Source organism: Aquila chrysaetos, chromosome Z, assembly GCF_900496995.4.
Source record: "Aquila chrysaetos chrysaetos chromosome Z, bAquChr1.4, whole genome shotgun sequence".
NCBI lineage: Eukaryota > Metazoa > Chordata > Aves > Accipitriformes > Accipitridae > Aquila > Aquila chrysaetos.
Window position 1 is genome coordinate 6740920 of NC_044030.1, and position 288358 is coordinate 7029277.

Consider the following 288358-nt stretch of genomic DNA (forward strand, 5'->3'; position numbering starts at 1 on the left):
GTTAGGCAGAAATTATTTCACTTCCTCCATGCCTTTGCAGCATAAAATTTCTCGCCATAAATCAGCTCTGATTAGTTTATTATGGATGTTTAGGTTAAATGTCTCAATTGCTCTTTTGTTCTTGGAAATCCAATCTTACTTTTATAGATATTTATTAGTACAGCTTCTAGACAGCTGATTTCATTTCCCATCTCTTTGTTTTTGGCTCTGTTGTGGGAAATATGGAGTCATAAAATTAAAATACCCACAGACATAAGAAGCAGGACAGAGGCTTTTCTCTCTATCAGCCACACTGACACTACACTGCATGGTTAACGAGGGGAGGACGAGAAACTGCTCAGAAACGGACTCTCAGCTATTCTTTTCCCACAGACCTGCCACAGTCTGTGGAAGAAATGTGGTTAGCAAGGCAAGCCTTGAACTTGACCACTGAATGAAAGTTGACCTAAGACAGGCTGTCTTGCTGAAAAAACAGTGTGCGGGAACACATGCCTCTAACTCACAAGTAGGAAAGATTCATAGCATCATGTATTTTAACTTTTACTTTTCCCTGATTTAAAATCACTATACTGCAATCCCCTGGGTGAATGAGATGGGGATGGTCTGATCTGAGCAGAAAACTGGTGCTCCACATTGCTGAGCTTTCTCCACTCTCATATGAACAACTTCATGGAAAACTGGGGGTAAATGGCTCACTCATCCTCAGTCACCCGTCATAGTTACGTGCCTCTTGGATCAGCTGTAGAGAATAATTAACCAGTGTTTGTAGAGGGATCATCCCAGGAGAAGTATAGATGTGGCAGACATTATTTGCTTCAGTTTTGAACCTTGGTTATTTAATACCAGTGTTCTTCTATGCATGTCAGGCATCTGAGCGCTCAGCTTTACACATCCATTCCTGAGGACTGGTCGTACTGCTGCACTCGCTACGTCCACACCTAATATAACATTTGCACTTGGCTTCCACCACAGCTGCTGAAAAGAGGGTGGAGTGAACTTTACTTCAACATGTCTGGTAAAAGTTCCCTGCAGACAATGTCTAACGAGGTTTTGATTTTCCAAAGTAAACTTACAGCAGCTCGTACGAATGCAGGATCCTTTCTGCTCCGACCACTCCCCTCGCAGAAGGAGTTTGCACTACCTGCGTGCCAGCAGCCTCGTGCGTGCCAGCAGCTCCACGGGATGCTCTGCACGATGCCTCTGAGTGCAGTGGAGAAAGCTGGACCGCGCCACGTTTAATGGGACTCTGCCTCGCTGAATGCCAAGTGCCAGAGCAGTTGTGCTTGGCGCTGAGAAGGCTACATCCTGGCAGCATTTCAGTTTGAACGTACTCATAAATGCCCTTTGGGCTCAGGACAGGTTGTAGGGTTTTCTGGATGGGGCTGCGAGACAGAGGCTAGGAGTGATGGAGCAAATGGTATTTAGATCAGGGTGCACTCCAGGGCTGCCAGCAGCCTCTCTAGCAGGTTACCGGAAAGGATAAAGCTTAACTTCTTCCCTCCATATGAAGGAAAATTAACCATGTGCTCGCCATGTGGAAATAGTATGGGAGAGTATTGCTAGTACTTCCTTTCCTAATGTAGCAAGAAGTCAAAAGGAGAAAAAAAAATCACCTGGATGATGTGGGAAACTCATAAGACAGGTCTTTGAATTACCCAGAATAGTAAGAACCCCGAACAAATTAATCTGTGTCATTGCAGATGGATTTCTGCTTGATCACAGAATTTCATATTTTGATATATTTTTTAACAACTATTTAATGTAAGTATTTCTTTGATTCTCTGTCTCCCTAATTCTTTGTGGCATAAAAGCTCTTCTATTATCCTTGAAAATCAAAATCTAAAAGTCAGCTTCCTCTTTCAGGTGACTTTGCTTGATATCTGCACGATACACGAGGAACAAGCAGCAGCGAAGGCAGCTGGAGAACATGCCTTTCCCCAAGTGCTGCAGAAGCAGGCCTTGGGGGTCCAGACGTCAGCTGTGCCCAGGTGATATGAAAAGGACCACACCGAAACTGCCGACAGACACGTCATTGTGTGCTGTGACTTCTTTTGCCCACCACCTTGAAAGGGTCTGACAACCCTGTAGGTCAGCTATTCTGAACCACTTCACCACTCTCGGGAGTGCAGAAGCCACAACAACAGTGGCTGCCTGGCCACCCATGGTCACCTACCCAGCTTCAAGCAGCTTCAAGCAGCCACAAGCTTCAATGTTTGCCATCTACATTCCCTCAATACTCATGAAGAAACAGAGGGTATCACCTGGGAGCAAGTCATCTCATTCCAAGATAGGTAAGCTGAAGATACCCAACTCTTCCTTGCTGCCAAAGGAGTTGGGGTGACTGAACGTCTCAACTCATATATGATCCAGCCCAGAGAGTTTTCCACTCACATCCTTCACGTGCAGCAGCTTCCCACCATTTGGGATACTACGTTAGGCTGATCGGTTGCGCTCAATGTTCCTGGGCTCACCGCTGGAGGCAAAGCCAACTTGGCCAGGAGGACTCCAGCATGGGGTGGCTCAGCAGCTCCAGCATCCCAGGAGGAACTGTGCTCACTTCCTTCCCAAGCTCCACCCGTGCCTCACCTCTCTGACCAGCGCCTCTGGGCACAATCTTGTAGTTTTTCCCTGCAAGTTTGGCAAAAGGGGGAATGAGATGACTTAACAGGGTAGGGCTTTTCCATCGCTAGTTTTTGTCATTTATGACACAGGTTTTCCCTTTGCACTTCAAAGCATTAGTAACAGCCAAGCACTGAGGAAGCATTAGCAAAGCTGTGCCTTATTGGTTTTCTTTCTTTCTCGCTTGACAATGAGAGTAGCGCTAAATTTAAGTGGTCCTGGGCAGTGATTTTAATCTCCCTCTGGAATCAGCTGTCCATACTGGGTTTGTGAATAGTCCTGTAAATGTATTTTACTACCTTTTTATGTTTTACATGGCCCAAGCAGTCTGGAGGTGAGTCTGGAGGATGGTGTGCAACTATTTCCTGCCTTTTCTGCTTAGAACCCTGGCTTTTGGTTAAAATTTAAAACTGATTTTTAAAATCACCTTTCAACTACCTTGGAAGTCAAAGAGGATCTTGTACATCCCAGAAAGAAAAGCAGAAGCTAACAGGCTACATGAGAAAATTGGGGTAGATGCTTTGATTAAATCCAGATCTCAGGCTCAATCAATGTGAATCAGAACTGTGCACTAGAAAAGAGAGGCAGGACTTCCAAGTGATATTTAATTAAGCAGGAAAAGATGGACAATGTGATATTATTTAATTTACTCAGAGCAACATAGGTACTTCATGCTATAGTGATGACTACTACACGACAAATACTATAACAATAGTAGTTGCATAAAACCAGATAATTAAATATGTATCTTCATGCCCTTCAGAAAGTACTAGAGTGGATGTCTACCTCTGGATCTACATTTTCTCATTAGATATTCCTCTCAGTCTCTCTCAAATAAATGACAACTCTGTGGGAGAGGACCTTCACAAACAGAGGATAATAAGGACAGCAGTTTTCAGCTTAAGTATTAAAATAGTTTAATGTATTTGTTTCCTAATTGTGAAGACTATTCCAGCTAGGACCCACTGGCTTAAGTCTAAGCAGAGGCATAAAGCTAACACGCAGAAGAGAACCTTTACAGTACCTGGGGCACATATAAGCACCGAAGACAGAGACACACTTGCAGTAGGATGGGACTGCAGCATTCATTAGTGGTGCTGCCAGGTGAGTGCAGAAGCTTCATAAAATCCCAGCAGAGTGATTTACATTCAGAACTGCTATTTATAAATATTAAAGGTTTTTGGAAGATGCAGATGAAATTTATTCTCTGCTTACTAAATCACAACGGACTGGGCACGGCATGAGCAACTTGCTATGGTTGACCCTTCTCTGAGCATTGGACTAGGTGGTCTTCAGAGTCCCCTTCCAACCTCAACTGTCCTGTGACTCTGTGATGTTGTAGATGTGACAGTAAAATCTTCTTCAGTTAAATATTTCTGCACAAGACAAAAAGAGCCATAAAAAACCCCAAACAGGGCTATCCTTCCTTCCCAAGAATTAACCTGAAAATAGTATGGTCATTCTTTTTCTCCAGGTCATTTTGTGGTTATTGTTATCCCCTCTGACCAGTGGGATTAGCAGGCAATTCAAGATCAGACAATGCCAGGCATCTGCTACAATCCTGTTTCCCAAACAGAATGAATTAAACAGGGTCAGGTGCCTCTGCTCAGTCCTCATCCCCTTTTCCAGTCAATATTTAGGCCAAAAGTGCTCTCACTTTCTCTGTTTCTTGCCATCTCTCACATGCTCTCTCTCTCTTTCTTAGGCTGGACTCCTAGAGCTTTTTTCAGGCGTGCCCTTGGTTTTTCACTGCTTTACTGTTTTTTTCCCCCTGTGCTTTTCCCCCTCCCTGTACAGGCATACAAATCTCCACAATGCAACACACATCAGAAACTTCTAACCCTGTGTGCCTTACTCATGCATTGTTTAAAGGTAGCTGCTGCTTCTACTTCAAAAAGAAACAGCTATTTCTCATAAGACTTCAGAGATACACATCATCAACAGGTTTCATTTGAGTTCCTACTTTTTGTGCCAAAGCCACTGATGAAAATGCTGCATGAGATTGGCCCCTAGGCTCATCCCTAAGGACCTCCAGAAGTAATCTTCCTTCGGCTTGGTATTTTCCTTTTCAGTAGTGTCAGTTTTAAAAATATACAGTGTTTCATTTTCCTAACACTAGCAGATTAATACTGATAGATTTTATGAATGAAATTGGTTTTGGAGTGTAACAGCAGGGTAATCATTTAATGGTCACAGAAAGATGAAAATTCAGATGTTGACCAACATTATATGGAAAAGAAATGAGACAGAGGATGACAGATTGCCAAAGGGAAATTTAGGAAAAAGATTCGATGAGACCTCAGACTTTGTGAAGGGAATTAGAATAAAATTAGAGCAGAAAAATATTTAGCAGAAAAGAGGTACTAACCCCTGCTGATGAGAGGATTGATGCATTACTGAACACAAGAGGAAATAGAACAGGGTTTCCAGAAGATGGAAACCGTCTTTTAGCTGTTCCTCTTTCAATAGGATAACCAGCTCCTGGCACATTTTTCTATATTAGTGCTGCTCAGAAGATGTTCAAATATATTACCTTCAGTCTCTACGCAGTCTGGACATGCTTTTATTGCCTTGTTTTCCTACCATTCTTACTTCACTGTTTCCACATTTTATTTTTCTCACAAAGCAGATGGCAAGCCAGAAAAAAGCAGCTTTACCTTAAACATTTAGCAGCATCTGAATTCCCATGTGTAAAGGCTTTTTCTTTCCTCAAGTACCTCCAGGCTGCTAGATCAAACTGCAGAAGCTGTCAAAGCCAGCTAGACTGTACTAAACATTTCCAGGCAATCATGTTTATGCACACAAACATTTATATGTTACATGTACAAAGCAAGGAAGAACAATGTATCTAATACACACGTAAATACACACGAGTGTCTACTTTTGGGAATAATAGTAAGAAGGTAGTTAAAACAGTGATATAGATTGCCAAAACATTATCTCAGAATGAAAATATTTTCACCCCAAACGCAATACTTTATACAGCACTTCCTCAAGAAAAGAGGGTGGGTTTTTTTGGTTCAGAACATTTTTTTTTCTCTTGGAAAAAATATTGTAAATCTTTTTGAACTAAAAGATTTGCTGGATAAACCCTGACCTCAAATGACAAATTGTTATGCATAAAAACATACATTCTGTTTAAGTAGTTACATTAAAAGTATAAAACTCTAGACAAGTTTAAACCTTTAATGAAAGATAGCATGGTTTTCCTCCTGTAAAACAACTACATGTTTTATCTTCCCCAAAAGTACAGTTTAAACTGAAGAAAAAACTTACCTGGGAAATCATTTGCAGAGTAATATCAAAGAGAAGTATTAATTAAGGATGGCCTTTGAAATTTGATCTGCATTTCCTAACTTTGATTAATTTCCTGACTTGAAAAACGATTTGTGGGCATGTTTCTCTATTTTGTATTCTGTCACCGCTAAAATATTTTGGACAGGGGAGAAGCAATTGACTGACATCTCACATCAGGCTATTTCATGTGACAGTTTTATAGGCACGCCTGGAAAACATGGTCTTCCAAAAGGTGAGTTAGAAAACCATGCTCACAAAGTAAGTTTAAGTTTAGTAGCTCTACTAAGTAGAAGGATGAATAGAGTGAGGCTTAAGTCCAGAGCTGTTCAATGTTTTCATTAATGGTCTGGATGTTAGCAACGGAGAATGAACTTACTACGTCCACCCATAATACCAAACTGAGGAAGAATGAGCATTCAAAATCATCTTGACAAACTACACAAATCAGCTACAAAAATGGGATGCAAGTCAATACGGTTAAATGCCAGTTACTAAACCCATATGGGAATAGTCAGCTGCACAAACACAGGATGGAAAAACAAGTGACTACCCAGTAACTCTGCACGGAAGAATCCAAGGATTATGGTGGATCATAGCATGAACATAAACTAGGAGATGTTATGCCATTGTGAAATAGGTGAACATTATATTCAATATATGAATAGGAGCACTGTCTATTGACTCACAAGGGAACCTTTCTGCTCTGTAAGCTTTGGAAAGCCTCTGCAGCAGGAACTCCATCAGCATGGAGGGATAGCAAAATCCCAGCTTTTCTCAGAGACTTAACTAAGCAGCAGTGAGTATCATATTAATTTAGTAGTTTTTTAAAAAATATGTTATGAGCCGTTATTACTGAGTTCCCTTCCCAAAAATCATAGGTTAGTTTGAAACAGATTTTACTTGGCTTGGTCAATGAAGGCCACTGGGTCTATTTCAATGCATTGGGATGAATGAGTTTGAAGGATAAAGTGCACGTCCCCACTTCTTGTGGACAAATATGCATCATAAAGAAGTTCCACTGACTTTCTGCAGCTTTTGCAATACTACCTCTGCTCTCACAAGTAACTTGTACTCATTTTGGTGGGTCTTTCCTCTTCAAAGTCAACTGGAAAAGGGAACCTTATCAGCAGAAAAGTAATAGTTTCTTACATAAATCTTCAGAGAGGAGCATTACACTAACTCTTCTCACATGATTGTGGAGACTGACATATTGTAAGTAGGTTTCGAGGAGAGAGGAGGTGTTCCTGTGTATACAAACAGTCTCAGCTGACTGGAAACTGGCTCTGTACCATGACTACCCTAACTAGACGACACACCTGTGCTCACACAGTCCAAGTTATGTATCCGCCATCACGTAATTTTCTGCTCAACTCCTGGCTTGATTCTATAAACCTCAAAAAAAGAGAAAAGAATAAACATTCTGACAGACTTCATAGCACCTGCCAACTGCGTATAACATTTCCTATTTATATAACAACATTTTACTATTAGAAACCAACAGTTTCTTGAAAGCAGAGTTTCATGGGATGTTCAGCTCCATTCACCTTAATTTTCTGCTGCAGGCACAATTAAACCAAGCTCTTGTATTTTGGGTTAAGTCGTGGAACATTTTAACATTCAAACTGAAACTATATACAAGCTTTTGCTGAAAGCATTGTCAGATCAGCACTGGAAGATTTTAAATCAGGCAATGTCTATGAATGGGTGTATGAATAGGTCTTTTGTGGTCCTGTCATCTCTCAGGCAGAAAGCCTTTGTAGCAAGCAAAATATTTTGACCATTCATATTTTTACTGTGTGATTTATAACATTGTCCCAAAGCCCTTTGTGAATTTAAAATGCTGTGACCCATGTTTTTCAGAAAGCAATGCTTAAATATAATATTCCCAGATCCTCGTGTAGGGTCTTAATCCTGATCCTGCAAATACTGACATGGATGCTTTTAGTTAAATATAGGATTGAATTTTGGCAGAATCAGGGCCTAAATAAGCTGCCATTTCAACAATACCAAGTAGCTTCCAAGCACCATTGCAAGCCATACAGCACAGAAGCAGGACTATGTTGCGTAGTCCTGCTTACTTCAATAGGACTACTCACATTTAAAACCCTTGTTGGATCACATCCTTTCTGAGACAGAAGCACTGGCTCCCTCTGCCTTAAACGAGAATTGATTCAGGCTCTTAACATTGCAAAGCAGAAACCTGATGTGCGTGCTTAGTTCTGTACACTTGATTTTGACTGCTGAAGGTAAATACATGTTGCTAACTTTTTCTTTGATGAAGCCTTAAATCTAAATGAATGCACCAGCTTTGGGCAGGAAAAGGTCATGCATTAACACACTTTGCTAACCAGTCCCTTTACTCATAGAGTGTCTAAGCAAATAAAAACAAAATTGATGTATTTCTAGAATGCATTTTATTTTTTTAGAAATCACCTTAAGAAAAATGATGAAGTATGAAAAATGACAAATTTAAAGGCTATGGGTTTCTACAGAAGGTTAAAATAGAGTCAATACTGACTTTATAAGCACTTTACTCCCAAAAGCAAGAATATCATCTAACGCATAATGCCACAGAGAACCTTCAAGTAAATACTGAAAGGACATTTCTTTGGATGCTTCACACCAGAAGATATTCTAAACTCACAGTTTAGGAAGCTATATCTCAATCAAAGTTGAAGATGATTTAGCTAGGCCACGTCTAAGCTGAGCTTCTCAAGAAAGGGGCAGTATGTAAGTGAAGTACAGTGGTAGGCTTCATCTTCTTTAAGTCTGACTTATTCTCTGGGGACATCTGGAAATCAGTTGATGCTGGATACAATCAGCAGCCAGAGACTGTTAGGATGTAAAAATGGTATGGTGGTGCTCTCCTTCCCCAGATACACATGATAAAAGATCTACACAGAGGCTGAACTGATTTCAAGGCTGTCACCAATCAAGCCTAGCAGGCCAAGGGTCTACAGCTGTGTAGTGAAGAATGGGGACAAGTGCAGTGCAATAGGATTAGAGCAATATGTCATCGAACACCACTGCAGACTAAAGATTTCAGCTCAGTGTCTATAACAAAGCCTTTTAGTTTTATAGCTTATCTCTGTTAGAAGCACCAGTCTCTCAGTTTCTCAGCCAACACATAGCTAGATGTCATCAAAGAGGTCCTCTGGCTCACAAGTGTTTTCCAGTGTTTCGAGAGACATCACATCCAGCAAATGCTTGTCCGATGTCTTCTGAGAGGCCAGATCAGGTCTGGAAATAGAAAGCAAAGAGATTTGAAACAAATTTAGATACAGATATAAACAATTCCAACATCTACACCACCAAGGTAAGCATTTAATAGTGTATTTTGAGCTTTTTGTTAAGGTTACATGTAAGAGAAAAGTGCTTTTTGTAAGACCTAATTACTTGCTGAGATGGCAATGGCAAAACAACAGATGAAATTCAGCTTATAAATGTCAAGGCTTCAGCTATTTTGTTACAATTTTTAGGACCCTGAGAATGACCATTTCACTCACAATTTTCACGTGGAGAGCTAGGGAGAGCAGAACAAATGCAGAAAACATACAAAGGATCTGCTCTTCTACTACTGCACAGGATGATGCTCTGTTAACTGCTCTGTATTTTTTCCCTGGCACTAAATGTGTCTGTTGTCCATCAGTTTGACATGAAGACGTATGAAGAATCAGACTCAGTTGTCCCAAAGGTCCATGCCCCAAATGTTCAAGCCTCTCTCCAAACAGCTGAGCAGAAGAAAACAGGCAAGTGATGAAAATCCTTCCATCATAATACATGAATTCAGGTATTTGGGGACTTTCAAATCCTTGGCCTTCCCCTGTACGTATGTTGTATTTACATTTGCTATAAATGTATGCAAATAGAAGCACTCGCCATTCACTGATATGTGTATGCCAAGGTTTGCCCTCAGATAGCTGCACACGACAGAGTCCTACCTGAAAACTTCACGCCTGAATCAGACATCCATCACATTGAATAAGATGCTACTCCGCATCAGTCAGTCCTATTCAGCACTCCTTTGACTGCCCTCATCAATGTAGGTCATTTAAATGTCTCTTGGCTATACAAGCTCCTGGTGTTTGCCAGGAGCCCATGTTCAATGTTTCTCCTCTCTCTCCGAGACACCAGTCTGATAAAGACAGCTCTGCTTATGCCTGGGAAGGCAAGGTATCTTGTGTTTCCAAAAACGGTGGCATTTGCAACAGCTTCTGATCCCTATAGGAATTGATCTTACATGTACAGGCTGAATCCACAAAAAATCTTTGAAGCCTGCACAGACAACTTTGCTTTTGTGAGCTTTAAGAAGAAAATTACTGATCACAGATATGGGTATTGTTGGTGACTAGATATTCCAGGTCGATATCACTAGCTGCTTTGAAACTAAGACATAATCTCTTAATCTTGGCTCAGTATGCTGTAGGGAATTGGTGTAGGAAGCAGGGAACAGGCCTGATGTGCTTGTATTGTAGGATTTTGGACTGGTTGGAGTTTCATAAAAGTTGATGGCTTCATGCCCAGGTATATTCCACTGGTGTAATCCTGACAGAAGGTGAAAAATTCATATATTACCAAGGCCAACACATCAGCCACCAGAATGGGAAGAACTAGACAGAAGTGATGGAAAGTGTTACTCTCAAATGCTGCCATATGCGGGCTTAGTGCAATGAGGCATGCAAAAGCAATCCTAATTTTCAGACTAATTCAAGCATTTGCCTTCAACCTCTCCACATTGTAGAGCCAATATAGCCAGTGAAATTCAGCAATTTTTTTTTCTTTTTAAATTTGGTTTCAAACAGATTCAGAACCAAGTTTCCCAGAACTACTACCCAGAAATCTCTAGGGAGCAGAAGTTTTTATAAAACACTGCAATCTTCAAAACGCAATGAGCTTCCTAAGACCCCAGCCACTGCGTGATTCATAGCCTCTCACACTTCAAGTCTGTCAAGCCCTTGGAGGTTCAGAGCTCTCACTATGATGTTTCCTGCTGTGAACCTGGGGAATGATTTTTATTTCAAGGTGGAGCCCCCCATACTCCTGGGGAATCAGCAAAAGCCCAGTAAATGCTGAGTCTTGGATGCTGTCACTTCCTAAGAGCTCTCCGGTATTCAGAAGGGTTTCCTCACCACTCTATCCATCACCCCACTTCTGCGGATCACTTTAAATTCAACGTACTGGTATATTCAGATTATGATAATTACTTTCTTTGGAAGTCTAACTAACTTTCTCTGTGAACTCTTCCAAAACACTTTCCTTCAGGTCTGAATAAATTGTGTCCAAGCATTTTTTTTTCCTTTTGGTATGCAGTGACATGTAGACAGATGTGTGTCTCATCAAAAGTCACTTGGTCTAACTATGAAACAAACCTGCCAGAATCGGACCCTTAGCCAATGACCTCTGGTCAGCAGGATCAGATCACTCCATGGTGTTCTGATTGCCAGCTATCAACTTATTTGTACCCTTATTTTTTTTAAATATAGGTAGCATATCCCAACACAGTGTGACTCTCAAGCTTACTTATTGAAGGTGTGTTGTTCTTTTACCTTTCTGGGTCTATCCAAAGCATTAAGTCTCCAGTGAGAACATACGTAAATCACACAGTATGGAGCCACACACTGATCATTTTAATTAATTCTGAAAGGTCTCATCAGCAAATAAATTAGGCTGTGAAGACCTCTGTACCACCACAGGCTATTTCAGGTACTGGAAGTTTTTGTTAAAGCATATGCTCATATGCCATATAGGCATATAAGACTAGGCATATAAGACTAAAAGACTTCTGAGACCTCACACTTGTTGACTTTGACGTTTCACCTATTCCAGCATTTTCTGATTTTGAAAAGCAAGCCTGACAGTGCTTAAGCAATGTCAACAACAATTTTATCCTCATTGGCTAAAATAACTGTTTTCAACACTATACATGATCACATCTATAAGCCAAATTGCTGTTGAGTTTTAACATTACACAGCTAGAACTATTAAGCTTCTGTGTTCTTGTAACAACATGGTCCTCATTTAATCACCAAAAGCTGTAGTCACCATGCCTGAGAATAAACCCAACTACACTTGCAAAGTGGAAGCATTAGGCTCTTTACACGAGGTTCATCAGCAACTTAATTTTGATTTTAAGACTTGATGATTCCTATTTGCATGGCAATTATTCACTGAATGCCAACAGCTTGTATTGTGCTGTGAAATTATTTTGAATCTTGGATTCTCGCTGAAGCTGTATTACCATATCCTGATGCATAATTGAGTTAATTTCTTTAAATTGCAGTGAGTTGTATAGTCCTATCTTGCCAAAAAGGCTGAAAGTAAGGCATTCTTCTTGAAAGTTTATTCTTCTGTTGGATCACTTTTTGAAGGCTTGCATTTTGGTAAACTTAAACGCTATTAACACATCTGGCGAACGGCTGACTATAAGAGATCATTTCATATTTCCTGACATTTAGTTCAAGCCCTTCATAAATTGAGACAGAAGACCAGATCCACAGCTGGTGTGAATCACTGGAGCACTAATAATGTCAGTGGAGCTCTGCTGACTTACACCAGCTGAGATTCTGGCCCAAGATCTGGAAGAAAGTGGTTACATTACTTGATATTTCTTTCCACAGCTGAGTAAGAGCCATAAGAAACAGAAGACATGCAACACTTTAGTACTTAACTAAACAGCACAGAAACTCAAAGCCACGCAGGGTGATGGCTTTGCATAGCTTGGGAGAAAACACAACACCTTCTTTTGCAGCAGGACAGATGGACCACTCCCATTTGTTTCTTGTGATGAATTATTCCTGAGTTCACACAGACCCCACAGAAGATCTGCACAACACCGTTCCTGCTGCAACAGACAGCCAGTTCCACTAGATAATGTTCGTGAAGCAGTATGAAGTAGAAAATAATTTCCTATGTGACTGCTACAAATGACATGATTAAAAAGAGCTTCCTAGTGGCAAAAAGATGAAACAAATTGTAGCTGTGCTGAAGGAAAATCAGGTCGGAGGTGGCAACATCAGCACAACTGCTCATCTTGAGGTACTTCTTGCTGGAAAGATGAAAGGTTCTCGCACTTAGCTATGCTTGTATAGCCAGCCCAGCACGTTGTGGTTGCAATTTTACTGAAGTTTTTGTTCTTGAGCAACTCTCATGAGATTTGAAAAGAGAAATACCCTTGTAAATTAACGTAGCTATAAAAGTTTCCCAAGAAACTTAAATAATCTAGGAGGCATACTTGTGTCCTTGGACCATTACATTATTTCCTCATTTTTTAGTAATTAAAATAATCAGTTCCAATCAAAAGCTGGCATTTTACTAAAAGAGGAGATTTCAGCTCTCCCAGAAGATGTGTAGAGTGTTTTAGGAAAAGGCTGAATTTCTCAGTCTGTATATCTTTCTTTAGCTTGGTTTAACAGTTCATTTTCATCATTAATCTGAAAAAAATGAAGGTTTAATAACATGAGTAAATATTAACAGAGGATATAATCTGATATATACTTTCTTCGGTATCATAAAAATAGGTGGCAGCAGCAGCTCATAAACACAGAATTGGTGGTTGTTACAGCATTAACATAGGAACAAAGGTGAGACACCTCAAACACCAACGAACGCTCGCATTGCAACTGACAGGGCAAAAGCTCAGAGCAACATTTGTGCTCCAGAGATGGTACTTTTAGTTCGCTCCAAGAGAAAAACTTGGATTCTTTGTTTTATCAGCAATCTGCTGTCTTGGCTGTGTAAATATCATCTTCACAGAAAGTCCTCAGAAGAAAGGTACTCATCAGCCATTGTTATTAAGGAAGTATTATGAAAGGAGCTTAGAGTAAAGCTCAGGGCTATACATAAAACCTTGGCCTTGAATAACTGATGCCCCATGGTGTGAGCTCTCTTGGGAGACATTGTACTGACTGCCTGTACCTACTGGCCAAAAAGAGGAAAGTTCAACTATAAAAGAAAAAGAAATGGTGTAATGGAGGAGGGGGAAAAGCCTCTTATATGAATAGATGCATCAAGAACACTATGTGCAGACAGACCTCTTTGAAGTTGAATACTAAAAATATAAGTAGACTAAATTGAAACTACATGTGGTTAAAAATACGATGATATTCCCCTTTACAGAAATGCTACAATGACTATAATATAAGGTAAATTATAAAGGTATTTTTCTTTTAAATTCAATTTTAAATGGAAAATGAAACTCAATAACTTGGTTTAGGTTTTGGCAGTATTATAAGTATTCAACTTCCAGATATAGTCTACTCTGGCATTTATTCCTAGAAATAATGTGAAAAAAACATATATTTCTAATTGATCTTGCAAAATGTAAACCCCAGCAAGTCATGAAGAACTTGCTGGATACAATCACCTTCATGATCTGAAATTACAGTTGATGGACTTTCCCCTCAGTTATGTTAGTGAAGAAACTGAAAATTTTTCTGCCAATTTCAATCACCTGAAGAGAGCAGTGGTGTCAGAGATCATCAGAGCTCAAGCTGTACCTGGGCCCAATACAAATTCACAGAGGCTAGAGAAAAATACTCAAGAAATAGCCCAAACCAATGATTTCTAGCTTTAAGGATACTGACTCCATTCTTCTTAGAGAACCTTCTATGTGTGGCATTTTTCTACAGTCAGTGTATTAAGCAAACAGTCTAGTCTCAGTTAAGGTCAGCAGACAGATAATAATGATAATGATGATGATGAAGATGATAACAACAACAACAACAACAACAATAATAATAATAATAAACTTGTTCAATTACACAGTTAATGAAGAAAATTTTCAATGCAGCAATCACAAATTTAATGTGCAGCCAGGGGATCAATGTTCCTTAATAAGCTTCCACCTCTGGCTGAAAGTCAAGCTGCAGCTGCACCTGCATTCATCACAACCACTGCACAGTAAGATAAGTCTTGGAATTCCCTCAATTAACGAAACTTAAAGCAAAACTTCAAAAAACAGGACGATTGCTAAACACTGTCTTAAGCTCTTGCAAGCACCACTCTTTGTTCTCTAAAACTAGAAACTATCAAATGAGGGATAATTTTGATTTATGCTTACACAAGTTTTTTTTAATTTACATATCCCTGGAAACTCAGAGGGAGAAAAGTGAACTGGGAACCCCTTAAACATCACAGAAATTGATATAGTGATTGCAGCAAGAACAAACTCGCAAACAAGTCTGCTACACTTAGAAGGTACTCATATATCTCTTACTGACAGAACTTTTAATATTGATATAACTTCCAATGACTGGTCGAGATCAGTTCTCAACATTATTAATCATCCATTCTATTCAGTCCTATGAAACAGATGGTCTAAAGATCCTCAGAAAACCATATGTAACGTCTAAAATGGCTGCAGAGACAACACATTGTGTAAATGAACAATGCTGACAGTACTTTTTTAGGGAGTTGTATCTGTTCAGTTTCAAATTCCCAGTTAACTTCAGTTGGCATAGTTGCAGGTCCTTATTTAAAAAGAACATTCCGGTTTAGTAATATAAATATAGCCTTGGATCTTTTCATCCGATCAAATGCACTTGCAGATGCTTACTAACAAAGATCTACTTAAAAATGTAGTAATAGATGTCACTTATAAGGAAAAGCCTAAACCATGTTTGTTTTAGACAAGTGGCACACATTTCTGTGGCTCATTTCCACTTAAAGTCCTTCTTGCTTAAATAAACTAGACCACATTCAGTTCAAGGAACATACTAGCACCACTGCCTTCACTGGGAAAAAAACACAAATCTCTTAATCATAAGTACAAGAGTATATAGTAAAGGAAAACTTTGTTTAGGAATTTTGTCAAGGTCTTTCATAAAACCAGTACGTTGCAAATTTACTGGCAAATGCTAGAAGCCATTTCTCATAGTCGTTAAGCGCTGTTTATCACATATACATTTATACAACAGCACGGCTGGCTAAATTTTGTCATAACCCTTTTTGAGGCTGTCAAACCCTGGAGCTGCTTTCTCTCCCTAACCCTTTCTTATCCCCTCAGGGTGATCACAAGCAGCAGCCAGAGACCTAAGGGGGCAAATCAAAGTCCTCAAAGCAATTTCTTGCATAAGAAAATGTGTGTCCTCGTGCTCCTCCGTCTGTTGTCCCCAGGACAGGAGGGATTGAGATGCTGTTGCAGCCATTGCGCAGTGGTGGAGCGTGGCAGGATGGGTTTTTCACCTGAAAACCTGAAGCCTGCAGATGGCAGCTACAAAACTGCAAAACTACGTTGGATCAAATCACAAAAACAAGAGCATTTAACTGGAGGAAAATCCAGCAACCCTAAAACCTAGATTGTGCTGCAGATGTTCCACGTATTTTCCACTCCTTTCCAGTATCGAGGCTCTCAGTGGCTGTTTAAATCCTAATGACTTCAACAGGAGCTAAGCACTTGCTTAAGTAAGGCACATGCTTACAAAGCCTTCTGAACCACAGCCTCAGCTTGCAACTCTCTGGGGTCCACCCTTTGCATTGACTGCTACAGAATGAAAGCCATTACCTCACAAATTAATAAAATTAAAATTATTCTTAAGGAAAAATGGATTAGTCCAGAGTTCATATGAGGAAAAGTTCCATCTTAATACTAGACTAGGGTACTGTGATCTTTACTAAATTAACAAGTATAGCTAAAAATGTCCTCTTCTCAGAAGGATGTTGGGGAATCTATGGACATAATCCTAAAAATGATCTTTTAAAAACTCCTACGACTTAATTAAGCAAATTCCTTCTCCCTGCTGAACAATTTGTACACGTACAGCTGGGCACCAGCAGAAACCCATTATTGCCCAGATTACCTATTATCCACAGGTTTTGGATCATTCACTTTAATCGACTTATTGCAGAAAACCACTTTGGATCAGTACAGTATATGGATATGACTTACGTATGTATTTTCTAACAACAAAATGCACTTAGAAAGATAGAGCAGCAGGAAGTTCTTAATAAATCTGGGAGCAGTGAATTGAATAAACTGGGAGCAGGTTTCAATGTACAAGTTAAGGTAGAGCAGGTAAAGTATAACAAGCTTTTTCCCCCTCTCTAATAGGTTTCTATTGCATATAAAATTGTTTTAGTACCGAGAATTGTGTTTTCTTTTCTTTCGTCTCCTAACTCCCATTCAACCTCTCCTATGTTCCTCCTGCTCCTTCTGCAGCCGCAGATCTGAATTCATTCATACTTTTCTGAAATAAGTTCAAACCTTTGATATTTAAGATGAAATCCCTGCCTACAGTGACACCTGTGAGAGCTGAAACATGTTCAAACAGCAGTACCAAAAAAAAAAAAAAAAAAAAAAAAAAAAAAAAAAGAAGGGAGGGACAGCACATCCAGCCCTTTGAAAACACAAGGGAAAAAGTAAAAATAGGTACAGTTGGCTGAGACAGAACAGACCTGAACACTGCAACAGCCAGTGTTTTCTGGCTAAAATCTTTGCATTTTCATCATACCTTACCCATCCTTGAGATGTCTCCTCACCCAGGGTAGAGAACAGACATAGGCTTTGTCCACCTAATGTCAACCCTATTCCTTACTTTGGGGTGCATAAAGCAAATGAATGTGGGCTGAAGAGCCTGGCTCTGACTCCCAAACTTCTTAACTCACTGGTAATACTTCTTTTTTCTTTGGACATGTGGTTAAGATGATTTAACAATCTTCCCTTTAGACAGCCCATCTATCAAAATGTCTATTCGGTGGAGTAAAGAAGCCACTTTCAAAATATATCTTCTATTATTATATGAAGCAGGAATCATGTGCAGCTCATGATGCAATTGCTGCAAGACAGCCTGTATAGCAGGCTTCAAAAGTCATTTTTTCTCCTCCAAAACACCAACTGGTCTCCATCCATTCGAGCTCTCAGGGTCTGCCTAAGCAACAACATCTGCACTAAGTGCTTTAGCAGGAACGTTTAACAATAGACCAAATAGCCAAGTCATTACTTGTTGGGTAAATGCTGCGAAAGAGTCTAGACCATAAGATTTTTAAGAAAGGTTGTCCTACACCCAAAACCAACAAAACCCCAACTGACCAAAAGGACAGGACTGTCCCTATGTGTTTCTTTCACAAAAATTCATATATGAAGTGGGTTTTTCTTCCTAATGAGCCTTTCTACTTTTTAGTTCCGTAAATGGTCAAATTCACAGAAAAATTCTTTAGCCCTCAAATTTCAGAGATTTCCTTTCCTGGCAGAACAGTCTGCATACATGTTGTACCAGGATCAAGGGACAGTCTCAGCTTATTCATGTATACATGGACCTCCCCCAGCATTATGGTAATGAAGGTCAGAGACTTAACTGGTGCTAAACCAGCACCAGTCACACCCCAACTGGCTGTGACTGTGCTGGGATTGCTGCAGATCTGTCCCCAAAGGTGGAAGGGAGGGGAGCCCAGGATGGCCACTAGTCAAGACCTCTCTCTGCATTAGCAGGCCATCCATCTTGGTTTTAAGAAAGGAACCAAGATGACCAATGGAGTTACAAGACATGAATTAATGAGCACAGCAAGCTGAAAGACAGCAACCAACCCATATTTTAAATGGAAACTTCTGATTAGTAGCTTTCCACAAATATAGGTGCAGTTTCAGGGAGTCCATGCACCCCAAGTCCCTCTACCAGATGTTTCTTCTCAGGCTCCAGGCTTTCAGGGACACTTAGTCAATCAGGAAATTAAGAGCAGGGTCTTGGATAGACTGTAGGCATCTGAGGCTGGACTATCAGGCTCATCAAGACCACGAACCAGATGCATAAATGCAACCACGAGAACGAGCAATACTGGTGTCATACAGCCAAGCTTCTTCGGGCTGCCATGCCCCTGTGCTCACCACCCTTACTTGGAGAGATCACCTTATGCTTTACACTCCAAGCCTCCTCATCACCTGTCTGACTTGGCGCTAGGCATGGACACCTGCAAGTTTTATTTCACATGCAGGGTATCTAGAAAACATTCAGCAATTTTGGTCACTGAGACCTGCATCGGGCTGAAATCATGCCTTCCTGCAATGATGAAACAGGCCATGTCAGCCAATCTAAACCAGGTAATTAGAAAGATAATTTACCAGATGTCTCCAACATAGGAACAGCTGTCCCTGGGTCAACCCAGTGTTGCCCAGAACCGCTTCTCCAACAACAGCCAAGAGCTCTTTGAAGAGTACAGAGTGCTTTTCCAGCCTCTGACCATTTGCAGCTCAGAGGCGTCCTGAGACAGGGTTAATTTCTGTGTATTCAGTAACTTTCAGTACCTTTCTCTTTCATTAAATGGCCCTGTGCCCCGTGAGCCCATGTAAACTTCTAACACTACCAAAATCTTGAAGGGTCTCTACAGGTAATACATAGGAATAGGAAAAACACAGCAGAAAACAGAATACAATGAAAAGGGGGAGAAACATGACAAAATTGATAAGATCCCAATGTAGAATAATTTTCTTTACAAAGCCATTTCAGTTCCACAGCCTAAGCCAGATTTTATCTTCAGTTGTGATATACTAGTATGAACCTGAAGTACCTCCACCAAAGTTTTCTTGTACCAGCACTCAAACCACAAACTTTATAAAATTTTAATCCACAGGGAGCCTTGATAATTGTGCTGGTACTGACAAATTTAGATAGTTTGCCTTCTTGTGAGTTTCAGCACAGTGCTTTAAATGATTCTTTTCTCTTACAAATGCATTAAGAGAAAAGGGAGCACCATACAGGTGGGCAACTGGGACTTTATTAGGAGAAGGCAGATGTCAATCAGAGTAGAACAATCATGGTGTACATGTGAAACAGATGCTGCCTGTGTAAAACAACCCAGTGTGCTATACAGATGAATCACTGAAAATGCAGTTACACCTGCATCTTGCGTTATTGGTAACAGGTCCACTTACTGGAAACCTGTCTGATTTTATCCACACTAAAGTACTGGGAAACATAGGTTTATAGTCCAACATAGCAGGGAAGTCACTGTCTTCTATTAATTAAGACTGTGACAATTTTAACATTTTGAATCTTGATTCTGTCTGAAATAGGTATCTTTGCAAAAGAGAGAGATGGAGAGAAAGCAAAAGAGGAAGACAGAGAGGAGTTCCCACTGAAACTGCTTCAGCCCTGGCATAAATTCTCATGATCAGAATGAGCAGTTCAGATAGTACAAATGGATGCAAACAATGTAAAAGACCTAGCTGTTTAAAAAGCCTTTTTTTTTTTTTTTTAAGCACTTTTAGAAATAAAAATAGTTGTTTGAAAAGCTTCCCAATAAATCTGGCAGGCAGAAAGCATTTCTGGTATCATTAGGAAAAAAAAGAAGAATTTTTCAGAATTCAGTCTAAAGCCCGGATTTTCAGTTCAAGGTTAGCTTAGCTCTCCTTTTAATAAAATCAGCTTCTTTCAGAGCAGAGTTAGACTAAGTCATTGGCACTTTTAAAACGATTGCACATGGAATTACCAGAGCTCTCCAGCTCTGAGGACTCATCTCAGGAGCAATGAGTTCCCACTTTCACTTGTTCCAGTACAGCGCGGGGTGAGCTGCAGTTCCCTCCATGACATTGCTGGCACGCAGCCCTCCTAATCCCCCAGTGAATCTTCTGAAGAGTTTTATTGCTAACAATATGTACCATAACAATTGACTGTATTGTACATACACACATATACTCTTGCCTGTTAAAGATTATAGGTCTGGTCATAAAAGATGGGAGTTTCCCAACAGGCTTTATTTCGCTTTGTATAGGTTCTTTGTACACAGCACACCGACATCAGCCTCCCAAGACTTAGCAGGAGGTCAGTGGACTGTATTTTTAACCTATTTGCTTTTTTTTCCCCAGACATGTCTGGACTCACTAGCGAGACACTAGTCCAAAGTATATGGTGATCTTATTGCTTTTTATCTTTTAAAACTAATGACAGAACAAAAAATAAACAAACAAGACTGTCCTGGCTGTGTGTGCTATTAGGTTTTGACACAAACCAGAAGCAAGGAAACAAACCCAAATGACATCCTACTCACTGGTTAGGTTTCGATGGTGATATTTCTGTGCTCACTTTGTATGTAATTGGTTCTGCATTGTTCTGTCAGGTACATAGCATTCATTGCAAATGTCTGTCTCAGGGTAAAGCATTCAACAGAATCAGTACAGAAATTAATAGGTGCTGACATATTGATTCTATTCACATTTTTTTAACTATGAGAACATTTTAAAGAAACATTAATGAAATAATAAAATAATTGATATTGATCCCTGCAAAAAATCATGATATAAGACAAATATTTGGAACAAAGCAGCAAACTGAGAAGGCTGTTTAGCTGTGTGGCTGTTTAATAACCAACATGGCTTTTAAAATAATTTATTAACCAGCTTTCCACCAGCTGCTATGAGAAGAGGAATCCATTCCACCTTTTCATACTCAGTATTGCTAATTGTAATAAGATATTCAGGCAACAGTAATAAAAGCTCATTCTAAATCTGGTGGGAACCGATGAAAGCAATTATGGTGAGGGCTTGGTACTGTCAAACTGTCAAGTTTCAAGCTTAATGTAATTCTTTAGGGTTTACGCTTTCTCTATTCTAGAAGAAAAAGACTGCAAGCCATTTTCTGTTGAGAATGCAATGAGACCAAGGAAACAGACCATTTAACTGCAGAACGCTGAAACACTACATAAAGCACCAATAAAACTATATGTCATGTCATAGTAATTCTTCAGGAAGGGACCTGTTTTGCCCTCTTGGACATTACTGGTGAAAAAATATGACAAGGGCCTTGAGGCCCTTGGTGGGGTGTGAGAAATTTCAGTGGTCTAGGAAGTGTGTTCATTTAAATTTTATCAATTGTTTCTGTTTTTCTAGGCTAGAGACATGTTCCATTGTGGAGGAAACAATGTAATAATATAAAATAATAATGAGTCATTAGGTTTAGCCTGAATACTGCCATTTATCAGCAGAACATATTCTGCCTAAAGTTTTTGCTACAGCTGTTTGCGAAACTAGCATTGATGCTAATGCCCTACACACACACTTCCAAGTCACACAAACTTTGTAACTATAAAAACCATTGAACTGCCAAAACAAGGTGCATTCTACATCCTATCTGTATGTCAAGCATGGCATGGACAGTGGCACTGACAATATGGCACCTAATGTGTGTTTCCCCTAATGCCCAGGGGACCTGGCTCCACAGCACTGACAGGGAAGTGCCACTGGGTCTATAGAATCATAGATTCCTAGAATATCTCAAGTTGGAAGGGACCTGTAAAGATCATCAAGTCCAACTCCCTGCTCCTCGCAGGACTACCTAAAACTAAACCAAGTGACTTAGAGCATCATCCAGATGGTCCTTGAACTCTATACATCAACTCAGTCTTCAGCTCCTCAGCTGAAGCTCCCTGTGATGGTGAAAATCATCCTGAACGATGACTGGATGCACCAGGAGGCAGATCCCTCACAGAAGACAGATTACCCGTTTGTTTCAAATATTCCATGAAACAACCGTCAGTCAATAGAGAACCTCGAGTTGAACTGCTTGCAGAGCAGCCAGTGAGGAGACAGTAACAAATAATGATGCATGAAGTCAACTTCATTGGAAAAAAATACTCCACTTCGATTTGTGTTTTAATTCTACGCTGAAGGAAATAAGATTTTCTCTTTCATTGTGAGGCCAGGTGCATTAACACTTTGTGAAAGAGAGTACAGCACAGGGCCACATAAAGGACCCAGCTAATGTGATGGAGATCTGGCAGAGATGCATAACCTAGGCAGGAATGACTGCAGAAGGAAACCCCAGTTCCGGATCTAGGAGCGTTAAAGTGCCATCTATACTATGTTACATCTCCTTGCCTTCAGCAAAGAGGAGGTTTGGCCAAACTATAAGTAAATCAGCATGGTATATGAGGAACAACTGACACTTTGATAAAACTAGTATTAATGACTTTGGCTAGTCACAATTGCTGCATTTTCTTTAAAAAAAACAAAACACAACTTTCCTCTGTTAGTCAAAAAAACCCCAACAACAAAAAAGTAATGTATTAATCTACAGCCTAGGACACTGTTCAGGGAATGAATTAGAACAAAGCTGTCTCCAGGCACAAGGGGTAGCATGCAGTAAATTTAAAAGCAACTGATGGGCATAGTATCATTTGTTGCTCACAGATAAGATGCCTATACCTACAGAAAAGGAGGCTGTTCGAACTTAAACTACTTCTGTTCTTCCCTGCACAATGGTTTAATGAACAGATAGGCACATTTAACTGACACTCTCTTCGTAACAGGAAGTGCTTAACAGACAGAAGAGAGAGAGTTGGTAGACAAGATACAAAGAATAAAACTCTTATTTGATTACTAAAGCTGCTGCAAAACCAAGGCAGAAAGAAATACTCGTGCTCCCAGGCAGAATTTGTATAGTAAGATGTTATTTTGCTTCCTGTAAGCATCCTAGAGCTGTTCCCAGCATTAAAAAAATGAGCAGGTTCAGAAGGCTTGGAATTGGACTCGAGGCTTATCAAAACCCCACAGTTCTTCTCAAGCCTTTAAGCAGCAGAAAATCATGAAAGGATATACCTCTTGTAAGATTTCTGTATTACCACTTTCAGAAATGAGAGGGGAAAAAAACAGACATCCCTCTTTTACAGAGTGGGATGAAAAATGGGATAACATGAACACTCAGGACAATTCTTTTGAAGTTTGGATCAAAAAAGAAATGAAGCCTTGGGGGCAGGGGCAGAGGAAGGAAAGTTCCTGCTTTATCATATTGAGTCATTCATCCTCAGCACTTCTGTGTGTTTATAACATGTCAGCAATCACAAACTAGACAACAGAAGTGTGATAAAACTAGCCATTCCTAGAAAGCACTTCTTACAGATGATGCTTAATTCAAAGGTATGAGTTTTTTCTTTTAATTGTTGGCTGAAGACAAAAACTCTAGTGAAACGGTCTCTGGTGAGCAGTTCAGATCAATATGAAGCGAACAGCTAGAATTAAATCAATAAAGGGCATAATGAATGCAAAGACACTTCTCTTAAAGCAAAAAACCCAGGTGATTCAAATTCCCTCACAGATACTGCCCTCTCACTGGAGTTGACAGGCCTCCACAACGCTTGAAGCTGATGAACCACTGTGCTGCTAAAATGACTTACCCCCCGCACCTCCCCAAATTATCCTGTGCAGTGTTGCATCATTGTGTGAACAGCCTTCAGGGCTCCCCCCTCCCTCCATCCCATAATCTGGAGAAGGTAAAAGCAGCCACAGAGGCACACAAGCCCCTTAGGAGAACCATGGGATGCCTTCCACCCTGGTGCTCCAAGGCTCACTAGCAGATACCACCAGGATGCTGCTCTGCATCACCACAAAACAGCACTTGGCTGCTCCATGGACTCTGTTCATTTTTGCCTGCACCAGCAATATCACACCCATCTCTACTTCAGTGCTAATTTGTATGAATATTCAAAATTGAAGTGTTACAAACCTAGGTTAGGGAGAGAAATGTATGGGTCTCCTGAGGACCTCTCAAAGCAATACAAGTTTGGACAAAAATCACATTTATAGAGAAGCTTTCACCGGCAGACTGAAGGTGGCTGCTGGACAGAGGTGAGCAGATGTCACGCTATGCAGTAAAAGCAAGTTGTTATTGGCACAGGTTTAGAATAGTCACATTGCACATGTGTGTCTGAGCTGTGGTGGCTTATGCAGCTTGTCCCAAATGAGTGCCAAAACCACCTATTTTCCCACCGTGCCTCTCTATGCATTTCATTTATTGCTTCCACTCTCATCGTCCAGCAGTCCAGATGGCAAAATCCAAGTGCTGCCTCTGACGGCAACAGGAACACAGTAGCTGGCTGGCATAAACCCAGTATGGGTCCAAATCAGGAGAAGCTAGATCTCAGCCAGCTACAGAATAGGCAGCTTTTGGTGGAAGGAAGAGTTTTCAAAGATTATGTACACCCCACTCTAGCAGAACCTCCAATGGATGATGTATTGCTACCCTTTCCAAACGTGAACTCCCTTAATGGAGAAGCAAATCCCAGAATCACCGAAGAGTTTGCTGAGTTAAATTTGTCAATATTGTCTATTCTTTGTGCTATAGGAAATTAAGAGAATCTTTGGGCCGGGGGGGGGGGGGGCAGATATGATATCAAAAACCCAATCCTTGGAATAAACACACCCAGCAAGGAGTATGGCAACCCTTGCACAACAATTTGTCAAGATGTCTGTTGAAAAGTCTACTGGGAAAAATCATACCGAGAAGAGTCCTGGTAAGACTGTTATTATTGCAAAACCCCACAATGATAAGTAATGCATGCTGCACTAACAACTATTTTGCAAGGCCAGATTCCAACCCTACTATTCAAGGGAAAAATAAAACAACCTTAAACAGGAGATTTGGAAACAGACTCTTCCAACACATCTAGAAGTCAGTTTGCTAAGTAACTGCCCAGCCACCCTTGCTGCCTTTGGGCTTCAGCAGTCATCACATCTTGCAATATCCTACCTCCACGAAAAGTCCAAGGAAATAACTGTGGTCCACAGACGCCCTGAACTTGTCCTTTACATGACAGCTATTCAGGGAGCTCTGTAGCACCAAGGGTGTATTTTAAAGCCTGACACTCTCACGGTATCTGAAATTGGAGGCTATTGAGCAAACTTCATGAAGACATGTTCTTGCCAACCCTCCTTGGAATAATCTATGTCTATGAAGGTATTGTATAGCCAGTTGGGAATTTTCTGGATATGTTTTTCAGCCAAATCAAAGATACATATTAAATATACATCCATGTTAATTTTAAGATATGTTGGGAAACTAGGGCTTTGGGTTCATAAATCAATGACCTAATTATACTTGCCCACATACAACATTTTTGCTATTCATGACAGATAAAATGGCTAGCAACCTTTACTGCCCTTCCTGAAATTTGTTGTGCAATGCTCCTGTCACCAGTGGTACTCTGGTCTTTCTTAGACATGACTATTTTAGAGACCAAACCACATACATTGTCAGACAGTCATCTGGTCTCCCTCAAGTTTAAATCCCTAACTTTTGGGAAGAGATGTTAAAAAAGGCTTACAAACTAGAATGGTACGTGGCACTGTTCAGCATAAGTCTTACATCCAACATTAATGAATATTGCAATATACTGCACCTGGGGCAGACATGGTGCAGACAAAAAAACCCACGCAGGACTTCATTTGATGAAGCATGTGCATCTTGCTTAGTGCAGGACTTAAGTTGTTACCAATACCCAACATCAACCCCCCCTTGTCTCTTGTGCCACTCAGATGTGTATCTTGGTGGGTCTGAAGTCCATCTGGAAGAGTGTCATAGCACATAACCATTTCTAGTAAAAAGAATATTTACAGCTTTTAATTTGGCATTTTCAAAAGTAAAATACAGATTATACTCTCCTTTGCACCTGAGCTTTTAAAGTGTCCTCCCCATCGTAGAACAAAACCATTAATATTTCCCTTTAAAATATACAGACATATCTCTGTATAGTGGGAACTGTCTAACACGTGAAGGAAAGGCAGACATTTACTTTATGTTTGCCAGACAAAAAATACAGGTAGTAAGCACCAACTTAAATTTGTTTCTGAAGGCTCTTGTCAGTGAAGGGAAATGATGAGTCGTTCTGTTTGCTGCTATGACAGGACAGTCTTTATTCTTGGCTTTTTCAGTTTCTGTCATACAGCTGAACTCATGTTTCTGGATGAATACACCAAAGAGAGTCTAGAGGTAAATATTAAACCAATAACTGCAAGGTGAATAAAAAGCTTTTTCTGAGACAATCTTTTACTTAAAGCTAATTGTTTCAGAACATTAATCACTTGGGCTTGAATTTCTGTGCTGCTTTCTTACTAAAAGAATCTAATAACACCAAATGATCAAACATACCTTTCTCTATATGTTTGTATGTTAAAGGAGCATTTAACCAATATTAATTGGAGCAAGTCCTATGATCTGGACAATCATGGCCTTAAGTTTAACGGCAATTCCAGCAGAACTACAGTTACCTCAACAAAAGACATGTAAAAATAACTTTGCATATGTTTATCGTAACAATTCATCCTTACATGCTATTTTTCAACTCAAATGGTTAATTTTAGAACAGAGAGGAGTGTATCTTGGTTTCTGGCAAGATAAACACTGGTGACATATAGTGCACAGAAAATAATCCAAAATGACAAAACTGATTTTGGAAAATGACATTCACTAACACAGCTAATGGTGAGTAATTCCAGGTTGGGATTTACCAGATTTGATGTGAACCATAAACTATTTCTTGGTTTACAGCTCTATGGAATAGTACTTTAATGTGACTGTGGCAGATTTCCGATACAAAAGACTCGTTTTAAAGACATAACTATTTCCTTAGACTAGTAAACAACGTCTCATTGTACTGATGACATTGTAAGAAATGCTGGCTTTTGATTAAGGGGATTATAATTGAAATAGAGACAGATCACATTTTAAACTCAGTTGGATTAGTTGGTGTTAATTTTTCATAAAGGTATTGTGTTGGTTGTATTTCCTGCGGTTTGATTTTTTATAGATGCATTTCACAGAATAATTAGGATCTCCTAGTTACAGATAATCTTCCGCTTCTGTTTTCCCCTCCCTACTCACATTCTCCGTGTGGCGCACGGATGATAACAAACATCGCAGGCGCCAACAGGCAGGGAACGCCTTCAGAAACGCGCCTGCCCTTACCACAGGTCTGAGGACTAAGCAGTTTCGCCTCCTTTCCATCCACACTCTCCATGCACAGTTGAAATCCAATGCTGTCAGTGTGCACCAGCATTAATTTTTCAGCACCTCACATGAAACAATCGATCGACTGATTTTATAAGGATTCCTGTGAATGAACAAACCCCCTTCCCTATTCCTTCTGGTTTTGGTCCACATACCTAATTTTCTACTGTCCTCCCCTTTGATATTATTTTCTGTGTTACAGTCCCTTACTGTTGGTGCACAAACAGCTGAGCCAGGATTACAAACTCCTCTGACTTTGGACTCTGCCAAGCGTGTGAGAGCCCAGCATGAAGAAGCAGTTCAGTGATCCAAGTTCCTGTTGCCTAATCAGTCCTTTCACCCTAGCCAGGAGGCAGTCATGCCTCTGCTGTGGTTTTGCAAAAAACATGAATTATACGGCAGTACAATGAACTATCAATTACTGACCCAATTTGCAATGCTGGGAATCAAATCCCAAAGAATCTAAATGATCAAAGAAGAATCGTAGGTTGCAAATTTTATTGCTGTATTTTTACTGGAACACAGTTTACTCCTCCTAAAATCATCCACATTAACACAATACTCGCATGGTCTGGAGCTGTTTAAACAAAACCTCATTCCACAATTCAACATTGCAAGGAAATTAGCTAAGTAATAAGACAAAGCATTTTCTTAAGAGCATTAGAAAAAGTAGGAAAAGTTTTGAAAATTTAACTTTTGTCCCTGAAGCCTTAAACTTTGGAAATCAACCATATAGCATATCTTTTCTACATAATGAAAAATATTTGTAATGGATTTTACAATTAAGTGAACGAAAACTGCTATAGAGTCTGTTAGGAATTATCAAAATAGTGTAAAGAATTCACTGTTATGCCAAACTTACCATTAAATTTCTTGTGCATTTAGCCACATACATTAGGGATGAAATAACATTTTAAGCTGAAAGAAAACCACTCATTCAAAAGATAAGGACTTAATTTAACCTACAGAACAAAATGTGAAGGTAATAAATCAGCTAAGGGGATGCATATAGCAAAATGCATATGCAGCAATGAAAACAGCACTTGGTTTTCATTGTTATTTTCCACTCTACATCCTACTGATGCATTGTTAAAATCACTGGAAGCAGACAAAGCACAAACTTGCATGAGTGAGGTTTAAATGGATGAATTTACGGAATTTTTTGCTGCCACCAGCCACAGCTTTCATAGAAGGATCTTCAGAAAGGAAAGAATTTTTGGTCACTTTCCAGTGAAGTTAAATCTCCAGGAGAAGTTTAGGCAACACCAGACCATAATTGCAAAACAACAGTCCCCCTGAATTCTGGCAAGGCTTTGCCTTCGAGCATGTCACCAAGCAATATCCCTAGCTCATAACTGGGGGGAAGGTGTGAAAAAAGACCTGTTCTGAAGAAGACCAGAACAGAGTATGTCTCAGCAGCAATGTGGTTGGGGGTTTGGTGGTTTTTTTTTTTCTGTAGTGGACAGACAAAAAATTTTGCTCTTTTTCTTCTTTTCTAATAGTTTATTTTTCTTGAGTGTTGTCAGTGGGGTCTCTCACACTAATAGGTCTCAAACTTATTAGCCTTCTCTGAGAGCACTTGCTTCATGCTGCCTGAGGCCTCAGAGACTTCAAGCTTTTTCTCTGTAATTCTGCACATGAGGATTTTGCGAATCGAAGAAAAAAGAAGGGACTTTGGATGGAATCTCATTCTGCTAGACTTAACTTGGCTATCATAATCCTACAGAAAGCAATGCTCCTTGTTCCAGGAACCTGCAGTAAGACTCAAAGAGGTGAAACTCCCCCAAACATGCAAAGAACAAACTTCTACTCGGTCCAGACAAATAAGGAACACAATGGATTTAACTGATGATTTGAGAAAGTGAAAGGAATCAGAAAAAAATATGAAATTGAATGGACACATGCATATACCAAAGTACAGTAGTTCTGTAGGATCTGGCAGGGGCAATGAGTAGGCTGTTCTACTGTACGCCAGCCATGCTGATCTAACCAGTGGCTTTAAACACTTACACAGGGACCTGAACATAAAGACTAAGACATGGTTCCCACCTTTGGCCAGCTACCAGTGCTGGCCAGACTTACACATACCTTTATAGCCCGGAACATCAGATTCTCTGCCCCTTGAGCCCTTGTGCTTTTGCAGCTGCTGCATCCCTAAAAGACCCTGGGCTTCACCTGCCTGACTACTGACAAAAGAGTGACAGACAGAAACCCCAGAAAGGCACTGAGTATTATCAAGATTTGCAAATACAATCCACAAACGCTGGAAGTCTGACTCCACAGAGGATGTGGCTAAAAACCTGAAGAATAAATTCAACAAAATGCTCAAATTAAAAGACATAAGCAGACTTTTTACAAGATACAATCAGCTGTACTGATCTTAGAAAAGATGCATACATGCTATGAAATGCTATGGTTGAAACTGAAAAAATCCCATAGCATTACTCTTCTGTGTGCTGTTGCTAACAGAGAGACAGGATTATTCTCTATATTATAGTTCAACTAGTTGAAGAGCCCTATTCCTACCTGCCCCTGACGGAAGGAGAAGCAGCACAGAAAGTCAGATATGTTCTTTCCTACTGCCTATCTTAAACAGGTTTACAAACCTGTTCATATGTTATGCTTACAGGATCACTCTAACTACATGATCTATCTATGCTTTCAGACGCACTAAAAGCTAACAGAGTTTTGTTCCTAAGTGTCTAAACCATGAGATTCAGGTTCTCCAGTGTTTTTAGTGCTTCAGAAAACTGTATCCTTTCCTTATGACAGACCCAATACATTAGCATCACTTGAGAATTGCAGGATCAGACAGTAGAGGAGGCACATATCCATACTCTCTGCATACGAACTATGTACTTAAAATACTGCAGGGTTGTTTCTACACAGACCAAAGATGAGTTTTTCAATCACAGTAACTCATTTCAGCAGATGCAGATGGGGACACCACTCAGCAAAATAAGTATCATTTGAACTGGTTGCCTTGATACCCTTAATGAAATGTCAACTTATACCATGTTCAGTTCATATGATCTCAAAACATTAAAGTGTGATTGCAAGAAGCACAAACAGGGAATATGAGGTAACACCAATGGAAAACACACCTTTTATCTATATAAATAATTTCTAAAAACACAAGGTGCATGACAAGGAGGCAGGATGCTCTGACAACTAAAAAGAAATTTGCTAGAGACTTCAGTGCTTGCATCTATCTCTGCATACAAATCTAGAGCTGCCCTGTCTTTCTTACATGGACAAGCTAATTCATTTCTCCATTTACATCAGTTTTCCAGAATGTAGTATTGGATGAGGGGTCTTTATTTACCTGTAATTCCTTACAAAGGACTGAGAAGAGAAACAAGCTCTGTGGAGTTTGTGAAACTAATCTATTACCTGCTACAGAAGAACTCTTCCTCATTACTAGTATTTTTGCAGTGCAGTTTTAAATGAAGCAAGAAATGCTCCTTCACTTTTCTCTGGAAATACTATTTTGCAAGCCAATAAATATAACTGACAATTCCTTAATATATTGTCCAAAAGCTCTTTCTCATTTCAAGTCATCTTTCTTAATCCCATTTCTCGTATTACATTCTCTGCTTCATGATGATACCCTTCAAGTTATCACATGTTTTCTTTATCGTCCTTTAGCCAGCCTGTATCTATTTAACCTAAAACTGTTCCTTGTAAATCCAGGCTCCAAATATCTTTCCTGTGTCTGCTGTTCTTCTCTCCATCTCTCCAGCTGTCGATATCTTTCTGCTAACAAGACTTCAGCATCCCAAGTGACAGGAGACCTCTGCTTATTAGGCTAAAATTGAATTGGTCTTTATTGCTGTCAAATCAGTATTCTGAATTCATGTGTAATTTGCTGTCAGCTACTACTTTTAAGTCTCTTTTGGCATTACTGCTTTCCAAGGTTTCTCTCACTCATAGGAATCGGTGTCTCAGATTATTTTTCCCTTGATAGGCTTGCACTAATTAATGTTTCTAAAATGCTTTTAAAATGGAAAGCACTATATAAATATTAAGTATCCTTATCTGTAATGGGAAACATGCTCCATTATTATTGTCACATAAACTTCACATGAACACACTTTATGCATAGTCCTTGGTCATGGGCACTTGCTTTCCAAAAAAGCATTACTAACTGAATACATTAATGGGAAGTATTTATGTGTAGGCTATGTACACATAAGAGCTGGGGTATGCATTGTATGTGTTACACACACAAAATATAGCTCAAACCACTCTGTTGTTTATGTATTTAAAGTAAACAGAAACTTAGCCCAGTTTGCAATTTTGCATATGTATTTTACACTGATTTTCACTATATAAACACTGTCTTACTGAATTATTGACTGCCTAGCAATGTCTGGTGCAGGGAATTGTTCAATACTGAACGAAATGATGTTTGGTAAGTTTAGGCAGCTTAGGTATTAATTATTCCAAAAAAACAAAAATAAAAAATCCCTGTGCTTTTGCTACCTAGCATTTCATGTATTTGAATTTAAAGTGTATCATTTTAAATGCTCTGCTCCACACAAAGAAATGCAAAATATTTCTGTACACTTTAGCACCTTTAAACCACAGGTAATTAAGACGACTGCAAACTGTTGTTATTGCAGATGATATTGTGCAGCATCCATTCCCACCACAGGAGCTGATGTCTCACGGTGCCCTCAGGGACACACAGTTCATAGCTTATGGGTTTATAATACAAGGCACATGCCCAAGGGGCCAATGAGTGCTGCGGGGGACAAAGGAAGGAAACTGACCCAGGTAATTTGTTAAAGCAGGCATTAAATATGTCGGCAAGGTTTGTTCTTCCAAAATGCTGCATTCTTGGTCCCGGTCCAATAATTCACTTACCATAGAAGTCAATGGAATTATTCAGAGATTTGAAGGTTAAATTTGTGTTTACATGTTTTGTTTGGTTGGGATCTGCACAGTCAGCACCCTCCAGGATTGGCCTACCATTTAGCTTAGGGGTTTTTTGAGTCTAACAAGTTTTGAAGCAGAAAGGTCTGTAACAAATTTTCTGCAAACCTCACTTCAAAGGGAAGTGGATGGCGTATCTTCACTTCCAACTGTATTTTTTCCCAACCAACCTGTTTACTATGGGTCATGTTATAAGGCATTTTATCATATTCTCTCTTTTTCTGGACTAATGTCCCTCTCCAAAGTTCAGACCAAAGAAGAAAAACCAGCACTTAATCTTGAAGACTGTAAGAAGCCTTTCCATCCAATCATCTAATGTTTTTGTATGACAGCTTATACTTGTTGAACTACACGTGGTGATGCAGAGTTACTGAACAATAGGTATGTTCCCACTATTCCCTTCCACAGGTGGAGGCTGATACACCTGTGTCATATTTGCTAAACCATAGTTTCAGATAAACCACCAGCAGATTGCTTATTTTGGAGATTGGTTAGGCAGAACAGCACACAGCCAATGTACCCGTCATGCTACCAGAAGACCAAAAAAGGTGTGTTTGCCTCCCTTATAAAACACAGAAGGGAGCCCTAAACTCGTATAAAATGTCTAGACTCTGGATAAACAGTCACCAAAGCTGGTGCTGTTGCTAGTTACTGAATTACCATGAAGATGAAGCTGTACATTAATAGTATGTCAGTCACGTTCAAGGATGAGAAGCAGGTTTAAGATAATCTTTGCCCTCCAGAGATCTGCACGGTCACCCACAGTCCCGAAGACGCAGCCACAGGACCAGTTCCCCAGGCTCCACTCAGAAGAGCAGACCTTTGCAGTTAACCTCCAGGTGATCCTCAACCCAGTTCACTTCCCAAGGCAAGCACATCTCACTTCCTAAGGCCCAGCTGGAGAATATGAGGATTTGCAATATCTCTATCAGTATTATTATTGCTGCTGCTGCTGCTGCTGATGATGATAATTTAACACAAGTCTCCTCAGCAGCATGACAAAATGCACCGAGTTGCCAAGCCATCTCCTTGCAGTTACAGTGTGCTCATATAATTCATGTATCATTATGAATTCAGGACAGCCTGCACAGACACAAGGGAAACTTAAGGTGAATAAACAAAATGTAAAGGAGAAGGGCATACTTAACTAGATACAGATAGTTTATTTCAGGGGTACAGTATACTTTGTTGTAGTTTCATTCCAATAACTTGATCACACAAGCTCAATCTGCCTTATTTTCTACACACTGATATAACACTTTTAGTTGAATATTACCCTCCATGCATTTTAGTGTGTTAAAATTGCTTCAGATTTTGTTTCCTGGCACAAAGTATATAAAATATGACAACACTGGTTTGGAAGAAAAATTTTTGTATTCTCATGATTATGCAAACAGAAAGCACAAACAATTTTTATTTATACTATTATTCATAGTAAAAGATAACTACAAAGATGATAAGGACTACCACAATTGTAAAAGAGATGTTTGAGGTGACTATAGCATCCTCAGCAATCGTGCTGGAAAACTCACAGCTATTTTAAAAAAGTGATAATGCTACATAAAACAAATGTACCTATCGGTAGTGATCAGCTTCCCAGGTAACGTTTACCTCCTACTTTCTGTGCTGCATGAAATATTTATTAAAAAAGCCAACCCTAACATGAAAGAAAAGCACCTGTTGCTGTTTCCACAAGTAGCTCTTTTAAAAGACCTAGAAACTGGGACAGACTTAAGGGAATTTTCCAAGATTTTGTCCAGGAATGCCTGTTCTCTGGCTGAAAACCAGCTGGGCTCCTTGCTTGAAAATGGCTCAGCAATCTTTAATCAAATTGTCTGGTGGGTGTCTGTGACAGAGAGAAATATTCAGAAGAATTAGGAAAAGAAAATCAGATCCATTTACACCAGCGACCTAAGTCGAAGCTTGAACTGAGATTTAAAGACATAAAAAGTGAACAAATGCACTATTTCATTTTGCTCATATTTCAAGTTACAGAGGCATAAACAGATAAATATGGCAGTAAAATCAGTTTGCTTTTACTGCACAGTAAGTTCTTATGAATGACCAACTTCTCCCCACCACATTTTTTAAAGAATAATTTGTTCCAAGTCAAAAAGCCTGTATGCCAAGTTTCAGCACAGAATAAAATTTTTACAGTGGAGTTATAAATTTTTGAAAAGTGGGTTCTATGTACTCACATACACTTAACCATTACAAGGGCAGCAGGTGTCACTATAACAAATGATGTAAAGTTCAATTTAAACATCAGAGAACATACTGAAATACTTTGGAAACTGCCACAGGTCACTAACATTTTATATGAAAGAAAAAAAAGAAAAGAAAAACCAAACTCCACTCCCTAACATTTAATTTTTCCCCCCACAAGGCAAAGTAAAGAAAACACAGACACAGATTCTTTGTAATTAACAGGACTGCGGTTTTACAGCTAAGCATGGGCCAAGAAGTGAAAAGTTAACAAATCATTAGACAACATATATTGCTCTGTATGAGAACTGTAGCAATCTGCAAAATAGCTTAGGATACATGAGCATGAGGTCAACTGTTTTCAGTAGATAATTGTACGTATAAGCATCTTTACCTCATGGACAAGGCATGCAACATAACACAGGAATATTCTGGCAGTTTCAAAACAATTATATTTGCCTTTCATGTTATTTAAACAAATACAGGAAGTAAGGTCACTAATCACAGTTATGATTTAAATATTAAGAAAAAACTGCGTGTATTTTCTCTCCTCCCCTCCTTCCATTTTTCTGCAAGTCACCATAGTTTCCATAGCAGCTGTACTGTTTACAACACAATGGCCTCTTCCCCCTCCTTGCTAAGACTCCTTGAAGTTACAAAGCACTTTAACACCCACTTAACTTTAAAGCTAGAGGATTCCTATGGGAGTGCTCGTACCCTGTGTAGATGCTTTGCTCAATTCAGGGACAAGAAGAGAAGGCACCATGTAACCTGAAGGAAAAGGAGAAATGTAACTATCTATTTGCTTAAGGATAGCTCTCCTTTCCCAGACTGTCCTTCGATTTAAGTGCTCAATTTTCAACATTACCTCCAGGTTTCACACAGGAATCCCCACTCCTCCTAAGCCAGCATTTGTTGAGGGTTGTACCTGGTAGCACCTGAAGTCCTATCAATATTGCACACTGATCAATGTTTTACTCTACATACTGTCGCTATCAAAAGCTTAGCTGAATAATTTGCAGCAAGACCAAGTTTCACCTCCCGCCCAAGGCACCCTCTTGGGTTCGTAGAAGCTGTAGTGATCCTGGACATGAGCCTGACGGCTCAATGGGATGGCCCAGACCACGCAGCTCTCCCTAGCCTGACACTCGATCTCTGCTCTGTAGCAACACGTCCTACACTACAAATCTATCCGACGGAGGTGCCTATGCAGCACGACAGTGCTCTCGCTGCTACTGGTGTCACTACCTGTATATAACAGCAAACAAGTCATAAGAGCAGCAGTTTTAACCCGCATGACTCATAACAGCGAAAGCAATAATGAAACAGCACCAAGTCCAGATGTCAGAGGTTACTAGCAGCATCAGCAAAACTTAATTTGGAAGAAAAAGTATTCTGGGAGAAGGTTTAAATGGAATTTTTAGTTTTTAGTTTTCTCTTAAGAAAGAGAAAAATACAGTCTGTGGGGAGATTGGGTGTGAGACTGGAAGTGGGCAGCAGCTGTGAGCAAGGTCTGTTGCTTTTTTTGCTCCTTCCTCAGTTTATCCAGGGCTGCTAAGTACCCTCAGGACAGGGCCGTCAGGAACCAAAGACCTCTTTGTCTCAGGCAGCTTCATCATCCACAGCGGTAGCTGCTGCTCCTGGTAGCTTGACCTCTCAGTTCAGCAGGATCTGCAGGGAATCTGCAAATACTGCTGGAATAATCAATCTCATCTCCTCTGTCCTAGGAAAAGCAAGCAATCCATAGCTTTCAACAGCGATGTCCTAAGCAGCTGCCTGTTTCACCTGTGCCTGAAGCTAACTGATATTTAAGCTCTTCCTCTTCTTGAAATGAACATTTTAATCTGAGAAATATGAATATTATCTGTCGGACATTTTTTGTGGGTTTTTTGCTTCATCATAACAACTCTGGCCCTGATTCAACAATGCACTTAAGCATGTGCTTGAATTTATGTAGATGAATAGGCCTGTTGAAAAAATGCTCCAGTTAAGCATAAAATTGATAATGTGCTTCAGTGTTTTGGATTAGGCTTTAATTGCAGGAAAAGTTTAAAGCCATATTGTATAACACTTAAACATCCACCCATAAGCAAGTTTATGCTTTTCCTTAAAAAAAAAAGTTATAGTACTGCTCCCTGCAAGAACCAAAGTACAGTGTTAAAGATCCCTAGGATGAAACTAGTATTATGTGATGTGACAGATGTACTGTAAAAAAAAATCTGTGATTTTTCTCCTAATCTTTGCTGTCACAGACAAAAGAGATTTTTTTCATTAGTCTCTGTAAGTCATATTATATAGTATAGAAATACCAGTACAGTTAGGGTCTTTTTTGCTAACTTGTTCTGTTTTAAAATCCCAAATGCAGTAATTCATGTAATCACAGTTCCAGACCACCCTGATGTCAGCACCTCTTACATGCTTTACAATAGACCTTATTTTTTTTAAAGTGGGCAATTATAATTCCTTGTATCACTATCCTCCCCAGCCTCCTTAAAACAAGAAAACTGTATTTTAGTTTCATTGTGAAATATCCCAAATAAATATCTTAAATGGCAAATAAACAGCACAAAGATGAACATGGAAAATCCATGCCCTTCTTCCCTCCTTATGAAGGAAGTGTCTATCAGGATAAATTTAGGAAGAAAGGAGATTTTGTCCTGGTCTGAGAAGTACCATCCCATTCAGTGTTAATGCCTACCACAGTGAATTTCATCTTTCCTTGTGAAATGACAGACAAAAGTCTTGCAGAAATCTTAAGCCAAATCTGGAAATCTGAAGCGCTTTAGCATATTAGTGATATGCCACATAATGAGACAAGCTCAGAGCTGTGCAGAATGGAGACGTCTTTGCAAGGAACACTTTCTAGATACGAAGGCAATCTATAATGTGGATCAGGGATAAATACAAACTCTTGACGACAAAGGAGGAACTTTGGCACTGGCATGAATAAATAGGAATTGGTCATGAAACATCAAGCATATGACTGAAATCAGAGAACAGGAGGGACTGTGAAGTTCTCAAATTAAGGAAGATTGGTATTCAGACCTAGCCCCCAGCTGCCTGAAAGTCGCCGCCTCTCTCTTAGTGCAGATTAAAATTATGTCTCTCGTTTCTGATGAGGTCCTGAGCAAGGCGCATCAGGCGCATCATCTGTGCCAGTTACAGGAAAATATTTATGGGGTAGTTGATAGGAAAAGCACACAGCAAGAGGTAGGGATAAAAAGTCCAGAAGACATTTCCCGCTGCAGCTGTCAGTAGGAGGCTGCACACCAAAAAAAAAAACGCTCCAAGAAGTTTCTGCAGTGCTTTTTTCTCAAGAGACATGGATACAATGATACCTATTCAGTAGCCTGAGCCTCTGAAAAATGGAGAATTATACTCCTCTACTTCCATGTGCAGTTCTCTGTTCACATACATTGTCAAAGAGCAAATGAGATGGAGAGAGAATAGAGTTTATTGTATCTAATGGGACTCTCAACATGTTAGAAATGCCAAACTTTTATTCATAGCATCTACGTGGTAGTAAGACTTCTCAAAAGATGAAGAAAAATATTTTATCAGCCTAAATCAATACTGGACTTTCTCATCAAACACTGCAGCATTTTATTCCTACAGGGTTGCCTGAGAGCTATTGCTTGAAACAACTGCCATCACATAAATCAATTTCTTTATTATTAATAACAAGAATTTTCCTTGCAGTTGTAGTGGGAACAGCGTTCACATACTGATCTCTCCTAAAGCAGTTCCAGTATAGTAATGTGACTATCCTATGTTGCCATCTTTTCAAACAAAGTCCCCACAAGTTACAAAAAAAACATTTCTACTCATAGGCTGTGCCTCTAAAGTATCTGATTTCTTTCTCCTGTATTACAAAAAGACTTTTCAGTGACACTTCAGTATGGGATACATGCAAATATGCTAGTTTTCTTTTATTTGAACCAGTCCATTAGATGCTTCCAAACCAAGCAGGGCAATATAAACACTGCCCAGGGTAAGAGAGAAGCAACCTATCAAGATTTGATAGCTAGTGCTAAAGAATTTTTTAAGTGTATGTCAAATAAACGATATCGATGGTAAGACTGCAAACTACCTCATCCATTGATTATTTTAAAATTCAAGTAGGTATAATATTTTCCCCTAAAAAAACATGGTAACAAACCCAATCAGATAACAGGGAGCAAAGATGTTGTCATGTAGGTATCATCTGGAAAAAAAAAATCCCAATAGGACATTTCAATACATTTTTACTTGATGATTTTTGTCTCTTTTGAATGGCACATGCTTTATACCAGATGTGATTGTATCTGCATCTTCCTTAGATGATGTCAAAATGACAAGCTACTGCAGTCAGAAGGCAGTGAAGAAGAGATTCTATTATTTTCTGTGCTCATGAAGCAACAGAAAATAGCATAGGTTTTGATATACGCACATGGTTGGTTGACTTAGATTTGAACCATGATCATATAGAAGAGTATCATCTCTGACACTGCATTAGGTGCCACAGCAAAGCACAGTCATTGCAGAACAAGACCACTATGGCTGGCTCTTTTGCTTGACAGAGTGTAAAATCAGAAAGCGGGGACAAAGGGAAGCACAATAAATTAGAGTGACACTATTAGTCACAGTCTCGTATTTCATTAATGTTATAGCTTGCATGGCTGAGTTTTCATGCAAATAGGAAGGACTAACATCTTAATTTTATCCTGAATCAAGTCACTGATTTATCTTACATTGGTGTCCTTCCACCATTCTCTTCAATAAACTCTACCTATGGGAGTGGGTGGTGGGCAAAAGCAAGTTTAATAAGGGTTGGCTTACATGATGTAGAAGGTTATTTTCTCTGATTTAGGCCAATCAAAGTAATGTACAATGCACTGATTCGACATAGCAACATTTACACATGCTAACCCTGAAAGTAACAAAAGAGTAGCAGGAATATTCAACAGAACTGCAAAAAGCCAAGACGTTTATACGTAGTAACCTGCATTGCAACCAAAAGACTTACTCTACTGTATGACTTAACCATTATTATTCAAAAGTTGCTTCAAATTTCTCCTCATCACTCTACAGCCAAATGGAAATAATAGATACTACAGTGCAATGATGTGGAGCAATTGAAGAGAATTTTGAAAATGCTATTTTTTATGCTCTCATTTGATGAACAAATAGATTTTCATCTTTGCATATAAACCAGCTTGTATTAATGAAGTAAATTCTGTGCAAAATTGTTTGCTTGCCTTTGGACTTGACAGTGATTTCAAAATTTCAAAGCAATATGGCTTTTGGTGTATGAAGCAACTTGTAAACTTCTCTCCAACAACTTTTTTTTCAGCTAAGCGACATAAATACAAAAAACCTCAACAAATAATTTTTGCTACATAACCATTCTAAGTAAACATTCAGGCAGGTCTAATTCACTTTTTCCTTTGGCAATACCTGAAAGAAAGTGAAGTGGTATAGATTTGAAAGATAAATGTCTTGAACTGACAGCCTTTTTATGAAGCTACATTTTATTGGGATGCAATAATGAGTTGAGTTTTCCATACTTGACTGCAGTGATATTAAGACGCCTGATTGTGAAAATGGGAAATTGCATGGAATACAGAAAGACTGATGAGTATCTACTTTGAGGTGGACTCCTCTTTTGTTATAAATAGCTTGTCATGGACAGGTAACTGCGCCAGCTCAACTGTGCATTGCATGCTGACAAAAACTCTTTGCAGCATTGCCATAACTTTCTTGTTGATTTACAAACTGACAGTGGATTTACATGAAGTCAGATTAAAAAATTCTAAGTCTTTTTTCCAAAGGGGCTATTTTTTATAGTTCTGCAGTTTTACAATACTCTTCTCTTACTTGGCAATGACACTGTGCTTTTCTTCTCACCTTTTTTGTCCTTGGGCATTAAGTTCACTGTGGTTAGAAGTTTTGCTTTGTTTACACCTAGAAGTTCTCCATCTCACAATGAAGTCCAGTGTCTAATTTCTCTGAACTGTAACACATAAGTGCTTCTGAGATTAGTTCATCTGTTCTCTGAAGACTTAACTGAAACTTTATTCTTCTCCTGTCTTTGTCTCTGCATAGTTGTTTTCGCTTGTTTAGTTTTTGTAGTAAACAGAGCAGCTTTAGTTGCAACACTTTTGTGGTCAGCATGGAAAGACTTCACTGAGGAGGAAGATGAATATGTTGTAGTTACAGAATTTCCTGTTCTATCCACTATACTCTCTTTTCCCTCACAAATTTATTGCAGCACTATCTGTTATTGCATAACAACTAAAAAAATGTGAGAGTTTCTAGCATACAGGAATTATACATTTTCTTATATGTTGTTTTCTGGTAAGTAGAAAACCCGTAGGAAGGTATTTCCAAATTAGTTTATAATTATTGGGAAAGTAGTATTAATATTAAGGTAGCAGATGACAGATTTTTTTATTTCAAGAATATGAACAACTGAGAAATCTACACTGAGTTAAGATGGCATCTTTCTGTAAAGTGACTCAGTAGGCTAGGTCATAAACCACAGGATTCAGATTCCAAAAGGCATCATTTTCTGCATTACATGAAGTAAAAGAGCAGCAAACTCCAAAAGAGCCTTTCCTGTACAGAAAGCAATTAAACCCTTATACTACTATTTAACATTTATAAATGTAAACTGAGTTAAAATGATTAAAATACAATTTCAAAAGGACATTATAATTTCTCTCATCCTTCTCTTTCCTGTGTTGTAGCCTATACCTCTCTGTATACATCTTAATTCAAGACCAAATCTTGCAAATATTTACTCCCAGGTGTAACGCTTACTACACTGTGGAGTCCCACTGAAGTCTGAGGAGACTGTTAAAGAAAAGAGTATCCCAGGAGACTACTATAGACTGAAGAATGTAGACAGGGTGTTTAGAGGGTGCTGCACCATGAATACGAAAACAGTCTGATATTTACGTTGGTTTTGTAGAGTCTTCCCTAGCAGTAGAGATGGATTTTATGAACTGAGAAGGAAATTCAATGTTAGTTCAAAAGGCATCAGCCTGCTTCAGAAATCTCAGCTCTACATGTTTATGAGTAAACTATAAATGCCTATTGTTACTGTTTTCCCACTGTCTAGCATTCACACACTCTTTAATATAGGTCTGTTACTTATTCAACTCCTATTATGTTTTTCTTCTAAATCAACACTACACTTTTGAAGCCACCACATTTACCCATACAGAATAAAGGGTGATATCCTCACAGAATTATACGACAGAGACTTCATGAACAACAAGCTTTGAGGTCTCTCACAGCATAGATTTCAGATTACTAGGTGAGAAAATATGTGGGTTTTATTTTCAAATGCTTAGCACCTACCATGAACCCAGTTTAACCAACAACAACACAAGAACAATAAAAATCCTCTCAACCCCCACTGAGATCCTCAGTGGGACCAGGTTTTCAGAAGGTTTCAGAAGATCTCTGTCATGATACTGTCTCATGACAGTTGCTTCTGTTGACATTTCAGTGGATGACAAACTTTACAAAATATGGCTTTGTTTACATATACTGAAGTTTTAAAGTAGCTGGCCATGATCCTTCACTGCAGAGATTTATATTAGCAGCACATCCACCATTACACTCAGCATTCCCTGTGCTGTTTGAGAAACTAACGGCAGAGTGGAAACACATTTCAAATGGAGATGAGACTAGAACAAAGAACCACCTCACCAGTTTGCTAGAAGTGATGGAGAAGGAATATGTGGTCATCATAGCCATGGGTATGGTGGGTGCTAAGAAGCAGCTGAGAGCTTCCCATACAATCATCGTCTTTCTTCCATCTGGTAAACCAAGATTGTGCCACTCAGAGTGCAAGAGCTACCTACGCAACATCCAAGCACGTGTTACACCCACACCAAACAAGTGAGTGAACTACTCACATTGTATAAAATACATGTTTAACCAAATGACTCACTGTATTCCACAGAGGATAGTAGGTGAACAAAGTTTCTCTATGCTTAATAGCTTGTAGGAAAAACAAGCAAGTAAATCACAAAAGGAAAAAGAAGTTGTAGCATTCAGATAATGAAACAATTATCCACTTGAAAATAATGAGAAAAGCACCTTCCACAAGGGAGTTTCTTTTCTTTTTTTTTTTTTTCTTCTCGTTTTTTTCCCCCCCTGGAAATATGCTACAGTCTATATCCCCTTTATCCTTTCCATTAGGTATTTTAAGGGCTACAGATGATTCTTCTGTGAAACAAAACCAAAATACATAGGTATTTTACACAGTGTATCAGAAAAGACAGTTTAAAAAATGCACAGCCTTATGCCTTGAGCCTCTGCAAACACTCTTAAAATCAAGCAATTCAATGCTTTTCATGTCAATCATATTCAGAGGTCTCCAATGCCTCCGAATTTTATGAGCTGCCACTCATTCCAATCCCAAAGGTACACCTACTAAATACAAGCTTAATGACCCTAGAAAGTATGGTTGAAAATTTCTACTCTACAAAAATGTAAATTTAAAGCACAACAGTAAGAGAAACTAAAGAAGAAAAAAACCTGGCAATTTCTTATTAAATAATATTTTTATGCCCTTGGATATAGGCAGTCTTTGTACATACTGAAATATACATTTTGGTGTTGGATGGATGAAAATGAAACTCAAAGACATCTGCAGACAGTAAGTGACATCACCTTAAGCCAATGAAGACTACAGAGTATCTGATTCTTTTATTCCCACTTTAATCCCTTATAATACATAATGTCTCTCGTTTCATTGTACTTGGAACTCTTATGATGAACCAGAAAAATTTCTGTTATTGGTCAAACTTTATATAGTAGCTTATATATACAAAGCTTCCAAAAACTCACCCTACTGCAGACTTAGAATTTAAGTTGCATTTTCCCTTTACATTAAAGATGGTGATAATCCGCAAAATCTGTTCACTGCCCTGAAATTCAGTATGCATATGTGAGCTGTTTCTCCGAGAGAAAGATACCACTAAGAAGCCAAGTTAAATCACAGATATTGACTCTATCTCTTTTTCAACAGACTCACAGAGTGAAGAAATGAAATATTAATAATGCTTTGTAGGGCAATGATCAAAGAAATAAAATAGTCCAGCAGAAAAAGAGAGGGAACAAATGACTATATCTACTGTGTTAATGAGCATGGCAGCAGAAAATTAATTGGGTACCAGGTGTATAATACTGTGAAGAACTTATGTTGCCATTTGCCATGAGCAGCACTGGAACTGTTAGAAATAAAGTTAAAATGGCTTGGAAAATGTGTTATCTGCTTGCCTTGTTGTTCTAGCTGTTTTTTTTAATTCAGGTCAGAAGATTCAGCTGATACAAATTAACATACTTCTTAACTTCACTGATTTACATAAGCTAAAGTATCAGATCAAACAAGGAAGTAGAAATAAAACAAAGAGATTTAGCCTTTTTTTTTTTTTTTTTTTTACATCACAATGTCCTGTGTTACCAACATGGCAACTCTAAAAATCAAATGAACTATGCAGACTGACCTGAATACTGTTAACACTAGCATTTCACCTTTTAAGGCACTCCATACTACTTTTCATCTGATGTACAAATATAAAATAATAGCATGAATCATCATTGTTATAGTACGCCTTAATACTTTACATGTAAAGGCATTGTTAGGATGGTATGAAGCTATTTTAAAATCTTATAGACTCATAAAATATGTTTTTATTATAAAACTGAGAACTAATCCACTTTTGCAGAAGTTTCAACTAATAGAACCAGTAATAAAAATAGGTATTATTGATGACAAAACCAGAACTACAGCAGCTGATATGGTTCCGAATATTGATGAAAATACATTCCCTAATGTTGATGCACATAGTATTATACCTGATGAGTGGAAGAGCTAGAGCTATGAAGAGTCACTTCCTAGTATGAACAGAATAGGAAACATTTGATCTGAAGATTTCTTGCCTACTGAAACATGTAATAAAAAGTACTAACCAAGAACTGCACTTTCACAAAAACAATCAGATTTGCAATTGCAATGCCAAATTCTTCTCAGCTGAATAGAAGTAAAAGGTTCCTTGTGGTGTTTCTCAAAAGACCTGGTCGCCCCAACTCCAAACCGATGTGGTGAGTATCCATATAACATGGTCACTATTGCAACTGCTGTTTCACACACTTCTTGGCAACTGCAGCAGAGGACAATGCAGAGCTGAATGTCTCAGACCAGTCTGCAGAGGAAGCTTACTCCTGAGTATAATTTAATTTTAATCTACACTTTCCATCCTTTCTTCTTTAAGTTAATTTTATATCATCAAAGCAGTTCAAGTAAACTAAATATTTAGAGGTCAACTATGTTGCTGATATACACAAGTGCATTTTGCAGTTTGGGTGCATGCTCTAATTTAAATAGTATAGACAGACTTATTAATTATTAATTATATACTGAATGTGCAGAAAGCCTATCCTCTAACAAATCCATCAGATTAGTAGAAGTGTTATTGCTTTTTTTGGTATTCTTAGATTGGTCTCACTAAGTCCTACTATTTCCTGATACATAAATTTTATACTTTTTCATTTGACTTTTCTTATCCTATTCCCCCTTCCTAACTTAAAATAGAGCTCTGCATATCTTGGGAAGTATGTGAAATATGGCATAAAAAAATATAGGTCAGAAAAAAATTACTCTTTTTCAGATTTTGTGTGTTGTTCTCTCAACCTCACTGTAGACTTCTAGACAACATGAATTGAATGGGAACAGGCTTTAGCCACAAAGATATCACTTGCTGTCACTTCTCAGTCTTATTTTTATACAAAAAGAAAAAAAAAAAATCTTGGATGTATTTTGCCCTTTTTATGGACTAGGAAAGCAAGTTTTGAATATGGAACGTGGCTCTGAGGAATGACTCAGCTAGGAATTAAGGGAAAAGTACTAATAAGGAGATTTTTGCGGAGACTTTACTGATACCACCATAAAGAATAAGAATACCTCAGGGTAAGCATATGGCTTGTCAGTGCCTGTCTGCTACGATATGTTGTTTCTCAGGGTACTATATTTGTATCACAAAATTCTGAAACAGATGAACACAAAAATAGTCCTTATCTTTACAATACGTGTCTTTCCTGAACTATATCAAACTAGTATCATAATGGCACAATCAAAGCTTGTCTAAATTCAGAAATCTGAATTAAATAGCATGTCCAGGTCCTTATTAACATACACAATCAATTCCTTATCAAAACTCTTCAGTTTTCTCGCTGATGTTTTGAGTTTTAAAAATTTGCAATTAATTAATTTTTCAACAATGATCTCTGCAAGCTACAGCTGCAAGGTGAAAAAGAAACAGGCATAAGTGGGGAGAGGGATGGACAACCCAAATCATTCTATGATTCTATGACAGGGTCGAGTGTGTCAGCTGCTCAGATTCTGAAAACCAGGTTAACACAGTGTTGAGAGCAGAAAGTAAAGCATGCTAGCTTTCAGCTCCATCAGGATCTTAAGGACTGAGATGTGACTCATGATATACAATTCTGCCTTCCCTTCCACACAGCTCCTTTGCAGGCAAGCTACTGCATAAATACTGACTTTAAAAAAAAAAAAACAACAAACAGTCATTTTCCTCACCAAAACTGAAATCCAATCACTGCTGGCATAACACCTTGGGACAGTGAAACAAATGCTATTTATAACATCTAGCAGTAACCTAATATCATCAGGTATTCAAATGTATGCCTTCAGCTACAGCCATTTCCCTAAAGCATTCAATCCTTTTAAAGACCCAGTTTTTGTGGCAGTGGTTAGAAAATGTTCCTTCTACTTGATTAAGAGAACTATTTCATTCCCTAAAGGTATCAGATTTTACCTGTCAGGAATAGAGACAAGAATTGAGCCTTGTTTCACAGAAGAAATATTAAAAACACTAGACAAAATCAGTGTCACTGCAATAAGTTGATGAAATACAGCATTTGGGAAACTGAGCTTTGGTTAAAAGCTGCTGGCTAAGACTTAATCCAGGAAACAGCAAAACCAGCGTGTGCACACACAGAAAAAGAAAAAAAAAAAACCAGCAAGCTGCTTGGAAAGGCTTTTTAGAAGTTGATAAAGGCTATCAGCAAAGGCTTGTGCTCTCTCATAGTTAAAGAATTAGACAGACTGGGAGTCACTGTGTCTAACCTCTCCAAACAGAAAGATTCAGTGTTGTTCTTAAGTGCTGACATAAGGTGAGGGCAGTAGCAGAAGGGACCTTCTGTACAGACCAAGGGAAGAAACAAATCTGTTTATAATTATTATTTTTATGGGACCAGTAATTTTATGCCTGATATGTAATTAAGAAAAAAAATAGAAGAAACAAACGAGGAATTCTGTATCTCCTGTGCTGTAGGTCTGGGCTTCTGAGGGGGTGAAAGATGAGTCAGACCATGACTCAAAGAGCTGTCATGCCGGCACAGAGGGAACTGAGAGCCACCTTCTGCCTTACCCTCAAAGTGGGTGATCTGGTCTCAGCAGCGCAGTAACATTAGTCATCTGATGGCAGTAAATTCGTGGAACATTAAAAACTCTTTGCCATAAACATACAAAGCCATAGAAATAGAAAAAGGATAAAAGCGCAAAGAAGGAGTAACCATGTGCATGCCTTCACATGATACGGACCCTGCTTGGCCATCCACACACAAGAAGAGTGGGCAGGAAGCTCCTCCAAACCCGACCATAGCCTTTGAACCAGACATGGATTATGTTTCAGCCTGGGTCTGGATACACCAGACCTATAGCCTCACACGTAATGAGCATTCTACAATCCAGCAAGAATCATCAGCTGGATCCTTATACTGATTTCAACAGATCATGTCAAGTGCTGGGTGTAAAGCCTTGCAATGCCAGCGTGAACCTCCATTAATTTTAGAAATAAGATTGCTTCTGTGACTTAATGTTTCCAAGTAAGGTAAGAACTGCAGAAGGATGGGGAAACTATATTCCACCCATGGAGCACAGCTCAAAGACATGAAAAAAAAGATCAGAAATTCACACGTTCACAAGAACAAGACTAGAAACTATTACAAAATGCACTGTTGCAGCCCAAGGGCTTGTCTGCTGTGAATAATTTCAGGATTTTGGCGGAAGCACATGCTAGTTTAATTTCCTTCTGCAAAACTTTGTTTACTTGCAGCTCATTCTTACCAATCAACAAGCTGTTTTGAGCCACCACTTCCAACACCGTTAAAACATACCTGAAGAGGATTTAGTGTATGGCTGCTCCATGGTTTTCCTCTTGAGGGCATATACAAAACAAAGACTTTACAGATTATAAATATATCCAATATGAAATTACAGCTTGAGAGCTATCTGTCAGGAAAATAATGAAATAAATTAAAAGCTTTAAACTCCACACTGTTACCATGAGAGGAAAATAGCCCCTATGCTAGGACTAAATCAAACAAGTCAATCTAAACTGTACATAAATAAATTTTAGCTAGGGACAAAGATTTCAACTTGTAAGTTCTAGAGTTCTTTGAAACACTGAAAAAAATTCCCACAAACAGTTTCAAGGAAGAAAAGGTCCTAGTCCTGGAATGGGTATCTAAATGTGGCAGTAAGATAAGACTGTAACCAAATGCACGGCTGCAGAGTGAAACTTACAAATTTAATCATGCATGATTGCTAAGTATTGGTTTTGTTTCTAAATTAGTAATAAATGGAACAACAGTGTATTTAATTTTATGGCACCTTTAGTAATAAAATTCTTTGATGTATGGCATAGAGCATGGTTTTACGGAAAAAAAAAAATCATTCATTAGGAAAGAAAAAAATATACTTTCCAGAATATTTTCTGGTTTCAGAAACATACCTAGTTATAACTTTCTGTTCCCTTTCCCCCACCTGCTTTTTTCTGAATCCAGTAAGACACACAGGAACTTTCTAACGCTCAAATTTGAAGTAAATAAGAATAAATGTGTAATAGAACAAAATGAAATGACTGACTAAATTTTCCATCCAAGATATACAAGAAGTTTTAGCCTAACGGTGTTAGTTACAGAGGAAAGTAAAAAGTCATGTGAGAAAACTTTTTATATTTTTCTTTTTAGAAAGGTAGCCTTTGTCTCCCAAACAGACAAAAACCCCCAGAAACTAATCACCTGGAAAAGATAAAAAACATAAGGATTTCTACTGCCCACAACTTTAGATGAAGCTCTATTGAGAGTGCTTAACTAGCAAAAGGAAAGGAAGGGCAATGCAAAAGCCGGAAAAAAGGAAACAGTGTGTTATCAAAGGACTATTAATTGCTCCCAAAGTAAGAGCAAGTGATGATCTTCTTCCTTTATTTACTTGGACTTTCAGCTGCCTAATCAAAGAAATGTTGTGGTGGTTGTGCTGAAAGAAAACTCTACCTTTTGTTTCAGTTATTGCCCACTAGACCTTAAGGACTTTCATTGGATTGGTTTTATAGCTCACTACTGCACTTCAGAGAAGAAAACGAGCAGCAGACAGCTCCCAGTGTCCCCTTATATCGTTAGTAAACAGGAACAGGATTACAGAGCACCACTCAGCTCACTGAAGTTTTGTGGCTGTTACTACGTGGTTGGTCATTGCTTCAAAGATGAAATTTCTAGTTATAGTAAATTTACTTCATTTGGAAATCTGACTTTCTAATTATAATTAGCTTTAATATTCAAGCCAATGGATCAAAAAAGCTAAAACAAAACATCTTTCCACATGGAAGACAGATTACAGGTTTTGGGTACTTGCATTCCCTGCTCTCAAAGCAAAGCAGTTCGGCACGGTCTATATTTCCAGTGGCCCTCTTGCCGGTAGTACCTGACTAAGTAAATAAAAAAAGGTCTTACTGCCCCGCAGGCCTCAATATGTTAGGTTTTTGTCTTCAACTCTAAAAACTGGAAGAAAAAAAAGATTGAAATGCACCTCGTCCTTTTGTCCTTTGCTCCCTGCATCCCTCTCATACAAGCCGCTTACCAAAGTGTGCCCTACCAAAGCCATGAAAGTATAAAAGCATCAAGTCCTTTTTCTATTCAGAGCAGTAAGTTTTATAATTTGCCTGCAGGCAGAATAGGAACAAGCAGCTTTTCAAGTTTTTTATGGCATAAAAGAATTCTTAAAACAGCAAAATTATTTTGGAAGAAAATTTCTAACTCCTGCTGGAGAGAGCAAAGATGTTCCAGATGATCTGTAAATAATATATAATGTATGCTTCTTTTTTCCTCTAAATTTGCTCTATTCTGCCTTTCTAAGGCTTTCTCAACATTGAAAACAGAGCCTATTTCTAATAACGGATACCATTAAAGAATGCATGTGTACTGGCTGAAAACAACCGCAAGCACATTTCTCAGAGCATGTAAGACTTTATAGTTATTTCTGTCCAAGATGAGGCCTACAGGAGTGAAGAAAACCTACAATGATACTTTGTACAAAAATATTTTATTCAAGATGTTTACTGTACTGCAGATGTTATATGTTTATTTCTTTTCTTAGATGCTGACTGAACACAGCAGATAGTTCTCCTGGGAGTTTGTGAGCCAAGGCACATACAAGTATCCCAGTAAATGTCTGCCTGCATCCATAGGAATCCAGATACCATTAAAAAAGCCAGTCTTAAGGGGCTGACGAAGCTCATGCTTTACTGGACTTGACCAGAATTCTGGCATCTCAGTGAAACTAACACATAGAAAATGCGCAATTTATGAAAAAGCTTGCAGCACAACAGAGTCAGCTCCAGGTCAAACTCTCTTATTTTACGTCCCCCTCACCCCGCCACCTTTTACCCCAACTGAAGAGAGGAGTAGTGAGATGAAAGAGGAGTAATCAAGCGCACTAAAAGCGCTTAACTAGATGGGGCAGGACCACTTGCCGCAGCTGTAGCAGGAAGCAACAACAACACAAGGTCATTGTATCCCAAACCTGTCCTGACAAAGGGAGCTCTGTCGGTCTATTTACTTTTCCCAGTTTGTCTTGCTTTATGCCTTTGATAAACTGTCAGGACTAGTTCCTCCAAGGACTATATTCCCCCAAAAACCACTCTCTGCCAGCCTCACATATGGTACAGTTTCTTGCGCTTCAGAAGCCTGCAGTTCTCATAAGAACTCTTCATGTTTTCCATAATAATTTAAAATACTTTTTGCATTATTTCTCCAGCTGTGCTATGTACAGACTGAGCAGCACTACAAATCCTGCCCTATAACATTACTTACTCTGAGCTGGTGCTGCAATCTGGTGGGTTAAGCTGCAGAAGTATTTAAAAATACAGATCAAATAGCTGAATGCCAAATACAGTACCAGTGTACACACAAAACAGACAACTTTACCAGCATTACCCAGGCACTGAAATAAAGCAAATTTTAAATCAGATTACTTTAGTTCATTTGGCTCCAATCAAGCAAAATGCTCAGTCCTCTCCACTCCAGAGACATTTTTTTAAAAGCTGATCAGGCTGAACTACCTCCCAGAAATTAAGACTCTCAGCAAGCTTACAGAGCAGGACATCTATTAGATAAAATAACATTTTTCAAAGGTCTTGAAACAGTCAGGACTTTTCTATTTTTGAAACACCCAGGAAGAGCAAAGGGATAACAATTCCTCAGGTGGAGACTCTCGTGCTATAAGACTGCCTTCCCCAGGGTCCAGCTTTGTCTCCTCCAGAGCTGGGGAAAGATGGAGCATAAAAAGGGTCAGTTGTGGAGTAAGAGTGTCATTCAGGGACTTTTGCAATACCACTGCTCTTTAAATTCACTTATTAAATGAACAGCTTATTTTGCAATAATTTGTCTGCGTAACCAAGCTTATAGCAAGGCCTAGAATACAAGAACTATTAATACCAGGGTGACTAAGCCGTCCACTTGCAAAAGCCAGTGAGAGAAAGGGGATAAAATGCATGTCTGAGGATGGGAAATGTTCCACACTGAGAGCACAGAGTGGCCTTTTTCTGAAGAATGACGGGTGCTCTGCAGCTGCCCTGACCTCATTACATTCATTCTGCTGAAATTCAAACTTCCTATTCTGACACTTTTGTAGGAAGGTGAAGGAAGAGGTTTTTAAACTCGCCAGTCATGGATGATTAGACATCTTCCTTCCACTGATAATTAAGGGGAGTTAGATGCCTAAACAGTACTCGTGCTCTCCAAAACCTCACTCCTAGGAATGCAGCTGCTGGCACGCAGTTTTTATGTTGAATAATTTCACCTGCCCATTTTCACTCACCACCCTTTTCAGCTTCAACAGCTACAGTTCAAAATGAGAGATCACCTCTGGCAAGCCTGAAACAGATTAGTGATAAATTGCTTCTCCTCCTATTAAGCAATTTGCAGCACATTATTCTGGTCAATTCAGTAGGTTACCATTCTCCCTAGGAAGGCACAGGGACCTGGGGGAATGAAGATGAAAGCTTTTTTCTCCATAGATAAACATGGTACATTTTAATTCATTAAGATCCTCATCTAACTCCTCTAAAAACAATAAATTGCTCACAATGCTTTTTAATGGGATTTAAAGTGGATTACCAGCAAGTAAAAATTCAAAGATAATCCATATATGAGAATTTAGTACTTCCCCACAGCTGCATTGCAAGCGTTGTCTGCCTGTCATTAGCATTTTTGAGCATTTCTTGGGTATTATTATGCTTTCACTAACCTAAAGCAGCAATGCAAATATTTGTGCCCAGTGGAGTTCAAACTGGTGGTTTCAGTGGGACGTCACATGGGTGCTGAATTCTTCACCACGCACCAGCTTGAAGTATCACATTCCAGCATCCTGTTCTCAATGTCAGTGAAACTGTTCCCATTTACACCAAGAATGCAGCCTACGCTTTAATATTCTGCCATAAAAACTTTTCCCTTAGAAAGGAGATGCATTCCCTTCCAAGTCAACAGTGGCTTTCTGAGAAGGTGGGGTTTCTCAGAAGAGCAATCTCCAGAGACATGGTGGACCCCTGCTACACGACCATGCACAAGAGCTACTGTTCTTGTTTCACACCGTCCCTGGATTCTTGCAGTCTGTCAGGGAGCCACAGGACACAGTGGCTTCCTATCTTCTCTTGTTTCCACCTACTTGAATGGATTCCATAGGGTAAATTCCAAATCAGCATGAAATTAGGTTGTTGCCACTGACTTTTGGGTTTACTTTAAGCTTTTGCAGACTCCCTCTTTATAAAGTTGTATTTTGGTGAAAGTCCTAATGGTTTGTGTGACCACAGGAAGAGAGATCAGTAATTATATTTTCCATCATTATTCTTTCACATTGGAGAATAAAATGTTTTTTTGTTTCCCAACAAAAAACTTCATGCTATGTAAAAGAAATAGCAATGAAATTTGGCTTAGATCCAAAAATGATCTTTCTTTACCAAAGCCCTGCAGGTTATCTAAGCACTGTGATCTTACGATTTTGGTCACATCTTTTCTCACACAGCAAAATCACCTATGAAAATAATTCCTGTGAAATGTATAATAAGAAATTTAAATTTCAATCCACAGAAGTAAAAATCTAGTATTTACTCCAGCTCCATATAGTTATGGCATTGCCTAACATAAAATATGCATTCTGAAATAACAGAGGATTCAGTCCTCTAGCATTAATACTTTTACACTCATCTTCTGACTAAAAATCTCAGAAAGGCATACACGCAGTGATACCATGTGATTAAAAAAAGAGGAAACCTATGAAAGTATTCAAGAGGTAAGCCCACTGCAGCAGCTCAGTATGCACCTGACTGATGTATGTATAAACAAACCATTCGAAGGCTAAAAGTGGGTCCACCTCCAAATGATTTTTAGAATTGATGAGACTAAGTGAGGAGGCTGGGTCCATACATCAAAAGAAAAAAATTTATTTCAGACTTGATAAGTATCTATACTCATCTATTTAATCACACCATATTCATCACGTGTTTGCTAGAAAGAATTTTCTCCCTGTTAAGTATATATTTTTTTCAGACAATGAGCTGCATGTAATTTTTTCATTACTAGAACAGCAAATGGATGCATAAGAAATCTTTAATTGCTTTCTAGTTAGGTCTACAAAGGCACCATATCATCTGTATAATAGCTTTGCACAATTTAATATCATGAATAGTTGTATACTGTACTAGAATACAAGGTACATTAAAATTAATCTAACTCTGGCGCATTCAAAGAGAAATATTTGTGTTTTCTGAATGTAAAGTGAGAATTGTAAACTGCAAACAGTTAACCTTCTGTGTTGATTAATAAGTCTAGGGACCACATGTCATACATGCAATATTTATTACTCTGTTCTTTGTATTTCAGAAGTAAATATATAAAATACCTGAAACACAATAGCAATTGTCAGACTGGGCTTTGGAGATTATTATGTAGAAGACAACTCCATTGATAGGAAAGAGACTATAAATAAAAACACATGATAGATTTCATTGATCTAACGCCCTCTGAATGCATAACTCATCAAGGTGTTTGAGAACATTTAGATGCCTTGTTTGAACAGCAATCCACGTCTGTCAGTAATTTGAATTTTAAATTCTTGCATTAGCTTCAGGGAAAAGCAGTGGGTGCACTCAGCCGGCTAGAGGTATGAGGAAGAAGAGATAAGAAATGTTAAAATAGAAAAGCAAGAAAAAGTGTCTATTTCAAAGCATGTACTGCTAATTAATAGGTTATGAGCCAAAAAGAAAATGCATAAATATTCCAGTGATGGGGTTCACAGTTCAAAAATAAACTTAACTCAGAAATCAAAACAACTCTAGCAGAGTTTTTTTCCAGCAAATACCTGCTTTTTTAGTTCATGAAGTATTTTTCCCTGATTGCTGAATGCAGGTAAGATACATTTTATTTAAGACTGAACCTTTTGTTAGTAAAATCCTTACTAATTTGGCTAATGATCAGTTGCTGGCCAATGACAACAACCAACAGATTATGCCTGAAATGCATGGAATACACTTACTTGTTCTGAACTAGGCTTGAGCCTACAGTAATTGCAGGAAGCTACTCAAATAGTTGTATGCACCAATGTACCGTGGTGAGATAAATGCCTGACTGAGACTAGATGCCTACCAGGCACTGACTTGTGATGCAATTCATGCAGTGCTGCACAGTCCTCGGGAGGACCAGGAGGTATTTTGTTCTGTGAATTCGTAAAGGCTCCAGGAGGTCTTATGCCTACAAAGGATCACCTATTCACATTGAAGAAGAGGTACCCTATTCTTAATCAGATCAGTACAGTGATAAGCAAGGAAAACGTCTGCCCTACTATAACCAGTTTTGGGAAGTGTCTCATGCATGGGAAGTATACAAGGAGTGAAATATATCTAGCTTTGGAGTCCAGGTATGAGAGTAAATAGATGCAATGAAAATTGTACACTTTAAGCCAGCTTCTCTAGCACAGGACAACCATGTATTGTATATCTTAGTTATTTGTCATGCAGAGAAATGCTTCCCCAGTTGGACAGATGGAGGATTTGACTGGCCTAAGAAAGACACAGATGGACTGGATTATTTCCCTACAGTTGCCACTACTTCCTTAAATCATCCAATCATGGGTTGATCTGGTAAGCAGGAAGATAGATAAGCCACAGCTCAGCTGAGACCTCATCTGTTTGTCTCCTTCAGCCACAGAAAGCTCAGCAACCTGCCTGCAGTAAAGGGATACCAAAGTACTCTGTAGGACAGTCTGTAGTTTATATAGGGTAGCCACCTGCCTGAAATAGGCAGGAGCGAGAAGGACTTTTCCTGGGAGGAGGAGGCTGGACTAGGTTTTCTACTGCCTTCACAGCACCAGAAAAAATGAAGTTGCACAAGATGGATACTATTCAAATTTTGTCATAATTTGTGACTTTGGAAACCTCCCAACAGGCAAAGTCTAGTGTGGTGGAACACTGACAGCCATCTCTCTAACACGGAAGGTATGACAGAAGCCAGCGGGCGTAGAGAAATGGCCAGGTCCAGACAGCAACAAGACACAACTTGAGCTTTGGGAAAGGAGGAGGAAACCATCAGGCTCTACACCTCTAGCCTCCTAGCAGTTTGCTTAATGCAGTCTCTAAACACACTGAGATTTTTTCTGTCCCTTGTCTATTCTATATCCATGCACTGCTTATGCTTAATTATGTTTTCTTCAGATGTGCTTTTTAATGAAATTGAAGCCTGCTGCTTAAGCCCTGTCACACATCTGTGCCATTCTTGTGATGTCAGTTCATTTATAATTAAACACTAGAGAGCTTTATGATCTGTCAGTCATCATTTATCTAGGAGGTTGTCCTATTTATCCAATTAAACAGGTATACATTGTCAATGCATTGTATTTTTTCTTCAGTACTTGCCTGGTGCTGAAGCCCTGTACCATTTCATTTAATTTGTGCACACTAAAATCTAGAGCAAAATTCTTCTGAAATCAAGAAGCATTATAATAAAAACAGTAGCTTCAGAGTTGGTATTATCTATGAGTTCTCAGGTAAGCTTCATATACAGATTGAATACGGAATTGCTATTGTGTACCTTAATGTGGATTACTCCTTTAGTTCCCCTTCAAGTTAACATAAATTTTATTGTAATTTATCTGACAGCTTGTTTACTGGCAGAATTCGTTTTGCTGAAAAATGAAGAAGACTGAGAAAATAGAAGTAGTACCGTATTGAAAAGAATATAAAATAAGGAAGGAGGATGAAACAGTGTATGTTTAAATTTTCCTGTTTCTGAGAAGAAAAAGACAGAAGTCTAAGGAGATGTCTTGCTCACACATTTATACTAAAACTTTAATTTGTCAATTATATCCCAGTAATATCCTGTCCTGCAGCACAGATTCCTTCCCTGGCTGACTAAAAATTAATTTTATATAGTGTAAAATGGTCTTCTGAAAAAAAACCCCACAAAAACCAACAATCCATCGTCCTTTCTAAGACCTGCAAATTCTTCTCTGTCAATAGATCCATGATAACACTACTGAAGGACTGACATGTTAATAACATCTGTAAGAACTTATTTAAGTCAAGGACCCTGATTATGTCCTGTCATCCTGCTGGCCTTATTTAATGTCTTCTACATTACAGAGTCTAAGTATGAGGAGCATCAGGCTTCAAAGACTATAGATCTTGTCATCAAAGCTTATAAATCATCTTGAATATTCATTCAGAAGTTTTAAGTTCAAAAGTGATTGCGCACTACCAACATAATTCAATACATTTGAATCAAAAACCCTATAAATTAATTCATAAAATTTTTGAAATCTCTGGATGAGCTTGGTCTACCAAGAGCTGACTTAACAACTAAAATAGCTATTTGGTCTACATAGTTTCTAGGAATGCCCAACTTCACAAGCATCTGAAATGATTAAGCAACTCCCTAGATGGCCTAAAAGTTCCTTGGGAACTTACCATTAGCTACATGTGTTTCCTGGAGTACCCTTGCACTGAGCTCTGGTATAATCCAGAATTAGCAGGCAAGCTCCAGGACTATCAACAGAATCTTGTAGAGAAGCTCAGAAACTTAGAAGTGAAATTAAGTTAATTTTAAGCTTGACATCACACCACACAGTGCCCCCTTTTTCTCCAAACTCTAGATGAGAATACTTGCATAATGAGACTCGGGATGCTAGACTCTACACAGCCTGAGAGACTGAACTACACCTGTTTTCCAAGAGACGGTCCAAATCCAGCAGCTTTCGAATATTCAGATGGAAGAACCTAACCTTTCCTATCGGTTCCCTAGAGTACCCTGAAGGACTAAGTGGAGACTGTGCTGAATCTAAGCTAGACAAATCAGATTATTCTTCACAGTTCTTCCAAAGTACCTAGTTTTGTTAATTAACCCTATAAGAAACTTAGGCTGATACATCTGTCAGACAGGACCTACCTTATCTTGGGCCAGACCTAAAACTGAGGTGAGGTAATTGCCTGAATTAGACACCATAAATGGAGTAGACTGAATTCCAAAAGCTATTCCAAGATGCTACTGACAAGGTTATGAGCTGCCTTAAGAAAAAACTTGCAGCTGTGGATCTTATATTTGTGTTTCCGCCTTGTACATCTAAATGTTTAGGTGAAACTGCTCAGAAAAACAATCTGACTTCTCCTTTCTTCCTTGTTTCTTCACATATATTAAGGCAGTCACATTTTTCTCTAGCAGACAATAGAGACTGTGTTACAGGAGACAACATACTTTTGTAAGAACATACAATGGAAGAATAATATTTGGAGATGTCAGGTGATGCCAAGTTAACCTGCACACAGGTGCACCATTATGCAGACAGTGTTAGGCTCCACTTTGGTTCATTTTCTGAATTCCATGTCAAATTGACTAAGTCTAACAACTGGAAAGTTTTCAAGATGAAAAGCACTTGTCAACATGACTCAGCCAAGGAATATATTTAAAAGCAGAGAACTCAATTACATTTGGAATGTCTGTGCCTTGCTAAGGACAGCAATTTTAGGTGTGACAGAAATTTTAATGCTAATGATTTGGAAGTCCTAACTGAGACTCAACTTTTTAATGCTAAGGTAACAGCATTTAAATAAATACCAGGTGAATGCTTTAAACTAAATACTATGCTTAAATACTACTCAAGACAGGAATGTCTAGTAAAAAAGTGACGATGTGAAACAAAAATATGAAGACCCAGCTTAGATTCAGGAAGATTCAAGTCATTTGAAAAGCTTGCATAGAATATGCAAACTTACCTGGCCAACAACATTCAAGCCTGTTTACCATCTATAGAAGTTGATACTGAACTTTACTAATACAAACGTCCCTAAATTAGCATTTTCTTTCACTTGCATATTTCTCCATTGAATAGAAATATATCTTTTGGTTGGTTTATCATGAAGTTCAAATCATGTTTGGAAAATTCTTCCCAAGCACTCAGTGTGGCTCAGCTATGTTCTTAAAGGAGATTTGCCGCTGATTTGAAAGTTGGGCTAACTTTCAGGGCATTTGAAAAGCACTTTCAGTGCTCTAAAAAGGCAGCTCATTTTGTAGTCTTCTTGTTAGCTGTAAAAATTCTGATCAGTCAAATACTAACATCAGAAGATATACAGGCCAATAACACATATCACCATATTCAATATGACTTACCTACATATGAGCTGGTTTTGCAAAGAGACCTCAGCAACATAAAGGTTAGAACTAATGAAGAAATAAGTTGTATCTTTTTAGCTTGGCAAAAAAGGAGAACACGTCAGCACACAGGAATTAATGCAGAACTGGGAGTGGTATGCAAGAAACCGTGAAAAAGAGGAGTGTCTGGCTAACACTGTCTTAGGCTAACATGAAACATTGAGTTTTTTGTAAATCTAGCCTAAGAAAAGGTTATAACAGCATCAGAAACATCTCAACCTTGCAATCCATTTCATTAGAGACACCGTGAACTTAGGATTGTGGTCTCTGGCAACATCCTGCACCAAGTCATACTGAATAAACAGTCTAACAAGCATTCATAGTTCTGTCCTAAGACATGATGGTTGATTTGGTATTATTTAGAGCAGAAAAGGTGTAGATGCATATCAGGCATGCTGAAGGCCATCGTTATACACCTCTCAAGAGTTACACTGCATAGGAGAAAGTAGGAAGATAAATAAAAGACTGAAAGGTCTTGCACAAAAGAGTGAATAAAGACTCAGCTGGTCAACACTATATCACTCCACACTAAATCCCATGTCTCTACAACCCCTCCAGCTCTTACAATCCCATGCCCATTTGTTCAGTGCCTTGACATAATTTTTCTAAGCCTCCTGCTATATATATACATAAATGTTTCTAATTTCCTTACCCTCCTATTGCAAAACAACCATGTCCATCACCTCCCCGCTAGTGTGCTCTCAGCTACCACCCCACCAAAGGTGCTAACTGGACAAAACTGATCTGGCGAGACTGTAGGCATATCACGAGAGCTGTGGTCATGCTGTTTGTTTGTCTAGTGGCAGTACACCTGAACCCATGGGCGGCCGGAGCAGTAAGTATTACCTGTATTTGGAGTCATCGGCCATCACCTGCTTGCAAAGGGGCAAACAGGACATTGCTCCTCAGCAGCTCATTGGCCCACCCAACCACTGTTGCTCCCAGCTTTGAGAAGTACAGCATGTACCCTGATGGTAAGTTGCAAGAATTTGATATATACTGTAAAAAACCTGTTTTGCTCCCCTCTGCTCCTGTTCTTTCCCTTGCTTCTCTCCCACACCATTATCACTGGTTGGGGGATACTGGTTTGGAAATTTTGTTTATACTAGTTCTGGGATCGCTCTGAGTTAACATTGATAAAAATTTGATGCTTTTGGCTCTTTTTAAAACTTTGAACCTGGAGCTCACAAAGTATTTTGAATCTAGAGAGTCAACAGGGAACTCATCATATGCTGATGATAATTATTTTTATTTGGAGATCTTCTGTTTGTGTTTTCAAATCTGGTTTTCCTTTAACTGAAATAGCTGTTCAAATTCTATCACTTTGGATTTTGTCAACACAACTGGGTATAATCTGATTTTTTTTCTCATTGAACATTTTCAGGCAATGCTGTAGCTACACAGATATATAACTAAAGGGGAGTATTTACATACTAAGGGATTCTTTCTTAACCTGATGTTTCAGTACAGCTTGACAGTGATAAAGCACCTGAGCAGAAAAATAATTCTGTATTTGTGACCAACAGCAAATCCAGCAGGTATACTATTTGTAGAAATGTTTTATTATTTAGTGGTATATTTTAGCCTAAAGACTTGAGGAGTTTCTTTAGAAAAATATCTGATTTTTCAGGATACTTTAATAAAAGTAGAATTTTGTTCAGGTAGTTTAATAGTTATCCATGGAGCAACTCCAGAGAGACAAAAGCAATCATAATCTGCATGGTTCACATCACCACTAGAAACTAAATGTCATGATTTATCATCTTTACTTCAGTGTTACACTTGTGCAACTTCAAGGTTTAGTGAGTTGCACTAGAACATTGAAGTGATGAATAATGTACCATATTCCCCTGTGAGCAAAAAATAACCCCTGTGAAAATATTCTGAAGTGTTGCTTAGGAATCTGGGGTAGATTGCAATGCAAATTAAGTGTTGATAACAGTTCTCTTCGTGTGGCCAAATAATAATTCAAAACCTAATAATTTTAAATAGTATGTGGTTAACTTCTCAATAAGTAAAAAAAGAGCCATCTTTTTTTCCAAATTTTTGCTAAATTCAGTGAAGCACTCTCTATGAATAGATGTTCTAAATCTTACACCAAATTTCTTTCAAACTCTTTCTACAATACCACCTTTTTCAACAACCTCACAAAATATTTTCTCAAGTTAAATACCTTCTTTACTCTATCTTGTCTAGAGAAACACAAGGCTAGAGGTACCATTTTTTAATTTAAGAGACATGTCTCTTACTTTGATGTGAAATACTCTTTCTGATATCTACATAAGTGGTAGAAGAGGTATCCAAAATATTTTCTATACTTTTGAATACTTATCAGCTTTTAAAGAAGCACATTAGAAATATCGTCTATTTCTAGAATGAAACTTACCCTCATCAAACAGTAGTGTTTACATGCACATTTGGCCCTTTTCCTCAGTTTTAGTCATTATTACTGTGTGAATTCTAAACATACAGGATGAAATATTGATGTCAATGGCTAGAATATTGTCAGATTTGAATTCACCTTAGTACCTGATGCCTTTTGAATCATTAAGGTAATTTTGAAAAGAGCCTTTTACTTTATCTCACTTCTGCTATTTAACATGCCTTACAATATCAACTCTTTTGCTGATCGTTTTTGAATACCGACCATTTTCCTTCAGTTTTATATGAAGTCCACTTATAACAATCTGAAGAAAATACAAGCATGTAATTAATTTTCAAATTGCTGTTCATATGTGCAAGCTCGAATGATGCAATAGCTACATGAAAATTGTTATGAATGGTTTGACAGCTGAATAAAGTAAGGGATTTTTTTAAGTGTTATTAAGTAATCAAGGAAGTCTTCCAGCAGTATTCTGTGTAAACACGGATCGTATTAATCTAATTCTGTACCTCCTGCAGCTTCTAATAAGCTCTTGGTTTTATTTATGTTCAAGGAGATTGAAAGGAAAGTTAAATTATTTTAAGAGAGACAAAATGTGAAATTTGTCCAACTCTTTCTCTTATTCTACAAGTTTTTAAACTGATGCATAAGAATGTTCTATATACCCTCCCACAGATGGCAGAACTCATCAAAAAGGATACTGATTAATGTCATGCTGAATCCTGATAAAAGTTGACAGAAACAGATGAGTCCTCCCAACCGACCATGAAAATGCATTTGCTTATACCGTATGTATTAGTCACAGTGTATAAATTTATGAATATTTATCCATACAGATCAGATCTGGGAATGCTCTAAGTATTATTGAAAATCCATTGTCATGGCCTTCAAGTGCTTAATGTACTGCTTTGGGGAAACATATATATGTGATAAATAGGAAAACAAATGCACAAATCAGTGCCTCTCACCACGTTCCCTCTCATCTCTCTGCTCACTAATGTGCCCAGTGTCTTCTCTCACCCTTCTCTGTACTCCTCTCTAGACCTTTTCTTGCTCCTTCTCCAAGTCATTTTGAAAGATCAACCTGCTTTGTGAGGCAGAAGGTACAGGATTAAAACAAAACTCAGCACAAGCCTGTTTACTTGGCATCCTTTTCCCCTTGGTTTTCCTATGTTTTTGCACTAGATTTCAAGCATTCTGGAACAGAAAATGTGCTGATACCTGTATCTTACTCAGTTTCAAGAGCACCCTTGGCAACTATGAAACAGTAAATCTAACGAACCTGCCATAAAAGACATAAAAGGAGATGGAGAGAAAACCACAGAAAATGTTACTGAATGTACTCTGTATTATACATTATATACAGGAGGTGTAGCAAGTCACATTAAGTCTGATATAGTATTTCTTACTGGCTGGATGTAGGTCTTCACAGTCAAGAGTATCAGTGAAATTAGCCCTGCTTTGCTGAGGTGGGACATTTTGCAGGGACAGAGGGAGGAAGAAAGATGATTCATTGGTAAAAAGTACAGAAAAAGGACAAATACAAATAAAAATAAAAAGATTAATAGCTTCATGCAGTGAATCTGACTTTTGAGAAGTACACTGAACTGAGCAGAAGCTGAGCAATCACCTCAATGGAGCAGGAGCATTTGCAATTATTTGTGAAATCATTTCCCAAATCCTGAGTTTTAGTGTATTCTTGTGCATGGGATTTTCTCTAGAATGTTTCCTGGGGTCCATAATGAGCTAAGGGATTACTGGTCTTCACAGACAGTTGTGCTATATGGAATACTCTAATTTAATCCAGTAAAGAAGACATATTTCATGATCAGTCTAATGAACAATAAAAACAGATATTTGAGGCAGCTTTATCTCATTAATATAGCCAAGCTTTCATTTCATTCTCTTCCATCCCGTCTATCTTTGACATCAGGACTGAGCTGGCAAGCATGGTTACTTAGGCTTTCCATCAGTCTAGTATTAATCTCTTGCCAACATGTATAATCAAAATCTTAGGCATCTACATTACCTGCTTCTTCCTATTAAATGTAATGTGAAAATAATTCTGCCTGAAGAGGTGTTTTAGGAAATGGAGGTTTAATTGACACCATCATCAAGAGCCCTTTACAAAAGTGTTCATAAAGAGAGTGCACATTTTCTGCAGTACAATAATCGCAAGGATGTACAAGGAATTTTAAATATCGCTGCCTTTGTCGTTTTTAACGCAATCTCCTTTTCTTACTTCCCACCCTTCCCCCTAAAAGACTGAAAATACTGTAGCTTGGCCTACATCAAAAGCCAACAAATATTCCAGCACTGCCAGTTAGGTCAACCACACACAACCTTTTTTCCTTCTTACTGTAATTTACTCCTGAGGAGCAATTCTCTTGCCTCCCACGTTAAAATACCTCAGCTGGATTCACAGTATTTAACAAAACTAATCCATAGTGCGATAAATTAAACTATACCAACCCACAACCTACCTAAGAGAGGCTTAAAATATAAAATTTAGTTCAAAGATCATTCCAATATAAAAACTTTGTTAGAAAGGCAAGGGAAAAACCCACCAAAAATTTACCAGAAAGGTAACAGAAGAAGATATAGTTTCCATTTTTTAAGCTATCCTCTTGTAATCTCACCGCTACCAGTTTCACTGAAATACATTATAGATTAATCATTTGAGACATATCTCACCAGATTTGTCACAGCAATAAAATCTTGCTCTAAAGAACATGCCCTGAGAAAACACAGGGTTGAGTCCTGTCAGTCTTACTGAGTAATAACTTCTCCATCAGCAGTCAATTATTAGGCTATTACTAGTGACAAAAATTGGTGAGATGTGCTACAAACTAGAGAGCTGAGCGACTTTACTCAGGAGAAATTGCAACCTTGGAGGTCAGCAGACAATGTTCATTTTTCCCTGCCCCAGGCTTTCAGGCTTCATATTTTCCCATCTTTCCCTGGGGAGTCAGCAGAAATGGTGACTGCAGATATGAATTCCTTGCAATTCCCATGGAAATAAATCATCCCTTCCCACGTGGATGGTGGAAGCCTAATTATCTACCGCTCATTTAAAACAAGGACACTTGCTGCACAGAAGGCCAAGGTGCCATGAAGAGAAAGGCAACTGTACGGTGTTGTATTTATTTCTGCCTTATTCATTCCAGTTGAATATGGAATTATTCTAGATTTTTTGCGACTTTTTTTTTTTGCAAATACTGCTATACATTGTAATCAAAGTCTTCTACCCTTTTTGCCTCTGACAACACCCCATTTTGTACAGCCACAAGTCACATAACACAGGTATTAAACACAGCTCTTCTTTCTACTTCAACCTTATGCAACCTTAAATATTCACAGATGACTGTTGAGAAGATAAGTATCACTTATCAAAGCTCCCATCAGGCCACACAAAGTTACAGTACAATTTTTAATATTTGCACAGCTGAGTCAAAACAGTCTGTCTGGTATGAATGGTGACCAACTGTTGCGGCCAATGTCATGGCTAAAAGGGAAAAAAAGAAACTATCCAAAGTGTAAGAAAATGCTGAGCATGAATCAAACACAAAAAGGACTTAATTCAACTATGTAAAAAATTTTTGGTTTGATTCTCACATTAGTCTCAAATGAACCTGACTATCCACTTCTAAGAGGTTTCTTAACCTGTTTACATTTTAGCCCACATGAGTTAATTATAAAAAACTTTCTAAACATTGCATTCCATAAATTTATTATGGCAGGAATGAGCTTATCACTCCTGTACACAGACACTACATTGACTCACTGATATACCACTGATCATAGCACTTTGTCACACCATGCAAGGTTCTGCAAGTTCTCTCCAATTGTATTAAATAAATACTCTTAATGAATAAAAAAGTGACATGTCAACATGAACTCTCAAATACACATTTTTTTAAAAGAGGATAACTGTGGTGTAAACTTTATATCCCCTCTGGACCACGGAAGCTTATGGTATCATCTTCAGTGGAATTCAAATATCACTTGGTTAAATCTTTACGAGAAAGAATTACTTGTTGTGTGAGACACTAATACCGATGTCTATGTGTAACCCTCTGAGAATGCCAAATTCCAGGACAAATCTATGTTTTTGCTACCTGAATCACTGGTGGTGGCAAACCACATTTTAAATAAACCTTGCATCAGGACTTTAAAAATGTGAACCGCAAGCTATAAATTAAACAAATGCAGAGAGATGATCCCAGGGGATTCCTGGCACACCACAGGCTCTGAGTGCTTTTAAAGGTGTGGAAGGTTATCAAAAGAAAGACAAGTCCAGCTTATTACAGTATTGGAATATAACGCTAAGAGCTTTCTCTTCAAATAAATGACATATACCTATGAAGACTGTAAAAACCTTTTGAAGGTACAGAAAAAGATAAGAGTATGAAAATAAAAAAACCCCCACATTTATCATTAACAAGCAAAAACTATGCAGCTGATTCCACCCACAATTATACATGTGACTAACTTTAATCAGACCCTTAAGTCAAGAACAAACACCAAGCATGAGGACCGTAACAATCGTATTTAAAAGAAAAATTACATTCTCTTTTTGGCCTTTTCTGATGGAGCAGGTGATAACAACGCAGGTGGCACAAAAGACACCTTGGCAACTACTGGCACTTCCAAATAGCCAGTCAGCAATCTGAATATGGCTTTTTACTTCATACAGATGTTTCTGAGGACTCCTAGATATATGTTGAACACTTTGAGCTCTCTGGAAAAGCAGCATTCGTATGTAAAAAAAGAAAGATTTAAATTACTGGTGGCAAAGATCCTATCAAATTTAGTGGGGCTATGACTGCATCTCAATATTTCAGCGAAACCAAACATACTGAAGTTAAGGGAAAGCATCTTTTTCCTTCAATTTAAACGTAGGCCTGATTCTCACAGTCACTCAGTTTTATCAATCAATCAAGAAGTAGCAAGCCAGCAAAAGTCAAATTTCAATTTAAAAAAACACCCAGTAACAGCTACATCAAATGTACAAAACTAGACTTATACATATAAAACTGAAATTTTTGACTGTCAGGAGTCACAGTGCTTGGTGTAAACATGTATTTCTTTACAGAAAAGGCAAGCAAATAATACCTGTTATTTCTCAGTCAACTGAATTACAATTATTCCTTAACACTTTCTTCTCAAAATTATGAAGCATTTTCTCCGTAATAACTTTTTTTGGTTGTCTCTACTCTTATTCTCAGAGGAATCCAGCATATTTGGATCCATAATAAGGCTCTTCCTGTATTTAAGATGCTTTCCCCCAAACCACTTCTGAAATTGTATGCATCCTCAACAGTATGTACACATTCAATAGCAAAGAAATTATAAACACTATACAGCAGCCGGGATGGATTACATTTTGATACATACAGAATAACTTAAAGAATTTTGAGTCTTATCCAGTAAAGCCTTCGTCCTAAGAAACCCACGCGTGAATGAGGACCATAAAAGTAGATCTTTTATTAATAAGAAATAAGTCAGACAGAAAAAAAAGGTTTTGCTTTTCTTACCTCCTTAAATAAAAACAATTTTGATAAATCAAAGGAGAAAGATAGATTTTTACTTGTGGAAACAAAGTAGTAGTTGTAAGCTGTACTAGAAAAGGAAGCTTTTTCCTGATCTACTTTTGTTTTAGTTATAGAGACTGCAGCACTGGTTGGGTTCAGCTGTACTCTGTCAGTATAGATTGTACAAGCCACACAAAGTATTCTGTATTCAATGACTATGCTTAATTTATTAAACTATATATAAAAAATATCTTCAGTAGGTACTATCTTCTCTCAAATAGGTTCCAATACTTTTAAAGTGAAATTATTATAGAAACATCCAATTATTTATAGGATTCAGGCTGACAGGCCATACACTTAAGCCTCTATATTGAATGCATATTCTACATAGCTAATAGTGTTATTCATATGCAGTCCCCTGAGAGATTTGGGTAATGCATCAATAAGCATAATTTCTAACTGTGGACTGGGATTGCTCTTATTAATTTTTCTCCTCCAAGTATGAAATGCAAACTGTAAAAAGTAGAATTTGCATCTTAACTTGACTTACATATTATCTCTGCTCTGCACCTTAGGAAATTGCCAGATATTAAGTTACAGTTAAAGCTTCAAGAATACCATCACAGTTTACTGGAATAAGAATAATTCTATTTTACTTGCTGACTCAATCATATTTTGAACTGTAAGAACCATCCTTTGTCACATTTTAAAAATGTGTAAATTGCAAGCCATAGTTTGACTGTTATCAACATGTAACATCTGTCTGCCTCAGGAAACATTTCCTTTTATTGGATAGCTCAAATTTGAAAAATAACCTAGAGAGCTGGATAAACCTGAATCTTGACAGTTCACTGACCAACTAATTTTTCTGGATTTCTACTTTATCATAAAGAACATCTTTATCTCAGCAAATAATTAAACAGTTCATTTAGCAAACCTTGTTCCATAAATCCTAGTTCAGTTCTTTGCTGATCTCCTGTCTATACTACTTTCACTAAGCTTAATATTATCCAAAGCACATTTCCAAGTTTCATTAAAACTGTTGATTTAGACCTTGAATAAATTGTCACAGTTAATACTAGATGTCTATACAGATAAATTCAATTCAACTCCTTTTCCTGCCACTGCACCCACACACAAAGCATGAGAAAGGCAGTACTCCTTTTGCTCTAATTTCTATGTTAAACAGATTTTTATTTGCATTCTTCTCAGTATTCTTGGTCATATCTAAAAATATATTTCCATTCCAAAGGACTAGAGAATTGCTACATAACTAGCCTCAACATCCATAAATCTAAAATATTTGTGGAAATAGAATCCCTTCATTTTTCATGACTCAGTATTTACTTTAGATGCTCTTAACTTTAAGCATAAACAGTACTTTCTTACCATACTTTAAAATCTTAGGAAAAATATATAAAAGTTAAGATATAATTCCTATTATGTGATAACAATGACTGTGTTGAAAAACACTGTATTTTCAAAAAACAATCTGAAAGCCAAAAAGAAATTAAAAACTTGGATGCTCTCCGTCAGTAAAGAGGTATTTTCTGCTTCTGATTTAGGATCTTGTATCAATTGACTTACGATGCAACAATATAAAGACAGCATTACGCTCTTGATGCTTGGTTTGCAACTGCCCTTTCATTGCCTGGCAAACATGAAACAAGCACTGATGATGTCAGCAAAACTTGCAAATGGAAAATAACTCTAAATAAGCTTTAGTTTGTAAAAGCAAGAACTGTGGGATACAATTTTATGTGATAGCACCTTAAAATATTTACATTACGAGTAAAGAATCAAATCTTTCTGCAGGTCTGTGCAGGAGAGCTCAGAAATAAGAACTCATTTGTGCATTTGCAAATGTGATCACAATCTGTCATTTGATCCTCCTGCCAAACAGAAAAGCATGACATGCTTTCAAGGGCTGTACATCTTCCATATTTGCGATGGAGCATTTCCAAAGGTGAAGGAATTTAGAGGTTAATTTCCTCCCTGCCGCCCCAGCAGGCTGGGGTGGTTTGCTTGGATCAGTAATTTTTTGCCAAGTGACACAATACTGGAAAACATTTTGGGCAGGACTCCAATGTACCATGAGCTTAAGATAAAGCCTTTCACATCGTGTAGGATCTAGCCTTCCGTCAGTACAAATTACTGAAGAGGCTTCATAAAAAGAAACACCTATATTTGTGAACTGGATTATGATACTAATTCTACATCTCCCTACTTTTGACAGGCTGAAGAGAAGTGAAAATTATTAGCCAAGCAAATTGACTGAAAGCTTGATTAGCAGCTGGCAAAAGACTTAAAATGAAGTTCAAAACCCAAGAACTAAGAAGGGACACTGACAAAAATAATCAGCAAAATGGAAATGATTACAGTTCAGCTTTTGTAATGTTCCAGGTAAATGGGGAGATCTAATATCTTCTTATTTAATCAAAGAATTAGCACGGCCACTGTATTTTTAACTAAAGAAAGGGTTAAAAAACATACTCCAGTATCGGGCAACATCACATTTGATTTCTGAAGTCACCATGGGATCATAGGGAAACATGGATCTTTTATTGTCAGATACACCTTCACCGTACTGGAAGGCATGTCACATGCCAAGCAATGTTGTGACCTGTAGTACAAAGCTGTTGTTTACAATACATTTCATACATACTTAATGCAAAAAGAAAAATGGGGATAGAGGCTGATAGAATGGATGTTCCATATGGTAAGCCTTAAAATATGACTAATTATGTTATAGCCAAGAAGAAGAGCCACTTTTCAGATTCAGCTCTGATTTGATTCTGTAAGCATATTAGAAATGCTTTGCACAGTATGAAAAACATAATGTTGCTCTGTTTTTTCTAAAATTTGCCTTACTTAAAGGAATTAAAACAAAAAATATCGTCTCAGTCCTTCCCCTACACAAAGGGCTCAGATACTCATACAGTGAGGATTACTCAGCCCAAGGCCTCTATATTCTCCTTTGCAATCATTTGCCTCCATAGGTTTTCCTTCCACAATCAATACCAAAAAGAGTGAAATTGTTTTTCAGGCAAACAGAGTCAGACTTTCAAAATCAAACTGACTATGTACAATGGGGAAAGGGCATTGTCCATTGTAATATACTAGACTCTAAAAGAACAGAAGAGAGAAATTTGACATTCTTCTAGACAATTCTAAAAAAATATAATTTTTTTACTAATAAAACAGGATTGGAAGTTTAAATATTCCTAGCTGGCATCAAGCCACAACCTTCTATGTCAAAATAAGGTAATTCTCTTGCTGATTTAAATAGAAATCTTTGCTAATCATGGGAAATGTCTTCGTAGTCTACTTGTGTCCATGTCTGTTTAAACAGTTTATTATCCATTGGATATTACAGATGAAAAGGGAAAACAAATATTTTGAAATCTAACTTAACATACATCTTAAAAAAAAAAAAAATCAGCTTTTGAAGAAAATACCACCAATCATACTGCAGCTCTGAGGTAATTCTATGCATAACTAAGCACCTCTCAGAACATGTGAAAATACTTCCAAAAGTTGAGAGTGATACAAGAAGAAAAAGACTTTCCTTAAGTGTTATAAATTCTGCCCCCCTTGTGTTTAAAAGTGAATTCTTTTTTCTCCCCACTGATCTTATTTCCAAAACAAATCTATTCTCGTCTATTAAAAATATTATTGTGAATTAATTTCCACTGAAATTACAAAAACAGAATCACAGGATGGTGAGGTTGAAAGGGTTGCCTAGCCCAAGCTCCCTTCTCAACCAGAGCAGGTTGTCCAGGACCATGCCCAGTTGGGTTTTGAATATTTCCACACATGGAGACTCCACAACTTCTCTGGGCAGCCTGTTCCTGTGTTTGACCACCCTCACCGTGAAGACACTTATAATGTTACTACTTTCTGTGACACAACTTAGCTGAAGCTGTCCATCTTAGCTTGACACTTGCTATAAATGCATCCTTCTTTGCTTGCAGGTTTATACAGTAACCTACAGAACATTGTTTTAGTGGGCTTCGATCTATTTGCTTAAAGTTATCTAGGTCAATTAAAGAAAACAAAATTACAATTGTCACTTTAGAGGTGTGTTAAAATCAATAAGTCATTGGGCCTGACAATGTAATCATTCACATCTATTCAAAGTTGGGCACAATTACTGTAAATGACTATACAGAATGCAACACAACAGTACTCAATCTGAAATATGAAACTGCACAAGAAAACACAAAAAGCCCCAAACCACAAACCCTCCTACATCTGTAGATATAAAAACATTTCAATAAATTTGAAAACTGCTTACTTTTCCTTGGCTGGCACTTCTGTCTCATGAATAGCCTTCTTGGCTCCTGTGTCAGCAGGCTTTGCTGTCCTTTGTCTTCGCTTTCTTCTTGGAGCAGTATCAATGACATCTGGGCTACCCAGAAGGGAATGCCTTCGTTCTGGTGCTGCCAAAAGGAAGAAGACCAAAGTTGAAAAGAATTTGAATATGAAGTATTACAAGACAATTCTTAAAATATTTTTTGTTTATTTTTATTAAAACCTCTGTACTGCTAAGACGGTCTCAGATTTGACAGCAGTTGGTGTCAAAACGGACAGATGACATAGAGGGAAATTCAAAAAGTCCAAATTTAAACTGTAAAGATAAGCTTCCCTCAACATCTCTTTGTAGTCAGTGGAGAGAAAGATGGGCAGTTATAAACCAGAAATATACTGATGGTCTCCTTATTCCTCCTTGTAGACTCTACAGTAACTAGAGAGGTAGCCTACAGAGCCCAGTTTCATCTACCTGAAGTCAGTCTTTGTCACCTACAGAACAATTGAGGAAGATGTGCACGTGGCACAGGGAAAGGAGGTTGAGTGTTCTGCTTACTGCACGGCTTTGTTCAGACTCTTGGTCTACAGTATGGACAGCAATACACACCCAGAACAAAAAAGAATTAAACAATTTTCAACATTCATTATAACAAACCCTTGAGAGAAGCTTATTGCTGTGATCAAGCACTGTATTTTGTAATGTACTAGTCAACCTGCTACCATGGACCTCCAGAAAATAAATCATTACAGGTTCTGCTGCAGACTCCCTGAAAACAACAGGCAGAAAGACTGATGGACAGCCTGATGTCTGTTCAGTGAGGCAAGAAATCATCCATCTGGAGCAAACCCATGCATACAAAGCGGTAACACCGTTGGTTCAGACTAAACCTCTCAAAGTGACAAAGAGTAGCTGCAGTCTGAAAGGAAAACACGGAGACTTCCCAACACCTCGCAAACCGAAACTGGATAATCCGTCTAGGTTTCCACCAAGTCCTCTGCTGAATGTAAGTAAAGTAGGCTCTGTCCAGGTTCTTTTACCTATGATTTCAATCTCCATCACTACTGCATAAACCACAATCTCACACCTGGTTCACATTTATATTGTCATGTAAATTCATAAAAGATGCATTATCTACATTTAAAAAGCAATCCCCTCTCTGCTTTGACAGTTATCTACTTGAAGCTTAAATGTCAAGACAACTGGATCCTTCCTTAAGCTACCCCCCCTCCCTTGCTATTAAAGCACTCAGAAGATATGTAGACATTTTTATTCCAGCTATCAACATCTTGTGGAATGCTTTTATTGGTATGCCTGCTTTAAAAATAAAATCTTTAATTACTTTGAATTTTCAAGATAATGATATCCAGAACAGCACACATTTCAACTAAAATATATTAAATAATAATGTGGTGAGTGAGGCTGATGCTGTTATGGTAACTTCCCTGATTATTACTTTCTGTGTGTTTTAGGAAGGTTTAATCTTCACGTGGATGAAAGACACCATAATTTGAGATTCAATACCGAAGGTTTTCACAGAAAGTAAATAATGGGTCCTATTTCTTCATTCCTTTCACAGTTGTTATCCATGTCTACTAAAAATGAAACAGAAAGAAAATATGCAACCCACAAGTAACATTTTCACTGTTTCTCAAAAGAACATGTTTCTGACCAAGAACACTGCTAAATTAAACGTTTAAATAGAGGGTCCCTAGAGCAAGCGCAACCACTGTTTACAATGAAGCATATGCTTAAATATCAGAACCTCTTAGCTTTTACCAGCATGCACTATACTGCCTCACAGACTTAGAGATCTTTGTAGGGTGACAACAGGTATTAACTGACATATTTCCAAGGCACAAGTCAATTAACAAGTTTCAAAGTCCAGTACCGACAAAACACATTGCTTATAATAAATGCTGAAAAGGGTTAAATTACAGCCAAATTCTTCACACTAAACTTTAGCTATGCTTACTTTCCCAGTGCTAAATGTTGAAAATATGTTCATGATTGTTAGGTACTATTTAGTGGCAGCATATTCAGGGTAGTATATCTAACATTTACACTAATACTATTTTATATATTCCAACACCACTTCCTAAAGTTGGCCCCTTCTTAATTAATACACATAAAACAGTTTACTATCAAGAACCAAACAAACTTGAGTAATTTTACTACCATAGCTCTTATCCTTCCTTGTTGCTGTTCTCCTCTTACACTCTCTGCTTTTGCCAAAAAGTAGATCCATAGGTTAGCTATATATGCCAAACCAACATAATGCTGATGTTAAATAAATAATGTCTCTGTGCTTTTACTCGTGTAATATGCAATGGTGCTCATGGCCCTCATGCTCAGAATTGTTTGCTGTTTAGACACAAATCCTGTTTGTCTTCTACAACAGTCCCACTGGTGCTCGAGTGAAAAAAATGGAAGAGAAATGTTCATCTTCGCAGCATACTGCATTTGTGCTAACTTCAGGCTGGGAAAGCTTCTCAGTTTTCTATTAAACATCTCAATCTAATCTTTCTCATGAAAACAAATTTTGCTCTTATGACGTATTAAAACCAAGCAGAATAAAAAATATTGACCTAAATGATTCAAGTAAACCTTTGCAATAAAGTTGACAATTTCTATTGTGAGAATGTTTCTTTCAATAATACCAAGAAGAAGGCTTCTCATTCAGACAGCCTAGAATGAAGTCTTAAGAGTAGTACTAGACTGGCTTATAGATAATGGTTTTTGTTTTGTTTGATTGCTTCTTTTAAGCCAAACTACCTCTTAGGTTAGAACTGCTAATGAAAAGATGGCTACACTTGAAGCTCAAAGTATCATGTGTGACCGTAAGACTTTAAACACACACCCACTACTGCTGCCCCAAAATAATTCCCATTAATGAATTCATTTATAGTACTTGACTAAAGGCCAAAGAAAGCTTCAGCAAAATATTATTCATTGCTCAACACAAAATCATTTGGAAAAATGAGAGACAGTCTTGAACATAAACCTAGTTTTTCATTTTGAAAATCTTTTCTAAAAGAAAAATTTTATCTAAATTTCATCACCATTTTAAGGCAGTAAAGTTCCTTGACTTCTCACAAAATTTAATGTCTTACTTTGATATTATGTAATACAATATGAATGATTGTTTTACCTTTGAGAAGAATAGTACCAATTTAAATACAGACAAGAGTATTGTTTAATGAAAACCAGTTAATTAAGCCACCTAAACCAACAAATGTTGATCAAGAAAAGGAAATGTTCCTAATATATAACATACCTTCTGCAGGTGAGTAACTGCAAGAAACAGTATTGATAAGAGAGCAAGAAAGGGAATCATAGTTCAAATACCAAGATAATATTTCTGCTAAGAAGATTAAAGACTTAAACCTCTTGATGTATTTTTTTGTTGTTTGTTTTGAAAAGTGGTATTACTTGGTGGGTAGAAGGAGTTTTCAAATAAGAAAGGATATTCTACAGAATAATTTAAACTGAAAACTAAAAATAGCTTTCACTGGTTTGGAAGAGTCAGGATGAAATTAAATCAATACAATCCCATAACACTGGGGGCCTGGAAACAGAAGATGCCTTTACTCTAATACAGAAAAACGCCAGGACCCATTCTCAAGACATTTGGTACACAACACCTTGCATCCATCCAGAACAGCACGGCCTCTTCCAAGCTTTCTGCTGGGTGCAGTCTCTGGCCAGCCAGACTCTGCCTGGGGAACCGCCTGGCTGAGCTGGTACAGAGCAAAATCATTGCAGGGGAACATGCTAGCAATGAAAGGGGGCAGACAACTTCGCTCAACAGCCAGTATTGAGGTCGGATCCTGGCATTGTTTAGTGTACTAACACAGCATCATAATCTCTGAAACTACAGGCATTTTAAAATTAATTTCTGTAGCTTGGTTAAAGATAGGCAGTAAGTTAGATTTTAAAATAATTTACTTTATTTTGATATACAGAAGTCAATTATTTAAAAAGAAATACCTTCCATTCTATCATATTCACTTCTCTGTCTGAAAAAAAAACCCTGCCCACCCTCACTCTCTGTATATCATCACATGTAATGAAAATTCTACAGCTTTGACTTGCCTAATTATTAACAACAGTGGTGTACTCACTGAGAAAACAGAATCCGGCTCCTCTCAGTACAAGCTCTATTCTCAATAAAGGACTAAAGCCAGCACTAAAAACTTGGCTTTGCCATAGAAAAATATACAGGGAGCAAAGCAAGCAAAAAATGAGTAGAAGCATTCCAAATTTGAGCAATCTGCTTGCCTACAATGACCTAACTTCACCAAATAGAAAGCAGTCTCAACGTCTGAATTCGTGAAAGGTGTACTGCAAGTAAGAAAAAAAGTAGTAGTTCTTGAGATTTTACATATAAAAACACAGTTACAGACGTAACTTCACTTCTTTTCACCTTGTTAGCATGTATTTACGATGTAACAAAGGATCCCCAAACTTGAACACTTCTATTTAATTCATTCCTATCATCCAAAACATCTGGCAGAGCTGCTACACTTCCTTAGCTAAAGTATCCCAGGTAGGTCCAGAATAAAATCAGGTACTCCAATAGTATTTTGCAAATGATCTACTGCTGACTTTTAATGCAATATGGGTGAAAGCAGAACCTGGACCTTGCTACTTATAGTTGAAAGACTTCATCAGTGTTCTCTTTTGCTTATATTTCTATCCTATTGGTAACTAACCTCAAGTGTATCACATTTTTGTTATTTTAAATACTGATCATTTGTTTCCCTTCATAAAATATTTTTTCTTCTCTCAATATTTGTATTCCTCAGCATGCTAAGTTACATTAGAACGGGATGTGTCCTTTGCAAATACAGCCCTACAGTCACAGAGCCCATGGGATTAGTCCAACTGCTTATAATGCACAGGGTTGATTCTAGGTTAACCAGTCACTCCAGAAAAGGCAACACTGCAAAGGAAAACACTGCACTGCTATCAGATGTGTATCATTGAATTATCAGGACATAACATGACAATTTTAAAACCAATCATCAATGTCAAATGGATTCAAGGAACATTGACACTTCTGGCACGTACCACCATTAGCATTGTAAACTGGCTTTGCTCACAATAAAGAATTTACAGTTATAGTAAAAAAAAAATGCTTTATTTATTTTTGGATTGGAATGGAACAGGGAAGATTTATAAAGGATACAGGCATTTATCCTCAAGAAAAGGACTGGCATTTATTTCAAATTATCTCCTATCTTGGAGATTTTATCAACAGCACAAAAGTCTGTCAATTTTAATCTCTGTTCTGAATGATAATTTACCTGATTCCTTTTTCATCAGAGTAGTAAGGACTTACAAAAATTTGTTTGGATTTTCAGGTATTAATGCTACCATAGGTTCCCTAAATTCCTCTCAGAGCCCTGCTGTTAACAGAACAGAATTTTCTGGTTGAATTCTGCTTAACTCCAGGCAGCAGGTGTTGCTCCATAGAGTTACTCAACTGAACTTCCAAGTTCTACTGTCTCTCTTTAATGAAGCAGATGATTTAACTTAAAATCAGTCCCTTGCTCAAGGACCTTGCCATTTTCTCTACGATGGTTTCTTTGGGAAACCAGGCTGCACATACAATTACTGCCGCTCCTGCTTCTGCCCTTGCACGGCATTGCTAGCAGATAAAATAGACTGAAAGAGGACAAATTGGTCACAAAACGATCACCTAAAGAGCACCAGGACTGCCTGTGACAGCTGCTCCCCAAGCCACTAAAGGAAAAAAAAAGAGAAAGGGAGCAGAACTCATCACTTTAATCCTTGACTATAGTGTAACTTCAGTAATTACGTGGCTTCTCAATCTCAGCCTAATTCCTAAGGGATCACCATAGCTGATAATAATTAGCATCTCTTTGACATTCTCAGCAGAGAGTCTCCTAAATGAATGGGTATGGAAATGAATGTGTCTCACTGATGCAGGCAATTCCTGCAAAGTAGGATTAAGTCATTCTTGACAGGCAGTTTAGGAAACACCACTTCTACCTACACTAAAGTTATCCTGTGTATACGCATTCTGGCCGTAATCAGGCCCTTTTCCTAAGAAATAGATCCATTTGGATCATTCAGAGATCCAAAATTAAACATTGCTATTTACGGTTCATGCATATGCTTCAGTGAAAGTAACAGGAATATGTCATTATTTTAATTTTAGGAAAACAGCAAGAGCCATTCTCCATTCCCTTTGTTCTGTTCTACTTTATATTTCATTCTTTGTATAAATTTGGGTTTACTGTACTGTAATCTCCTGGGGCCTAAAGGCTGTCAAGACTGCAGTTCTATAAATTTTCTGTCAGTTAGTTATTAATGTTTATTTTTATAGAGAATATCTCCATGGGAAGTGTTTATGAAGACACATTTTAAAACAACTCCAGCAAGAAGTTTAGATCCAGCTATACAAAATTTATAAATTGTATCCAGTTCAGTACGGAAGTTTACATTTCACCCTGCTAGACTGTATTACCACTGACAAAGCATCCGAAGTCTTAACATGTAGACTTTTCTATTTGCAAAGCCTATTCTTTTCCTGACATCACCTTTTTTCCAAAAGCTTTTTAAATACAATTCTTTTCTTTAATTAAAAAAGCTTATTTCAAACCTGCAGGGAAACTTATCAAGTTGTAATAAAAAAATTTGGTTGACATACCAGATTTCCTTCTCAATGCTTATTTATTGAAGAGAACTCAGGTGCTCATCTGTTAACAGTTCATATTGTCTTGAAACTAGATGGCAAAAAAAACCTAGGGTAAATCTGACAAGCAAATAATAAGATTGGTCAGGAAGCGTGAAAAAGTCTCTTTTCATACATCAAAATATCAGAGGGGAAAAAAAAGAATGCGTTTTTACAAATATCTGCAGAGACTTTGAAAGAGCTCATTAATTTTAATAATCAAACCCATGATGTCTAATAAAAATCCCTCTTTTAAAAACACTTTGATATGGGATATTTCAATGAGCCACATGTACTTCATCAGATGAGATATTAATTTTCAATAATACATAATAATGTGTGCTGCTAAATATACTTTAGCAATGCCATAATTCTAAGAAAGTCACTGGTTATAAACATTGTCAAAAGTTATGATTTGTCAGTAACCCAGTGATCCTGAAAATCCTCACAGCATACAGCTGTATACTATATATCTGTAGTGTCTCCAGCCCCTAAAAATTAGTACCTGCCTCACAATACCAAAGGAAAGCTTTATAATGTGCTCAAATCTTTGCTGACATGGGTCTGGCAGAGGCTCCATTATGAAGTGGTGAAAGCTAAGAGATTGCAGTTTTGATATCTGGAACCTACTAACAACTAAAGTTGCTTTCCCTGCTTTATTTTTTATGGGTGCTTGACAGAAGCAACAGCAATGTTGGCAACTCGGATGCTGAGGTGGTTTTTGACTAGCCAAAGGCTGTTTGGTGACAAGTTCAGCTGCTCAGCAACAGCATGCTCTAGTTTTCCAATGATCCAGTGAAAGCCCAGATTTATTACATGCAGTTTTAGAAATCCTTTTCCATCTCTGACCCTCGAATCTTTTTGAAACTCTGTATTAACGCTGCCCGATGAGGCTAATTTTTGTGTACCATGGTTAGATGCACCATCATCTAGCACACCAGCATATCCAAGTTCAGGCAAGAGAATGTAAAAAGTCGTCGTCTGAAAAGGTTTAGATGAGCTCACTGTCCCGGGTGTGACCGTTTGCTGGAGTCATTCTTTGGACTCCCTTGATGTCCTATTTGGATCATCTGTACCACCCAGGGTGGAGGTAGGATGCTTCTGAACAGCATCCCCAGGAGACTTTACACAGCATGCAGGTCAAGTAAACAAAACAACAAAACAGACAGATGGAGGAATTAAAACCATGAAGCTAAGAAAAGCTTTGGAAAAAATTTCTGGGCTGTGATCTTCCGATTCAATGTGAGGTAGTGGAGCCGAAAGCCATTTTTCACCAGGCACGCAAAACATATACCTCATGCATAGAATTCCGACTGGCATCATTTAAATTGTAGTGAATTTTTTCTGGTGTCTACTCCTTACATTGCTAAGCCTGCCCAGCTGATTCAGGCCCTGGCACTGACAGTGGTGGGCTTCCAAGTATCACCTCTAAGGTCACCCTGTATGTCAGACAATAATTATTATTATGCCTAATCCCCTGGCTGCACGGATGTGGAGCCTGACATTTGAAAGCCAGTCCTAAAGAAGAGTTTGAATAATGGTAATTATATTACTTACCAATTTCAAATCAGTAAGACATTATTTTGTTAACCTTTATGTAAAATGGTCACCCATAATGCTATTTAGAATGAGAAGATAAAGTAGCATAGCTATTTATGAGCACTTTGAAACAGGGCTTCTCAATTAATACTAACAGTAAGTCTCAAACTCCTCGGGCATGCATTTGCAAGAACTGTAGCTACTCTGTGCTAACTTCTTCACTCAAAATCAGTATCTCTTGCATTGTGAAATATGTAACAGTGTCTGAAAAGATCTGTAAACAATAAAGCCTTTTGACTTTATTTATTTTTTCTTTGGATAAAGCACTGGGTTGCCCTTGTGCTTGAATAGTCTTTAGTATTATCTAGTCTGTGCCCTGGAAATGTACATAAAAGCTAGCTGGTTTAGAAGATCATCATCATGGCACATATTTTATTCACTAAGAACCCTGCAGGGATCATGAGGCCAGCGAGATCTGCCTCTGTGTACTGAAGGCAGCCTTAAAAAGCAAGGGTGAGCTGCACTGGGGCCACAATCTACCCAGTGCCCTGAAGTTGCACCACAGTGCTTTGAAATAGCTGGAGCTGGACTGTTATGCCACAAGAATGATTTCTTTCCCCATTAAACAATTTTTGAGGAAATCAATACAACTCAAGGGAAGCCACAGGCTGCAATAACTCTGGAAAATGTATGTTTTCATAACAATGGCATTTTATGGTGGATAAGTTACTAACCTCTACCAATAACTTTATTGTGTGGTATCTTTTAAGCTGCCTTAAGATTTTTTCAATTATATTATAAATTCCATTTGGGGGGATACAGGTATTTCTACGTTAGGTTGAGCAAACGTTTCAGGTGGAAAAATCTAAAATAAAAATCTATTTAAACAGGAACTTTGCCTGCCTGTATTTCAATATATATTAGTAAGAAAGTACAATAATGTTTATTTGCTACTTACATTATTTATATAGCAATATAAATAGGTGGTCCTATGTGTTTTCTTTGAGAGACAAAAAGACAGATTTCAAGCTTTAAAATAATTTACTCTAAAAGTTAGTGACACAAGCACTATGTCCCATCATAAAGATATGCAATTTTAACCTCGGAACACAAAACAGCCACATTAAAACTGTCCTTACATGTGAACATACATAATTAATAACTGGATAGAGCCTAATCATTCAAAATTTCATTGTCAAAGGAAAAATGTTGAGAAAGCATTAAATGAGTAAAAAGGAAATGGAGCATCTCCTGCAGTTTATACAGTGGTTCTACATCACTAATAATAGTATTGGAAGCAGTCAAGGGTGGCTGCTTACTCAGAAAGTTACTAACAAGCTTTTTACCTCTAGTTTCCCAACTTCAATTCTGTATATGGTTGCAGTAACTAGAAGTCACTAGAAGTCATTACATTTTGTAGTTGGTGTGAAATGATTTAATTTCATCACACTCCTAGGGAATACTTGTTACTTGATGATATTTGAGTAAGACTGGGGTACATAAGCGTGGCTAAAATCTTCCGGAATCTATAAGCAGAAGTTAAGTTTAATAATTTTTTCCCAAACCCACAATCTTCTGGCATCCCTTACTACAAATAATTTTCTAAGGACCAAAGTTATTCAACATGCAGGGTCCTGCACAGCATTCAGGGGGACACAGAATCTGTTCCTGATCTTACCACAGACCTTGATGAATACAGATGCTTTGGTTCCTTGTGTGTAAACAATGAGTAACGTTTACTTGACTTTATAAAATATCTTAACACTGAGGAATGAAAAGGATCGCACAAACCAGGTCCAAAGGATAGAGGCACCACTGTAAATGTAAGAGCAGCTAAGAGATATTATTATTCCTGTAGAGACCAATCACGTGCGTGTGCACAGATACTCTGGAGGATAGAGAGGGCAGGAAGGCAAATCCTCTGTGGAAGAAACAGCGACTCTTTGGGTGGGTAGGCAAGAGAAAAGGGCCAGTTTTGTCAAGCAGGGCTCAGACACAAATAAGCTTGGGATCTAACAGCCCAGTGAGCCAATATGGCCAATATGATTCTTTAGCATGTGAATGATTATAAAGTGTTATCATAATCTGCCAATGAATGTTGACAGAAAACAGTTGAAAGGATAAAGCCTAATTAATACAATCAAACAGTACTACTGAAAGGATCACAGGTCACGTCAATATTATAAACTGTGTAATTAAGAAAATAAATTTAGACACTCATGGATCAAAACTGTGGGGTTTTTGTCTTGTTTAAGAATTTTTTATTTTTATTTAAAGTAAACCTTTAAAAGAGTAAACCACTGCCCAAAGTATTCAATGTCTTGAATACTTAAGTGAAAAACTGGGAAGTTAGATGTGACTCTGGGAGACATCCTCAGAAAAGCCCATGTTTTGCTCCAGCATCCTCTGGGCTTCAGTCATGATTACCAAAAATTCTGGGTGAAGCTTGTAAGATTTAGTATTGCCTTCTTTTCCATTTATTCCACTTTCTTCTTTCTACCTTTAGCAAAATTTGAGACAAACTGAGTGTATTGTGGTGACTGGTAAAAGGAGGTCATTGCCCAAAAAGGGACTATACAAGGTCCTTGACAGAATTATAAGAGTACAAACCCCTTCCTTCTGAAAGATTGTTTCATGAGAAGCTTGTGCCCTTTCCAAATAACCTTGCTACAGAATTTTTAGAATATTCAGCTTGTGCTTTTTGTATGTATACACCCTTTTTCCAAACGTAATATGCTTTAGATCTTATATTTCTATTGTATATTTTTTGATTTTGTATAACCACCTGATACTCTTCCAAACTCTGGCATGCATTTTGTTATGTTTGCTGTGAAACAAGCAAGCTGACCTGAGCTCTCAAATGTCATTCACTAGGAACAAAATTCTATGTACACCATTAGCTTTCTGGATCCATTTATTTCTACTGGAATTAATATGAAACCTCCACTAAATAAAAGACATAGCATGAATATTATCCACAAATTGCTGTTAGCTACCTGCTTTTTTTTGTACAGTATTTCTGAAAGGCTTTTCATGCTGTGAATTTAAAGACAGCATTTAAGATGTCATTATGGCATGTCTTTATATACAGCTACCATTAAGGTCTTTATAATGGATTCAGAAACGATGAACATAGAAGGTGCATGTGTCTCAGTCAGACATGACATTAACGTTTCTATGGCAGATGCACTGGCACAATTTCAATCAACATCACAGGATAATTTTGCTGTGGAAAATGCTACAGGTAATTTTGGTTACTCTAAGGGGTTCTGGGAATATATTTAAAAAAATTTAAAGATCTCAATAAGTACTTTGAGAGCAGCAATACATTAATATTTATTATAACATTTACTGAACAATGAACATGAAATCTGATCATGTACAAGACATTAACAGATGATGAACAAAAAATTATCCATCAGCATGTCTCAATCAGAATCAAGAGGCTGGTTTAATCTACAACAACTTCTATTTAGATGCTTTTAAACACTTACAATGCAGTTCGTAAGACACATACATAGCACAATTTTAACTTTCATTCCTCATTTATTATTAATTGTGAATGGATCATAAAACTTATGATAGGACTCAAGACCTGTGTTTACATTCTGACCTGGGTTGGTTTTCTTCATCAGGTCCCTGGACATCTGCAGAGCTCTCCTGTTCTGGCTGGGCTGTACACATGTGCCAAGTTCACCACTAACAGACCACAGCTGAAGAGGCAGCTAGAGAGCAGCTCAACTTTAGAAGCTTTAACCCACTATCATGGAACCATGTATGAAACACATTGTTATTGACAAGCTGGAAGATAGTCAGGGAAATTTTAAAGGGTAATGGTGAATATGAATGGCGAAAGACTATGGCAAATAGCCTGGCCCCAAGTTAATCAGACAATAGAGATGCACAGCCAGGATGCAAGATGAAGTAATTGTGTGGTGTGATGGTAAGAGTCACAGCCAGACTCTTTATACAGAACTGGCTTTGTTCCCTTGGGATCCACTAACTCTGGGATAGTCTTTCCATATGGCAAAAACTCCACTCCTCAGTAAGAAAAAACAGGATCACGCCCTGAGCTGTGCTAATGTTCCATGTATCCTTCCCCAGCCAATGTCCCTACGAGCCACCAGGGCCAAGAGGCACCACGCAAATTCTTTATTAAAATGGGAATGCCAGGTTTTTGATTACCTAAATCACCAAACCCACTTGACAACACAACACAACACGTGCGCAAGCCTAGGAAACACTGTTTTCTTCTGACAAAGAGTCTTACTGCTAAGACTTTCTGATATTCAGACTAGCCTTTTGCAGTGTGCAGCAGTCTGAGAAATTACTTAAGCGCAGAACACAGCTTGGACTGGCAAAGCTTCATGCAATTCCTCTACCCCTCCATCAATATGCAGTGATTCTAAAAAAAAAAAAATAAAAAAAAATAGGGATATCTATATATAGGGATAATTTATGGTTGTTTAATATTTTATGCAAGCTCAAAATATCTATATGGAAGAAGAAAATACTTTTCTATATTTAATGTATGTTATAATTTCATTACACTGGGAAATTCTCATGCACCTTTAACACCAAAAATTCATTTAAATTATTAAGGCTCTGTGGAGATTTAAACACTTCCTGACATTCCTCCAAAACGACAGTCACTGTAATGGTAAGGTGGTTTCATTATAAAAAGTAATACAGTCTCCCTGTAAATAAAGAAAGCTTAGAGAAAATGGGATTTAAATACACAGGGTGTAAATACACACTCCTTTCCCCACCACAAGACAGCTCAAGTCTAAGCTACAGACACTGTTTATCAGAATAAGTATCCAGTGAAGGATAGGGGTGAAAAAACCCTGCTTTACACTGGGAAAACACACAAATATGTGCAGATCATTCAATGTAAGTGCAAAGAAATGCACGGGGAGTAATTATTTCATCTGTTTTATCTGCAAGAAAGAGTAACTTTGATCATCTGTGAAATAAAAGGGGTGGGGAAACGGCAGCATGGCAACATTGATCTTAGGAGAGAACTGCAAAGGCATCCAAAAATGAATTCGGTAAATGGCAATGGCAGATTAAAAACTTTTGCTCAAGTCACAGTTCCAAAAACTGCTCCCACACTTTTAAAGAAACAGGAATAAATTATATATACACTACTTGAAATTAAGAAAAAAAAAATCACTATGGTAGAACCATCAGACAATTTAGCTGACTGATTTAGACTGAAAAGAGTTTTTCCTTTGGCACCTTGCTGCAGGCAGAATATGAAGGGATGACCACTGTGATATAAACCACATACTAAATTCTAGTGATGAAATACTATAAAAACATGATGTCTTCAAAGAAAGAATGTTAGTGGGTTATTTCCAGCAAAATTTGCTGAAGATGTTAGAAAGCATGCATGATTTTATGACATTTTCTGAAGAACCAAGAGAAAAAAAAGCATTTCAGTCTACAAAGACTTACAGAATTAAGTTCAGTAACAGTAAAATCAGAATAAGGTCACCAGGTTGAGTGGCTGATGTGTGGGATGACAGAAAGCCATAACAAGGTTCTATTAGCAGAAAATATTGTATCATTTGATTTTTGAGTCTTTCCCAGAAAAAAAGAAATGTACAACAGAGAGTGTTGGTATCATATTTTCTCACATTACAGGCAACATCTTACAAGTACTCCAGCTATCCTAAATAGTGCTATATTAGACAGCTTGATCCTTAGAAATAATAATGTTGATATTATTTAATGCTAGAATTTTTGCCTTTAACTAATATTGTTTCTAACCATCATAATACTTGTCTAAAAAGACGTTTGAGAACCTGTAATTTTCTTTTATTGGAATGGATTAATCATTATTACACTGGTATAGCTGACTTACTTAAAAAAAAAAAAAATTAAAATCACACAGAGTTCCAAATCAGACATTTAAAAAATTGGGTTTTTTCCTTGTCTGCTCAAGTTTAAGCAGTGAAATCTTCACAGTACTGCCCTCAGTCCTATGGTCGCTGGTACTGACTGTTATTTTGGCAGCATGCCTCCCAGGAAGACCAGCTCTGATTAGACTACTCGTAGAGGAGAATACTATGCAGAAGAGTGAAAATGTCAGAATAAAGTTCAAAAGCAAAGAAAGAAACATCTAATCTTTGCCATGTATACCCTGTTGTGCACAACACCCTCTTTGTTGATCAACAAGAAACACATTAAAACATCCAGGACTGGGCACAAAATACTAATGTGAATAACGGCTGTTAAGATGACTAACACTTTTATTACATATTCAGAATTGAACACTTTGGCCAGAAACAGAGCCAGAATAAACCAGAGTAGCCTCTCTGGAAGTTAATGGAACTATAATGAATTACACCAATTGAGAATTCAGAGTATTATTCTGGGATAGCTTGCTGGCGAAGTACACAAAACAAAGCAAAAGACTAACTGCATGCTGTGCATGAACACAGTCATTTTAAATTGTATTTCCTGAAAAGGCAGCTGAATAATGTCATTACCTGAAAAACACCTGGAATCCTTCTTGACCATTTTTTCTCTAGTAAAAGCTGTACATAGTAATTTTGTACTTTTTTTTTTCATTATACAAAAAGGCTTACAGTCAATTCCTCTTCTCTCTCCCCACAAGCTCTGAATTAGCAAGGAAAAAAGCATCACCATGACTATACTGTAAAACATTCAGTTTTAACTTGTTAACGTACCACACCTATCCTGGAATATGAAATTCCATTTGATACAATAAATCTTTCCCAACCTTGGAAAAGTCAGAGCGGCGTGGCCACGCCAGTTTGAGGACATTCCTGGATGCTACAATGGGCTTCCAGCCCATGCAGCTAGCTGGTCCCTGGATGCTGTTAGCCTGCATGGTCACGTATCAAGGCAGCCATTTCAGAGCCTCTTGTTTTGGTAGCATAAAAATTGAAATGCTATGTACCTTCATGATTTACTCTCAATAGTCTTTACTACAAAAATACCTGTTATTTTCTCTGAAACTATTTTTACTAATAATAATAACTGCATTGATCTTGTTATCCAAGGATATCTAAGGAAAACAAAGCCACTCATTCTTTACCAGAAACTGCGTTCAGAATCTTTCCTACCATAAATCACCATGAAAGCTCAGCAGTTCAAAGTGCTGCATTGCCCCAGACAGGGATTTTAAAGTTCCTGAGATCTATGGGCAACAAGGGGATGATTTATTCTGAGATGCAGCTACAAATTAAGTGTCAGTGTATTTCTGAATGGCACCTGCAGCAGCATGGATACAGCCTGAGTAACTGGGAGACACAGACAGCTCAACTCTGAGACACCAGACTGCTGGAAGGGTTTGGGTTTTGTTTTGCCTTCTAGTTTCCTACCCCAGATATGGGATACAGATATATAGCACAGGTCAGGGTTAATACACTGCCACTGAGATAAGGGTGAAGACTGACTGAACTAGTGGCTACTGTTAACAAATATGATTTCACTTCTCTCCCGTACTACAGTATTTTAGCAAGCCACAGTAAGAGAAGAGGATGAAGTGGGAAATAGCTTACACTCACCATTTTGTAAAAAAACAAAAACAAAAACAACAAAAAAAAACCCAACTTGATCTATCCTTTACTCCTACTACTCCTTGCTGCAGAAAGATGGAGCGGCACAGAGTGAAACAGGCACGGTTCCTTCCTTCAAGCTCATAAAAGAGCTGCAAAATCACTAATCCATGCCACAAATTTATTACTTTGTCTCCCACCAGAAGACAGGAACTGTGGGTTCTCCCCTTGCCCTGCTAAGGCACATCTCCCCAAGACCGTGCAGTCTCCCTGTGCCCACTCCTTTCCTTCCAGCTGAACACAGACTTGTTGACAGATGGTCTCCTGCCCAGGGGGAATTTACCAGCGAGTTATTTTAAGGCAACTTTGCATTGTTCATGCAGAGAAAATTCTCCTCAGTGGGCCAGAGACACAACCCTACTAGGGCTGTAGCTTTAGAAAACTACAGAAAAACTTTAGAAAGCCATAAAATATAAATATCTCCTGAAAGTGCCTGCTTATCTGGATGATCAGCACAGCTCTTCGATGTCTATGTCACTTCAAAGAACAGAGGAACTTTTGCAGAGTTGGCTTATTGTCTGTACGTAAAAGTAACTTCAATCACCCAAACAGCCAAACCTCACAAGCAAGGCATATGCTGAGGGATGATATACTACCCACAATGGGATGACTGTATTTCTTCTATCTTTAGTTATCCTGTCTTAGGGGACAAGCAGGGAAGCAATAAATCAGCTCCGCTCCTTAGCACTCCAAAGCTTAATGACTGCCTCCTCAAAGGTCCAGCATGAGGGGCACAAGACTCTCCTCTCAGAATGCAGCGGGAATGATGCTTGTTCCCAAAGTAATGTATGATTTTCCACCTATTATTTTCCTAGATGATCAAAATTTAATTATGCTAAAAAGCTAATCAGTAAGTTCTCACACATTAAAACAACTTTTTGATATTCACATGCCTAGAAAGGTTGTTTTTTTCACTAGGCAGTTCCTGAACTAAGTGTTGTAACTGAGTAAAGAATAAGCCATCAGTAAGCAGTTCAATAGCCTAGAAAGTAATATAATTCACTCACACAAGCACACAAATGAAAGGCCAATCACAGTTTTGACCTTGCTGATGCTTTGTCAAACTGACTGACATCAATCTCATGGTCCAAATATCTTAAGGATAGCTTGAAAGCACTCATAGCCCTTAAAAATTTTCCAGTGAGAATCTTCTAATCCCTGCCCTGTTTCACAGGCAAGAGACTCCTGACATGATAGGACTCATAATAGAGATCTGATTTTACCCTTGGTCTGATGTAGTCAATGTCATCAGCCTGCAATAATTGAGGTCAGCTGCTCAGTGTAATGGTTAGCTGTGCAACACCTTTCATTTCTTTCTCAAAAAAATCAGTTTAGGTGCTGGCAGGTGGGAAATCAAAGATCACATTTCCATCATTTATGACCCACCTCCATCTCTGATCATAGGGAAAAGACAGATGTATTCACGTCACAAGTGCCAAAAATCTTTATCAAGTCTTTGGTGGCCAAAAGCATTTTTTACATCTCCCTAAAAGCTGTAAGTCTCAACTGTTTCTTGGAAATATAAACTAGAAATTCCAGAAAGAACACAGCTCTCTGTTCCCCACTTTGATGAAAAGATAAAACATGCTCATATGAGAAGCTTTATCTGCAAAAGCTAAGTGCACAATAGTAGCTTATCCCTCCTGGGCACCCAAAAAGGTTGTGTATTTAATTTTCTTCTGTACCTTGATGGTAGTTTGTGCTTGTTTAGCAATTTGTTAATATTCTCAGAGCTTACAAACGCTTGGGAGAACACTTTCCTAAATTTCACTGGTTAGTGATACAGTTTTAAACATGGGGGGACATAAAAAACAACAAAATAAAATACAAATAGGGCACATCATATGCAAATGAATGACAGCATAGTGTAGTGATTGAAAATTCATTCAATCTCAAGGTCCGCCTGCATTTTACATCTATCAGAAAATTCCTAAGTTTCTCATCTTCTCTATAATTCCATGTCAGAAGCAGATCTGCTCTGTCACTAAGTGTCAGTTCAGCTTTCTACACAGGCTCAAAGTCTTAGCTATCAAACTGTCCAATATAAAAGCAACTGTAGCTTTTTTGTCCAAAGTGATTGTATTTCAATAGCCATAATTACCAAAAAGCTAAGCAGACGTTTGCCTAACTTACCATCACCCTTCCCCTGCCATTTAATCAACAGCCAAAGCCATTCAATTAGATCAGCAGTAAAGTCACTTCTGTTCCCATGCCATTTTCTCAAAAAATGACCATTCATACTTTTTTCTCCTTTCTCCTCTATTTACCCCCAAATCTTTTGACTTTCTTGCATGGAGGGTACTCTTCAGTGCTGTTCCTCCTCCGCTTGTGAGGCATGTGTTATATCTCCTTTGACCCCCACGGCTGCATGCTTCCATTGCTTTGCAGTAAGCCAACTGGCCGCTTCAGTAATACTCCTGAAAATCCACCACTCATCTCTTATGTGCTACTCTAACACACGCAAGACAAGAGTCTTAACTGATATATGTCAGTAATAAATCACCACCTGGTTACCTGAGCATCTGGCTCTAATAATTCAACCAGAGTCCTAAAGTTGACGGTTAAGTTGGGTACTGTAGCCCCACAATAACTCACCTATAACAGTATAAATTTATTTTAAGGAATAGGGCTAAGCTATGCCAGTGAGAATTTTCTTTTTGAAATCAAGGTAGGTGACAGTACTTGAGTTGACCTTTTTGCTGAACAGAACTGAAATCAAATCAGATATAATTTACAAGCAGCTTCAACTGGAGGACAAGTATCAACATGTTTTTAATCTCCTGCATAAAGGCTCATTTCTCATGGAGCAGCCACACAAAAAAGCAGCAGTGTTTTGTAGGGAGGTTTATTAAGCACACCTTGCTACATGGTTTAAAACAAGTGAGCACTGGGAATTGTGACTCAGATTTGCTGTTGTCAAGTGAGGAAATCAGGGAACGGAGTCTTCGGGCAGCCTACAATCAGTCTCAGTTAAAGCAAACTGCGAGTAAGTGACAGACCTTCTTGCCAAGGAACAAGTAATGAGCTGAATGCTCTTAATGCTAATTTGAACCAAGGACCAGTGTTAGAATAAGCAGTGGATGAGGATTCATCTTTAGATGCAGATGACAGCTGATGCCAAGCAATTAATGTAAGTGATGTTTCTCAGCAAACAGAGAGGCAGGTGATTTTTGTCAAACAAAAGCCCTTGTTACTAAGCTTTGTTTAGCACTAGGACTAAATATAAAATGAACTCTTATATGCTGTGTTGCAATTACACACCAAAAAAAGCAGCCAGGTAAAAACCATAGGCATTGGAGATCCACATACAATTCTGTTTTGTGGATTTTGAGGGATTTTTTTAAAAAACAAATTGGCCAAGAAAATTATTTACTACCAAGTATCCTGTTCATATTGTACATCCATTTTTTTTTTTCTTTCTCATATCAACACAGTGTTTCTGTAAATCCCCCCAAAAATGCTGCAAACCTTTCACATTTAGAAAACAGGAGTCACTGGAAACCAAAAACAAGGTATCTTAATTAACAAAGGACATCCAGTGGTTCACAAAATGTAACTGCTTTAGAAAAAAAAGCATTTCCATGAGATTTTTCCAAGGTTGCCTGTAGAGTTCTCCACTTTGAATGCTCTGTCTTACTGCACACAATCTAGCAGTTAGGTTCTCTGTCATATAATGCTACATATGCTGTTCCAAATACAGAGGCATACATTTTTGTTACCTGCTTAATTTACATTCCCCTTAGCATACACTGATCAACGATACGAGAAGCCAGTGTCTCACTTCTCAGAGATGTGTCCCAAATCTTCTCCCCTTTCCTGTGGGACATACTCCTTCATAGTATCATAGGATCATAGAATCATTTAGGTTGGAAAACACCTTCATGATCATCGAGTCCAACCATTAACCAAGCCCACTAAACCATGTCCTGAAGTACCCCATCTACTCGCTTTTTGAATACCTCCAGGGATGGTGACTCAACCACTTCCCTGGGCAGCCTCTTCCAGTGTGTGACAACCCTCTCAGTAAAGAAATTTTTCCCAATATCTAACCTAAATCTCCCATGCCGCAACTTGAGGCCATTTCCTCTCGTCCTATCACTAGTTACTTGATAGAAGAGACCAGTACCCACCTCACTACAACCCCCCTTCAGGTAGTTGTAGAGAGCGATAAGGTCTCCCCTCAGCCTCCTCTTCTCCAGATTAAATAACCCCAGCTCCCTCAGCCGCTCCTCACAAGACTTGTGCTCTAGATCCTTCACCAGCTTGGTTGCCCTTCTCTGGACACGCTCCAGCACCTCCATGTCTGTCCTGCGGTGAGGGGCCCAAAACTGAACACAGCACTCGAGGTGCGGCCTCACCAGTGCCCAGTACAGGGGAACAACCACCTCCCTGCTCCTGCTGGCCACACCATTTCTGATAAATGTCTTCCATGTCTCCTGGGCCACAGGGCAACTTCAGGGAAGTGACTAAGTGTTTTTATAATGTGCTTCCTCTCTTCACCTCTTAAAGAAAAAAAGACAGAGCAGTGAAGCTTTCACCTTCATCAAAATTCTGAAAGTCTTGTTTGAATTTAAAGATTGCATATAAAATGTTTTGATGCTTTCGGCAGGAGTGATGAGCTACTAGTGAACCATATAGTTAATGATACCTTTCCTAAAACAGACCAAGTTTTATGTGTAACTAAAGGAGTTAATATTTGGTGCGGTGTAATGAAGTAAACTGTTGAGTAGGGAATAGACAACAGCTTTATTTTGCATTTAAGTTTTTGCATATTTTCTTTTAAATTATTTCGATGTCTTCAGCAAATAAACTGCATTCACAACACATGGAAATGGTAGAACAAAATTAAAATAACCTTAAGCAACTGAGAGCACCCAGAATGCCAACATCACCCTTATGCAAGAACTCCTGGAGGTTACAAACAGGTTAACTCCTTTGTTTCACATAGTGTTTCTCAACTCCTACTCCAAAGCCTTCTGATTGCCTGCCTCATATGTTTCCCAGGAAAGGTCTTAAGGAAATTGCTGGCAATCAGATACTCATGACCTGACCCTTCTCTCCCAGGAACCTAAGTAATGAGTATCCTTGTGAGAATTCAATTCATGGCTATAGATTAAAGAGCTATTTTTTCCTGACTGAGACAACAGCTCACAGTATGACTGATTCCAAACAAGCACTGCTTTTGCCCTACTGCACTGGAGACAGTTGCAGTTTGCAGGATCAGCAGATGGAAAGCTAGGGACAGCACTGTATAAGCAAAAACAATAGTTTAGCCAGGTAAACAGACCTGGAAACTCCGAAGTCTCAGCTGCTGGAACACAGCTGAGCTTAGCAGCCAAAGCACTGCTAGGAGGTATTCTCCTACAAGTTGAGTTTATTTCTCCATTTGAAACAAATAGGTTCCTTACAGAGACAAAAATTAATGTATTGCCATAAATGGGTTAACTAATGACAAGGCTGTAGGCAAAAGGTACATGGTGAGAGGAGAATGAGGAAAACGAATGTGGTGGCAGGTATAAAAATTACACAAAATGCTCCTCTGATTTGCAAAAAGGTGGTGGTGGTGAATACAAACCAGTATTTTACTGTGAAAAGCATATTCAACAGGGATTTGTGCAGTATCAGCAGTTTTCTCTAGTGATCTACAGACCTCAGATCTGAGGAAGAGAAGTTACACCAACATAGAATACTGGTGTTAATGAAGCTTTATTTTAAGTTTAGTCTCTCCTTATTCTCCTGCAGTCTACATTTTTCCACTCCATTCCTCCTCCCCAACTCGCATTTACTGTTCTACCCACTCAGGCCATAGTGTTTTCTGAAGCTGGCCAAAACTGAACCAAACAGCCCGCTCTGCAGAAGTTTGAGCACAAGAGATTTGAGATTTTTGGTCTTGCTTGAATCAGTTGCATGCAATAACTTTCCAAGCTATTGACTGATTAATTAATGAAATCATGGAAGTCACTTTAGTCATTCTTGAAACTTGAGATTATTAGCTATCAGCACAGTTGCCAATGAGGTACTTACTTTTGTGCTAAGAAAGTTTAATATTTTTAATAAATAAAAAATAAACTCTTCTCTCAAACTAAACAAAGGTATGCCCTGGCAGTAAAGTGGGAGGCAATTGAAATCTGCATAGTAAACCGATTTCTGCCATGGACATCAATACTGCAGACTAATTTGTTTTGGTTGTGTTTTTCAAACAGTTGAGCCAGTTATTTGGTTAAGAGAGGCTAAGAAATACTATTAAGGAATAACTGGCAATTTTAAATTTTTATTATATTCTTAATATATTCCAAAATGCTGGTACATATAAACATATGCTAATGTACCTTTTTTCATTTTAATTACGCTAATTTTGGACATAATTGATATCTCCACAAAGAGCTAGATCCTATATTTTAACCCACATTCCCTAAAAAAAGACTGGCACCAGTTAAAATGAGCACCCATTTTTAATTTATATTTAGATATCCAAATGTGTGCATAAATTTCTAGAACAATGGGTACCAAACAGCTCACTGAGCATCCAAATTTTGTTTGTATGAAGACAGTGATAGTGTGTCTTTTTACATGCTGACAGAATTGGTAATGAGTTATAAATGAACTATTAATGACATTTTTATAAGCTACAAGGGAAGAAAAGGTTAGCAGCTTGACTACAAGGACACCATCTTGGGAAAGGTGAATTTCTAGGTTTAAATTTGTGAACAATACAAAAGAAGGCCCAGTGATTTCAGTATGATGATTAGTCCCAGGTGATCAAGACCACACCTACTAACTGCTGTCTCACAGGAATATCAGAAAAGCTGTCACTAGGTAAAGACTTCTGAACTAGGCATGAAAAGTACAGAAAGACTAATCCATCTCTGATCATGTTTTTATTTAAATCTGTCCTTTTTACAGAAAAGCTAAATCTTTAGCTTCTAAGGGGAGTTGTATTCAGGATGCACAGACCCATATCATCATTTTATCTGAACATACACCTTTCAGATAGAGATTTAATCTAACTACAGTAAAAATGATCCTTAGAACATATACTGCAAAATACTAGAGAGTGGGTTTTGCACCTGTCTTCCTACATATATGTGTAAAGCTCTGAACATCACGAACTACCATTTTGCTCTTTACAGGGGGTTAGCATTTGTCAGGTTATGTGCGTCATACCAGAGTAAAATAAATCAAACATATGCATTTTTATGTAAACAAAATGAGACATTTGTAAGCATAAAGAATACATTCTCTGTTTCAGATATGTTGGGTTCTAATCTCTAGCCAATTGAAAACAGCAGAAGACAGAGTTTACAATACTTTTGATTTTGCATTATATCTTTTGTTCCCTTTAATTTATACAGTAAGTCAAAAAACTAATAAGATGCTGCTGACAGCTCCAGTTTTGAAAATGTCTCCCCTCCATCAGGTCACATGTGAGTAAGCTGTCTTTCAGAGTGTGTAACCTAACGTTTGATCTCCTTGAACATAGGCTTTGTAACTGATAGCTTCTTTATGAGATCATTTGGCCTGTTGTACGTAAAGGAGCATAAATCAACAAGCTCGGGTTAATCTTTAAAAACAAGCTGATTATAGCAAAATGCACTATAAAAACTGGAGTAATAATTACAGATGTCATTTGCCTACTGTCTCTGAAGTATTTTAAAGCCATTTTTTCCCTTCTAAGTTTTACGAATGCTAGTTTTTACAAATATTCTACATGAAAATTGCATATGTGATGTGTGTAGTGTTACGCAGATTGAGGAAAAGGGTCCTGCAGGAGACCCTTTCATCCTAAAGATGAAAAGGAGCTTCTCAGCTTTCCAGTAAAATGCTCAACAAAAAGTTGCCTTCCAAGAATTGTGGCATCATGCCAAATGATTTCTGTGGAATTTGTGTATCAGAGGTATTATTTAGGGTTTCTATTAATTAAAGCAACTTTTTTCTAATACAATTTTATCACCTTACCCTCAATATCTTTTAGATTGATCTCTGTGCTATTTTAAGAGTAAAAGCTAAAGGGCAAATAGGAAAGTGTTTTTATGACAGCACCTATTACTTGAGATGGACATAAATAACAAAAATATTCAGTAAAATAAAGAGGATAGAAGAGGAGAGAAGGAGGGAAGAAGAAAAAAAAAGGAAAAAAAAACACAAAAAGTTTAGGGGAATATTACATTCATGACTTCTAGCTCATGGAGCAAAGGGTTTACCTTCTTCATAAAGGCTTTTTAAAGGATTAAAAGAAAATAAAATCCTTTTCTATTCTTATTTTATGTAGTATGAAGATGTTGACATTTCTTTAGATGTAAACTGTGTTTCCAATCAAGTATTCACTGGGTTTGAAGAAACAAAAAAGGGCTACAGGAAGCAAACCCAACCAGGGAAACCAACTCTTAAATCTAGCAAAGACCTACCAGACTCACAGTGTCAAGTTAAGTTGAGAAAATTTCAAGTTAAAAACAAGGATGCATGCTTTAACATAGAAAAGTAATAAATCAAGGAAACAACCATAGGTTATAGTGCTGTTTTCAGCAACCCAGCTTTTAAATCAAGACAGGGTGTTTGCTCAAATGAGACATTGTAATACAGTTGGGAAGTAATTAAGATAAGTATTCCAGTGAATGTTACACAGGTGGCCAGAGTAAATGCCCTTCCAGCATTTTGTTAGAGAGAAAGCAACATTCAAAATTCAGAAGTGGAAGCTTGTTACTGTAAAAAAAAAAAACAAAACCAAAAAAAAACCCAAAACAGTGTGGGTAAACAGCAGTTGAAACTTTTGATTACTTGAGTCACTACCAGCCATGACAAAACACACATGAAACATGAAGTTTAAGAAGACAACCTATAAAATATTCACCTTAAAGTGAGAAGAGCTGTTATAAAATGTGTAACACCCACAGGTTTCAAGTCATGCCAGCAAAATGAATGTGCTGCTCACTGAACTAACACAAGACTCTCTGGTCTGCAAGAATCTGCAGTATCCGGGCTTTGTTGGTTGCCACTGATACGCAGACTATTCAATAGCTGAAGATAAGGGCTTTTATCCTACCGTTCAGGATTACAGAAATGTGCTATCAGTACCCCTGCAGGAACCATTTTTCTCGAGAACCAATACTTCTCTTTGATGAAAGGATACTTCTCCAAGAGCTGATACTGCTAAACCCAAGATCAACTCTTCTAAAGTACATCCATATTTCCAAGAGGGAAGGGAATACAAATGGATTGTGTTATTTGCACGTGAATTGTTTTATTTGTTTTCAGTATACCATGAAGTACACTTAAATATTTTTGATGCCTTTTCTTCCTCTCTGAATTACATGTCTATATAAAACCATCCAGACACCAAAAGCAAATACCTAGCTTTGTAAACATGCACAAGAAAACTATCATAATAAATGGTGTCAACTGAACACAAAATAAAAAATTCCCATTGAATTAAACCTGATTACTATTTACACTAAAAGCAATTAAACCATAACACTCATGATAAAGTAAAATATCCTTTACAAAAAAAAAGGGGAAAGGGGCAGGGAAAGGGGGGGGGGGGAAAGGGAGGGGAAGAGGGAGGAAAGAGAAGGGAAAGGGGGGGGGGGGATTGGGGAGGGGAAGGGGAGGGGAGAGTCTGGCTCTGTTTTACCTTTCCAAAACAACCCCCAGGAAAAGTAAACCTCTGACTGTACCTTCTGGAAAACGAATTTATGACCTGCAACTCAAAGAATTGTTTAAAGCAGGCATGTGGCATGAAGTTCATAATGAAACTGTGGTAGAGCGGTTTCATTGGCAAGTTTGCATAGATGAAAATAAAGCACTGTTGTCACTGTACATTGCATTCAGTAATTTCTGTAGTCCATAATACTTGTATTGAAGCATATTTTGGTATAAGAATAATAATTATTGCTAGTTCTTATAATTACAGCAGATCCCAAAAGGACTATTACGCTGGATACTAAACAAATATACACAGAGTCTGTGACTTAAAAGTAGAAAGACAAACAAAAGTGTTAGAATGGGGATTACCCCAGGCAGATTATTGATGACTGGCAGAAGTTTCCTATTTACCTGATAAGGAGTTGTTGTTTAACTATTTATTGAAGGAAGATGAAACAGAGCAGAGCTGTTCGTGGCACCACTCCAGTACCACTAATGTTATAGTTTCACAACTGATGAATTACATTCTCAACCAACGGGTGTTGAAATAGGTCTTCTGTAGTTCATGAAGAAGAGAAAACAAAGAAAGGGTCCCACCAAACTAGTGCTGTCTTATAGATGGCTGAGTTACAGGATTCTGCAAAGGAAATCTAGTATCAGAATGTGCATGCTCGGTGCAGAAGTGCCTTGACTCAAAGAATTTATGTCCAGCTCTGCTCTAATTACAGCCTGTTGGGTACACGTCACATTGGTGTGAAATATGAGCAAGAACAGAAGGAGGCTCTACATTTCCTTTATGTGTCCCATAGGAACATGTTGGTACTCCACATAAACACAATGAGGATTTGTTATCTCTGCCTAATGCTGCTTAATACTTTTAGGCTCTCAAGCCATAGCAAAGTACAACACATTTTGAAGAGAAGTAGAGGGAACATTAGAACTCCAGCAAGCCAGGTACAAACGTATAGATAGTTTACTTCCTTAGGGGGAAAACCTGTTTGTTTGTTCATGGAAGAAGATAAAATTTGTAGAGGTACTGCTTCATTAATGGATTTGATTTTGATTTTTTTTTTTAATGACTAGAACTTTATGTTATTTGTTCCACTTTGCGTGGATATATTAAACCCAAAGAAAAAACATGACATAATTCCACCTCTGTTCTAAATGTACAGGGCTGAACTGTTTAAACTAGCCTTGTTTTTAAGTGGAGGAAAAAACCCAACAGTATTCATAGAACTGCATTAAGCTTGGAATTTCCAGCCTGGACTGGAAATGGTTCTAAAATCAGAGTCTTACAATTTAAGTTAAATCTGATAAAGACAGTTAATTTGATAATTTAAGCAGAGCTTTAATTAGACTTCAAAAAAATTTACAGCTCACCAAGGAAATAATGTTCCTTTATATGTAACATTTAGTAATATGTGGATAATACAACAACAAACATTTTTAAATTTTATATTAGTCAATGCTGTTGCACCTAACCTGTAGTGTGGTCATTAGGTACTCTACTTTTTTGATCAGTCACCAAGTTTAGTAATCTGCAACAGTCTTATTAAAGCATAAATCCATTATGATTATATCACCATTATTATATCAAGTTACTGAATAAATAATGACTCATTTAGAGGCAACCACATTCAGCTACATCACTTTATATACTGAAGCACATACAATAAGAAGGTGTATGCAGAAGTATAAGCAGCTTTGGTAATTTTCACAGTAATATTTTTAAGTAATACCTTATTAATCCCTCTCAGTGCAATATTCATAACAGGATTTTTAAAGGGACATGAAACATTGATATTTGTACTGTAAATGCATTTTGACCATGACACCGAGTATAACACAGAGGTAAAGCATCAAAAAAGGATCAATATCAAGTTTCAGAAAAAAAGGTACCTACGGCTTTAAGGGAAAGGGAAATGAGTTTATTCCTTGGGATGAACCATTTCCAATTATAGCTTGACAAAAAAATAAAATAATAATTTAAGCCTGGAGTCAATTCAAATGGCCAGTTCTAAAACTCCTTAAAACAGGTTTTAAAAGAGAAGCCTTCACAGATGGAACTTTAACTGCACAGCACAGTCTGGTGCTGTTATAATAGGCATTTTTTTAATAATAAGTTTGATCAAAGCTTATTAACCAGCAGTATCAAGCCATCAGTGGTTTCGACTACACAAGAGAACTAATTAAATTTAGAGGACCATAGCCTCCTGAAGGCACAACATGTAATCCCCAAGGCAGGAACTTGAATGAAGGGGATTGAGAACATTTGCATAGTAAAACAGTGGAAAATGGCAAGGTGCTTGCTCTTATTTCTATTGGGCATTATAGCGAGTTTATTAGAACCAATTTTGAATCTATCCTCATCATCAAACATGTAGAAAAGTATGAGCGTTGAAAGTTTGAGGATTCACTTAATATAGAATATTTCCACACATATGGCAAGAAACACAGAACATAAATTTTCATTTAATTCAACAGGCCAGATCATGAGATCCTTCCTTACCCCAAGGAGCAGTAACTTCCACTGATTTCAATGTGAAATATGACTAACAAATTCATGGGCAAGAGAAAACAAAATAGAGACAAAGCAAGCTGACTATAAATCGGTGCCCAGTAGCCTTGTTTTGTCTACAGGTAGCCACATATAACAGCATTATAATTGAAAATAACAATATTAAACTGTAAAACAATTTCTTCCATTGCTTATCTCCCACCTGCTATATTATCCATCATATCTATTATAGATTTCAGTATATAACATCTTTCCCTGCAGTTTTGTCATATACCTGGGAAGAGGAATAACCTTCTCTTCTCTGGTCATCTTCCAACACTGTGAAGAGGGAAACTATTACCCTTCATCTACCTTTCAAGCTCCAGGGAAGGAAGCAGAAAGGATGAATGTTTACCCAATCCTTACTCCTCCTTTAAAAGCTTCCTGACATATGGACCGCTGAAGTACTTTTCAGTCAATAAAAGGGTTTCGTTTGTATAACAAAGGCATGATTGCTAATCATGACATCAAATGATGTTTTCTTAAGTTTGATAATCTTACTGTCATTTTAGGTCCCCTAGGAGAAAGGGCTCAATAGCTAGAGTAAATAACAAAAGTAAAATTTAGCACTGAGCAGAAGAAAGATGAATTAGCAACAATTCGCTTGCATTCTGGATTGTCCTTAATCAGAATAAGAGTTTCTGCATTCTAAAATGACAGAAATTTCTTGCATCAGTGTGGAAGCATCATGCTGAGTCACCAAGTCACTCTTGTGGACTAAGAGAAATACCGACTGGCAATTTCCAGCCTTTTTTTTTTTTTTTTTTTCCCTTTTTTAAAAAAAACAGGTCCTGTTGGCAACAGCACATGAAAAGAACTACAGTCTTATTCCAATCAACATCTCACTGTAATCTTTCCAAGCCTGCTTTAGGTGCTTCTCATCTGTGTGTCTGTATCATTCTTTCTACTATCACAGGACCTAGTGGTCCCAATCAAAAGTGATGGCCCTAAAAATGCTAGACACCAGTCAAGCTAAACAAAATATCAGATATTTGCTTAAAGAGTTGAAGTGCAAGACTAGATGCAAGGCCTGAGGGAGGAGTGAAACAATGAGAGGGCACATCAGCAGTCTCAAGTGTGAGGCACCTGCAAAGTTGCTGGAACTTTGCCAAAGTACCAGTAGCGAAAGCAACAACTACATCTGGTTTTGGTGGCTCAGCTAGAATCTTACCAATCCTGCAGTAAAACAGATAACAAAGCAAACCAAAAGCAACCTCCCCCTGCTTCCACGAAACATTCACACTTCCCCTTTCATGAAGAACTGATTAACAGCAGGAAGATTCCCTTCCTGTCCTTCCAGAGCAGAAACTCTCAAACAAGAGCTCACCGGTGTTTACAAGGACCTGGCACATCATATATAGCTGCTGCTTAAGAATTAATTAAACTGCAGTGTAAGCAGGAATTGTGTGCCTTTTTCAATCTCACATTCACAATCCTAACCAATATGTCAAATAAATTTCCCCTATGCTCATGGCATGATGGGCAAAGCTGTTGTATAGAAAGACATACAGTATTATTTATAGAAGTTGTACTATGTCTAAAAGTTGTACTTCTCATATACATCAGTTGTTTTCTGGAGTGCTTTACACTGAAATACCTACTAATTCAATTTTAATTTGTTCTTTTACAATACAAAGCATTAACTACATCAGTATGTAGATTAGAGACAAAAACTACCATGTTTCAGTTGATTTTGGCTTTAAGCTATGAAGTAGAAACTGCTGTCAAAAAGTAAACCATAAATCATGTCTACAAATAGTACTGTAAGTGCCAAAACCATAAATTTTTAGGTAAACTTTTAGGTTACAGTTTAACTGCTATTGTAGGGAAAAGACCTCTGCACAAAATTTATCTGAAGCTGAACAAATAACTGTAATCACCTGCTGTGCAGAGGTTGAAAACCTACCTGATAGACTTACTGAGTATTCATGCACGAGTAAACTCATTTTTGTAAAGGCACAAGAAATGGTTCTATTCTGCGATTCATCTGCTGTTATAGAGGAAAAGCTGTCATAGTAAAAGCCATTTGCAATGCCCAATATAACAGGTTGCATATTACTTTTAAGTTCATGCTTATATGAACAAGATCTTTTTATTAAAAGCATGCCATCATGATTTCAACACTGGCAGTGATGGAAAGAACCCATCATAACCTGCTCCAAACTGTTCTAACAGTTAATTATCCTGTCAGGGATAACGTCCCACTTTTGTCTTTGTCTAATGTTAAGTTCCAGTTATTCAAGTTCATTAAACACCTGTATCTGCTGGACAGAAAGACCATCTACCATCACATCACTTTGCAATGTAGTTTCTTTTAGACCATGAAAACAACAACTGTTTAAGATACTTCTCAGCATTTTATTTAAATCATTTGCTAATCCCTCCATTGTTATCACAATTTTATCATCCCCAACCTGCTAATGTTTTCCTTCAATTCTTGATGTCCAAACTTGACACAGCACTGCATCAAGGGGCCAAATCATGTATTGGTCCCTTTTACCCTAACACTACAAATCTGCTTGCTTATTTTCATACTCAATGTCTGGGGTTTTTTTTTGTTTTCTTAAATAAAGTCATTGCTGCTTCATAGAATTTTCTACATGTTCTTTATTTTCCAGTGTATCCTTACTCTAGACCAGTGGTTCCCTATCAGGTGACGCAGATAGCACTGGGAAGTTATAAACTGATAAGAGGTCAGAGAGAGACCAACTGAACTAACTTGGGCCAAGACCAAGCCTGTTTCCCACAAGGCCAGGCAGGACAGTGCCACCGTGCCAGAACGGGTGCAATGTGGAGCAGAGTGCGAAAATTGTCCAAGTAGCTCTTGGCTTTGCTGGATGGGTCCACCTGGGGAAGATGATGGGTCCACCTGGGGGCACCCAGCTTTCTGTGGCAGAAGGAGCTAGGCAAAGCCAAGCTTGAGACACTTGGTATTCTCAAGTGAAGCACAGCTGTCAAAGGACTGGAAATCATCACATTACACTGTGTTAGAATGCATATGTTTTGTTTATAGTTGGTGTATCACAAAACACAAGTTGGTTTATATACATTATACACATCTTCAATTTCACACTCCTCAGATACAAGGACTGATAACTTTCCATTTATATTTTGAGACAGACATATTACCTCATTTGAGAATCTATTTACCATGTGTTATGTTAATTTCCATGTTCCAATTTCTTGATTAAAATGTGGTGCAGCATGATATCCTACAGAAGTCAGTCTATTACTTTACTAATTTTACTTTCATCAGCCAGCTGGTAATCTCATCACAGAAGACATGAGTACCTAGTTTTCAACCTCTGGTTTCTGTACCTTTACAAAGATTGGAATTAACCATTTTTATTCCTTTTCTTAATATTTTTCTTCACTGAGTCCTGTTCCAATATTTGCATCAGATCAACACCAGGCTGATACACTCATACTTGAATGTTCCATTTAATTTACTTTTTCTTTTGGTAAATATTAGCAGCTTTTTTCCAAATCCCCTGGAATGCCCTCAGTGCCCCAAAAATTCTAGAAAAAACCTCCCCAGAATTACTGGTAGCAAAGAAAAATTTCCAGGCAGCTTTTTAAACTCTGCAGTTCAACATATTCTGACTGGCTAATTTTAAAATGTCTACATTTCACAGCTCCTGTTTCATGTCCCCCTTAGTTGCTAGAACGGAAGTACATCATGACGCAACTACACCTACTTTTCCCCCCTAAATGCAAACCAAAAGCACTTACTGAACATGGCTGCTTTTTCAGTTACTACTGTTTTTTTTTATCATTGCACAGTAACAACTGCGTATATGTTCTCAACTGACTTGAAGACTGGTCATTGGCCTTCTACCTCCTGGCCTGAGATTCTCTGCCTTTATATCATGTGGCTTTCTTCAGTCATTTCCAGCAGTTCCTACTTTTTATTTATGACAACCAGCATCAGCTTCTTGCTTTTCTAAGTTCTGGACATGCACACATACAAATGCATGCTTAACATGTGTATATGTGTCCGTATACACATTTGCCTTCAATTATTTCCTTCAAAGCAGTTTTTAAATTATGATCTTCTCTCTTGATTGTGGCTTTCACCAATATCTACTAAAACATTCTCAAAAATCCTTTAATTCTTATTGACTCCTGCAACCCACAGAATGACATTCCAAATCCAAAAGGAAAAGAAATGTAATGTTGGACTAAGAGATAGGAAAACTACAGATAAACAGAAAAAACCCAAACATTCTCTGGATTAACTTTTATGCCTTACAGTCCTTGATGTTTGATGTAGCTACGAGCTTCATTACCCTCTCACGTCACTCACCCCTGAATCACTGTCTTCTTCACAGAGACACAGTGTACCTTAGAACTCATTTTGAATTGTGAAAATCCTCAACCACGCCAAGATATTCAGTTCCTATCTGTGCTTTTCTATTGTCTATGGAAAGAGAATGCTGTGTACACAGGAAGAGTATCAACTGACCTAAGCGATACTCATTGTGCAGGCTCAAGAATACCATTACCTTGAAAAACTTGAGTGTGTTACCCAAAGGATTAAGTTTATAGTCTTCGTATTATTTGCAAATTTTGCAGTTGAAAGAACTCTCTAGTCATGATCAAAATCCTGAGTATTGTATCCCTCAAAGGCAATAGAAGGCACAGTTTTGTTTACAACTCAAACAAAAATACAGTTGCTATTTTCTTCCTATAACACTGATCAGTCCAGTCCATCATGATTGCCTGAGTAGGGCAGTGGGGGGTTGTTTTTATTTTTAAATATATATGTCTGTCTGAAAACTCTCACTGAGCTAATTAAGTCCTACTGAATCTAGCAAAAAGAATCAACACCTTCCACTCCCCTTGCCTTTTCGCTAAACGTGAAGTATTTCGCCTCATATTGTCTGAACTGACCAAATACCACTTGAAAGCAAAGACTTCTGAACTGAAGAGCATAGTACAATACAAAATAATTTCTTTCTGCAATGGCAAATTCCTAAATCTGTCTGAAGCTCTGCCTACTTTATATTATATTATAAAGTCCTCAGCAAACAGGCTCATATGAGTTACAAAGCTGAATACCACTGGTATCAAGGCCTTGAACACTTCTGGTTCCCAGTATGCACAGTAAACAGTTGTAATGAGTTATTCTCTTGAGTACCTTTACCTACGGTGGAAATAGAAAGCTCCAGTGAGAGAACCCATAGCAAACTTTGCAGACCTGATGGGAAGTTTACAATAGCTATATGCAAGCGTCAATGCAGTTTTAAAACTTCGATAGCATTTGTCCTGCATATTCCTACTAGCTTGCCAAAATATGCCAAAATTTATATGATTCACAGTTAAGTATCTTGTATTGTAGTATGGACAATTGCTGTATCCCACACACTTTACAAGTCTCTAGTCGTGGAAAAATTAGTCAAATTAAGTTTCATGAGCACCTTCATGAGGCCAGAAATTCACTGACAAATTAAAATTAATTCTGCTATAAATACATTTTTATTCTATTTATGCACATGGGTCTTTTTATAGCTGTTAAACCTCCTCTCTTTCCCCTTTTTAAAGGCTACTGAAACTGTCAGGAACTACATTTTACATTTTAGCAATCATTGCGTACACATCATGACTCCTAGAATTTAAAATGGAATTGTTGATGCTTCAGATACTGTTGGACTGTCATTAGTTCTGCAAAGCATGTAATTTGTCATTTTGGAAGAAATGACAGTACATTCACTTGTGCAACATGCTTTTAAACTTCCTCTCTCTAATTTAAAAATGCCAGTATTATACTGTGCTTCAAGAGAGATATTTTTAAGGCTTGCAGGTTGGCTTGTCAGAGAGCAATTTGTCAGGTAGTATTTTGTCTTCATTAAGGTTTATTCACATAAAGTGATTGGCCTGTCTGTGATATTCCCCAAAGACAATACGTTCTGTCTTACCTGATGGTAATGAGGCCTGTGTTAAATTTTCACTTTCCTCATCAGTGTTGCCATCATAGTCATTTTCTCTCCCTGTAGCCATCTGAGTGGTGGCTATACTAACCCTGGGGGGGGGGGGGGGGGGAGGGAAGGAAAAAAAAAAAGCACATTTTTGCCATCTATTATTTCTGCAAAGAATTTATAATTATTAGGAAATGCAAGCTGATACACATCAACAGAGTCCCCATGCTGAACAGCTTAGCGTATTCATATACAAGGACAGACAAAAAAAGGTAAGTTAAGATATAAAAAAGCAGGATGAAAATAGCAAACAAATTAAGCTGTGTTGTAGCATTAGAATAATTAATCTTCTCTGGATATTTTTGAAATAAAAAGTACATAAAAACATTTCAATTTAGGTATTTTTGTTTCCCAAAGGACAAACGGAATCAAGTAATTCAGGGACAATGCATATGAAAGTACCAACTATGGAAATGGCAGGGACATACTCTCATTGGAAAATCAACTGCAGCCCAACAGAAAAAAAGAGAGGACAGATTCATTGAATATTTAGCTCTTGGCTACAGCATCCAAAGCAATATGCTGCTCTTTGCAGTGATGCCACAAAGAATCCTCTGCTTTCATGACTAACAGTATTGTTTTGGATAACCAAGCACTTAGCCAGGAAGAACTGTCAGGAAAATTAAGAAATACCTTGTACATTTGGCACCTCCTGCAGATTCTTTAGCTTCTTTAGCTTCGTTCAACAACTTCTGTAAGTTTCTTATCTTTGCCTTCTTCTCATTCAGCACCAAAATAAACCGGTTATAAAGATCTGCCTCTAGTTCTTCCTTAGCTTCCACACATTTTTCCAGCCTACAACGTAAAAGTAACTGTTACACTATTTCTTTTTAAAATTCTGTGTTTCCTGGAAGAAAATTCTGTACTGAGGCCAACCTTCCTATTACAGGAATCCCCACACCAAACCACGCATGACTAGTCCAGCATCTTGTGTCTGAAATAGGCCAGAAGAAGCTTTTTTCCACAGAAAAGTGCAATGAACTTTGCTAGCAGAAGGGGAAAGTTGCCAAGGGGAAAATTTTCTCTTCATGCTTTTTTTTGATAGGTTCTTGCACACATGCAGCTGAGACAACTACAATTCAAATAGGTAAGTGTTCTTTAGTTTCAATGCTCAATTAACCATAGTGGCCATACCTTAGCAGAATACACATAATGAGATTACAAATAGATATGATTAAGCTTGACAGGTCCAAGATCTGGCCCACACACTCTGACTTGAAATGTATTTGAACAGGAACAAAAAAGAAGAAACAAGAAACAGGCAGCTCCCCTCCAATGTGGGCTGAGATGACCACTAAATACTTTGGGCAACTGAGACAGCTCTAGACCTCTTTCCTTGCCAGGACTCCCTGGGCAGACTTGGGTGATACAGACCTTTGCCTGACCATTTTCCATCAACAGCCTTGCATGTCTTGTTCCAGTGAGCTGGCAAGGTACAGAAACCAGTTCCTGGCAAAGCTCAACAGGACACTGCAGCAAAACCTGATGGAAACTGTAATGCCTTACAGGCATTCAGACAAATTCAATGCTAGTAACTCCAGTGCTGTGAACTCCATTTCGAATTACACAGATACAGAGATGAGATCTAAGAGCACCTGCAGCCACCACTAGGCAGATTTTTTTTTTTTTTCCCCTGAACCAATCACAATTACTTGGTAGAGGATTAAACACTTAAAATATATATAAAAATGTTTTAAAAGCTCTTAATATCCTCAGAGTAAAATATTATTCAGGTTTTTAAAGATTTAATGTGCATCTGTAGGTAGGTTAATGTCAATAAAATGAAGCACAATGGAAATATAAAATTAAGAATATGGATGTATACTGTCTCATAAGCAAAGCAAAACTGGAATATAAGCAAACACAAGCACAATAAATGAAGTGACTTTTAGCAAATGCAATCCTGTATTTACTTCTTGTATGTCGTAACTTTTTAGTCCTTGTGTTGAACCACAAACATTTAAATAGCTGTGTTCATAACAAGCAAATAAACATCTTGATAACCTTATTGATCATGGTCACTACAGTATTACAATAAATAGTCATAATTTATAAACAACATTCTTTTCACCAACCTGTACAAGTTTGGTAAAAAAGTTTAGGCAGCTTCCTTTGTTATTACACCCAAACACATAAGAGATTTTTAAAAATATTAATTTATAAGGTAAGAAATTTCAACAGAATTCCTCTATAAATACTAATTATTTTGTTCATAGATGAAAACCATAGATGATGTAAGAAGGAAGACAATAGAAAATAATCTCATGAAGTATTAAGTCTACTGTGCAATGCTTTAGGGATATGCTTGATAGTTGATAAATAATTCATCTAATTTAAATGCAAATAGCAGAACATCATTACCATATAGATCGGTTCAATAATTCCTAAATGAAAGATCATATGTACTAATCAACTACCAGGAGACTTTCCACCTACAAAAGAGAATTTAACTGTTTAGTGGGGAACAAATAGACAATTCACAAAGAATCATAAACCCTAATACAGGGTCCAGAAGTGCCTGAACATACTTGAAACTAATTACATCTGTATACATAAAAATGGAAAACAAGGATTTTGTGTGAAATACAGTAATGCTGTCTGTATCAAATCCTACAGCAAAGTCCCTTCTCCCCCACACAAATCGATACGAACTAAAGAAGGTGCATACTACTGTGCCTTTAGTTTGCCAATGGACTGGTTTTTGTCAGAGCAGCTGAGGTTGGTTTTAATAGTTACATCGAGACATTTTGCTGACTTGGCCAAAAAGGTGTCATATAAGATAACTTCAGTGAGGCCCTTGAATCCTGCAAAGGCATGCACTGATGAAAATCCACATAACTGTAACTCTAAATGAAGTAAAGCTGATGCCGCCTGGACATTAAGAAGCACAGTATAAGAACTTACTGCAAGACTAGCCAATTTCTTCAGCTTCTGGAGCGAAATACTAGCATCTCGAAACATACATACTGACTATATGCATAGATTAGAATATTAACTCTAGCCTGTAGGCAAAATCAATTAGTAGTATGCAATCAGTTGATCTTACATGATTGTCTTCATTTACAGGAACACCTTTTTTGATTTTTTCCTGTTGTTTAAAGTCATCCATATATAACTACATTCTCCAGATATATGTACGACATTAATTTGGCCTAACATTCTAACAGTGTAAAATAGTATTACATTAATGCTATATTTGCAAGTTATGAGCCTTTAAAAATGTACTATTATATGGCATATGATGATACTTAAAAACAGTATAGTAAAAAGCAACCATCCTCTGCTGCGTGGGAACAGGGATACATTAATAATGCAGAACGTATCTGTTTGCGGGGTGGCTCTGGCTGTAGCTCTGCATAGCCTTTAGGATTCACTCAGGCATGCATTACCTGAATTACATGACCACTAAGCAAATCTGGCTGGGTTTCATTGCAATACCTCGTCAGTTACAAATACAAACTTTAATTGCCATTCATTACATGCTTGTGCCTGTATGTGAGTTGTCTCACTAAAATACCATCTCCCCAGGCCAAATAAAGAAGCTGCTCACCTCAAAGACAACTTTCAAGTACAATAAAAATAAATGGAATTTAATGGTTAGAGTGATGTAAGTCTTATTTGCCTGTGTTTTCTGATTTCTACATTCTTAGATGTCTCTGTTATGTAAGTGCAATGCTTTTAATGTGCCAGACACGCCCAAGTTGACTGCCATCAAAAAGCTTGCACAGCCCACTGAAAGCAGCTAGTATTAGGAATGGTTACAATCAGTAATTGAGAAAATAAGGTAACTGTCCAGTTCTTAAGTGCTGCCTAAATGTAGAGCAATCACACATGGTTCACAGAGGTTAATGTGAACTATGTAACTTAATGGCATTTATACATTTTCCACACTCCAATAGTAGAAAGAAAAAATTCAACATCTCTACTATTCATCCTTGTCCTCAGTGCTTTAAAATAATTGCTGGTCTTACAGCACCGCTCTATTACATTTCAGATTCACCCTTCCCCCAGCATTGGCAATGGTATTGAATCTTGATGAGCTAATGCTGAAGAGTCAGTTTCAAGCACCAAACTACCTAGCCTGCATTTTTATAAGCCGTTTGTGGTTTAAATATACTGTCACTATAGTTGACCACAACACAAATTAGCAGCTATTTTTCGCTTGTCTACACTAATTTTAGATGTTTGATACAAAATACACACCATACCCAAATCAGAACTTTAACTTGTGTTTTATTGGCCAAGGAATTGTTTTGCTACAGATTATTATTACTTTACCTTTACCATCTTAATTACCTATATGAAATAAAAACAATAGCTATTCTGCTCTGGTATTTTAACTCAACCATCCCTGAGGTGCACACACACACACACACTCACCCCCAGGCACACACAGCATTTTCAGAATAATAATTTTGAAAATTTCCTTAGCCTCTCTATTTAGATCTTGCCAGATAGTGTCTTAGTCATTTTTATTTTATGTTTTTAGATCAAGTGCTGAACGGTCTAGCTAGCCAATAACTCCCATACTGATGTCACCTACATATGGGTCATTTCACGAAAGCAGGGAATTGTTCAGCCAGGTAAAATCCTACACTTAGGTCATCACAATAACAAGATGATAGGGAGTTACATCTTCAACCAGAAACACTCCCAACACCTCAGATGCTGCACAGCTTAGACTAGAGTGCATAAGGAATTTAACAATTTGATCATAAAGGGGATTTCTTTTCAAAGGGATTTTTGGCCTGCTCCTGGCTTTCGCCTTTATGTGAACCTGAATTGCAGAGGGAAGCGGCAGGAGTCATTTCTGTACCTGGCACAGGGCTGCCAGCAGCAAGCTGTTTACAGCTGGGCAGATTATCTCACATACGGTGAGTCAATAGCCAGCAGCAGATCGGGGCTGGTATGCAGCCTACAGATTGCTCACTAGGCAAATTTAGCCTCCTGAATGAAACTTCCTTGCCATTTTACAGACCGAATGGAAAGCAGAACAAGTTTAGACCTCAAGAGACCCCAGACAGCTACAGGGCAAAGCTGCTGAGCTGAGTTCACAAAACCTTCATGATGGTCAAGAAAATTAGAGTAGGGAAATGGAAAGAGGATGATTGAATTATTCCATCCAGTGCCCCATGCTTAAAATGAACAAACGCAGCTCTTGAAAGTCTGCATTGCTATGTTTTAATTCTAATGAGGTCCTGAAGAGAGAGATTTTAAGCAAAGGAAACTGCAGGGGCTGAAACTCTGGAGCTGATGTGCCTTAGCTCCAGGCAAAGAGGGAGCACAATTCTCAACATCACGTGCTTTATTTGATGTTTTACCACTCAACACCGCAAGTGATACAGAATGTGAAGCCTGAAATCCTGTCTACTGAACAAAGACAGGCAAAGCTTTTGTTCAGGTCCAAGAAACTCACAACACTAGGTCCAGCATTTGGAGCCAAAAGAGCAAAGAGAGACACAGCAGGGTAGACTAGGCTGTGGCAAAAAGAATTAAAAAAAACCAAAACCAAACAAACCCAAACCAAAAAAAAAAACCAATACTGTTTGGATGCAAATAATTTTTATTCTCCATTTAGCAGGCATGGCCAAAGTTTGCTGCCCATACAACTTTCAATATTTATTTTGAAAAGTCATGTTTCAGCTGTTCAAAATATAAACATACTAAAGAAAACCACCAGCTTTCGAAGCTTGAATACACTGCGTCTGAGAGCAAAGGCTGTGAGGCTACTGTGATTTTTTTTTTTTTCTTTGGGGTTACTCTTTAAAAGTGCCACACCACCATGGAAATTGATACAAGCACTAACGCCTATTACACATTAGCGTGTAATGCAGTACAGCATACTGGTTACACAATACACTATTGTTCAATAAACTGTTAAGCAGTAAAACACTACTTAGGAAGGCCATATGCTTGTCAGGGAGATTGTCAGGAGAAACTGTTACTCATTTTAATGAGAAGGAAACAAAACTAACTCCTCCCAAAAGTTTGCTTTCTTTTTCAGGGCAAATTAATGCCAATTAGCTACATTCTTTCATCAATCTTCCTAAACGTGGGTTTTTTCAGACAAAGCTATAGAAAATCAAGATAAATCTCTGACTTGGATGTGCTAAGTGTTTTATGCCAACTGAAATAAGTATAGATTACTTCACTACAGAGTGCAGTGGCAGACAATTCAGATCATAAATGCAATGGCAATTATAAAAATCTCTTGTAAAATAATGTTACTTTTTCATATAACAACACACTCGTTTTCTAATTCTGGCTGCTTTGACAAGGCAAACAGATTAAAGCGATGGCCAATTATTTCCCACTCAAAAATGTAGATAATTTAAACTGCCAGTCCTAAGAATTATAGGAAATAGTGGAAAGAAAAAGGCTTCCTGAAGAAAGTGGAGAGGATTCTACAGAAAAAAGGGGTTTTTTTGGTTTTTTTTTTGTTTTTTTTGGTTTTTTTTACTTCGTAAAGCTAAAACCAGCTTTTATTGCAAAGTTTGTAATACCAGTTGTATCTTTGACACAGGAAGGAGATTCACAACTACATGGGCTGTAGATAACTGGGCTCAAAACACTTGTCAAGAGAAGGAAAATGTGTGCTCCTTTCTGTATATGACTTCAAAAGTGCTCATCAGTAAAGCCTGCACTGACAGTATAAGTGTTTGTGAGTTTCTCAAGAATCACCTGCAAATGCACTTTTAAACTTACAGCTTCTCCATGTCACTCCAGCTGCTGAAAAGCCTTTCGTTCTCTTTTTGCAGATGCTCATTTTTCGCCTGCAGTCTTCCCAGGCAGTCCAGACAGTAACCAATCAGCTCCTTAACCACCTCTGCCGGACTCAAAACTTTCTGTAGCTTCAGAGATCCAAGTCTAAACTAGGACACAAGGAAAGAATGAGTTACTTCATCTGTACTAGAAAGATCACAAAGCCTCACTCCAATAAATTTGAATACATACTTAATAAATATAAGAAATAGCTTACACTCCTCCAGTTCAAAGTGATATAATAAATTTGTCACAAGAATAATTGTGGAATATGTGACATAATCTCCATGCCAATTATTTATGCAGCTAACATGTCTTAATGGTCACCTGTCATTCAATAGGCACAGGACGTAAGCACTGACATACTTTCTAATGGGCAGAAAAAGAGATGCCACGCAGGTAGTGTAAGATGATATAGGAACAGCCTGCTCTTGTACAGCTCAGAGGAGGTCAGCACAATAAAGGTGCAACCACAGGTTTTATATAAAAGGCATTTTTGATGTAATGCAGAACAACAGAAACTGAAAACCTAACGGTATTGCTAACGCGTTCTTGCCATCTGCCCAATTCTGGTACCCACAGCAGCAATACAACCACATAAACATTACCGATAAAACAAATGAACATTAATTACTTTTGATTTAAAGTAGCACTACAAATGCCTCTCCATAATGCTTGCATGCACCTGATGGATGAAAACTAGTTGGCAAGTTTTCCTCTTTAGGGCTCAGACAGCAAGCTCTTAATAATAAAAGGAGTCCTTCAATTAAATAGGTATCCTCAATAATTCAATGAGATTAAAGGATAGGCTCTATAACAAATAGTTGTATTTCTTCAGCAATGGGGATGTTACACAGGTTATACAAGATCTCTGAACAGATTTGTTCTGCCTGGTCTGGCAGAAACAACAGAAAACTGTTGTTTCTATTATGTTAAAGGAGAAATAGCTCAGCCCTACATACAAAACAGTATCAGCTAAACTATAAACATGCAAAGCTGGATGAAGATAGAAAAATATTCAACGTGACAGTTTGAGGCAATTGAAGAAGGGTATTAAGGCTCCTTGAAAAGGGTTGCACACATTACCTTAAGAGAAGCAAACCAGAAACGAAGGACCTGACTTTGGTGCTCTGGTGTGGGTAAATGATGGAGAATCTGAACTACCTTAAGGTACACTTCTGCAGCTGATAGAGCTTACAGAAGCCATGGGGGGCTTTTCTGATGCTCTCTATATCTAGAAGCACCACCATTTGCCTGGCTTGACAAAAAAATAGTTGAGGGAGCAGATCCTAAGAAAAGTAGAGTGGGTTGGATGACACAATCCAGACTTTGGCCAGCTTAAACTACAGCAGAAGCAGATCTTTCAGAAAGAGGCACCAAAATGACTTGGCTTTGATTGGAAATGCCTGCAGAAAAGTCGAGTTGGTGAGGGGTACCTGGAGGGAGAAGGGATCCTGTCTCACATCTTGTAATTACTAAAAGGATTGACACAACCGTTGCACCATTTCCTTATGAATAGAACTATTACTCATCTTTCAACTTGAATACATGGCAATAACATCTTAAAAAAAAAAAAAAAAGTGGCACATGCTAGGGAAGGGTTCAGTCTGTGTCCTGGTACCTCACCTATTAAAATCAGAAATGCCATTTCATTCATTTTTCTCCTCAACTTAGTTCATTTTACTTGGGAGGGCATGGAAAATCACTAAATAAAAGACATTCATGAAAAAAAAGTGTAGCATTTGTTAACACTTTTTAAAAAGTGAAGTTTACCACTACTATACATAAGGTTTTGCTGAAAAAGGCCTTGTAAAAATTGCTTATAAAGATTTTAAAGGCATTGTTTGAAACAAATAACAGTCCTTCAACTTAGATATTTTATCTGTGGAAGTCTCTACAACACGATACCATCACGAGCTTCCTCACCAAGGTTAAGTTATCAGAAAATGTGGCAAACCCAAACATTTCAAATTAGCCACGGATCTTTCTTCCAAATTCACATGTACTGTCTCTGGCATGTTGTTTTCCTTTAGCTTACATACATCTGATGGCTAAAGATGAAAAGATGCATTTAATCTATTTTTGGAAATTAGATTACATTATCAGTAACCCACAGAGTGACGTGTATTCCCTGGATATCACACTTGGCTGTTTGACAGCATTAACAAAGATGGACATTTGCGTAAAGGAAACTGTTTTTCATCACTTGCAAGCCACCACCATACTATACGGATAAAGAATTCATGCCACACTTGAATACTAACCGGAGAGATAGAGAAGCACAGTAGCACAGATAAATAGCAACACAATCTTCTCCTTATACTGTGGAGGAAATAGCAAGAAAAGGAGATCCTTTTGTCTTTTAATATAATCAACTGAGATAAGGTACAGGCAAATATGTTTAATCAGGACAAATAAGCATTGCCCAAATTACAGTTTACTCAGCACAAAAGAATGAAATATGAATAACCCTAAAACAGGTTAAAGTGAATAACAATAGATTTCAGCTGAAAGCCTGGTTCCACTCACAAATCAAAATCATGCCAAACACACAACAGACATTTCAAAAGCAATTGTAATTATAAACAAACACCAGTTCAGCCTCTTTCTTAAATATATTACATAAACCAATACTGCTAGCGCAACGTGGAGTTTTGAAACTGCAAAATACATCCTCATCTTCACGGAGCTCTGCCATGAAAGGATTTCTGAAGATATGTAAGAAAAAACAAAGTCCCTCTTTTTATAAAAAAAGCTGATACACTGAAAAAAATCAAACCAGGCTTTTGGGCATGCTACCTTTTTTGATGAATTCTCAAGATGGAGACGGGGAGAGGACAGGCTGCAAAGAGCGGAACAAGAAATGCGTGCCAGCCTGATGAGCCACTGCTAATGTGTGAGCCAACAGAGAGAAGGTGCTGGACAGATTTGCCACACTGGTACAGGGACACAATGAATTTGGCTGGCCATCTTTTTAGCTGTTCATTTCAAAGTCCAACACAGTAACAGTTAGACTTTCATTCAGTCTTTGTATAAAGCAATTGACTGTTATGTACTGTCTTAACATTAAACTTCACTGTACTGTTTTCTGTGTCTTATACACTGTAATCTGTGGACCATTTCTAAGAGGCCCGCTAAAGGTAAGCAAAGTAAGCCCATCACGAGGAAGCTTAAATTTATTAGGCAGGTGCTCATGTATCCACTGAAAAAAAAACCCAAAAAACCCCATAAGGCTTCTGCACCTTTCCACCACACCCCCGTCATCTAATCTTAATTTAGGATAGTCATAGGAGCACATTATCTGGGTTCCATTGCAGCTATCTTCAGCAGCTCAGTGCAGAAAAACATGGGACATTTAGATACAGCCTAATTAAGCCAAAAGTAATGTGATGTTGGATATGCGGTTTTGTTTTGCCTCCTGCACACACAGTATTACACAAAGTGTACCAAAAAACCTTCTTAGGCTGTTTCTTCAACATGAAATTATTTCTTACAACAAGCTATTACACCACCTATTTAACAAACAGACGTGTTAGCACTAACAATAGTAACATTGTTATCTGAGCAAATTACAACTGATTGGCATTCGCCCCTGTAAAGAGCCCAGGGCTGAGAAACTGATAAGCCATAAAGGCAGCCAGATCCATTTCATTTCCAAAGCATCAAGGCAAAGCAAGAGCCATTCGTAAAATAACATAAAGAAAATGAAATCTCAGGACAGTTTTGCTCTGGAGTCCTGCTGGCATCCCAAATTGGAAAGCAAACTGGTAAAAGAGAAGCTGCACAAAATAGCGCAATTTTAGATCCAAGTATTCTGAATTTGGGACAGACACGTAATTTGCAGCACTGATTAAGACAGAATTCTATTAAAATTGAAGGGGGGGGGGGATCATAAAAAAGGAGCCATTAGTTTTTTCACATATTGCTTAGTTTTTGCTTGCAAATAAACCAAGAAATAGTCCCAGTTATTTGTCCTTCATCACCAAAACCACAGTAGTGAAACTGGAAACAGTTCCAGGAAGATTCAGTAGAAGTGGTTAAAGATCAGGATACCGTAAGAAACATTTAACTGAGTGACATATCAAGATAAATAGATCTTGCTTACTTCATGAGTGAAAGCTCAACATTAACACTTCACTAAGCTCATTTTACATAGAACATGTCTATGATTTGGATCATGTTTCCAAGGTGAGCCTCATTTTGTAAATTCCTGCACATTGCCACTCTCTAGATCAATTTATATTTCTTTCCATTCTTCCAGCTGCTGTAGCTCGCTAGCTTCGTATCATCTGCAGATGTAATTAATGTGCTTTCTACTTCCTCTCTCAGATCATTCAAGAAAACACTACGTAAAACAGTGAAGCACTAAACACTTCATTTATACGGAGAATGAGCAGATCTGCTAGAGGTCTCAGTGGACAATACACTGTGACTGATATACTGCTCCTCTTCAATATCTGTTTTACTGTTTGTTGGGATTTTTTTTTTTTTTACTTGCTTTTTTAAAGACACATGAAGATGAATACAGAACCATTTAGAAAGTTTTGTTCCCTTAATCAGAAATCACACTCAGAATTTATCCATTAGACCAGTATTTTAAGTTTAGAAATAAAAACAAGAATTAGAAGCTTATGACAAAACTGTCATTTTCCCATCACCTCTTATCCTGCCTACTGTTTTGTCTCCTATCGATGAAGAAAGAAGTGATCTCAAGCATAAGACAGATGATATTTTGGAAGTAAACCGAAAAGCTTCTCAAGTAATTTTTCTTCTTGTTACTGATGTTTACAGGAAGATGCTTCACATAAGGAAAAAACCTCATTAAAATATAAGCCAACACATTTTTTCATGGAAAGTTCTAAAGCTACATGAGAATTATTTTATTCTATAGAGATAGTGGATTTTAATTTTACATTAAAATAATATGTATATGCTATATAATCTTTGCATTACTACATTCCGCTAGAAATGAGAGTTATCACATCTAAGGCAATAAGTACCAAAGTTTATGCACTGAAAGAAGCAGCCATTCACACAGCAATGCCTCCATGCTCTCTCTTCTGAAGCAGAATCTGAAGCTAGATACTAACAGTGAGCTAATTTCCAATAACAACAATTTTTCATTATGACATACTAGTCTATAAAAAAAAAAAATGCTGGAAACTCTCATTGCATCTGCATTGCTGGCCATGATTTCTCTCTGTATTACTTAAGTATCCTGACAATCCTTTCTAACAATATTTGTTATCCAAAATATATTTAAGGAATTCCATACTTCCACAAGCTAGAAAACAATATTTATTTAGATAGACAGATTTTGTGCTTTCTTGTCCTGGCAGGCTATAGCAGCTATATAGTGTGTCTCTCTATCTTCTATTTCTATTACATACTTAAATACTAACCTACAATATTTTGTTTCTTCCTTCTCTATTTTGAAAAGGATTTAACAAATAATTTTTACAGAAAGTACACTTACAGATACTTCGGTCTGATTTTGAAATGAAAATATTCCTAGTGTGTGAACTAATTCATAGTTTTAATTGTACGAGTCAACCTACAGCTTGTAACAGAATCATCTCTAACTCACCTCACTCATCTACCACTTTTCCTACACCTTTGGAGTAGGACTCAGAGATCCTTCTGCTCTGCTTCTAATCATAGTATTTCAAACTGTGTGAACAATCAGCTGGGTCAGCACAGTTAGTAACATCTACATCCTTGCAGACAAATGCTGCCTGCTGCAAGGTATTGTCTAAGCAAAGGTCCTTTCACCAGGAAAATATTAATGAAGAATTTGAGGGGGGAAAAAAAAGTTCTATAGCAGCCCACCAGCACGCAGCAGCTGCGTAGTCCCTTCTCTGTCTTTATCAAGAGCCACAGTCTGTAATAGCAGATGTGACCCCTGCGTTGAAGCAGGAAAGCCCTGAAGACCCACATAACAACAGATCCTTTTGTCATTGCCCTATCCTGAGCATCTCTCAACACCTCTCCTACACTAACAGGGAGCTACCTGGAAGGGGTATTTCTACGATAGAGCTCAGTCTTACTAGAGCTTGGTTTTTCCATCCTGGCTATTAGTGCCAGTTCAACTGGGTCTTTGGGAACTAGGGAGGATTGAGGAGCAATCAGGGTGGTTTTTATTAATAAAAAACCCAGTCTGAAACCATATGTTTTCAATACTTAAAAAGCCATCTTAATAATCTCAAGAGCCAAACCAAAACAAATGCTTTACACACTTATTTTTCAACACTTGCACAAATTTATACCTAGAAAAACTTACTAGGACAAGATATTAAAAGCCATCAGTTAAACTATGCTGAAGTCACCTACTGATGACCTTGCCTATGGCTGGTACTCCAAGTAAATTCTTTACTACAGAGTTAGAGATTAGCCATAATGTACAGGACAACACTGAATGCTAACATTAATTCAAAAGTAAGATGTCCCTTACATGCTTGCATTACAATAGGCAGTGTAAGATACAGCAGCTTTCTCTTCTCACTGAGAGTTGGAACTCTTGCAAGACACACAGGCTGTGTTTTCTAGAATAACCCTTGCTACTGCTGCTTAAATACCAGCTACCTCTTCCACTTCACATATGCACGGACTCTGAACTAAGATAGAATCAATACTTTGATAAAAATAAGTTTTCACCATGAAAAAAACCTATGATTTAAAAAAGAGGAAAATGTTAATTAAAATTCATGTACAGGGTTAAAGAATATGACCTACAAATGAATGATGCTGACACTTACACAAAGAAAGTATTGTTACAAGCTTGAATCTGGAAAGCATTATACCATTTTTATTTCTTAAGTCAATCAGTGAGTGGTCTTGATTTTTTAAAGCTGTGCCACTATTATCTCCAGGGAAATCATTCAACAGTAACCATGACATCCCTGGGTGTGGTAATAAAATGAGTACACTAGACTTGCACAATACAGTGATGACAATGTGAATGCAGAAGTTGCTTTTGTAACAGCAAACTCTAGGAAGCTAGAAAAATTACAAAGTACCATGGAAGCCAAGAAATCTTGCCGGTTACATCAGTCAGTATAAAAATATTATCACCAATTACAAAAACCAAGTTTAAGATAAAAATCCTGCCTTTCTCCACTCTTGCCTTTCCCTCCTGAAAGGTTATTTATGAGAAAAGTATTACTTCATCCTCGAAAAAAGAATATCTTCCTTCTTGACAAAGGCATTACATCTATTCTAGGGCAAAACAGCTGACATAAGTGATTGCTATTTTTCTACTACATCCCGCAGAAACCTTTCACATAAACTGCCATCATATTAGCTCCACATCAACTGATGAAATTCCATGTGGTTTCACTACTTTGTATGGCAGGGGTTCCCAAATATTTTGTAGACTGCTTTGCTATTTCTCACACCCTCTAACCCACACATTCATGGCACTGTGGCCCCCTTAACGGTTGCAGTGCAAGGAGGCTACATCTTTACAGTAAACTAAGCAGACATTGGGAACATCGCCAGGTACTAGAATACACTAGTATTATATACATCTAAGCACTAGAACGGCCACAGCATGTCCTTGGCCCATGCCAGTGGCCACCCCACCAAACACTTTGGAGGCACACTGCAGAAGTTGGAGCACCCCAGGGACCACTCCCAAGAGGCAGCTTGCATGCAGCCAACCTCTTCTGGAGGCTGAGAGAGTTTAATAGCATGGACATAGACTGTTGCCCACCAGCTGGCCTCCATGCCTGGGAACATTCCCAGGAAATTTTAATTTACTGGTGTAGAAGCAACCACAGTAGTCCCTGGAATACTGCTTTATCAGTTTTGCAGCAGAAGCCACTGTCTTCTACCAGATTAAGAAAGAGCAAGGCACACTGCAGCAGGAGGTCTCGGGTCTCCCTGTTGGTGGAATACCTGGATCCTGGGGAAAGAGGTAGAAATAAGGCTGAAGAAGGCTCTGCCACTTACAAGTTATTCCATCCATCCCTCATCAAGCTGTACACTGCAGAGTGAGCCAGACTGGAAGCAGGTTCCTATCCTGAAAGCTCTCATAGAGTCATTGATTGGGAGGGACCTCTGGAGGTCTCCAGTCTAACCTCCTGACCAAAGCAGGGCCAGCTGAGAGGTCAGATCAGGTTGCTCAGGGCTTTATCCAGTTGGGTCTTGGAAACCTCCGAAACTCTAAAAACTGTTGCTCATGAGAGTACTTCCCCCTCCAAACTTAAACCCACATATATCAATGAGAACCAAATCATATCTTTGTAAAAATGAGATATGTTTCAAAAAAAGGCATGAACTGAGCAAAGTTACAGAGCATTTGTGCTAAAGCCATGTTCATCTCTCAATGTGCTAAGCCACTGAAAGCTGCTAATTTTCCCCTGAATTTTCTTGACCACTATGCAACTGAATCACTTAAAGTTAGAAACACACTGAATACTAAAATGCACTGCAGCGGTATTACTCAGCACCTGTAATATTAGGTATTCCTTTCAATTCTTTTCCAATGGTAATCAGATACAATGTTCCACTTCACTAAAATACCTGAGCGATTGGAGTAAAAAGGCCAAAGGCAAAGCTACAGAAAGATCAGGTATCCTTGTTTCTTATTAGGATAACAAATATGGAAAGGGCAACTATGCATTACAGTTCCACGAACAGTGACAACAGAGTCATGATTATGTAGAGAACAAACAATTCAAGCAGTTTATTGAATTTGGGATAAAACTACTACTTCACCATGCAAAAACTGGCAGGTTTGCATTTTATGCATACATCTAAGTGCTTTATCTTCTTTTATGCTTCTCCTCTTTTATCATTCCCTTCTATACTTCAGGCAACACTCTCTGCTAGCAGTCTGCCTCTGAAGTGAGTTTACAAAGACAACTGAAGCAGGACATCCTTAAAAGATCTTTTCTTCATCCTTTTCCTCATTAATTCAAAGGCTTCAGGAATAATCAGATACTTTCCTACCTCACTGAGCAGCAAGCAGGTCTGGTGAGCAATGGAACTACTGAAGGCTGGTTTCCTATGGTTGTGACTCTTGTGCTGGATCCCCTAATGTCCAAGAAGGTGAAAAATCCAGTCAAAGCTTTTCCCTAATTTAGTACATTCATAATTTCTCTTTCCCATGAGGATTTGCTAGTGTCTAATAATACAGTTGATCTCACTCCACAGTTTTTTCCAAAGCAGACATATGAATAGGGTCTCTCTTCTCCATCCAGCCACCTATTTCCATGAAACTAGTAGGAACCTGATATCTTTGAGACCTTTACTCCCGTCAAATCTGTTTGAAATTGGCCAGTAGTTTCAAAAGTTATTGGGGGGAAGGGGGAGGAGGTAAGACTGGCAGTCAGCAGAGGCACACAGCATGATCATATAAGCTTTGTTTCCTTAGAAAGCAGGGTAAAAGACTTGCACATTTTATTATTTTAAAAACTGCCCTAATGAATTAGGAAATGAGCTTTACTTGGAGATCTAAACTTATTTTCTTCCTTGTTTTTCATGTAACTTATAGTGTGGCAATAATAAAATAGACTCTAGATATAACATCTGGATTCAGGTCTTGGCTTAAATACATGAAGAGTTCACAGCTATGTTAATTTAGATTTCAGAAGGAAAGCCTAATAAGACAGCTTAAATCAGAATGCATTTCCTACAGGCTAAGAACAGAACACGGGGCATTACCATAAATCAACTGACACACAAACTTATCACATAGCAACTTACTTGTGTTTGAGGCTTGAGTCTCCCGAAAGTATGAAAGGATGCCTGCCAAGGATTTTTAATTTAATCTGCTGGCATTTTTTGTCAAATATTCTGCATTTATGTTCAGGTTTCCAACTCAAAAATTATGCCAGAACAAAGCTCATTTAAGGAAAATCTTTAAAGTAGGAGTGTGAAGCTTTTTCTGAACAGTTAATCACAAAGTATACCCAACATGAACATGTAACACTGAAAAAAAGCCCATGCAACCCTTTTGATAACCTCCAGAAAAGTTTCTACAAATGTTATGAAAGGTAGATTCAAATAAATGTGCTTTTAGCAAAAATCTCCAAAATAAAAGCAAGGCTTGCCGGCGTGCTTGTGATATTACTGTCAGTAAAAGTTCCAAGGTAACAAAATATGAATGATTAATACTTCTAAGATTAAAAAAACACCACCACATTATGTGTTAGCTGCTGCATAATGGGAGTATTTTAAAACTACCTGTCAACTGATCATATTCCTACATGTGAAACCCAGACTGCAACTTTTTTAAAAAACTTTCATAAAATATAACTGAAGTGTCTGGAGCAATAACTGTCAGATATGAAGACAACTTGTCTTGGGAGCTACTTCCCTTCAAACATTGACCTTTAGGTTTGGGAAGTAATGGAAACTATAAAGTGCTTCTTGAATACACCCTTGGAACTAACATGCCAACATTTTGCAGTAATTTAAGTCAGACTCCCCCTGAATATGCTGACGGTTAACAGCTCAATGATTGCACATAATCTTTTTGCTTGGAAAGTAAATGTATAACCACGTGAATAAGCATGAGATAATGCCTAGACCAAGGCAAAATATAAAAGTGTTCCCAACCAAGTACTACAAACAATTTTCCAGTGTGAGTAATAACACAGGATTCATTTAGAACAACCATTGACTGTTTTCAGGGTGCTTTTTTTACCCTTTGTTTACAACATCCTGAAAGGATGTTGACAGGCACTTGCTAAAGCCTTTAAGATCCAAATATCTGACTACTTAGTAAAAACTTAATTGAATGGAGTTATTTTATCCCACTCAAGAAAACAAGAGATGGAACATTTTCCTCTATAGTACTAAACTCACCTGTCGGAGCTACGTGGTGAGCATCGTGCCCCACCCACAAACATAGAAATACTCAATGCATCACAAGATATATGTAGTGAATATGACAAATCTCCAGTAAAGCCAAAACTCCAAGCAGTTTAAGTACACAGAAGGACATAAACACTTCTATAAATTACCAGGATATGAACAGCATATTTCTTTCCGTCCAAGAGTCTAAAAGAAACAAGCAAAAAAGCCAAACTTCTATTTTCATGTAGAAAGAAAAAAGCACCAGCTCAGATTCAGGAGTGTAACACAGGTGAAATAAACTTTACTGAGTTGTATCTCTCTACACTTATGTCCCTTTTCTTACTGTTCAATGTCATTACCAGCAAGAGAGTTCCCTCATCCCCTCTAAGACTTAAATTACTCCACCGATAGGCACAGAGTGAGATCCTAAACGCAGAAGCTAAGCCCTTCTAGCCCTCCTCAATGAACACCTCTTCTACCTTCATACAGGAATCTACATTGTTGTAACTGCCTTCGTGACATCTTTATTTTATGTAAGCATTAAAAAAAAATAAATCAATAGAGTATTTAAAAAAAAAAATCAAGAAGTATTTGCCTGTATTTCTCTGTAAAAAACTGTCAGAGGTGTAGAAATGCGACAACTAAAACTTGTTCTAGACTAAATGGACCTAAAATGCTCTAGTAATAGTAGGACATAAATTTTTACAGCTAACAGAGATGTTCACTTTGTTGGGTGTGGCGGGTGGTGGTGGTGCATTTTTTTCCCCTTCTTCTGTCAGAAGAATACTCCCTCCAACAACAGTGAAGTGTTTGTGACCACAGTGCCAGATGGTACTATCCTAACAAGGACCCACCAAGCAAACCCAATTCTCGCATGAAATTGTAACACAAGGAAGACAGTTCAACCTTGAATCATTTATGGGTTCAGTAGCACCAGCAGCACATCTTCAACCCCAAACAGATGGGATGTATAATCCTTTGAGCCATTTTTCTCAAAACGACAGCAGGAACCATTGGGTGACTCCATTCTGAACTACAACTCCCAGCACAAAATTCCCAGCCTTCTACCCAATTTCCCTCAGATATATGCATCTAAACAGAGGGATATAATGAAACAATAGCTGCAGATGACTTGGGAAACTAAGCAATTAAGACGCCATTATTAAAAGTCATTCTCTGTAACTGCTCTAGGCCAGTAGCAGTTCAACACCTAATACTCACATATAGGAATGACTTGGGAAAATATTGTATTTCACAGTGCCCAGGCTAAGTAGCAGCTCACAGTATGTTTTGGCCTCCAAGGAAGATCTACAGACATTGAGGTGGTGGAAGGTGTCCAAAGAGCAACAAACCAAACCTGGTGAGGGGCCTGGACCACAAGTCTTATGAGGAGCGGCTGAGGGAACTGGGGTTGTTCAGCCTGGAAAAGAGGAGGCTGAGGGGGGACCTTATCGCTCTCTACAACTACCTGAAAGCAGGTTGTAGCGAGGTGGGGGTCAGTCTCTTTTCCCAAGAAACAAGTGATGGGATGAGAGGAAACGGCCTCAAGTTGCGCCAGGGGAGGTTTAGATTGGATATTAGGAAAAATTTCTTCACCGAAAGGGTTGTCAAGCACTGGAACAGGCTGCCCAGGGAAGTGGTGAAGTCACCATCCCTGGAGGTATTCAAAAGATGTGTAGATGTAGCACTCAGGGACATGATTTAGTGGTGGACTTGGCAGTGCTAGGTTAATGGTTGGACTCGATGTTCTTAAAGGTCTTTTCCAACGTAAATTATTCTATGATTCTACAGCATCACTATACTTCATTTCAGGATGCTAGTATTCAACTCTTCTTACTACATATATATTGTTTTGCTCCCAGGCTCCTTAAAGGAACAAATTAAAACACAGAAAAAAGGCTAGTCTATTTCTGAGAGGTTTTCCTAGAGTCAGAACAAAAGGGAATTTAATACAATCTTGTTTGTGTCATGTTTATGCTCTGGGCATGAAATTAAGGTTTCTCTTCTCAAGTTTGGCACTACCCAGACTCATTACGATAGAGGAGGATTTAAGTCCAAGTACTACTGCTAAAAATACCATGCTACACATTCTACCATGTAAGAATAATTAAAATACAGCATTTTTATTCCATAGGTAAAGGCTACTTCAGAGCACTGACTGATCACAGGTCATTTCTGACTGATCGAGTGTCATTTCATATACTGACTGATTCAAGGTAATTACTAAGCTGACATGACAGAACCATTCATTGGCACTACAAACTCAACTCTAGCAAATAATTCTTCTATATGGATTATTATTACAATAAAAGGCGTCAAAAGTTTTGCACTCAAGAAATTCATATTAAATTCTAATAAAGATCAAATAAAAATTAATGTATTCCTGAAAATTCAAATCCACTGAATCTGTTTTTATATATATATATATATATATATATGTACATATATATAAAGACAAAAAAAATCCCTTACTTGTAAACAACATAATGCTTGAAATAGATGCAATTATAATACATGTCTTTTCATAAAGGAAGTCTGTACTGAGATCAAAAATTGGATTGGATCCAATTAGAAAACATTTTTTCTGAAATCTTATAAATTCTCATCTGCAAAAGAAATATGGTTAACAGATAAAAATGCTAGACTAAAGTGGTTGCTAGCAACACAAACAAAACATTTACTTTTTTCCACATAATACTATTTTCAAAAGTTGTTGTTACAAAGTATTCAGTGAATTAATGTTTTCTGAAGCCAAGACAACCCTGGAAGAAGGCAGGCATTTCTTTCTCACAAGGAGAATTCTATAGAGCACAACTGACTACTTCAAGGGATGGTGTTTTAGGACACGTTAATATACAGCCCATTGAACCCACAGCATTTTAATTCACTAGGATCTGAATTCCTGAATCAGTCCTGCATGATTTCTGCACACTACTTGCTTCAGAAAGTTGTTTCTATTTTGCAGATGAGTCAGTGAAATTGGTTCCTCCATTTTACTTGTAGCAAAAGACACGGTGAATATATTTTGTGACTGGACTGATACATCATCACTAGGATGGTTACAAACCATTAGAAACAAATGCCACTAGTAAAAGCAATCAAGCCAATTACTAAGGTTTCAACCAACAGTGCTATGAAACAACAGGGCAGACCACCTACTCTTCTGACCCTACAGTTACCTGCGTTGTTAGATTCGTGCACAGTCCATCCTGATGGCACGGTTTCCTCTCTGACCACTGCTCAGCCTGGTGGCAGGGTATGTTGCAGCTGCTGGTTAGACTACGAGCTCAGGCGAAGCACCATAAAAGCCACATCGCCTGGATCCACAGGTCACAGTCACATCATATTATTTGCACAACACAACGGAGGCAAAAATTTTCAGGGACCCAGGGAAAAGAGTGAAGTCTCCTTTATATTACAGTGTAATTAGAAACCAGGAGCTCTACGCCTTCAAACCCGGAGGCATGGACAGACTCCCTCCGGACAGCCCCAGCTGTTTGTCAGATATTTCAGAGGCCTACAGCAGTACGCTCTACTTATTGCAGAAATGGCTCAGTGTGGGAAAGAACCAGAGAATTTAATTTCATCTTTACTGTAATTTCAGTAGAGGAAAACACCATTTCTTAAGTGTGTTATATTTCTATATTTTATTTTCTTTATTTTCACATGTCAGCAAACGGTGCAAAATGGAGAATCCACTTATTTTCTGAAATCCCAGAGTCTATAGTAGTAATGGTAGAACTAAAACTTTCTTATGATTCAGAAAATGATGGGGTTTTTTTGTTTAGTTTTGATTTGGTTTTTGCTCTGGTTTTGTTTGCTTTTTAAACTCCTACATTACCTTATTACAGAATAGTAAAATACTAGCAGTGGAGTACCTTAAAGAAATTGTGATTGGAAGAAAAAAAACAACAACAAAAAATGCACACAGTGAGGTGGCAAACAAGGCAAAACTCAACAAACATGTATATTTCAGTTAGCAACAAACTGGAAAAGAACACACACAGCAGCAAATACAAGCAATAGCCAAAGACAGAGAGGCAATTTTTCACTTAAAGTTCAAAATGGCTCTTGTGGTGGGTTGACCCTGGCTGGGCGACAGGTGCCCACCAAAGCTGCTCTGTTACTCCCCCTTCTCAGCTGGACAGGGGGGAGAAAATATAACAAAAGGCTCATGGGTCAAGATAAGGACAATTTAATAAAGTGAAAGCAAAGGTCGTGCGTGAAAGCAAAGAAAAACAAATGATGTTATTCTCTACTTCCCATCAGCAGGTGATGTCTAGCCACCTCCTGGGAAGCAGGACTTCAGTACGGGTAGCGGTTGCTCCGGAAGACCAAAATGCCCCCCTTCCGTCTCCCTTTACTTAGCTTTTATATCTGAACTGACGTCATATGGTACGGAATATCTGTTTGGTTAGTTTAGGTCAGCTGTCCTGGTTATGTGCCCTCCCAAGATGTTGCCCTGCCCCAGCCTGCCACTGAGGGGGGCAAAAATGTTGGAGAGGCAGCCTTGGTGCTGTGCCAGCGCTGCTCAGCAGCAGCCAAAACACTGGTGTGTTATCAACACCCTTCTAGCTACCGATGCAGAGCACTACAAGGGCTGCTATGGGGAGAATTAACTCCATCTCAGACAGACCCAATACAGCTCTTAATGTCACATGTTAACCATCAGTTTTCAGCATTAAAAATCAATATGCTAACATATGGGTAAAACAAGATCTATTAGAGGCAACGTGCCTGTGAAGAACCACAATACTGAGATCCAACCATTTTTCAAGGCAGGGATCTGGTTTAGGTGACTTGGTGATCTGCGTCCTGCCCAAGGAAGCTGTGATAGAATAACTGACGCGACGACCACCCTACATAGACGAGTGTCCGACCTAGAGGACCACACACAGAGACAGTATTAAAAAGCTTAAATTTATATTTTTTATTTAATTTTATACTAGTAGTCCACAGTCAAAGGGACATTGCTCAGTCAGACAATGGAATGTCTCGAGTTAAACAGGATCCAATAGGTTCATGGAGGGGTTTTTTTGACTGGATAAAGCAAGTACTTACACAGTCTGAACTCTCCTCAGGCAAGTGGTTATCTCCATGTTGCCAAATATAACTTCACCAAGATTCTCAGCAGTCTGGCTCACTGCATGGTCAGCTAGAGATCTGCAAAAACTTGACGGCCCTAAATAAAATCTAAATCTATTCCTAGTTGAGGAAACAGCAAAGAAAAGATCCACCACTGTTTCTGAAACTACCAAACTGATCACTAAAATTGCTTCCCATTAGAATAACGCAATGGTTTTCTAAGGAATATACAAGAAAGACCCATGAAACTGCTCCTTTAAACAAATACCCTCTTGTGCACACAAAGCACATGGATACACATGAACAAACTTTTGAAAAGAAGCCATATCACATCCTGGGACAGCTAGTTTAAACATGTAAGATGTGATTATTTATTCTGAGCTGTAAGCTTAAGGAAGTAGTGCTTTCAAGCTCCACGTAGCTGAACTGGAATGACTAGTAGTGTGAAACAGCACAGACTGCGAAGCAAATAGTGTAAAGTGACTATACCAGCCCACACAAACACAAATGAGAGCTGAACCAGAGCAGCAACACAGCAGAGTGGAATAGCTCTTCACTCCCAAACCCTGAAGTATAAGAACTCATTAAAAAAAAAAAGGGGGGAGGGAGGGGAATGTCAATATCCTGCTCCTGACTTGCAAAGTCAGGAATATTATTTCATGTTTTGCAAGACTAGCGTCCTGTAGTCAGTAGCCAGTACAACTCACACCAAATTCAGAGCATGCTAGATTTTTTGGCAGACCAAGATTTAAACAATCATTAAAATAAAAAAAAGTTAAGTAAGGATGCTCAACTTTGCTAAATAATTTCTTTCCCCTTATGTTAAGTTAGCTGAAAGTGATGACGGTAGTTACAGCAAATGTTGCTTGATAAGAATAACAGGGCGCAAAAGAAGATAGGTAACCGCTATCGAAATTTCTGTTATAACATTAATTATAACTCAGAGCACATTGAGACTTGAAAATGCAGCATGTTTATTATTTTTATACTTTGTTTTTATCTACTGAAGTGTAATGATTCAAATATGTTGGAAATTAAAGAGAGAATGATACCACGCTAACTGAGTGCGGAAACGAAATTTCCAAGAAGGAAAAAAATCTGATAATCATGAAGAGTCCTTGCATGATGAAATCCACCTGCAAAGCAATCTTCCACAGCAAATGAAGGAAACCTCATTGTTTAATCTTTAAAAATAAATTGGAAATACTTAGTCTTCATAGTCCACAAGTGTAAGTTCAAAACCAAATGCAATTCTCCATGCACCATCTGCCACTCCTAATTTCCAGCAAGCTCAGGTTCTACAGAGACAGTAAGTGGACAAGTCCAAAATACCAAATGCCTGCATCAAGAACTACAGATTAATTACTTGCAAAACAAGTGCAGAGAAAAGGTGTTAAAAAGGTTACCGCAAATTGCACCAAAGTGCAAAATGAACATTGCCTTTCCAAGTTATCCCACTCTTATCAGCAAGATTGTATCTAACAGATCTGAGCACTTATATTTGGAAGACTTCATAAACAGCCAAGAGGAAGGACAGCAAATTGCAAATTTACTCCAGACAGCAAATGAAGCTATTGCCAGCATTTCTCTAGGGGATAGTGAAACAACTGTAAACTTGCAAAAAGATCCTAAATTTCACTATATGATTTAGAAGAACTTTTCTGAACCTTTTAAACTAGTTAAAAATGAAATATTTAAGTTATAACTCCATAAGAGAAAATGGTCTTCTGTTCATGGTAGCATGAATGGTCCATCTCTGGCATTTTTAAGGTTCTGTCACCCCAGTGTGCACCTACTTATATCTGTGTTTAATACCTAGACCCATGTTCAACTTTAATGATACCATCCACAACAGGAGAACTGCTACCAACATAAATCTGAGCAGGATCTTAAGAGGACCTGCTTTGTCCAGAACCAACATCTGTGTGTACGGAATCATCTACTGTGTACAGAATTAAGTAGTTACAACTCACTGCATCCACAATTTCTCTTTCTTTAACCTGAAGTTAGAAGTAGTTACCCCAAGAGATCATAGTCATGAGCGCCTGTGCCACGTCTGAACAAGACTCACACAGGCGCTTCCAAGAACTAAGTCACACTACCAGCTGAATAAAGCCTCTGCAGTTGTAAAGATTAGAGAGTATAATGAGTATCTCCAAGACAGGAAATAAAGCTGCTGTTTTCATCTAAATGAAGTTTGAGGAATTAACTGATATCTTATATGAAGGTAAGTTTCACAAGCTAATAGTTTAGGGTAGTATTCTATGCAAATCATAGAATTGCACCTAAAATTGTGCAATTGCAAAATCATTTTCAGCGACATTATTCTCTTTCCCCTACATTATAAGGCAGCTCTCATCAATCAAGAACAAAACATTTTTGTCATATGCCTCCCAAGAGAAAAGATAGCTCTTTGCAGAAGAACTGCAAGATAATTCACGTCAAAACTAGAAGAAATCATAGCTACTATGAAAACAAATACTGTATTTCAAAACCCACTGGGAAGATCCTGTTGTGTAAGAGGTCAGCATAGTTAGTGCTTTTCTATTGAAATTCATTAATTGTAGCTAAGGATCAATTTATTCATAAAAATGAGTAAGTTCTCTATCATACCATGATTATTTCCTTTCTTTTCTTTTATAAACCAGTAACATAAGTCTTTTGTACATGTTTCCTTTTCCTTTCCACTGGTTCACAAGTTAAAAAATAGTAATTGAAAAGTAAAATCCAAACAGGATGACTCCTCTCACTTTTTGCCTTGATAAATTAGGAGCAATATTTAAATACAACATTATATTTAAATAAGCCATAAGTAAAATAAACAGTAACACAAATCAAATGCTTAACTGTAATGGTCAACTTGTCCAGAAAGCAGTCACTTTCTGACAGGTAAGTTAGGAAGTTGCAGAGTTATAGAAGTAGATGAAACAATTCCTCCCAGCCCTGGAAAAGCCCATATCATAAGGACTCTAAGGACAAGCTCCACAAAGCTGCGAAAACTAAGCCACAGGCAAGTGGAAGGGGCAAATACCTGACAGATTTGAGAGAAAACTTGGGCCCGGTTCAGGCAGCTTAAGCCCTTATGTCTACTTCTTCTTTCAGACAGACACCGTGGATCCAGAACCAGGCAGCAGCCATGGGATTTTGGCTGAAACTAGGCTGCTGAAATCAGATCTTCAGAGCACACTGAACATCACCCTGCACTCCTACCTTAAGTACTTGAGCTCTACAGTTGTAATTCTACTGAAAAAGAAAACACTTCTTAGTTCAAAGGAAGACTTTCTACTGCTACAATTCTTTTTTTCCTTAAATTGGATTCATACCATTTAAGACTGATTTTGCAAAGGACTCGTGGATCCAACTATGTCTGGATGGTTGAAACATAGAATCTCACCAGTCTTTAACACTGTTCTGAACAGATAGGGTGCCTGCCCATGTACAATATGTTGTGAAGTCAGATGCTAGACAGATTCTTACAGAGTAAAAACCCACAAATACTGGGAACAGCTTAGAGTTTTAGCTCTCCTTGCAGGTCAGACTGACGCAGCAGCATTTTCAATGCTGGGCCATCACTTTATGATGCTCACAGGTAAGTGTTCCTCAGACATAGGAAGCTAGTGTTTCACAGAAGGAATAAGCCTCCGATTCCTTCAAAGCTCACACTCCAAGAGCAAGCTCCTTGTCCCTTGCATTTCTTCACATTGCTGAGGAGCCAGCAGTCTCTGCGGTCCACTGCCATTCCCCCTGCAGCAGACACAAAGGAGCGGGTGCAGAAACACAACACGTTGCTCAAGAGGAACCCAGAATTCCTGTCTACTTAATGAAAGACAGCAGCTGCTGTGAAAAATCAGCGTGGCGAACCTCACCTCACAGTTACAAACTCTTATGACTTGATTTCTAGGCATATCCACTTTCTTACTTATAGCCAGAGATGGACAGAACTTTTTGCAACCTAAACACTGGCTCCTCAGTTTTGTTGTTTTTTTTCCTCTTGGGGTTAATAGCAGGAATTACTGACTTCAGGACATTTTGAGTAAGGAAGTGTTCAAGCTGACAGCTCCTAGGATCCAGAAGACCCATAGCCTTATCCCTGCAAAGAAGGAAAACAAAGCAAAACCTCCCTTTGCTGTTAACCTGAACTTTGGTTCAAGCATCATTATGCACCATTGTCAGGGATTTCGGAGAGAAGACATAGGAGTCTGTGATGCAGGTGGACGACAGTTCAGGTCTTCCTAAACACAATTTGCTAGCATTGAACAAGCTCAGTCTACACCCTTTGCTTTGATATGTGAGAATATCTTGAGATCATCATCACCCTCTGGATCAGTAAATATTATTATGGTTAGTATTGTGTACTATTATGCTATAGTAGGAGCTGGAGAAGGATCTGTCTTTGCTCAGGTCAACTGCAAAAGGCTCTAAAAGAAAAAGGTTTTGCATCACACATGAATGCATTAACACAGAATTCCTTTACTGCCATTATAATTTCTGTATACAATATAGAAAGCTTAAGTCCATTCTTACTTTACATAATTTCATCCATCTTAGATAATTGAGGAAAACATGACTACATCATACAAAACGCATTCATACAGAGAAAATTAAATTAAGATTTTCCCCCAATGAAATGCTTAAATCTGAATACTCCTTAAAAAAAACCCAAACCCATTAACCATCCTATCAAATAAGGACTACACTTATCCAGAAACATATGTCTTCAGAAGAAAATAATGAAGTATGACTTTAAAGTCAGTCAGTCAAGTAGTGAAAAGTGATGATATACAAAACCAGGGGCAATTTCATCCCTTATAGTAATGAATATAACCTATGTTTTTGTACAACTTAATTCAACCTTACTCTGAACTTGCTACTTTTCCTCCTTGAAGCTTCCTGACACTTCATAATAGCCTACTGCAACTTTATTGATCTTATCATAAGAAGGCTTTTAAATTAAGTTAAAAATCAGAAACCATATGAACAAACAATACGTAACTTTCTGGAAGCCTTGATCCAGACCTTAATGTTGTGCCTGAAGCTAGATTTGTGACTGCTAATGTTTCTGCCAATTGAATTACTGCTTTTAAGTCACACACAAAGAAGCAGCAGCCATTTAAAAATTCATGTTAGAAGCTACTTATTTCATGGTGTCAGTAGATAAAACAGAGAAATAATTTTGACTATTGCAGAGCAATATAGGTGGCAGGGACCTGTGGAGTTCATCTTGTCCAAGGTATGACGCCTATTTACATCTTATCACCAACATCATTTTGTGGAGTACACAGAAGTTTCAGATATCTTCTGTCCAAATACTAAGCCTACTAATACTATTTGGCCCTACTTGGCTTGTAAGAATGTAAGAGGATTACATTTTTGTAGCATTAGTATTTTAAGTCATGGCATCACCGCAATTTCAGGGAAGGTATCACATAACTTCTGTGAAATGCTTACATTATTACAACAAGCTGCTCTGCCACTCTGTCATCTCATAGAATACTCCATCCACAGGCAAAACGCTCCCCCCCCTGAAACCAACAACAAAAAAAAGACCAAAAGACTAATGCAAGTTTGTTTAATATTAATCATATTCCAGAGCATATGGGTTTAGAGTTCCATTTTCCATAACATCAACCAGTTTGTAGTTGTAATACAATCACCCTATTTCAGAACAAATGCATGTTTACAATGACTTACAATAATATGCCAGTCATGGAAGAGTTTTTGATGTCAAGGACTCCATTATATGTTTGGGTGCAAGTTCAACAACAACAGCTGCTCCAGATTTAACGAAGGTAGTACTCAAGGGACAGACATTTCCTGGATTTATTTATGGGGGCTTACAGAAAATGTTCAATATGTACGAAAATATACATTGTTCAGAGGCTTTCATGCTTGAGAGTGAAACTCTCAATGTTTGATTCATAATGGCTATTTCACAAGGGCTTACACGAAATAAAACTGTTTGTTTTAATTGCATACAGCAAAATGTTAGAAAAGAAAGATTTACGTTCTCCAGTGACAGTGAATGTTTTGGGCTAATTTGTCATGGTTACCATGGACAGAAAATAAAGGAATATTATTCAAGCACTACTCCAATTCATAGACATCTTAAAGTCTTGCATCAGCAAATATGCACAGTACTGGGGGTTCTCTTTTTAATCTTCCATGTACTCGCCCAGAACCTTTTAAATACAGGATATACTACCCGTGTAATTTTATCATTTTACCTTTATTATTGTTTTCCATTAATAGGAAACATGAAAAACAGCCAACATGTCTGCTTCTACACTGGACTCAAATTAAACCAATAAAATGTAAGGTGATACTAAATCAGGGTATTTTTAATACGTTCATATGCACATTAATTTTAATATGATTAAAATAAAATGCATCCACTCTACTTAAAAAAGTATTTTCTGTTTCTGCCTTTCACTTGTCCACTTATTGTGTCTACCATCATACGCACGCAAATTACCTGTGAAGTTTTGTATTTTAGTTAGAGACCCTTGAGTTAAACAGAATTTTAAAAGCAGCTATACAATTCTTAAGAGGCCGCATAGTAGTGATCTGTAATTGTGTCAATGTAGTTTTCCGCTGCAGCTTAGGCTTTTTATTCTTCCTAGATTGCATTATGACATGTTCTTTTGAAACAAAAAAATATTTAAAAAATTATAGCATCTTCCCTTTTCACTTGCATATTATCCAACAAAAGAATAAGACAGTGACTGAGAAACAAATGGAAAACAATGCGGCTGCCTATATTTTATTAATGGGTCAGAGAAATTAGTAATATGAGGAAATTTTTGAGAAAGATGAACACTGGAAATTTGATTACAGCACATCCTCTGCAAACAGAACTCAAAATGCAAATTTAAAAAATATCATATTTTTTAACTTTTTTTTTCTTTTAAGATTTCAATATGTTTCAGTATCTGTATTGGTCAATACTTTGAAAACCAGTACCACTACCTAAGTGTTCATACCTTGTCTGTGGAAGTCTTAGCTTTTCACTATTTTGGCTTATCTTTTCTAAATTTATGATCATAATGGTATCTCATCAGACATTGCCAGTTGTTACTGTGTTTTGTTACATGCTGTTTCAACTATTAGGGTGTTAACTGGAAAGATGACTGAGCAGAAATAAATGTCAAGAGTACTACAAATGCATTTTGTCTGGCTCTTGAAATACTTCAGTTTCAGCATCATAGTGCCTATTCCAAAACTTTTCCTTCCATATTCGAAGCTGCCAACCCTGTCTTCAGCAAAAAGAAAACACCCCATACACACGCTGTCATCACAGCAAAGGATGAATTCCAATACAATTCCAATGAGCATAATTATCTTTTGACAGTTAAAACTCCAGGAAAGCTATGATCTTTCAACTGTTTCTTAGACCTCACAAAGCATTAGAAAACACAGATACCTTCCTGCAAGCATGGCCCCATTGTGTCTTATTTGCCAAGAACCACTTTCACTGTGAACTATGAGATGTAAAAACTAGAGGTTTGTCTTTCACTTTTTCTTTCCATTATTCCACCATTTTTCTCCCTTCCTCCACAACTTAACTGAAGCACTGCTTTTGCCATAGACTATTCCCCTCCCACAATTTTTTCAAGTTTATCAGTACAGATGAGTATTTTCTACATTGAAAGCAGTTTTTTTAACTCAAATCACTTAAGAATTCTTGCTATTTCACTGTTTTTTTTAAATAAACTTAGAAATAGAATTGAATTCAAAACCAAACGTTGTTCTCAACTTCTATTTGTTCTTTCCTAACCTTTACATTAAAAAGTGACAATAAACAAGAGTTATTTCATGTCAACCTGAAACTGAACAGAGTGTTTGCAGTTTACAGTTGACTGAGAAATCAGTTATTTACACCATTTGTATTTCCAGAGTTACAAAAATCATGATTATTTACCTTAAAGTTATCTGAACAAGTATCTTCCATGAAAGGATGGTCCAATATCCACATGCATTCAAATTTCCCTCCAACAACACAAATTTGGATTAGAGGTTCTTAGACGTCACTGAGAAGGCATATTAACAAAGCACAACAGCGATTTCCTCTCGCTCTTTGGCAGTGCTACTGAACACTTCTCCAGCCTTTACTCACATTCTTCTCAGTTTGGACTCAAACATGCCTTCCATCATTGACCTGCCTTTCTCCTTTCTTTAGGATTTGTCCTTTCTCATTTAAGTATTTCAAATCATTGTAATTCAGAAAGAGACATGAAGGAAGGTGTTAGTAATGGCACTGGAAGGACAAAATACTGTTTGCTTTTTTCATATTAAACTTCAACGTTAATAACCCATCAAAAAAAATCCTAAGACAGATTCTTTGTGATCCCCAAATCATAGTATCAGTTTAAAATGAAAACTTTTAGAAATTAGTGTTAACTTCAATTAACTCTATTTTTTCTACATTATTTTCTATATTTTTGAGCTCTTAAATTTTGTATTTTTAAGCTTTTTCGATAATGTTCACAATGGAGACTCTCAAAACTTAAATGAAAGCGAAAATTCTTACTCAGCAAGGCAACTGTGGGAGCTGGGCTCTCAATAAACAAACAAACAAACAAAATCAGTAAAAATGTACATGCTTCCCCTTCAAATCTTGTGTATTATTCTTTAGGTTGGATGTTTCTCATGCCAAAAATTCTTTTTTTTTTAAGACATGATCTAAAAAAAGGGGTCTAGTTAACACAGTATTACACACAAATTCCACAGGAAAAATCTGAAACATAATTAAAAGTTGTACTTCAATCAACAGATCCCAGAAGTAGACTATAATGGCAATGAAGCTAATCCCTATGATTATTATTATTTTTACATGCTTCCTTCTTCTCCGTAGCATTTAATTCTATAACAATTTTCAACACCAAGAATCCTATGCAACCCCAACAAAGTTAACATCATCCCTATAGTCCTTGTAATAGCTTGAATCTATTTTTCATGTGTAACAACTCAGTAACCAACATCAGAAAGTTAGTTCTAAGTCTATTAATTGACTTTGCACTTCAATTTCCTGGGAAGCATCACAAAAAGTTAGCGACAGCAGCTTTAAACCAATTTGTAAATAACATCAGTAAAACAAGTTAAATTATTCTTTCGTTAATATTACTGCTCAGCTTGCATTATTCTTTGCATTTAGTAAGGTTGAATGAAAATTAAGTTATCAATGGCTTTCTCTTCACTAGCCATTAACTAATTTATGCCCTTTTATGGAGCTGGCTTTTATCACCTCAGGCTACACTGCCTAGTGTGGAGACTCAGGGCATCAGGCACCACCAGTGCATCACTGGATTTTTAGTGGAACTTTTATGATGCAGCTGAGACTTTTTCCTCGGGTTTTTCTGCCACTCACAGTAGGTCACTCCTCCCTGACAAGGCAGAAACACTCTTCTCAGAAAGAAGAGCGCTATCTTCTGCCAGTAAGATTGTGGCACAAGTCTCAGCCTATTTAAATCCAAACTCCTAATTAATCAGCAAGCATCTGTTATTTTATCTTGCAATGCTCATCTTCCCATTCGCTTACAGCTGCTGAGATTGTTCTCCCTGCAAGGCTGAGTTATAAAACAATTGCTGACCTGAAGTTCTACGTACATGTAAAAAAAATCCTCAACTCAAATTTATCTGACTTTCTTTTCAAGTTGGGGTGTTCCTCCTCTCAAAAGGTATATGTCAAAGGATGAATGAGAATAGCCCATGTGCTAATAAGACCATTTTCCACAAAGGGGTCATCAGATCACTCTAGGGCCACCAATCCATCAAAGCTTTCTCTTTATCCCATCACAAGCATGAAGAAGACAGAAGATTTCTCCAAGATGCACCGAAAGGTAATTGTTTCCAGTATTGCAGCTGACAGAGCACAAAGAACCACGGGTTTGCCCCTTGACGTTACAGTGCTTCACAGAAAGAAGCAGGAGTGCAGCTGAAGCGCTCTGCACACCCCAGTCACCTTCACTGAGCTAAGTTATCACCAGAGTAGTTCAAGTGTAGACAAACCTTCAGTGAGCATTATTGCAAAACTGCTCCAAACGACACAATCTTAACCTGTATAATTGAAAAGAGCTCAGAGGATGTGTATTTCTCACATCAAGCTGTATACAACCGTCACTTTGACATTTCTCCTTACAAAAATCGTGCCCTTAATGTGGTGTTTTGTTTCTAAATTAATGTAAACACACGATACTTCCATTATTCATTCAGAACTAGCAATTGGTTAATATTGGATTTTTTATTTACAGCAGTCAGATTTGAGGACAAGTTACACCACATTTCAGCCCCACTGAGGCTCAAAGCACAGTAGTCTCTCTGTGGTTCTTCAGTCAAGCCAAGAAAGAAATAAAATGTAAGTTTATATGAACCTTAGTAACAAAGTTGAAAGAAAATTCTTTCAAAGAAGGACTGAAACTTTTATTCAATAAGACTGCTAGCCTGCAACAAAGATAGTTAGAGGAAAAGGCCTTAAAGGCTTAAAAAATCTGGATCAACATTTAAGAACTATGTTAAAAATACAAATCCCTAGATGTCATTAAAGTTTAAAACAGCTGCTTTCCTGCAGATCAAAAGATTGTGCGCCTTCTCCTGTCACACAAGTCAGGAGGCAGAAAATAGCCTAGGTATGGGAGTCAAGCTTACTTTATAATTACTTAGTGTCCAGATACTCCTAAATTAATGGCATGTTTACAGTGAGGAGCACAAGAGGCACCAAGGCACACTGCATATCTGGCTACATTTTTGAGAAACATCAGCATCTGACCACCTACAGTACATGGCTGTCATAGGCGTTGCTGTGTTTTTCTTTATATACAACATAGCTGCTGTAGATATGACCCAAGGAGCATACAAGGTTTTCCTCTTCATTACCCAGATCAGCAGGAACTAGATCCATTCAGGTTAATGGATATAGCTGGGCTATAGCCATGAAGAGAGCGATGAATGCAGCATCTGGACTGTATAAAGATTTGCTAGGAGTTATAAATGTTGAACAAATCCTTTTTAAAGATTAGCATAGAGTATTTCCAAAGTAGCCCACATTAGAAAATTACAATTACTTCAACCTACCAATGCAAGTTTTAAAAGGCATTTTAAAAAAAACACTTAAATGATATACAATAAAAGCATGGAAAGAGCAGCCATTCAGTATTTGATGGCCTGTAACCAGAGCTAAACAGAAGTCCTTCATAACTCAGGAACTTGGTGAAGAGAGCAGTGCTGCAAGCTTTTCCACTGCTATTGTCCAGTGGGTGAGTAACCAACAGGAACCACCCTGTCTTGGACCAGGCGCTCGCCTCCCTGCCTGCCAGCTCAGGCTTCGCGTCAGCTGCAACAAACATTTTTAAGGTACATAGGCGTAAACTAAAGACCTAGCTTAACTTCTTATTTGTTTGTTTGTTTATGAACTTGAAGTGAAGTCTGGAGGAAAATGAAACAAAACAAAACAAAATGAAAGATGACAACATTTTCTGTTAGGTTTCCAAGATCATCAGAGCTATCCTCATGCTCTTTTTCATTAATTATGCAATCATCTTAAATCTTCACACAATCTTTCTTATGTTTACTGAAACATAAACTTGTATAAAAAAAGACAGATTGAGAAATATCAGACATCCTAAATATTTAGTGCTGCTACAAAACAGTGATCACACTCTGCAGAAGATAATCTTGTTAAATGAACTAACTGCTCACATATTGTGAATTTAAGAGTGATTGTATTTTTTTCACTTGTTTATTGCCTGGTTGCTACAGCAATACATGGCCTGTTTGTTTTAAACATTACATGGACAGTACATTTGTTAAGGGCACTTTTTTCTCAGCTTTATATTGTACATGCACTGATGATTTCAGGCCAAAGAGGACGCAGCACTCTGAATGCACAAAACCCAAAAGAATCTAAAATGAACTTTAGCCAGTCCCAGTTTTAGAGCACCAAAATGTCAAACTACAGCTGTTCTGCCTTAACGAAGAGATGTACTGCCCAGCTTAACCCAGTCCCTCTCCCTATCTTCCCCAGAGGGAAGCAGATGACCTAATGTCAGTTTATCTCACTAATGTATGTATCTCAACAAGAAGTATCCTGCTTTATGTCCTCCTTTTCTCACTTGCACCTCTGACTTGCACACAAATACAATCCACTTCAGAAAAAGTGTTTTACACAATTTTTATAGACTTAGAAAAAAATATTTACTATTTCACTATGTAAATCAGCCTAGAAAATTTATTTTTCACAAAAACACACTCTATATGAAGCAAAAAATAATTTCTTGCATGGATGTAGTATAATCTGTTTTTTTAAAAAACTCTTACCAAGCAATAAAAATACTCCATAAATTTAAAAGATAATTATGAACTGAAATTGATCAAGACATCACCCATTCTCATTCTGCTCATGAAATAAATGCAGGACACAATTTCCCATGCAAAACACTTTAAGGCCAAGCAAATTGCAACTGATATTAGCTATTGTAGTTTTCTACAAATCTTAAATTCATTCTAGTGGAGCTACCTGTGCACTTGAGAACATCACAGTTGGTCTTTTGAAAATTTTGTATTCTACAACTTATGCTGATATCAATGTTATTTAATACTTGCCTTCCCATATTTAATATCAGTACATCACTATTTTCCCATCCAATTTCTGATGTGCGGCAGTCTCTGTTCACCATACTCAGTCTAACACAAAGGTTTCACAACTGCATTCCCACTGCAATCCCATTTCATCGTGGGATTTCCCAGAATGCATAACTAAATAATTTAATTTCTTTTTCCTAATAAAATACAGCATTTTAATCTCACAATTTTCAAGAAAAAAATACACTAAAATATTATCCTTTAAGTTCTTTAGGAGATTAAATTGTAAATATATTTTTAAATGCATTTCTTCCTCTACTACACAGGAGAAGGTAGTTGCACACATTCACTTAAAATTCATCTGAGCAATGGCATGAAATTCATTGCTGTTCTAGCAAAGTAATGAACAGCATGATCTGTATTATGGACTATAATTTACAGATGGAAACCATAATGATAGATAAGTTTTAGACAGCAATTCCTGCTAATAGTCTGGAAGTGAAACAAATAAAACAACACACAAAACTTTGACAGTGCACTCCTCTGTGCCATTAAATTTCATTATAAAAAACCCAGCCTTTTTCTTATTTTTTTTAAAGGTGATTGTAAAAGCCAAAAGTATATACAGAGAAATACTATTGTTTATTGTTTGAATCAATGTATTTAGGAAAATATACACAAACTTCAGAGATAAAGAACTGTGTACTTGAAATGCTATGCTGCAGGGTTCCCAACAACATAAAACTTATCTAGCAAAACATTATTTTTTCCTAAGCCTTAAATCTTCTGTATCTAAACCACCATGTCTACAACCACACAACTACTTTATTCATTAACAGTACTGCCACCACCAAAAGTTTATTGGGACAAAACAATAATTTCTTTTTCCAAGTGTCAAAAAGCATCCACAAAATACAAGTACCAAGACAGAAAACATAACAATTCCACTTTCAATTTCTAAGTTTTGTCCTTCACTCAAATCACTCTAAGATGTTCTCAAACACAGGGAAATTGCTTGGCAAAAAATACAAGCCCAAACTCCCCCCAACCCCTTTCAACAGGGCTCCTCTAAAGAAACCTTAAAATATTTTTTCCTTTGTTGAGCATCTTTTTCTGCTAAATTCTAAAGTTGCTCAGGTGTTTTGGTTTTTCTTAAAGAGATCACATCATTCAACTTGCTTTCGTTATAACATCAAGAAACTGCCTAGTTTCCTCATGATAACCTACTGCCATTTCCACCATTCGCGGAATGCACTTACACACTCCTATTTGTTCTCCATGTCAGTCTAAGTGATACCACATTTCTTCACTATGCAGATGATAAGCCTTAAAACAGATACATGAATGAAGAGCCATATCACTTCCCAGCACATTTTAAAATGTTTGGTTTCTGATACAGTTTTCATTTCTTGATTTTATTCCGCCTTATCTAATTCACCAAAAGTCTGCAGTTTTAGGTGGTTAAGAAAAAAAAGAAAGAACAATCCATGAGGCTATGGCTTTTAAAGGGTGTTGTTGGGGGGTGTGAAAAGCCTGTTCTACTCCAGTGCCACAGATCTGCAGCCTAAACTACTGTAAAAGGTTTAAGCTGAAAAAAAATAGACAACAAAAGGGGGGACTTAAATGCAGAACTTGCATGCCAGTTAGATCCTCTTAAGTTTCAAAGCAAGGTACAATAAAGACAAAGAATAATAAAAGATCTGAAAAAATATCATGGGAATTCACTGACATTTTATTCTCTGAACACATTAAAACACAGCAGTGATATCATGAATACAACCTGTAGGCATGTCTTCAGATTTCAAGAGAGCAACAAATGATCCTGCAGCTGACAGGCCAATAAAATATTACCCATTCACAGCCCAGAAATTCAAGTGAAAGTATTTTTCAGAAACGTGTCTTCAAGAAGGGGCTATGTCAAGTCTTAATAGAAGATAAACTACTTGTTCCCCTACTATTTGCTGTAGGTGAACTTACCTAGATTCGGCTTCCAGCCATAGCTCGCTCCTGTGACTTACCACACTTGACAGAAAAGGCCGCTGTGGCTTTTTGCCATACATACAACATTTTTAGAATTATGCTGAAAAACATTGAGGCAACAAAACAGAACACAATATGCTAGCATAAATCTTAAGTGCTCCATATCATAAAACATCGAACTCCCTACTCTTATACAACTGTGAAAAAGGTGGATCTTTTTACCAAAGAATCAGACTGGGAGGTCTTTTAAAGCCATTTGCCCCCTGAGATCCCAAAATCTTTTTCAGAGCTGTTACTTCTAGCAGTCTCCCATTCCTCTTTACCACATCCTTTGTTTTACAGATGCTTTTACAATGCTATACCTGGAGACTTCCTATCTACAGTAGTGTCTTTAGAAATTAGATATGTACAATACTTATTTTAGACTTGATGAACTGTACAAAAGTAAGAACCCTAGCTACTACTTATTTCGTTGAGTCTTAAATCCTCAGATATTTTGTGGGAAGTAATTAAAACCAGCTTCCACGTAAAAGAGGGAAAACTCCAATACGTTACCTCCAAAAAGTCTACTGCAATACCCCTCAACCATAGAATTCTTTAACAATCCTTTCTTCACTTTTAGGTCAGTCTAAGTGATCTTGACTTTCTTTTCTTTGTAAATGACTAACTATAGGATTGTAAAACTTGATCCTCTCCCAAGACATTCTAAGATGGAGGGTTGTTTTGTGTTGTTTTTTAATAAAGGAAGTTTACCAGCAACAATTCATTTTCATTCTGTAATCCCTTAGTATTTTAGCAGACTTGTCTATTGCTTTAATTCCTGACTGACTACAGCATAGGCAGCTTCAGTTTTCAACACGGAGAAGTCAGACAGGATACCCACTGTATGCTGACAGAACAGTAGCACATTTTCAAGTCTTCCATAACTTCGCAAGGATTTGGACACAAATTATTTGAGAAGGATGATAATTTAAATGTGCTCATATATGTAATATCTTCCTTAGTAACTAATGGATTGCCTTTGTGACACACAAATATTTTTGCTTTTCAGATTCAGAAGAGAAATACTAATGGAACATCTTGGCCTGTTCTGAAGCAATGCTAACGTTTTTTTCATCATTATTCAGTAACAGAAATACAGTCTAACAAGTAACAGAACTAAGTCTAACAAGAATATAAGCCTAGTACGATTCACAGGAAATTAAAAAAGCATTTCTGCACATAATTCTACCAGTTGCAGATCCTTCCCTTATATTACTCTTATTCTGATTTTTTTTGTAAGTTCACTTTTTTTCCACCTATTCTTTTGTACTTTTAAACTCCCACTTAAGCAGGAAAAGACTCATTTAAATGTGCTTTTTTAAGTAAGAATCACTGAGACTTTTGACTATCTAAATGTTCTAAAACTTGTTGATATAGATCTGTGTACTTGATTCAACCATCTGTATGGTCATTACTACCTTTCCTGAAAGCAATGCAACATGAATCAAGTGAATCAATCAAGAATCAATCATCCTTTGTATCTGTGTATAGGAAATTCACCATAATCTATGCATACAAAACACATAGCTAAAGAAAAGAACTCAAAGATACTTGTTTTGTTACAAAAAAAACCCCACCTTCATTCCCATCATGCAGCATTATTAATTCAATCTCCTTGCTTCTGTAACATTTTAATAGCTCACTTCATGGCAGCCACGTAAAGAAGCACAATAGTTCATAACTTTTAGAGTGATGGGAAGACAGATACGAGGTTAGCTCTAAACTCAAAAAAACTCCCATGCAGCAGCCAAGCATGCTGCCAAAGACCACAGATGTATACCATATGAGCAGCTTAAAGTGTGATACTGAAGGGAAGCCATGGAAATTCTTTGTTTATAATGTACTCATGTAATTCTAAGGTAGTAACATGCATCAACTCGTTATTGCTTTGTTTTTCAGTTTGGTAATTTTATAGCTGTACTAAGAAATAAACTTCCAGAAAGGAACTAAAAAAGCAAGATAACAGAAAGTGAGAACAACGCAGAAGAGATAAACGTTATAAATGGACCATGAGAGATAGAATCAGGTTTGAGCTGATTTTTTTTTTAGCTGATTTTTGTGCTAACAGAAGTTAGTGCAAAAACGTAATTACATTTTTCTTCACTATATCCAGACGCTAATTTTATCACAGGGACTTTTTTAAAAGGAAGGAAACAGACTGGCTTTCTGTTCTGTTCAGAATTAAGTCCCCATGTTACAAGCTATATGTAAATAAAGTCCTTTTGTCTTTTGATAATCGAAACTATCTGCAGATAGAGCCAAGAAACAGCTTCTCCAATACTGCTAAACTGCATATGACTAATACAGGGGAGTTGGGTGGAAAGGGGGATGGAAATCCGCCTGAGCTGAGCCATAGTGAAGACATAGTAAAGAAAGATTGCTGTGTAAATCCAAAGCAATTGAGACATAAATCAGCTGACCTAGCGTCCAGTTTTTAAGGCCTAGCACAAACACGAGAACCAAGGCCTCCCTTGATATCTTGCACTTCCCCTTTCAACCAATGCAACTTTCAAGTTGCATTAGTTTTGAACTGAGACATGATTTTCAACTGATGAGGACACCACATAGCTGAAGTAATCAAAATTTAGAAGCTTCAATTGAAAAGCTGCTACTTCAGCTGCGTTTGATTGTTCCAACAGAATCCAACTAATGGCCTGAACAATAAATAGTATTTCGGAAACCCAAACTTAGATGTAATTGTGTTTGACAAATAAGTTAAAAGTTCCAGGTTCCTTTTCTTGGCTATCTGTTCTACTGCTGACTTAACTACCACACATCACTCTTTCTCACTTATGTGAACTTTCTCATGTAAATTTTGGAATAAGCAAACAATTAACAAAAAACACAGACTGAGATTTTTCTAAAAGAATATTTTCACAAAGTCTCCCTGAAGATGAGGGCAACAGGCAGCTAGATCAGTTTTAAAAGGCACCATGTAGAAGACTAAGATAAATTGACTTCAGCAAAAAATCAGCATTCTTTTAGTGTTATTCCTAGTGGAAATTTCACCAAAAAGGTATTTTATTTGTGGACAAAAGTGTCCGAACTGAAGTGCCTACAAGTAATAGCACTACTGTAAAACTATCTAGTGTCTCAGTATGCCATTGCCTGCAACTGTTCCCATCTCTATCAATTACAATATTGCATGAACTAAAATAAAAGAGTACTGGAATATGACCTAAAATGCTCTGAAATAATCAGTTCAATTGTTTATCTACCAAGTGTACTAAAATTAGTTTCCTTGCCCATGGGAAGGAACTGATGGAAACTCAAGATCTCGCCTATCTTCATTAGGTGTCAAGTTGATAATGAATGGAAAATTTAGGACCTGTGAAACAGCTGTGCATCTACTCTGACCAAAAGATAATCCCTGAAAACAAACACTGAAGGAAAGCAGATCCTATCTCTTAAACTACTCTCCTTAGGCCATGGCTATGAATACTTACTTTTCTTCACTGAAGAGAGCAGCTGGGATCTGTAACAGAATGATCTCCCAACTTAAATGCCCTGCTTCAGGGGAAACCAAGAGTTTATTCATTACAGAGAGCACTTGGGAAATTCTTAATTGTTGAAAAAACCCACTATGGGCTTGACCGTGTCTTAGTTACAATGTCAGGTTTTACTGGCATCTTTATTTTCTGTATTTTAAAATAAGGTTTATAAGGAAGGGAGGAAGAGAAGAATGGCCACCACACATAAAAAACATTTTAGTGAAATGGAGAGGACTAGCTGGATGACAATCCTCTCTTCTCCTCTCCTCTCCTTACTTTAAGGATTGTGCTCAAGGGAAGATCCTGTGGAGAATCCCTCTTACCCTACACCTGGCCCCTACTAAAGGGTCCTGATTTGATCAACAAAGAACTTGCCTGGTGCATCTGCTGAAAAGATTCTTTTCCTTAGACTCTGCTTTAGTTTGCTACACAAAACGCATACTGAAATTTCAACATATGCAGATGCTACACTATACCACTGAGGCAGGGGGTAGGCTTTCTTGCAGGAAAAGAAAAATGAGAATTTAGAACAGAATGTGTGCATTGCAATATTACCATCAAGTTTTTGCTTCAGATATCTAATCAAAGCAAGAAGGTTATAACAGTGCTTATTAAAGATACACATCACTCAAGACATAGATAAAATCTCCCACAAACAAATCAATACATTTTTTGTTTTAAATCTACCCCCTCCCCTCTGCAAAGCAATACAGACTTAATCAATGCCTCTCACAAATTTTTCTAAAAACTTAATCATAAACTTGTGATTTTCAAATAGAGACAAATGCCTCCCAAAAACATTATCCTCCTTTAAAAGAAAGAGGCGTGCCATTTGCCTGGATCTCAAGATTCTGAATACCTTCAGTCTGATGAAGAGGAGAGAAACAACTGGGCGGCTATAAATTTCAAAGACAATCTCTTACAACAAACATTTATAAAAATGCTTCATCTATTAAAAGTTTGCAATACTTCAAACTAAGAAATCTTATCAGTATTGTTTTTCAACACTTATTTTTCCACTCTTGTGAGATTATAGCCAGACTGTTGTGTAAGAAATATTCTGGAATACAGACAATGTAGCATCCACAAGATGACCAGCAGATAAATACAAAAAATTGGAATCTACCCAATATTTTTAAACATCACATTTATACCATAGCTAAGATTAATATCTCTTTATCAAATCAGGTTTACTGAGGCCTTACCAAAGTAACACTTCCCACTGTCTTGTTTTATAAAGTAAAAATATATGTTCACTTCTTAAAAGGTACACTCCTTCAAAAAAGGCCACAGAAGTTGCTTAATAGGTTAAGTATAGCTTTTCAAAACTAATTACAACTTGTGCAAGCTTCCAGTGGAGCTTCTGTAGAAACGCCAGACCATTTCAACTAATAAGAACATTGCATGATCCAGGCTGCATTAATGTAAGAGACAGGATTAGTTTGTAAAGTAGCAAATGTCTATAGCTTGGGTGTTAACAACAGTCAATTTATGTTACTTGTTAGCTATAAGCTGGTTTTGAGCACTACCCAAAAGCTTTAATAATAAATACAAGAAGAATGCGGATCTCCATCTTGTGTTGTGTAGTATTTTGAAAATAATTACACAACATCCGTTAAGGATTCAAGCATCCATTAGAGAGTCCCACCATAGAAAAGTTAGCTTTCCCCTATAAATTTATTTTTCTGAATTCTAAGAAACAGTAAAACCATTTCTATAGCCTTTACCTTACTTCCACAATTTGTTGACATTTTTTAAAATTTATGCAAGCAATCCTACTAAATTCAAAAGACTACTAACCTGCAACTAAGCCAAAATGACTCCAATGAATCATAAATTTCTTCTCTTAAACAAGGAGGAATAAACTTATTCCATTTCAGAGTGATACTATTGAAATTTTATAATTTACAGCAGTAATAAAGGATAAGGATTCACTTATATCAATGAAACAGAAAACTTACAGAGCCTTAGTTGCATTAGTACTACTTGTCCATTCAATAAAACTATTTCCCACAATGTATCTCAACACTTAAAAAATAATTTCAGAACCACAAATTTTTTCATCAAATGTTACCTTAACCTTAGAGCAAAATATGTATTACCTTCTCAAAATCAATGCATATTGCTACCATCCTGAATTAAGTCTACAGAAAGGTCAATATAGCCTGGTATATCTGGGCTTTCCACCATATACTAGTAAGTTGTATCATTCTAGCTCTGAAAAAGAAAGAATGTATATGATAAAGACAACTTTCTCTTACTAACCATTTTCCCTTCGAAGGTATTCAAAACAGTAAGGCACAGAGGTTGTATGTCACCCACCAGACTACTGAAGTGTTAAGTTTTATGCATTAGTTATGGAGAAACCCACATGAATTTTTTAACAAATATTAATAAATTCTTTACCATATGGAAATATATTTCTTTCCAATGTCATGGTCCAGATTAAAGTTTAAAGTTGTAGCTGAAAGGCAAATGCTCATATGTTGTGGAATCTATGTGTTATTTTCCTAAGGCATGTGACCTGATATCTAGGGACTTTTTTTTTTTTTTTTTTTAATTAAAGTAGGTGCCATTTGTTGAATTACATCATTTACCATGCTCAAGTACCACACCTGAACTTGTGGGGTAAGCTCGTTCTTGTCATACTTCAGAAACCACTCCAGGGGAAAAAAAGCTATCACCCAGGAGAAACTTAACATATCTAGAAGAACATTAAGGATGGAATTGTGGATTCAAGCCTCAGCTTATGCTGAAGAAATGCAATCAAATTTGAAGCATTTGTTCCAAGGACTGACATACCCAGTATCAGGAAAACTCTGCCAGATGATTAAATTCTCCTCTGCCTCCCTGCAGAGGGTACTGCACTGGGAGAAAGGAAAGTCCACTTCTTTGGATAAAGACAGAAGAAAGGCCAGGACCAAGACTGACTATGTACAATGTCAAATTGTTACTGAGCCTTACATGCACAAGCTACCAAGTTGAGTCACTCATATGTCATGAAATACAAGTGTTTCTTCATGTAAAAGTAACAGAGAACTAAAAACTAGCTAAAATCCTAGATTGACAGGTAATGGTTAAACATTCGATTGCACCCATATTTTCATAATGTTCCGAGATGAATCAAATATGAGTATGTCAACTGTGGTAAATTTAACAGGAAGCACATAGCACAAGTATCTTCTATCAACCTCTGAATTAGCTGTGCAATCACACAGAGAACCTCCACTCACTTAAACATGGTGGTATCATGAAATTGTAAGCCTACCTATGAAGGTCCAGAAACTCCCTGACAGGCAGGCAGACTTGTCACTGAGTCAGTTTCAAGCTTCTCTTTCAACAAGGAAACTTCTAAGAATGCTGAAAGAGCAGTATGTGCTGAATGTGTCTCGATTGATACACAATTAGACAGCTAGATTTCAACATGCCTAAAGCTTTAAAATTGCAATCAGAGAAAAAAAAAAATTTTTTTTTAAATCAGCTTCTAAAAAAATTTGTTTTAAGAAGAGAGAAAGATCCAGGGCAGTTCTCTCAACTACCTCTAGAAAAGCTGGGATTAACTAGTGCAGCTTTATCAAGCACTACAGCACTACCAGAAAACCTGAAAAGAGACATTTCTCCCTCACCCCCCTACTGACTTTCATAGGGAAAAAAAAAACCAAAACCAAACAACACAAACAAACCCACAACAAAAGATCAACTTATCAATATAAGAGGCATTGTTAAAAAAAAAAAATCTTTACTTGGCATAAAAAATAACTAGAAATTAACAGAGGCACACTAAGCATCATAAAAGCAAAAGCTAAACTTGAGTAAATATGTCATTCAACAAACATTGGATCAGTTTTACATGTGTGACTGAATATATATTTCTGGTTCTTGAATATCATCTGTGAATGCACACACTTTTAGAATGCTACCAGGCACACTTCAGTTCCTGGCTCTTACCAAGTGAATTAACACCATCTCAAATGTATTTGCATTCTCTACATGTTCTTTTAGTACCAACTGCAAAAAGCTAGTGGAGCTTTAACACAATCAAGAAATTGTTCCAAAAATGTGTGGAACAAGAAGCTCATGCTTTTGTAATATGAAGAAAGGAGTACAACAGATGTGAAATGGTTTTGTGGAAGTTTCTGTTTAGACAGACCTGGAAAAATGGAGTTTCCTAACAAATAAAAGATAGCAGGCAATTCCTATAGGCTTACAATTCTCCATGATGTCTCTTGATTTGTTATTTTTACCCTGAAGCTCTTTAAACGATTTGGACTCTGAATAATACACACAGAAGTGAGACAGTTCGTGGATAAAGGTACTAGTTCCAGAGATGTGGTACCCTCTGGAAGCTTGTTATCCTGAGTGCAACATGATAGGGTTAGGAAAAATGTATGTGTAATTCTAATTTTGGCATCCTACTGATTATGTATACTACTTTTTCTAGCCTTTCCATAATAGTGGTCTTGATTAAAGGCCATTGTTCAGGAAGGGAAGCACATGCATTTCCAGATGGCATAAATATGCTGCAATGACTAAACAACATTTGATGAACACATGCAGCTCTGGCAGTGCACCAGAAAGAAACCACTGCATTCATGTTATATAAGTACTGTCTGACAAACTTGAGATAAACCACACAGCTAGATTAGGATGGCTAAAACCTGGGAATACATTACCTCCTTACTCAGTCTCAAAAACTGTTAGTAATAAAGGTTGAAAAAAATTGTCATAGTGGCAATTTTAGATATCAGCTTGTCCAACAGAAATTAAAATGAAAAATAAGTTAAAATACTTGCTTCCTGTTTAGCCTGGTCTCTTTATTTTCCTGTATGTTAAATCTTGATGATGTTATTTACACTCAAATTCATCCCTCCTTTCTAAGTTGACGACACACAGAGTCCGATTTCTATTCCAAGACCTCACACCTCCCTCAGCCCATCTCCTGAATACCTCATCTGCTCAAGCTCAGCCTGGCTAAAGAATAGAGATGCTGCCTCCTCCAGATGCTGCCATTTAATCTCTAGGCTAATAATACAGGTATCACTATCACGTCTGCTATTAAGGTCTGTGAACCAGGCAACACCTTCAGCTCAAATCTCTTCCTGGACATTCACAGTCTCGTTTTGCTATTAAAGGCAGCAACATTTTGCAATTTCTTTCCTCCACCAGTGAAGTGTGTTTATTTTCCTCATGAAAAATTCAGAAATCAAGGATGTGTTTCTGTCATCTTTCCTCTCTTGGGAGGGTAATGACCACTTTCATGTTTGTGCCATAGAACCTATAGAGATCCACCACCCCAACCAAAGAATATAAAGGCAAGAAAATAAGAGTAGTGTCTGCCCCAATTATTTTCCACAAATGAAGATGCTTAGTCACAGTGAATGGTCTCAGTCTTACCCTGTGGGAAATACTATGTAACTTAACATCTTCCTGGCATCTAGCCACAAAGAAAATAGATGTTTTAGAAAAATGGATTCAAAAATTCTCGAGGACCACAGACAAAAAGGAAAATTAAATTAGCATGGTAAATAAAAGGCATTTGCAATATATACATTCAGGCCTTCATGAGGATTTCAGCAGTGACATGTACGAGGGTCTTGTGAAAGCCATTGAGCCCAACTACTCACTTTACTGTTCTCACACTCAAACCCAGTGTACTCATCCATTTCTAATGCCCCTTGAATCCGTTTCAACATACAAAAAAATCAAGGTGTAGCCTGCCCAAGAGTTAACGGACAAGTCCTGTCCACCCACCCCTCCCACACACAATCTGGCAGAATTATTTTTATCATAAATTAAGAATGCCTTTACCTCAAATAACTTGCACTCTTTGGTGCCCTCAGTCATTGTTACAGCACTGTCTGGTTATATATACCTTTTTGAATTGTTAGGCATTATTAAAGGTGGGCATGAACATCAGTTTTCTAACAACAAAATATAAAGTGATAGAGCTTAGGATAAACTGTTAAAATCCATGAAAATTACTAAAGCTATTACAAGATATATTGTACACTTGCAGAGAAAGAGCAAAGAAACAAACTTTTCATTACTAATCAAGCAATTTGGAGACGACTGTGGAACAGCTTTGGTTGGTTTGCTTCTTTTACTCATCCTCTCTCAAGATAAAGGACTGGTACATGAATTTTCTTTTCCAGAGAAAGGCTGGGTTTTTTGCAATCCCCAGCTTGTATCACTGAAATAAGAATTTTTAAACTATAACTATGTCAGGTAGCTAATATGCATAACATACCCCTTGTCCCATTCCACTGGTTAGCACAATACTTCTGTTACCACATGTCCAACTAACAGCCTTATTAAAATATCCTTTTCCCAAATACCTTGAATAATCCACTCATAGCCTGCAAGGTTGAAAGCATAACATCTTCATTATGGTGTTTACAGATTTTTTCAAGCTAACACACAAGTGTATCAGCAGGCTGACTATTCCTCTGATCTCCTGAACAAGAGAGAATTCCCATTTAGTTATTTACAGCCAATGAAAACATGTTTTTGCCCCCCCATCACAGCTAACAAAACCTTCAGCTGGGTCTCTCAAACATAATTGGTTTGCTGTATACCAGTTAGTGCATATAAAATAAATGTTAAATATTTTAATGCAGGTCTTTAAAAATAAAAAATACTGATCAAACACAAGACAGATCTCAAAAGTATACAAATTTTCATCGTAAGGAATCGTGAAAAAATCCATAAATGTGTCTAAGCACCTAGGGGTTTTTTTTTTGTCGCTGACATATCATGAGAGCCATTTTTGGAAATACAACAATTGTTTCCTGGACATCTCCACACTCAGACAAGTAGGGATGGGAGTGACCAGAGAGATGCTTCTTACTTCTTTACCTTCAGGCATGGATTTCGGTCCAGCACGCTCACTGTAAACACCATAGGTAAAGTCTCAGTGGAAGGGAACCAGAGGAGATAGTCAGGCTACCTGATTGGGAGCAAGACCCAGAAGATTAAGACAAGATCCAGAGACAGATGCTTGCTTTACAATAAGCACCGAACCTCAGGACTGCCTTCCAGTAAACTGTTGTCAGCTTGTAGACAACTGCCGTTATTAATACACAATATTACTAACTCAGTCCCTCTACAGTTGGGGGGGGTGGGGCAGGGAGGAGGGATGTTTGGGGAGTGATGGATTACCAAACTGACTGACTTTACAGAAATCTTCATTGTTTGACAGACAACATGAAACAAGCTCCCATTTCAGTGGCTTCAATAGTCTCCACTGACAGGGGACAAATATTCATCTTTGATTATAATTACACGCGTGTATTTGAAATATCCCTTTAAACATCCTTCCATTTGCTATTCAGTAGTATTTGCATTCTTGTTTAACATTCTCAGTTTCAACCTATGTACTACACATCATCTCATTATTTCTTAATGAGATTAAAACTACATTGCTTAATGAATTTCAGTATACATTCTCAGTAACACTGCCAAAACCAAAAAACTGGAGTGGTAAATGGCTGATTTAGAGAATCAGTTTCTCAAAGCAGGTAGCAAGACTACACTGTTTCAACTCCTTTGTGAGCCCAGGGAAGTAAAAGATGATAGTTCTATTTTCAATTTTTAGCCAAAAAAACCCTTAAAAAAATAAAATTATCAGCTGACCCTGGGTTATTTAAAAGACAACACATTCTCATGATATGCATGGTTTTCAATAGGATTTTTGTTTAGCTTAAATGGTATTTTAAACTGTGAATAAAACAGTACTTGTAAAGGCTACACAAGCTCACAGTTTTTCTCCAACTATCTATCTTCAGACTTCCAAGTTCACCACATTACCTCAGGCTTAGACCTCTCATCTAGACTAGAACTCTTACTTGCGCTGTGACTGCCAATCAACAACTCAAGTTAGTAAGTCTCTAAGAGCTACATTAGATAGTGCATAAACTTTTTTTTTTTTTCCTGAGAGTGATTCAGTTCAGAGGAGAAGAGTATAGGTTCAGGCTAGAGCAAGAGAGTATGGTCACATTTATTCCAAATAAATAGCAAAATCCACCCATATAATGTTTCTGGGATAGACTAGCTATACATAGAATAAGAAATTCTCATTCTAGTTAAAACTGAATAGCTACAAAACACACACAACTGCAAGGTAACGAGTTCAGCGGGAAATCATGAAAATCTATCTCCTACTGCTTTGTGAGTTGTATAGCAATCAACTAAGTGCACAGAGAACTAGAATAAAATGTAACAAGCAGCTGAAAATTTGAGGAGGATGGTAATTCAAGTTCTGCATTAAGTCATTTTAGCTAAGTTAGAATTTTATCCCAAGCTAAACTAAAAATATATTAAGCATCATCCAATAACAAAGAGTATGTTTCATGCATTATTTTCTAGTAAGAAAAAAAAAACCAACTTTAAAATAGTTTTAGACTAAGGGCACAATAACCCACACATACACACTATATAATACAGCTTGTACCTGATCATGCAAATCATTGATAAACAGCTTCTATTAAGAAAATATAGAAATGCAGAGATGCAAGACAAACCTAAAACGAAGTATTTCTGTTTACTGATAGAAACTACTACTCAAAAGCATCACTTTGCAAACCAGGGGACCTTCTCTCACCTAAGAGGTTCCCTTTTAAGTCCCACATAGTATGTACGAGACTAAACCTGATGAGATTTACACATCTGCTTTCAATGTGATGGATGCTATTTGCTAATAAAGGCCACAACAGCAATTCATGGATTGGAGAATGCAGTTTATTATTGGAGAGGATGAGGACATATGTGTGTAATTTTTCTTTTCCTACTGATATCTCAGTGTTGGAGGATTTTTTCCACTCCCTGCTTCAAACCCCCACCCCATCCCATTTAAATCAGGTTAAAAGATTTAGAATAATGTCATGTTGCAATAATCCGGATTGAATGACCAGTAAAAAAACCTGACTGTTTCCAGATTCCACTTTTTGGTATCTCTGCAGCTCCTAAGAGCATTGGCAAGGTTCTGTTACCACAAATTAGCATACGCTTACATATTTGTGTTATACTAATAACCTACAGCTATTAATCATGCACTGAGAAGACACTGTGAAGACAATGTGCTTGTATGAACAGAAAAAAAATCTGTACTTCAAAATCTTAAAGAAAAGCCAAAACTTAGATTTGCCAGAGAAGAACACATGCAAAAAGACAAGGATTTGCATTCTGAAAACCCAAATCCCCCCAAACTAGTACCAGTTACATTTTACATCCAACAGAGCAATTAAAACTAATTTTTAAATGAAATGTCAGACACTATTTGCAGGAGCATCTGAGACTAATTTAAAAAAAAAAAAGATAACAAGACAAATCATCTTCTATGGAAGAGCTTTTGCACAGAATGATATTATCCAGAAACTTACTCTTGAACATGTACACTGTATTTACCTCTCTGGGAATGTATTTTTGTAAGAGAACCATGTTCAAGATTTCAAAAACAGAGAACCTAGCTTCCAAAGCATTTTCCAGTGTTACTAATATCTTTTAGAACAATTCTAATTTAATATTTGACTCACCAAAAATTTCAAATATATATGTTATTAGGCTTCAAATTTTAAATCTCAAATCAAAGAGCCTTAGGCTTTGTCCTCCATGATTAAAAAAACCAAACTTACTCCACATGCTGCCTGACATCTAACAGGCAGTAATTGGCATTTTGTAAAACCCTAAGGTCAGACACAACAGTTTACAGTGTTTATAGTGAGGCAGCAAAATCAGAATAGTACAGTTCCACAAGGAAACAGTTGACCTTGCTCTGCTTATTGGACCATGAAATTAGGAACCTTTTTGCACTGTTCAGAGCAAACTTTATATGTCAGAATTACTAATACATAGTGACTTCCTAAGATAAGTGAACAAGCAAAGATATGTATTTCACCTCACTGCAACTTAAGGGAAGCAAATAATCAGAAGCATAACAACTTCCTCACTGCAAATACTACAGCTACCTTATTTCTGCATCGCATTACACAGATATTTCTGTATTTGCCAGTTTTTAAAAAATACTGTACATGTCAAATTTGCTCTTTTCTTACATTTCAAGACAATTTCAGTATGTAACTGTAGTAGAACTAGTATAAGTGCTGAAATTAACTGGAAGCATTTACTCAAAGCTTTGAGGGTTAAAACATATCCATTCAATATTTTATACTGGTAAAGTCTATTTTAGTGAATGCAAAATTTAACAAAACATTATTATCCTGAGCTTGAGGGTTTTCCTGTGCCTTTGCAGGTAGAAAGATTAATGCTTCCTCTGGAGCTGTAAAAGCATTTCTGAAGAGAAACATAGGTAAGATTCTTGCTGTTCTTCAGGCTCTGACCGTTGTTCATCCTTACAGTGAATACAGGACTAGGCTATTGTAGTGAAGTTTTGAAACCCAGTAATCTCTTTTCCAGAGCATCTACTGTCCTCTATATTTTTCTTGGGAAACTAAGACTTGTCAATATGCCATGATTTAAAGATTTTCCTCCTAAAATGAAAGCATTTGTACTTAGTTGTATGAGTAAAAAGTAAGCCTTGATATCTACCCAGAGATTTGAAATGCACAGCAGGTATGCCAAAAAGGGAAAAATCTGAGGGAATTGAGAGAAAGGGAGACAATACGATAACATCGGGAGAGAAAAAGGACAACTGACATTTTTTTCTGTATAAATCAAATCAGTATCTGTTATTTTGCTATTTTAAGAACATTTTACATTTATTTTTAATATATTTAGACCGTCATTGCACTTGTGAAGTAAGAAAATGCCCTTTATAGTATCATTGACAATAGGCCTTAAACCAGTTAAATTACTATTTTTGTTCAGTTGGATAGTTCCAGTGAAATCCACAAATCCTAACTGGTAGAGAGAAACTCGAGGAGTATTTATTCATCGCAGTGTTTGATTCTTCTGTTTTCAACAACCTCTCATTTTTAAAGGTATATACCTCCAGTATTTTAAATGTACTTCCCCCCAACAGTTCTCCAAATCATTGCTTATCAGAAGCAGCAATCAAATGGCTAAACAATCAAATAGCTTATTACAATCAAAAGCCAAACAAGGAAAATAGCATAAGTTAATTCTCCAGGACTTTTGTCAAATATTGTACACACATTAATATTGGGGGGGGGGGAATTTTTAAAAGAGCTTTTCTTACCTCAAGGCTACAGAAGTGATCTACTGCATTTAAAGTGTACCTACAAGACCTGAAAAGTGCATAAACCTATGAAGCGGGCAAGATGGGGAAAATCATGTAGCAGCTATAAGTCTGAGATTATGCAAAAGATAACACTTAATGTTTTTGTTATATAAGGCACATTAGTAAGCTATTTCTAAACCAGGCTTCCGAGAAACTCATTCAAGTCTACGCTCTTAAATCCTGAAGTACGTAGATATAAATGATACAGAAGAGTCATTGCTTTAAGACTGACCTAAAAACTAATCATTTCATCTTTCTGTATTTTCAGTTGAGCAATTAGTTGAATTGCCTGGGAAACAATCTGAACTCTCAGTGACCTTTGTTATCCAAACAACGTATCCTCAGTCGTTTGGAGCAAAGTAACTATTCAAACCTTGAACCAAGACAGTTTGGACAGCATAAAGAGCTCTACCAATTCTACTTCACTCACTCAGTATGCTGTGAAAAGTTTTGGTTAGCATGAATTTCTCCAAGTGTTTTTAACTTGTAGTAAATTCATAAGGAACTCAGAGAACTGACCATGGAAAAGCAGCCACAGGAAATGGAAGGGACAAATAGCAGCATCTCTTCCATCAGCCTCATTAGCAACAATACTGTATCTAAGGTAGAATTTCTTAAGCTCATGTCCTCCCTGTTTACAAATTTACGCAAAAGGCAAGAAAAAAACCAGAGCGTGTCACATTACTGTAAAAAATAAGACTGCCAGCACTCAAATAATTGTTTATCAAAGGCTATTTAATCAACTTAATTGCCAGTACAAAAAAAATCTTGCCGGATTTCCATTATTTATTATATGTGGAGTGACTTGCTAAAGTACTTGGAAAGATTTACTTCCAAGTGGTCACCTACTTAGATCAAGCGCTAAATCACTGACTCTGTGATGGTGTTTGTTTAGGTGGCAGCAGTTTAGCTGGCCCAGCCTCAATGGCCCCTTACTGAGATCTGTGTGTGTGTGGCCCATTTTGCACTGCAGCTGGCTTGACACACAAGTCCCACTGTATACCAAACCCATTGTTATTTTAATGTGACTCTTAACAGTCTGCTTTGCCCTCACCACCCTAAAAACAGTTCCTAAGGGCAGAGTGCTGAATACCCTACAGCAAAGCCACCTGTCATAAGGAAGATAAATCACAAAACACATCAGATTTTTTAAAGGCATAATTTTTTAGGCTCAGCGACATCAGGCTGAGATACAGCTAGGACAAGTATTTATAAAACTCAGACAGCATTTTAACTTTTTTGATCACCATTTCAAAAAGGCGAGTACAAAAATCCTTACGGACTTCCCTTAAATTAGATTATGATTCTTATTTTGATACTTTTAAAATTACATGCAGCTATGACACTGCAAAATAAACACATTACATACCTATCTCCTCTAAATCAGATATGAATTATTTGTGAGTTGGGGAAGTTTTCCATCCATTCAAAAAAAAAAAAAAAAAAAAAAAACATCAGCACCTAAATCTTATATATACATCATTATTATATATTAATCATTATAAACACTTTTAAAAGGGTTTGGAGATACAGGTTTGGTTTCATCCTATCAGGATAGTGCTGGAGTAGTTGCAAGCACTTACTTTTAAGCATCTAGCTTTGGTAGTAGACATCAGTTCATGGAAGGAACCTACCTGTTCAGCAACTAAACAACAGGTGAATTAGATTGTAAATTGTAGGCTTCTGAATGACAGTTACACAGATGGTGTAAATGACCCCCCTGATCTTTACTTATGTTGATGGTAAAAGCTATACAAAAAATTGTCAAAGGCATTTCACATCTGGACGCAGCCCGCCTTCTTACACTCCCCTAAGTTGTTGCAGGTCTCTTTGGCCTTCAAAATTGGGCTCTGGCTAACAAGTGTAATTCCAGCCTTAATGAGCCAGTACAAAAGATAGGGAAGTAATTTTGAGGAACCACAGACAAGTTTTTAATCTCTAAACTTATTTACTTCCATAACCAAACAAGGGATAATTATTCTTCCCTATCAGCTAGGAAAGGAAAACCAAACTGATATTCAAGGGCTTGTTTGTAAGCTTACCTCAATGAGGAGATGTTTACAATGCCAACTTTTATTGCTACAGTGGAGGATCATCTGTCAGACTTACCACTGTCAAATATTTCATCTATGCTACAAAAGACCCAACAAACTTTGAACAACTAACCTGTGGCACCTAATGAGGGATGATAAACCTGTTTTCATGAGGCAACTTACAAAAACTACATCCTCTACTGCTCTTCAATTTGTGTGTGCGTGTGTGTGTGTCTGTAAATACAAGTTCTTCATTGCAACACAGACCAATGGAGCTCACATATACAGTAGTCTGGGTAGGCAAGCAGAGATTCACAGGTTTTGGGGATGGAGAATGCCTATTAAGTCATCTCATGTACTATACTGCCTGTGCAGGATAGTTACTTACAGTGCATTTTCCATTCCTTTGTCCAGTCTGTTTTTAAGTGACTGACGCAATGGGGCTGCTACCACTTCCTCTGGCAAACACTTCAGCAGTAAACCAAATTTCAACATCAGAAAATATTTCCCAGTAATATGCCTACACTTTCCTTTGCTTAACACCACTCCATTATTTTTATCACCACTCCATTATTTTTATTTGCACTCCTATAGACCACCCAGTACAATTTTGGCACATAATTATATTTTAGAGAAGCAGATCTTTAGCAAGCTGCTCCAAAGAAGGTAAAAATTATTTCTAATACCACAGTTTAGTACAGTTATGGAAAAAAAAATTCAGTATCTAACACATTTTATCATCATCAAGTGACTATTACCAGTCACTAGTCCAAAATCACCTACATATTTTCTCTACCAGAAGACTGGAAAACAAATACACAAGCACACAACTGAAGGAAAAAAAAAAAAAAAAAAAAAAAAAAAAGACGACTTTTGAAAACAGAGTATTTCAGATTTATACATTCACTAAGCCCCTGAAAACCACGTATATGTCTATAAATTTTATAATATATATACATTAGTAATTACCCAGCTGAAAATTATGCTCATCAAGAGAAAAATCAAGTGACATTGGTGACATAGCTAACTTTACTTCACATCAGCCAATAATGATTAAATTACTGAGCTGTAACACTGTAAACACTGCTTTTTAAGTCTTAAAATTGTAAACACTAACTTCTAATGCACTACCAATGAAAGCTTTTGTTATTTAGGACAAATTAGATCCGTTCACTAAGCTCCTAGTCTATATATCAAGCATGCTAATCATGTACAGAGTACGTTTCACATGTGCGGATATTTGCAAGTAACAGGGATCAACAGATACACCAAGATGGTGTACACAGATGTAGCAGTGCAATTCTCCCACATGGATGAGATATTAAAAAAAATGAGTTGCAGGCTATCGCTCTTTTTCTGCTCTCTCAGACGCACTCTCTTGTGAATTAAAGTAACAAAAATTAGTAAATACCATACTACTATTAACTAGTGTGAATTATAAATGCATCAAGAATGTTATTTGAGATTATTCATTTAAACTATAGTATCTACAAATAAATATTAATTTTCTTAACAAGGAGACAGAATAAGAAGCAGCTTGACTTACAAGCTGCAAGAATTTACCACTGTGAATTCTTTAAGATGCTTTTAACATGCTCATTCCAGTTGGGGTATACCCACCACATACCTAAACCTCGCGGACTTTTCAGCCAGCAATTATTTATAGACTGTGTAAATATAATTTGTAAACAAGGGCCCAACTCAACTGAATCTGCGATGTATTCAGAAGAAAAAAGGCAAATTATTTTGTAGAAATTCTACTCTTAATTTTTGATAGGAAGCAGTGATTTACCCAGACTGGATGGAGAACTACAGCAGAGCAGTGCACTGAAAATTACTGCCTGCGATGGGTATAGGTGACTGTTGGTGACCAACATCATGCTGTGGGTAGGTTTCATTAAAATTAATTAAAACTATCGAGTTTGTGTATACAAGCATGCATATACCTCTAACAAAAGGTATATTGATGTTCTAAGAGTACAAAATTTATTCTTAGGCACCTGTGTACTCCTTGGATGAAAAAATTTGCAATAATAGAGAACCGCATGAATTGATAAGCATTTTATAGCTCACAAAGTATAACAATGCATTTCAGAAGTCGGGGGGGGTTAACTTGGAAGTAGTATTATGTGCACTACTGTCATAATTGGAAATGATTGCTCCTTGCCCTTTATGCCCACACTTTAAACAAAAACATGAAGACTAACTACATCTCTCAGTATGACTACAGGTAGCATATCTAACAAAAGAAATGCAGCACAGTTTAACCAAAAGCTCCCCTCTCTCCACACACACATCACCATCACTGTTTCTTCCTCCTTCCACGCTTCCCAAGATTAGGAAGGTTGTAATTTGTGTATATATACAGTTGCTGAAATATGAAGAGAAAGAGAAAATATTCGTAACGACTAAACGAAAGATGCAAAGACAATACCCAGTAAGAAGAATAAGCACTACTAAGGGACAAACACTGAATGTAAGTCATGTTTAAGTTGCAGAGCAGTTTCTCTAGGCTTTCTCTGCAGTAAATGCAGATTTAGCTGACTCTCAGCCCTCTGGATGTACAGAGCCCAGGAAGATTAATTTCCTAATCTGACGGTGAAAGATGCACATCATGAATACTTTCACAGAGAATTTGCAATATATTTGGAACATATCCTGTTATACACCTGAAAGCTATTTGTAATTCTGACAAAGGCTTTGGCAATTTTATTTGTAGGCATTAATTTAGTACAGGAGGAAAAAAAGGTGTATTTTCACCCAAGAAACCACATATTTTCTAAAAACATTCTTTTGACACCCAAAGTTAAAAACATGCATAGCAATCAGGACACTTTGCATTTTCAACTTCTTTGGCCAGATTATTATTTTCCCAAATTGACATAGAGATGTTTTCATATGAATTAAATTTCTCATAAGCCTTAATTGATGGAAACATATATTAGGTGGGCCCACATATATGAAGATATTTTCCCGTAATAAAAATATAGTATGTATTTCATCTGTCTGGTATTTAGAATATATTATGTGTGACACAGACAAGAAAGACAGGGTTCTTAAAATTGCTGCTCTTATTTTCTAAGTACAATTTGGTCCCAACCTTGTAATCCTGATGTAATATAGTACTTTTTACCTAGAAACTTTGTGAACAGCACACAGCCCTGTGTGCTCACAAGAAGTGTCAAGAAGCGGGTATAGAGCCCATATGTCCTTGGGTAAAAGCACAGAAATATTGATAATGCAGACTCAAAGACTTACATCACCTAACTTTTGGCACCTCAGTCAAGAGCCAAATGTGCTGAAATTTCCTATATTGCACACGGAAAAAGGCCTGTAATTAAGTAATCTTAAGAATCCGAACTTCATTCCACTGAATCTCTCTTCCTCTGCTTACTAAAATGAAGCCAAGACTCTGACAATGAGCACATAAGTGAGCTGCTACTGATTAGGTAATATGAATGGGTCCCCTCTTTAAAGTGACTTTCTCCTCATCTAAGAGATACACATATGCGAAATAAACACATACTCCCATTTCAAGTTTGTGACCAATATCTATACTGCATTCTTTGCCTATTTCAGGTTTGTGACCAATATCTATACTGCATTCTTTGCCTATTTCCAATTTAGAGGAAAAAAGTATTTCCACCCTCTACTTCCAACAGACACACCCCAGAGAAGGTAGTTTCTTTGTTTTGGTTTGGGTTTTTGTTATAAGTCAGACACCTTTGCTAGTTTCTTAAATGGTGATACCTGCCAAAATTAACCAAATGAGAAGCAAAGCAGGTCCCAATGGTCTGAAGAAGAAATCTTTTAAAACAAAGCAGGTAGGACAATTCCTAGACACTTAGCTCCCAGACACAACAACTCCATGCTAGATTTTTTCCCCAGGAAAAAAAACCGATCTGGCCAAAGACAACCCTACTCTTCTCAATCTGCAATCTCATCTCCATCCTCTCCCCACTATTTTCTTCCCCTCGATAATGCCAGTGAAACTGATTGCAAAACTGTGCCCTGAACTGGATCAGTACAATTTTAAATCAGTGGTTTTTAAACCCAAATTATTTCACTAATGTTGCTGAGTGGTCAGTCACCCCAACTGCTATCCTTGCACAACTGAAGCTGTGTGAAACCTTAGGAAAGGCAGAGCATTAATTTTTGGAGGAGGGAAAAAAGAAACAAAAAAACCGAAAACAAGCAAGGAGGATTACCTTAAACTAGTTTCTTCCCCAGAAAAGCTTTAACACCAAACCACAATGTGAAACAACCAAAAGTGCCTACAGATACAGGTTATACTGGTTTATTTCTTGATTTAAGAGGGTCCTTTCCTTTGCAGCCAAGAAACCAACATGGAACCACATTCCCAGTTGCAATTTAATGCATTTCCAAGCAGGAAACAATTTTAGTGTTAGCTTCTAAAATATTTAAAGTAATAGAAAAGTTCATTTTCCAGTATGTTTTAGCATTTGAAAATAATCTTCCTTAAATTTTAATATTTTTCCTTATTTGGGTGAGTATAGAGGGAGAAGAAAGAAAAAGCAAGCAAAGCAGAAGTGCATTGAGGGCTGGAATTTCAAAAGGGAAGCATACTTCCCAAATTAGGAATTAAAGACAAAGTCTCAGCTTATGGAACATATCAGCTTAACACTGAACTGCAGCTCCAACATGTAGGCATACTCTGCTTAAAAAAACCAAAACATAAATCACAGAATCACAGAATAGTTTAGGTTGGAAGGGACCCTTAAGATCATCTAGTTCCAAGCCCCTGCCATGGGCAGGGACACCTTCCACTAGACCAGGTTGCTCAAAGCCCCATCCAACCTGGCCTCGAACACTTCCAGGGATGGAGCATCCACAGCTTCTCTGGGCAACCTGTTCCAGTGTCTTACCACCCTCACAGTGAAGAACTTCTGCCTCACGTCTCATCTAGATCTACCCTTTTTCAGTTTAAAGCCATTACCCCTTGTCCTATCACTACACTAATCCAAGACTTATACACAGAAGTAACACTCTTACTCAGTAGCATTTAAGAAAGTAACACAGCAATAGTTCTACTGATACCAGGTTTTGATAGGAAACCACAAACTTGTTTCTAGTTTGGCCCATGGCAGAGTTCACAATATATATGTTTTGGATTGAATGAATATCACAGGTCTATTTGATTTTAAAGAACTTAACAAAATACAGAGATGTACCAAGAAGGTCCTTCTCATAGTTTAACTGTCAAATTTAAACATTTAACTACTTACAGAGCCATCTTTCAGATTTCTTTCATAGCAGAAGTGACACTCCATATTTTCTTCATCTCTTGAAACAGCAAAGTTGTATTTGCCAGCTGATTCTTCTCCAGGTATCAATGCTTTCTTCAGTTCTTCAACATACTTTTCTCTATTCATTTCCATGTCAGCAGCCTCCCTAGAAATTTCAGCTTCAGATACTATCAGAAAGAAACATGTGAGAAATAAATACTCATGTGTGTGTGAACATGTATAGATATTTATATGTACATACAGACACACACTCACACACCTTAAGGGACAGGCAAATATTAGGAGGCTATTCTTTCCTTCACATATATCAGTGTGCCAGATGCTAACGGAAATGTAGCAGGAATGGTGTGTTTTTCCTAAGAATTCAGTTCTGTCCCTTTTTTCCTGTCTGAAAATGGTTTATTGCTACTAGTCCACAATTCTACTTGCCTGAAGTTATTCTGCATAACACTAACCTTACAAGAGAGTGGAATGTTTTAATTATGATCTACTGTGCCCACTCAGTTCTCTTTGAAAGCGTGTAATCTAAACCCTGTAAGACAACAGATGCAACTGTCTCCTCACACATTCTAGATCCAGTTTTCCAAGTTTGTAACTTACAACCTTAAAAAAAAAAAAACAAAAAACTGTCAATTTACAAACAAAGCTACACCTGGAGACTTGAGAATCCATGTTTTACCATTCACATTCAAGGACCACTAAATGGGGGATATGTCTCCTGTTTGCATTACATCAGGTCTATGAAGAAAATTTTATTCCATTCCTTTGAAGATGAAGAATGGTTGAATACGGCATAGAACAGGCCAAAGATTACTATCATTGAGAACGTTGATAGCCTTTTCTGTCTGCTTCTGATCATTTATTTCTTCCTAAATCTTCATTCACTAGGAGCACCAAGAAACAGTTCTTGATTTTACCACCTAGGCCCCTGTTTATTTTCCTTCCTTTCAATTTTATTCTACATACTGTTTCCTCAGTACTTTTAGAGATCAATTGTTAATTAGAATAATGATCTCAATGAGGAGTGCAGAGTTTCTTGCACAGGCAGATACAAGCAAAGACACTAAATTAAAGATAGGATGTGTATAATATAATGCAGGCTTTAATGTGTAGCCTACTGATACAGTATTTTAGATGTTTACTTAACAGAAGTGTTTCCATTTCCTCTGACAAATCTTCCGAGGAAGACTGCTCTAGATTGTCATCCACCCCTGCTTGCTCTTAGACCTTTGTAGCATTTGCCCAGCATTTGAGAGCACAAGATATGCAAAAGGACATTAGTTTGTGACAGCCTGGGAAAAAAAAACAACAAAACCAAACCAAAACACCAAAACAAAACAAAAAAGCAAACAAAAACACACACACACCACCCCCCCCAAAAAACAAAACCCAAAATACATCCTTCACATAACTGCAAGTGACTTAAAGTATCCCACTTAAAACCCCTATTAATAACTATTTCTTCTCTATACAAATGCTTTTGAAGAGTTTCAGAGACATAAGCCTGCACAGACGTATGCACTGAAATCATACCAATAAAAATAGAACAGCATTTCAATCAAACATGAGCCTGTTCAGATTGCCTCATTTTTCTCCAACCTTCTTCTTGTCACAGTAGCTACCCTCGTATTGCAAAAGAGGCAGTACATATCAAATCAATCCATCATATAAAAATACAGCAAAGAGGTAAATGTACACTTATTTGCTATGAATAGCTATATCCTCACAGACTTCAGGATTTCTGGATTAATTCTGCAACTTCAGTAATTTTTGCTTATTTTCACAGACTCAGAGTGGTTGAGGTTGGAAGGGACCTCTGGAGATCGTCTCATCCAACTCCACTGATCAAAGAAAGGTCAACTACAAAGGTTGCTCAGGACCATGTTTTGAATAGGTTTTGAATTTCTCCAAGGACTGTACTTTTCAGGCAATCTGTTCCGGTGCTTGGTAACCCCTATGGTAAAAAGTTTTTTTCCAGTGTTTAAATGGAATTCCTTGTATTTCAGTTTGTGCCTGCTGCCTCTCGTCCTTTCACTGGACACCACTGAGGAGAGCCTGGCTGCAACTTCTTTACTCCCTCTCATCGGGTATTAATTAATACACATTGACAAAATCTCCTTGAGCATTCTCTCCTCCAGGCTGCACAGTCCCAGCTCTCTCAGCATCTCCTAGCGTGACAGATGCTCAAGTACTTCAGTCATCTTCAGGGACTGTCACTGGACTCAATTCCCTAAGTTCATGTCTTTCTCATACTGGAGAGCCCAGAACTGCACACTGCATCACAGGTCTCACCAGGGCTCAACAGAGGGGAAGGATCACCTCCCTTGACCTGCTTCCTTATGCAGCCCAGGAGACTGTTGGCCGCCTTTGCCACGAGGCCACATTGCTGGCCCATGTTCATCTTCTTGTCCACCAGGACTCCCAAGTCCTTTTCAACCAGGGACCTGCTTCCTGCCAGTCACCCAAGGCACCAGTACAGGCTGGGGGCTTCCCCCTCCCCAGGTATACAGTTTTGCATTTCCCTTTGTTGAATTTAATGAGACTCCTGTCAGCCCATTTCTCCAGCCTGTTCAGGTCCCTCTGAATGGCAACCCAATCCTCTGTCAACCCTTCCCCCCAGTTTTGCATCATCTGTAAACTTGCTGAGGATGCACTGCATCATCATCCAAATGATTAATGAAGATGTTAACAGTACTGGACACAGTATTGACCCCTGTGGTACAGGACCACTAGTAACTTGCCTCCAGCTAGACTTCATGCCACTGATCACAACCCTTTGAAATCTGGTTGAACTGGCTGAGCTCAATACATTCCACTGTTCATCTATCTAGTCCATACCTTACAAGTTTGTCTATGAGGATGTTAGAAGACACAGTGTTGAAACCCTTGCTAGCTAAAGCCAAAATAAACATCATCCACTGCCCTTCCCTCATTCAACAAGCTTGTAATTTAAGAGAAGGTTATCGGGTGGGTCAGGCATGATTTCCCCTTTGTAAACCCATACTGACTACCCACCATCTTGTCTTTAGCATTTTTCAAAAATGGCTTCCAGGATTATTCCTTCAACACCCTCTGGTTGACCAGCCTCCAGTCACCCAGATCCATCCCCTTACCCTTCCCCAAGGTAAGAGAGACATTTCTTCCAGTTCTTGAAAAATCCCTCTGATCACTATTACCTTGCAAAATCAATCAAGAGTGGCCTCACAATACCATGGGGCAGATCCCTCAGTACTCAGAGTTTCATCCAATCAGGTCCCATGGACTTGGGTAGATCCAGTTTCTTAAGACATTCTCTAACCTCATCCTCCTCCAAGGGTAAGTCTCCTTTGCTTCTGACTTTCCCACTGATCTGAGTGAGGCGCTTGGGATTTCTAAAGGCAAATCTTAACGAGCAAAGACTAAGACAAAGAAGCCATATCGCATGGGATTCTTTTAAAGGGAGCTTGGAAGAGGTCAAAGTCTGCTCTCCTGAAATCTAGGGCTGTTATTCTGCTTTTTACTCTGTTCCCTCCTCTCAACAGTCCTGAACTCCCCTAACTCAATAGTCGTTGCAGCCAAAGGCTGCCCCCAGCTTCGACTTACACAACCCCCTCTTCCTTGTTTGTAAGTATTAGCTTTTGTAGTCCTCTCTACACATCTCACAACATAGAAAACATGTAGATGTTACTGATCTTAGAGTTAACTAAGGGGGGTTGTTGGCGTTTTTTGTTAGGGTTTCTGTGCCTTTTTTTTTTTTTCTTTTTTAATACTACCTTGCTAATGACCTTAAGTGATTACCATATATCTGCAAAATCTGGTAAGGCAGGTCAGTCACTAACAGCCCACTCCATTACGCTAAGACACAGGCAACCAGCTAGGTGAAAAAGGAAATGCAGGTGGCAAAAGAGAACATGCTAATGTCACCACTGCAAGGAAACAAACAGTTGACACAAGGAGAAACTACCCCCTTCTGTGCAAAATCTGAGCCTGCAGATACACTCACGTTAGAAGGATAAATTAGTAGGTCAGAATCACATTAGTTATTCCCCAGCACAAGGCATTTTCTCCTCAACAGATTCAAATGTGTTAGGTCCTTCAAAAGCTAGAAAGCAAAGGGACACAAGGGAACTGAACTGTTCTGGAGTCATAAGAGGAAAAAAAAAAAAAAAGATGGAATTAGGCTCAATAAATATGAGCAAGTCAGTCTTTGTTAGACTAAGATGTGAAATGTCAGGCCTATAGCAGTCTGAAGTCTGTCACAAAGCTGCCCATACTCTCCTTAAGAGAAAACGCTTAAAAATGAGTATTCTCTGCTCCCCTCTTCTTTTAAAGATAAAAGAGGAAACCTGTCACACTCATACTAGCCTAACATAAAGTAAAACGACAAGGCACAATAGATAGCATTTTACCAGGTATGAAACACCACAAATATTCAACAGATGTCAGAAATCGCAGAAATGCCATTATACATTGAAAAGAATATAGGAGTGCTGTGGAGCATGCATTAGAATAAACCAGAAATAAAATAACTTAATAATCAGTATTCCAGATTGGAAAAGATGCTTCTATGCTTACATTTAAAGTTGCATTATCTATACTGCAGAGAAAGAAAAAAAACAATGGAGAGGGGTGGAAAAAAGAGGCCAGGGTGAAGCGTGGCATATTATTACTGTGTGTCCCTACAGATTTGTAAACTCAAGCTGTGTGCTCTTCATAAAATCACATCTCCCAAAATGGAAACAGTATTCTGCTGTCCATTACAGCAGATATAATAGACAATCATACATAAATGTTTTTGTACACAGCCTAATAGTGATGAGCTGTAGGGCACTGAAATACTCTGAGACACCTAATAAACCCAAGATTCAAAACATAAATGTTTTAATATCATCATTTGAAGATCAGGTTACACTTTTCAAATTTATTCCTACAACCCAACAAGACAAATTTAAACAGAGCAAAAGTAAGCAGCAGCCCTCTTCACTAAGTTGGGGTTTAAAAAAATCTTTATGAAAGGGAACACAGGGCACAGAGAGAGAGAAATGGATAAAGGTGTATCAGAACTCTTTTTTCACTGCATGGACATCACAACTATCTTTTTTTCTAACATGTAAAACCCGTTCCTAATACATGAAGGGAAAGAGGCTAAGACAGAGGGCCATGTATATAGCCAGCTAGTACTTGTCCTACAAACAGGACTTTTGAGTGCACAGCCACACTATTTAGCTACAATGCTGCATCACTGCCTCCTTCCCTATATACCAGACACAGCTGCAGCTGGCATACAGGGACATGAACAAGAGCAAAGCCAGCATGCAGGCAGCACTGCAAACATGAAAAGACCTACAAGCAAGCAACTGCTAAGTCAAAGTCAGTTGTGCATGAATCCCCTCACACATTAAGACTGACAGGTATGAATTTCAGAACAGGACTTGGTACTGTTACAAACATTGCTGCAAAGCTGGATGCTGTTAACTTACACTAGCCATTGCACATGCTATCAGTTCTTCCCTGTGTCACTGTAAGCCAAGTGTTCAACCCTCAGCCCCAACATAACTGAACACATTTAAATATCCTAGATGAAGTAGTAGAAGTATTTTCCAAGATTTTTAAAGCTTATTGTAAGGATGAAACGGATGTTATCAGAAAGGCTTAAGACTTTAACAATTGCCAGTTGCATCTTTTTTTTTTTTTAAAACCGAAAGCAGCACTTGTAATTCTCATATAAAAAAATGATACAGTGAAACTACTGTCAGGAAAAAAGCTAAGCCTCCAAGTCAGTGACTGATTGGGGCTACAATGCTGGTCAACACTCATCTTGCAGAGCTAACAATCCACTACAAATAACAAGAATTAAGTGGGGAAGAAAAGCAAGAAATTTGCCATTAAAACATTTCTATTTTACGCTACATACACCAATCATTTCCTCATTATCTAGCTTATTTCTTGTACAGGACACTATACAGAGTTGAGAGAGAAAAGGCCACTAGTATGTCAGCAACTCCCTTAAGTCCCCCAAAACAGTACAGACAGAAACGTGGAAACCCTTGCAGTACAAGGAAAAGAGCAGCAGAAAAAATAAGTTGGAAATACTTGCAAAAATAAGTGTTTCTTTAGAACAACTATTTAAAAACTGAGAAAAATTAGATAAACTTTTAATGAAAATAAGAAAGCTAAGAAACCAAAGACACTAATATACTGTAATAGAGCACTGTGGGTTTTTTCTCCTGTGGTGCCTGTACATGCTGCATGTTCCTTTATCTTATAGAACTAGCAGAACTGATGAATCGTCAGAGAAACATGAAATGTATAAATCCATATATCTGTAGTTCTTTAACCCAATACCAAGTGAATACATCAGATCATATTGCATATTTGTGTGCTTCTCCTCCCCCCAGATTTTTTTTTTCTCCTTAAATAGGACTCCTAACACTTTTCATCATCACATTAAACATACAAAAACCATAAAAGACAACTCCATCAGCAACTCTCACTCACTTCCTGGTAGGTCTTGCCAAGCAAAATAATCCACAGTGTGAGAAACCCAAAAGGGATTTCCATAGCAAGAATTTTCTGACCACTGCTTTCCCTCCTCCCAGGTTTTGAATTTAGAACCTAAGCAGTCTCAAACATGATGTAATAACTTAGAAAAAGTGATCAAAAACAACATTGAGTGTACAAAAACCCAGATCTGTGCAGTAGGAAAGCCTCATGCAGAAGAACTTCAACTCCTAATGAAATTATTGAAAGGACTACAAATTCAACAGGAATTCCTTAGAAATGGATCAGATTCTTGCAGAAGAAACAGAAGCACTCTCCTTGGATGAGTACCCAGTGCTCATGCTAAACTGTTGTGTGTTTCCTTCTTTTCTTTTAATAGAGTGAGCTCATCTTGCTTTCACTGGTCCTCTGTTTTGGAAAATGATCATCCAGCCATTCTGCCAGATGCAGGAAGTTAACAAAATGAGAACTGTGTTTGCATATTTTTTCTATACTCTTCCAGTTATAGTAACATAGCTTTTACTTAGAAAAATAACGGATTTAAAGAATCAGCTTTTTGTGAATTTTAAGCTGGGGATTTTAAAGTTATGCAAGAACAACCAGAAAAGCTTTTAAACAAAAAAACTAGTATGCTTAATTATTTACATATTTATCAATGGTAACATGTTTTTTGTTATTTTGAAAATATATAGTTTCACTATCCTATTACCAAATCAAGAAAGAAAAACCCTTCATAGCAGACTACAGGGAACCAGCATTGGAATGTATGTATTTGTCTTTTGCAGGAACTCCTAATCAATAGTGTGTTTGAAATGTTAAAGGGAATATGGAAGAGCAGATTTAATACATACGTAGACATATTTTAACTTAGTCTTGATCCCTAGGTCTGAAAGAAGAGAAAGGTAACAATTGTATTCAAAAGAAGGTTAATGAATGATTAAGCTTCTTTTTATGCACAGGAACTAAATATACACACAAATATATATAGTTTGTATACATGTATATACATACAAAACCCACTATTTTATTTATATATATTTTTATATATCTATATCTATACCAGGCCTATGTGAAAGCTTGACTTATGTAGGAACTGGGGAAAAACAACGTCTATTGGACAGGGAGAAGGAAAGAAGGAACTACACGAAATCTAGTCTTATAATTCAGAAAAAGTCAGGAAAATATTTTTGCTTACAATATGCTGTAAAATATATCATTCTTTCCTCCCTTTGAAATATTTTTGCCACTGAGAAAAGGGCTTTTGATCAAGTATTTGACACATTTCTAAAGGAACACACAAATATTTCCTTCTTTCGCTAGGTGTGAATGAGAGAAGCATGCACATATTAAGACAACCATCATCTTACTCAGGGTTTGGGGAGGGGGGGGGCGGGGGGGGAATTGCATAGGCCGGTTGGTTTTTTTTCTTCTGATAACTTATGCCCAGGAAAAATGTATTTTCTTGTCCATTCTTCTCAAAAATTCACCTGAGTACCAAATACAACTACATTTAATTCTTAAGATTTTATGAAACCATTTAAAAAACATCTGCAATTAAATGCTTCATGAACTATAATTTGCAAATGGAACTTGTATGACACATTTGTTCAAGGACCTGGAGAAGACACATAAGTGGTACTCCAATATCACTGCAAGAAATTATATTCTTGAGAAAAAACAAAACACTGCATATCCCTATGCTAAATGAATTAGCATTAGGTTTGACACACAATCTTTCCAGATTTGAAAGATCTCTGAAAACGTCCTAGAAGATCATGAGCCCCACCTCCTCCATCACGGGGGAGAGGTAATACTCATAAAAAGTTCTTGATACAAGTTGTGGGTCACAGTTCAGAAAGTGTTTACAAATAATGATAAAGAACGGTAATAATTTAGAACAATTCTTATTCTTTCCATTATTACCTGTCCCAGTCCATGCACACTGACCATCACTAAGTATTATACCAAAGCCAGTGCCTAAATCTTTTTCCCATGATACTTGTAGAAAATATGTTGCTTCTGGATCAGAAACTGGATGAATTCTGTTCAAAGTCTTCTCCATTTTCCAGACACCTGTTTAGGAAGTAAGATAATCTTGTTATAAACAATGGCTTATTTTCCAGAAGTGCTTAGCAGTTTTACATAACTAGCTTCGGGGGGGGGGGGGGGAACAAAACCACAAAAAAACCCCACAAATATAAGCATACTTTGAATTTCATTTTACTTTCCTCCACAAATTCAGTTTTTCAGAGAACTGGTGATATTTCCAAACAGAAAACTGGATTACAATAAGTAAGGTTTAAAAGCACAGTGCCAACAATCAAATATATTTGAATAGTCCCAGATTAAGAAACTAAGTATCAGGAAGCTGGGGAACAGAAAATTACAATAAACAAGCACTTCCCCATGGCTATGTTTTTAACTTACTGTCTGCTATCAGCCAACATATAGCACACAGAATATAAGTCAAAATAATCAATATCCATCTGGAAGACTGCCATATGAAAGCATGCTACTAAGCTTCACTGCAAAGCAGGGGTTGTAGTGGATGCCAGCAACCAAAGAAATTTAAAAACTGGATGCTGCAGACAACAAAATTTATGATGCTACAGTGAATTTTTTGCTTAATATCAAAGCAACTTGGCAATCTGTACTTGACATAAGACCTTCTAAAGAATCCCATGTATTTATTTATAATGTGACAATAATGAATCCTCACAGTACTCAAGAACTTTAAAACTGCATTTGGCAATTTGCTCTGCAGAATAATGAAGAAACAGCCAATTCTGAAGTTAACACTGACATACAGTATTTTCACTGAAAATGCTTCATGTTGTCCAGTACCTGGAGAGTTTGGTTTGGGGTGTTCAGTTGTTTGGGGCTTTTCAATTTTTTTTTTTTTTTTTTAAAGGATGAAGTGAATGTAGAAGGGCTACATGTTCACTCACACACTAAAAATAGCATGTATTGATAAAAGCAGGAAAAACACAACTGAGGCATTTAAGATACACGCACTGAGTACAGTGATGCTTGGACAGGTTAAGTATTAAAAGCTCTATCAGTTTTCCATCTCAAGTGTAGCAGTAAGTTATCGTGATCAGGTTCAACTCAGGTCCTGAGGGGACTGGGTTCTTCATGCACTAGTAGAGGGAAGTTCTTTCTTTGCTCATGGACATTGAGAGCCAAATCTAGATACAAAGTTTACTACCATCGGCCTCCCAAAAAGTTGGCATTTTCAGGTTAGGGGGAACAGTTTTAACCGCAGTTGACTGCACTGTGTCTGACCTTTACTCAACTCTGCACCCAACAACATTTGAAAATGTCTTTCCCTTGTCCAGACAAGTGCACAGTATTCAAAAGCAGCAAAATATATGAATATAAGACTTGTTTTTCAAGCCTAAAGCTGCATTAACAGCTAGACAACAGCTGCATTGTCAGTAATACAAACATTCATTATAGATATCAATAAAGTTAATGAAACAATACCTTAACTACTTCTGATGGCTAATTAAACCACAGATCACCTTGCACTAACAAATAGCATTTTTTAAACAGTAAGAGGTACATCACATAAAGTGCCTGCTACAAATTCCAAGCTGAACTTTGGCTAAAACATGTCACTAGGCACTTCCAGCGTTCCTGACTACCCATTACATTTTCATCACCAAATACTCAAAGCGCTAACTTTATTTTTCCAGCTTAAAGCTTAAGTTCACATAAGCACCATAACATTTCCTTGTTCATAATATTTTTCTGAAGAGTTTAGGATTCAAAAGCTATGGTAGGAGTAGGAGATAAATCATGTACATACAGCTAAGCATCATAAATTCTCACCAACAACAGTAAGAGGGATGACTTTACTATCTACATCCATAAACCAACACTGCTTATACTCTTACAGATGTCATACTCCACCTTTCTATTCACAGAAAATGTGCCAGAAACTAAAAAACTACTTAAAAGCAATATTGAAAAATTAGTTTGATTCCAAAAAAAATTTCTTCTATTTCCAAGCAACTGGCCACTTCTGAAAATCTACAGTATGTCCATGTACCCGTAACCAAGAACAGAAAATAAAATATTTGGGGCATGGAGGCCTGGAACAAGGCAATCAGTGACTATAGAATTAAACTCATTTTAAAGATTTGCAGTGCACTAACTGCCTGGACATGGGTCAATAAAGAGCACAGGACAGAAAGCACAAGTAGTGTGTGCAGGATGTTTAAGCACACACACACGTATTCTCCTTTACCTGCCAGATTCCGTTTTGCTTTTTGCTCGTTCTGGAATACAGAGTCTCTTATGAAATTTTTTTCATAGAAGTCCACCTCTGAAAGACAATGTTTTTAAAAAACTTTAATTATTCTTTTTTACTTAAAGGTTGTAAAACAATTGCACAGAACCCAGACAGATCGCATACAAAGTACTGATGCACATATATAGTTCAATAGGGAGTTTTTGCTTTGTTGCATTTGATTCTTATCACAAAGCAGAGCAGCATTCAGTGAAAACCACCTGCACCAGAGGCTGTCTTTTTAATGTAGACTGTTATAACAGAAAGCAAAGCAAAGAGTTAGATTTTCTATTTATATGACGAAAAAGAGAATGAAGTGTCAGTCCTCAGTCAGAAACAGTGATGTCAAGAGTCACATAGGAAAGGAAATTTCTTTAAAGATGCACTAACAAGGTCTTTAAGGCCTGAGATGAAATTCATCTCATATCATAATACTGTGCTTCCCATGCATCCGTCTTCACACATCACTATTTCACTGAAGTGATGTGGAACAGCTAAAAATGAAGATTCTGTTTAGACATCATTCATAAGAGGTCAGTTGCCATTGTAAGGGATGAACCTGTTAGCAGAACTGAGAAAGCTTCCATACAATTTGTATACCTGTGGTAAAACACAACTTCAACAAAAACAAATATTGCGAGGTGATACAACGCAGAAGAATGTTCTATATTTCATAATAAAATGCAACATATAGTTGTCAAGCTTTTCCACAATTTACTGTGCATCTTTGAACAATTTTACAAGAGCATAAAATGAAAATACTTTTTCTCCTAGCTTTTACCTCCTTCATTGTGCTCACTGACCTTTTGAGAGGAGTATTTGCTACCACTACATGTTTAGAAACTGCCTCACAAAGCAGAGCTCAGCCTTGCTTGAGATCTCCAAGCATTCAACTGTTCCAACCCATTAGCAAAAGCTTAAGGATTCTTCACTGTATATAATGGCTACTATTCACTTATATTCAAGAGAAACAAAGCTTCTTCATGAAAATTAGTCTGACCTACACAGAATACACAAACATCACTACAAACAAAAATATTGTACCTTACTGCTTTTTAAAACCTGTTTGTAAAAAAACCAAACAACAAAAAGCCACACAAACAAAAAAACCCCAAACCCCTCTTCCACAAATCTCCCAACACCACAACTCTTCCAGAGTTCAGTGTAGTGTTGAGTAAACAGATAAACGCAGCTGAAGCATGAATACAACAAAAAACAGCAGTTGCCTAACTATTTAGCAACTAGCAATTACCACTAATGAAAGAAAAAAATACAGAAACTAAATCAGAGCATACTGCCTGTTAATTTACTATAAGATGAGTGCATGCATCTTATCCACTCTGAAGGCAAACCAGTAACATATGCACACCAGTATATTTCCAAAACACGAATTTCAAGGGGAGGAAGTTGGACGTCCTACTTGAATACCTGCAGTTAGCTGTATGCTCACAGGATTCACAACTTTGTTCAACATCTTTAAAAGATATGTCGCTCTATACTTCAAGAGCTGAAGTAAACTAAACCACCCTCCTTAAAACTAACCTGTCTCAATTCACCTGCCTGCTTACTATATTCTCTCATGACCCCATCAGCTTTCAATATGCCAAGCATATGTGACTCTTCACAGATCAAGTACTTGTGTGTAAAAAGTGATAATGTTCCTACCGGAGTTTCTGCTCCAGGGGTTTTTGGGGGGGGGCAGGGAAGAAATGCTGTGCACTGCCAAAGTCTGAGGGGCACAGGAAGAGCAGATTTGCCAAAGCAGATTGTTCAGCTCCCCTTCCCCAAATTAACACCCCAAAAAATCCCCCACCTTACAAATATTTCAACTTGGCCAACAACGAGTGTTCTCTCCAGGAATGTAGAAGACTGATAACACAACTCCAAGTAATTTGCTTGAATCCACAATCTTGAGTCATTTCCACAGCAGAAGATGTCATATATACACAAATGAGAGGCTTATCATAGCATCAAGGGTGCAACAAAGTTAAGTTTCACATTTTTACTGTTGACATCATTATGTCCCAAACCCTAAATGTAGATTCTAAAAGTGAAAAAATTAAGTACATTTCAATCTAATATCTAAATAATGCTTTAAAACACCAATGATTCAACAGAATAATTCATTGTCATAACCACCACACATGCAAAATTCCAGCCAATAGTCCTGCATGTGCTCATCTACAAATCTACCTTTATACATTCAAAAAGTAGTCCTACTAGAAACACTAACAGTAAATTTTTAAATGAATGCCAAACCACTTCTCTGTTGTGGCTATTGTCTCAAATAATCCATTAACACTACACCTAAAACTGAAGCATAAAGAGTCACAGCTGTTTTAAGTACTCTGGGCCAGACACTCAGCCAGAACAAAATAACTGCAGATGTACTAACATAGGGGTCTGTAAAATACATGTCAGCTTGGGGCCTGAACTTCCACAGAACTGGTCGCACAAGCTTGTAGAAGCTGGTACCGCTTTTTAAGATTTTACTAACATCCCCATCTCCACCAAGTCATAATTTCATTACGAAAGACATCCAAAAATATAAATGATGAGGGAGAGTTGAAACTTCAAGAGTTAGTTTCACATCTTTGGGTGGAAAGATAGGGACACAGGTAAGAATGGTATTAATGTTCAAAATGGTTAAAACAGCCACCTGAATTCTGGCACTCTCACTATTTAGCAGTCCAGCCACTGCTGAAGCTTATTAAAAAAAAACAAACCTCGCTGCATAAAACAAGACTATTTTTATAGCTATCCAACAAACTAAATTACTGAAATCAGACCCTCACTATTGCAGTCTAAAAAGCACCTCTGAGTCTATTAGACCAGCGGAGTACCTTCAAGTACAGTTCAATATTCAGCAACACTGTCTCTGTAGGCTTTTTCCATTCACTGTCTCAATAAAATGAGAGCAGTCAGTACTTTCTTCCTCCCTTAACTATGATGAAGAAAAGCTGCAGAGAAACTGATTGATTAGGGCCATAAGAAAGCCAGTGTTTTTCTCCTTAAGGGCACAGGAGGTCACACCACATACCAGCACCTCACCGTGTTAGAGCCAAGGATCTGAGACAAGCTTGCAGGTGGGAACAGTTGAGTCCCACCCCAAATTTGTTCATCAGAGGCTTTATTGAGGCCTTCAAACAGTTGAGGATTGAGCTGTTTATCTTTAGCACTTTGTCCCTTTGGTCTTTGGCTTCTATGATCTATATTAGGCAATGTTTCTTTCTAAGGAGAAATCAGCTGTTGGCTGGTGTGCAATTGACTGGAGTCTACTCTCTGAACAAAGAGTGTACACAGTTGCTTCTGAATAAACAAGACACTTTTAAAATTGGTTTACAAAGAATTTTATATGTTGTTTCGGATAGCACTAGGCATAGACCAAAAGCCAAATCTTTTAGGCTGCTCCAACACAGCATCATTGATAATAGTTTGAACTTCAGCACTTTATTTTTTTCCATGCAGACTAATGGCTTTTTTTCAAATTGCTTCAGCTGCAGGTGTTCCAAACTTCAGCAGCTATGCATGGAAGGATACTTACAGATCAGAAAGGGCTACTATGTCTTTCTAATGGAGCAATTAACTTAAGTGCTTTCTTGTTGAGAAAAATAGGAAGCTATCTACAGTGGGCTTGGAATAGAAGACCAGCACTTACAGCACACTGCTATTAAAGTGTATAATTTGATCCTTTCTGTCATTGGCTTGACCACAACATACACTACAAATCAGAAACCAATAATCAGAAGAAAGTGAATGGTTAACCTATAATCAGAGAACAGGTACTATTCAGGAGATGCTATATGTACTTATAAATGGATTATTGGAGATTTAAACCAGTCAAGAAAAACTCGGATTGCTTTTAAAGATTAAAACAAGCTATTTTCACATTTTCCAACAGAAGGAAATAAGATAATGTCTATATTTATGAACATTTCTAGAGATATATTTCATACAAATTGATATTCTCTCAAGTTAATTTAAAATTCCATTAACTCAATACTTCAAGAGGAAGAGCATTAAAATATCTGACAAAAACTTCAACTATGACTCAGTTAATCTAAGAACTACTATTGACCTAATAAGGACTTCCTCTTTTTTTCTTTCCTTTTTGGAAGAACATGATTGTGCCAACAAACAGGAAGAAAACAATACAGCATCCTTCCTATCATATCTCACAATAAGCCTCCCATTCCCTTGACCACAATATTTGTTTGACACTGAAGAAATATTCAATAATAACCTTCAGTTGTAACTTAAAGATACATCTGAAGACCAAAGATAAAAATTTTGAAAGAGCTTTGTTTCCTAATGAAATTTAGGGGGCTAAGACATTTTTATGTTACATGCAACCTAAATTGTATCTAGTTGTTCTTTTGTTTAACTTTGTTCTATATTAAAAGCACAAGGATCACAATTTTGTCAATAATGCAACTTTGTCTTGCAGATAAAGGAAATGAATGAGAAATTGGCACTGGATATGAAGAAGTGACTGAATGACTTTATAACTTTGTGCAGACGGGTGAATGGCTCATTTTAAAAATTCAGTCCTGCATGACAACATTTGATCAAGAGACTGACTTTGAGACTGATGCAATTAGTATTTGGTCCTCGTGGACCCAACTGCAGAAGCAGGACTCACATGGCTAACATTTGCACTGCTTGCTTCCCACAGTTTTGTGGCAGCCACAAAAGGATTGGAAACATGCACATACTTTTTGTGCAGTTGTCCAAAAAAAAGCAGTCTTGAGCTTGTCAGACTCCATGGGCCAATAGGATATGCAAGATTTGCCGCAAAAGATCTGGAATCTACGATAAGGAACAACCCTTGTCAGACTTATTTACTACAGTCACCAGCTGAAAAATGAGGAGAAACAGAAGGAAGCAGACAGTCAACAACCTTTATAGTAGGAATCTTACTAACAAGCTTTGATCTTAATTGTAGCCTGGAGGCAAAGCCCACCCTGGTGTCTTTCATCCTCTTGAAGTCTCAGACCTAACCCACTACCAACTCCAGATATCCAGGCTTGCCAAGCTTACTTATAAGCATCTATATTAGGAGACAGTTTAAGCTATAACAAGGTTAAAAAAAAAAGGCCTTAATATATTAAAATAAACACCCAAGGGAGCAATTATACTAGTATATACTAGCAAGTAAGGGAGTACCTGGACAGATTTCCAAAAGGGACAAACCCTTCTTTTTCATCCTTTTCTACGAATTCTTCCCAACACTAATAGTTCAGTGTGTGCACACTGTCAAATTGTCACTTTCCAAAATCCGTACCAGAAAAATCCTAACATTTCCCTAGATAAAGCAGCATACACTAACTAAATATTATAAACCTGTAAAAAATAAATCATACAACTGAAATATTTCCTGATTAAAAAGTTAATTTTAGTACTGAAGTTACTAAAAAGTGTGTATAGAACTGAGCAAGGATCAAAGACGACCACCAAACCAGCTTCAAGTGGGCAGATCTGGGATGCAAAGTCAGCAGGCGCACCTAAGAGACCCAGACTCACTACCCTTGCTGCCTCTGGGAGATGCAAGCCCCAACAAATATTTTATAAATCTACTCTGGCAGTAGGTCAGCCTTACTTTCCAAGGCCCTACCAAAGCGAATGGTGGCATGGAGCCACACCTGTTTTGCCTTCCCTTGAAAACTGCAATCTATTAAGAAAGTTAATTCACTTTCTCAAAAAACAAATAAACAACAACAACAACAAACAAACAAAAATTAAAATATCAATCTAAATATATATCAATTTCCCCATAATGTCTCTGAAAAGACAGCACTAAAATAATTATATATTTTGCAGATAAAAAACAGGAAAAGGAAACAAATCTATACAATTCTGCCAGACACAACTTTTCAGACTGCTGCATACCATCAGTAAGAACCAAGGTTCCGGAATTTCTAGTATCTTAGTCACATTTCCAAAAGCATCTTTGCAGTTTTCAGTAAGTTAGTATTAGCCATTTGAGTACGGGAAAGTTGAGGAATTTAAAAAAAAAAAAAAAAAAAAAAAAAAAGCAGCATGTTTTAACTGCCCTTCACCCATCCAGATACATATGTCTTTTTGATGTATATTTGGATAACATAGTAGTCTGGCTGAGGTATCATCTGTTTTCCAAAACACTGCCTTCTTTAGGATTAAGTATTATCAGGATATTCAACACAAACCAAATCTGTCCTACAGATTTCCTTTGTTTTCTATTCTCTAGTCCCCATCTAGACCTATTATAATGCCACTCAGTTTGACATGTTTCTGTAAATGCTTGACTTAACATCACCGAGCAATGGATTCCACTAAACAGTCTGCCTTTTTTTTTTTTAATTTGAAATAAAGTCAAATAAATTCAGTACTACTGAATCCACAATAGCTCCATAGGCAAGAGTAACAAATCTGAAACAAAGATAAATGAAACAAAGATATCAGTGCCAGCTAGATATGGAAGGGTGTAATTCTATATGTAAGATTTCTGAAGAGCTTTGAAAAATTGAGCCCGGTAACCTGGGAAAACAAGTTTCACCAAATGTAGCTGCTTCAGTGGGACAAGAGCAGGTATAAATACAAAGGCTTACATACCATCCTCTCCTCCCACCTCTACACCTAAGACTTTTCAAAGAGATGGATTATTTTAATTTCACATCCCTGTCAAATTAATAATAAAAAATAGGCCTAGACTTCAAATTGCTTTATCTTGCTAAACAGTCTCCTAAGGCATTTTCTTTGAAGAAAATCCTGCATTACCTCGTCTTCACTTAACAAAAGTTTTATTATGGTTTTCTTTCCATTTGCTATTTTTCCAATGGAAAAGGCAACATTGATCTTGAAAACAATGAGCTCACACTACTTTAATTTATTAATTTAAACATTGTAATTAATTTTGTTTCATCTGGCCCCCACAGAAAAATAATTCACAAGACATTTTCAATGAACTGGGATATTCACTTTCAATGCACTTAAATTTCAATTTTACAGCTCTTTATTCAGCCATGTTTAACACTTTGCATTGAAAATTAATTACTTTTTTGATGGATTGGGCTGAGCAATCAGAGTTTGAAGCTAAGACAAAGAGACATCCATCTGTATCCATTCATATTGAACATTGATTTCAAGTGTTTCCACATATAAGCACAGGTTCAGCTTTGGTTCTTTGATCTGCCTTGAATGTCAAGCCATGAGATTCAGTGTATCAGGTAACATGACAGGTACCTATACACAGGATTATATGATGCTGGTGCCCCATGGTATAGCACCTTCAATAGAGGCAACAACCCACAGAAAAGTGACAAACCAAAACAGGGGAGAAGCACCAGTCCATATCCAAGAATGACTGACATGCCAGTATTTTAGCAAGGAGGGGGCCCAGTGCCAAAGTCCCACAACTGCACCAAGCTCTGAGCAAACAAGCAGGTTTGTTTTAAAAAAAATATATAAAATAAAGACACAGTTCCACTAAACAGATAGCAAATTTGGTGGCCACTGACTCTACACCCTAAGCACTTACATATCTATTAGGTTGTGCTCAGTCAGCACTGTCTACAAAACACATTTAGGAAGGAAAAAGGACATAAAGAAGCTTCACAAGAGTCACTTGTACTTTTTATATCTTAAGTTCTATACGTAAAAATATAAAGCTTTTCAAGACATATCAGCTCACTGCTTTTCTAAGTAGTTTTCCTGACTCTTTCATGTGGTGATTTTTTTTTCTTGCTATGGCCTGGGGGGGGGGGGAACCCACAAACCAACAACAAAAAAAACTACTCTCAAAAATTAAACCTTACCCAAGACAGCTAATGCAAAGCAAGGGGGTCTACTTAAGGAAGCCAGCTTTTCAATATTAGTTTTCCCTCACAACTAATAAAGAATGCTACCTTGCACTGGAATGAAAAGAAATTTGCAGACTAATATGAGGACACAGCAGGGGCACACCAGTGGAAAAATGCCATTGGGACTTGAACTGAGAGCACAATTAGGTACTCATTAGAAAAATAGAGCACAAAAGTGCTTTGATACTGCACCAGTTAGACAAAGTTTTCAGATCTTAAAGTGTAAATTATTACAAGGCAAACATGTGGAGCATCAGTGTAGAGGTGTCAAAACTGTTGTTTTAAGACTGTAAGTTAAATCAGTTCTTATGGAATGATGACATAAAAAATGTTCACCTTCACGTTGCTGGGCTTTCTGGTTCCCAAATGCAGAAGCTAAACAGAACCACTACTGCACATCACTACCTGAAATGAAACCGTGAACAAAAACAATGACTTCAAACTAATGCAGGTATATAAGCATAAAAAATCCCAGCCCTTTGTGCAGAAGAGTCAATTCTCCACAGCTCCAACAAACTACTTCAGTACAGTTTTAGATACAGTACCCCCACTGCATTTTTCCCCCTTTCAGTGTTACAAGTATGCTATTTGTTTTACATTATCAAGTACCAAAATCACAACACAAACCTTGAATTAACAGTATATATTAAAAAATTCCTCCTCTACCTCATTATTTAAAGAAGAGCAGAAAAACATCTATGTTTAGAACAGTCAAGGTTAGTAAAACAAATCCCTGGAACAGACAATATTAAAGAAAGATTATAAAATATAAAGCACAGTTTTCATCTATATACTTCCCTGACCAAGGCAAATGGAAAAAAACCCATCTCTCTAATATTGCCTTCAGGAGATTATGAAACATAAGTCAAGTAAGTCTATTACCAAGACACACACAAGAATGCTTCAGCTAGTTCCTTGCCTCTTATCTCCAAAAATAATTATCCTCTATGAAAGCAATGCCTAGCTTTCGCTGAAATGAAAATTTCTGCCCAATCTCTGTTAGGCCTATGGCCACTGTGTGCTGTACTCTGTAAATTAATGTTAAGTTTCACAGCTGGAGAAATTTAATATAAGCCCACACAATACAGTTTACTGCCTCCAACTACTGTCTAAGCTTCCCTCACTGGCTCAGTCAACACAAATCACTCCTCAGGTTTTTTGTGAAGTTTCCACCATAAGCTTGACACAGCTGACAGCATTTGAAAAGCCCCATGCTCCCTCCTTCCTGTCCAGCTACTGTGCTGAAAAGGGTGGCCTCTAAGATCCTTTTGTAGACCTGTAAACAAACAATCCCTTTCATAATCATTTGAATCATTTTTTAAAAACAAAAGCAGCCTGTGATAGGATATATAGCCTCACTCTTCCTTGCGTTAATTTTTCCATCCCAAGATAACAAGCAATTTGGCTGATGTCTAGATCAAGAACACAAAGTTCTCAGTCTCTGCGCTCTTAAAATCACATAAGATCAGTCTCCCTTTTTTTCTATTTATTTTACAATCTCTGCTCTATCTGTCTGCTCTGTTGGAGGACACCCTTTCCCACAAAACCCACCTAGAAGTCTGCAAAGCAGATGCAGAAATATTCCAGTAATTTTCCAAACTTTGGGAATTTGGACTATCTAATAATTTCTTGTGAAATTACTAGTATGCCTCAGAAGACAGTAACACCAGAGGCCTTTGCTTTGGCACACGCATAATGAAAATTTTTTCAGCTTGGAACTTTTCCTGTAAGATATGATCTTTTCATTGATCAGACATGACTGTGTTAGATTAGCAAACAACAGTAATTTGTTTAGTAATTGTCGTCTAAATTTCACCTTAGCTTGTGTCAACATGGTACCATCCATAATCCAGTAAGTCTTTTGTATCTTGGACAGCAGTCTTTATTATTACATTATCTGATACTAATTCCACTAATAATCTTCAAATTCACAGGAGCCTTTTGCCACCTTTCATTTTTTTTCATCTCATGTATAGAGACAAAGGAGGTGGGGGAGACTAAAATCCACAAAGACATCCCAATTACAAGCAGTAGGAGGTGAAGAACACTGTTTCTTAACCCAGGAAAGGGAGAGAGCTCAAGTCAGCAGAGGGACCAGTGGTGGAACTAGAGCAAACCCTACTTTTGGTACAAAAATTTTCATTTCATGAACCATTCAATAGTATTTTACAATAGCTTTCTAAATTGGATTCTTTGTTATGTAGTGAAGTTAGTCAAGATCATAACTTAAATGTGTATGCGCATTATTTTACACATTCCCCACAAAACCAGCAAGCACTACAGACTTTTTGCCAAATATAAAAGAAATCACAGCTGCATCCTAGTAACCTTGAAGACATAAATAACAGTTTGAGACCTTAAAAATCTCACCCTAAACTCCTGGGGATTCCACCTACTCTTCAAGGATGTGTGGTGCTTTTTCATTTGGGGCTCCTAAGCTCTAACATAACCCCTTAAAAACATTCTCCACCTACTACGAAGCCCTAGGCGATGAGAGGTAAGGATTAAAATTTCTCATCTTCAAGTGGCACTGAAAGATAACAAGGACATCCGAAATAGGCATTGAGACAAAACAGCAAGTGACTCTGTAAGGCTCATTACACACACATAAGCATGTAACATGTAATTTAGTGAAGCCAACATGCAGTATTGTAAACCATTTTAAATTATCTTATCCGTACTGAAATGGAAGTTTATGGGTCAAAACAGACCACAGTAAGCTATCCAGTGTTCTTGCAAACCTGCTGGCAAGACAAGACACCAGCAGCACCAACACTGGGATTGTGCATGTCAGAAGAGTGGATAAGGTCACCTGTATCATGTACAGCATAACTATTTCTACAGCAAGGCCATGACACTTCCCCCCCCCCCCCCACAAGCTGGAGTGCCTTGCTGAGCTGTGCAGTATCGCTGGAATCAGCCCATCAGTTGTATATGACTTTTATCTTTTCTTTTTTTTTTCTTTTTAAATAATACTTAATGGAAAAGCTTTGTTTTGCAAGTTGTACATAACAACTTAGATGTACTGGTTTTAGTCCAGATAAACGCTTGAAATCAATGGAATTTAAATGCTGAGGCAATTTTGAAAATGCTTTATGCAGCTTTGTATACCATAATAGTGTTTAAAATGTAACTTGCCAGGTTCAGCTCTTAAGTACTTCACCAACAGATACATTAGAATCATCTTGTAGATCCAAGATGCTGCTATTCTGCTCATTTCACTATCAGTGTCAGAATAACTCCTGATCTACCTATAATGCCATAACTTTATATAGCAAATGATTCCAAACTCTCTCTATAACAGCAGTCAAAAACGTTGAGCATATAAAGTAATAGGCAAGTGCTTTCTCTCTGCAACCTGGAGAATGTAGCCACCATCACGTGATCCAACAAATAAGGGCACCCCAGACTATAAACTCACTACCTGTGTATCCGGCATCCAAGTATAGCATAATAGCTGGCATGTTCATTCCTCACAGTCTTTCAAGACGCTAGTCAACTCTTATAACAGCCTACATGATTCAGAGTTTTATCATACTGATACAGGACAGCAATTCACATGAAACCTGCCACAAAAAGCGGAAATGTTAAGGTATAGGAATTCCCATGGTTATATGAACATTTCTTATCATACATCACCTGACACAGTAAGTTACTATAAAATGTATGGTTACAATACTAGGTTAAAGCACTCCTCCCGAGCACCTGTGATGTGAAGACTGAGTATTCATTCTTGCTTAGAATAGCTGCAACCTCCAAGCATTTTACAGCTATTGTGGTTCATCCTACTACAGTGAATACAGTGCACACTTTTGCTAGGTTAACAGAGGGAGGCACAAAATGGAAAGAAAAAAGAGCCATACCTAAATGTAGACAGCTTTTTTGCAAAACGGTACTAGCAAACAAAATGACATGTTCTAATACCATTGCCAGCATACAGAACGCTACCTACTCACTATGTTTGCCTGAATAATGCATATCCCTCACGTTCCACCGCCTCCTTATTCCAGCGGGAGAGCTAAACAAATTTGTAGCTGTAGCAACTATGCAAATAAGTTTTTATGCATTCATGCTTGTAGTTGAAGATACTAGCAACACAGAAGTGGATATGATGCAAAAGCAAAAAAGAGCATGATCAGCTTTTGCCAATCATTCAAACTAGCATATCTCAAAAAAACCAACTGCATTTATATCTTATTTACAAATTTTTTTTTTCACCTCATATATACACATGCACATTTGTTATGCACAAAAACTTGTTCATACAGATGTACCTCTCATGTCAGTCACCCACCTGTGATATTTTTAAACGATCTCCTCCAATCCTCCTACTTCTTATGAAAGCTAAGAGACAAGAGAAGATAAATACCTACATGCAATTGACATTGTTTTGGTATAATTCTTCCTGCATTTGAAAACAACCTAGAAGCTTAATCTCTGAAGACACTTCTTTTACCTTTCATTATACACACAAATTCCTTGGTATGCTCTATTGCTTAAACACTCAAGAGTATGCAATCTCTTCGCTCGCAAACCACACTACTGTAACATCTCTTAATGCGTATGTACTACGAAGCACAGCCAATACTATTAAACCTCCTTTAAAAAAAAAAACAAACCACAAACCAAGGAACAACACAGAAAACCAGTATTCATCATATGGTTTTATTTACCTATTTGAATATTGCTTTATAGATCAATATAATTGTTTAAACTTCTGATTTATTTTGAAATTTCAACAGACAAGAATGTATATGCAGCCAATTCCTGTAGGCACTACCAACTGAGCTATCTCAGCCACTTGTAGTGTTTTCCATGACAATATATTAAATAGGAGAAAAAAATACAAGGGAAATGAGTACCACCCTCTGAAATCTTGTATTTCAATCAATATCCTAGATGTATCACAGCTGCATCCCAAAAGGCATTGTCATGCTAGGTACACTATCTTTTAAATGATGCCACCAATGCTCCCACAAGATCATTAGTATCAAATGGCATTTTTTCCACAAGAGCAAAATACGCAGCTGAAAGCATTTTAATACAGCATGTAATCAATGAAAATTCTTCTTCAAATAGTTGAGACTGTTGGAAACTTCACTTGAAAATTAAATTGCTAGGGTAAATAAAAAGCATTTTTGCAAAAATCTGTAATGGATTTTATATGTGAGCTTTCCAGAAACTATCAAAGTAGATAACAGTATATAAAAATTATCCTATACGACATGTTTGCATGTCTACGGAACTAGAGAAAGCCAGCTGACCACCTGGAAGCAGGCTTGACTACAATGTGACTGAGAACTGACAGCTACAGTCTCCTCTGCAGTTACAAAAATAATTTTTCAATTTCGGTAACTAATCCACATTAAGAAATCAAAAGTGAAACCAAAGAGGAAAACCAAACCAGGGTTTTTTTCCATCTCAGAGACACGTAAATAAGTTCAAAAGTAGTATTGCTTCTAAAATCTAGGGTCATGGTAACCATTAGAGGTTGAATTGTTCATTGGTTATAGTTCTTTCACTTTAGAAATTACCTTCATGTGACATCATCAAACACTTTAACAACAGGTTGTAGTTGACAACAAGGCTGTTTTTACAACTGTCTTTCTGCATTTTAATTGAATTCCAATTTTTCTCCAAAACCTCGACATGTGAATAAAAGAAATTGATCCTGTGAATGTAATTCACTAATAAAATATGAGTAAGAAGTATGAACATGTTATGACAAATGACCATACATCTTGCTGACTACCTATTAAGTGAACGGATAAATTTGCAAATTAATGAACCTTTGTAGTTGCTAGAGTTAACCAATCTTGAGAAAAATAAGAACAAATCTAGAATCAATATAATGTCTGAAATCCACAGAACAGAAGAACTAGTTATACAAGAAAACTCGTCTTAAATTCTACATCTACTTATGTTTGAAAAAGTCATTTTGGTGATTATGAATCTGAAACTGCAATTTTACAGAGAACACAAAATTGTAGTCACCAAAGCTACTACTGCAAATGAAGTTGCTCTTTAGAAGATACTAACACTGTTTTAAGCGGATTGAGTACATTTGTTTCAGTTGCCTAAAGTACTCTGCCTTAGTAGAATACTGCCTTTGTTCCACTATAAAACATGTTTTATACAGATACTCTCATTACCCTGCAGCCTCCTACAGCATTTTCTGGAAGTATGTCAAATGTTAACCCAAACTCTGGTAGGATGAAAAAAATTGTTTCCCTTTACCAAGGGAAAAAGCAAAACCTGTCCTGCAGTCAACAGACAAACAAAACCAATTTGGCTCCAGTATTGAAAGATATAACAGAATGACAGAGACCTCAAAACAAAGCCATCAGCTTTGAAAGGGTTAATGCTTTTCAAGTTCTGTAAGATGAAGTGTACTTATAAAAGGAGGAACAGATTGTTCATGGAAGTTGAGAACAGAGGTTTGTTGTGACAGCAACACCTAGGCACCTTGCTCTAAATACAAAATAATCACGATGAAGAGTTACCACAGAACTGGTCAGAAAGCATGTAGTCTTCACTTTACTGAAGTCCCTCACAGTATCAAAGGCAATTCCTCAGAGAAAAAAACAATCTCCTGGTCAAAAAAACCAAATGCCATGTCTTTTTCATCACGAGCCAGAATAAAGGCCTATCCCTTTCGTATGGCTCGATGGTAGAGCAGGCACTGTCAAAACCAGCTGCCAAGTGAAGGAGTAACTGCAGATTTTAGTTGTACGGGCTCTCTTATATGCAAGTATAAGAGGCCAGCCAAGTAGAATATTTAATAATGTTCTTTTAAAGCTCTTTTAATAATTCTGTGTGTTTACTTACAGAAAAATACACTGTGGTCATGACAAGGAAATACACTACCTTTACCCAAGGATTTTCAACTTGACTTGATGTGCTTAAGTGCTACTACAGAAAAGGACAGAAGATGAAAACCTCTACGAGGAGAGAACACAGGACCAGAGCAAAAAGACAAGAGACCAGAGTGGGGCAGAAAGACCAGGCTCTGCTCCCTCCACTCCCTCTCCTCGACTACTTCCCGAAGGGAAGCCAGTTTGGATTTTCCCTAAGGAAGAACAGGACCGTGACTTCACAATAAAAAAGCAATTTATTAAAAGACAGCTTCACTAAGGCGTTCTTTATGTTCTTCACGTTTCAATAGCAAGGGGCTCACCCCCGCGTCTCCGCCCGCAGGGACCGGGGGGGCAGATCGCCGGCCGGACACAGGGCCGCGGCCCCCCCACCCCCGCCAAGGCCGTGCCCAGCGGCACCCCCGGCCCCCTCACGCCCCTCGGACAACCGGCCCGCTCCCTGCCCCGCAGGCAAACCGCGGCCGGGGCCGGGCGGGAGGCGCCGGGACACAGGACCCCACGCGTCCCCCACTGGGAAAAAAAAAAAAAAAAAAAAAAAAAACCAAACACCGCTTTGGGCGAAGAGGCGAGGGCGGAACGCGACCGGGGGAGCGGAGCGGGGCCGGGCCGGGCCGGGCCGGGCCGGGCCCCCCCGCCCGCTCCCAGGGGCCTGCGGCTGATACCGGGTCGCTCGCCCCGGCCCCACGGCGTCGGGGCACCCGTGGTAGTTGACGGTCTCGCTCGCCCGGGCCCCACCGGCGGCCGCCCCTGTCACGGCGGAGGGAGCGGAGGGGGCGGGGCGCCCCGACCGACCGACCTACCTCTTCCTCCTCCTCCTCCTCCTCCTCTTCTTCTTCCTCCTCCTTCCGCCACCGCCGCCCTGCCGCTTCCGCCTGCCCGAAAAAGCCGCGCTCCGGCCGGACGCGCGCCAGCCAATGAGAATCGCGCTCTCCCTTCCGTCCCGCCTCCTCCCGGCCGCTCCTACCAATCGCGGTCCCTCACATCTCCAGCTGCCAATCCCGGCAGCGGCACTGCCCGTTCCCCCCCCCAGGGGGCGCCCCTTAGGCGCGCTTCCGCCCCGCTCCCTCCCCGCTCCCTCCCGCCGGAAGTGTGATGTGGCTGCGAGCGGGTCGCCATGGTAAGCGCGGGGCGGCGGGCGGGCGGGGGGTGCCTGCTCCGCTCCGGGGTCGCCTCGGCCTCGGCCCCCGCCCCCTCCCCGGCCCCCCCTCCCGCCGGCACGGCCGGCTTCCGTGCCAGCCGCGTCTACCGCCGAGCGACGCTTCCCGGGCCCGCTGGCACCCCAGAGGCCCCTCGCATCCCATCCGGGCCGGGCCTGTGAACCCCTTCAGAGGCCGAGGCCCTCGCCCCGCCGCGGGGCAGCGAGCCCGCGGGAACGGAGCCGTCCCTGTTCTGCCGTAAAGCCTTGCCTAGCAGTTGGCCTAGCACTAACGCAAACAGGCATGTCTGCGGCCCCTTGGTCCCTTTCTCACCCCCAGTCCGACAGGTTTTTCCCTCTGTACCGGCCTAGCCCGGGTTTTCCCTGGGGCGGCAGTCTGTGCTCTGACCTGCAGTGCCTTGTCTGTCAGGATAGTATTTCTGTCTCTTCTGACCTGGTTTATTGGGTATGTTGTTTGACGTCTTGCTTCTTGAGCAGTAAGCTGAATCCTGACACTGACTGCCGTTCTCGTTTTTCAGGAATAGCGTCAGAGGCCTAGGTCCTTTTGCTAATGAAAAGCATGAGCAGTGTATATAGAGTTGACCTAGAGGCTTATTAGCATTGCCATTTATGTTTTCTATGGTTTCTGCCTTTTTTTTTCATTCTTTGTACAGGGAATATAGATGAAAGATTTGTGTTTGGGTTAGAGTTAAAGCTGTGCGGTGAAATAACCTTCTCAGCTGATCTTTATACAAGCAGTGCAGATATATGATTTCTAAATTAAAAGGAAAAACAAAGGAATAGCTAAGAGAAGAAGACCTTTCCCTGTACAAACAAAGGTTTGTACATAACTTTAGCACAGAATTATTTGAAGATGAGCATTTTCAAAATTTTTTCTGGAATCATGGAATGGTTTCAGTTGGAAAGGACCTTAAAGATCATCTAGTCCAGCCCTTCTGCCATGGGCAGGGCCACCTTCCACTAGCTCAGGTTGTTCAAAGCCCCATCCAACCTGACCTTGACAGGTTATCCATCACCAGCGATATATACGGTACAACTTCTACTGGATCTTTTTGTACTTCCCATGTATTTATTAAAAGAGTAATATATCTTGAACTTTTTTATAGTTTTGTTCAAAAAAAGTTCCTGGGCTCCACATCTTGTCACCAGCAGGAAATTGCTGGAAGTTGCTCACCTGAGCATTCCTTGGCAGATCTTTTAGATGAACCTGTTCTAATCTGTGGCTTCAAGCAGTGAACAAAGGGTTTTCATGATAAGAGGCATAAATTATCTCAGAAGATCTAAAACACACATACAGAAAACGAGACAAAAGAGAAGTGAATACCTCACCTCTGATCAGTACCTTGGAAGGGTAGATAATATAGAAGAACAACATAACCATGGTGTTCTTCATAGTACTTAAAATTATTTGAGATTGTAGAAAAAAGGCAAGAGAACCTTTATGATCAGTGAGACATTTACATTAAGCACTTAAATATAACGCTGATGTTTAGAAAAAAGATTATGGCAAGCGTATGAGATCGTGTGAGAATTTTTTTCTCTGCTTGTCCGTGTTGCTTGTTAGAGGTTACTCTGTATGTTTCAAGGAACCTGAAGTAAGACAGAATCTTTTAATGAGACTTTTCTCATGATTTTGTGTCATAGGAGGTGAAAATAAGATTCCTCAGTCTTGTGGTGGTTGAATTTCCTCAGGGAAAACAATAACCCTCATGGCATATCCAGGACTTTGGATTCTCCATGATGCTACTTCTGGTGTCATGGCTTTTTGGAAAAAAAGTTGTCTTCTGGGACTGGCAGTCATGAGCTGTTGGTAATGACACTTTCTTTTGAGCTCACACTTGACTGTGAGATAGGAAACAGCTGCTGTCTGTGTATTGTCAAATGGAAGAGAGTAGAGCTATACCTCCAATTTGTTCTCTTTCTCCAAAGATAATGAGCTGCAACTGTGGCAAGCCAGTAGCTCTGTGAATAGCATAATTTTTGAAGCATTATTTCCAAAGGACTTTATCCCTTGGAACTTTCTATCCTATTGTCTCCCAGGCTTCCTTACCACATCCTTACTAAGCAAGTCAAAACTTGTGCTGGGTGAAATGCCAGCTGCTGCCGAACAGAATATATATAAGCTGGATTCTACCTGTCTTTTCCTTTATGTGAAAGCACAACTTGTGTTTATTTTTTTCCTGTTCACTACCAGTGAGTAGAAAAAAAAATTACTGTTTTAACTTAAACCAGCTTTGGAAGTGGATAGAAGCTGCTCAATGGATTAAAAAGTTACTGGAAACAGAAAGGATGCAGTATAATGACACAGCTGCTTAATTTATTGAGAAGCAGAATATGTATTGTTTCCTGACTTTTACAAATCATGGTGTCAGCTTATCCTGTCAACTTTTGAAATTTTATATCTGAAAACTCAACAAAACTTTTCCTGGTGGGGTTGAAAAATTTGCCACATGCATGTGGTGTGGTGGGTGGAAAGAGGGAAGAAGCCTAAAGTAATATTGAAATTAATGATGAGCCTCTTACCTGCTGAAGGGTTGTCTTCACTTTCCTCTGTAGCAAAAATGTGCATTGCAGCCAAACATGAGTACATGTACAACAAACAGCTTAGTAGCTATGTTTTGTGTCTGTAATTGCAATTTGGTGATGAAGAAAATACATAATTGTAGAAAACTTCACAAAGATGGCTTCTTTCCCTTCACCCTCTGGTTAGGACTGGCGTTGAGCCCCACATTATTGCCGAAAAATTGATTTGGGAACTTTCCATGGGGGGAAACATTTCTGTCACAATCTTTGTTGCTATCTTAGAATGGTGTTTATAGAAGGAAGGGGAGTTGCTCATATAACCAATTGTAAAAGCATTCATTAGTAAATATTGATCCAAACCAAGCTCTCGGATATAAACATAGCAGAATCTGAGACACTGTTCTGCAAAAGAGCTATTAGGAGTCTTCAAGTACAAAGTTTTGTTGTTTGGCTTATTCAAAGTTAAAAGGAAGAATCAATCTTGATTCAGAGTTGCTAATAGCTTTGTCTTTATCGTGGCCTAAAGGTAAGTAGGATTAAAAACGTCTCCTAGTTCATCTTACAGTCTTAGGATGTCTTTGTATTGTGAATTTATTTTGGAATAATGATGGACAACTTTTTGCATGTCAGTATTATAATGCTATCAGGCACTGAATTTTTTGAATAAGGAGCAATTAGAATTTCAGGGAGTTACAGCTGCAGTAACAAATTTTGCATCTGATAAGGCCTTTGGTACCCAGCTAATCTGATTTTGCTGGGAATCTGAGGATTTTACTCTTACACCAAAGCTGTTATGCAAGAAGATGCTAGGACCTCCTTTGCTACCAATCATGTAACAACTCACCCGTGACCCTGCACTGGATGCTTGTTGACCCCCATGGCAGCTCTGGCATGCCCCTAGCAGTAGGAGCAAACACTCCTAATTGAGGAGAAAGCAAGAAGGATCTACTCTCCATGTACCTTTCCTCCCATCAGAATATCAAGCTTGTCAGAGAATTGAAAAGGAGAGAGGAAAGGAGAAATAGGACACGCAGTGCGGATAGGTAGGGACAGTGAAGTATGTTGTTTACTACGCTAGTATTGGTGCTTAGTAAATCTCGTACCATCTGTAACTGCACTTCTAAATAGTAATACTGCTGTGGAGTAGGCATGTTGTGAGTTACTTCAGTAACTCAGTGCTCAGTATAGATACTTCTGTGTCAGTTTACAAGAAGATGTGAAAATATATCATTGATATTTTGCTTCTGTGATTATAGAACAGGGGAAGCTATTTCTTCTGCCATTGTAAGATGCATCTCTTGTTCTGATTTGGGAAGAGTAGGATGCAATGAGTCTGCTTTCACAAATTTTACCACATACCTGAATAGTCCAGGAATGACACAAGTTTTAAGAAACCATTTCTTTGCTGAGTGCTGAGTAGTTCTTACTAAACATCTTTGGCATTCTGTCTGCTATTAAACATCTTAATTTTATTCAGTAATAGCATGCGAAGTGGGGATCACATTCTTCTGCAGGCCATTTGAAATTAATAATGGGCTGATTATTCATTGTAAATTTTCCATTCATGATCCAAACTCTAAGTTGAACAGAAAAGGAAGTTACCATAAAATAGTCAATGTCAGTATTTAATTTTTTGATTGGCTGCAGCATTAGACACCATGCACATCCACTGTAATAGCTACAGTGTTGAATACATTTTTCTGCTGGAAACAGCTGGCATCTTGCTGAAAATGTAGCTGTCTTACAGATGCTAAGAATCCAAACCACACATCTGAAATCTGCCAAACAAGAGACCTGCAGAGGTGCTGTAAGCCTGCCCGGTGCCATGGGACATCAGAGACTTAGCAGAGCTTTTAATGATTTCTTGACTAAGTACGTTTTTTCTTGATAAAGAAGTATTTATTTTTCACGTTTTAAAGAGATGTTTCTACTACTAATGAATGCAAAAATAAGTATTTAAATAGTATACATAAAATGTTACTAATTTTTTTTTTTAATTCTTAGGTAAATTAAAAGGTAAGCTTTTTGTGCAGGCTTTAGAACAGAAAGAGCATACTGTCCCTTTACTGCATGCAGCAACTTCTTAGGCTTTTTGTAAGGATGTTCAGGAATGCAGTTCAGCTTTGAATTGCACAGGCTTTCTGTGGGGATAAAAGACATTCAGAGAAATAGAAGGCATGTGGTTTTTTCCTGTTGTGCTGTGGAGCCAGTCTCTAGTTAGTTTTGATTCTTGCTTGTGAGTTAGGTATGTAGTAGAACTTTCACCATAACATTATTTTCTTAAATTTATCAAACACTGGCAGATAGAATTTTAGCCATCAAGGTATTCAATACAACAGAGCAAAAATATTTCAGTATCTTCCTGTTTAAGAACTTTGACTTTCTTCCATGTCCCATGTTCAAATTCCTGTAGCACCTTCTGTTACAAAGTCAGGCTTTTTGCATGCTGCTTTTATTAGAGTAAGGTTGTCATCTCGTGCAAAATGTGCTGGCATGTTAGAATGAATCTTGCCTCTTCCATTCACAGACACAGTTTTTACTGTTTCTTAAGATTCTCTTGTAAACTTGAGGTAAACAAACTAAGCAGTGTGGTGTGCAACTTCAGAAGGGGAGAGTTAGCTAATTTGACAGAACCTATGCTGCTCAGTTACCAAAACCATAGGAATGGTGCAAGTTAGGCATACTTTTTCAATGAACAGGAAGAGAAGCTGGAACTTACTCATTATGAGAGAAGTTGTCTCTTTCTTTACACAGATAATTTTTTTCCTTCTGTTTGACTACACTCTAGAAATACCTAATGTACAGATTTTTAGGGCAGGAGAGGCAAAAGAGCTACAAATCAAGGTATATGTCCTTTTAGAGAGCTCTATGGCAATGGCTGAATATCACCTGCTCTGTTCATAGTTCCAGAAACTACCATTAGGTTCCCTGTTACTCTGGAGAACATACTTAGCTTCAGCATCCTAAAAAGAGGATTATAGAAATTACTCCTGTTACCTAATGGGGAAAGAGAGCAGACAAAAAATCTGTGTAAAATTGCAAACTACATAATCTGCAACAGAGACATGGAGGAAAAGGTATCTTAAGCTTTTACTGCCATATCTAACATAAGTCTATGTTTGTTGAGTAAATATGTGGACGTATACATCTATGTTTTACGGTAACCCTGATAAAAAAGCTTAATATTGCAGCTTTCACTTTGTTTTTTATTGTAAATTTTTTTGGTGAAATGCTGTGTCTGTTAGCTGCTTACACCAAGAGTTCAATTTTGAAACTATTGTCTAGGTATTGGGGCAAGAAGAAGGAATTCAAGTGAGCATGGAATTTCAACATCGTCACCTTGAGGTGTCATTTCAGTGTTGGTCTGTGGATTGGAATTGCAGTAAAAAAACTAAATGTGTTGAAGTCAAAAGAGCTTTTGTAGGAGAGGACAACTGTTTCCATCTGTTAATTCATTGTCTGATTGTTTAAAGAGATTGGTTATGTTTTAAACAGATGTATTAGTCTTCAGTTAACTAAAAAGCATATATGTTAGTTCCTATGTGCTGTACTTGCCATTTAAATTAGATGACTTCTTCAAAAAATGTCTAGGGGAAAGATTCCCTATTACTCTTACTGAGCCTAAGCGTGAATTTTATGAATGCAAAAATATGTATTTTAGACAGAACTTTCAATATTTTAGAGAGAAATGTGAATGAGCATTAAATATTGTACTTAAATTCCTTGGAAACCAAATACTGGGGTGAATGTGCAGTAAACTTAGAGTCAAAAACCCTAATCTTGTTGGAGCAACCAGTAACTGCTAACTGGACAGTATTCGGATACTTACTAAGCACAAACCAGTTTTGTCTAAACACTCTTGCTTAGTTCTTCAGTGTAGTTTTGCCGATAATCACTTTGAACTTAACCGATTTGCAGGTTTTGTATTTTTCTGAAAGTTCTAATTAGCATGCCTCTTTTACGAATGCTTATTTTCCATTCATTTTTATCAGATTACATTTGGCAGCAGTGGGAAAACAAATTATTTCAGAATAAGTTGGAAAATAATGTAATTATGTGCATGTTTTAATTAACTTTTAGCAATTGCTTTGACCTTCAGGTTGGGAGTAGTCCTACCTGTTTTATTTCCTATTTTTTTTTTCAGTATTATACTCCTAAAAATTAGATTTAGACTGGGAAGATAAGAATTGCAGTACCTAATGGAAACCTTTAGATAATACACATTTCCAGCTTTTTAAGACCTCTTCATTAAAGTTTAATAGATTGATTTCACTTTTCTATGATGGGATTTGAAGCCTACATTACTATTTTAATGTAGGCTTTTACCTTTTTATCAGCTCTTCCTTAACCACAGTTTAACTACAGTGTAAGCTCTTGCTCACATTCTAATATGAGAAAGGCAGCTAAACGATCAGGTATCATTTAGCATTTGTTTCTTTGGTTCCAGAGAACATAATCATCCATAAATTGTAAAATATTGAGGAGGAAAAAAGAAAGTAAGACTGTTATAGAAAGACTGTATAGTCTGCAGCATGTTAGACAAACGCAGTTGTCATTTCTTTAGAATATTCTAATAATTTGTCTGTGTTTGTCCACATAAATTGATTATTATAATAGTAACTATGGGGCAAAGTTTAACAACTTACTGGAGCTACAATGGCCTCTGTTTTTATAGCGCACACAGATGAAATCATGGTCACGCTGCAATCAGAGGTAGAGTAATCATTTTGTAAATACTGAAAGTTTAGGGAAGATTAAGCTTTGGTTTCAGTGTTAAGTCTGTTCAGATAAACTGGAAGAGCTTTTGTTTCACGCTTTCTACAAACCCAGGGGGACAACAGCATGGGGTTTATGTTCTCCTCCTGCAAGTTTTTTTCCCCCTAGAACTGTGGTATCTGGTGGTTTGTTTTAAATGGAAGTATATGAGGCAAGGGGAAGTTCAGCAGGTCCTCCATGGCACATAGTTGTATCAAAACTTACAACATAATTTATTATAGTGCTACCCGGGGATTGCATCATTAAGTGGTCCATAATTCTGTGGTGCTGTCTGCAAAGACATGGAACAAAACAGTATCTGAATCAGAGAATGTGGGAGTGATGGAGCGAATAAAAAGTACAGAGGCAGGCACAGTACAAAGTCTTGGTTATGCCTGTTATTTTCACTGTAGAAAAAAGTTTAGGATCAGTGCATCTATTATGGCTATGTCTGCTGAGTCTGAATACACATTTACCAGGGATCAGTAAAAATTTAGGCAGTCATCTGAGTGTGCCCTTCCTTTCAGCACATGGAATTAAATACTCCTATAAAGTGCAAGAGTTATTGATGACCAGAACTCTGAGCTGCTTCCTTTTTTTTTTTTTTTTTCCTCTCCCCAAATGTAGTAAATTTAATACTGACTAAATTGCAGGACTGACAACTTTTGTCTATAATCAGGTTGGCAGGGGCTGTGCAAATGTTATGGCCCATCAGGATTCCCTTTCTCAGCCACGTAGGAAGTTTTTCACTCTAAATCAACAGTTACTAAAGTATATTAAACTTTAGTTTATACTTTAGTATATTAAACTTCTATTACCAGGTACTGTTCCATAGATTTCTTTTTACTCCATCCGCAGGCTCCTCCTTCCCTCTCTTCTCACCCCAGAAAAAGGAATTGTCGCACCATGTCCTGCTCCTGTAATGTAGCGGACTCACTGATGGAGTCTTCCAGAGGCAACTGGAGACCATTCCTTTCCTTATAACTCCCTGTTTTGCCCCAGTATCCTCTGTGCTGACAGCTACACTGTTCAGATGCGGACTCGGATACGAATACATTCAAATATCTCTAGCTGTAATGTTTATATTCTGACTACCATTAGTATTTCTAATGCATGCCACCACTGCTAATCTGAACACAAGAAAATTTTCAGGAGTATTCATTCTTTATTTCTATAGTGTATTATATGGAACTATTTTTACTAAGATACGATATGATCAGGGAAATAATGCTGAGGCATTTTTTTAAGTTCTAATTTTGGGAAGGATTTAAAAGAGCCTTTGGGCATGTAGCTCTCAAAGCTAAAATCCATGGTCTTAATTTCTAAAGACTTATGAAAAAACTTGCTCTTGCAAGTTGTGCTGAATACAATACCTCATTAGTGCTGCAGGTGATGTGATAGTGCTCCACAACTACCTGGAGACAGTATGGGGGGGTGGGCGGGAGTAAGGGGAAGTGTAATTACTTAAGTAACACAGAATGTAACTAATAAGGTGTTTCCACCATCTCAGAAATGTGCCAAATGCAGATGTAGAAAATTTCAGCGTATATAATTAAAGCGACAGCTTGCACTGTCTAAAACAAGAATAAAATACCAGTGCTGATTCTTTTCTGCATTTGCAGTCCGAGTTAGTTGTCATTTCACCAGCGTGTGGACACAGTCTAAAAGATAGCATCAATTTCTCCATGTGCTGAAATTTCTTTGTAGTGGGAATGAGGCTCACAGGATATACATTAAGCCAGTCAACGTGTTTTAAAAATTCCAGTTAATTACTTCTGGATCAGAGGAACCCAGTTTAACCAAATGAACTGCAGCCCACCTACATTACAACATTTTCCAAATAGCTTGGTATGTGAATGCAGTATTTTTAAAAAGGATTCCGACTCTTACAGCAGCTTTTAATTACATCAGTTCAAGCAGCTGGGTGTAAATCGCCCTTTTCTGTAAATTCATCTGGGCCATAAGAATGACTTCAGATGTGAAATGTGAAGCCGTCTAGTTCAGAAATAAATTTTCATTTCCAGTTTAAAATTGTAAACAAATTTTAAAATATACATGTCTGTCCTTTTAAAGTGACTGTATAGATAAATGTGTAATGCAGAGAACATTTCAGTGGAATGGCGTCTGTAATTACAGCGATGCCCTACGTTGTAAATCTGGAGAAACACATGAAGAGCCCAACAAAGAACAATTATATGCTTCCCCTATTGATTGACTAATAACACATTTCATGAGTATACATTTACAATCCCTGCTTAAGAGGAAGCAAGTGTGCCCCTCTGCCATTTTTGTACGTTGAAGTACCCGATACTGCCAGCCTCCTTGGGAAGCAGCTGCAAGAGAAAGCTTGCAGGAATTCATGGGAACCAAGCTCTGGCAGGCACTGTGCTGTGAGATGTCGAGAGCAGCTGTCTCTCCCGGAGGACTGATCAAATTAATCAGTTGATAGGGAGTATCTGGCTTTGCTGAGAGGCAGCCACTCCTGGATCCGGCCCCGTCGCGTTCCTAGACCTGTGGGAGCCAGGAGACACTGCCTCTTGTAGGTCGTAAGAGTTGTCTCTCCAGGGGAACTGTGAGTTTCCTGGTTTCTGAAGTCAGCCAAAGCTTGTGCCTAGTACAAAGGCAAAAGTCTGCTGATAATGATGGACAGTGTTTTGACCTTTGGGAATAATATGGCTGTTATTTATGACACGGTAGAACAGAAATGATGACTCAGCTAGCTAAGCTAAAATACTGAGAACATGATTTAGCAAATACTGTGGCTCAGGAGGAAATCAGGTAGCCTCACCTTGAGTTGCTGAAGGCTGGATTTGGGTGTTGGATCACTGCTCCACTCATGTAATGTCCCTTCTTCATGTTCTCACTCATCACAGAAACCTTCCTGCATGTCAGCTGTTGCGTGTAGTTGCCATTTCCTCTTTACCTTTCTCTACTGCATACCTTCCCTCTGCATCTTAATAATCACATTTTCACCCTGTCCCTTTTTTGTCTCTCAGGCTATTGTAACAGAAAGGGCATGAAGAATGAGGGAACTGGCTTGGGAATTTTGCTCCAGCAGAAGGATGGCTGATGCAAAAGAGCTCCTGCTTCACGCAGAAGTAAAGGGGAGAGTAGCACACCCACTCCGGTGGCTAATGCTGCCTTTGAGGCCACGCCCTGAAGGATGCTGAATTCTCTCATACAGGCTGCAGAGGCAGAGTTGTTCAGTTGCTCCTTGAGCCTCTCCATGCTGTTCCTTCTTAATGGGTAACTCTGCACCCACGGGTGGCCTGTTGAACACCATTAACTTAGACATTTAAGTTAGTGTATGTAGTCCTCTCTAATGCATGTATTCAGGCTGGCGGTTGTATGCATGTTCAGGTATTGCTTCATATGATTCGTGAAGACTTGTATGTAACATAAGGTTATGTTGGTTTTTTTGTTACTAGTTTTTAGATCTCAGTATCAGAAGGGTCGTGAATGTTCCAATGACTTTGCTTCTACTAAAGCTTCTCATTTTTCTCTCTTAATTTGCTGTTAGTCAATACTGAACTGAAATATTGTGATTTTCTTTTGAAATTCTCCTTAACTATTTAGAGAAATTTGATTATTGGAGCTTCAAAACATGCAAATTTTGTGACATAGAAAGTGCACATAGATCAACAGAGATGTGCCTCAGGCTATGGAAATGGGAGCTCTGATGTGCTCTTAAGTCCCACCAAGTTCTGCCCGAAGAAGGAAACTGAAATGTAATACCTTTCATAAGTGCTAAATACTTACACTTAATTAAATACTACTACTCAGCCTTCTGGGTTGAGCAGTATGAAAAAATACGAATATTTAGACACAAATTCGTCAGAACTCCAGAACGAAGAGTGAATTTATTGTGTCTGCTTTGCCTTTTCTTGGGGGAGTTCAGACTAAATAGGATTTGCAGATGAGGGTAGCTGAGCAAACAGAAAATAAGGCTGTTTGAAGTAAGCTATTGCCTAGTATACTACCTGGTGCTGTTAAGTTGACCAGAATGTCAGTTGAGACACGTTAAGTTAAAAAAACCTGGAACAATAAAACTGCAGTTTCAGGCAGCTGGATTATTTTCACATTGTAAGAAGAATAAGTCTCAGATTTGGGACTAAGTATTAGAAGCTAGAAATCACAAGGACTAGTAGGCAAATATTTCTACTAAAAATTCAGTGAACCTATTGGGGAAAAAAAAAGATGTTGCTAGTGCATTATTTATTGGAATGGTGATGTGGCACTTGCTGGAAATCAGCATCAGCTGTCTTTCTTCCAGATTTTGTACTTGGGTATGGAGAGTACCTTCTCTCCCCCAATAATGTTTATACTTCTGGAAAAAGATTGCTTCACATAAGCAATGATAGTTGCTTATAAATTAATGAATAAAGAACATGTTGGCCACACAAGACTCAGACTTTAGTTAAAACAGAAAGGTTGTGATGCACTTTACTGCCTATTACTGATATTTTAAACTTTAGCAAATAGCCAGATACTGTAGCAGTTTCTCAAAAATTGTTTCTTCTTACTGCCAGTAGGCAGATTAGTTTTACTATCAAACAATAGAACTTTACTACTCAATGCTAAGGCAATTCTTCCATTTGTCCAGCATTTTCCATATAATTAGCACTTCTAAAAATATATTTAAAGATGTTTTAAATTTAAAAAGGTGATTTGAAAATAAAATTAGTTACCTTTTTGTAGTTCAGTTAGGCTTAATTGTATGTATTTCTACAAATCTGTTGAATTTTGGGTGTAGTCTTCATAAAGCAGTATATTAACAATCCTCCTACATATTTCTTGTTATTCTCTGTCTTGGCTGCCACTGGTTTACTTGTCAAATACTCTTCACCTCCACCTTCACCACCACCACCATATTCTATTGATGCAAACCGCAGTTACACGTATTCTTGGCCAGGAGGGAACATCTGTTTTCTGTAACTCCTAGCCTGCTGCTAATGGCTTTCCACAAACTGGCTTTGGAACAGGTGCCTGGGAGCAAAACTGTAAGGTTACCGTTTTGCCTGCTGTTTCTTTACCCTTCTTTGGATGGATTGAGAAGGAAAAACTCCATTCTTCCACCATTGTGTGCAACGGGCTGTTAAAAGAGTTTCTGGCTCACTGGCATTGTAGGTTTCTTTTTTGTTTTTAATGGGTATTGTCTAGGGGATCACCTGTTTTCTCCAGCTTATGCAGTGAGGGAAGTTTTGTACTGCAAAGATATAATTTTTCTTTTCTAATTTTCTTCCGTAGTCTGCCATCTTCAATTTTCAGAGTCTACTGACTGTAATCTTGCTACTCATATGTACGTGTGCCTATATCAGATCCTTGGCTCCCAGCTTACTGGACAAAAATAAAACCGGGTACGTAGTCTGATCATTTTAAAGATATACAAGCTGTTTGGTTTTAACTGCAATGTTTTAGTAACTTCTAATGGTGTGTGATAATACAAATCCTATTTTGAAAAAATTCTCTCTTCAAAGATAAAAATCTTCATTTTGTACCTTACAATAGAATGCAGTAAGGTATTTGCAAGCACTTAGTTGCAATTTTATAGTAAGAATTTATTAACTAACAAAGCCAGCTAATACAGCTTTATTAATTATTTTCTGGATTTGCAGCTTTCTCGTTGGATGCTTATTAAAGATACAGAAATGAGTGACAGAAAGAAAACATTTTCCTACGTGCGGCTGTTACCGTAATGATTTCGTTTTGATTCTTAGGTTGGGTAAGAAAACATTACATCAGAAGCTGGCTTTTTTTCTGTTTTCAAGATAGGCATTTTGGAGGTACAAGTTTGAAACACAGCTTTAGCAATAATCTGTAACTAAAAAAAATTAAAAATATTTTTTAAAATAAGTAACACTATTGTGATGTATGATCTCTTTAAGTCATTGTTTTGTATTCTCTAAGATGAAGGAATTTGTAGATGAGTTTTTGAAAGCTTCTACAAAACCTAACCTATTTTTTTTGTCCTTTGGTCATTCTAACTTCATCTCTCACTTTCATTCCTAAAGCACATGTTCCTAGGTGACCAACGTTTTTCTCCTTTGTGTTCACTGTTTTCCTGGAATGCGCTTAATTTTGCAGGGCTGATACTGCTGCAAAACAGTTCTTCTCTACCCTGCTTGCCAGTACAGTTTTTTGGGGGGGTGGGAAATGGGGACAGCCACAGAGCCAGATCTGTGCCTCACACTGTTAATACCCATTCACCTTTTGGCTTACCAGTTTTCTTTGTGCTATAAAGACTGTGACTGGATGTTAGGTGCAATCAGCAGTATGCAGAACTGTTATTTAAATGCTGCGGTTTTAAAGTAATGATTGGGCAATTTTGACCTAGAAACCACTGAGACTATCTGTAGTATTTCAGTAATACTGTCACCTAAGGTTAATACAAAGGAGATAATATTTATAGAAGTAGGAGGTAATTCTAGCTAGTAATGTTCTAGCTGGAAAAAACAGACAGGCTTTTGGGCACTGGGTGTTTGTCTTGTCCATTTTTTCCATTAGGTCATTTGCTGTTAAAGAAAATGGTTTTTCCCTAAGTATCTTCTGTCACTTCTGCATTTAATTTTCAGAAAAAGTGTCATGTTTTAAGTAGACTCTTGTCACTAAGAACCTTGAGTGTTTGTCCTCTGAAAACCTTTGTTGTAATTAACCTCTGGAATTGCTGTTTTATCACACAAGTTTTCTTTTAGCAATGTGAGATACCCAGAGTACGCTAGCTTTTTTTTGATTTGGAGTTCAAACTTGAAAATGCTTGTGTCCTTTCATATGAGGCCATGAGGTTGCCACTGACATGAGAGATTTCTTCTGATAAAAGTAAAGATGCAAAGAAAGGATGACTTCATGAGGACTGGGGAGGGTGAGGGGAATTTGCGTGTCTGCTAGTGGAAGATAACACAATAGTCAATGAGGTATACACAGTAAGAAGTAAGAATATTTATTTTACTGATTAAAATTTTAGTGCTGTTTTTGGCAAGGAGTATTTCCTTTAATCTGGAGCTACTCTGTTTATTCTTGAGGCAAATCTGTCTGGAGTACAATAGAACTCTCTTCATAAAGTGTTTTCAAAGGGTGCTGACACAGTGGAGGAGTTGGGCGTTTGATCTGTAGGTTTGTATTTATATAGATGTTGGACATACTATTTTATTTTTGTTTTATATATACGTATGTAGGCTACTTTGTACTGGAGAATAAAATGTTGGCCTGGAAGCAATGAAATTTGTTTCCTGAATGGTAGATGTTTACATGGAGCTCATATGCTGTTAAACCCCTGTCCCTCTCCACTAACATATTCCATGCTCAAATGGAAATGTCTAGACATACTGGATAAAATAAATTCTAGTGATATTTCATTTTACCACAGAGATGATCTTACCTCATTATTCCTGCTCCAAATTAATAGCATAAAAAAGTAGCAATAAAATATTAAAGTGACAGAGAGGAGAAATGTTGATAGTTATTCACTGTATTTCTGACTAAGTGAGTGGTAACTTTGGTGAAGATTTAAATCTGTTGATAGTAAGTAAAGAAACATGTTTCTGTTGGTTGAGAGACAGTGTTGCAAAGTGATGTCACCCATCCTCATAACACTGTATTTCATTCTGTTGACTTCTGCCAAAATCGTCTTTTCCTACCAAGCCAAACAGAATTTTAAACCTTCATTTTCCCTGACGCTTCTTGAGTGTTTCCATGTGCTTTGTCCCTAGCAATAGCGTTTAATGTTGGGAAAGCAAGTGGAGATTTACTGTTTCATGCTAACTAGAGGAGAATGCGTACCACAACATAATTCTCTCCTCCCTGCTAACCAGAAAGATGTGTTAGCTTATCTGCAGTGGAGATTTCCTTTGACTTGCCATAAGCATTGCAGTGGGGTATCTCTCACACTGCCTCCTCCAGTGGCAATGGCGTTGTCCTGGTAAACACATGGCAGCTACATTTTGCAGCATTCCCAGTCTAGCAGCCAGAGTCTAAGGCCACACTAACCCTTTCCCATCTTACTGGGTTTCATTTCTTTGGATTTTTTGTTCTCCAGATAACTAACACCACTTTCATGATCAGTGCTTTTAACATAAACACTGAAAGCCAGGAATATGCAGCAGCTCATGCACAGTTGACTTGTGGCTGCCAGAAAACAGCAGGTATGCAAGCCAGACTGACACGTTTCACCTGCATCAAAACAAGGATGAAGATGAACTTGAAGGGGAGAATAAGGAACAGTGCAATTACTTTGAGTAGTTGCTTCAGGAGAAATTATTTTGGAGCAGATTCATTCAATGCAGCATTGTTTCTGTAATAATCAAACGGGTTTTGACTTGAAGTGGTGCATGTTGTGGACCCGAGATGAACAGTAATGGAAAAATTCAGGAGAGCAGAAGGCCTGCACAGGCTTTTCTTCCAATGTGAGATCCCCAGTTCATTGAGAGGCCATGATTATAACTGTTTAGAAGGTCCAGATTTCAACTTACTTTTGCTCAGCAGCAAACTATGTGGACAAACAGATGTACTGAGCTGTTCCAATAGCAGCACAAGCCACTTAAAAAGGTACTGTTGTCATCTGTTAGAAGGCTTGTCAGTCCTCATGTCAGTGGTGACTTTAAGTTCATAAATTGTTAACTGCAGTAAGGGTAGCTGATGAAACCCATATTCTAATTGTTTTTGTTGGTTTTGCAGCATGCAATCTGTAAATCTTAATTTACAAAGAGTAATGACAGTTTCAATAGTCTTAAGTGCCATCCACACAGTAGTATGGGGCTGTGTATTTTGCTCTGTAAGATTTACAAATGAATGCCTTTTTACCTGCATGCAACTTCAAAAAGTGCATAGATGTCTTCAGGTTACTTTACTGTATGACCTCTTAGCCTGGAAAAGTGTGATGGTCTACATGCAGGGATTATTACTTCTGCTTGTGGAGCTATATAAAAGCAGAAGAAATGAGCTTTGACTATACAGAAGTACTTTTGGCTTGAGGTAAAAAGATCTAAAGCACAAATGAAAAAGCCTGTTTTCTAAAAATTGAAAATGCTGGAATGCTCTTCACAATAAATTGGTCAGCAAGAGGTACATAAGTCAAAAAGCATTTCGCTTTGACTTTGAAAACCTCAGTCAGTTGCTGCCACGTGGTTCTCACCTTCCCAACACTGGACATTTGTTTCAGAAATAAAGGTGAGGCTGCTGAGTGGAAAGAGGGAGAGATGCTGAAGTAAACAAAGACCATAAAAGAGGTCCTAAAATATGAAGTAGCACAGAAATTCTTTTTTAAAAAGTGCAGGGTGTTGACTGCTGAAGTATGCAGGTGCAAGTGGCCCAAAACTACCTGTCCGCATTCAAGGAGGAAAAAAACAGGCAATTGCCGGAGCCCAAGAAAGGGGGAAGACAGATAATCAAACCATTGTTGGTATGGGTTCAGAGCACTGTAGGAAATCACTTGGAGAACTGCCATCACAGCAGGTAGTAGATACAACCCCACAAATAACGTAGGCTGAAGTTACTACTGATAAACATATCAGGAGAAGGAGGAAAAATAATTAGGTTTTTTTCAGTCCATAAATCTATAAATAGACAATATGGTTGAATCCAGATGTTTTTACTGCATTGCAAGCAGTCATACTACGAAGGAAACCTTCCTGTAGATAAGCTTTCACCACAGTTTTGACCAACATTTGAAAGGCTGAAAGCTGGCTTCTAGTTCAGGATGCTTCAGTATTCTTCCCCTCTTCCTCCTCAGATTCTAAAGCAGTCCCTGCTGTTGTTCCTCTTGAGCAGTCAGTATGAGATTATTTTAGTTACACAGAGTATATTATAAATTTGTGGCATACATGCTTGTACATCCCTTTGAATGTGCTCTGAATAGTTGAATTCTGCTTTTCTCCATTGTTATTTCACTTGTGAGAATTAACGTTCTGGGCAAGCAGCATTAATGAGACATGAGCAAGGTAAACCTTGGTAAAAGAGTAAAAACAAACCTGAAGAATTGTTTTGGTATTTATTTCAACACAAGTGTTCTGTATCAGATTACAACTCTGAGTATGCTCTGCTAGAAGAGGGGTTTTCTACTATTGGTAAGGGAAGTACAAAAGAGAGACTACAAAGCATTAAAGTTAAAGTACTCAGGTTTATCATCTCTTATACCTGCAGGAAAACTTGCTTCAAAATCTTAACATAAAAAGTTTTCCATGTACAATGACATGGAGGCCTGTTGGTGTTTCCTACTGCAGTACTTTTCTAGTTCTGTTTATTTTCTTTGCGTAATTTTGTCTCTGGGTTACTTTAGAATGTAGAATTCTGATGAAATCTTTAGATTTGGAACACAGACTGAGTAAATGCATCTTTGCTTTTCTTGCATGCAAAAACCTTGCTAGACTTAGAAAGAACTTTGCCACTTGTTCAGTTCATAGCCTGTACCCCTCTATGCAGGTATCTGGTGTTTTCTGATGTTGAGAAGACTGTCAAGTTGACAAACTACTGTTAATTTGGATTGTTTTAGCATAGAAGAAAGAAAATCAGTTGCTGTAAATTATTTTATTAAGCCAAGAGCCTAATGAATTTATTTTGTCTTTACAGACTATTGGGAATATTCTGGAAATGCGCCAGGATTGGTAATTTTTTTTCTTTGAAATCTTTAAGACCAGTGCTTTTTCTAGAGTATGCATTATTTATTGGGATAATGTTTCTGTGTAGCAATGAAACCCATACTCATACATCATCTTAAAAAATGCAGGTTTTACCTCCATGAAACATAATGAAGGGCTGGGGGGGTGGGTCATAACTATCTTTCTTAGCATCATGGAAGTCTGCATTTTCTAATGTCAATTCATGTATGTGTTATTATATTTGCAAAAATCTTTTGCACTTTTTACTACATGAGATAACCAAGGGCATACTTATTAACATACAAAGAAATCAATGATTCCTTACAAACTGCTGTCTATTTGAAATTCTGATGGAATACTGACAAAAAACAGATATTTACCTTATACTAATAAAACAACATGGAATTCACAATGCAGTAAGGTTCTGTTTAATCACAAATGTCTTTTTTCTCTCCTTTCTTTTGCTAGCTTCTGTGCACTTTAGAATTATGCAAAGCTGTCGCTGTCAGGTGGCATCTCTGCAAGCTGAACAGCTCTATCTGATTTTAGACATTTTCCTATAATATTGATATTTATATTTATTTTAATCCTTAGTCTGAATTTATTTTGAGAAAGAAATGGGAATATGGAACAGAAGTTCAGTCTTAGCATTAAGTTATATCCAAGATTTTTAAAAAATTACAAATCCATCATCAGAACAGTGTTCTTGAAATTGCATTGTTAATGCAGAACATTGAACTTGTAATTCTAGATCTTCCTACTTGTCATTGAACCTAAATGAAAAATATATGGTTCCCTTTTCTGCATTCTCAGGCTTTGAAAGGGACATGACATACATTTTCCAGTATGTCAGAAAGCACTGACGCAAAAAACAGGTTTTTGTGAAGACCTGTTGTTAAAATGATTGCAGATATTGTCCTATTTAGATAATAGACATAGCAGAACCAGTTTTAATATTGAAGGATATTGAAGTTTAGTAATTGAAGGATACTGGCAAGGTGGCAGCTGTCAGAAATTAATTTTGAGCTATACCAGCAAAAACAAATATAAAAATACAGCTGCATTAAGGTTTGTTCAAGGTTGAAGAGGACACCTTGCCTTACCATCTTCTTTTTAGTTAATTGAAGTGCAAGCATATTTTTTTCTATTAGCTATGCACAGCAGTTTAAAAACTATTTAAAAGAATGCACAAGAGGTTTTATGAGGTCCCTGTCAACTTGATAAAGTTAAGAACTGCAGTTCATGTGGAATATAGTCCTGCTTTCCCATCATGTAGTAACATTAACATGTTTGCATTTGCTGCATCCAAGGTAATGCATGCACTCTTGTGCTCCCTACTGAACTGCTTCCTTTTCTCTTTGTCATGTAAAGCACCAGTTTCTTTTCAAGTTACATCTAGAGTGGTCCAATTTGACTTTCTTTTAGACTGACAGATGAGAAGGTAGCATCTTAACATTCCTTCTGTATGTTTCCTTACGTAACTAGCATATCCTCAGTATGGGAAATGGGCTTTCAAGATGATTCCTATCATTCTGTTTGTATTAATCACAAAGGCATGTAGAAAGTGTAGGCTTTTAAAAATGAAAATGCCTGCTGGCTTCCTTTACGTTTAATTTGCCCAGTATGTTTAAACAACCTTTTCACATATGCATAAGATTTTAATAACCAGCAAGTGGTTACATATTTACAAAGTTGTGCAAAATGATGTTTAATCCTGCCACATGGTGACTTCTCTTTTAAGAAAATTAAGAGCAGGGAAGTATAACCCATATGAAAATTGTAATACTTTAAACTGTAGGAGGTGGACTTCCTCAAAAATTTATTTTAAACAGATGTGAAACTGCAGACATTAATTCATTCAGTTATTTGAAGTTTAATTAAATATATGCCAGATCATGACAACATCTTGTAATGTCACTGTGGCAGGCACTCCTGCTTATGGGAGGTGTCACTACAAGTATTTTATTTTTCTTTTGCCATGGAAAGTTTGTTCCTCCTGTGTTTGAAGGTCCTGCTGGTAAAAGAGACTTTTTTTTTTTTCTGACGATTACACCTTAATGCTAGCCTTGAGAACCTTGGCAGGTTTTTTTAATGTTTCTCTGAAAACCGCGTTTCAGAAAGGATGGTTTATAGTAAAACAAAAGACCTCGCACAGCAAAAGGAAATTGAATTTTGTTTAAAGCAAACAGCTCCACCTCTGTCTTAATGCTTCTGAATGCGTAAAACCAGGAATCTTCTCACTTTAAAGAGTCAATGCTGTGTTAACACTTCCTGACAGTTTTGTAGGCTGGAAGTACCATCTAGTGTAGGGGTATCTCTGCTCTCCAGAGAGAAGTTGGTGGATTCATGAAGAATAATGCTTAAGTAGAAGAGTAAAAGACTATTTTTATCAGTAACCTGAAAATCTGTGGACCAGACCCTCTCCACATGCTAACAATGTTATGTCTCTGTAGCAAAGAAACAAGACAGGCATCTGGCCATGTCTGGGCCTCTGTGAGCTCCCCAACCGGTTAGCTGGCTCCTACATGATACCATGCATAGAAGATGCACGCTGCATGTAGCAGCTGTCATGGCCAGACAGCATCGAGGTACACCTCTTTGCAGCTGACACAGAACAGCTTTTGAGCAGCGATAGCCCTTAGCCAGAACTGGGAACAGAGCCAGTAAAAGATTTGGTGTCTTGTTCAGCTTTCCAATGCCTGCGGCCTGACTCTCTTTGGCACTAAGAGATAGCAGCAATATATTCTTTTTTTTTTTTTTTTTTTTTTAAATGTTTTCCTGGAAACTGCATCTCAGAAAAGATGGTTTATAGTAAGGTAGAAGTCCTTGTATTGAACTTTGCTTAAAACAAACAGCTCCAGCTCTGTGTTTATGTAGCAATATATGCTATCCTACATCTTAATTTTCCCACTCCCATGTGTGTTCTTCCTTAATACACAGCTATAGTTGTAATAGCATTTCTCCAGCTAGAAATGTTGAATATTAATTTGCATGTGCAAAGGGATAATTACCGTGTTAGGCTAAGAGCAAGCTAGGTCTGTTTAGTCATGCCTGAATTTTTGTTTGTTTTTTTTCCCCCTCTCAGGTGAACGGAAGAGCCCCTACGTGGCTGTGTGCTGTGTCGTGATGGCCTTCAGCATTCTGTTTGTGCAGTAGCAACTGGAGAGTGTCCCCTTCGCCCTACTACCAAACAGCAGAGCATGGAAGACCTTCTGACAGGAAAAGATGGGGAAGTGTCATCAAGTCTCACCTCGCACATTGGATAGCCTGTCTCTTAGTGCACCCCCCACCCACCCACCCCCCGCAAACAGACGGTCATGTAAAACAGACGGTCATATACAGTATTAGTGATTGTAATGTAACCAGCTCCAGGTGACATGTACTTACTAATGTCAAGTCAGTAGTGACACTCCTGATGTAACTCTTGAAATACTGAGTTTCACAGGAGCTTTTTTTACACCATGCAGTTGAAAAGTCTTCTAAGTTTTTGTTTTATAGACCTGTTTAATGAAACTTTAAAATGATAAATCTAGCAATAAGACCGCTCTCACAAGAATAAAGAACATTGTGACTCTAGGATATGTTTACAAAAGTATTTTCAGTTCTTTACTGTCTGAACAATTCCTGTCATTTTGTGATAGCTATACTTGCATACTAAAAATATGACCTCTGGCCTAAGTTACATTCAGCTTTTGTTTCCTAAGCTTGTAATTCCTCAAATAATCTATCAATATTTTTATTGTTAAGATAAGATACAGATGAAGGCAGGGACCATAACTGTAGTGGTATCTGACTAGCTGCTGAGAAGGCACAGATGTGGGGTTTGAGGACCTGGACTGCTCGGTGTAAAATACCATATGTATCCATTTTTAGAGATCTAGGTCTTAGGTAAATCATTCCCCAACTTTTTTCAGTATTGTGAGAGAAAGATTCCAAAGGCTGTGCTGCTGTTGTTGTGTGTGATACAAGGTTGCTAAATCAGCTAAGTGAACAGTTAACTTCTTAGGAGTCTGCAGATAGGGAAGTTGCATGTCCCAATATTCTAATGGTTGAAGAAAACAACTAAATTAGATTGCAGTCACTATTAATAAATATTAGATTATCTTTAGTAATACTTTCCATTAGCATTTATTTTATAGTTTTGCAAATTTTCAGTAATCTAGTAACTTATTTTAATAATACTTGACAGGTGTTACACTAGACAACTGTATGACTTCATATTTACTGCATTTGAGAGTTGTCTGTCAGCACTATTTTTTGGTGTTCTGAAAAGGTATGTCATCAGAATGAGCTAAGCTGGCAATAAACACACACTGAGAGGTATGTAACTGTTGTCATTCTTGTTTGAAAAACTTGTTTCATAGATCCAGATTACCCTGCATTTAGAAAGAAAGTGATTATTAGTTATTACCTTCGTGTTATCTCACATATACCTGCATATCTAAATCATAATCAGAAGTACTCGTACAAAACTCTTTTATAATCTGGAGCCAGGAAAAACAGATTTCTCCAGGCCAAATAAATACCCCTGGTGGTAAACCAGACAGGTTCAGAGGAATACAGAGCTGTATGATGATGACCATACCATGCACACACAGAAGCCTTAAACTGTGCAGGAGATCTGGGGAGAGGCAAAATCTCTTTCTGCAACTTTAAATGTGGATACTGCTCCAAACATAGCATCAAAGCAACTCATTTCTGGATTTCAAAGGTGCCATTCCTAGACTGGGGGAAGGGAAATTCCTAAGAAGTCTTGGGTTTTGACTGTCGGGTGTATACATGTTCAAAATATGCAAAGAATCATCTGCTAACTTTTTATATTAAGCAACTATATTCTCATTTTTAATATTTATATTTATAGGACTTTTAATATTAATAGGACTGTATTATAAACGATGGTGTTTGTGTGATATTGACACATTTCCAATTCATCCAAAGCTGTTCTGGTTACCAGATTACTTCTTAATAATCTCTTATATTTAGCTGTGACTAGGAATACCAGTGAAAGAACCCAAGGAAATTTTTCATTCTGAGAATCCACAAAGTATTGACATGAAGGCATTGTATTGCAAAAGCCTTTCCTGTTCACAGCATTTTATCATTGAAGAAGTTCAGACAAACACATCTCTTCACGTTTGTCATTTGTTGTTTGAACTTTAAAATTATTTCTTATACAGCAGTTCTTTGTTTTGTCCTAAATGCAGGTCATTGATGGATACTTGAAGTTTGGGATTTTTTTATTTTCTACTTTATATGACATTTACAGGATATTCGTGGCGTACTGGCTGCATGGTTGCTCAACAGTGCTACTTCAGCAATAAAGTAAATAACACATTTCTCAGCAGCTGCTGGGAATACGTCAGTCAGTTCAGCAGCACTAGGTTGTATGCAAGCATTAGAAATGATTGTAGGCAGAGATAAGTGTCATCTGTGGTGGGACTGCTCAGCACTTGCCTCTACTATCTGAAAAAAGGATCTTTAAACTGTGACAAACTTCAGTTATTTTGAAATGACTGGTTTAGGCAGGTGTTTGCCTCAGGGCGAGTTCTTTGTTTTTCAAAATTTTGGCTTTGAAGAGATTGATACCTCATCTCTTTTACTAAGATATGAAGAGAATACTGTTTTCCCATGTTAGAATCTTAAAGCCATTTTGCTTCTTTTTCTCATGCAAAAGAGCCATGAGAAATCCAGAATACCTTGACATTTGACCGAGGTATAAATGCTGTGAGGAGGAAGGGAAGAGTATAACTTTGGGCACACACGCTTGGTAAAACTTTACCACAAGTCATCCTTAAACTCTCAGCTTGAACTGTGTCATTTTCAAAGAGCAATAAAAGTCCCAATAGAGCTCTATCAGAAGAGGTGTCAGGGAAAATAGTCTTTTCTTGCACTCAGTCTTTGCTCTGAGTCCCAGACTGAGTAGAGAAGTGAAATGCTTACTACCAAACGATTTAGGTGCTTAAGTAGCCTAAAATGGCAGATACACAATTGTAGGATTTGACATAAGTTGACAGAGTAGGTAACAGCTATCACAGGTAGCTGAGGAGACAGCAGCAGGAATTTCTTGCTGAAATACAGGAGCTTAGAACCACAGCACGTCTGTACACCTTATCCTATGTAGCGGTGCTGCACAGGGAGTGAATGGAATAGTGATTAAATATGACTTATGCTATAATTGTGCCTGCTATTATAGAAAAGTACTTCCATGTTGGGACTTCATCCTTTTAGCTAAACAACATCATGGATGGTGGGTCTAACATCTGGCAAGCTTCCCCATCTGTACTTACTGCACACATTGCATGAAAGGTGAGGGTGGTGTAGGCTGTGGTTTTAAGTGCAGATCAGAGGAGGTTCCATCTGTTTTTCTCTACCAACGAGAGAACAATGAGAATGCAGGATTATAGAATAGCATTTTCCAGTACAGCAGCGTACCTTGGATCAAGATTATGCAACTTGAAAAATATCAGGCGTTCTCCCTTCTAAGAGTTGCACTAGCAGAAGGAACATGTACAGACCCTATGTCTGGTGTTTGGCACAGGACAGATGCACTCTGCAGCATTTTATGTTTGTGATTGCAACTGGTAGAGACATACCTGAGCCGTCTTGTGGATTGACAAAAGGTATACCAAGCTAAAATTAGCTAAAATGGCACAAATTTGCAATGTTGGAACAAAATGTGGCAATCTTAATTGCTGCATGGAAATTCAAATTCACTGCTTAACAATGCAACTGATAATAAATTAATGCAGTAAAACCTGGAACATGATGTGTTTTTCTTTGAATACACAGAATATTTTATACCCGTGCATGTACTTGCTATGGATTAATGTTATATTAACTTTCGTCCACATCTGCACTCTAGATGACCTCAAATTCAAAGCAGGGATTTAGGAAGACTAAACTGAAAAGCAGTACTAGCCATATTGGGAAATGAGTAAAGCATGAGTAAGAGATGGGATCACCATAAAGGTCTGATGTTCTGGAGAGAGTGATAAGCAAATGGGCAGACATAGCTAATGGAGGAGGAAACAAAAAGTGGAGTCCAAGGATGACTCGAAGATTTCATGTTCTTGGAACAATGTTATTGTTTTATGAATGCCCTTTCTACCTCGTTAACCACAGCCAGTGAGCAGTGGAAATACACTGTCATCAAGAGGTGAAGTTGCAGTATGGTAGAGGAAATGATTACTCGTTATTATTACTCTGTGCAGTTAAAGCCACCCTTTCCATCCTTCCCAGTGTCTCCCCAATAAATCAGTAAGGATGACGGAGGCAAAATGTCTCCAGTTCTATCTCAATTGACATCAGTGGGAGACCCCACCATCTAATGCTTAGAAAGGCTCACCATGATCTCGTGATTCCTTCTCCCCTTCTCCCTTTCATGCCATAACTACTCTCTGGAGAAAAGACAAAAAGAAAAGAAAACCAACATCTTCCTAATAAATTAAAACGCTAACTTTGGTAAAAACCACCAGAAGCCAGGAAAGTGTGATCTAAACCTGCTTCTCATACTCATGGGGCAACTTCATATCATCTAGTCAAAACATTCCCAGTTAAGGAAGGTTTTCCAGCCTGGTTTTTTTTCTGCCTTTTCTTTTGTTTTATTTGAACATTGTTAGTCATTCCAGGCACAGTTGACGAGAGTGCTTTCAACATACATTACAAGGCCCATGTAGGTTCCACATGTATTTGATGGCATTTGGCTAGCTAGAAAAGTAGTTTTCCTTAAGCTCATGTAATGCAATGTAATCAGCATGCTTGGGATGGAAGATGCATCTACACATTGAAAAAAAGGTTTTGAACATGTGGCCTGAATTGTTTGCTTGACTACAGTTCTTATATTTTATAAATAATACCTTTTTTCGTGATGACCTGAGGTCATAAGCAAGGCAAAAATGTGTGGAGAGATACAGTCATTCTGCAAGGCCTGCTGACAGCTGGAAAAAAACACATGCTTTTGGACAGGGAGGATCTTCTTCAGGTCCAAAATGACAAATGTCACACAAAGAACTAACCTATACTCAGCTTTCAGTTTGTCAACTCTGTTTCAAACTTGAAGGGTTCGTGTGCCCAAAGGCACATCTATGTTTTTCAGTCAAATCAATATCTGACAAGATACAATGTATCTCCAGACAACTTTTGCCTGAATTTCATGACCTCTTCATAGGCTAATAGACCACAGGTAGTCCTCAGTAAGTAACTTCTCACTTCAGGCTGCACCCTTCTGTTGGCCTGTTTAACAGTTGGAGCCCAAGCTCCTCGGATGAAACATCAGTCAGGCTGAGTCTTCACTCAAGCTTCAGAGATTTCTGAAATATAATAGTCTTTGGCACTGCAGCTCACGCATTGCTTCCGACTGCACAAGAACCAGTAGCTGTAGGAAGATTGTCAAATGCTTCGTTAATCTAAATCAGAAAGGCCTTCCGAAAGGAGTATGTTACTAACTCAAGTAATCCCCACTGGTGTGGGAGTGAAACGCCAACATTTTCTCAAGGATCTGGGTATAAACATTTCCAGTGACACAACTACTCCTGCCAGCTCCTGGTATGTCAATAGAGAAGATAATTACTTAATGGGCTCCTCTGTCAAATGCAGAACTTTCTACAAGAGCGTCTCATCGCATCACATCATTTCCGTTACTTGAAAGGGCTCTTTGGAAGCTGTACCACGAGAAAAGCGGTTTTCCCTCCAGCTCAGCTAAGTGAGTGGGAAGCAGCATCTATCTCCAGCACAACCATAAGCATATCCAGCTGCAACGTCATTTCAGTAAATTGCCATATTTGTGTAGACCAGTTCAGTTGTACCAACTCACCAATTTGTTGTAGGCCTTACTAAACTGTGGCATGCCACTAATATCTTTTTCAACACAGTGTAAGCACATATAATCCAAACACACTGCACCAGGCTCTTTGATGTCCTCTGCATCATCTATTTACATCATACATAAACTAGTCAGAGGAGCCTATCACAGCACCTGTACCACATGACAGCATTTACTTTTGGCAAACTCAGTGATTAAAATACTGTATTTTCCCCTAAAGGAAGACAAGGAGGATTTAAAAGGGTAAAATTATATATGGTTTCATTTATTCTGCAAAGAAGACTTGTTTTAAAACACAAAAGACTTGTTTTAAAGCAAAGTCAAGTCAGGTCAAAATATAAAAGTACCCTTTTCTATTCTAAAGTCTTCACAGCTGGTCATTCCCACATGCAAAAACTTAAATAACCTTTCAGGGCTGTAGTAGGGCTAACGAAAAGTCCAACAAAATGATAGATGTATTTAGACATAAATGTCACACCCAGTGGAATTAAAAGGAAATAAATAGTAATTCAACAGCATTGGCAAGCTGCTTTTTTTGACTATGTAGCACCACCAGCATATTTTACATGTGTATCACAGTCATGAATAAGCCAGACCAGACACACATTCACAAACCGGTTTTGATTTCCTATTAAGCTACATGCTTATTTTCCTTCCCCTACCCTTTTCAGCTAGTAAAGGAAGCCAAGGGAACGCACTGATCTTCATCTCTTTGGAACTAATGTTATCTCTGAATTCTCATGATTGATTCTCACAGACTGGTAAAACTTCAGGAGAGAGAAAAAAAAATCCCTTCCTAATGCTAAACATTCTTGACATTTGAATTGTTTGTTATTTACTACGGACATAAAATCCCGATACCAAAGATGGAACTTAGAATTATCATCATCACTAGCACTGTGCCTGGGGCTAGAGGGCTTGAACGGGGTTCCTCATTGAAGAGGAGTTTATGAGCATGCAATAGTCAGCATATTCTTCCCCACACCGCTTCCCTGCACAGAACGTGCATCTGCCTGCCAAGGAACAAGTTTTGACATCAATCTGATAGTTTAATGATACCCCTCCTTAAGAGACCAGAGGCATGGAAAAGATTTTTGTCTGGATTCATGGTGACTTCTGGAAGTAATAAGAATTTTCTCCTCCTCTTCTCACAAGGAAGAACAAATCCTTTGAAATCCAGCAACTTCAGGTCATAGGCTGATCTGTTGGTTGGACCACACCACCATCTTCATATCCCTCCTGCCCAGATTTTCACTTTTGCTTTTACAGCCATTCAAATTCTTTCCTTCCCTGCTGACACACAGAAGGCTCTTCCTCCTTACTTTGTCCAGTAACAAACACAGTAACACTGGGTTTGAAAGCGAACTTCCCCTAAACCACTCCCTTCTCTTGTGTGCAGGTCTTTATGCACGTAATGTGGCGAACATTGGTCTGTAAGACAGCATCCTGTTCTTCATTTCAAATCCATCCATAAATAACTACCTTTGAAACTCCACCTCCAGAGCAGCAGTTAACCAACTCATAATGACTTGGCAGCACCTAGAAGCTTTGTTAACCAGGGTGTGTAGCATGGTGTTAAATATGATGCAAGAATCTCTGTACACAACTTAAGGCACAGTTCTTCTGTGCCCTTTGGCACTGGAAGCTCCAGTCTTCTGTCTAAATCCCCCCCCCCCCCCCGAAAATAAAGGACAAGCCAACTGGTAAGCCCAGCACAGTTCTTCTGTGCCCTTTGGCACTGGAAGCTCCAGTCTTCTGTCTAAATCCCCCCCCCCCCCCCCCCGAAAATAAAGGACAAGCCAACTGGTAAGCCCCAAAACCTTGGGGAAACCTAAACACAGAGATATTTACCCAGGCACACCTAAGCTTCTCAGTCCAGCTCTGCCAAGGACAAGGGCCTCCCCGCTGAGAGGAGAAATACAGCATCTAATTAAAAATGGAGGAAGACCCAGCTGTTTAAGCTCTCTTCATTGTTTCTTGCCATTTATCATCTATTTTCCACTCCTGTTTTCATCTGTTAGATTTTAAGACTGCCACACTAGTGCAGCCTCTTCCTAGCACAACACACTGCAACCACGGAGAGCAGGCACTTCATGCTTTTCCCTGTTTTTCCCTTTTGTACATTTGTGGTGATGATCTTGCTGGCTTGCAAACTTGATGGAATGATTCGATATGTGCTCACAAGAATCAAAACAGTATAGGCTATTCCCTAAATTCATTCAGACCACTCATCTCACATTTGGAAAATATGTTTTAAAGGAAAAACAGGTCACAAACCACAAAAGTACTCCCTATGACAAGTTTATTATATTTTTTTAGTATGCCTTGGTGAGGGGCTGTGAATTGTGCATAGACAAACAGACCTCATCACTCCTTGTCATAATAAAGTACAATATAATACACAGACAAGTGCTCCAGTGCCATGACCTGAGCACAGGAATGGAAGCTTGGTCTTCTTCACTTCCATTACTGAATAATTCAGTATTTTTGTGGAGTCATTTATCAACTCCTTGCTGAGCCAGCAGATTGTGTCCTAACAAGCCCAAAACCACCACCTGCCCTTTATCAGTCTCAGGGTTCAGACTCCAGATGGAGAAGTAGGAAAACAAAGAGCCTTTTAAGACCAGTTTTAGCACCATTATAAGCAATATGTGACCATACAGTGCATATGTCTACTGTGGTCCATGTCTTGCAAACGTTGACCGAGCTATTTGTTTGGTTATGCTCCAGACCTCCCTAACTTTAACATTTTTCCCCACAACTCTTCCCCAGGCAGAAGGTCTGTGCTCAATTAGGGACTGACAAACTCATTTCAAAACCACCCCATCAATTCAAGAAGCACAGTGCAAAATGCATAGTGAGAAGGAGCAAGGATAGAGAAAAACAAAATACCCAGGGAAAATCAACACGAGAAGATGTGAGAGCAAGCAGGAAAAAACAAGTAGCATGGACCCGAAGGACTTCATCATTTACTTTGGACTTACCTGGCTTCAGGGTGAGTGCTGCAGGGTGCCTCCCCACAGGCTCTGCATGGCCAAAGGGTGGGAGCAGTCCCCAGCAAGTAGGTGAGCACCCAAGGCTGAGGAAAATTAAGAATCCATGTCTCCTTTCTGGGTAAACACTCAAAGCAGTCAGTTAGTGTGCCAACAGCATTTCTGAGTAAAAGTGATCAGCAGATAGACTTCTGCAACCAGAGCTCATTACCTCATTCTCCAAACCATGGGAGAGCCACGTTGGGCTGACTTCAGCACTCAGGGGATGTTATGCCCCAAACCCCAGGTCCCAAGCCTTCCCGGTTGCTTTCTTACATTTAGACATATTCTTTTCACCTAAGCCCTGCATTGCCAGGACAGTAAACTTGGGATCACTCACAAAGAGATTTTATGTCAGTCACATGTGCTAGTTTTGAATACTCGGTTTGTGTGACCTGGGAGACAATATTTCAGAATACTTTCAGCACTGTGTAACATTTCGTATGTTTAAAGCACAGTTCCCGTTGTTTATAGCTATACCAGAATTCAACCAACACTGTCAAAAAATAATGAGTGTTGGAAAGCAATAGTAGCAAACACGTGAGGAAAAATGAGCTTAGGTCACCTAATGCCACCCAGCACAGAAAGAGAAAATTCAGTTCCATGTTTTTCCTATAGCTGCAGTGAGCATCAAGCTATCTATCTTCTCTTAGCCCATAACACATTTATTATACATCTTCCAACCTCCTCAGTGAAAGCAGCAAGGTCCCATCCCTCCCTGTTTAAGCCGAATTCACCCTTGGAACAGTTTCACTCCTAACACTGGAAGAGGCGCAGGACCCTGAGAAAATTCCTGTGTCGACACCGTGTGCCTGAGACAGGTAGGAGCGCATCGTTCTGTCTGCCAGTACTGGTGAAGCCGCCTGAGGCCCAGGAGCTGGACAAGGTTAAGTGGAATCTGCTTAGACAGTATTGAACCAGCAAAGACATACAATAGCAAGCTCCAAAGCTTAACAGCAGTAGTGTTTGGACTTTCCTTTTATCCCTCTAAATCCAGTTCTAGAAGCTACATTACAGCATTTGATCCTTGGAAGTGACTGAACAATTTCTATTGCCCTTCCTCCTAATACAGTATTTAAACAGATTCTGGATTTTTTTTTTTTTTTTTTTAAACAGGCAATCTCAAGCATTTTGAAGATAGAATAATTCAGTCTAAAAATATTCCTTATTATAGCATACCATTCTGTTGATGGGGAAACTGGCATAGAGACAATTAGAGACCTCATCAAAGGAAATCAGTTGAGTTTTCAACAGTTGGATATGCTGTTAAGCAATTCCACAGCCCCATTAGAAATATTAAGGCATCTTCAAATGAACCTTTTAGGAGTCAGCAAAAAAACTCTTCATCAAGTTATGCATGATCTTACTTTATTATAGGAGGCTGTCTGCGATAATCTCCTGAGTTCTTTTCCAGCACTGAATTCACACAGTTAAACACAAGACCCTGCCTGCTCTTTTGTTGCAAACTCATCAGTTCTCTACACTTGATGCATTTTCTTTTCATCATTCTGATGGCACAAAGAAGACAAAATGGCGCCAAAAAGAAAACCAAGTCCCCCAAATCCCCAGATTGCAAATTCTAGATCATCCATTTCCCCCATTATCAGCCTGCTAGGATCAAGGAGTACGCCGAGCAGAGAGGGTGACAAGGATATGATCCAAACAGAGAGGACTCTGGTGTGGCTTCTGGTGCAATCTGGCACTAGGGTACTTCTTTAGCCAGCAGACAGCAGCCCTTGTGTGGCTTTAATTTATTGCCAACACCTGCTAGTTTCACCCTGGACCGGGAACTGGGGAACCTGGAAGGCTACTGTACTTCAAGCCCCAGCATCCCCTTCATCTGTGTACTCTCATGCCTGGAGTGGAGCAATTCAGCTATCCGCTAATGAAGCTTTAGACCTTTTTTAGAGGAGGGCATGGACCTTTTCTCATTCCACCACGTCAGAACACCCATTAGTTTTACAGGGAGTAACATTCAGCATTAAGGACACAAAAAAAGAGCTAGCAGCTCAGGACAGGAAAGGAGCACCTTATCCAGCCCCAATTCTAGGAGAACCAAGACTATTGACAGACCATTAGTTAGCACTAAGTAATGTGAAGAACATTCACTAAATTGGATTTATATAGAGAGAGGTATATTTGCTGAAGGAGTGGGAACTACTCAGAGGTCTTCTAGCCAAGTACTAGCTGATTTAAACTGTATTCCAGACCCTAGTCACTTAAACAATAATAACTCAAAGTAGGATGCCTTTAAGAAGATATTTTATCACTTTATCACAGATTATAAATATAACTGTCAGGTACTGTGCTATTCTGCAATGCTGCTGCTACAGAGGTCGGCCATTTCCACCTTCCAAGTTGTTATTTCTCTATTGCACATCCACCTGGAACAAACTCACTTGGGATGCCTAAATCAGCTTTACTTCCAAAAACTTCTATTCCAACAGACTGTTGTTTTATTCTCTTGGAAAGCTTTCTTCTTAGAAATAAGACCCTTATTGACACTTTTTATCTCTGAAAAGGCATTAGTACTCCCTATTTCAAGATAAAATATTCTTGTTTTGGAGGGAAAAGAAAACTTTTCCATTCAATGTAAACATAAAGAATGATACTTCTCATACACCATTCATGTCTACAAAATTTACAATTCACAAATGTGTGTGATGTTACCAGATGATACTCATAGAGAATGACAATAAAAGTATGTCCAACTGGATACTATCCCTCTTCCAAAAGTGCAAACTAATCTTAGCTGTCCTTGTGATTTACAGCAATACTAATGGAAGTAGTTTAGCAACATGCTCTGGCAAGCAAGAGCATGTGGACGAGGGAGAGGGAGAAATATCCTACACTGGAGGAAAAGTATGCATTTACTGAAGGGAGGAAGGAGCATGTAAATATAAAACACACACAAGTAGAATTAAAACACTGTGGTCCCTGGGTTTTCCTCTGTGTTTCTGGATATCCATTACTGAGTATATAAATTAGATTCCTTGTACTGAGAGTTAATCTAACAACAGTTGATCTGAAATATCAAGACCCAAACAGGACCAAAATGGTTTTAAGTCATATCTTGGGTCCCTTCTTCAACTGATATGCAACTGTTCCAACATCATTCATGTCAAAGGTGCGAATGTAGCTTCCTGAATCCACTTAGCCCCATTTCTGCTATTTTGTGACAACAATGCTCTATTTTGTGACAATAATGCTCCATTATGTTTATACTTGGAAGCCTCTCTTCTCACCCAGTTTCATTTTCATCTGCAACACTTCCCTTTCCTCAGATGTTAGATTATCACCAATTTATTCCTGCAGGATAAGATAACACTATTTCTGCTAAGTCTGATAGAAATAGCATCTCATCTGAAATTGTCACACCTGCTAGGTTATTTGCCCAGTATTTTCCTCTCTTTCTGAGGGAAAACCAACAGCTATTGAAACATACAAGATAGACATTCAATGTTCTTGCTTTTCTAGCTTTAACACTGAAGAAAGAATACTGGTTTTGTTTTCTCAGGACTTGGTTTTCATTGACCATTGTTTCTTGCTCTTTTGTTTCCTGCTTGGTGGGCTCCTTTCCACAAGCAGCCTGGAAAAGAGAGTCAAGGAAAACTGTGAGGCCACAAGGGAAATCAAACGGCATAATTACAAATGACACAAACAATAAATGAAAGTCTTTCCTTCCTCAGGCCCTTTACATTTCTAAAGGCTATGGTGACGGAAATGTTAGGATTAATTAAATATAATACCAGTGAATTCTGCAGAAGTTAAGTAGATCTCTGGTTTTTTACCTTCTTAACTGTAAGAAAATTGAAGAGACTAGAAATAGAAGAATATTTCTCTTTCCTATTACATCTGGTTGGAAAAAAGTATGTTTTTCTAGGTAAGCATGAAAATGGAGATGAAAGAGGAATTTTCCACTAAAAAAGACTTGATTGTGATGAGGGAAGAGGTAGGGAATAAATCAAACCAGAAAAAGTTGCTGCCCACCTGCACAAATGTTATGGCTAATTGTCATAATTCAATCAAGTAAGAGAACAAATACATGGCTGCTTGTGTCTAATCAGAGTCTGCAGTAGTTAGCAGGTGACAGCGTAACACTCATCTGGCTAAAATGACCATCTTCTCTTTCACTGTGGGTGACCTTGTGAACCATGACCCCTTCCTCGCCTGTGCACGGGACAGAAGAAATCCCTGGTGCTGTACAGCAGCAGTGATCAAATAAGACAGCAAAACTTAAGAGGAAAGGCCACTGTCCCAGCCAAAAAAATGGTGTTTTCTGCTGCTTTTTGCTTTTAAACATCTTCTGGAGAAAGTACATGACGCTCTCTGGTTCTCCAGCCCCAGGCTCTTTGCAAATAGCAAGTTGGCTACCACATTGTGCTTAACTAGGACAAAAAGGCAGATCTGCTCTTCATACAAAAGTCAGACGGCCTTTGTTTACCAAATGTCCTTTTGTTACTAGAAGCTTTCAGCACTTGCACTGGGATAATGAAGGACATGCAAACTACACTGTAACCTTACCAATCTATTCTCATGAAGAGCTCAAAAGTCAAGTCCCCAGCTGTCTCTCAGAGAAATGCATGCAAAGAAGGATATGAATTATCATTTTAGAGATTCTGTAGAGATGCCTAAATTCTCACATTTTTAAATTAAAACATCTGTTAACAATGTGGCAAAAGAACCAGATCTAGAGGCTGGTTTGTAATTCCAAATGACCATGATAAGGCTATTTGAACATTGCCCAGCCTCATGGTTAGGTTTTAATTTTGTCAGGACCAGATGGTAGCTGTGCCGAATCACTGTTGCAAGATAAAATGAAAACAATTATGTCAAGGAGCGTCTTATGTCATATCACGTTTACTTAGACATTTATCTGGCAATCTGGGCATTAAAACAAACAATTTCAGTAATAAGAGTTCATACATATTTCCAAAGTACGTAGTTCTTAAACCATTAGTTCTTCATTGGTCAAAACCATATGCAAACTGCTCTTTGGATTAAATGTCATTGTAGACTATGAACCATATAAACCAGCACTCTTCACCAAACTACCATGAAGCCCAGCAAGAGCAGGACTCTACCCTTCAGTAGGATTTCTCAGCAGTGTAAAACTGGCATAACTCCTTCATAAATTATATAATTAGAAAATATTTTAAAACCTCAAACATTTCCACCAGAAATGCCAATGCTGCCAATAAACTTGAATAATGCTTCTTATCGGGATTAGTCACCTGCATGCTTCTCTAGGATATTAGAATAAGGCCAACTGCACTTGTCATTGAGGAAGATAGCGGTAAGACTTTGAAGCCTTGTAATTGGTGCTTGTTCTCCAAAAAAACTGTAGAGCACCCAGTCAAACACATACTTGCTATAGAAGGAATATAATTAGCTTTCGTGCTCCAAGCTTCTCTTCTTGGTCCAGGGAACAAGCTCCAAAGAGAGGACTCTGAAGCCTTGTTGCTGTCTTTCTCAGTGATCAGTCCATGGCATAGGGAAATACTCTCCCAAGTGTACTAATCCTGCATGTCTGCTGCTGACTGCTCATGAAGGGAAATTTTTCCAGCTGTGGATGCTACAGAGAAACATACTGCTTTTTAAACTTAAGTTGCACCAGCATTATGTTTAGCACTACAAATTCAGAGTTTATTTCAGTATTATGACAAATTTGTGATGGGAGTTGTTAGCGTCACAGTCACATTTTCATGTGCCACATCACTCGTGAAAATCCCAACCTGTATGGGTTGGGTGTATGCTCACTCTGGATCATTTGACAAAAAAATTTTAGTAGATACTACTGTGTGCCTATGGCTCCAAAATTTTGGACCAACACAACCACTTTCAAACTTTTCCCCTGACCACTAACATAGCCCTGTGGAACTGATAAATGTTCACTTTTTTTTCTGCTGAATATGGACCAGCTGCAAAACACTTACTATGGCTGTCTAGATTCAGTGATGTAGTCCTACAAGAGCCATCAATTGCATGTGATGCCCCATGTGCAGTAGGCTTTCACTTGTTTGCTACATATGAAGCAAATGCTGAGTTCATTTTAAAATCTGAGCTTCTTCCATTCTGCTTGGTCTCTTTGTTATTCTTGTTCCCAAAAAATGTGTTTAAAGATTCCTGTTGTTTTTGCAAATTCACTTGATTCAAGATTTTGGAAAATGCTAACTACATAAGACCATCTAGAAAATACAGCTCAATCTAACCTGCAGTAGACATTATGAAGGTCTTCAGCAGTAGAGGTCATCATGGGTTAAATGTAAGGGGAGCAATTAATTGCCAGCCAGAGACAACTACTGACAATTTATAAGCCTGGGGCATCCAAGCTATCTGTGCTGGGCTGGTGGATATGACACAGGATCTGTGCCTTCACAGAGCAACAGCCAGAAGACATACTCAGAATTGCTGTGGCCAGGGCAAGATATGGACATTGGGCAACAGAAATCACACAAGGTGTCTGAAGCCAGGGCAGGTTCTGATGAAACACCATTTATGATTAGAGGTGACAAGAGCTAGACTTCTTCCTCTTCCCCGTGGAACAGTTGCATTTCTGAAGTGGATTTTGTTCCAAAGTAGAACAACATGCCATGTTGGGAAAAAAAAGAAAAAGAATAAAGATTAAAAAAATACTTTTTTAAAACAGAATAATCTGAAACATTTTGAGCAGCTGAAGAGAAAGACCAGGCCAGAGACCTGGCAATCTTGAATGGAGAGTAGATAAGCATGGAGAAGTCTCACAAAGTCAACGTTATAAGTGGGAAAGGGAATTTTAGTGGAAAGGTCACTTATGTGTTGGCGAGATAACAGGAAAGATAAGCCCACTGCAATTAAACCTTAGTTTCACTTTGATTAACCAAGGCAGAGTGCCTTGATGACTAGCACATGATGAGAAACAAGGTCCAAGTCCTAAGCAGGACAGCAGCAGCAGGAAGGCACAGCATCATGTGCTGTATCTTGGTAGGTAATACAACCTAACAGGACTTTAAAAAATATAAATATATGAAGAACTCCCAGAAACCTGTTACACATTTGAAAGTCATTTTTCATAAATGCTAGCGCCTGAAGTCTGGGGACTACAGGAAAATCAAGGTCAGACTTTTCACCCCAGCTACAATCTACAGACCTGCATTTCGGAAGGAAAACAACAGGAATGAAAATGACAGCTAAAATGCCAGGTTTTCTTGAACAGCAAATCTGTATTTGAGCACAAACAAAGGTGCACTGATTTATGATGCTGACTCTCTCCTGTAAGTACTGCTGACATAAAAGGCTCCCCACCTAAGAGTGCCTAACAGCCCCCTTCCTCCCTGCAGCACAAGACGGGCAGGAAATTCCAGATACCCGAGAAGTTGAAGTCCTGAAATGAAAGCTACAATTCAGAACAAGCTGTGCAATGAAACAGTGCTAAAGTTTAGTGTCTAAGCAATAACTGCATCATAAAATCTTTCAGATTTACTTTGGTGGGACTTTGACATAGGGCAACCAAAGTTCACACCTGAGTTTCTGACATATTATGTTAAATTTAAAAGTATCAATATTTTTTATGTGAAACCATAGGTTTGATTCTGATTTCATATCTGTTGTACCATAAATCTAGCAGAGGCATTTCTGATGCAGGGAGATACAGTAAGATTTGGATCACACTGTACTGGAAGAAAATTCCATCATACTTCATACATTTTTTTTCTTTTTTTAAAACAAAACTTGCACAAGATAAGATGGATGTTGTAATGATTTATGAACATCCACACAGCAAAGACTGGGAGGAAAACCCTTCTATAACAAACCTGCAGATAATCTTGAACCCTAGAATTTAAGACTGTTCTACTGCCAGTATTTCCATGGCCATTTTTTATAATATTAGCTTATTTTGTCAATTCTTTTCCTACAGTAAATCTTATTTCAAATGATATGCAGGGAAAAAAAATCTGGAGAGTAAATCACTATAACAAGCTTCAGGAAATGAAGCTTCAAGGTGGGTCTGTCAATGAACTGCTGCCTGGGGAGAAGTCTGAGGAGATGTTTTTAACCCCATGCAAGTTAAAGTGGAAAATTGCGTGATGCCACTGTTACGACATATGGCCAGAGATATATGTAACCTAAAATCTTTCAGATTTATTTTGGGGAGAAGTTTTCCCAAAAGAATGTAAGTTCATGCCAATGATAATGTCAGATGACAAAGGTATCAGTCTCATATACCAACACTGCAAATCCATTTACAGTGCAGATTAACCCTTTTTCATATGCTCAGCTTCACTGTTGTTCTTAACTAGTAGGACAGCTACATGTACCCACTCTTTTTTATTCATCTTATCTAGTTTGTCAGCCCCTTCAGCTTTAAAATCACAAAAGATAGTTGGTGTTTTTTTCCATGCACTTACTAAAATTGCAACCTATCTCTACTTTCTTACTGCCTCTATCTATCCATCTTATTAGAGTATTCCCCAAGCTGCTTCGAAAATAAAGTGGCAAAAATGTGCAGAGTAATGAATCAAATGTAAACAAAGGTACCTATAGTCTGAAGCTGCCTTATGACATTCTTAGGCTATTTATTATGAAGCGTATTATTTTCCTGGGAAAAAAACAGATGTCCCCTTTATCTAAAAGACAATTTGGAAGCACAGCCAAGTACTAGCCTTTAATCACCATTTCTACAGTGTCCTTTCAATAAAGGCTTTTAGTATGTGCACAATAATCCTGTAAGTCTGTGAATAAATTAATTTTTAATATATTTGTAGACAATGTAAGATGGAAAAAAAGATTTTGAAAAACTTATGTATAGAATATTTAAATTGGCTGGCCTAAATTATTACAGTCTAATGTCAAATGTTAATGGCATAAGCTAAGACAGAGAAGTTCTTGGTTTTCTCAGCAATGACACAGCTTTCTCAGTCATGTATTGAGCAGTTATTAATTAATTATAAGTTGTTAGTGGAAACAATTAGCACCAAACTCCTTATTGAATGTTTTCCAAGCAATAGATAACATTTTTTTTAACATCCAGTCAGAGAAGAGCATCTCAGCAACATGCATTATTATTGTGCCCATCTTGTCGCCTGGACTGCTATCATGAGATGGGGTTAAGAAAAGTCCATGTTAGATCTAAGTCAAGATCTAACCTTTTCCTAGGCAAGATCTAATATATACTTTTCAGTAAAACTGTCAAGGGTGAAAATTGGTAACATATGATGATTTGCTCCATTAATTCAGGCACCCATGAAGTCATGCTAGCACAGATAATTGCATTACTTTTTTTCACGTAAAAATGTGAATCAAATTTAGATTTCTTAAAATGGCTAATATTAAATCATATTGTGCCATGATTTACCTTTTTACTATGAACAAATTTAAATAGGATTTAAAACATAACATTCCAATATTCCAAACATAACATAATAGCAAACCAAAATGCCTTCTTTAAAGGCAAAAGTGCTTTTCTAGTTTCCAGAAAAAGTCTTAAAGAAGATTTAGCTGAGATTTTATTTGGACAGTCAAAACCTCTTTCACAGGACCTATCACAAGAAGCTACTGATAAAACCCCTGTGGGGACAAGGTGAAAGGCGTAGTACAGCCGTAGGTCAGGACCTGCTTGCGAGATGGAGAAACACAAGTGTCCGCAACCACAAGTGGTAAGATTAACAGCGCAGTTCCTAGGACCCTTGTGCTAGAAGAATCAGGCAGAAGATAAAATACAATGGATTACCTTAGTTAGGGCCCAAATGCATGTGCAATAAAAGGCGTTTTGGGAGGCATTAGCTGAACTACTCATAAACCTCACCAGCAAGTTTCAAGATACAGGTCAGAGATCAATTCTCTCCAGATATTCCTTGTTCCCCATAGGAAGTACATGCACATCATTAGTCCTTCCTTACTCCTGAGCTCTTAATAAAGTACCAAACCCTGTAAGTGAACATTAGCATGCACGTGATGTACAAGAGTGAAAGAAGGTTACATTATGGCGGTCATTTTCATGGTACATTTGGGTTACCCCAAGCAGCTCTAACTTGATTCTCACCCAGCAATAGAAGGTATTTACATTTTCGTTTGTCAGTCTAGATAACTTGCTCTTTTGGGCCAGCTATTTTTCCTGTTCCTGGCTCCAGCTCTCTCCTTAGTGAGTATTATAACGTTCAGCAAAAGAAATCCAGCTGGTTGAAGACTCTACATAAATTAAACAAGAAACTTGCAGCATGCCAGCTTTTCATCTAAACAACATGTGCATTTAAGTCTGGATGACAAAAGCTCCTATGGCTTGAAGATTTCATTTATAGGCATTTCTGACAAAAGACACTGCAAAATGTTAACAGAGCTACATCTATTTTATCTCAAAGTAGCTTCAGGCAATATAAGCCTAAAACTAGCGGCATGCAATAGTTAGCATCTGAGAGACCTAGAAGTCTGCTGGTCTTTTAAATACTTTCCTCAGAAAGAAATCGAGTTAAAACCTAGAAGAGTTTATCACCTTCTCTTCAAGCTGAGCTATACTTTATACCACACATCAGAGGTCAAAGCCTCCTGTGTCTAGAAAATATCTTTTCCCCAAACAAGCCCCTCAAGTCCTCTTTGGGTCTTCAAACACTTCATGAGCATAAAAGAACCAGAACAAAGATCATCATTTTGCCCATTTTAACCAGTTGAAGCTTTGCCCAAAAAAGTTCTGTCATGTGAGCTAAAATATGCATGAAATATTTCAGGTGGGAGGTTCTTAATATTTTGTACAACTCATAATACTTAAGTGGTAATTGGTATAAATCATTTCCTGAACAGACACTTTATTTCATCTTTTCTTGCTGTTTTAGATAATATATAACAGCTTCTTGATGGTTTTTTTGTCATTTTTGCTTTGTCATCTTTTTTTTCCTTAGCATAATAATGCTGGACACGAAATATAGAGATGAGCCTAAATTACATTATTTCTTCTTTATCTTGATAGTGTATTGTACTAGAATACAGCATAGCACTAGAAAATTACTTCAGATTAGGTTTTGGAAAGTTAAAAATAACCTTTTTGTCTTCAGTGGGATTTTTCAAAGGATTGTAATGGAATTAGAAGACTCCCACTGAAATTCTATAGAAAGTAGTCCCAGTCATATTTATGTTGTGGGTTTGGAAAATCCATGCTTTCATATCAAAATGTACTATACAATTTCTTGTTACTATAGTACAGTAGAACCACAAATGGGTGAGCTAGCAGGACTACTCTTACTGATTTGCAAGAGGCCAGCTCTGATCCTAGTTGTCTCAGAAGACAAATTGCTTTTTTTTTGTTCTTCAGTAAAACGCCCATGATTTTGAAGTCACATTGATGTTTTGTGCAGAATCATTCCAGCACCACAATCCAAAAACCAAATTCTGCTCTGTGGCATCCCCAGTGGGAAGTGCCCTTATCTGTAGATGGTCAACATTAGTCAAGACAAACAAATGAAGCTTCTCCTTTCTCATCCACAGTTCATCCTCGACAACATCCTTTTTCTTCTACCATTTTTTACCTGAGCCTGAGCAGAAACTATTTTCAACAGTTGAACATTAACATTCTGTTTTAAGCTGGTTCACACCACCACTTTATTTCTAAAGTGTAAAATCCTGGACTGAGAGGAGGATGGGCATTTTCATAGAAAGAGTCAGGGTTTCACACAAAATGTGTCATATCTATCAATGTTGCAGTTTTTCAAAGGTATGTATTATTTGGAATTTTCTATGACATTTCTTCCTCCCTTTCAACTGCCCACATGGACTTCCAACAGCTCACTGTCTTTGGTACTAGATATGCCTGCTTTGAGTTAATTATGATCAGTGAGATAATACAAAAGGTATTTTGTTCTGATTCAGTCAGCATGCAAACGCGTTCTGGCACAAACATTACTGTGAGTGAGAATTGGGAATTTTATTTTCTGTGAATTCTCTGTTGGTGAATTTTGGACTAGGTAATCCAAGAAAAAATGGGACAGTAGCATTATTGGAACAAAGTCACTCAAACAGCAAAAATGTGGAGCATTGGACTGGCTCTTCTATTGTAAGGGCTAAGCTTTTCATATTTATGCATATAACTAGGAATGGACAGGCATTACCTCTACAGATCATTAGCCACATGTTGGTATCTTCTACAAGCTTCTAGACAAATCTAGTAGCGTTAGATAATTTAATGCACAGAGACGCATCTGTAGTTTCTTACAGGTCCAAATGGCCTCTAAACTGGGAGACAATTCTTTCCAGATCTTCATGTCACTCTTGGACTCCTTATTACCAACGTATTTTCCAGTTCTGGGAACACCCAACACATGTGTTCCTATGACAAGAAGCTACCTTGGCAACTTGCCTCTGTTTCCCAATACCATACCTCCCTTAGCACTGTGATTCTGGGAAGAGCTGTTAGTGGGAAATGCTCGCTAGGCAAGTGAGGCTGTCAAGGAAGGAGGTGAAGAAATGGGAAAGTTTGAGGTAAATGAGCTAATCATAAGGCAGAGACAGAATATCTTCCAGGATAAGTGTCAGATGCTTTATTCCAAGGAAAACTTCTTACTCAGAGTCAGAAGAAGGTGAATCTTTACCAACATCAGATGAGATCTTGGCATGAGGAAGCTGCAAGCACCTAAAGGACATAAATTCTGAACAGTAAAGACTATACTTAGAGATTCTGTATTCCTACAGACCAAGACTGATAATGTCAGCAAAATAAAAATGCCCCCCCTGCCCCAAATTCCCCAACACTCAATGGTGTGTCACTGTGTCACTGGCTTTATTAAAAAAAAAAAGTAATGTCCACCTTTCTTTAGAGTAAACTCATCAGTATTACATGGGTTTCCTATTTATCTACTTTGAAAAGTTGTAATACAGCGAAGATGGATTGGTACTTTTTCTTCTTAAAGGAAGCATTGATATTGATTAAGGTGTTTGTTCTCATCAGAGACTCTCTTACTAAGCAGAATACAGAAAACTGGTATCTGCCATCTTTCCCCTTCTCAGCTGTTGGTATGCAGAGACATGGCACTGGGAGGAGAGTGAACTGGAAATGTTAACTGTTACACTGACATTCATAGCCATGTAATTTCTGCAGGATATAGGAAATAATTATTTATTTTTACTCCAGGCTTATCATAGAAAATTGATTCTTTCCTCAATTTACCCAGAATAAGATACAGTCTTCAGACAAAGGCATCCATTTGCTAAGAAAAAAAAAAAAAAAAATAAATGAGCTTTTTGTTTTGGTTTTGGAAGAATTAAAACAAGGACTTCCCTGTTGCTGGCAGTGGTGTCATGTGCAATAATCTGGTCATTGTAAAGCCATATCTGGTCCTAATTCCCAACCCACCACCAGATGTTTTCAAGGCATGTCCCCTTGCAAGTCTGCTTTGCTGGAGAACAATAATGCAGGGATTTCAGCTTCCATGTTTTGGCACCTCATCATGGTTGTTAGAGAATGGTGAGAGGGATTTGAGAGCTGTAATGCTGCCAAAGGCAGCTACAGTGGCCAAGGCGGGATTTACAAGAGGGTTGAAGTGGCGGCTGCAAACTCATCCCTCGGTGGGGCTGGGCAGCTGTGCCTGACCCAGGGTCAGCAGGTCCTTCTCCCAGAGCATCCCACGAAGGCATAGCAGGACCTGGCACCCCTCCAGCCAGTGGCCTGCAACACCCGGCCACTCTCACACGGATCAGGTTGTGGGAGACTCATGCCTCCAGCCAAGCCCCAGTAATTTGGAGGAGCTGGACTTACCGATGGGGCAGAAGATGCGAATGTAACAAGCAAGCCACTGTGCTGTGGATCAGCCCCTCATCCCAAAAAGCTCTTGACAGTTGGCTTCCTGGCTCCTTTCCCCACGAAGTCCAAACAGGTGCTCCTGGGCAGCCGGCAGCCGGGAGGGCATAGCCTCCAGAAGACCTCCAGTCCCTGCTTCTGGCTGAATAAATTGTGTTTTCCTTTCTTCTACCTCTCCATGTCTAGCAGCATACAAGAACAGCAAAGCAGGGATGACTGATCTCACTGTTAAGCATGAGCCTTGTGTGAGCAGCAAGGAGCATGCATTCAGAGCTCCTTTATTTAAAAAAAAAGGTTATTGCAAGCTGCCCCCACCTCACACCAGAGGTGCTGGCTCTCCTCTCCAGCCATGACTCTCTTCCTTTCTTTCACACTCTTGCAGAGATCAGCCTTACTGCTAGCCTCAGCTTCCAGCACCCCCTATGCGTTTCAGGCTGTGTCCCCCCAAACAGTGTGTCACCTCACCTCCTGTAGAAACAGATGAGCGTGCAGGCTTTTTTCTACCACAAAACCAGTGTCTTTTGCACATTTTGATGGTGGTCATGTCAAGTCCCTAAAGAAGTGTACGGATAAGCAGAAGACTTCTTTTGCTGCTTTTGTTTCACATACGACTGTAGTGTGTATTGTGAATTAGGATTGATCTTCTTGTGCATATTTTCTTCTACAAGGAAGGTGTAGTGATTCCAACCAAATAAATTATAGCTTGGTGACACCTTCTCCAACAACTGGGGAAATGCTGCTCTTTAGTCTGTACAACATATTTAAGTTCCCATACTGCTTCAGCAAAACAAATCAATTTCAGAAATCATCCATATAAAATCTTGATTTGAATAAATCAAGAATCAGACATGAGAATGAATCACTTCTCATCACATCTTACACAGGAAGGAACCCAACTGTTGATGAGTTATTTGGACTACGAAGTCTCCAGAAAAAGTAGAGCAATGCTGAAATGCATATAGCTCCTTTCTTAGTGATAGAAACCATTTACCAATATCCCCCAAAGCCTGAATCGCAGGGCTGTAAAGTAGATGAAGAAAGTTGCAAAAATGGACAAATATACTTGGTGTTGGTACATGCATGAAGACATGTACCTTGATGGTCAATTATGTGCACAAATACCTGTCATTTTGAAAGATCTCACTTTTGATATAATATCTCAGGCATGAAAAATGAGGGACTTTTACCTGAGATTCAGTAGGTCTACATGAAATCAGGTAGGCACAGGCTCACTCTGCCTTCTCTCCAAAATAAAACGAGCTTGTTTGCTGAGAAGGATTTATAGCTGAACTATAGATACTCATACCATATACAGTCACAAGGGTTTTTTGTAGCAACAGAATGGACATAGACCACTCCTGCCTTGCCTTAAGACATACCTATAATGATATTACTGTTCAAAAGCATGTAAATAGGGAATTCATTGAGTGCTCCCATGAAGTTTGTCAGCCTCTGACCAAAGTCTTTATAGGTGGTAGAAAGAGATTAAATGTACTAATTGTGATTTGTCATTAAAGCTAAGTGCTTAAACTTGTCTCTTCTTTTTTTTTTTTTTATTGCACTGCAGTAAAAAAACTTGAAGTCCCAGCTGAGTCAGGCTGTATTTTACTAAGCCCAGTAAAAGCAGTAGGACACCATCCTACTGAACAGCTTACAGAAAACATTTTAAAGGACCAGAAAAATAACACTTTAAAGAGCTATTAATGGTAGCCTAATAACATAAGGATCTGCAAAACCCTCATGTCTGGCTCTAGATCCATCTGCTAGGTACTACTGTTATTCCACCATCATTTCTGCTGTAATCTGAACTTCAGTGTAGTGAAGTACAGAGGTGTTATTTCCATCCAGAAGAAGTGGTAGCACCTGCAAAAGTGTCCCTGATGTAACACACCACCAGCTCTCCTGTGTAATAACAGGTCTCTCCTTCCACATTCAAATGATGCTTCATCCAGTGATCACAGCCATGAATAAGAAGAGGTTCATTGAGCATGAAGTAAGGCACATCACTGCAATAGTCTTCTCTTTGCGTCATCTGTACATGCATTCTGCTCAGCTGCAAGCAGTGTACCAGCTCTGCCAGGCCAGCCTGGTGCTCTGCCTTTCCAGCTGGGCACTGCGATCGCACATTGCAGCTGATCCTCCAAGTAGCAGCAATCGCAGAAATGAGGGAAGTGTCTCATCCTTAGGCTACGGTGAGGTGTAAGGAAAAAAATAAATTACTGGCATCTGGATCCTCATTAGACTGACGTTTGAGTGGTCCTGATTTAGATCACAAGAAATTTCACATCAGGCCCTGACCATACTCACACGGATGCAATAACATTTCAGTAACTGTGTGAATCGAGCTATGCAAATCATCTGCAAAAACAGAAATTCCCACCAAATACTCTGACATATGAGACTTTTAATATAAATAATTTCTTACAAAATATAAACTGTTATTCTGTGTCACTGATAGCTAATAGATTAAGTCCTTGGTGAAAAGATTGTTTTCCCTTTAAGATCAGTTACTGGGGAGGAAAGAAGAAGAAAAAAACCCCCTCAAACCAAAACAATTTAATCATCAAAAGAAACAAAGAGAAGCACAATGGGTCCACAAAGGGTACATGAGCATCCGTCTAGGAACCACAGTCTCTAAATCAGATCTGGCCCCACCTAAGCTTACGCTGACACCTTCTCAGCATCCACAAAACCCACCTATGCCATCCTTTATGCCTAGCTGGGCACACGCAAGTACAAGCCTTGGGGGGGGGGGGGGGGCTACAAACTTTCTTGCTGCTACAAACTTCTTTAACCAGTGGTTCTGGTTTCTGTGTCTTCTGCTACTCCATCTCTCTTCCCCCCTCTTTTCCACTACCATGGGTCAACTGCCTTGAATTGCTCCAGTCTTGTGTGGGATGCATGACGGCATGCAGAAGACACCCAGGTCTCCTCATGGGTATGGGATGAAGTTTATTACACAGACTTGTACAGCACGCACACACATACAATCGGTGAGATTAACACCATGGGCAAACAAGATATTTCTTAGCCTGGCTGGGCACTGCAGCCCAGCGTCTGCAGTTGCTTCAGCTTTTATGGCTGTTGTCTTCCCTCCCCTGCTCTCATTGTTGGTTTTTTCCCCCTAATCATCACTAGAGAGTGAACGACTCTTGCTCTGCGAGCTCCTGCACTCCTGTGCTCTGTCACGGCACTCAGGCAGCCCCTTGTCAGCAGGGTGCCAGAAAGCCTCTCAGGCATTAGCTTATTAATCCTCACACTACCCCAACGATATGGGCAGCTATTATTATCCTCATTTTCCTGGCGGGGGCGACGGGGAACGGAAACTCTTCGAGATTAAGCGTCTCAACCCAAGGTCATGCAGGAAGCACGGCCAGGCTGGTCTCTTACTCTCTTGTTTCTAGGTCCTCCTGAAGGAGCTGACGATGCCTCCTCGCAGCTGGGAAAAACTTGTTTTGTTTGATAGTCAGTACTTACACTCATGCAGCAGCAGGCAGACCTGTAGAGATTTTAATGTAAGCATTAAATTTATTTGAGAAAATCAGGGAGAGCGCCCTCCAGTGCACAGGGCACAGAAACAGGCATCTTCAGGTTGGAAAAAAAGCCCATCAGGTCTCAGCAGGCTAATCTTGGGTGGATTGTTTATTTTGCCTTGGCTCAATTTGGTGATGATGTTCACCATCAGTAGAAAGTCAAACATTGTTGGGCGCTTCACCTGTTGGGACAGCCAGGCTGTGCCCTTGAAACATCCTTGTCGCAGAGGGGAAGTGAGCAGCTGAGGAAGCCTCTCGGGATGTCGCTCCCATCTCACATGCTGTGGACCATCAGGGCTTGCTCTGCCCTTCTCCCGCACAACCACCTGCTAACCCAAATTGCTCCTACAAAAACCACACCAGGTGAAAGCTCCTATCACATCACAGGAGAGCCCAGCATTGAGCAGAAATGCAAGAAAGTGTAATTCTGAAGGCAGGAGAAAGATGGGCAAACCCCACTCATTTATGGAAATCAAATTGCTCAATTTCTTTCTACCTGCATTTTTTCCACCTGTAAAACAGTCATGAAGGCTGCATGTGTTTGTGGCTGTTGCAGAGACTTGCTTTTCTGCAACAGGGTATTCAAGAAGTTTACATTTTATTCTGCTTAAAAATGAAAATAAAATATTGAAACGTCTTGTTTGCTGTTGTTGCAAAATGAAATCTGTGTTTTATAGCCATGCCTAAAAAAAAGTAACTTAAGTTTTAAAACTAATTGCAAATATAAAATTAAGGCACCTTCTTATGACTATATTTGAAAAATCAGGCAGACATTTAATCTTTCATGAAAGACTTAGCAAACACATTTGCCCTCTCCACCCAGATATTTTGATGCAGTCCAGATGGGTGTGTACCTTCTGTCTCTGACAAAGAAACCAGCCCAGACATCCTTGTGTTCCTTTCCTTTTACAGCTTAAGAGGATTTAAACCTGGTTTATGCTAGTCTGCCTACTCACATTATCATTAGAGATGAGCAAATCACAATAGGAGTGAAAGGCTGGCTTAGGTCAGTAAAGTTTTGTTGCCTAGGCAAACTTAGCCAAAACATTCATGTATTCAAAGTTTTTTAACCTGCAAGAATATAATAAAGCCTGAGTTTTTAATTTCCGGTTTTGCAAAAAATATTCAGAGAGCAGCTTTTCTTTGTTTTGGTGCTTACTCTGAGTTTTTATTCAGAATCAGAAAGCTAGAGGTACACAGTAATGACAAAAAAAAAAAAATTAGAATCTGAATCAAACATTTGCCACTGTGGGCAAGCTTACATTTTGGTCTGAGATGTGAGATGAGTCACACTTCATCTCATGTGCTCAGCTGTAACTAGTATGTCCTTTGTGTTCGGTCAACAGCTACTTTATTTACCTTAGGCGTTTGCTGTCTTCAGAAACATGCATCCATTTTATTTTCATGGCAGCACAAACTCTAAGAGCTGTCAGTGTGCGCTCTCACTGCTTTCTCATAGGATCTAAGCTGTTATTCCACGTTCTGCTGATATAAGCTAGAAGTCATTGAGAAAGCCTGTAGCTGCTTTTCATGTAATGATGAATGTAGCACAGATGAGAGGTGGTGTAGCAGACGTTCCTCTGTTATACCTGGACATTCCTTGCATGGCACAACTGGATTATGGACAAAGAAGATGGTTAATCTTTTTTTCAGCATTCCAGCTAAGGGCTGAATATATCTTCCTATCTTACAGTAATCCAACTTTTAGTGCAAAGTACTTCATATAAGGTATATGCTATTGCAAGGTAAGAATATACCTAACAAGCAGTTACCACAGTTTATCAAACATCCTGTAAATCCCACCTAAAGTCCCCCAAAATTGTTCATATGGGCATACCTTTTTCGTTAAATACAAATTATTCTGTGAATTTTTTACAGTATCAGCATTACATTGAACCCATTGCATGACTGCATAAATCAAGCATTTCTATTTGACTGGAGACAGTATTTATGTCACCATACTCACACTGTACGTTGAAAATGGTGAAATGATAAGAAAAACAAAACTTTCTAATTCAGCTAGTAGTTAGCATAGCTAATTGCTGTTTTCCTTTCAGACAGATGGTAACTTGTGGTTTTAATCAAAATCAAGGAAATACACAAATAAACAGAAAAGCTCTGATATTAAAATAGTTCTTGGCTACATTCTGGGTTAGTTATGCAGAACAAAGGTGATATCTGGTTTGTATTAGCAAATCGAGAAAGATGCATAATGATGAAGCTACCAACTCATTAGTGATAATCTTATTGTCACTGCTAACACTATCAGACATAGTAGTAAGAACCTGCAGAAATTCATGCAAAAGCAGACAAACCTCCAAGTTACATTTTTATAATTAAGAAACCATTCATGTAGGAAAGGAGGAAGAGCAAAACAATGAATAAATTATTTGCTTGGCATTTCATAGACCCTGTAGAATGCCAGAGTGACTGAATTATCATACACATAAGCAAGATAAGGAAATAAGCCAGAGCAGGGTAGACAAATTTATTCCTAGTGTCACTCAACACTCCTGAAATAAAGAGTTTCATGAAGGATAAATGCATGCTGTTCTGACTGTATTGTGGAACAGAAAGACCAACCCCTCCCCCTTTATTAATTCTTGTGCTATCATATTAGTAATGATGGGGGAAACTAGAGGAAGGGTGGATAACAGCAGGCACATTCATGTAAATGAATGCCCTTGTAAGGCCGCTCTCTATCACATTTGAAAGCTCGTGGAAATTGAGAGAGGTCCCTCATGAGTGGAGAATGGCAAATCTTGCACCCAGCTTCAAAAGAGACCAGAAGGACTATCTGGGAAGCTATAAGATGGTCGGCATTTGGTTCATGGGGAAATGACAGTGCAAGTTTTCTCTGAGCCCAGTTCTGGGAACAGAAGGTAGATATTCGGAGCAGCCAGCACGGACTTACCACTAGCAAATCATGCCTGACCAGCCTGATTGACTTCTGCAGTAAAATGGCTGCCTCTGTGGACAAGGAGAGAGAGGTTGGATGTCTTTTAGCTAGAATACTGCATGTAGTTTTGGTTTCCCCAGCACAAGACACTGATCAGCTGGAACAAATCTGGTGGATGGCCATCAAGATGGTTAGAGCACTTGCTGAGGCTGAGGGAGCTGGGACTGTTCAGCCTGGTGAAGGGACAGCTTCCAGGAAACTTAAAAGCATCTCCTCAACACCCACAAGGATGCTATCCAGAAGAATGAGCCAGCTTCTTTACAGTGTTGCCAGCATGAGAGACATCAGACGCAAATTCAAACAGGAGAGGTTCAGTGTGAAGTAGGGAGAAACATCTTCCCTGTGAAGGCAGTCAAGCATCGGGACAGCCTGCCTGAACATCCATGCCATCTCCAGCCGCAGAGGTTTTCAAGACCTGTCTGGAAAAAGCCCTGAGCAAACTGGTCTGACCTCAGAGCTGGCCCTGCTTTGGGCAGGAGGTTGGCCCACAGGTCCCTTCCAGCCTGAGTAATTAGCCTTTGATCCTATGAATTCTCCAGCCCTCTCCAGGAGATTGACTTCCACACAGAAGCACAATGTAAGGTCCTGAAGCAGCCAGGCTTTCTATGGAGAGCCAGATATAGTACAATCTCACCTTAAGTATATTTCAAGACATTTGTCAATGAGGAATAGGTCACAAAAGATTACTGAGAGGATCCCAATTCAATGTTTTTGAAATTAGAGCCATTACACAAAAACTGGAAGACAGGTGTACCTCTCCTCAACCACCACCCTTAATTTCTGTCTTAAAGATATTGTACACTGGTGAAGAATTGCTTGTCCTGGCTGAACACTATTAGGAACAAATAAGTTGAAGTAAACAGAATATCACCTTACAGCTGTCATCATAATATTGGCCATTGAAGGGGACCTGGAAAATGAATCTATGTCGTGGTGAAACCAGGACAATCTAAAAAGGAAAAATGCTCAATTTCACTATGCAAGTAAGTGGAACAGATGAAGGGGGTAAATTAAGAGTCATATCCTCTACTGCGCCCAGACATTACTTGATGATAAGAAATGGGAGCACACAGAGCCTCCTTCCCCAGCTTCCCTATTCATAAGGCCACTGTGAAGCAAGCCGGCACTGAAAGAGTTATTTCCAGACTGCTCTAACCTAAGTCCTGCCGAAAGCCCCTCCCGATTTCTCTGCTTGTCATAACTGTCCCAACTGCAGAACCTTTTCTTGTCCCAGACACATGTTCAAAGTATGTGTATGTGAGGAAGGGGGAAGCAAGAACCAGCATGCAGCAGCTGGTTATATTCATTTTAGGGGAATCCCCAACCAGCTGTTACCATCAACTTTCCATTGACAATGGCCAGAAAAAATAGAGCAGGGGCCAGGATATATTAAAGTGTTAACTGAAGGCTGTTATCTATGCTCTGTAATTATGAGTGCTATAGAAACTTGTATGCTTTTCTCCCTCACACTGCTGTTCTCCCATGCCAACATGTACATAGCAGATTTTTGTTTTTTAATCTTAAGCATGTCATTGCTTACTTGCTCTCTTGAAAGTCAGCTGCTGGGGTGGGAAACTAAGACAACCAGATGTTTTACTTTTCATGCTGAGGAAGTGAAATTAGAGATCATCTTCCTAAGCTTTTTATGGAAGAAAGTTCAGAAATACGAGGAAAGCTATACTTTTAACCCTGCACAGTTTAAGCACTGAATCCAGTAGTTAATAATCACTGGTAAATAAAAGGAATAAACGATGGGAGGGAGAGAGGGAGAAAGAGGGAGGAAGAACAGGAAGAAGAACATGGGGAAAAGATCACCCTAAGTTTTCAGTTATGGCTTAAAAATGTATTATCTTCTTCATGTAGGCTAGGTAAATCTCTATTCCTTAAAAATTACTGTTTTACAAGTCCAACAAAGTTTATATTTAGACAAAGATTTCTATTTCTGGCCCTCAAAAGCTGATACTACAAGGCACCCACTGCTAAAACACATACATGCCTTTTATTGCAAAATGTCCACACGTTGTGGCTAGCATCTTAAATACATGTAAGTACAAAAATCCTAGTAATTTTCTTGCAGATTTTCTTTCTTTTAAGGCATATCTGACAGTCTTCAAAAGGGCTATTGCAGTATCAAGTCAGAGGGCAGGCAGGGGTGGGATGTTTTAGGCAAGCAGCCTAGAGTAGGAAGGTTTCATATGTTGCCAGCTCTCAGCAATAAGTGCTGCATGAAGGAACATTCATACTGTGGCTCTACTTAGTTTCTCAATGTTATCACAAAATGGGAAATTAAACATCTTTTCTCACAATAGAATACATTTGCTGGCTTGCACCCATATTCTTTTAATTTCATTTGAGCTAGCAACAAATCTGTTTCTCATTTAACTGCAGCTTCTTTCTCATCTATATCTTACTTTTTTGTGTCGTATTATGAGTGAATTTGTATTTATAGGTGAACATTGGCTCCAATCATAACTCCAAATTCAAACGCCATTCAACTCTGGGACTGTTTAGTTTTAAACTTTAGCCCAGATCTAAAGTTTTTCAGTTGACTTCTGCCTTTGAAATAGCCTAAATCAAATCCCTAGAGCTGAAGACCTCTGGACTATTAAGGGCCTGAAATGTGGATCCATATCAAATTCACAGCTTGAGCTCATTTCTTGGAAGTAGTGGTGAGATCCAGGCATGAAGCCTTATGCATGTTCCCTATCACTCTTTTGCTAATGTCCTTAACGTTAATTCACCCACCACTTTTCAGTTCAGACAGGCATATTCAGGTCTTTCTCAGCCTTCCAATTCAACTCCCCCCCCAGAGGTGCTCAAAAAAGAAAATCCAAAAGTGACCCTATATTTGAACATCAGCATCAGTAGTCACATTGTTACATGGGAATAAAGGGAAAAGAGCAAGCCAGAAAATGCCAAAGAGCACTTGTTTACTACATCATTTGTCAGATGGCCTTTACACTGCATAAGAAGACAGTCACTATGAAGTTAAAAGGTCCAAAACCCCCCACTAACATGCAAGACCCAATGAGTGTACAACACAACCACTCTGGGTCTGTTCTTAAATCTTCTGGAACAGCTCAGGGAACAGCATGGGAGAGGTCTCAAGCTACTGAAGGGGGTCATTTTCATGCACAGCAGGAATGGCAGCATATTTAACCAAACTGAAACCAGAACAGGGCAAACAAAGGGCAGCTTTTTTGATCTCCCAATTCACTGCCTGCCTTACTAATTACAGAAAAGTTAATTTTTTCTTCTCTAGAACAGCACAACAGTAAGTGTTAAAAATGCATTTATTAGGAAGATAACAATCTATGGTTTCTTGTGTTTACTTTACTTCTTAAAAACTTCATGCCACTTTTTCTAAAAAATATAATCTGTTTTCAACAGATGATCCCTTAAAGGATGTTCCTGCTGAAAAAAAAAAAAAAAAATAAGGCTTATGAGGCTGTTTTTCTCCCCTAGTGATGTAATTATGAAACATCAGCCCAAGGAAAAATTGTCAAAGGGAATGACAGGAAGAAATACTCCTTGGATCCCAGGGAAAATGCAAAAAGTTTTAATGCAAATTGATGGCATTTCTTGTTTTCTTCATTCGAGAAAACATGTTTCCCCTTGCATTATAAAAAAAAAATAATTTTTTGTGCTTAGAACTCTAGATTCACTGAGTAAGTGGCCTGAACTGATTTAGGCAATGATAAAGCCCTTTTTACAGAAGTTCTGCTGTTTGGTGTATTGACCTCAGGTTCTTCTTGTCTCTATCTACATAGAGTTGTGGAATTTTACTCCTTGAGCATGCCAAAATGGTTTTAATTGGGCACTTTTAAAAAAAAAGACAGTAAACATTAGTTTTCCAAGTTCGTATGCAATTTTTTTTTTTTTTAAGATTACAGGGAAAATACTGGAATATTTTTCACTTTTTTTTTTTTTTTTCCCCCCCAGTGTATGGGAAAAAAGGGAATCTCTTCTCTCCTCCCGTTATAGGCAAAAAGCAAGGAAAAAAGTGTGGCTGTTTCCACATACCATTTTTTTGCTAAATATAAATTACACTTGTTTTTCAGACAGCTCTCCTGTGGCACGTGTGTCTGTAAGTTTGAACATAAGATGCTATTACATAAAACTCCCAGTTTCTCTGCCTGCCACCTTGCTTTGCTTTACCTCAGCACAAACATTTGTACAAGAATGCAGCTAAGAACCAGCATGAACAAGAATACCTGGCTCGGACTACTGACCTGCCTCTGCATCTCCTTGGGTTTTGATTCCTCTCCACTTTTGAAAGGAAATGCAATCACAGGGTAGATATTCTCACTTTTCCATGACCTAGAATTATACTCATGAATACAGTCTCACGTCTCATCAGGAAAACAGTATCTTCAAAGTATTGCAAAGTGAAATGCACCAAAAAGGTGTTTTCCTTTCATCATTTACTATGAGTTATTTAGGATTGACAACAATGATGGATGTACAGCATTGTTAGTACTAAGTTTGTAATGGGAGAGCTTGGCATGTCTTACTCTTTTTGTTAAAATTCCAGTGGAAGCAAAAGCTGAAAATATTTATAAGCTACAGAATGAACTCTGGAATAGCTCAAAAGTGGTTCTTTAAAAGGTGTTCTTAAGTCCTCAAAAAATTACTTAACCTGACAACTACATAGAGAGCTCCTTGCAGAAACAATTATAATGCAAGAGGCTTTCTTAAAAACTAAAAATTATCTATTTGAATTGCTAATTGAGAAATTGATGCTTATTTAGTAGTAAGTAAGTTGTTTCTAATGATTTGCTATAAATTTTTGCTATAAAATTCCTGGGGAAGAAGTGGTTGCTGAGGGACATGTCATAAATCTATAAAGTCATAAGAGGTAGAGGGCACCTAGTGAATTTATCAGGACGCAACTTAAAGCTTTTCAGAAAAGCTAAAAAAAAACCAAAACCAAGATTTTTTTGTTGTTTTTCTGGTTTTGTTATGCAGTGCATTTTACTTGTGCTACTCACTGCCACAGGATGTCGTGGAGACCGAGAGCTCGAGCAGTTTTAAAAGGCATTAGAGAGATAGATGGGGGTAAGCCCATCAGTAGCTATTAGGGATACACTGTAAATCCATATCTTGTCTGTGGTAGCCTTTTATCAGCAGATAGACCCTTATGTGCCGATGGGGATGCTGACCTCCAGACAGCTCCAGCAGAGTGGGTGACCTGGGCAGGAACCTGAGCCTCATGGTTGCGCTCTGGCTGCTCTCAAGTGGTGTGACATCACCACAGGGCACCGCAGCACTCCATCACTCCTTACTGACACTGTGCCTTTCTACGTTAGGAAAAAAGAAGGTAAACTAAGGACACTGTTCCTAATCCCTCTCTGGGGGAGGCTACCAGGAGGTTTCCTTCACTGGAAGCAGCGAGTGAAAAGGCCGTGTAAGTTAGTAGTCAGTGTGCTCCGATGACTCTGATACACTGCCCCGGGACCCCTGACATCTGAGCCCTGGGAAGGGGACACCCACGGTGGTTTGTAACTTTGCAAATGCCCTTCAGCCGATCAGGTTCCCAAAGAGCTGCGTGTCAGAAGGGAGGTTGGAGGATCCTGAGCCCCCAGCATGTAGTATCCTAAAGCTTAGTAAACTGATACTTCATCATTTTTTTGGCACAGACCGAAAACCTTTCTCCAGTTTCCCAATTACTTTGTAGGTCCCTATTGACATGCATACACAGCATAAGGCAGCACAGCGAGCTCCAACCCGACTGGACCTGGAAGCAATCCAGCCGTACATCGATCTCCAAGTGAGCTAAGTTACACTGCTTGAGAAAAGGTCCTGCTGCTCTGCTTGATGAGGTGGCTTCTGGTAAACCAGCTCTTCACTTAGCACTGCCTTGTGCGCTGTAAACAAGCCTCGGAGAAAACTTCCCATATGTGACACCCTTATCTTCCCCCATTACTCCCCCATGACTCCGCTGATCTGCCGTTCAGCACCAGGGCATAATAATTGACCCACTGACCCCAGGGTTAAGCGCAGGTCAAAGAAAGTTCTAGAGACCACCAGCAACCTCCTCAATTTTTATCGCAGTCCGCTGCTGCACGTCTCTTCCCCCACCCCCAGCTATGCCTCCTCACCCTGAACAATAGAGCAGAAGGCATCACATGCCCCACTGGTGAGGACCAGCTAGCTTTGCCTAATCCATTTAATTTTCAGCAGCCCTCCTACTGATGACAGCATGAGAGCTGAGACTTGCCAGAGGACGTTCTAAGCTTAGCAGAATTATTCTGCAGCTGGAAACTCCAGATCAGCAACAGCATTTTGTACCATTTTGTTCCATTTTCCTTTTTGCATGCAGCATGAGAAACCTGCATTACACTGCGTCACTTCCATATATAAAACAAACTGTAAAGACATATACAGAGCAATTCTCTTCAGCCTACAGGTTTCCTGTATGCTCTGTCTGCTCTATATCCCCACAGAAGCATTTTTGAATGAGTATTAGTACCATTTCCTAAACTAATGGCACCGTCATGTACAATTTTTTGGAAAAAAAAAAAAACAAAAAAACAAAACAGCAAACCAAGAAACACCTCACCGTTTCTTTTCCTTTTTAAAAATATATGAATAAGTATTCTGTCCTTTTTACACATTTTAAAATGAAAATGTTTTGCAGGAAGTACACTGTTGGGCCCTTAACACTCTGGCCTTAGCCAGCTGAGATGCTGACTCACATGTACTTCTGTGATGTATTCCCCTTGGCAAACTGAAAACGTGTTTAAACCCATAAGACAGGAATCTTGCAAGTTAGACTGACCAACATAGTGCAGTTCAGTCCTATGAGACATTGGGTAATTCTATTGATATTTGTGGAACAGGAGGTTGCTTCACTCATCATTGGCTTTCATCCCTCTGCAAAGAGTTATACTGATGTCTCTCATGCAAAGAAACCATTTTGGCATCAGGCACTTAGATGACTATGCTACCTTTAGGATGATGACAAAAATAATTTCACTATCAAATTTATCACTTACACCATTCCATCCAGCACAGGCATAATCTGCACTGGCAAGATTGTGCTAAACTAATCAGAGGGATTATAAAATCTTTAAATAAATTTCTAATTTAATGTTATGTTCATTATTGACTGAAGAAGGAAATAATCATGACTGTATAAAGAATCAAAAGGATACATACAAAAAAAAATTCAGTTCTTCCTCTTAAACATTTGCCTATAAAATAAATGCAAATGAGTCTTACAAAATTAGTGTAATGAGAAGTAAGATGGAAATCAATAAGCAGTGTGCAGAACCATCTGGAAATTAATGTTCTTCCTAGTCAATAGGACTGCCAGAATCAATTCTCCCTCCTCCCCGCAAGCTAGCTATCTGACAATAAGATGAACTAATGTAACAGAGGAATAAAAAATTCAAATCCCGAGAGACAAAACAACACAGATGATAGGATCAAAATGTAAAAGCAGCCATGCTGAGCCTGGCCAAAAAGCCAAGGAGCTCATACCCAGCACATGTCCATAGCCAGGGACAGATGCTTCAGGAAGGAGATTTGAACCAAGAGGAGCATCACACAACCCATCTCCCCAGCTCCTACGCAGCGGCACTTCTGAGCCTCACTGAGCTGAAAGCAACACTTGGACTATCCCGTGTAGTAACAGTCACCAAAAGACTTATCCTTTACAAATTTGTCTAATCCTTTTAAAGCCACTTAGACTTTTGGCCCCCATTCTTCAACAATGACTTCCACAACTGTATTAGGCATGGCTCACTCCTATTGACTTAAGAAAGACATTCATGTACATATCAAAGGAAGGAATTGGATATGGATTTGAGAGTGTTTTAATTCTCCATACACACTGGTTATATGAATAACCACAGAACAATTAGTTGTAAAACTTGCTGTTCAGATATTACAAAACAATGAAGACTAAATCCCTCAAGCAACTGTAAAAATATCCAGCAGACTAAATTAGATTGAGTGAATTAATAAATCTGCACTGTTGATCGCATGACTGTACCTGAATCAAGATTGTGCACCAACAGACGGCATACTCTTTATCCATCTTACTTGCATTAATTTCTGTGGGTATGTTGCCCAACATTTGGCATCAATTTGTACATTCAGGAAAACAGAACAGGAGAGATGAACAGCACAGGCTAAACCATTACATGAAGCATAGCTCACAACAAGGGGCTGTGGATAATGTCACTACATCAGATACTGCCCCAGGAGACCATTGTTCAGACAGCATGAGAGTCACAAGTCCTTGCCTTCTAACTTCTAACCCTGACACAAGCAGCATATTTCAGCTCTCCCAACCTCACTCAACCAACCAAGAGAACAAACCTTCATGTCTTAGAGGAAGCAGTTCTGTGGGATTTCTGCTTTGTGCATTTTGGTCAAAGGGCTGGCAAACCCCGCAGCTTTTCATCATGTCCATGGCCAAACACCTACAACCTTGTGCAAATATTTATGGCCAGACCTACAAAAAGGCTTTGTTAGAAGGATTTTAGGATCCAACTGAATCCTCAGAATCCATGACCAACCCCATAGACAGTTACATTTCTCTTAATAAACCTTCCCAGCCACCTAAAGTTCTGGACTTGTGATGCGACAGGTGTGCCCCAAGCCTTTCAGGGCTAAGCATCTCAGGGAATCTTTTATGTCTCACCCTAACGAGCACTCTGAGACTGGATGTTCTCTGGCAGTTGCCTCTGAGCTGACATACCACCAAGAAGATCAGTTTTCCCCAAAGCTCACTTGTGGGCTGCCTCCAGCTGGGCATTTTTTTCCAGGGTATCAGTGATCTGGGTTGAAACTCCTACCTCTGAAGAGGGCTACACCAGCTAATATAGTGAAACCAGCAGTATTGCACACCAGCCTTCTACACATCTATATCAATCTTCATAACCAAATGAAAAATACCTTAAAAATGAACAGCAAGCAGGATGCAGTGTTATGCAAGCAACACAGATATAAGAATGGCACCTGGACTGTTATACACAGAATCGTGTCTGTTTAATTCAAATACAGCAAAGCACAATGCATAATTGCATACTTCCTCAAAGACGGCCAGAATACAGCCCTCTTCTTTTCCAGGTAAAACACTGAAATTTTGTTCTAATACTAAACCATTGAAAACCTTCTCAGCATCTTTTGACTTCAAGCGTACTGTATGCCATGCTATCAAACCAAAATAAAACTGGGAAGTTATTTGGTACCACTCAGTTGTGATTAAGCAGGCTTTCTCATGAACGAAAAATAAGGACCATAAACATTAACAATGTAATCTGATGATACAATTCCTCATTACTCTCAGAGTGACTAAATTTTCCACTAGCAGGCTCCTGAGACAAAGGAAATCTCTTCCAATTAAATACATGCAATAGGACCCAAGCGGTAACATTTAATAACCACCAAAACACTCTCTAAACCAGATAAATATTACCCAGGCCTAAGTCCAAACAATTCACAGTATCAGAACAGGAAATCCTAAAAGTTTACTGGTACTAACGTGGAAAAGAGTGAAGTAACTCCTCCCTGCATGTCATTAAAGGAAAAATAAAGCCAAATATTTCTAGGGTTACAGTTCTAGCAGTAGGCTTTATCACTCATTTCACCATGGCTCTCAAGAATTTCAAAACTATAAAATTAATTGTTAACACAAGACTTCAAATACTCTTCTGTATGTAAAGTGAATGTATTTGAATAATGTATCAAATACAATCAGCTTCTTTTCTTTTCATATTTTTTTTAAAGAGAAAATCTGAGTTTAAAATATTTTAAATACTTCATTCATCACTTTGCTTTCAATGTTTTTCTACAGAAAATTGTCTGAAGGCTAAGCTTTTTTCTTTATGATTTTCAGGTAATGCACATTAGGACCAATGCTGAGTATCAAAGTTAACCTGAATAAGCTCTCTTTTGTAATAAATTGTTATGATTTATAATTGTAGTATTTTGATGATGCAAAGTTGGCTTAGGGACACTAGTTCTTATTAGCATTTTGTATGTACTTTGTACTAATGTAAATAGGCATGCAAAATGCAACTTTTTTGTTTTGTTTTGTTAAACAATATGTAAAACCATAACCTTGCGTAAAACAATTAGACCTTTGAGATTGCTAAACAAGCCACTTACCTGATACAGAACTTTAGCCAACAGGGTGGACTATATCAGACAAGAAAGGAAAAAAAGTTGTTCACATTTATACGTTAGTATGTAACAGTAAAGGCTTCACAAGTTATGGAGCAGATTGCTACAACTTTATGATTTAAATGATGAAATAATTAACTTGTCTAACAAAAAAATTAGAAAGGAATTCAAAGGAAACTAGCCAGAGGCAATTATTGTATTAACAGTACTATCCTTCTTTGAAAATAGAAAATCTACTTTTAAATGTCCTGTGGGCTATGGATTTGCTTCTGATGTCAACGGAAGGAAAGCAAGCTTCCTTCTCGCTCTTTGAAGAAATACAGTTCATCACTGTCTTATCTGACATGCAGTCATTATGCTTTTTACTGAAGTCAATTCTTAGCTTCATGGGAGGTGCTCAGCAGAGCTCCTGCTATAGAATAAAAGCACCTTTCCTAGAAAAGTAATGCTGAAAGAAAAGTGGAATTTACTATTCCCTAAAGACATCTCATTCTGAAAATTACTTGGTAGAGCCAAACTTATGCTTGCCCAATTGAAGCCAAATCCATTTGCACAACAAATGCTTAAAGTTTCCCAGTCAGGTTTTAACATCTAGCTCTTGCCACCCACCATGCTTATTTTAAATAGTAAATTTTCAGTAACATTATTTACTCTAGTGCAGGTTCTACAGCCTAAGAGCAAGATTTTCAAGTGGGATAACAAAGAAAACAGCACAATTGTTCAATCAGTCAGCAAAACTCTTCCCAGATTAATTCATATTGTGATTTTTTTTCTTCTTAAATATGAAGAAGTAGCCTTAGCAGGCTATTCAAATACAAATCGACAAAATTGCACACGCACAAGCAGAAAATATCAGTGTATTGCCATGGAGATGAATTTAGTCCTGCCACTTTACCTACTTCTCCCCCTGCATATCTCTTAAGCTGATGATAGAACTACAGCAGTATCACTGGGAATTGAACAGCACCCACATCACTGAAGCTATCCATATCTATCTGGCCTGAAAAATTACTCTTACCTACTGCTCAGCAGACTAACTTACATTACAGGAAGCACAACACCCATTCCTTCCATACCCAAAACAGCAGGGGGAAGGAAGGGAGAAAGGGAAGAGAAAAGATGTCTATCCTTATAGGCAGACATCAAAAAAAGATGGGTAATTTTTGGCAACATCTGAATTGTTGAATGAATAGTCCCAAGTGCCTGGGTAAACTTTGTTTGCAATCTCCCAACTTGAAAAGCTTATTTATGCCTCCTCCTACCTCACTCCCAGTCCTCTCATTCCTTCACAGCTGTTGCCAGTGTTGGGTCCTCAAAGCACAGGCAAGAATTTGAGATAGACTGTCAGATGACAGGATTTCTAGTCTAGACATAAGGGGTTAAATCAAACTATTAAATGTTCTTGATGGCAAGAATGAGTGTAATAATCTTTTTCTCCAAAATTTAAAAAAACCCCTAAACTCAAACTAAAAAATCAAGAATGTCTTAGCAGGAGTACAATGCATATAATGGGCATCTATGCTGCCTAACAGATAATTAAGCAGATGTAAGAGATTTCAAAACCATTTAAATATACTATGAAATAACCTTGTGGTGGGTCACAAACTAAATAAGCGTGTTTAATTTCAGAAAGAACTCCCAAAACAACACCCACTTATTTATTTATGTCTTGATTTGCCCCTACCTTTCCTTGCCTCACCAGTGATGCCCCTGTGGGCTCATTTCCTGTTTTCAGGGGACTGTCAGAACAGACCTCTGGTTCCTCACCAAGTTTGGACTCTGAATCTGACTCCCTCAATGGCTCCTGAGAGTCACTAACAGTTGTCTACTTCAATAAATCTTTGAAAAAGAAAACAAAGATGCATTGTTTAAATGTGCACTGTCACTGTAGAAGTAAATAAGTGCTATTAATGTTTTGTTTTAAAAACCATCTGGTTTCTGTATTCAGAAAAAAACTGGACTATATCTGTTGTTCAGCTAAAATGTAATAACACAAACTGGTTATAAAGGAAGTTGTTTATACAAGCCTTTTTCCACCATTATTCCTTTCCTCTCTTCTCTGCTATTATTTATTTTAAATTCTAGTTTAAGTGGATTAGATTTCATCCATAACCAGTATGTGATTGCATATTGCCACCATGCCAACTTCTGCTAGGACCTCACTGAAATCAGCAGCTCCCCACCCTTCTGCTTGCCGTATTAGGTACTTTCCAATGTTTTCCTTCCTAAAATGATTAGTAAGGCATTCTAGTATTATTACATAAAATTTGTTAAAGGGTGTTTCACAACCAGAGCCTGGGTAATATCAAATCACCTGCATGTAGCACAAACACATACACAGACCTGCAGTAAAATAAAATCAGCAAGACTGCAAGGTCATGTGCTCAAAAATCAGGAAAGGTGAAGTTTAAAGTAGTCTGTGACTATGATTAAAGACAGTATCATAATTAATAACAGCAGTCTATCTCCACTCTTCAGGAAGCACTTCTGATACAGTTCAGATCTGGGGGGAAAAAAAACAAGCTTAAAATATGACAACATATCTCCATGTGGCGTAAGTCATCACATTAAGATCTTTTGAATCACTTAACACCCTGCCTTGCTCTTAAAGGAAGAACAGAACTGGCAGAAGCAGGCGAACCACTGCTGTGCTGCCAGCAGCCGTGCGGACAGAAACAGGAGATTTTACAAAGGCATGCTAAGGGAGAGGAGAGGTGCACCCCAGGTCTGCTCCCGGTTCCAGAGGAGAGCACACTCCGTGCAGTACACAGCTTCCTACCCGCTCTCGGTCTCTTCTGCTCTCTTCTCTCTAGTCTGCCCTCTGAGTTTCCACCCTCTTTGTCATGACAATTTTTCACTGTTGGCAGTATCCCTGCCCAGTTTCCACATTCCCTTTCCACATGCATCTGTTCCTTATTTCCATTTTGTCTGGCAACTCTTGATTTAGCACAAGTCTCGTTCCTTCTTTTTCTCTTCCTGACCTGCACTCATCACAAGTAACCCTGATTTACTGTCTTCTTCTACATCTCTGTGCTCAATGGTTTGATTCAGCTAAGCCTAGCTCTTTCTGTATACCCCTGATCCTTACCACCTATGTATCTCTTCTTCCGTATCACAGTGGATCCCAGTCTTCTTGTTGTCCAGTCCAAGGTTGTGTCACCTTTTCCACTCCTCATCACCTAATCCCTTCTCACCCACTACTTCCCATTCACCATTTCACCCTCTGCCCAGATTCTACCTCCTTCCCCTCCTCCCTGGGCTCCTTATCAACAGTCTTGCACTTTCACGTCAACATCCATGTCAAGCAGACTCTGCCATAGTGTTGGAGTACATCAAGGAAGCACAGGAGATAGTCTCCTTTACTGTACCTAGTGTTCAACCAAATGCAACTATGTAGGAGATTACAGGTGAAACTGTAATGGAAGTCCTGCAAAATTCTGCTCTTTGACATGTTCAACATGGGCAAATATCTTCACCATTTCCAGAGTTCTAGTAATAATCTCTTTAAAATGCTTATAATCAATAAAGGTTTTCAAAAGAACATGCATCATAAAAGGAGATTTTGCTGCCAGCACTCAAGCTGCTGGAACTTCTCAGAGAAAAGTTGCCAGAATTCCTTCTAACAAGAACAAAATAACGTGCTTTTGTTCATTCTTGTTTTCTGAAAAAAACAGGTATTTTCCTCATAATTACAGTTAGCCTGAGGCACACATCTCACCTGGAAAGTTGAAGTTCAAATGATTTATGTTCAGCAGATTTTAAAGCAACAGGGAACTGAAAACAGTGAAAATATAGACACCCTTAATAGGTGGTGCAGCTAGTCTCACCTTCAATGTTAACCATGTATTTTGCTTTTTACTTTTAGAGTAAGATTCTGTATGTTGGAAATAAAATGCAAGTCACAGAATTACCAAGAACTGAGTCCATTGTAAAAGCCATGCAGAAATGCCATCTGCACTCTCCCGAATGTGCTGCAGCTCAGTTTTCCGGAAAATATTTTGCTTGACTGAAAACAGTGTTTTTCTTAGACAACTTATAAGGCTGGTGTCCTCTGTGTCTTTTATGCTACATCCTCTGTTGTTCAGTTGAATGGAAGCTGTCAGTGAACTCTCAAGGCCAAATGGTGGCTTACTTAGATTAACTGAGGCTCTGGTACGCTCTTACAAAAATATAACAAAGGCAACAGCATAATTTTTTAAAAACAGTACAAGGGGAAAAAATAACCCCACCTCCCCAGTCTCATTCCTTCTTATCTTTGACAACATCAGCAAGAGGATGCACCACAGTAGCGGAGAAATGGAATGGGATTATTGTACTAAGACTCTATTTATACCATGGAGAGCAGAAAAAGCTATCATAATAGCTGTGAATGGAAGAGATGTTATCACGTGTCCTTTGTGTTACCAAGGTCTGTAAACTCAACTTAAAATTGCTGCCATCAGGTCTGCCTCTTGGCAAGTCTAATACATCATGGCTATTTGCTATGAGAAAGGCTTGTGAGCCAAAAGGTCCTTCCTGCTACTTTCCTACATTCTATGGTAAATAGACCATATTACCCAAGTATCCCTGAAATAAAGACTTACAGCAAACAGAACCATAAGAAGTGAAAAAAATAGTAGCCATTTTTACCTTTCTTGCATTTTGCAGTATCCGACTCCCTACCTTTATAAGGATTTGATCTAAGAAGGTACTACGTGCTTTGATCCCAATCAAGGAAATAACTTTCCCATTAACTCCAAATGTAAACACATGTTCAAGCTATGTGTAAAATCAGACCTCTCAGTTTTAGGCAAAAATCAAAGTCCAAATGACAGTTTTCCCCTGAGTTTATAAGTAATGTACTGTGAATAACACAACAGCCTGATGTTCAGAAAGGATCAAACAGTAGTTCATGTACAAGTTCAGGCTCCTTTGGTGATGTGGAAATAAGAGCAAGCAAAAGAAATCAAGGCTAGACAACTAGACAAAGTAAAAGATACACATAATGAATAAAAGACAACCTATTGCTTTCCAAAAAGAAACTTCTAGATCGGTGAAATTCTATTGATGTCTAGAGTATTCCACAGATTACAAATATGTTTATTTGTAATCATTCCAAGTAGTTTCCCAGAATCATATAAAAGAATTATTTCAGACTTACTGCTTTAGATTCTGTTTTTCTCTGTAGTCTCAATGAGAACCCATCAGAATAGTTCTCTGAACAGAAATGAATTTTTTGAAGAATGCAAAATACAACTTACTTATTTGTTTCATCTCAGTTTATTCTCATTGAAAGCAATAGTTATCAAAGATTAATTGAAATACAAAACTCCTATGGACTTAAAAGTCTTGGATTTCTGAACACCGTAAATCTCAAGGAAGTAAAGTACTCTCTCCCTCCAGGGGATGTGGCAATTGCAGACAATTTAGAGGTCAGGATCTGCCACTTTTTTTCACCCAACTCAAATTATGAGTACTTTTATATCAGCTAGAAATCTAAAATCCCATACTGCTCCTAGATATATTATGGGTTGTGATCCTATGGTTACAGAACAGAACACTAGTGGAAACAAACAATATAAATGGAACACTTAATTTCATGTAGCGTCCTTCAAATCAAGCAGATCATATTAACTACACTGTTACTGCATGATTTTGCATCTCTAAGACAATGTGGGAGAATTTAGCAGAGAGGAAACACAAAAGGTCCTATACTTTATTCTGACACCTACAGATTTAAAGGAAATGTATAACCTAGGAATTTTTGAGCTACCAATACAAAAAATATTTAAATCTACTATAAAATTAGGAAAATACTAGAAAAAGATAATAGTGTTTTTCCAAAAGGTGCCTCAAGTTGCTTCATAAGGAAGCATTACTTTCTACATGCACTGTCAACTTAAGCAACATTTTTTAATGTCTTTTGAGTCACTATGCCTACTCCAGCACAGCTGCAACTAGACAAAGGAAGCAAAAGGTTAAGCTCAGAAACCAGCGTATATCTGTATGGCCAGAGAGATCCCTCTGACAGTATAGTGTTTGGGTAAGTTTATTTTCTTTCTTTCTCAGTCCCAAGGATTTTCATCCCTTAAAACTATGGTAATTTGTGATAGCCAACAGACTTCTACAAAGGCTGCCCAAGTTTAGACAGAATTCATTGTATTTTCAATCAATCCTGTTTGCAAAAGTGTTAAATATGGAACAAGCCAAAACTAGTATTACCATTTTTTTGACCTGAGGTGATTTTTTTTTTTTAGACAGAATTAAAGAAAAAAGTTCAGATACTTTACATTTTTATAGAAAGTGATTCTTGGGGGTAAAGACAGCTGAATGAATGTCTCATGAAACAAACCTGAGCTTGGTATGTAGTCAGGCTCACATCTCTATCATGAGGTACTGTATCAGCAAACTCAATAGTTGTCAAAAACTATTGTAGATTGTTTATGTACTATAAAATGATGCATCTCACTTAGGAATGTGCCAAAATACATATCTTGTCTCATTTTCTGATCCTCAAGGATACCAGGAGACAAAGCAAGGTGAACTGTAGTGTTTCTTTTGTATTATCAATAGACTGCTGAAAATGCTTTTATCATGCGAGGATTCATGCACTGGTCTCTATTGACTACCAGTGCACAAATCCACTGAATTCTTTTAAATTTACATTTAAGTACGGGGTTGATTTGCTTATAGAACTTCTGCCACTGTTTAGAAATAATAAATGAAGTTGAACAAAACAGCTTGATACTCACAAATCAAGCTGAGTTTCCAAGTTGCAGAAATAGGAATTTTTCACCTTTTTTTCCCACCGGTTCACTTGCAAATTCAGCAGTAAAATTTATAAACAGCACTGAAATATGATAAATACAAAACCCACAATTTAATTTTCACTTCCAACTTCACAGACCAGAGTTGCAAGAATTTATTAAGCTGGCAATCTTCTACACAGATTTCACTCTATTCACTTTATAATCTGCAATAAAATTACCAGAATAGAGTTTTTTTCTCCTGCTCTTTGAAACTTATCCTTGTGTTGAGTCCCTTCATGAGTCTCTTCATGAGAGAGACTGGGGTATATATTGGATGCTCAGGAAACTCTCTTTATAAAGGCAAATTCATCCAAATGACTGTAGTCCTGGAGAGGTATCAAAGCACATATAGTAAAGTAGCAGAAGCACTTCCTGGCATTTAAGACTCACTAGCTCAATAAGAGCAAATAGTTCAAAACTGCAAGGAGGCATCTCCCACTAGCTAAGTCCTTCATAGGGTTTTATTCCATAACAACAAGATTAAAAACTTATTTTAAACTTACTTTAAGAAATTAACTACAATCACATCATAAGAAAGTATCAAGTTGGATCACCCTGATCCAGTCTGTATTGATTTCAGCATTAAATTCCTTGGGTTAGTGTAATCAACAATATCCTTCCCTCCTCCCACCTTTGAAAAAAAAAATACCATCACTTAAAACCAACCTCCATGTAAAAATATTTTTGGGGAGGAAACCTGGTAAAGCTTTTAGGTCAACTTTTCATTATGATTCAATCTGAAATATATTCCCAGATTACAAGCTAACTCCCTTGTTCTATTGAACTAATCACTTCAAATGAAGGGTTTCTCAGATGGAGTGAACCACAGTACAAACAAACTCACAAAGAAGTTTTAAAAGCCTAATTGTAAAAATATTATCTTTCAAACTTTTTTTTTGTGACTCATAAGAGAGTAAATTCCACTCTTCATTATGTAATCTATGACTCCTATTGAAGTCATGAGCATAAGTACCCAAGAGGACATTACCCAAAACTTTGGTGAAAGAAATTGTAGAATTTGTAACACTAGTGCATTTCATCCTTCACCAAAGCCCAAAATAGTCTTTAGAACCCTTGCTATTTCTGCTAAATCACTTCTACTGACAATACCACATGCACTCTATAGGGAAAAAAAACCCCACAGTCACAGGTGCGAAATACAGTATCTTCCTGTGCATTTTAACACACTTATTAATTTAAATCCTAATTTGGCATGTCTTAGCTGGAAGTAAAGCATGAAAGTACAAAATAGTAATCCATGCCTTCTTGCCTGCTGCCTAATCCTGACTGTGGCCACATTACCGGATTTCTCGCTGTTGTCTTCCCTAGACAAGAGAGTTCTACATCTCTGCATGCAGCTGTTTGAGCAACTGTGAGTCTGTCTCATACCTGTAAAGGCTATGCGGAGAAAGACCCCAAATCTGAAGGCTTTGAAGGGACCTGAGACTTATTGAAAGGCTTAGGACCTTCATAACATATATACACTTTCATTTATTTTATAAAGCAAAACAAAAACTACCACCTAAACTTTACATGAGAGGGCTTAGCCAGCAAGTGGACTGGAGTTCAACCCCTTCTTTCAGACTGACGGCATTTAGTCCTTCATTCCTCAACTTCTTAAGAAAACCTTTAGTCATTAGGTTACAGACAAGAGAGATGGAGGTAGGAGTAGGGGTCAGAACGAAGAATGTTCTCCCAGGAGTGTGCCAGCCTTCGGGCTGCAAAGCTACATAGCCAGAGAGTGTAAGGGGAAACACTGGTCTTGCATTTTCTGCTGCAGAATGATGAAGCACCAGCATAGCCAACAGATGTGGATAAGAGGGAATCCCTCTGGCTGAGGAAAAACTCAATTGGTAGCTCAACTTCCTGGAGAAATTTTCAGACGTAAACATTCCAAACCAAAAACCTGGGAGCTCTTTGGGGGGGAGGGGGGAACACCCAAAAAACAGCAGGTGGGCTAATTGCAGGATGAAGTGTCAGGACCCTGGCAGCAGAGAAACCTTATGTCAGATCTGACAGTGGAGTAGTTTGCTTGGGGGAAGTGTCACTGATTTTGAATCTAAATTTGTTCAGAACAAAATCTTAGATATCTCTTCCCCAGTCTATTATTTTTGTCTCATCATTCACATAAAAGAATATATCTGAAGCATAATACAAAGGGAAGAGGCTTGGAACGGATCACACTAATTTCATGATATGAGTAGTCTCATAATCATTTTGATCTCATGTCTTCACACTTGGACTGACAAGTCATCAGTAGAGCAAGGTGGCCTGGGATGACAATGAAAGTGCCAAGTGGTGCAAAGGGAGCTTTCAGACTTCATAGTTTCTGGTGAAACACAGACTATATCACTACAGTGAGGTGCCTGTTCTCTAGAACACTGCTACGGCCTCAGGGCGTTCCAACATGCTGGTGGATCCTGACTTTCTCAGGGAGATCTATAAACTTAGATCACATCCCAGGGATCAGTCTGGGAAAGTGCTGACCTCTGCCTGAAAGAGGAGATGGCTGGACAAGGCCAGGAGTGAAGCTATGCCCTCTATGTTAAGAGTAAGCCAAAGGTTGATTCTTGTATCTGATGACTCATGGTGGAAGAAAACAGATTGGAGTGCTGAACTTCCTTACAACAAGCTGGGTTAAGCGCATTTGAATTCCTTTGCTCTGCTCCCAGCATTACAAATCTGTGAGATGAAGCACATCCATGTATGCAGAAACAGTGAGAGCCTCTGACTATTTTACAGATAGCAGGACTGTAAAGCATAGTGGCCATAAACAAAGTAGTTCCCACACAGTTTTCTTGTGCTGGAAAGTTGCTGTTGTGTGATAAGCTAATCCTCATGAATTTCATTTGCTTTCAGCTACATCAGAAAAAAAATCTACTTCCAGGAAAGATAAAACAAATCTGAATGCCATATTTAGATAAAAAGACCACAGGCGTCATATAGACCCTATTTACACCTGTATTGCCCCAGTGCTGCGTTAGTGGTTTCTGGGGTGGCATATTGTACACCTCAAAGAAAATAAAAAATAATCCAGATATTCTTGCTGTGTATTTTTACTTAAAGAAGATCACTACCAAATAAATCACATCTTAAGAGAACTATGTCTAAGGACGTTGCTATCACACCAGCATCTTAAAGGAAAAGTAAGCTCTGCTGTGTACACACAAGGGACTACAGAACCTGATGAATCTGTTTAATCAGTCATGTCCTAATTACTTCTGTAGTAACCATGTGCAACCTACAAGTCCAAGGAACTACCATAGAAAAATATACTACTAATAATGAATAATTAAGAGCCAGTTGGGAAATGCATAAAAAGCAGAAATATTTCTTAATAAGCCATCTGTCAAAAGTTCATCAAATGATCTGAGGTTGTAAAGAATACAGAGGCCAGCATAGTTATAATGTGATCAAACATTTCTTTGACTACCTAGTATTCCATCTATATGTCACCAGCTTGTGCCTCTATCTGTTGTCCAAAGAGAATGTGATGATGGGTCAAAACAAGTTCTCAGTTACAACCCTACAATCCCACTGACCTCATGGGCTTGGCATTGCATGACTATAACTGAGAAAAGAATATGACCCATTATATGCTGCGCCAGTGATGAAATTGAGCTACCACACCAAAAAGGTCAGAATCCAGCTAGGGATTATGGAAATTAAACCAAGCAAAGGTGAATAAGCAACAAGGCTTTTCTTTTATTAAAGAAAAAAAAAATTAGTCCATCATGAATTAATGTTCATCTTTCTTTGCCAAGTCTAGTATAAAACTTCTGAAGATTCATGCTCCTTTCTCTCTTTCACAGGATTCATATTCATAATTAACACATTTGTAGTGCTAAAATTGAGAAATTTTCCACCCAAATGTCAGAAGTTAAAGAAAGAGGAAGGAATTTGAAAAATAATTACATATTTACTGATAATGTCACACTAACATGTTTGTGCTCTAATATGCTACCTACTAGAATTTTTGACTGAATGAGAGTATATCAGACATACCCGAAAGACACTCTGGGTGAGCTGCATGCTGTAGTGCGATACGAAATTTGTATCCACGTTAGTTTTCAAATACTTTAATGCGGCTTGATTTTAATTTAAAGTGACAATGCAAGCCACTATTAAAAACATTTGGTTGTACATCTTTCAGTTAATGAACGTATAGGGCAGTACATGGAAATCTTCTCATGCTCCTTTTTTGTTTAAACTGCTGAAAGAGAGTGTTGAATGGGGGAACCACAAAGTTTGAACTAGTCCTCACATCTATGTTCCAGTTGCCAATGAATCAGAAACAAACAAACAAACAAACTGAGAAGTTCAGTTTTCCTTGGAGAAGGCTCTTTGTATTTGAAGGGAGGAGTTGCACATGTTAGTTTTAAACAGACTCTGGCCATGTCTGTAGAACAAAACGCAGTAGTGCGTCTGAAGCACAACACAGCACATGTGAAGCACAATGCAACAGTCTTCAAACTAGCCTGAGGTACCTTGGCATGCCTATGGAAAAAGCATTAGCTTGGAAACATGTTTTGCCTAATGTGGTTTAACAAAGGTATTGCTCCACCCACGTAAATGACTTCTTGACAGAATACATCAGACACGCAGAGCTATGCTGTTAAAGATAGCTTGGAGGTCTTAGTACTGGCTTTCACTTAGCGCTTGAAGACATGTTCTCCAACTTGGGAGTGGAGGACAACAGTTAGGCAACAAGAAGCTAAATCCTTCAAATTAAAAGTTACACTGACATTAGGAAAAAAAATGATGTTATGAAATGATAGAAAACACCAATTCCAGAAACAAGCCAATAATTTGGCAGTTTTTAACTGGCATGTTGGAGACCAGCTACATCTTGGAGTGTTGGAGCTTATTCTTTGCTTAAAAGTGACTAAAGCAAAACTTGACTCTGAAGACTGGAGAATTGCTTAAGTTATTTTCTGCTTCAAATCTCCCATGAAGACATAAGAATTCAGGAGACTAGGTGGTATCTGTCTAGTGTCCAAAGCTACATGTTAAAAATGCTCTCCTCAATGTGTGCTTCATAATGACAAACTGACAGGGTAAAGTGCTGAAAGGATCCTCCCCCTTATATGTGAATATGATGGAGTACGGATGATACAGCACTGAACTTGCTTCTACTGGCAGCTTGGCATCTCATCACAGGCACCATCTTCTTCCTCAACTCTCCTGCGCTAAAGTGTTAGCATAGAAATAAGATTCACAGCTCACCTTTAGCACAACACATCCATGCTGTCCTTTTCTCACCACGTAGCACTAACAGCTATGAAAAAATAATTAAATGTATGTTAAAAAATTATTTATGTATAAAAAACTATGTAGAGTAGCTTTTTCACAGTGGAATCTCACACAGGGAATCTGGAGCTACAACTTACTTAAGTCTGAAATTAAACTTTCTCAGTGCCCAGATCCTTGGAAACAAAACAAAAAACTGTACCTGTAGAGCTTTAATAGTTGTGGTGTTAATTCTGTTACTGTTTCACCTAGCTGTTAAAATGTTGTTTTGAATCTATCCACACAATTCCCATTAATGGAAACTTACATGCACATCAACGACTGAAATATCCATGTTAAAAATCTGTCAGCAACATATATTACTGTGCCCAAAGCAAGTTTTTAGATCATAGCATTCAGCTTTTCCCCTTTTCCCTCAGAAAAATAACTTGACCAACAGATAATTAATTTCACCATGTGCATTTTTTAGCTGTCATAGTTGCATAGGGACCACCTAGGAGCATCCTTTTGATAAGTATTTACAAAAATTATTTTAATAATAAAAACAGTATGTTAAACAGGTTTCATTTCAGCAACCAAAAGCAGATTCTAGGCAGATGTACTGAAACTCATTGAACATTTAAATATTCACAGTTTTTTTGATCAGTCTGAAATCCAGAGTATGAAAGTTAATCTCAGCTGGAGGAGTGTGGAAGCAGTGTAGTTCAGAAGTGACCTGTCGAATTTCTGTTTAAGGGGTTAGAAAGAAATTAATCTCTTTTACAGTAGTAGGATCCTGGATGCTCATCTCAGCTTTAAAACTATGACTGAGCTGTTAAAGTGTCCCATGATGAAAATGTTGTCACCGCCTTAATCATAACACCATGAACTTGGCCCAGTGATAATTAAATGGTATAGTTGATTTTAGTTTTTCCTCTAGACAAATGTTAGCAAAAACTTAATTAGATATGCCACAGTATGCTCAAGGTTCGCCTCTATGAAACTCATTTTCATCTAGATAATTTAATACATTGCTTCAGTATCAGAGACCTAGAAGAAGTTGGAATGACATGTGTTAGATCTTTGCACTGACCCATTGCCTGCATTCTGTATAAGCTAATCTACAACTTCTAGAAATTTACTATTTTGTGCTTCATCATTCAGAGATATGTCTTCCATCACCAGACAAGACACCACCATTAGAAAAGCAAATCTTAAAACTAACTGTACCCTATCTTCACTAGAAGTGCTCTAAGAAATGTACCTGCATGGTTTTTCACACAGTCACTTCAGCTATACTCCAGTGCACCTCAGTTTTTAATTCAAGAGGAGTGATGAAGCTGCATGTGGACAGTATGCATTTGTTCACACTTCACAGTCACATTTGTGAACCTCTAACAATATACATTTTTACAGCCATCAGGTGAGCAATGCTTAGATGCACTAACAGCTAAGAACCAAAATAATACCACCCGGCTCCTGACAATCACATCCAACTATTCACTGCCTTAGATCCCAGCCTGGATATCTGTTGACAGTTCCATTTAGGATAGTGGACATCACATCCAGTTGTGATGACCTCCAGGAAAACCTCAGTAGTGAAATACTAAGTGATAAAAGGCAGGTGAACATCAGTGCAGATAGATGTGATACACATGAGGAAAATCAACCTTATTTTCATCTGTACAGTGATAACCTCTGAGCTGATTGCTATTGTCCTGGAATGGCATCTTTGGGTGAGAGATCTCTGAAAACATCAGTTCTACACCCAGCAGCAAACAAAAAGTAAACAGAGCATTCAAAATTAGAGGGAAGGAATGCTGAACAAAAAATGTAACCTTATTCTGACACTGTATAAATCCATGGTAATTCCAAGATTAAAACTCCAAGTACTTCTGGTCCTCTGATAATAACAGAACAGGAAGAATTACAAGGAACAGCAACAAGGTCAATTAAATGTTGGCATGAGAAATAACTAAACATTACAATTCTTGAAACTGGAAGAAAACAACATAAGGCAACAAGACAGTGGCTCAGACTGTTTTATCATGCCTGATGCTGAATAGTCATTGTCTTTTTGAGTACAACATGAGAGGGCATCAAATGAAACTAGATGGCTTGCAGGTTCAACAAATCAAAAGGAGATGGATCCTTACAAAACATGAAGACAAGCTATGGAACTCCCTACCAAAACACACAACATAGGCTGAAGGTTTACACAGGCACAAGAAATCAATATATTCCTGGAAGAAAAACCCCAGCAATATCTATAGAAAACAGACACCACACCTGCTTCAGGAAGGTTGCTGGAATAGTGTTCTGGAGTAGGATACTATCTGTTTTCCGCTGTTCTTTCTTTAAAAGACTGTGATGTGAGATTACCAAATGCTGCCGGTCAATGCCAAGTGCTAATCCAAGTAGATTGTATTGACTTGATCTCCTTTGTTGAAATGTTTGTGGACTCCAGTGGATTTGTGCTCCATTCTTTCCTATTATGAAAAAAACATGTCAAATCTTCTTCAGTGCCAGATTTATCCCATGCTCATTAATTCTATTCTTTACTGAGCAAATAAAGACATCAGGCTTCCTGGTTTGGATATCCCCTGAAATCCTTTTAAAAACTAGGGTTACATTAGCCACCTTCCAGTTCCCTGAACTCAGTTCTCTGGCTCTAACAGCTCAAAAAATTTAATCCTTGAGCTACATTAGAACACAGACATCTTGCATGAACACCTTTTTACCTATTCATAGTACACCCTTTCTACTAGCACTTCATATTTGAGATAGATCTTTTAATTAATCCTCTACAAAGAGGGGTTTGGTGTGGAAATCCCCTCTCTCTCTTTTGCATCTGAGCATACCTCTTGAAGTTCTATTGGCTCTATAAAATATTGGTCCTACAAACTCCCTAGCAGTCTTGGTTGTACTGACCCTGATGTATTCAAAGAAGGAATCTTTATTACGTTTCTTGTTTCTTTTAAGTTGTTCAAACTCTTGGTGAGGTTAAGCTGTACTACTGCTCCTTTGAGCCTTGACAGTTATGGTCCCCAGCTTCTTCTCCCCAGATCCATACCTAGATTCTTCCTCTTCTGGAAAGTTAAGTTGACACAAGAATCCACAATTTTTTAAAACTGGTGTGCATTTACACAAGTCTATTAAAAGGCACAGAAGGAAAAATAACTCCAGACGCAGATTATCCCTGATAATTCCTTATTCCTTAAGGAAGAGAGTGTCTATTTTAGACTGTAAACTTACTCCTGTTTGCATGACAGACTACCTACTTTTTGTCACATGCATACATTTCACAAGAGAAAGTAGAACAAATCTGAGTCGCTAACAGAGACCAGCAACCTGCACAGCCATGAACCAGACAAACAGACCAACCCAAGGACTTTAATTTAATACATGCTTTTATCTTCTTCTCATTAAATCCATGATCTGAAGATTAAAAAAAAGCATTTTTCCCCACTCACTTCCTTTGCTGTTAATTTCACCTTCCAGAAGTTAAGATTTTACTTCACTGTTGACCCTTCATTAGAGAAAAAGAAAACAAAATTTTGTGGAAAGAAAGGCCCTTTTCTTATGATAAATACTAGGACAAACATTTGAAAGAATACAGTTTACTCTCTTACAGACAATAGCCTTGTTTTTACAGGCTGCAATCAAAATATCTACATCCAACATCTCAGCCTTCCATCTCAATTAAGCAGGCAAAAAGAGTTTGCTGTGACATATCACCAACAGAATGCATCGAAATATTTGCAGCCAGGTAATGAGGATGCCTGCCTGGGCTTCACAGTCCATGCTTTGCCATGAAAAGGATGCAGTCAGCAATGCAAACCTGTTCCTCTGTCAACCTTGTGCAGCTGGCAAAGAGAAAGTGATAAAGAGGCAAATGGGAGGAAGGAGCACAGAAGGAGGCTTTCCCTGGGTGCTCCTTTCTAAAAAGTAGAAAAGGACCCTCATTTATCAGTGCACAACATATTCTGATGCACAGAGGGACAGAGGTAGAGTCTGAAGGCACCCTGAATATAAATTATATATAGATATTCCAGTGCTAAAAACAAGCTGCAAGGAAGAAGCAAGACGCTGCCAAGATAGAGCCAAACAGCAACCTCCAAGGAATGGTAGGAACCAGACAAAAGATTCACTACCTGTCTCCTTGAGGAGCAAAGATATAAGCAGCAACCTGGAAGGGGAGGAGGGGTAAAGAGGAAGAGCAGAGTTGCACTGAGCCAGGCTCTCTGTCCCCCTCCCCACCACTAATTAGCTCATTGCTAGGACCTCTCAGAAAAGACACCTTGTGATATTCCCAACAAGCTGATTTTCTCACAGGCTTAGAAAGCCTCAGTAGATAATCCCTAAAGCCCCTTTCTGTCTTTATCATCTCCAAAGGATAACTGCAAGCTATAAAGTGAATATTATGACACAGAGTTCAATAAGAAATACACTTCTTATTTCAGTTACTGTCCCATGACTGCAGGCTATTACTACTATCTTCTAAAGATTTAGCTTAAAATGTTTTCAGTTGTTTTATTTAGCCTCTGTTGCAGATACACATTTATTGACTTTACTGCCCGTTTCAAATGCGAGAACTTTAACAGAACCTACAAATGTGCTCACAGACCTTTGAGCAGGCACCAGATGATGACTGTGAGTGCTTATGAACATATTATCATTCATGTTAGCTTAAATGTACATCTTCATATCCAGTTTTAGACACTTCCCTTGCTACATTAAATATTGCCAGTAACCTATGAAGCAGAGGTGAAAAGAGTAAGACGTGCAGTAATGTCTGTACTCTTACATACCATTTTGTCTTAGTTATCGCCACTCATTCAGTATTCCCTTCATCACAGTGACTTCTTAGCTAATTTCTTGGACTTGTCACAGATGCTGTGTCATCTGGCCCACAGGAGAAAGTGGGTCATAGCCAAGAGTCTAAGGAGAGCACTTCAAGACTTTTGGGATTACTTCCCTTTATGAAAGACGGTAGGGGACAAAACCCAAATGAACCCAAAGTATTAAAGTAGCAATGAATGAAAACATATGTCAGTTCATTTATCTTAATTTTTTTTCACTTGAAATTTTTTTCTGATTTGGTATTACAGTATGTCCAAGTTACACAAGAGAAGGGATTCAAACTTGCTGATAGGCAGGCTTGGCGACAGTATAACTGAACAAATAATTCCTTCCTAATTTCTCGTTACTGCTTTACTTTTTATAAACTCTGCAATGCACTGTCAACCTGCAGACACAACAGACATAAAATTTATGTGTATACCATGACATGTCAGAGCAAATTCAGACTCCAGCTCTTTCACACTTCGCCTTTAATTCAGTAAGCGTCACCTCTAGCAGTACTGGAACACTTTCTGAAAATTAGGATAACTCATTAAAAATTGTGCCCAATCATCATAACACTCTTCTAGGGATTGATTGCAGTGTTCACAAGCTATGCTTGGTCTAATAAATTTGGTAGATGCCAGAATAAAACTACACTTCAGCATGTTTTACCACATTATTACTATGGGACCTAGAATTTGAATCTAGTGTTCTTGCAATCATGACAGATTTACTATAGTTTTCATGTAATAAACTAGACGGGTATGATAACATCTGTATAGCTGCTAGAGTATAGCTGCATTAACTGTACTTTAACCATTGCTTTATGATTTGAAAAATATGGGTTTGGGCCAGCATTTTATTGGGTTGCCTTGCTCAAACGTGCTCTCCATGGCAAAACAGTCATTTTTTTCTGTTCCAGCTCCTGGAACTGTAACACGAACAGGAAATACTATTTCACATACATTTACAACCACACAGGGCAATCTGCCAGAAGTTTGTCTGTTCTCTTTCTCTGGAGTCCAGTCCAATGAAAGGTGAATCTGCTTATCTTACATATGGTCCAGACAGCCACAGTTGCCGGCAAAATTCAGTGATGCTTAATGAGTGAGCTGTGCTTCCAAGAAACAGACAAAGGCTGAGAGCCTGGAACTGGCCAGTTTTCAGGTCTCTCACAATGTTGCATCATCCTAAAGAAACCCTGCGGCAGAACTGGGATTAGAGACTGCGCATGAGAACTCCCATCTGCCAAAACAACAAGGAAAATATACAGACTTGGAGAAAACATTTTAACCTATTAAAACCAGATGTTCCCATTCACCCTTCAGACCTGTGCATTGTTCCACCTGTATGCCAAGGTGAAGGAGATAATTCTGTTCCTTTGCTCTTATTTATACTGATATCTGCTTTCTAGCCTGAAGAGCCTATTCAGGCTTCCCTCCAATACTCTGCATTAAGATGTGCAGTTACATGAATATCTGATTGGTGGTCCAGTCATGTAAGATTTCACAGATAAGCAAGAAGTGAGCTACCATTTGATGAACAAGAGAAAAATGGAAATGCATGGCTGTAACTTAAATTAGCTTTTATCTTTTGCATCCCATGGCATGAATGGTGCAGCTTCCTCAGGGTGGCGTTTCTGGGGCCAAGTGGAATCCCACGAAGAATTCCTTTGTGACTGGGTTACTTATGGACAGAAAGTGAAGTTGAAATCTTTTTCCTGCCGTTTAGAAAGAGATGGTCTCATGGCCAAGGAAACCATAGCCAACCAGAGGAAAGTGCATGTCTTTAATAATAGGACACAGTTGAAACTTGGGGGGAAGAAAGGGTCTGGTAATTAAACATTCTCCTAGGCTTTTGAAAACCAAGGCCCAGTTTCCTGCTCCATCCCAGATTTCCTGCATGACCTTTAGCACATCATTTGGTCCAGATCAACAGGCACCAAGCCTTGCATCCATTTCTATGAACTTCAGTGCCCATATCTATGCATGAATTTTATTACTAACAAAAGAATAGCAGTGAAAGCAAGGACTAGCACCCGAGGTCTCTCCCTTTATTCCCACCTAATGCCAGCACCACCAGGCAGGAGTCAGATCCTTTGCTGTTCTCCCTCCAGTTCTCTGTAGCTAGCACTGCCCACCACGACACCAGGGACGTCCAGACGTAGCACCTTAGCTGTGATTGCAGGCTGCAAGCAAAACTAGATCCTGAGCAGTAACAGAATGTTGGCATCCAGTTAAGGAAAATACCTGAGCGGCATCACATCCATTAAGAGAGCAGCATCTCTTGCCGCTGAGCAGAAAGGCACATTTCCTGACCTGAAATATGATCATATCAGGAGCTAATGTTAGATGCAATTTTTTGTATTTTCCAATAGGTAATTTTATTCAAAATGTATTCCCATTTCATATCATAGCCTTTCAAGATATTTGTGCTAGTTTCTGACCATCTGTACAAGATTTTCTTCATTCTTTCTCATTTCCAACAGATATTTGAGGAAAAATTTAATTGAATATAACAAAGATAAAATTAATTGTCTAATTTGAAATACCTTTGAGTAAGTGTTATTTTCCTGAATTCTGAACACGATGTTTTACTTGACACACTTCTAACTGACATCAGTGATGCTGGATAACATTAAGGAAGTGTAAATGATAGACAGATGTTGACTTTTTTTCTTATGTCTGCCACTCTGAGCTTTCCCTCCCAAAACCTTCCTTAGGGATTTGAAACAACTAACCTAGCTGCTGCTGCCTTAGCACTGTCTGAAAATCCTTCATCATTCAAGGACCTTCATTTACTAGGCAGTTTGTGAGGTGGCTTCTTGATCTTTGTGAGGGTTCTCTTGGAGCTGGATATCTGATGTGAGCTGCAATTAAATGCATCACTGATCCAGGCAAGTCCAGAGCTCACAGTTTAAACCGGCCAGAATGAATCCTGGAGAGGTACTCTCGTGTATGCATTTCTTGTGTGTTTCTCCACTAAGATTATTTTTGTACATAGCTGGATAGTCTGAACAGACACTTGAAGGGATGTTTTATGCGCACACTGAAAGACAACCCAACCTCTGCAGGCAAGCTGCTCCTGAGGTTCCTACCAGGGGAGAGCTGTGGGTGATTTGTTTTGAATTGGTGGACTTCAGGAGCTGAACTCCAAAACCATGCTCACAAGGAGCAAGAGGCACCTCCCAGGTGGAATAAGGAGTTGGGATTGAGCATAAAGCTGTGGGTACATCAATAGACTAATGGCACCTTACTGATGGGTTCTGCCAGTCTTTCTGTGTGGCCATAAGTCTTCAGATCTCCCAGTGCTCTAGTAAATCTACAGATCAGGTTTGGCTAGCAGGGCTTACCTAGCCTAAAGGACATCTCTGAGATCATTTAATGAACTATTAATTGCCAGTTAAGCACTGGGTGTTATTTTGCACCATTTAAGGGCTGTAGTAATGACATTCTGAAATTGGATCCTCCCCCACTCCCCTTTTAGTGAACAGAGGGTTGATACACAACAATTTGCACTTCAGCAAACAGAAATTTTATCATTTGCCTTGTTTGATATGTTAATACTGCTGAGACAAATTCACCCTTGAGAGAAGACTCTGGCAAATACTCTCCAGTCGGTTTAGGTATCACCTTGTGAACTTTGTCTAAACAATCAAAGCAGAACATAAAAATGTACCAAAAGAGAACATTAAAAAGGAGAGGAATCTATTTCAGAGTTTGAGAACAGAACTCAGTCTTGGAAAAAAACCTCGGGTGAAATACTGGCCTCTGTGAAATTGGTGACAAATCCCCCCTGCTACCCTTCCCCCCACTTGTGTTCTAATGTTTCAAAGGAAAATTGATTTTCCTAGCTTCTCTATTCACATAATGCTGATAGGGTAATAAGGAACTATTCACATCTATCATACATAGTCACACTGTGCTCACCACACTCAGTGTCAGAACTGCCTTTCACAAATAGCGGGAGGGAGAAAGTGGCAATTGTTAATAAATTTCCTGGGCAGATTTATTTTACCTGTTGACATTTTGAGAAGCATCTCAATCCTCATACTTTAAAATCCAACTGTGCCTGTGGGACAGGACCAATTTGCATTAAATCATGAAGTCCTAGAAGAGGATAATCGCAATTTGTGTTTATGAAAATTGGTAAAGTCATTTGGGTTATTAGTAACAAATGTTTAACAATTCAAGCTTTTCAAAGACCCTTCTGTATTCTCTCTAGGAGGGTTTCAGTTTGGGCTGCCACTGTGCCTTAAGGAAAAACTGTGTGTATCATATACAATGCTATACTATTCCGGACCTGTGTCCCACTTGAAAACCCAAGTACCTTCTTGTACTTTGTGCCCTGCATTCAAGCTTTCTCCTTTCCGTGTGGAGCTTCTCACATTTATAAGTTTAAATCAGCTCAGAATAAAGGCAAAGTGTTTCTGTTAAAGAAGTGATCAGGCTCCCTAATGAACCGTGGTCTCCATAATAAATCCAACATTACCACACAGTAATGCTGACTGTACAACAGTTATTTCCTACATCACATACAAGGGAAAATATGCTGTCTCAAGACATGCTGTGAAATGGCAATTATTGCCAGTTATTTATTTCTTAATATAAGTCATGGTATGTATCCAACAGTTGTGCCATCTCAGTATTTTATGGAATATTTAAAAAACTTTACAAAAGCTTAGTTATCAACAAAAGTAAATCAAAAGAGAGAAATGAAAAAGCTGCCTTCCTCCAAACTCTGAAGAATTATTACATCATATAATACCATGGTGATTTGAATGGCAGAACTGCCACCCAAGGTGGCATTTGGTCCAAAGGACCAAAATCAGTGTAGTGGGAGGATTGTGCTTACGTCTAAAGGCTGGGAGGTCCTGCACAGCAATTTCAACAAGAAAGCAGCAGACATCTAAATGGGCTCATTCCCCCTCAGATAACTCCAAAACCAGAAACATGGTGGACATTTTTGATAGGCTTCACATCCTAGATTATCTTTCTTCTTCAATCCAACTGAAACGAAGCTTGGGTTTGATTTACTGTTTTGTTTAACCCATCTAGCCAATCCTGAATTAATAAATTTCTCATCAATAAAGCTATAAATTATAGTTTAAATTTCACTGATGTAATGGGTCTTTCCGCTGTCTGGAGTCTACTGTGATAACAGAAGAGTGGCAGGAGATGAAGACAGCTGTTCTCTTTGAGTGAAAGTGCACAAGGAGATCTGAGAGATCAGTAAACATTTTCTTTCAAGTTATTTTCAATGTTTTTATAACCAGTGTTGGGAAAGGAGGAAAAAAAAACCCTCTTTCTTTATAAATTGGAGGGACAAAATGTATTGGCGGTGTCTTTTCATGTGCTACTACTACCCTGGCCTGATGCGGGGGAGGGTGAAACATTCTGGCACCTTGTTCTAATAAATCTTCTTCAGTTTTCTCATGGACACAGCACATTGTAATTTAGAAACTTGGCAGGGAGGAAGTCCAAGTGCAACATCTTCAAAAGACTGTGGCTTTAGTGAAAATATAAGTGAATGAACTTGGCCTGAGTACAAATAAGAAATGCATTCCTGGACTGAAGAGCTACAGCATTAGCTTAACCTTAACACCAGTTCTGCTTGTCCAGAAGTCAGAAGAGTTTTGTTTTGTTTTAATGTATAAGATCAAAAACACAAATAAATTGAATTCCCTGCCAGTGGGTGGAAGTAATATCTCAAGCAGCTTTGCTCCCAGTGTAAAAGAATTACTGCACTGTTATACATTTCTGTGTTTAGTGAGTTAAAATTCAGGTGCTGTGGTGGGTCTGCCAGACCATATGAGGTTTACTTTATGAGACTTTTATCTATACATCTGCAGCACTACGCTCTAGCTTTATTGCCTTGCCTTTCCTATGTGTTTTTTTGTCTTGTTACTGCCACTGTTGTTTTTCATGGGGACAACTTTGCCAGTGGACAGACACTTGGGGCCAAAACCATAATAAAGACTTTTGGTTATAAATGGTGCTGCCTTTATGAAGAAGACATGAGAAAAACACACTCTATAAACCACTTTTACCACAATGTTTTCCTTCCCTCCTCCATCCTCTTACACCAGAGAAGGACAGTGAATGGTGTGCTTGAGGGGTGCCCAGCTTTAAAACCAGGACTGTAAAGTCAGATTTTTTTTTTTCTCTTTCAGTGGTACTTCCTGTGTCCAAAATTTGAACTGTGCATGAAATGGACGTTGCTGTAAAGGACCTGTAACTTGAACTGTCAAGTTTGTCGAGTGGTTGTGTGCCACCCAATTTATTATGCTACAAAACAGAGAATGCTTTCTTTCCAACTCTGCAATATAAATGTTCTTGGTAAAAACTACAATCTATGCACATAGGCCCTGTGAATTAGCTCATTGTCCCCCCCCCGCCCCAGCTCCTGCCATTGGCTCAGCCTTTGCTCTTCCAGTCCTTTTGCACTGTCCAATGATTTTAATGGATATTGCTGTGGCTTCTAAGAACTCGTTCAAGACAATCACACTTATGTCAGTTTTGACCTCGATCTGAAAGAACTCCATAATTCAATAGCCACAAGTTCCATTTCTCAATAATATGCCAAAATTAATAATTTAAAAAATAAGCCCTTTGGAAGAGTCCAAATGTCTGTTCCCTCCAGAAGGTGTCAAATCTGGGAATGGAAAACCTTGTGTGAATTTGCAAACACATTCAGTATCTGAATTCACCACAAAGCTGAGTTACATGTGCTAAGTTACAGTTACAGGTTTTAATCATTGCATCTTACCTCACGCTTCATAGGTATCATTGAAGAGCTAATGAAAGTACTTACACAAAATACAAAAACAATTATTTGAATATTATTTCATACTGACAGGCAAGCAGCAATTTACCAACTGTTGGACCCATGTGTCACTCTCAATTCTTATTCTTAAAGGCATAAAAACTGCCTGCCAATTCTTTAGGGCATCTCTTCCATAAAGGGTTAAATGGGGAATGGCTCTTAGGTTGGGTTATACCATCACCCAGACAAAAACTCCCAAAGGCTTTGTGCTTGATGTGGTCAAAAGAATCACAGCTGGTTTACCATAAAAAGAGAAAATATGAACCTGCCCATCTTGTACATGGGAGAGAAAGGCAGTATTTTAATGGGCTTTTTTTTAATGTTATTCTTTGTTCCTCCCTGTATGAGGACCCAGTAACACCCTGGGCTTTAGGCTACACCAAATTTCTGGACATAATGTTATGGGTTAAAATTCCCATTTAGTTTATTGGAGTAAAGATTTCACATTTGGATGTTAGGTATTGTTCCTGGCACCATCCGTCTTTTTTTTCCAGTGCACTCTGAGACTGGAGTATCTAATGGCACCAAATATTAAAAGACTGTTTTCCACCTAATGAAACAAAAATCAGTTACAGTAGTGGAGTCACCCCAGGGAGCCAAGTGCTAGTCTCAGCAACACAGCTTACAACTATGCTGAATTCCTGTTGATCTGGGATTGTGCATGTGTGAATGGGAATAAACTATTGACCAGCTGGCTCTTCCATAGGAAACCTTCTCTGCTTAAGCCCTGCGTACCTAATAAAAGTGTTGCTAGACATTTCCAGTTTGGAAGTTCTCTACAGTATTCTGTGATGTTGGTTGTATTTCTTCTGACTAATTTATTTTATTGAAATATTCATTGTACCAGTTGTTGGTCACTGGCCCACAAGTTACTGCTCCAGTTGCAACCATTGAGCTGCTGCAAAAACCTAGACTTTCTGAGGTATGTGGAGTCTTGTCTAACAGCTTAATATCAGACACATATCACAGTGCTTTTGTGACAACAAATATTCTCACGATATACGTCAGTGGATCATTTACATTAGAGACTTTTCACTCCAGGCTTGATTATGCCAGAAAGTTGCAGACAGTTGATTATATGTGTTTTGCTTTCCACTAGTTTTCCTTTCAGAGCCTTATCTCAGGAAGACCCGAACAGAAATAAAACACAAGGCACTGCAGGATCAGACTGAGTAACTATTAGCTTGATGAGTTAGATTGCTTGGAGGAGGTTATTATTACTTGGGCTCAAATTGACATCTGCCAGGTCTCTCCTCCTCCCCCTCCTTGGATCAGCTTCAAACAGCAGTTCTTCCTGTGTCTAAGAAATCAAGCATTTTAAGATTAAAAAGCTTAAAAGTTGCCTCGAGCGCAGGCTTACCCTGCTAAATCAGCACAGGTTTAAATGGACAGTCTAACTATTGAACTTTATACAGGACTTCCCATCCTATGGAGGACTGCTGAGCATCTTTGGCTGTTGGTTAACACCTTGCAGGATTGGATAATAAAGGATTACAGTGATTAAGGAAAGACATGTTTGATCAGCTTATAGTAAAGTAACTCTTAGGAGGAGGTAGTCTAAGTAAATAAAATGAAATACAATTCCCACCACACACTGCAAATCTGACATTCTTTGCTTGCCTTTCCCAATACCATCTTATTTTATGGTCTTTGGGGGTTTTGCAGCTGCCCTCATCTTGCTAGAGTCATAAAAACAGTGACTGGGTATATATTGCCCAGGGTGGGGGTCTCCAGTTTGGATGACAGTGAAAGGTGATGCTTTTGATCCTCTTCAGCCTTTCACAGGGTCTCATTTCCCTTTCCAGGAACAGTGGGAGAACCTCTTCTACTTTCTCTCTGCAGAGTAATGAATGCTCAGTCATCTCTGCTTTGCTTTTGCAACACAGCAGAGATGCAAGGGGGCTTGACTAAGCTCCTCCTCATCTGGCCGATAACCATAAGAGTATTGCAACCAGGAGTGTACAACTGAGGGGAAGGAGGAAAGACTTGTACAAGACAAAGTTCTTGATGGTAATTTTGTGATCAAAAATGTCATCAGAAACTGATCACAGGAAAAGTGGATCCCTCTAGGTTCTGGGATATGAGGGAGGTAATGTTTAGATGTTCGGTTATTCTCACATTTCATATTCTGAAAGAAGGAGATGCAATGAATACACTGCTTACCACAGTATGGCATATAAACTTCATTCTCCATTTTATTCCTTTGGTTTCCTGTTGGAGTGAATACGTTTACTAAGATACATGTGTTTTGAGTATACATATGAAAGATGTGATCCTAACTTTTTATTGGTATGGCTAATTGCAAAATATATCTGAATATATAGCAGACTTTCAAGCATATTGCTGTCTGCACTTGTAAAGATCATTATCCACAAATCTGACAATTGCTTGTCTACTTGATTCTCTGTTGTGCAGCATAGTATGGACAGTAAGCTTGCCTTGATCTTCCAGATTCAGAATGTATTTAGTCACATGATTCCTTTGTTTAAAAACTGTTCTGTACCAGAATTGTTTTCCTATGCTACTGGTAAAAACAAAGAATAGTGCAAACGTGAAAGTAAGACTGTGTGGTAAAACTCACAAGAAAACATAAGTTCTAAATTAAAAAGGAAATTAAAAAGTTAGTGTCTTCACACTATAATTCACTTGGCCTTGTTTCAGCCTCATGCATTTTTTATCTGAGTTTATTACATTAGAAATAGATAATCAATCTTTTAATGCTTTTTAAATTATGATTTGTAGCCAACTGAAATAATGGAAATAGTAATGAAGGTCTATAATGTAAGTGTAGTGAGTAAAGATATTGTGCTCTTATACTTGAAATGCATACTTTAATTGTGACTAATAAATAGAACTTTTATCATAGTATATCGCACAATAGTTTTTAAATGTGGGCAAGTTAACATTGCTTTTGAAATCTTCATGTTGTGCTTAAATATTTCTTACATTCAATTTCCTAGTAATTGTTGAGTACAAAGCACTCAAAATCTGTTTCTTATTAGACTTGCAAAGTTTATATATTCTCCTTAACCAGATTCAAGTTTCAACTCTGTTGTACTGTAATTCGGGGTGGGGGTAAGTGTGCTTTGAGTTTCACTTTTTCATTTTTTTCTGTGACCTTTTATTCATTTTAATGGGCAGATGAAAGAGAGAGAAAAAGAGAGAAAGAATAAGACAGAGAAGGAGAAAGAGGAGAGAGAAAAGGAGAGACAGAAAGAGACAGAAGGGAAGGGAAGGGAAGGGAAAAAACAAGGAAGAAAAAGAAAAAGAAAAAGAAAAAAGAAAAAGAAAAAGAAAAAAGAAAAAGAAAAAGAAAAAGAAAAAAGAGAAAGAGAAAGAGAAAAAGGAAATAAAAAGAAGGTGGAAGGAAGGAAGGAAGGAAGGAAGAGGGAAGAGAGAGGGAGAGAGAGAGAAAGCATGCATTTTCACTGTCATAGTACGGAAATATCAGGAAAGAATGGTGAGCCCTAAATACATGCACATACTATACAATACAAATAGCAAAGCTGCAAAGAAGACAACTCTCTTTATGCCCTGGAACTCTGCTTTCTTTGCAGACAACAATATCTTCCCGAAGGGGGAAAATTAATTCAGAAATAACTTCTCTTGAGTAAGGAGGTACAAAAGATATGTTCTATAAAGATGTTGCAGCTAAGCTGGTTTTCAGGGTGAATGGTTGAAGTAAATTTTAGAAGCAGGATGCTGCCTGAAGAGCTATGATTAGAGAGAAATCTGTGTCAATAAGCCATAACAGAAGGAAGCAAAACACCCTAAGGATTAAAAAATCTGAATAAAAAAAGTCTATCTGACTTGTTATCTCAGTCTCACTTTCTAGCCTGTTGGTAGTTTTAAATACCACATACCTTCATTCACCTCCTTTTAGGTGAGATCTACACTTACATTTTAAAAACAATCAAACAATTAGGAAAAATAAAATAATTCCTCAGAAATTCTGTGTTGCTCCTAAGAGGGAGGAAAAAACAGCCCCCTCACCCACATAACATTAACGTGTGTTCACTTAACAAACCCATCTGCAGTTCAAAAATGGCAAGGAAAATGTACTTGAAAGAGATCCGTCTTTGGTAAAAGTGGAATTTGAGGTCCGCATTAGTAAAAATTCTATAATTCTGCAAGAAACTGTCAGTCTCCCAAACTTCCTAAGCTTTGAAATTTCCTTGAGCTAATTTTTCTGCCAAATTGCTCTTAGTTCTGCTTCAAATATGGTTTTTACATTACTAGATCTTGGGCCTCTGTTTCAGTATCACCAGGATAGCTGCAGCTCAGTTGTTGGCTTGTGGACACATATAAAATGCCACATCCAGCCCCTGGCAAGAAATGCATAACAAAACTATAAAAGATCAAATTCATTCAAATTAGACCTTCTTTAATGCATGGATTAGGAAGGAAATGGTGGCATATCCTAAGAAAAGCAAGAGCATTTGGGACATGTCTCTGTGTCTTCTTTAGGAAATCCAAGCCAAGAAGCAGCAACTTCCAAATAGCAATACAAAAAGCAAGATGAACAATTAAACGTTTTTAACACCAGATCTGAAGAAAACTGACTAAATGGCCTGTTATGTTGTCAAACATAACCACAGAGCCAAATCTTAAGCCTTCTGCATCACATAGTATATTTGACTTAGGCCTCAGCTACAAGTGTTTCATTCCACTTTCACGAATATTTAAACCAGCATATAACTGGAAAAAAAGTAAACAAATAATATGGGAAATCCACTGAAACAGATTGTCTGTCATTTTACTTTTGTTCTATTTATTCTGTCTGTAGTTCAAACCTCATTTTTCTATGGCTTGCCTAAACAAGTTTTGGGTTGTAGCTATGGCTTCCTTAGCACAAGAGAAAAATTTCAACTCATTATTCTCAGGAAAAAAAAAAAATATTTCTTCTGCAGAGTATTGGAGCCATCTGTAAGGACAGAAAGTGTCATTGCACATTAAAGAGCTCAAGGATCAGGCCCAGAACCTTTTTACAGAGGCATTTGATTGCTTTAGTGAGTTATTACATTATGACATTGCTGAATGTGATACATGATATTTCAGTTGCTTAGAGCTACAGGAATATGATAATTCAAAAATCCTTACTCAAAAAGTTAATGGAATGAACTGTGGTAGGACCACGACCATATCTGTCATACTCTTGAAACAGACATGTTCCTTTTGTTTTCAGTGAAGAGATAATACCCATATGCCTTTGTCTGCTTCACAGGCTCAGTGAATACACCATAGTGAGACATCCTACAAAAAAATAAACCAAAAAAACAACTGGAAACCATCCTTTAGCATGGGTAAATAAGAGAAGGTGATGTATATAACATTCAATTATTTCCACAAGCAAAGAGACAAATGGCAAGTTTAGATTTCCCAATACACACAACCTTGCAGAGTGCCCTTGTAGGAGCTAAGCTGAAGTTAGCAGTTTTCTGGAGAGCCAGCATCAAAGGCAGGCCCTGGCTTGCCTAAATGTGGACACACAGAAACATTGAACTGTTCCAAATTCAAATTTGCTTTATTTAGTGTGTGTCTCTGTTTGCCTGGCTGTGCTCCAGGACAACTTCACCCAGACTGGAATTTAGGGCCCTAGGGGTTTTTAGTTGAAGGTCTTTGGTTGCAGGACTGTTGTGGTGCTGTGTGCCATATACAACAGCTCCAAAACTGTGACAGCACCATCGAATCAGGCAGGGAGTAATCACATTTAGACAGCCGCAAAAGCAGTTCCTGAGGCCTCCTGCCCTATGATTTTCGAGGTCATATACTTGAAGTAGAGGATATGTAATTTTCCTGATGGTTTAAAATGGAAAGTTATTTGATACCTCCTTCTTCTAAAAGGAAGCAAAAAACTGGGAGTGGCAAAGTTGTTGAGCACAGCCTCTTCCAGTCCACAATTGGGAACAGATTCCCAGGCTCCTTTGATGGTATGAAAACTCATTGAAGAAACAGCTGTCATTTTTCCTGGGTTCACCAAAGATCACAAGTGAGATAGCAGCAGCAACAGCAGCAAGCTGCAACCACAACTTCCAGAAGAGATTAATGGCAAGGGAGAGAGGAGGAAATCATATTCTCCTCCGCCAACAGTGGCTGCCGTCTGGTGGCAAGACATGAGGGACAGGAGGTGCCTTCTCTAGGCTCCTGACTCCATCCACAAGTAAGGGTCCTGGATAAGACTTGCAAAGATAAGACACAGTGTCTGCCTTGCTACCTGTCAAATTCTTTGTGTTTTGTAACATGCCAAACCTTTCTGGGAATGGCATGGAACTGTGATTGCACACTCATTCCCCTTCACGGGTGAGATGAGGATGGTATATGGAGCATGGTCCTTTGCTCTCTTGTTCCTGTCTGGTCCTAAACACTTGATGATATCTTACATCGGCAGAGATAGGGTTTAAAAGTTTTGAGGTGTGGTGGGAAGAATGGAAAGAAAAGGAGGAAAGCTAAGAAAAACTGATATTGGAAAACTCAGAGTTTTCTGAGTTAGATCAGATTTAGAAAGGGAAAGAAGGAGACGGAGGGAAGGAAAAGAGGTATTATGAGAAGAATAGATGAGGCAAGGGGAAGAGATATCTTAAGAATCTTTCTAGAACAAACTTTTTCTCAGAAGGAGCTTTCTGCAGAAATTGTACAATGGCACATAATAATGTTTATCGCTCACTGAAAGGGTGACGGGGGGCAGGCAGCCGTGAAGCAAGACTGTGGCAGGGCCAATTGGTTCAAGGATAAGTAGTGCTTCAGAGAGATGGAAAAGTTACAGTTCAGTTTGCTGCCTACATAAGAGCTCTGAAAGCGATGTCTTTCAGCTTCCATCTCCTTCACCCTTTCCACACAACCTGAGGTTGAATTGCTCCACAGTCCCAAGGGGTCCAACTACAATGTCACATTACACTGTAGGAAAACACAGTCTGTCATAAGTTATCACGTATTTTTTAAATGTGCATTTTGTGGTCAAAATCCTTGTTTATAATTTAAATATTTGCCCCAGAGCACCTACTGGATTTAAATAGAGTCAGCATTCATAAGGGATCGGCTTTTTCCCCACTGCGAATGACCCCAAACAATGATGTCTGAGGAAATCTTCAGCCTCTAATTGTTCCTCTTCTGAGTAGCTTTAGTGATTCACAAAAGGAGATTCAGCAGTAGTGACTTACTTCTTTATTTTTCTGTCATACTTACGAAGACTTGATGCTTGCACAAGTTCTTGCGCTTGTCTTACCAGCCTTCAGATCACCATGCAGCTCTTCTCAGACCCAGAGGCTTGCAATCCTGACAAGCAAAATGCATAAGTCATGATCTGTAACAGCCTTTCTTGTGGTGAGGTAAATCAACGGTCCTTACAATGTGATTATAATGCCACCTTCCAAGAGTCTGCTAATGAATTGTTCCTCATCAGCTAATGATTTGCCTTGCATGGCTTTCACTTAAATTTAAAATTGCTATTTTTTTCCTTGTGTCATTAAAATAATGTCTTCAGAAACATGAAGACCAAAACGAGGCTTTGAAAGCTCAAGAGGAGGAGCTCAGCATCAGCAGTGGCTGTGGGACATACTCTCAGCTCACAGGACTGCTTTTGCTAAACCTTCCATTGAACAAGGGAAGATTTTGTTCTATGGGGGTTATTTAAAGAAGAGTGATAAGAAAATAGAAGACGATGATGTAAAGATGCAGGGAGTGGGAAAAAGATTATTCTTTTCTTTCTGTTTTTCAGGTAGACCTTTGTGCTCTGAGTTTTTGAAATGCCAGTGAAGTTTGGGAAAGGAAGGAGAAATCACGCTGCTGCTGTACTCTGTATATCCACCTCTACGATGCATCTGGTAGGTCTTTCTTTGTGTTCTTAATGAGCAATCATTTGCTTAAATTCATCTGGTGACTGATATGTTCCTTCTATCAGAATTTTCATCCCTTCTGTCAATTTAAAACTATAAAGGATTCCTCTGAGATTACAGCAGCTTTCATTTACTCAATATTGTGATAAGCCATGTGCCCTCCAGCGCTTGCATAACCTTTACAGTGAAGACCACAAAACAGAGCATGGCTCAACATGGCAGTTTTATGAGATTTCTGCAGTGCATCAACATTACCAGGATAAGGTTTTGACTGTGTGCTGTAGACCTCTGGGTTCTTCAAAGGGCAACTTGTTTTACGCAATTGAGACAGCAAGAGACTGTTTTGTCTGTCTGTATACATCATACTGTGTAGACATCAAGGACCAGTCCAGCAGCAAGGTTTCAAGTGACAGAGAGCTATCTTGTCAGGAAGTATTTGCAGGCAATTAAGAAAATTAATGCAAAATCCACATTTTCTTAATATGAGTTCTGAGTTCTTTGTGCTCCTCACATATGGTTTTCTGTGCTTCTCTTTCCACATGCTGTTAACTTACTGGAAGAGGAAATGAGGCCTCTTATTGTAATATCTCTGTGTGTATGAAAGATCCTTCATTTTGTTCCCACAGCTCTGGTGAATGTATGCACAAAAGTAGCATAGTAATTCGTGCCAACTTCAATGACAACCTAGCTCTATACAAAGAAATGGTTAAATAATGAAGTCTGGGAGTAAACTCTGGCAGGAGACCAGACCTAATAATTCCACTTGGCAAGATTATCCATGCCAGTAAGGAAGGTTGACTTTCTAGTATAAACAATTAACTGTGGTGATAAAGGATCTACCACATGTTATGTTATTGGCCAAGGTGGGGGGGAGGGGGAGAGAAGCATAAGTGGTCAATGTCTTTCAATTAATTTGTTCTCTGAAAACTAATTAGCTTTGTTTTGGATTTGATGGATTTGTTCACTTTACTAATAAATTGGAGAACAAATAGGAAAGGGAAAAAATAGTGCATTTTGTATCTCAGCAACCAATTTTTTGCATCTTACCTCTTCTGAGTTTCAAAGCAATATTTCATTTGTTATAAGTGAATTTTATCTTCAAACAAGGAAAAATCCATGCAACGTATTTACCTGATGTTAAGAAACAATAGCAGGCACTTTTCCACTAACATCTTGGCAAGGTAGTGCGTAAACATAGAAAGACAGAGACTGCATATTGAATGATCCATTGACATCTTAAAGAAAGCCCCTTCATGATGCAACAGTACTATCCTTCATAATTATTTAATGAAGTGAGGAGGGCTGATTCTTTTAAGAAAAAGAACATTTCATCCATGTTCTGTTGTTATGTTCTTTGCAATGACTTTTGACAAAGATTTAGTATCTGAGCGTCAGGATAGCTTTCTGATTTATAAAAGCTCCTTATTTTTGCTGGTTTTTTACTTGTCCCTTTTCTAGTACATACTAAGTACTAATATGTACTAGTCTAAGCACTTCATACTTTAGTACTCGTTAGTCTATAGAATTAATTTCAAGTCTTTTAGAGCTAATTTGAACAAAGTCTGTCTGTTTTTCCTCTGTGGAAGTTTTTCTAAAATATATAGTGAGTTGGAAACACTTTCCTTCAGAGGAATGAGTTTCTAGGGAAATTTAGGATGGAAGTATTGAAGGCCAAGGCTCCATATAATTCCGAGTTCATGCAAAGCATGATATAACACAATGCCTGTGATATCAGGGCATTGGACTCAGTAACCAAGAGACTTGCCACTGTTCAGTGCTTTTTAGTAGTTGTGTTCCACAGCTACATATCCTCTGTGCTGCAAGAACACCTAATTTGGGACTCAGGCTGAGAAACTCCCAAGACATTTCCCAAAGGTCATTTAATTAAACAGGGACAAACCTGGCTTCATCTACTGCTTTGCTTGCGAACTAAATCAACTTTTGCTGTAACTCTAAAAGAAAGACATGTAGATGTTACACTGCTTTTAAAGAACATACCAATAGAGATGCTTCCAAGTCTGTTCTCCCTGGCACCCAGTGTTCTTTTCAAAAATACAGCATATCTGGACACCTTGGCTGATGCTGTGTGTCTCTTTTGCCTCTACAGATGAGCTCAGCTTCATAGGAGCTCAGATCCCGCCTTTGCCATTCCCAGTTTATTTCGGTTTTGGTAAAAATGTAAAGCATGTGAGTTAATAAACCAACACTTTATACATTAGATCATCAATGAAGCTCTACTGAGAGCCAAAGATACAGAAACAGTATGTGCCTTGGAGCAGTCCAAGTGTGTGATCAAATGGAAGCCTGCTGCAGGTCACCAAGCAATTAGCAGGCTTAAAGTATTTCCTGTAGGTGGTCCTTTCTTTACTTTACGTACCCCAAATGGTCCATGATCACCTCATCTCTATTTTTCCCAGCAGTAGTCTCAGGCATCCCAAACCATATGACTCCTATTATAGGACTGGCACCCAGCTTATGATCCATCAACGCCTCACCTTCACAAGGTGGTGACGGAGCAGTACAACATGCTAACACCTTTCAGACATTCCAGCAAGAAAACCAGGGGCATAAAAATAGACAATACACCACCAACAGTGCTAACAAATTCTAATTATAATGGGGCCAGCTGTTAGAAGCTACCAGCCAAAATGCCTTTATATGAATTCAGCTAAGTCAGACGACAATAGCATTTATCCCAGCTATGTCTGATGATTGTCCTTGTGTGCTGATACACAGTCACTTCCCACAGCAGCCAACACATGAGGGATCAATAAAAGGAAATATTACACCTATTTAGATACAAGTGCAACACGTTTGTTCAAAACCCTTACAATTCCCATAATTTCATTCCATTAGAAAGATAAATTATTCCACTGAACTCTGACGCATGGAGCACACAGTGAAGAATATCATGTCTGACTCAAAGGTGTGGTGCCTTTAGATGTGTAAAAGAGGATCAAGATATCTGTTCTGCTTTGAAGTAAATCCCGCAAGAACCACCATTATCTCATGGAAAGTTTTGAAAATGCCATTTAAAAGCACTTGTGTCCAGATTACCCATGTACCAGAGGAAACCAGTGAAACCCCTTGAATCATTCCTGTCATTAGACTATCTCAAAACACATTTGCCAGACTGTTGAAAGAAGGTAGCATTTCCTCTAGACACCATACATTGTGAAGTATTATAAATATATTGCAGTGCCTAGAATCAGGATCAGATTAGTTAGCTTGTGAAACAGTAGTGTTTTACTTTCCTGTCTCATTTATTTGAGAGGTACCAAAGCCAGTGTTGAAACTGGTTTTTCATGTATAAACATTCTAAAATAGCACATGGAGTTCATCTTCAAAGGTATGCATTTCTCCAGCACATATGTATAGACTAGGTGCCAGAATGTGGCTGTGTCTTTTTCTGCCAGTCCAGCTACAATTTCCTGTTCCTAGTCTCTGCTTCTGAACTCAGGAGTGCTTGCAATTAAAGTGATCCCAGAAAAACAAGATGATGAAGGTCTGCCCTCTGTCTCATGCTTTTCCCACAGAGAAGAACCAAATGAAAGCACCCTAAAACAGTGAGCAGCTGCCTCCCCAGAAGGTTTGTGTAAGCCTGTGACTAATAAGTGCAATTCAGCCTATGCCTATGCCTAATTAGTTGCTTCTCCCAAATGCATCACAAAAATACAATGTGATAGCTTGAGAGATTGCACTGGTGAGGAACACGTCTCAGAGAGTATCTTAGGTGTTCTCTGTTTCTCTTCCTGCATTTTTATGGCAATTTGAGGTGATCTTTGTTAAGAACTCATCTCCTCCAGCTGCTCAGCTGCCATGAGGGACTCATTGTTATGCAGTGTTTGCAAGAGTGCTGCTGGTTGCTGCAGTGATGATGAGATGCTGAGAGCCAAGATCCCTGACGTGCAGGTGTGGAGTGTAGCACATGTGTGTGCATGGGACTCTTGTCCTGGGGCCAGAGAGCCTCCTTTCTATCAAAACATACAGCATCAATAAACTCCAACTGCCCTGAGCTCAAGCCTTAAATAAGTGTACTCGCATGTAAGATTGAATTATGGAAGTGACTTTCTGCAGTGAGAGGAGAGAAACTCTTGGCACTCTGCAGCTGCTTCGTTGCTCTGAAAGTGCAAAATAAAAAGCTGAGGTGTTAGGCTACAAGGTGAGGTTGGTGAAGCACAAGCTCAGGCTAGTCTGCCATCAAGTGATGGATCCCGTAGACCTGCACCGATCCTTCCTGGCCTTGTGGGGAAAGGAGCTGCAGTTGGCAAAATCGTGCTTCCCACTGCACACACTGCAAGGGTTTATAGGATCAACGTCCCTGTGGAACAATAATCAGGCAGGGTGGATTAGCTCTTAATGGCAAAAGACTTGTTTGCAAACAAATGCTATGCTATGCACAGGTGGAATTATCGCTAAACGTACTTGTTTAAGTGATTTCCAAAAGGAGGCAGTAGGTTGTTAATAGAAGAATTATTACTCAGGACTACTTGTTTCTTAGGTTACATGCAAACCTAAAATTGCATTCTGATGGTTTGCAAAGCTATCGCACTTTGCCGGAACAGAGAATTTACATTTTCTTTCTTTTCCTTTTAGCCAGTGATTTGAAAGTATATGTCTCAGGAGGAGGGCTGAAAAAATCAGTGTATCCACTCTTTGCCTTATGAAGCAACAGTAAATGTCAAAATTTTTGCAACAGGAAAGGAAGAACACATTGCAGTAAAAAGTCTATACTGAAAATAGTCCCTTTTTTTCTGAAAATATAAAATCTTAGAACCATTTAGGTTGGAAAAGACCCTTAAGATCATTGAGTCCAACCATGAACCTAATACTGCCAAGTCATTAATCATATATAAATCCATGACTAATAACAGAAATATTTTGATAAGAGTTTTATTTTCTGTATTTTAAACATTAAGGTATTTTAAACAGTAAGGGTTTTTTTTATTTGGGTCCTTCTGACTGTTTTTAGAGAGGAAGATTTACCAGATATTTAGCCTGAATGGAGTATGCATTTCAAATGTAAACAACTTTCTACTGGTAAAGGATTTAGCAAGCAAGTGAAGCTAAGTGGGAAAGTAGAGGAAATGCAGGTAATTTTGATGAGTTATTAACTGGTTTATTTGGCTTAGATTTTTAGATTCTCCAGTGTGGGATGGGAAAATTTTAACAATTACAACAAATTTTATAATCTACCAACAAACATATTCAGTAGAAGGCTGCTAATTATTCACTTCATCGTCTAAACTCAGTGAATTACCACTTCAAATTTTATGGATACTGCTTTCTTCTGAAAATGTTTTCTTTGGGAGCCTAGTATGTATGCATGTGAGCCTGTGTTGCTATTTCGAGGTCCAGCATTCCAATGATAAAAATATAGTCAGGAATCTGAGTGGTAATTATTAATAGTTACAGTATGTTATGCCTTCCAAATGAAGAAATGGTATGAGTTAAATTTCTGACATCCACAAGAAATTTCTTCCTAAAATCGAGGGTGGAGGTTCTCTGAAATCTGCTGAATACATAAACAAGTGGAAGTTTTGCATCCTCAGGAAAATCCAAAGCTCCTTAAATAACATGACAAGTGAGGGGGTTGTCTGCATCTCACCTTCTTTTACCTCAGGCAGACTCTGAAATGACGTCATTAGGATGGTCTTTTGGATAGATAGGTTTAGTGACTTTTCAGTCAGAAAGATCAAATCAGAAAGAACAGCCTTCTGTTCTAAGTCACATGAAGTTGGTTAAAAAAGAAGTAAAAGTGCCCACACAACTTTGAGGAAAAAGGAACTTAACTTGTTAAAAGTTCTTAA

At 38.2% G+C, this 288358-nt stretch overlaps 2 protein-coding genes across 8 annotated transcripts; one reads left to right on the forward strand and one right to left on the reverse strand.

The window, feature by feature from the left end:
• Nucleotides 1–8315: 8315 nt before the first annotated feature.
• XRCC4 (X-ray repair cross complementing 4) lies at nt 8316–190596 on the reverse strand. 6 transcript variants are annotated; one of them, XM_030004059.2, is made up of 9 exons: nt 190578–190596; nt 175011–175088; nt 172682–172831; nt 164258–164445; nt 111754–111920; nt 105682–105843; nt 104989–105092; nt 71029–71173; nt 8316–9156 (listed from the first exon to the last, which is right to left on the reverse strand). In XM_030004059.2, the coding sequence occupies exons 3-9, from the start codon at nt 172818–172820 to the stop codon at nt 9048–9050; spliced, it is 1014 nt and encodes a 337-aa protein (XP_029859919.1). In that variant the 5' UTR covers nt 172821–172831; nt 175011–175088; nt 190578–190596; the 3' UTR covers nt 8316–9047. The 6 variants fall into 6 exon arrangements, with proteins under 6 accessions (XP_029859919.1, XP_029859918.1, XP_029859915.1 ...); XM_030004058.2 differs by having other exon boundaries at nt 190566–190595; XM_030004055.2 differs by lacking the exon at nt 190578–190596 and adding an exon at nt 189394–189464.
• A 149-nt stretch (nt 190597–190745) lies between these two features.
• Nucleotides 190746–213111, forward strand: TMEM167A (transmembrane protein 167A). 2 transcript variants are annotated; one of them, XM_030004063.2, is made up of 4 exons: nt 190746–190882; nt 203447–203556; nt 208760–208794; nt 211874–213111. In XM_030004063.2, the coding sequence occupies exons 1-4, from the start codon at nt 190880–190882 to the stop codon at nt 211942–211944; spliced, it is 219 nt and encodes a 72-aa protein (XP_029859923.1). In that variant the 5' UTR covers nt 190746–190879; the 3' UTR covers nt 211945–213111. The 2 variants fall into 2 exon arrangements, with proteins under 2 accessions (XP_029859923.1, XP_029859922.1); XM_030004062.2 differs by lacking the exon at nt 190746–190882 and adding an exon at nt 196495–196521.
• The last annotated feature ends 75247 nt before the right edge of the window (nt 213112–288358 follow it).

Excerpts from the sequence above, each read along its gene's own strand:
- TMEM167A (XM_030004062.2), top strand. Across the intron at positions 203,557-208,759 it reads CTGGACAAAAATAAAACCGG|ACTATTGGGAATATTCTGGA; the intron begins GTACGTAGTCTG and ends TTGTCTTTACAG. Across the intron at positions 208,795-211,873 it reads CTGGAAATGCGCCAGGATTG|GTGAACGGAAGAGCCCCTAC; the intron begins GTAATTTTTTTT and ends TCCCCCTCTCAG.
- XRCC4 (XM_030004055.2), bottom strand. The coding sequence starts at position 189,415 with ATGCTTTCTGACCAGTTCTGTG. Across the intron at positions 172,832-175,010 it reads AGCAAAACGGAATCTGGCAG|GTGTCTGGAAAATGGAGAAG; the intron begins GTAAAGGAGAAT and ends CTTCCTAAACAG. Across the intron at positions 105,844-111,753 it reads TGGAGTGACATGGAGAAGCT|GCTGGAAAAATGTGTGGAAG; the intron begins GTAAGTTTAAAA and ends TTTACGTTGTAG.